Source organism: Thamnophis sirtalis, unplaced genomic scaffold, assembly GCF_051295495.1.
Source record: "Thamnophis sirtalis isolate CommonGarterSnake01/CBP01778 unplaced genomic scaffold, rThaSir2_p1.2 scaffold_13, whole genome shotgun sequence".
Lineage (NCBI taxonomy): Eukaryota > Metazoa > Chordata > Lepidosauria > Squamata > Natricidae > Thamnophis > Thamnophis sirtalis.
The window spans coordinates 58,609,487-58,894,526 of NW_028261393.1; the positions used below are offsets into that span (position 1 = coordinate 58,609,487).

A 285,040-nucleotide genomic window follows, 5' to 3' on the forward strand; every position below is an offset into this window, starting at 1 on the left:
AATATATGCATTCCCCAGTGAACAGCAGAATAACAGGGCTGGATGGGACCTTGGAGGTCTTCTAGTCCAACCCTCTGCTCAAGCAGGAGACTCTGCACCATTCTTTAAAACACTCCAATGATGGAGCAGCCACAACCTCTGGGGAGAAGCCCGTGATTGATGGATGTCATCCCATGGTCCTTTTATTCCCCAGACGAAACGTTTTATTGTAGAATAAATGTGTTGACAGAAAAGTTTTAGAACTTCTTGTTCACTGTACCAATGAAGTGGAATATAACATCACACAACACAACACAACAACACAACATAATATAACACAACAACAATATAACATAACATAACATCAGAGTTGGAAGGGACTTTGGAGGTCTTCTAGTCGAAGGTTGTTAAGAAAGTTTCTAGTCCCCATTGTGATCAGAAGTCGAGGACCATCGGCACAGGTAGTCCTCGAGTTACAACAGTTCATTTAATGACGGGTCAAACATACAACAGCATTGAAAGAAGTGATTTATGACCATTTTTCGCACCATTGTTCAAGCAGCCCCGTGGTCACACAATCCAAATTCAGAAGTTTGGCAACAGACTCATATTTATGACGGTTGCGGCGTCCCAGGGGTCACGTGACCGCCTTTTGCGACCTTCCAACAAGCAAAGTTCAATGGGGAAGCCAGATTCACCCAACAACCGTCCTACTGACCTAAAACTGCCGGGATTCATTTAACAACGGCAGCAAGAACTCACTTAACAAGTGTCTCACTCAGCCACAGAAGTTGTGATTGTCGGCCTGCATATTTTTCTGAATGCAAATTCAAGTAAACAAAACGCAGCTTTTATCCTCCTGGCCTCACCTGACCTTCGTCTGCCAGGCCTCCATTCTGAAAAGAAACTCTCTGATTTTACACCTTCAATGCAAACATCTGTTTCCAAGCGAGTTCTGAAATAAGGACGCCTTTTAGCTGACTCTTTCTCTGCCCGTTTAATAACTTTGCATCGTCTGCCTGGACTGTTTGTTTTTCAGGGTTCTGTGTTGATATTTTCATCTTTTTTAAAACGGAGCTTACCAAACAAGCTGATGGAGCCTCGGTCAGGATATTTCCCTTCAGTTCGTCTAGTAATATTTATATTATATTTAGAGGGACGCAGTGGCTCAGTGGCTTTGATGCTGAGCTTGTCAATCAGAAAGGCCGGCAGTTCGGCGGTTCGAATCCCTAGCGCCGCATAACAGAGTGAGCCCCTGTTACTTGTCCCAGCTTCTGCCAACCTAGCAGTTCGAAAGCACATAAGAAATGCAAGTAGAAAAAGAGGAAACACCTTTGGTGGGAAGGTCACAGCGTTCCATGCGCCTTCGGCATTGAGTCATGCATGACCATGAAGACGTCTTTGGACAGCTCTTTGGCTTTGAAACGGAGATGAGCACCGCCCCCTAGAGTCGGGAACGACTAGCACATATCTGCAAGGGGAACCTTTACCTTTAAAGAGAAACTCCAGTTGAAGAGGATATAAAGGGGGCATATTTATATGGATTAGAAAAATCAAATCAAAACCAAAAATGTGTTGGTTTTGAAGGGGATGGAAGCAAGTTGTGTTTGCTTGAAAGTTTTTCCTCCCACAACTGAACCTGGGAAACAGGCACCATCGAAAGCAGGCACTGGGCTACAAAAAAAGATGTTTTCATTACAAAAAAGACGTTGAGCCTTTGGAAAAAGTGCAAAGAAGAGCAACTAAGATGATTAACGGCCTGCAGACAAAAGCAGATGAAGAACGATGGCAGGAATTGGATATGGCCAGTCTAGAGAAAAGAAGGACTAGGAGGGGGGGACATGACAGCAGAGATCCACTATTTGAGGGGCTGCCACAAAAAAGAGGAGGTCCACTTATTCTCCAAAGCACCAGAAGGCAGGACAAGAAACAACGGATGGAAACTAATTAAGGAGAGAAGCAACTTGGAATTAAGGAAAAACTCCCTAACAGTGAGGACGATTAGCCAGTGGAACAGAAGTTGCCTCCAGAAATCATGGATGCTCCATCATTGGGGGATTTTAAGAAGAGACTGGACAGCTACCTGTCTGAGATGGTATAGGTTCTCCTCCTGCTTGAGCAGAGGGATGGACTAGAAGACCTCCAAGGTCCCTTCCAGCTCTTTTCTGATTGAACTTCCTTTTGTTGCAGGTTGTAGCTCTGATTTTAACCCCAGATCGGCGGGTGGCCTTATTTAAGCCAAATAAAGAGAAGTGAGGTGTGGGACTTCTTCCGTTCTGAGTCCTTCTTCTCTAAAGAAACCAGACCCAACAAGGCTTGGAAACCTCCAGCCACAGCAGCTGATGGGAAAACCTGGCAGGCACCCCCCCCTCCATCCCCTTCACCCCGACCTCGCTCTTTTGCACCCCTCGGTTTGGGGGCAAGGTGAGAGGAAAGGAGCCAGCCCAAGGCTCCGCGGCTTCCAGCCTTGCCTTAGGCACAAAGCCAGTCGGGGTGGCCTTTAGGCCAGCCACTCTACCTTCATCCCCCCAAAGGGATGCAATGGCAAACCACTTTTAAAAAGAAAGAAAGAGAAGAAGAAGAAGAAGAAGAAGAAGAAGAAGAAGAAGAAGAAGAAGAAGAAGAAGAAAGAAAGAAAGAAAGAAAGAAAGAAAGAAAGAAAGAAAGAAAGAAGAAAGAAAGAAAGAGAAAGAAAGAAAGAAAGAAAGAAAGAAAGAAAGAAAGAAAGAAAGAAAGAAAGAAAGAAAGAAAGATGATAGTAAGTAGTAGTGTTTTGAAAAGCTGGAGAGAGCCCAGAGTTGGAGAGCATCACTCCGCATTCATGAGCGGCTCGAGACCCCAGCAAGGCAAGCCCACCTGCCCTTTCCCTTTCCCTGCATCGCGGGGGTCCCCGATGGACGCCCCCCCCCCGTCTCCTCCGCCAAGACGCCCCCTCCCCTGCGCGCCTCCCTGCCTCCCTCTAGCTCGCCGAGGAGCTGACCTACTTTCCGTGCCAGGCTCCCCAGCGCAGACGGGAACGCGCTCGCGCGCCCCCGCAAGCCCGAAGGACGCGCCCCCCTCCCCGACTCCAGCAGCATCAGCGCCCCCCTTCTTCCCTCCCTCCCTCCCAGACTCTCCAGGCCCGGCCGGGGGGCGCACCAACCTCTCCACGCGCCCCGCAGCCCCCGCAGGATGCCGCGCAAGCGAGTCTGCCGGTGCGCGCTCCCCCGCCCGCCCGCGCGCCCGCGCTTCCCCTGCCCGGGCGGGGATACCTCGGATGGGAGGGAAGAAGGGAAGGAAGAGGGAGGGAGGGAGGGAGGGAGGGACGGCTGAATTCCAGCCGCGGTTCGCGGAGTTACACAACCCGTCGGGGCCGGATCGCGCGCGGCCGCTGCGAGTTTCCGAAGTCGATCCCGGCTCTGCGCTGACCAGGCTGCGCTTCTGCGGGCATCGGAGCTTCCCTTGCCAAGTTTCTCGGGAGACTTTTTGGAAGCGTCGCGGGGCTTTTGAGTGCGCTTTGGGTCCCTCGGCCTTTGCTCGCTTTGGGGTTCCCCTCGGGTCTCCCGGGAAAGCGGAGGAAGTCGCGATGGTCCGTTGGGGTTTCCCGCAGCCGGGCTCGGCGTCGGGAGCTCCCGCCTGGATGACCCGTCTCCCTAGGAGCTCCCGAGGCTGCCCGGTTGGCAGCTGAAAAGGGCCGCTTTTTCCTTTGGCCAAGCGAGATTTCAGCCTCCTCCTCCTCCTCCTCCTCCTCCTCCTCTTCTTCGCCTGGCTCCCAAAGTCAAGCCCGAAATCGTGGCCCCGAGCTTCGTGGCCGCCGGCGCTGGGAGCGGATCTGGAGATGCCAGGTAGGCAGGTGGGTCCTTCGTTGCGAGCAGGTGGCTTTGAGAAGGCAGAAAACAACCTCATCCCGATTCCCAAAAGGGCTTTTAAAAGACCCAAATAAAACCTGGACTTTCTTGTTTCTTTTTCCCCCCTTTAAAACCTTTCGATGCTCATCCAAGAAGCTTCTTCAGTTCTAACTTCAGAATCTTTAAGAAGAGATTGGATAAGCATTTGTCTGAAATGGTAGAGGGTTTCCTGTCTAAGCAGGGAGTTCGACTAGAAGACCTCCAAGGTCCCTCCCAACTCTTCCTTGGATGAGAAGCTAAATGTTTTCAAAGAAGAAAAAGCAAAACCCCAAGAAAGCCCAGATGCCTCTTGGGGGGTGGGGAAGAAACTCCGATACCTGGATAATTGAGAATCTCCATAGACCATAGACAATCCCCAAAGTCAAGGGGCTTGAGCAGGGGGGCTGGATTAGAGTTAGGGTTCGGGTTAGTGGAGGGGGCTGGACTAGAAGACCTCCAAGGTCCTTTTGACTCGATTCTGATTGATTCTGATTGTGATTCTTGGGACCCTCAATGCTTCGTGGTGGCTGTTTTCCTCTTTTGAGAACTCCTTCAGAGCGACCTATTGTCCAGGATGCAAACATGAGTAATTTAGTGATTCTACTCTTCAACTATTTCCCACTGAAAGAAACCTCAGGGGTTTCTATAAGGAATCCAGAAATAAATCAACTCTGAATCCATCCGACTGGCCGAATCAGAAATCAAGAACAGCATGGAGATTTAGGTTTAGGTCAATGGGGAGGGATAACGAGGGATGGAGGTGTTTTTCCAGGTAGGTTTTCATTCTGGATCTGATCTGAACCTAGGAAGAATAAAGGATGGAAGCCCCTTCGCTCTGCTTTTGGGGTGGAAAAGTGAGGAAAGTAATTCTGAATTTTAGAAGAAGTTGGAGACCACAAAAGATCTTAAAAGAAGCCTTTGGATTTTCTACTCTGCCTCCGTTGCTGCAGGAAGTGGTTGGTTTTTAGGAGACTTACGGAGAGAAATTTGTTTGGATGGCTGGTCTAGGGAAGAGAAGGACCAGGGGAGACAGGAGAGCAGCCTTCCGATATTTGAAGGGCTGCCACAGAGAGGAGGGGGTCAAGCTATTCTCCAAGGCATCCAAAGGCCGGAGAAGGAATAATGGATGGAAACTGAGCAAGGAGAGCTTCAACCAGGAAATAAGGAGAAAATTTCTGACAGTGAGAGCAATCAAAACAGAAGTTGCCTTCGGAAGTTATGGGAGCTTCATCCCTGGAAGCTTTTAAGAAGAGACTAGACTGCCATTGGTCAAAAATGGTGTAGGGTCTTCTGCTTGAGTTGTGGGGGGGAGGGTGGAACTAGATGACCTACAAGGTCCCTTCCAACTCTGTGAATCTGTTAATGTTCTAACATGACCGTTGGATCTGCCTGTCCCCCTAAAGACAGACGCTGGGATTAAAAAGAAAATTTGTTACTTCTCCCAGCCTCATTTTATCTACTGTGTAGATAAACTGCTGTGTTCCAGCGGTTACCAAACCGCTGGAAGCTTTAAATAGGTGTCATTTTTCCAGCTGGCTTAAGAACTGATTAGGAGCACACAGTGTGCATCGATTGAACCCGATACCCTGGCTGATTATTGGCTGACCAAAGTTGTCGATCAGTTTTCCTTTTCTTTTTTCCCCGGCTGTTGTTCAGAGGGTGTGAGGAGGTTGTGCCCAGGTGACTCACGGGGGTGTCATCCTAAGCAACCTCTTTCCCAGGGAACCCATCCTGATTTATAGGACATTCAGAATGTCAGGTCAAGAGCTGTCAAAGCTGCCTTTTCTTTAAAAAAAAAACCTGGTTTATTTCTATATTTTCACATTACATACGGAAGTACTTATTGTACTTATATATAACAGTATTTTTTCCCTGTCCTAATTTCTACCTCCACTATCCAACCATTTGTAAAACAAGCCCCATGTTCAAAAATACTCTTCTTTTTCTTTTAATTTTAGAGTCGGTTTGTCCATTTCTGCACAATCTATTTTTTTAAAAAATTTCATCTTCTTCTGTTGGTGTTTCTTCATTTTTCCGTTACTCTGCACGTACAATTCTTGCTGCTGTCAAAACATGTAATATTAAATATAGATTCCCTTTATCGTATTTTCCCAGTTTTATGCCTAACAAAAAATATCTCTGGCTTATAATCTATCTGCTGCAATTTTGAAGGCACCGTAAGTGGGGAAGAATTAAATTCTGGAGGGAATTGAAAAAGGAGAAGATGGTTTGGGTAGTCCCGCCAAAAGTACAGGCAATCCTCGGCATATGACCGCAAGAGAGCCCAACACTTCTGTTGCTAAATGAAACATTTGTTAAGTGAGTTTTGCTCTGTTTTACGATCATTCTCCCCATGGTCGTTAAGTGAATCTGGTTTCCCCGTGGACTCGGCTTGTCAGAAGGTCACAAAAGGGGATCACGTGACCCCAGGACATGGCAATGGTTGTAAATACGAGTCCATTGCCTCTCTTATCCTTGATCAGGTGATCAGAGAGATGCTACAACCGTCATAATTACGAGAAATGGTCATAAGTCACTTTTTTCCAGTGATGTTGTAACTTTGGTCACTAAATGAACCATTGTAAGTCCAGGACTCTCTGTAACGCCTTTTGCTTGAGCGAAGCTGCCTTGGGAGGGAGGCTGAGGACTGAGGTCACTTTCCCTGCTACAAGGAAAGTGTGTCTTGGATGTTTTGTTGGCAAACGTACTTCGTAGACCTTTAGTGTTGGCTCGAACCGTGAGATGTGCAGCATATTACTTTAATAAATAAATAGACCTTGTTTATTAACCTTTAATAAACAAAGAAATAATTGTTTATTCACCTTTAATAAATAAATAGATCTTATTTATTAACCTTTAATTAATAAATACATGTGTGAGAAGGTCTTTAAACTGTCCTGAATGGTGAATCTTCTAAGAAGGGAGTGTAATATTAATTCTGTTGTTGTTAGTTGCGAAGTCATGTCTGACCCATCGTGACCCCATGGACAACGTTCCTCCAGGCCTTCCTGTCCTCTCCCATCCCCTGGAGTCCATTGACTGCTTCTGTGTCTCCATCCAGCCACCTCCTTCTCTGCCATCCCCTTCTTCTTCTTTTGCCCTCCATCCTTCCCAGCATGAGGCTCTTCTCCAGGGAGTCCTTCCTTCTCATTAGGTGGCCAAAGTCTTTGAGTTTCCTCTTCAGGATCTGGCCTGAGAGCAGTCAGGATTTAATCTCCTCTAGGACTGACCGGTTGGATGGCCTTGCAGTCCAAGGGACTCAATGCAGGAATCTCCTCCAGCACCAGAGTCCAAAGGCCTCCATTCTTTGGTGCTCAGCCTTCCTTATGGTCCAACCTTCACAGCCACCCATTGCAACTGTAAGAGCCATTACAAGGCTAATATTACAAGGACTTTATTTTGGCCTGCAAAGGGGGAGCAGCTTTGATCTAATTAATGAGACATGATGTTCCATTTGTTTAGACTTTGAAATGTCAGAAATCTACCTTTGTGTGTGTGTGTGTTTTAAACCTACAAACAGATAGTTGGAGTAGCTGGTCTTAAGAGATGAGACTATTTTTTACCCACTCTTGGGGTTTATGATAGGGTTCACCCTAATAGTCAGAATGTTAATTGCTTTGATGAATTTAAAACTAGCTAAATCTGGATGAATTTGTGTATGGAAACGTCAGTTGTGGAAGTTGCCAACCACAACTTCCTTCCCGCAACACACACAGACACACAGACACAAAGCCTGTTTCTAGATGATGCATAAATGTTACGCAGCGCAGATATTCTTTTAGGAGTGATATCCTATCTCATGTGCAACACCGTGACCTCTTCGAACTGGGGGAAATACAAAATCATAATACATAAACTGTTCACTAGGATGTTTTTTACATATATTTTTTCCTAGTATTTTAGTTTAAAATTATGTTTCTCTTCTCTCTATTGCCTAGCTACTATTTTTTATTTAAAAACTGATTATTCTGCCAGTGAATCAATCATAATCTTACACACGTTTTCAGGTTCTGGCTGCACAGAAGGGAAATTGTTTTGATATGGGGGTCCCAAGGGGTCCTTGTTTGGTATACGGACTAAGGTCCCTGTCTCCCACCCCCTTATACAAGCAACAATCCAATAGGATGTGAGCCAGGCCTTCTACCTCTGCCGCTCGGCAAATGCAGAGACCCTCATTGTAGGGTATAGAATGGAATCTCCCACATCTGACCTAAGATATTTTGGCAGTTGTAACCTAAATAGCTATTTCAGCTTTAGAGTATTTGGAATCTAAGCTCTAATAATAAAATCAGCGTACAGCAGTTTTGGACAAAGCTACAGTGAAATGAGGGGGGGATGCATTATACAAGGAAAAAACTTCTTTCCTCCCCCAACAAAAAGGTTGTGAAACTGTCATCGCCACAGACGGATCAGGTGTTGAAAATCCGTAGCCTTATAACGAATACTTATTCTCCATCGTAATTTGCACGGTCAGCTTATGGTATTTGGGTCTGTGCCAGAAAGGCCAATAGATTACAGAGGCGATGATGGGCAGGGCTGAATTGTAACCAGGTTACAGGGTAACTTCAATAAAAGCCGATCTATGTTATTAAAGCAAATGTTGTAGACGTTTGGCACCTAAAAATTCCTCTTTTTTTATTTGGATAAAGAAGATATTTGAGTCAGAATTTCAGCAGAAGAGTTTCAAAAGGCAATTCCTTGAGACGGCAGCTTTCTTGGGAAGACTTTCAAAATGGTCCAAGTTTGAAATCATTTTTCAAACATTTTTAGTCCAGCCAGCAGTTTTATGATTTCTGATTGGGCTTCATAAACATATTAACTAGAGACAACTCTGCTAATTCTTGAGATCATCCAAGGTCAGCTAGATATTGCCACCTCAAAATTAGATCTGGATCCCTTAAAAACCACCACCACGAAACTGTAAGCAAGAAAACAACCAAGCTCAGCACCAAGGACTCCATAGTTGTCTTCTTCCTCCCCCTCCTCCTCCTCCTCCTCCTCCTCCTCCTCCTCCTCCTCCTCCTCCTTGCAAACCTCACTCCCTTCCATCACTGATGTTGTTACCTTGTTGGGGTAATGAAAGATCCGCAGGAAAGCCTCCAAGCTCAGAGAGCCCCCAGGGCCCCCCATTTCAACCCTGAACCACAAATATTCTCCTTTATTCTATCAATCTATTCTATCATATATTTGGCTAAGTGGCCCCTTTGGCATCCCAAATAAAATGAATTGACACATTTCTCTATTTAGGACGGCTGAGGGATTTTCAGCACCTTTTCCTAACCATTTTCAAGGCCTTTTTTTGCAGGTGCCTCCAATTCTATTCCAAAAGTGGTTTCGGTTAGGATTACATTTTTCCTCTTTCAAGCTCATAATTATTTAATGTGCCTTACCGGATGTGTGATGAAGCAACGAAGGGTAGCAGTTGTAAAACTCAGCTTCTCATTAGAAACAACATGATTGTCAACAAACTAAGGATTTATAGCACTGTCTTACAGGTAGAGAAGAGTGCTCTGTGTTTTGTGTGTGTGTGTGTGTGTGTGTGTGTAAAATCTATTGTCGGTCCAATAAAACAAGATTCTCCGGTCAACACAATATAAAAAAGTATTGAGTTAATACTTGAGTTAACCAGAGTTAATACTCTGGTTAAAGTGCACAGAAAATCAACAAGGATGATTAGGAGGCTGGAAGCTAAAACTTATGAATAATGGTTGCAGGAATTGGGTATGTCTAGTTTATTTATTTTTTAAAGGAAGGACTAGGGGTGATATGATAGCCGCCTTCCGATATCTCAGGGGCTGCCACAAAAAAAGAGGGAGTCAAGCTATTCTCCAGAGCACCTGAAGACAGGACAAGAAGCAATGGGTGGAAACTAATCAAGGAGGGAAGCAACCTAGAACCAAGGAGGAATTTCCTGACAGAATAATTAATCAGTGGAATAACTGGCCTCCAGAAGTTGTGGGTTCTCCATCACTGGAGGCTTTCAAAAGGAGAATAGAAGATAATTTGTCTGGAATGGCAGAGAGTCTCCTGCTTGAGCAGGAGGTTGGACTAGAAGACCTCCAAGGGCCCTTCCAACTATGTTCTAAGATTGGATTCAGTCCAAAATAGAAAATATCGTGTTTCTGGGAGAGAGCAACATTGCGTTCAGATCATGGAAGACCCTGAAAGCTAAAAGTTCTTTGTATGAAAGGAGAATTTTCTCCCTACGTTGTAGACTTGGAAGTGTGTCCCGTTTCCTCAAATTCTTCTGAAATGACAACATCTCAACCCAGATTGGTGTTTCCTCAACCGTAACTGTTTGAAGATGTGCGGACTTCAAGAATTTCCCAGCTGGTGTGGGAAATACGCAGCATTGCATCCCATTGGTTCTCTTTTGGGTAGCCTGCACCTAACCAACTGCATTTTTAAAAATTGCATTTGATGTGTGACGGGTGAATCTCTTTTGCATGGAGCTCTGTGCAGGGATGACTCCGCTCTGTTTAATCCTATTAGGCTTGAAGGAATGAAGTGTGCCTAGACTTGCTTTTTCCGTGTGGCAGAAAAGGTATGCACTGCTTCCTGCCTCAGTGAGAACTAGAACATTGTTCTTCTACCTCGTTAAATGCAGCAGGTTTGAGCCTGAGAATCCGTAGCTGTCTGTAAGTGGCTAGATAAACTCCTGGAGGTTTTCTCTAGCAATTGATCAATCGCTACAGGTAATCCTTGATTTAGGACCACAATTGCCATTGCTGGACAGAGCAGTTGCTAAGTGAGTCTGTCTGACTTTATGACCTTTTTGGCTAGGGTCAATGTGGGAGGTGACCAGGCTGAGATGAAGGGTCAAATGCGTCATCAGTCATGAGTCCCTGCATGCCCGCAAGAGATCTAAGTCAACCTTATCTCCCGCTCATTTCCCTTGACTGTTAGTTGGCCAGGTACTTGTGGAAAGCTTTAGGTTGCCTTAAATCTTTATATTCATTTGAACTGCCTGAATCTCCTGATTTCCCCAGGGCTTGACAGTTGTTAAGAGAATCACTGCAGTTGCTAAGTGGAACATGTTGTCATTAAGCAAATCCAGGTTCTCTCATTGACTTCCTTCTCTCCACTCACTCCCTGTCCTTCCTTCCTTTTCTCCCCTCCCTCCCTTTTCTTCCTTCCTTCCTTCCTTCCTTCCTTCCTTCCTTCCTTCCTCCCTCCCTCCCTCCCTCCCTCCCTTCCTTCCTTTCCAGTTTTACCATGCCTCTGTGTGCAACAGGTTACCAGTTTGGGAGATGAAAAAGCATTACTCATTCCACCTCTAGCCCAGATAATTTCCTGGAAGACAAGAACAAAGCGTCACCCTGCCAAAGATGTAAGGCACCGAAGTCTGAAGTAATGAGTTCTCAACGGAGGAATATTTAGGAACAGCGTATACAGAATATATCCAACGCTTCCTCTTTTTGCTAGAGAACGAAAACAACTTGAAAATGGGTAGCCTGCAGCCCAGATTTGTCGCTTGATAAAACAGGCCTGAGAATTTGGATTACTCAGGAAGAGCTTTGCCGAAAGAGAATGCTCCACAGGAAGTCTAATTTTCTGTCCTCCAGGAAGTTACTTGATCTAACAGAATAACAGAAGAGTTGGAAGGGACCTTGGAGGTCTTCTAGTCCAACCCCCTGCTCAGGCAGGAAACCCTATTCCATTTGAGACAAATGGCTCTTAAAAACCTCCAGTGATGAGGCACCCAGAACTTCTGGAGGAAAGCTGTTGGTTGATGGTTGTTACTATTACTGAAATTTCTCCTTAGTTCTAGGTTGCTTCTCTCCTTGATGAGTTTCCAACCGATTCTCCAAAGCACCTGAAGGCAGAAGAAGAAGTCACGGATGGGAACGAATCAAGGAGAGAACTTAATTAATCAGTTGAACAACTTTCCTCCAGAAGTTGTGGGAGCTTCATCACCGGAGGTTTTTAAGAAGAGACTGGACAGCCACTTGCCTCAGATTGTATAGGTCTCCTACTTGAGCAGGGGATGGACTAGGAGACCCTCCAGGGTCCCCCCCACCTCTCTTCTGATTCTACTGATACCGGGGCACAATGTTAGTTCTCCAGCTGTTGCGATGGGGGTTGAAGTAGCTCTGACCCATCAGGAAGAAAAGGTCCACTCCTGGATTAGAAGCCGCCTGGTCCTTGAACTTCATAAGACTCCCTTTGAATTGTTCCACGCATTCCCAAACGCCGAGTGATTCAAACTCAACCGGTAACGCAGGTGTTACCTGTTCTACCGCTGCCAACTTGGAAGGGAAGAAGGAACTGTTTATTGCAAAGACACATGGATTGGCATTCTTGTTTCCACCATTGGGTGGTTGTTGCTTTTTATTTGGTGTGCCCTTTGGAGCATGTTTGCGTGGGAAAGTGTTGCATTCACCAGAAATAATATTGAAAGTGAAGATAGGGCTGACTGCCAGGAGTGAACCGGGCTGCGCAGCCACTGCGGTGACCATAATCTGGCTGAACAATCATGCTCTGCTACGGGATATGGGCTACGGTTCCTCAAGTTGGACACGATCCATTTATTCAGACTTCAGAATTGCTGAGAAAGTAAGGAGAATGGCATCCATCCACCTTGAGGGCGCCCTGCCCCTCCCCAACTGAGGGAGGCTAACCGAGACAGTTGATAACTAGGCTGATGTGTTTGAGAAGGATTTCTGAAGAAGCACCGAAGAACGTTTCTTCTGGAAGCACAGATGTTTTGAGAAGCAGATGTCAATGAGAAGTTCAGGTTGATTCAGTGACTATAACTGAGCTCAGATGAAGAGAATGTTTTGTTGTTAGTGGTGAAGCTGTGTCCGACCCATCGCGACCCCAAGGACCATCTTCCCCCAGGTCTTCCTGTCCTCTACCATCCTCTGGAGTCCATCTGAGCTCATGCCTACTGGTGCCTCGGGTGGCTCAATCCAGCCAGAAGAGAATATAGTGGTTTTAAAAAAAATAATATTTGGGGGTTTAGATCGCAGTCAGGATGAGCAAGGACAAGGAACTGTGGGAGTTGTAGGTCCAAGGCGCCTGGTGTGCCTATGGTTGCCTTCCTCCGATGTAGGTAGATTCCACCTTTGGCACTGAATCTGTTGCGTGTATTTCCACAACCTGCATTTAGAACACACAGAGGACACTCAGATGACGCTCTCCTGTTACATTATTTAAATTTTAATGCCAGATGATGAAATTATCACACAGGGAAGAAGTTAATATGTAAATAGCTTGCCTGTTAAAACACCGGGAGTCATATTCCACCACAAAGGAGAATGGTTGAATTTGATTTATGACTCTGCAAGGAAGAAACAAGGCAAAGATAGATAATTGCTCTTCCCTTTGATGTCCAAGGTGACGTATCTTCATGCTTTGAAGTCAGCTACGTTGTCTGTCAGAGCCCCCAACGTGGTGTATGTAGGTTGCGTTCCCTGCTTTCCTCCTCTTAAAAGATTTTATTATAAGTTTATTAAAAAGTAACTTCCCATCTTTCCCTAATATGAACTGAGCAGTTTAAAGAAGCCACATCAATGTTGTTTAAACTAACCACATTAACCAGGCTTAATCCGACTGGGTAACATGACAACCTGTGATTAATTTTAAAAAACGGCAAAATGTTCTACACAACGCCCATCTGTGGGACAGGTGGGAGGAGAGCAGCTTGGTCACTGTTGTTAATGGTCCTCCTGCATCCAGGAAGTTGTTTACCTCCTTCCATCCAGACCATAATTGTGTTTACATATTGTGCTAAGGCAAGCCGGGCTGCTTTTCCTGACCTGAAAGCATTGTTAGATGTTGGACAACACAAGATTTCATCCCAACTGGAGGTGATTCGGTCTTGCTTTTGCACCTCCTGGGACCAGCTATCTCCAGTTGAACCCTTCCATTCGTCCAGATCCAACAAGGACGGGGTCTCTTAGAATAATACGGTTGGAAGGGACCTTCTAGGTCGTCTAGTCCAACCCCCCCCCCACACACTCAAGCAGGAGACCCTACACCATTTCTGACCGATGGCAGTCCAGTCTCTTCTTGAAAGCTTCCAGTGATGAAACTCCCATAACTTCTGTTCCATGGGTTGATTGCTCTCATTGTCAGAAAATTTCTCCCTATTTCTAGGTTGAATCTCTCCTTGTTCAGTTTCCATCCATTATTCCTTGTTCGGCCTTCAGATGCTTTGCAGAATAGCTGGGAAACCCCCCCCCCCCACTCTGGGGCAGCCTCTCAAGTGTTAGAACACTGCTATCGTGTCTCCCCTGGTCCTTCTCTTCACTAGACTAGCCATGCCTGGTTCCTGCAACCTTTCATCATATGTTTTAGCCTCCTATCCCCTCATCATCTCTGTGGCTCTTCTCTGCACTCTTTCTAAAGTCTCAACATCTTTTTTACAATGTCGAGTTTCTTCTAATTTTTATTTGAATTTTTCGATCTTTTTCGTCGCGCTGTGATGACGTCAAAGGCGCGATTTTGTCGATCGCGCTTTTGCCGTCCGCGCTTTTGACGGGTCACGGAAGCTCCCACAATCTCTGAAGGCAACTTCAGTTCCACTGGTTGATTGTTCTCACTGTCAGAAAATCCCTCCTCATTTCTAGGTTGAATTTCTCCTTGGTCAGAATCCAACCCTTGTTCCTTGTCTGGCCTTCGGGGCCTTTGGAGAATAGCTTGACCTCCGTCTTCATTGACATATTGAGCCAGTGCTAGGTTAGGTCTCCTTCTCAAACAGTGTGAGATATTACAGAATCTGGGATTCTTTATTGAAAAGGTCACATGCATTTTTAACTTCTGCTTCTAGCATGGTGCGGTGCCTTCGTTGCCCATTAACTCATTGGGTTTGACAGTGCGCTACGGCTGAATAAATTAACTCCTCCTGAGCGCACGCGAATGGAGGGATTTGCTGCATTTAAGGCAGAATAATTTGGGGGGTGGGATGTATTTTTGGACAATTGAATGCTCTGGATAAATTCCTGCACCTCCGGATTTGAAGAAGGGTCTAATTTAAAATACCTGGTGGGGATGAACACCTGGAGAGCTGCTTAAGTTTTGGTAGGACTGCAGAGTTTCTAGCTCCCTTTGGAACTCAGGTTCTTCTCACCTGTTGTAATTGTGGAGAATGGCAATTTGCACGTGGTGATGAAAAGTGGCAGGAGGGAATTGAAGAAACAAACAGAGAATGACGGATCCTGTGGAGTTCGCTCCGTGCTGAGTCATATTATTTTCTTACTCGACTTGTCTTATTGCCCAGCCAATTAAGGTGTAGATGCACTTTAAATTCAACATATGGAAGCCTGAGGTATTTGTTATGTAGCATGTACAACAAGCACAAGCCGCATAATGTGTGGTCAGGACTCATCCTTAAGTACTGAAAGGTTAATTCAGGTCAATTTAGCAGAGGCTTTGAGAGGCTGCTCCGTGTTCTGAAAGAAAGCTGCTCCTTTGATTTGACAGGTGGACTTTTATGATTTGCAGATTTTGTTCTTTTGGAAAAAAAAAAGTCATTGGCCAAACGGATTGTAGCAATTTAGACCTAAATGCATTGAATAGACCTAAATGGTATTGTACTCGGAGGTATTGTGCACAGGTGCACCTATCCTTGACTTATGACCAAAATTAGGACAAGAATAATGAGAGTTGAAAGGGACCTTGGAGGTCTTCTAGTCCAATCCGCTGCTCAAGCAGGAGACCCTATGATTTCAGGCAAATGCCCGGTCTCTTTTTAAAAGCCACAAGGGATGGAGCACCAGAGGTGGGTTGTTGCCAGCGGTACGGCCTCTTCGGTGCATGCGCTCACAGTTGCCAGGAAATGACGCCCAGAAAACATGCTGTGGCGACTGGGGAAACGGTTTGGGGGCGTGGCCAGCCTGGGTGGCTGCCGGTTCTGCCATCCAGGCCAACATTCCACTACCCTTCGCCTGAACCGGTGCGAACCGATAGCAACCCACCTCTGTGGAGCCCCCACAACCTCTGGAGGTGAATTGTCCTCCCTCTGAGGAAGTTTCTCCTTAATTCCAGGTTGCTTCTCTCTTTGATTAGTTTCCATCCATTGTTTCTTGTTCTGCCCTCTGGTGCTTTGGAGAATAATTTGATCACCTCTTCTTTGGGGAAGCCTCTCAAATATTGGAAGACTGCTATCATGTCACCCCTAGTCCTTCTATTTATTAACCTAGACATGCCCAGTTCCTGCAACCGTTCTTCATATGTTTTAGCCTCCAGGCCCCTAATCATCTTTGCTGCTCTTCTCTGCACTCTTTCCAGAGTCTCAATATTCTTTTTTTTTAATATTGTGGTGATCAAAACTGGAGGCAGGATTGGATGTGTGTCTTACCAAGGCCTTATAAAGTGCTTCTTCGTGTGATCTTGAGTCTATCCTTCTGTTGATGCAACTTCTTTTTATTTTGATTATTTCACTTTTAAAAGATGGCTAAAATTTTTGACCCCACTCTAAAAAAGGAAGAAAAGAACAAAACAGTGGTTTGTTGTTGTTACTTGCGAAGTTGGGTCTGACCCCATGGACAACGTTCCTCCAGGCCTTCCTGTCCTCTACCATCCCCCAGAGTCCATTGAAGCTCACGCCAACTGCTTGGGTGACTGCATCCAGCCACCTCCTTCTCTGCCGTCCCCTTCTTCTTCTTCTTCTGCCCTCCATCCTTCCCAGCATGAGGCTCTTCTCCAGGGAGTCCTTCCTCCTTCTCATCAGGTGGCCAAAGTCTTTGAGTTTCCTCGTCAGGATCTGGCCTTCTAAAGAGCAGTCAGGGTGGATCTCCTCTAGGACTGACCGGTTGGATGGCCTTGCAGTCCAAGGGACTCAATGCAGGAGTCTTCTCCAGCACCCGAGTTCTTTGGCGCTCAGCCTTCGTTTTATGGTCCAACTTTCAAAAACAGTGGTTAAAGAGCAAGAAAGACTGGTTGTTTCTTGTTTTAGATATAATACCCTATTGTGTCTCTCTCTACCCCTGTTTCAAACACCACTGAAGGGAGATGCAGAAGGAGGTTTAGCCCTGGGCCAGGAGTGTTTCTGCTAGCGTTTTTTTTTTTAAGACAATTGTGTTATGTAACCCACGCGGCAGAGACAAAAATTATTGTGTCCCCGTTGCTTTCCCTTGCTGTGTTTCCCACGTGCCTTGCTCCTGGCCAACCCCAAAAGAGCATCCCGCAGTCCACGTGTGAATCAGAAAAAGAGCAGATCATAGGGTCATCTTCTTGGGGGTGGGGGTGTTTGACACCGTTTCTTCTAATCTGGATTTATTTAGGAAACGCATCCAGGTAGGATAATCTGTTTTGGACGATATGATACGCCAGCATCTCACTTGAGTTCACCATTGGGGGAAAAAGTCAATCTGTCAGGATGGCATGGAAGGAATTTATATCATTTCAATAGCTATTTTCTCTCTCTTTCATTTGCACTGTATATAATTCAGCCCTATTTTAGGTGCTTCCACCCTTCCTTCTTCCCTTTCTTTTCCTCCCTCCCTCCCTCCCTCCCTCCCTTTTCATTCCTTCCCTCCCTCTCTCCTTCATTCCTCCCTCCTTCCTTCCCTCCCTTTCCCTTCCTTCTTTGCTTCCTTTTCCTTCCTTCCTTCCTTTCTCCTCTTTTAAAGTCCCCTTTTTCATCTGAAGCACTCCAGCATGGGGATTTTCTAACTTTCTTCTTCATAGTTTTTAGTTAGATTCTGCCTCTCCCCCTTATAAAATATACTTTCTTCTATGCATTGATGATATATTTATATAGGGATACACACCAGTTCCTTAGTTCTATAGTTATATCTAATACATCATATTGCAAACTTTTTCTCCAATAAATGTTGATTTCTGAGAAAGGATCAACTCAGTAAGCACTGGGAGAAAAGACCACAATAGGCCACTGATTTTAAGTCTGACCACTTTCTGTAGAGGAAATCACAATTTTGGAAGGAATTCAAAGACATTCATCCCTGCCAGATTGATGGAGGACTTTTCATTTCTCTGTCCCATCTAAGAAAATGAGTTGATGCTGGAGACATTTGGCTACAAAGCATGCACATATAAGGTATTTGCTTCACTCATCCTTGATGTGGTCATTTCTGTGTGCATATCTGCTGCATTTAACTCATCGGAAAATCATCTATCTTTTTTCCTTTCCTTGTTTTCGTTTTCCGGGTGGAATATTGACGGATCACTTGGGGAGTTATAGATTTTGAATGAAACGATTCCAGCTGATAAGCTCTGCCATAATAATACAGGCCCCTGGCGCTTGTCAATTACACCTCAGAACAAGTGGACGGAAATATCTGGGTTAGGGGTAAAAAAAAAATCTTATTGAGATTTGAATCATAAGCCACATACGGCCTTGATCAGATTAGTCAGACAGAATAAAAATAGCACTAAGCAGAATGAACGAAATGTGCTTGTTGTGTTCCCAATTGCAGAAAGGACAGATCCTGAGTTTGGCTGCTAGTATATAAAAAGAGAGCCAACCCCACTCTCGTTTAGCACTGATGATGTTACCTAGTTGGGTGATGAAACGTCTGCGAGAAAACAACCAAGCTCATAGAGCACCAAGGATTCTTCCTCCTTCCTTCCTTCCTTCCTTCCTTCCTTCCTTCCTTCCTTCCTTCCTTCCTTCCTTCCTTCCTTCCTTCCTTCCTTCCTGGACTGATGATGTTACCTAGGTGGGTGATGAGACATCTGCGAGAAAACAGCCAAGCTCAGAGAGCACCAAGGACCCCACATTCTAAAAGGTCCATCTCTTCAGAAAGCCCAGCTGTTGTTGGATGGAGCTTCAGTCTTGTCCTTTCTCAGAATTCAAGGCTGTCTCCTTGTTCTTACTTTGCACCTGCCCTCTAGGATGGAAGCAGGTGAGGCTGGGGAAGAGGGCAGCCATTAACCCTCTATAAATCTCCTTAGATGTATTTCCAGTTGGAATGAGAAAATATTTGTAGTTTGGAGCTGAACTATGGGGGTCCTTGATGCTTTTCTGAGCTTGGTGGTTTTCTTGCAGACGTTTCATGAACCCAACTAGGTAACAGCATCAGTGCTAGAAGAAAGTGGGGTTTGTGCGTGAGGAGGAGAAAGAAAAGGGGAAAAGAGGCTTTGGTATTCTCTGAGCTTGGTGGTTTTCTTGCAGACGTTTCATTACCTAATTAGGTAACAGCATCAGTGCTAGAAGGAAGTGGGGTTCGTGGAGAGAAGGAAAAGAAAGAGAGGAGGAGGGGGGGAAAGGGGGAATGGGGAAGGGAGGAGGATGAGAAGGAGAAGGAGTAGATGACCGTGGGATCCTTGGTGCTCTCTGAGTGGTTTTTTTCTGGCAGACATTTCATGACTCAACTAAGTAACATAATCAGTGCTGATAGGAGACAGGGGCTTGGTCTCATTTTAAACACTCCCGACTTTCTCTGTCAGAGGGATGGGAGGCTCCACGCCCATTTTAACCATCTCCTGTTCAACGTGCTCTTTGCAAGACATCTCGAAGACTGATTTCTCCCCCTCAGCAAATGGAACGAGGGGGACAAAGGGGCTAGAAAGACCCCCTCCAGGAGGGAGACCCCCGGAACGATGAGATTCCAAGACGCGACTCGGTTACCCCCCCCTCCTCCTCCTGCTCTCCCCCTCCCCCTCCCCCCTCCCCTGCCACCCTGTCAACTGCTTTGAGATTATATCCATGGCGTTAAGAAGGTTACTGGGCCACCAAGAGGAGTTCAGCCGCGCACCGGTTGACGTGAGGATTTGTCAGTGACACTTGTGAGCTGCACAGTTCCGGCTCTCGGCAACCTTTGAGGCTTCTGAGGGACCTTTAACTTGGATTGAAATAAGACCCGAAGAGCTTTAAAAAGGTGGTGGAATTAAGTGGTGCGTTTCCTGGCTGAGATTCCTTTTAAAAGAAGGTGGGAGACGTTGGCCAGAATTTAGAGAGAAGATTTTAAACCCTAAGGATCTGTATGGACTGTAGAATAGAATAGTTGGAAGGGACCTAAGAGGTCTTCTAGTCCAACCCTTTGCTTAGGCAGGAACCCTACACAGACATCTTCTTTAAAACTTCCAGTGTTGGAGCATTCACAACTTCTGGCGGCACTGATGAATTGTTCTGAAATTCCTCCTTAGTTCTAAGTTGCTTCTCTCTTTAATTAGTTTCCACCCATTGCTTCTTGTTCTGCCCTCAGGTGCTTTGGAGAATAGTTTGACCCCCAAATCTTCTTTGTGGCAACCCCTGAGATATTGGAAAATGCTATCATGTCACTGCTGGTCCTTCTTTTCATTCAACTAGACGTACCCAATTCCAGCAAATGGAGACAATTCAGTTTGGGAACTTGGTTTTAAGAGAGAGAGAAGTTCCCATTCGATTTTACTCCCAACTGCTTGAACCCTCCGAGGTGTAGTTGTGAGGGTGACAGTGAGTAAAGTTGACCTCAGCTCCTAACAGGTTCTGTCATCGCCAGGCAAGAACATCTCCCGTCCTTCCTGGACTTTCCCGTCCTGACTTACAGCCCCGAGCTTTGCTTCTGCCTTGCCAGCCAGTTCACGACCTCGTCCAACCTTGCTGAGCGTCAACAGGTCAATCCGGGCCATCTCAGGTCATGTGACTGTAATCTGGGAAACGGCTTCCTGGCTTGCAAAGGGAACCCAAACGCCAGAGCACTTTCCTATACAGGTGTGGTCGCAAATCGGGCTGATTTGTCCACATCCGGGACGTTACGATTCCTAAGGTCGGAAGCTGAAATCCTCATTTTATATAGGTGTCTTATCAAGGTTTCTCTAGCTCTAATATGGGCACCAAGGCACCCATCAGCTACCCAACTTCGGAAGGATCATTGGGTCACCCGGCTTGGTTTACCTGCGTCGACTTGCGACTTCCTTTCACGCAAGTGGGATATTGATCAGATGGGGGGACATTAGAGCTGAGGTGGCGCAGTGGTTAAATGCAGCACTGCAGGCTACTTCAGCTGACTGCAGTTCTGCAGTTCAGCGGTTCAAATCTCACCGGCTCAGGGTTGACTCAGCCTTCCATCCTTCCGAGGTGGGTGAAATGAGGACCCGGATTGTTGTTGGGGGCAATATGCTGACTCTGTAAACCGCTTAGAGAGGGCCGAAAGCCCTATGAAGCGGTATATAAGTCTAACTGCTATTGCTATTGCTATTGCTACTTTACCTGCTGGCCACGGAATTTGGTATTTCTGACGTGCAAAAATGCAAACATAATAGAAGAATTTGGTATTTGTGGCATAGGGAACAGATAATCGGGGGTTCGCTGGGGAAATAAATTATGTGTATGCTTTCATGGCTAGGGCAGAACTAGAACTCAAAGCTCCTGGTTTCTAGCAAGAATATACATACAAAAAGTATAAATAACATATTTTTATAAATAATCGTGCTTTTTGTTAGAATACCAGCAGCAAGTATGTTTAGTTAGCACAGAGGACGTGCTGGGACAATCTCCTCCCTGTATTTCAAACTTAAATCTGCAGGATTAAGTTGGTTCCGAGTTTTGCCCATTTCCCATCAGGCCCGTTCTGGAAGTTGCTATTAGTGTCACTGTTAGCCGTAGATCACTCGGGTGGCAAGGAAAAACTCCCTGATTTTCCCATTCTGAGCCCTGCCTTGTTTTGTGTCAGCAACAACTTGAGGCTGGATAAATAAATCTTTGGCCACACCCAGGCAGGGCAACCCATATTTTGATCCCTGCCTTGCTCAATTAGTCTGCCATTGTTTTTCCTTAATGGGCTGCCAGGGCATTATCAGAGTGGAGGGCGGTTTGTACAGAACGGATGGATGGATGGATGGATGGATGGATGGATGGATGGATGGATGGATGGATGATGTGCAATCAAATTGGCTTTGAGTGTGTGTGAGAGAGAGAGGGGGGGAGGGAGAGGGGGGAGAGTAGTTCTACCTTAGGCAGGTAAGCTGACTGGATGAGTTCGAGTTCTACTTTCATAAAAGCTGGCTGGGGACTTTGGGCCAATCACAAGGAGACCGTGAGTTCTAGTCCCACCGTGGGCATGAAAGCCAACTGGGTGACTTTAACAGGACAATTGTTAACATCTCCCTATTAATCTAACATATTCGTAAAATAAGGAAAAAAACATTCGCCGGCGCTTAGGCGTGGCTGCCCAGCAGGTTCTTCTTCACACAGAGGGCCTGTTTTCTCCTCCTTCCTGTGTCAAACCCACAAGTGGCCGGAGTGCCCTCATGCCTTCAGGGTGTGACAGTGGAGTTGCCCTTGTTCCTCCCATACCTGGCCAATGACTTGCACGGAGACGAATTACGCTCCCATTATATTTGTGCTTTAACACGAGTGTATAATTGCCTCTTGGTTTTTCAAACAACAAATTAAATCGTAACCGCTTAGAATAATGCAATTGGCCTTCGTTTGTGTAGAATAATAATTCTACGCAATAATTGTGTAGAATAATTGCTTTTAGTCTTGTCATTATGTTGATAAAGAGCCATTTCAAAGACAGACAGGAGAGGCAGAGTTTCAGTCTGAGACTTTACATGCTACCATCAAACAATTTTTGGCCTGTACAAATCTGAACAAACCCCAAGTCCTTCAAAGAAGGATAAATCCCACACACACAGCCATTTTTATATAGGTAGATAATGAATTAATCTGTCAGTCAATATGTAGCAATGTACTTGCAAGCACAAGGACCCTAAGTTCGGATAATACTTTAAGCCATTTAAAATACAGGTAGTTCTCGACTTACAACAGTTCATTTAGTGACTGTTTGAAGTTACATCACTAAAAAAAGTGACTTACGGCTGTTTTTCACACTTACAACTGTTGCCACATCCCTACAGTCATATGATCAAAATTTGGATGTTTGGCAAATGATTCGTATTTACGATGATTGTCCCGGGATCGTGTGATCCCCTTTGGTGAGCAGAGTCAGTGGAGAAACCGGAAGCAGATCCCAACGGTATTACTAATGTAACAGCTGCGGTGATTCACTTAACAACTGTGGCCAGAAAGGCCATAAAACGGAGCCCTGCTCCCTTAACAACTGTCTCGCTTAGCAACATAGATTTTGGGGTCCACTGTTGGTTGTAAGTCAAGGACTTTGGACCTGTGTGGACCAATCTGCTTTAATGTGTGTTTTGTGGATGCAAAATATTGGTTGCTTGGATGAAAAGAAGCACATTTAGGAGAAAAACATGGCATAACATATAAGAGCCAAGGCATTTCAGCTGACTGTTATCTGCAGTTTGGCTGTTCAAATCTCACCGGCTCAGGGTTGACTCAGCCTTCCATCCTTCCGAGGTGGGCAAAATGAGGACCCGGATTGTTGTTGGGGGTGATATGCTGACTCTGTAAACCGCTTAGAGAGGGCTGAAAGCCCTATGAAGCGGTATATTGCTATAACATGAAGCCCTGTTGAAACTGTTGTCTGGCTGGGAGTCTAACCAGGTTTGTCTGCAAGCAACGTTTGGCTGCAATTTTGGGGGTTTTTCTTACTCGAAAGGCCCCAGCTGGGAAGACATCTGGCTTGCTGGTGAAACATGAAGGTGATTAGAGAAGGCAATGTGGCATGAGGCTTCTCTTACGTATTGGAGGTAGCGATTGCAGTGCAGCCAAAAATATTTGGCTGCACCCATGTAGCCATGTAAAAATGCCCTTGGGGCACCGGGTGTGGCCCCAGATTCATCGGCATTGATTCATCGGTTTCTGATTGATGGAGGATGAGGTTCCAAGGCGTATTTGGTGCCTTGATCTGGGGAAGGTTTCTCCTTATTCCCCAAAGACGACCTTCTTTGTAGATGACATAGAAATCCTGGTCCACTTTCCTTCTAAAAGACCTAGAGTTAGATTTTGCTAAGATTGTCTATTGTGGCTTGTTGGTTAGATCTGTGGTATGTCGCCGTGTCTTTAATCTGGATTGATAAATCTCATGCCAACCAAACACTTGGGAAATAGTTTCTTCTTCAGATCTTCAGATTTCTTCTCTAGATCTCTAAATTAGTCCCACCCCTCTTGAAACTGAGATTAGATGCTTCCTGGCTATCGTCTCCAAGTTGGCCAGGCCAAGAAAGCAGCTCTAGAAGTATTTTTTATTGAGGCTGGCTATCATACAACATAGAAACGTAGGGTTGGAAGTTGAAGTCCAAGGACTTCTTGCCCTGCACCTGGAGTGGTGTGACATTGGAGAGGCATCTCCAGTTGGGACGGTGTCCGATTGGATCGAGTGATGGGCATGTGGGTGCTGGGCAGGGACTTGGACTTTCATTTGGGTGGGGAAAACCTGGAAGTGTGTCGTCTGGGTACAAATATTTTGTGCAATAACAATTCAAATTTATAATCATATTCATTATTTATCTATTCCAGTTTAATACCAATATTTTAAATATCTAATACTATAACAATCCTCTTCTTACTTTAGTTAACTCTGTTAATTGTGTTAACTCTATTAATGCATTTTTACACAGCTAATTTTACTTCTGGTTCTTACTTTTATTCTATGACCATCAATAAAATGATTCCCATATAAGTATAATAATCAGTTTGTTCTTTCTATTTAATTGCCAGTGTTAATCTGTTTATTTCTGCACATTCCAATATTTTCCTAATTGCATTCTCCTCTGTGGGAAACTTCACTTTTCCAGTTTTGCGTAAATACAATCCTAGCTGCTCTCATAACATGAATAGTTTCTGGTAAAATCCCCAACAAAAATATTTCAGATTTTAAGTCAATATATGTTGTTGTATCATCTTTTCCAGCCACATATGTATTTTAGTCCAGTATTTTTTGTCATCTACACATGTCTATCACATCCCCATCATCTCCAATGTTGAAGGATTATCACTTAACATATTTTGGACACACGAGGAGATGGACTGGATAACTGATGCCACTTTACAGATTTTTAAATATAATTGTTTGGCCGTAACTCTTGAGAATCACAAATGACATACCTAAATAAACCAGGGAAGAAACAGAAGCTCCATATCCAACCATTCATTTATGATGTTTATTTATTTATCTGCGCATCAGTTGTATACATACCGTAGTTGCATAACTCGCAAAAGCAACTAACGCTGCCATTTCGTAGCCCCAAGTAGTGTTTGTTATGCCAACAGAAAAGTGACAGTTGCCTATTTTCATTGCAGAGCTCTGAATTCCTTAAACGAACTGATGGACGAAGATGAGAAGGACAGGGCAAAGAGGTACAAAGGCTGGGGGGGGGAACTGTTTGTGTCCTTGGAAGCAGAGGAGGGAGGGGGTGTTTCACTTACCTTCCCTACCGGTTTGCAAATGTGAGCCCACGCGTGTGCTAGCTTCACCTTGTCGGCACGTGTGCTCAGCTTTTTGTGCACAGCTTTGGTGAAAAAAAGGTGCCCCAGTGGGATGCCATGGAGGCAGGGCGGGTGGGCAGGTCCGAGGCGGCAGAATACCACGTCTGCTTGGATGGCGGAGGCTGAGCTGTCTCCCCCTCTGGACACCTTGCAGTGATTGTGTTGCTTCTGAGATCAGCCGCAGAAGAAACCCCCCCCCAGGGAGGCACATAGACGTCTCCCGGGATAATGTTGACGTTAATCTGGGTCGGTTCAGAGCTTTCTTCTTCTTCCAAGCTTTCGCACTCGTGCGGGGGGGCTGAGGGAACTTCTCAATCTCCAGGATGTGAGATGCCGACATTTTTGACCATCCTTTGTGAAGGGCATCCTTGCCCTCGTAGATTTGCCCACGGAAGGGGAAATTGAATCAAGGCAACTTTGTGCTTCCTTTGACCAGGGCGTCCCGCAACAAATCAGAGAAGAAAAGGAGAGACCAGTTCAACGTCCTCATTAAGGAACTGTGCACCATGCTCCAAGGCCATGGGCACCCGCTCAAGATGGACAAGTCCACGATCTTACAGAGGACTATTGACTTTTTACAGAAGCAGAAAGGTACGGGGGCCACAAGGCTTGACCTCCACTCTTCTTGTTGCTGTGGAACATTCTGTTTCGTTTTTAAAAAGAATATTAAAAAAATATTTTTAAAAAGCTGATCATGAGGATGGAATAGAATAGAATAAAAGCTGGAAGGGACCTTGGTGGTCTTCTAGTTGAACCCCCTTGCCTAGGCAGGAAACCCTACACCACTTCAGACAAACGGTTATCCAACATCTTCTTAAAAACTTCCAGTGTTGGAGCATTCACAACTTCCGGAGGTAAGTTGTCCCATTGATTCATTGCTCTCATTGTCAGGAAATTTCTCCTGACTTCTAGTTGCTTCAAAGAATGACGGTATCTTTTCCTGTGAGTGGGGTGTGTGTGGGACTCTTAAGTTTATTTCTTCTTTTACACAACACGTAACCTTATAAATCTCTTGATGCCTTTCTGGACTAAACCAATAATAATAATAATAATATTCACTCCCCCACCCACTTTCTCAGTTACTGTAGTAAGATAAAATCAGGCTAAAAGAAGATCATTTCCTGAAAGGAAAAAAAAAACATCGCTTTTTTCCCATATCCCACCCTTAATGCTGCCACTTTTCCCCCCTTAATCCAATTGCTTTTCTCCTTTTTTACTTTTAGAAATCTCAGCCCAGACCGAAGCCTGTGAGATTAGACAAGACTGGAAACCCTCATTTCTTACCAACGAAGAATTCACTCAGTTGATGTTGGAGGTACGAGAAGGGCTTGGACACAGGAGAAAGCTGCTAGGTTTTGCTGGGAAATATCCGTGATGGGAAACCCATGGCACGCAGAGCCATCTCTCTGGGCATGCCAGCCGCTGCCCATTGCTCTTCCGGGCTCTAGTACCATGGTAGCAAACCTAGGGCACACGTGCCACAGGTGCCACGCAGAGCCCTCTCTGCAGGCACACAACCCTCACCCCATCTCAGCTCCACTGTGCATGCATGGGCACCTCCCGCTGGCTAGCTGGTTTTGGGGTCTGCCGTGCATGCACGGGGCGCATACGGGAGACACGCATGCACAGAGGGTCACACGTGAATGCATGGGTGGCACATACAGGGGTCACGTTTGCATGTGTGTGGGGGGGGGGGTCATGCAGGCATTGCATTATGGGTGCAATAAGCATGTGCATTTTCAGCACTCGGCACCGAAAAGGTTAGCCATCCTAGTAGAATCTGCCATTTAGCTGGTTTTCCTTAGATACCATTCCTTAATTAAAATAAATATTCCACACATATAGGCAGAAAACATCTTTTCTGTATCTTGTTTAGCTCATCCTTTTCCCTGCCAGGAAGGCGTTTCACTGCATTTTAAAGCAAGTTCTTTCATCTTTTGTGGAGTATTTTCTGCATCTTTTCCCAGCCCAGCATTGGAGGCTGTGGCCTGGCCTAGAATTACTGCCGTTTTGAGTATTTCCTTCTCATGGAGCTCCAGTGACTCACCTTCTTTAGAAAAATCTTCCCATTTGCCAAGGTCTTCTCACGGATTTGCAATTTAATCCAAACAAGCTGGAAAAAACATCTTTATAGGTCTCACTTGCAGATGGTTGTTTCAACAATCTTGTGGAGACTTTAGAAAGAGTGCAGAGAAGAGCGAGAAAGAGGATTAGGGAACTGGAGGATAAAACATAAGAAGAACGGTTGCAGGAACTGGGAAGGTCTAGTTTAATGAAAAGAAGCACCAGGGGTGACATGACAGCAGTGTTGCAATATTTGAGTGGCTACCACAAAGAAGAGGAGTCACACTATGCTCCATAGCACCTGAGGCAGGACAAGAAGATCTATCTATCTATCTATCTATCTATCTATCTATCTATCTATCTATCTATCTATCTATCATCTCTCTCTCTCTCTCTCTCTCTCTATCTATCTATCATCTATCATCTATCAATCTATCTCTTCTATATCTATCTATCATCTATCTATCTCACTTTTTCTATCTTTCATCTCACTCTCTCATCTATGTCTCTCATTCTTTCATTTATCTATCCTTCCTATCCCTCTCTCTCTCTCTCTCTTTCTATCTCCTCCCTTCCTCCCTCCCTCCCTCTCTCTCTCTCTCGTGTTCTGTTGCTAAAAATATAATACCAACAAATAATTTTTGCTACCTTTTCTGGATCTGCTTCTCCTCCTTCCTGCTCAATAATCAGAGATGGATTTTAATACTTCGTGCTGAGCTGTCCTGTCAGCCTTGAACAACATTTCATAGTCCATAAATTCCATTGAAAATTTAACTTTCAGGTGAATAGCCAAGAGCATCCTCTTTGTTCCTCTATCGTGTCTTTTTCCCTCCTCCCCCCCAGGCATTAGACGGGTTTCTCATTGCACTGACCACGGATGGGATCATTATTTATGTGTCCGATAGCGTCTCTTCGCTGCTTGGACATTTACCGGTGAGTTCTAACCGCACAACATCCGAACTTCTCTTGGTTTACTATACTTTTGCACCGCCACTGCAACTCTCTTGCTGAACACAACAAAATTCTTTTGTCTCAGTCAGATTTGGTGGACCAAAATATATTAAATTTCCTACCTGAGTGTGAACAGAACAACGTGTACAAGCTTCTTTCAGCCCACGTGCTCGTGACCTCTGATTTTCTAAATGGTAAGTGAGGCGTTTTGCTATTTTCAGCAAAGAAATGTTAATTTTCCGAAAGCGTGCTTTAGAAATGGTTCAATAGCACCAAAGGGCTTAAGAAATAAGATTTAAATATGGATTTAAAGCCAGAAGTATTCTTGTTGGGCATAATGCCAGAAAAAATATAATAAAGGGAATATATATTTAATATTACATGTTTTGACAACAGTGGGAATTGTACTTGCACAGTATTGGAGAAAATAAGGAAACTCCTGCAGATGAAAATATAATTTAAAAAAATACGAGAATGCGCAGAAATGGATAGGTTGACACTAAAGGTAAAAGATAAGGAGGATACAGAATATTTTTAACATGGGGTTTGTTTTATCAATTGTTAGACAATAGAGATAGAATTTAGAAGATGAAAGATCACAACTATGTTACGTATAGAATGATTATCACTATGTATAAATCAATAACATTACTACTATTATTATTATTTAAATTGACCCAGATGATACTCTGTTTATTAAGCACTTATGTATACCAAAGAAAAATGTATAAACAAAAGAAAGAAGAAAAACTTGATTTTCACCTAGTCCTATTTCTGAATCTTTTTTTTGAGCCATCTTGCCAGCAACTATTCTAACGTTCCGTCTAGTCCAATTCTTGATTGATATACAGAACGTTCCAAGCCTGGGGTTGGACTAGATGACCTCATGGGGTATCTTCCTCTGACTTGACAATTCATTGATTTTGTATTATTCTGCAAAAAAACTCTTTTTTCCGTCGGTCTCTTTAGCCGAAAAACAAATGGAGTTTTGCTGCCACTTAGCCCGAGGAAACTTGGACCCGAATGAGGCCGTGACATACGAATATGTCAAATTTGTGGTGGATTTCAAACCGTTTTCCCCTGGTAAGCGGATGCTTCATCCCTGGGGTTTTTAAAGAAGATATTGGAGAACCGCTTGGTCCAAATGCTCTAAGGACAGGGGTGTCAGGCTCAAGGCCCTCCAAGGTCCCTCCCAGCTCTGCTCTGATTGATTGAAGATCTTGTTGGTGTTTCTGTTTGCTTCTAGCGCCTGCGTCATCGTTCAACGGCTTCGAGCCTCCCGTGGCACGGGCGTTCCGGTCCGTCAGTGACACCCAGGTGTGTCTAGTTGCAACGGTCCGTCTCGTTACGCCACAGTTCTTGAAGGTGCGCTGTCTCTTTGCTAAGTCATAACGATAACCAGATAACCATCCAGGGTCCTTGGAGAAGAGCCTGCAGAAGGAGCCGCGCGGAAAGCTTTCCACGGGTTCTGCGTTCAGAACCATCAGTGGAGAACTTCATGAGGGATATCTATGGAGATTCTCCATCATCCAAGGCCATGACTGTCCCAAAGGTGCCTTTTTTCAAGAGGTAACTGGACTTTCTGGTTCTTCTTTGAAGACGTTTCGCTTCTCATCCAAGGAGCTTCTTCGGCTCTGACGGGATGCTGGGTAATGGAAGGATTTACACTCCTTGTAGACAGCTGGACATTTGCATCCCTTCAGAGGGTCATTGAGCCATCAATGTCCAAACTGAACAGCCCTCTCTCAACAAAAGGAGGAGGGGCAGGACATCATCTACCTCCAGTCTACAACACAGTCCTTTCAGCAGTTCCAAGAAGGCTCCACACACCCATTGGAACCACTCAGGTGACCCCGAGGACACAGGTAAACCTCCAAGTGGCCTCAACGACCCTCTGAAAGGATGCAAACGACCAGCTGCCTGCAAGGAGTGTAAATCCTTCCCTTCCCTCCAGTCCAGTCAGAGCTGAAGAAGCTCCTTGGATGAGAAGCGAAATGCCTTCAAAATAAAACCAGAAAGTCCAGTTTCCTCTTGGAAAAAAAAGCACCTTTGGGACGTTCATGTCATTTTTGGGAGTGAAGACATTTATAAAACGTCAAAATGTCAAAATGCTTTTATCATTTCCCCCTTAAAAGGGGAAATTTGAGTGTCTTCTAAGGAAGGCTCTGGGGAAATTTTTCCACCTCTGGGTTTTTCTAATCTAGCGCTACGTACCAAAACGTGGAGATGGGACTATATGCCATCCGAAGGAGATGCCCCCACGGGACGTTTCGATACAGATAGGATTGTCCTGCAGCTTTAGAGTTTTATGGAAGGAGGATGAAAGGGTGGAAGCGTTCCGACGGGGAGTGGATCATTCCGCCATCTTCACGGTGAAGCCTTCTTTGCCCAGAGGAAATAAAGCAAACTAAAAATGACAAATTAGGGAAGCTCCCGGATGGAGAATAAAGTTTATGGTACAGGAATATGGTTAGGAAAAATATAAATGGCACAGGCTTGGGTTTGTCAAATGGATCATTTGTTTCTGGGGAGTTTCATCGAAGAGCGAGAGAGACAGAGAGAAAGAGAGAGAGAAACACAGAGAGAGAGACAGAGACAGAGAAAGAAGGGAAGGAGGGAGAGAGAAAGACAGAGAGAGGAGGGAGGGAAGGGAGGGAAGGAAAGAGAGACAGAGAGAGGGGGGGAGGAGGGAGAGACAGACAGACAGAGACAGAAAGAGAGCAAGAAGGAGAGGAAGAGAGGAAGAAGACCAACCAGCTAACCGGGTCCTCTGTTATCTGTTTGAGCAGGAACTTTGTAACATGGAAGAATCCTGTGAAGAATTCACCTCACGGCACAGCCTGGAATGGAAGTTCTTGTTTTTAGACCACAGGTAAGTTGGTTTGGTTGGGGGTTCCTGAAAAGGGTAGGAAATGGCTTATGGGGGCAAAAGAAACATGGTGCGTCAAAGGGACGTCAAGAGTCCTTTCTCCCTCTCCATCCCTCTGTCCCTCCATCTGCCCATCATTCTGCCTGTTTATCTGTCTGTTCATCTCTCCATCTGCCCACCTGTCTGCCCTGCCCATCTCTCTCTCTCTCCCTTCCTGCTTTAATCGGAGACCTGCCCCTTCACAGGGCCCTCCTGGTCCTTCCAAGCCAACTGGAACATACCTGAATTCACCACAATTCACACAATTGGTTTCCACGGAAATGGGCTCCTGGCTTTGTGGCTTGTCTGCCAAGCCAGGATTCCTCCTGATTGCCTGATTCTAGCCCACGAATGCTGGTCTTTTGCCGCTGGAGCAGATAGCCTGACCCTCTGCGTGTAGTTTTATTTCCCTTTGGTCCTTCCTGTCTCTGGGTCTGTCCAGGAATACAAACCTCCATTCCATCCTGATGATTCCTTCACTTTAATAGTTCAGCCAGAGCTGAGTCACTGCTTTCCTATTTGGAAAACCTACCAAGATTATTATTTTTGAATTCCAAGGAGGACAGGAAGTTACAAATATCCTGAGCAATGAATAAGATGAAAGGGGTGGATAGATAAATACTTTTCAGGTTGCGCAGCCAGCCTGCCTTCTCCTTATTCAAACAGAATAATTCTTTGGGTTTCCCCCTCCTTCCTTTCTTGCTGCTTAAAGTTTCTTTTCCCCCCTTTTAAGCAGTCCAGCCGGTTCCGAAACTGTCCCTATCTCGTATTTTGCAAACATTTGCAAAAGTTTCTCCCCAGTTTATGTCCTTCCTTGCCTCAGTTGTTAAGGGAATCACTGCAGTTACTCAGTTAGCAACGCGGTTGTTAAGTGGATCTGGCTTTCCCCATTGAATTTCCTTGTCGCCAAAGGGATCACATGACTCTGGGGATACAGCAACGGTCGTAAGTGTGAACCGGGTGTCAAGCATCTGAATTTTGATTACAAGACCCTGGGGATGCTGCAGCGGTCGTAACAGCATGGCTCACTTAACAACTGCCTTGCTTAACAACAGAGCTGCAGACCTCCATTGTGGCCATAAGTCCAGAACTACCTGTAATTGCACTTTATGACAAGGGACGCGGTGGCTCAGTGGCTAAGATGCTGAGCTTGTTGATCAGAAAGGTTGGCAGTTCGGCGGTTCAAATCCCTAGCGCCACGTAACGGAGTGAACTCCCATGACTCGTCCCAGCTTCCGCCAACAGAGCAGTTCGAAAGCAGGTGAAAAATGCAAGTAGAAAAATAGGAACCACCTTTGGTGGGAAGGGAACAGCGTTCCGTGCGCCTTCAGTGTTTAGTCATGCCAGCCACATGATCACAGAGACGTCTTCGGACAGCGCTGGCTCTTCGGCTTTGAAAGGGAGATGAGCACCGCCCCCTAGAACAACTAGCACATCTGTGTGAGGGGAACCTGGGCCTCCAACATGCCTGTCGAGCTCTAAAACCCTCAAGCTGGGATACCAGATGACTCACTTCCCTCATTGCTATTAGCTCAATGCAAAGACAGGATAAACTGTCCAGTAACGCTTCCTTGGGTGAAGTCAGTGCTATGTTGCACCTGTGTTGCATATTCTGATTGGATCTTGTGCCTTCAGGCAGAGTTATTTTAATAATGATTATAATAATAATAATAATAATCATTTTCTTATGCAGTCATCCTCCTTAGCTTTCTACAGAGGCTCTCTGGGGGAATCACCCGAAAGCAAAGGGCGTCAGTTCAGCTATAATGATTGAAGAATCGACCTTCGAGGGCAAATCCTTTCGAGGGCAGCTCTGAACTTGAACTTGGATCAGGGATGGTTCTTTGGTTCCAGGCCTTTCTCACTAGGGCTGTTCTCAATCCATCAAGTCACGGTTGTCTGAAAGATGCTTTTCCACATGGCAACTGGACTTCCTTTTTTTTCTTTTTCCCCCCCTTGAAAACATTTCTTATTCACGAATGGAGGAGGAGGAGGAGGAGGAGGAGGAGGAGGAGGAGGAGGAGGAGGAGGAGGAGGAGGAGGAGATGACAGTGAGAACAATTAATCAGTGGACCAACCTGCTTCCAGAAGTTGTGAATGCTCCAACGCTGTTTTAAGAAGATGTTGGATAGCCATTTGTCTGAAACAGTATAAGGTTTCCTGCCTAGGGAGGGGGTTGGACTAGAAGACCTCCATGGCCCCTTTCAACGTTGTTATTCTATTTTAGAAGAAGGAGGAGGAGGATTAGAAGCTGCTGCTTCTTGGATGAGAAGCGAAAGGAGAAAAAAAACTCCTAGGGAGTCCTGTTGCCTTCTGGAAAAGCATCTTAGGGATCTCCAAGTCACCCTTTTTATATATCTGAAGACTTCTAGGTCCTCCCATTATTGACTTCTTCAGACCAGGCATCACAACTTCCTCCAACGTTCTTCATGAAAATGGATAATTCATCTGGGGATAGTTTTGCTGATCTGTTAAAGAATACATTCTCTAGACATCAAAGACCTAAACTTTAATAATCATATCTTCCCCCCCTTTCTATTCTCCTAGAGCTCCACCAATAATTGGTTATCTGCCCTTTGAGGTTCTTGGGACATCTGGTTATGATTACTACCACGCAGATGATTTAGAACTTCTTGCTAGGTGCCATGAACACCGTAAGTGTCTTCCTTCCTTCTTCCCAAGGGTCACCTGGGCCATCACAGCAAGGGTGGGTTTATCTAACCATGATTTTGTGGCACAAACTAGTCTTTTCACAGATGAGTGGGTGATAATAATTCATTTTTTCAAATGCCATTGTTCCCCCCCCAACAAGTGGGAAGGATAGAAACCTGGAGTAAGCCATGATTCCCTTTGACTTGGACTTTCTTGCTCATGGAGACAAAGTCTAGATGTAACCATCAACCTACATGCTAATGGAGAAGACTTCTCTTCTGAGGAAGATGAAACACAAGTCACGATTCTTTGCTGTGAACTAAACCTAACTCCGGGCAGTGTCTGCTTTGTATAATCTACATCAGTGTTTCTCAACCTGAAGTCCTGTGGACTTCAATTCTGGGAGTCCACAGGACTTCAAGTTGTCAAGGTTGAGAAACACTGATCTACATGATTTGACATGATAGCAATGTTCCAATATTCCAAGAGGGGCTACCCCTAAGAAGAGGGGCATCAGGCCAAGGCACCTGAAGGCAGGGCCAGAAGCGATGGGTGGAAACTAATCCAGGAGAGAAGCAACCTAGAACCGAGGAGAAATTCCCTAATAGAGAGGAGAATGAACCAGGGGAAGGGAAGTTGCCTCCAGAAGCTGTGGGGGCTTCACCACTGGAGGTTTTTAAGAAGAGACTGGACAACGTTTCTACGAAGTGCTAGAGGTTCTCCTGCTTGAGCAGAGGGTTGGACTAGAAGCCCTTCAGGGTCCCTTTCAGTTCTGTCACTCTGTTAATTTGTTACCACAAAGCGTGCTAGATGGTCCCACTAGCCAGATTAAGAGGTATCTAGCTCTCTGCCTCTCTCTATACATACATGTACATATACATATACATATACATATACATATACATATACATATACATATACATATACATATACATATACATATACATATACATATACATATACATATACATATACATATACATATACATATACACATACACATATACATATACATATACATATATTGTACATACACATATACATACATACAGATATACAGATATATAGATATACAGATATACACATATACATATATACATATATGTATTTAGAGTTACAACCCCTGGTATGCCCAAATGTGGGAGGAAGTTCACTGCTTCCATTCTCTGTCAATCGGCTCGTCACAAGAGTCCATCCAGACAGAAACCCAATATTTTTACTGTTGCCTTTGTTACATTTGTGTTGTATTTGTGCTGATAATAAATAAATAAATAAATAAATAAATAAATAAATAAATAAATAAATAAATAAATAAATAAATAAACAAACAAACAAACAAATAAATAAATATACCTATATTCATATACATATACATACATCATACACACACACACACACACAATGATCTGGCTGCCCCCCTTGATCATCTCTCCCCGTGGCATTTTTCCTGTCTCTCCAATGACCCTTGGATGGACATTCACAGGACAGGGCAGTGCCCGGAAGAAGACCTGCAAACCAGTGGGTGCCAAGCGGGGTTTAACAAAGTCTTTTTGTTGTTGTTGCTATTGTTGTTGTTGTTGCTGTTCATGCCCAGTGATGCAGTTTGGCAAAGGCACGTCTTGCTACTACAGATTCTTGTCCAAGGGCCAGCAGTGGATATGGCTACAGACCCATTATTACATCACCTACCACCAGTGGAACTCCAAACCCGAGTTCATTGTGTGCAGCCACACAGTGGTTAGGTAAGAACGCAAACTCTTTCTCTGCCCCTACAAAGCCCTCTGGGCTTCCAACCTGTCTCATCCTTTGCTGGAGTTACATAAAAGGATGGAGGTTAAAAATCAGGCGACGGAGGAGGGGAAAACAGCATTGTATATTTTTCTGTTGGAGGCATCAGAAAGCTGAAAGCAGCATTCAGAGGCTCCTCAATTTAACAACGACAGTAGAGACTGGAAAAATCCCCATTAAGGCATGTGGTTGTTGAGTGAAATAGCAATAGCAGTTAGACTTATATGCCGCTTCATAGGGCTTTCAGCCCTCTCTAAGCGGTTTACAGAGTCAGCATTTCGCCCCCAACAACAATCCGGGTCCTCATTTCACCCACCTCGGAAGGATGGAAGGCTGAGTCAACCTTGAGCCGGTGAGATTAGAACCGCTGAACTGCAAATAACAGTCAGCTGAAGTGGCCTGCAGTACTGCACCCTAACCACTGCGCCACCTCGGCTCAAATAGGCAGGCTGGGGAATTATGGGAGCTGAAGGCCTCACAGCCGAGGCTGAGAAACACAGATCTACAACATGGTCCATGGAGTCAAAGAGAGGGAGAGAGAGAGGGAGGGAGGGGAGAGAGAGAGAGAGAGAGAGAAAAAGAAAGAAGAGAAAGAGAAAGGAAGGAGGGAGGGAAACAGAGAGAAACAGAAAGGGAGAGAGAAAGAAAGAAAAGGACATAGAAAGAGCGAGAAAGAAAGAAAGAAAGAGAGAGAGAGAGAGGTGATGTTAATCTTATATCTCTGAGTTTTTCATAGTTTTCCTAGCGTTCCCTTTTTCCTCTGCTGTATCCTCTACATTTTTAATGCTTATGCTGGTCTATGACCATAATAAGTATTTGATTTATTGGTCTCTTGATGCATTGTTCTGCATGGCTAACTCTTTCATCCTTACCCTTTTTAAAAAAAGTTATGCTGAGGTTCGAGCGGAAAAGAGACGGGACGTCGGCCTGGAGGAATCTTCTATCGAATTGGCCTCTTCATCCTTAAAGGTAGGATAGTATCCCAAGAAAATCCAGGAAGAGGTTCTGGCTGTTCAAAGGATTTGCGGGAAACTGGCGGTTTTGGAAGAAGAAGTGGGAATATGAGATTTTCTTTTGGGGGTCTTTTTATTGGTTTCAGCCTTCAGAAAAGAAGTTGGCCTAAGAAAGTTTTATAGGACAAAATAACTCCTCTTTGGGGGATTTCAGAAGCTGCAATGCTGATATATTTGAAAACAGAATGAGAGAGTTGGAAGGGACCTTAAAGGTCTTCTAGTCCAACCCCCTGCTTAGGCAGGAAACCCTTCACCACTTCAGATAAATGGCTATCCAACCTCTTCTTAAAAACTTCCAGTGTTGGAACATTCACAACTTCAGGAGGGAAGTCTTTCCACTGATTTATTGTTCTGTCAGGAAACTAAGAAGAAATGTCCTCACAGTTAGAACAGGGGGCTAGACTAGAAGACCTTCAAGGTCCCTTCCAACTCTGTTATTCTGTTTTCAAATATATCAACATTGCAGCTTCTGAAATGCCCCAAAGAGGGTTTTTGGTTTTGTCCTATAAAGCTTTCTTCTGCCAACTTCTTTTCTGATGACGTCGAACAGGTGCTTGCCCTGGATTTATCCTGCCGTATCTAGTTGCCCCACCCCTTCGAATATGACGATGCCGCTCATCCCTGGCCAAAGGCCTGATCGAAGGGGATGGCAACCGACCAGCTTGGAAAAACTGGCTTTATATTGGACGAGCAAAGGTCTGCTTCACTTTTATAATAGGCCTCCGGATCGGCATTTCCCAACCTTGGCAACTTTAAGATGGGTAGACTTCCAGAATTCTTCGGCCAACACAGCTTGCAAATCTGGGAGTTGACGTCCAACTATCTTAAATTTGCCACGATTGAGAAATGCTGTTCCAGATGTGTGATGGCCATTAGGAAAGGATACAGGAAATGAAGTATTATTTTTTTAAGCATCCTTTGGATCTGAAATTCTAGCAGGGGATCCTTGGTGCTCCCTGAGCTACGTTGCTATGTTGAAGACATTTCATTATGCTAACTAGGTAACATCATCAGTGCTACATCCTCAGTTGCCTAGTTTAATGAAATGTCTGCAAGAAAACCACCAAGCTCAGAGAGTATCAAGGACTAACCTCATAGTTCTCTTCCCTCCTCCTCCTCCTCCTCCTCCTCCTCCTCCTCCTCCTCCTCCTCCTCCTCCTCCTCCTCCTCCTCCTCCTCCTCCTCCCTCCTCCTCCTCCTCCTCCTCCTCCTCCTCCTCCTCCTCCTCCTCTCCACAAATCCCACTCTCTTCCGGCACTGATGATGTAACCTAGTTTGGTAATGAAACCCCAGCAAGGAAACCACCAAGCTCAGAGAGTATCAAGGACTAACCTCATAGTTCTTCTCCTCCTCCTCCTCCTCCTCCTCCTCCTCCTCCTCCTCCTCCTCCTCTCCTCCTCCTCCTCCTCCTCTCCACAAATCCCACTCTCTTCCGGCACTGATCATGTAACCTAGTTTGGTAATGAAACCCCAGCAAGGAAACCACCAAGCTCAGAGAGTATCAAGGACTAACCTCATAGTTCTTCTCCTCCTCCTCCTCCTCCTCCTCCTCCTCCTCCTCCTCCTCCTCCTCCTCCTCCTCCTCCTCCTCCTCCTCCTCCTCCTCCTCCTCCTCCTCCTCTCCACAAATCCCACTCTCTTCCGGCACTGATCATGTAACCTAGTTTGGTAATGAAACCCCAGCAAGGAAACCACCAAGCTCAGAGAGTATCAAGGACTAACCCTCATAGTTCTCCTCCTCCTCCTCCTCCTCCTCCTCCTCCTCCTCCTCCTCCTCCTCCTCCTCCTCCTCCTCCTCCTCCTCCTCCTCCTCCTCCTCTCCTCTCCACAAATCCCACTCTCTTCCGGCACTGATCATGTAACCTAGTTTGGTAATGAAACCCCAGCAAGGAAACCACCAAGCTCAGAGAGTATCAAGGACTAACCTCATAGTTCTCCTCCTCCTCCTCCTCCTCCTCCTCCTCCTCCTCCTCCTCCTCCTCCTCCTCCTCCTCCTCCTCCTCCTCCTCCTCCTCCTCCTCCTCCTCCTCTCCACAAATCCCACTCTCTTCCGGCACTGATCATGTAACCTAGTTTGGTAATGAAACCCCAGCAAGGAAACCACCAAGCTCAGAGAGTATCAAGGACCCTTCATTTCAACCCTACAAACAATTCTCCTTGACTGAACTTCTAGGAGTTGAGCCAAGTCAGATTTCTACAGCTTCCACTTTCCCAAATGTGCTGAGCAGTTGAACCCGTATCAACTAAGCCATTTCCCTATTGCTGAGTTATGCCTAGCATCTAATATTGCCTCTCCTTCGCCTTCGTTCTGATTCACCAACTGCCACGATGCAAAGGTGGAAAAGAAAGGAATACATGACGGACAGGTGAACCTCTTCTTGTTGTTTCTTCCTGAAAGAGGCCTCTGAACTTGGCAGATTGTCTCCCTAATCGCATTTTCCATCGCCTTTTAAAATAATCAATTTGGCCTGGTTGTGCCTGCTGAATTTAATTGGGTCAACTTAGTCAATGCCAAGGTTTCAATAACAAGAGGCCAACGTCACCGGAAGGAGCTTTCTTTAATTGATCTCTAAACCTTGAGCATGAAATCCAAGTGGCCTACTTTCCCACCCTGGTGAAGAAAGTTAAAGGAAGCGATCACATGAGGGAAGATAGGATTTCTGGAGCAGAGGATTTCTCCCCTCCCTCCCTCCCTCTCTCCTATCATCCATCTATCTATCTGTCTGTCTGTCTGTCTATCTATCTATCATCTGTCTGTCTGTCTGTCTATCATCCATCCACCATCCATATATTATCTTTTCTACTATCTTGTCTATTTTCTATCTTCTATATGTCTATTTTCTATTTTCTATCTTGTCTATTTTCTATTTTCTATCTATCTGTCTGTCTGTTTATCTGTCTGTTAGCTATCTAGCCACGAAAGCTTTTTTTAAAAGTCAGGTGATACAAGGAGGCTCAAGGGCCCAAAGGGATGTTTCCTGCCTTCTAAGAGCCAAGGTGCTGAAGGGGTAAAATTGTTGGACTACCTTGCAGGGGTAGTTGCTGTTATGGGGAGAAAATGAAAGGCCCAGAGAAGGAAGGAAGGAAGGAAGGAAGGAAGGAAGGAAGGAAGGAAGGAAGGAAGGAAGGAAGGAAGGAAGTCTGTCTGTCTATCATCTATCTATCTATCTATCTATCTATCTATCTATCTATCTATCTATCTATCTATCTATCTATCATCTATCCATTGGCAATTCAATTTGCATGGTTGAATTATTCCTGCCTGCTGAGTCCCAAAACGTTTATTTGTTTGGGGTATTTATATATTTGTGAGGCTTGGACTCGGCCCAAGTCTGTGACAATTCTGGATACTGATGTCAGTTTTAGATCGCTGCCAACGGGGCTTTGGTGAGGGAAGTCAATTTGTATTTTCAGTGCCAGTATTGAACAAACATCGACTGGAAGTGTGAGGAGGTTTTCAATAATGGCCATGGGTTGTTGACTTGGTCAACAGTTCAACAAAGAGACACTGTGTCTGAATGCCACAGGAAGCTTCACTCCAGTTGGCCACCATCATCAAGAACCTCATAGGAGAGATTTAGAAGAAGGAATGGTCCTCTTCTGGTTCTCTATGGAGATTCCCAGTCCTCCAGTTCTGGTTGTCCCAAAGATGCTTTTTCAAAAGGCAACTGGGCTTTCTTGGTTTTTCCAAGAAGCTTCTTGGATCAGAAGCGAAACTTCTTCAAGCAAAAAAAAAAAAAAAAAAAAAACCAGTTGCCTTTTTTGGGGGAAAAAGTCACCTGATCCTTCTCCAGCTAAAGTCTTCATTTTATGTACTGTGCAGGATGTTCTCTTCTAAAAATAACTCATCACCCGCAGAAGAGTCAAATTTAGGTCCACAAGATGACTTAACATGGAAAAAAACCTTCCTATAGGATTCTCAGAATCTTGGAAGTCGCTTTCTGGTGTCAGGTGTCCAAGTAATAGATCTATATCAAGCAAAACTTCAAAGGAGGTAGATGCCTCAAAGAATAGATTTATCGGAAATGGCACATTGGCACATAAGTGGTGAAAACTGACTCTGAAATGCCCCGCGGTTTTTCATCTAAAGTTTCCCTCTTTACCCCAAACCCTCCATCAAATGGTCCAATCAGGGCTCTGTCTGGTTGCCTGGTGACCTCACTCCTCCTCCCTCTGACCAGGTGTGAGAATGTCCTTGGTTCCCAAGAGAAAATATTTTATTGTGACTACAACTATCTTTAATCCCCCCCCCCTCTCCCTATCCCTCAGCTCTAGTGTGGCAACAGTGAAACTGTCAAAATGGCTTTGGCCAGGGCAGCTTCAGGGTTGACATCTGGAAGAAAAATACTTTCCTCAGTTGATGTATTTATTTTTATTTTTTTAATCTTCGAGTTGGTTTTCTTTTCCTAAGCCTCTGACGGTCCACTCTCTTCCTTTCCAGAGTCAAGGGGATTATATCAACGCCCAACACTGCGTGTCCGCGAACCAAGAAGTCAGCCGTGAAGGAGTATCTGTGTCTTCTCACAGCTCCTGCCCATCTTCACACACAGCCCTCTCCGACTCTGCATGTATGGCTCACACATCCAGCACACAACCCCCGTGAAACCAACGTCATAGACTCTTGGCTTTCTGGCTTTCTAAGGGTCTCTCCCTTGAGAAGCCATTCCACCCTGTTCTTCTGCAAAAGTCCTATTCCAGCAGAACAGGGGACTCATGGGTGGAATCCAGACCTTCTAAATCAGCCGTGTCAAACTCGGTTTCATTGAGGGCTGTATCAGGGTGGCGTTTGACCTCGGGGGGGGGGGGGGCAGAGTGGGCGTGGCCAGCTCAACATCACTTGGGTCAGGGGGGGCCTGTGGTGGCCTGAGTGTTCTCCCAGGGAAAATGAACTCCCGAGCTCCGTTTCCGGCTGCGATGGCCTCCTGCAACCCTCTGCCAGACTGAAAGGGAGCTCGGGAGGGCACTCCACAATCCTCCCAAGCTGTTTTCACTGCGACGGCCTCCGGTGACCCTCTGCCAGCCTAAACGGAGCCCTTGCGAGTTCCATTTTTGCTGGCAGAGGAAGCTTCACTGTTTCCAGGGCGGCCCCACGGTCCAGACCTAAACACCTTGTCAGACTTCTCCTTCCTAGCATGGCAAAAAGCCACACTCATAAAACCTCGTGCGGTTTTCTCTTAACCCCTTCTGAGATGCAGGATAGGTGGGTCATCCATTCTCTGCTGACAGCATCCCCCTTGTTATAGAAGGGGTCAGAGAAGGGGGTTGGACTAGAAGACCTCCAGGAACCCTTCCGTTATCTTGTTAACTCACTGCATCCATCGATAATATTTACTTGGCCAATTGCCAGCAAAGTTTTCTCTTTCTCTTCCTTCCCCTCTTCCTAAACGTGTTGGTTCCCTACAGCCACGTCATCCATGCGGCACACCAGTACCAGCACTCCCACAAGACAAAGCTCATCCCTGGGACAGCCAGACAAGGTCTCCTTACGGCTCGCCTCCGGCAGCAACACCCCGGTAAGGCCCGGCATCAGGGGTGGGTTGCTGCTGGCATTGCTGTGGTGTCTCCTACTTGGACAGGAGGGCTGGACTAGAGACCTACCGGGCCCCTTCCAACTCTCTTCCTCTGTTGATATCTATGGAGATTCTTCGTCATCCAGATCATGGTTATCCCACAGGGGCTTTTCCAAAAGGCAGCTGGACTGTCTGGGCTTTTTTCTTTTCTTTGAAAACGTTTGGCTTCCCATCCAAGAAACTTTGGAGAGCTAAGAAATTCACACCTGCGGAGAAGGCAGAGGAGAGGAGAGCAGTGGAAATCTATGGGCCGGTCCTTGGGACGGAAGAGCCAGGCTGCTAGCTCTGGGGATCAAAGGCAGGGGGCAGAGATGGATAGGTGTGGCAGACAGCTATTCGTCTTCCGGATGGACGGACGGACTAGCCAGCCTGCAAGAGTAACTTTTTGCCGGGGCTGCCGGCACTCCTAATAATCTTTATTCGGGAATCTTTATTCAGAGGGTTTGAATGTTTGAGGAGCTGGGTCAGAACATAAACTGAATGCTGCAGAAGGATGGATTGTGGTGTCTTCCCCCCCCCTTCCTTGTTTTCTTCTTCATAGGGCATCATTCCTCCCTCCGACCATCTTGTGCCGCATCACATGACGCAGCCCACAGTCCCCGCGCCACAAACTCTGATGGTATGTTGTCCACGATGCAAAGCACACGCCAGGCTTTGCAGCCAAGGAATGCAGAGATCCTTCCTTGCTTCTCATCTGAATAACTTCAATATTGTGTGGGTCAGCTTGGAGCCAAGATCTCTTCCTCCTGCTTTGGTTCTTCAAGTGCCTGAAGCCTGGGAGATGTGACGCCACGTGGGGGGGTGGGAGACCAGATCTTGAACTGGAAGTGAGGGAAGGAAGTCATAGTGCCGTGGTTTTCAGTGGGAGAGTCTTAGAGTTGACCTTTGCAGCAAAGAAAACACACACCAAGATGCTGAGATCCTAGAAAGGGTGCAGAGAAGAGCATCAAAGATGATGCTCAGGGGTCTGGAGGCTAAACCGTAAGATGAACAGCCAAGGCAGGGGGTCGGCAACCTTAAACAAAGGTCCTAAACGGAAGCCCCCCGTTCAATTCTGGAGCCGACCGGAAGCCCGGTTCCCCCATCACAGAGTCCGATGATGAACAACAAAGCAGTAGGGACCTTAATAGTTGTGCACGGAGTAGTGAGCTTGTGTGCTGTATGTGGGGTGATAACCAGGGCAGTTATTCTTTTGCAAAACACGGCCTCCTCTTTGCAGCCAGGCTACCCCTTCCCAGCGCAAATGGAGATGATGCACCAGCTGAAGGAGCAGCTGGAAGAACGGACGCGAATCCTGCAAGCCGACATCAAGACCCAGCAAGAGGAACTGCACGTAATCAAGGAGCAGCTGCAACTCGTCCACGACTCCAATCTGCAGGTATCTTGGCCAGGTTGCTTTAGCAGGAGACGGTCCCCGGGGGATCTAGACTGACCTTCTCCTCCTCCTTCTCCACCCCCCCTCCTTCCCTTTCTTCTCCCTCTGAGCAGCTAATGGTACCCCAAAAAGGATAACAGGTTCTCTATGTGCCCGGAATTTTGCATTTTACTGTTGAAGAGAGATCACGTATTGGGTAGTTTTATTTCAACAGAGTGGTAATTATCTTCTCACCCAGAAGGTTCAAGATCCAGCGTTCGGCATCTTCAGAGAGCTCTCAGTAAACTCTCCATAGGAAATCCCAGAGATGCATCACCTGTGGCAGCTTCTGGCATAAATCTCCCCCAACTTCCCGTTTCTACGCTTCATAACTTCAGATTATTCATGCATCTTAGAAGAATTAATAAGGAGCCTAAAATTTCTGGCCATTTAAAAAAAACACAACATCAGTGCATAGGTTTTCCAGAAAATAACTTTTTCTGTAAAGGTTGAGTTTTAATTTTGGAGTGTTTAAAATTTCTAATTGGCAAAGGTTGGCTGACCTCTAGTGGGTATTCCTGCCATAGTTCCATGTCCTGATATAAATTCTGAATTGTCTCTCCCCCCCCGCCCCCAATTCTTCTGTCCTTGCCCCAAACTCACAGAAACCTTTTTTGGTTCATGCCCTTCTTTAAATTCCCAAGCAAGCTCCTTTTTCCTCAAGGCCTTTGCAAGACCAGAAGGTTGATGGACAAAATGGTCCCTTGTCTTGATGTTCCAACTGGAACCTGATCTCTTTTTTCACACAAACCCAGCCCAAAATTTCCCAAAACCCAAACTGATACTCATTCTGCCCGTCTCTCCCTGCCTGGGTCTCCTTCCGTGCCTTCCTTGCTAAGGACACTTTTGCTAAGGTTGGCTTTGTGTAGCGCCAGGTGTGTTTGCCTTCGCTTCCCTTCATCGCTCGGCTTTTGTAGAAGATTGGAAAGCACGAAGGTTGGCGGGTTGACTGAGCTGAAGGTCTCGTAAAAATGTCCCCTCTGCTTTTGTTCTGACCGAGGCTTCCCCAACAGCACGAAGCCTCGTCCTCGTCCTGATAAACCCCTTTTATTTAATTGATAGTGAATTCCTCACCCGCAAAGTCCCTTTCAAGATAGGTCACAATTACCGGCCTTTATCAGGCTTGAAGAGTGGCCAGGCCGATATCTTTCAGGTGCTGCAATAATGAACTAATGGTCTCCTGCAAACTCCACTCCCCTTTTGCTCTTCTTTTATTCCCTCTGGGAGGGGCCATTCATCCTCCACCTGTGGCTTTACTCCCAAGTCGACCCCTGTTCTTTAGCTGTTCCCTTCGTCTGGCAACTCTGCGCATGCGCACACTGGGAACAGGCTCCAGCTGTTCTTCTGCCTCACTGATGTCTGACTCTGAAGGCAGCTGTTGGCTGGCATAGGGCTCTGGCCCCCTCTCTGCCTCCGACACAGAGCCCTCATCAGAGCCTTCCCCAGACTCCAGGACTGGCCCATGCTCCTCCCCAACCTTCTCACTGTCCGAATCTGCTGCCAACTGCACTGGTCGCTGGTGGGCCACAAGACTTCCTGGTGACCACATCCCCCCTTTGACTGTCCTCTCTTGTCCAACAGATGTTCATGCAGCAGTCCATGTCTGTGGTCTTCAGCACTGTGCCCTCCCAACAGAGCCCAAGGCAGCAACCATCGGGAGCAACCAGGCCGGCTGCTTCCAAGAAGCCCCAACAGCAGCAAAGCATCATGGGAGCAAAGCAGTTTGGGGGTGCTCCCTCGGCCCCCCAGCCCCCCTTCCTCAGGGAGCCACGTGGCGCATCAACCCAGGTAACTCCCCGCTTGTTTGGTTTTTGACGTTATTACGATTGGTGTAGCAGGGTTATTGGTGCCCCCTGGCCTTGGCGGTTTTTGGGCAGAGATTCCATTGCTCAACTAGGTAACATGATCAATGCAAGGTGGGAGTGGGGTTTGTGGAGGGGAGGGGGAGGCCTGAGGGGTCCTCGGTGCTCTCTGAGCTTGGTGGTTTCTTTGCGGACATTTCACTACCCAACTCGATAACATCATCAGTGCTAGAAGGGAGTGGAGTGATTGCTCTGATTTTATATACTGGCTGGCTTGCTCTGTCGGCGCTGTGGGAATGTTGGTGGGAGTATAAGCAGAGAACAAACTCCACTCCCTTCTAGCCCGGATGATGTTACCTAGTTAGGTAATGAAACTTCTGCAAGAAAAGCAGCCCCAAGCTCAGAGAGCCCCCAGGGCCCCCAAATATTCTCTTCTGTCCATTAGTTTAATCCTCTGTGGTTTCCCTACCCAGCCCCACCTCAAGCCATCTCTCACCATGAGACGAATTTCTCCCAGGTAAAACCACCTGGACATAATCGTGATTCAAAAGATCCAGAATGATCCCAAACCCAGAGACGGTTCCTATCGCTTCCCATCCATGAGCCGTAACTGGCTCAGTCTCTCAAATGCCAAGTAGGAAAGGGGAAATCCGCAGGGCTCCTATTCCACCATTTATGCTTTGATTTCAGGGACAACAGCGGAAACACGTTGCGCGAGGAAGCCAGGTGAAGGCGGGGTGCCTGCCCATCCAGATGAGCATTTCTCTGCCCGCCTACAACAACCCCATGGTTTTTACTCAAACGCACCCACTCCCAGTGCCCTCTCCGATGCCACAAGAACTGGGCGAGAGGCCCCAACCGCCCGATTACCACCAAGGAGGAAACTTAAGGTACGGATGAGGAGAGACCTTGAGGACGGAGGAGGAACCAGTTTTGGGGGCAAAGTGTCCCTCAGTTCAACCTTCTAGAAATGAAGAACTTGGGGTGTTCAAGTCCTAAAGGTGCTTTTTGGCAAGAGGCAACTGGCCTTTCTGGGTTTTTCTCTGAAGACGTTTCACTTCCCATCCAAGAAGCTTCTTCGGCTCTGAAGAGATGGTGGGAATGGAATCAATCCATGGCACAACATAGGAGATCCACCTGGAGACAAACTGGGCAACATGCAGTACGATGCAGTGAGCCGTGTGCAGATCTATGCATTGGGGAAACAAAACCACCACTTCACAAACGCAACATAGGAGAACAAACCCATCAGGAGAAGATTCAGCAGTCCACCTGCACTGAAGAGACCACGGCTGCTCTTCTGAAGACGGCAAAGTCCACATTTTGGACACAGAGGACTGCTGGCTTGAAAGAAGATGGGTCAAAGAGGCCATCCGGCTCAAAATTGGACAGCCCTCCCTCCACAGAAGGGGAGGGATATGACACCACGTATCTCCAGTCTACAGCACAGACCTTTCAGCAGTTCCAAGAAAGCTCCACTCCCACCTGTCCTGTTCAGGTGACCCTGAGGACACAGGTAAACCTCCAGGTGGCCTCAACGTTCCTCTGGTCCAGTTGCCTCTTGCAAAAAAGCACCTTTGGGACTTGAACACCTCAAGTTCTTCATTTCTAGAAGGTTGAACTGAGGGACATGACCAGCTGTCTGCAATGAGCACCAATCCTTCCCTTCCCCACCATCCTGTCAGAACGGAAGAAGCTTCTTGGAGGAGAAGCGAAGGGTCTTAAAAGAAAAAACTAGAAAGTCCAGTTGCCTCTTGAAAAAAGCCCCTTTGGGGCAACCACAGCTTAGATGATGGAGAAGCTCCACAAACTAATGTTCCAAGTGGTGCCTTGTCTGATCTCTTTGTTAAGCATTGTGGTCCAAAATGAGTACAACGTGCATGAAAAGCATTCAAGGACCATTTATCTCACAGTTGTGTGTTGTGTGTGCTGTTTTCCTTCCCCAGGATGTTGTTGGATCAACCTGTGCAGTCACTGATGTCCAGCGCAAGCGGGAACAATCAGACCTCCCAAAGCAACATTAGTAGGCAGCAGAGCAAGTAAGCCACCATCCTATCGTGATGACTATTCCTTGATCAACTGAAGATGAGCAGACCTCCACTCCCAGAATGCTAAGCAATGGCTTGGAACTCTGGGAGTTGAAGTCCATCTACCTAGAAATGGCCAAGATTGGGGAATCTTCCTGTACTGAATAAATGCAAATTCTGTAGAATTTCCTAGAATGTAACAAATGACTTGTGCGTTGTGAAGCCAGATTTGGACATTGTAGAGTTCTCCAGACATAGATAGATGGTGGGCCATAAATTTTGACTTGCTGCTTTGTGGGAGCATATTTTGCCCTGCTAATGTTTTGATGAGACCGAACTTCATCCTAAGGGATGGCTCAGTGGCTAAGACGCTGAGCTTGTCGGTCAGAAAGGTCGGCAGTTTGGCGGTTTGAATCTTTAATGCTGCGTAACGGAGTGAGCTCCCGTGACTTGTCCCAGCTTCTGCCAACCTAGCAGTTCGAAAGCAGGTAAAAAATGCAAGTAGGAAAATAGGGACCCCCTTTGGTAGGAAAGTAACAGCGTTCCATGCGCCTTTGGCGTTGAGTCATGCCAGCCACATAGACATCTTTGGACAGCGCTGGCTGTTTGCTTAGAAACGGATAATGATGCAAAATTAACATCCTGTTTGCACGAACCGATGCAAACTGGCTGAATGCTGGTTTACTGGCCGGATGCCCTTCCTGTCGCCAATGTGGCGTTTTATTTCAGCAGATATATTCTCATGGTGCCCAGAGAGAGAAATATCTGCCTCCACCTAGGATCGAACTCTCAGCCTCCGGATTGTGAGGGGAGAGCCCCACCTCTAGGCCACTGCGCCACTCTTGGCTCTCCTTCTATTTACGGCGTCTCCAAACTTGGCAACTTTTAAGATTTGTGGATTCCAGTTCCCAGAAGTTGGTCGGGGAATTCTGGGAGTTGAAGTCCACCAGTCTTAAAACTTGCCAAGCTTGGAAACTCCCGGTCTATTTAAAGGCTGGTCTTGGACCTTCTCCATGAGGTCCAGCTGCCTCTTTTTGACGCGGGAGGAAACCTTCCATTTGTTTCTTCATCAAACTTTTCCTTTCCCCCCCCTGGAAGGTTTACACAAGAACCGCAGAGTCTGCCTTCCGCCATCCAGATGCAACCCGTGACGTGCGCGGCCATCCGGGCCCCTACGCCGTCCCCTGGCTTCACCCCTTCTCTGATGATGCCCCAACCCAGCGCGACTGTCCCGCAGAGCCATCCGGCCAGCTCCCTCCACCAGTGGACGCCGCAGCCGGTGCAACAGCCTCACCTTTACCTCCAGGTATGATTTTGCCAAAAAAAAGCCCCTTTGAGAGAACCAGGGCCGACCGGGAGGGCCGAGCACCTCCTTGACGGGTTCTCTGGAGCCGCTTCACGTAGACCCTTCCCTCCCGCACAGATGCCGAGCGCAGCTGAACCAGGGCCCAACCAGCACTCTTTCCAACAACCGCCCTTACCTCAACAGACGGCCACGGTGGGCTACTTCCACCACCCGCAGCCCCCCAGCCAGCACCTGCAAGGGCAGCCCTGCAGCTTACAAGACTTGCCCGAAACGCAGCTGCCTTGAGGTCCTCGGAGGAGAGACGGTCGTCACGTCCCCCTCGGGGAGGGCAGCGGATCCCGAGCACCGAGCAGGAGAGCTTGGCTCCTCCTGAGAAGGCTGCAAGGCGTGAGGAGAAACGCCCGGGAAGGAGGAGGAACGGAGAGCCTCAGCTGGCCTCCTCTCTGCTTAAGGGAACCAGCGGCACCAAGAGGCAGAGCGCCTCCACCTTTGCAGCTCCACAAGCACAGGGAGGAAAGTTAAAGGAGGTGCCATGTGCTTAAGGAACTGTCAGTCAATCTGAGTTTGACAAGCAGAGCAGAACTAAGAGCTGGCATGGACAAGAAAGCAGCTGGACTGGAATGGCGAGAGACTCCAGGATTTGCAGGAAATCACAACCCTAATAATTACAACTAAGTTTGCATGCAGCTGAGCCAAATGGCCACGCAAACCGAGTTGCATATCCATGGTAACGGACATGGTGGCTCAGTGGCTAAGATGCTGAACTTGTCGATCAGAAAGGTCGGCAGTTCGGTGGTTCGAATCCCTAGTGCTGCATAACAGAGTGAGCTCCCGTTACTTGTCCCAGCTTCTGCCAACCTAGCAGTTCGAAAGCAGGTAAAAAATGCAAGTAGAAAAATAGGAACCACCTTTGGTGGGAAGGGAACAGCGTTCTGTGCGCCTACGGCGTTGAGTCATGCCGGCCACATGACCACGGAGACGTCTTCGGACAGTGCTGGCTCTTCGGCTTTGAAACGGAGATGAGCATCACCACCCAGAATAACTTGCAAATCCTTTGAATTTGTTACCAGGATCAAATTTTACACACTGATAAATTTAGACCTCAAGAGGCGGTTTTTGAAAAAAGTTTGTCATGAAATATCATCGGACCGACTGCCATGTTTCACTCGTTCAGTGTGTGCGATCAATGTTGTTTTATATTCGCAATTTCTTTGCCCCTCAATTTTGTTTTCCTCCCGTGTGGACGGATCTCCTGGGATGATCGAATGATGCTGCTACCGTTTTATGAAAACCACTTTGGCCTCAATCGTTTCATTGTACACCAGATCCTTTGGATCTTTCAAGTTGTCTATAGAAAAAAGAGTCCATTTGGGTTTTATTTTAGGATGAAATGGAGATTTTTTTTAAAAAGAAAAATTCCTTAACTAGCTCGACTCCCCGATGAACCAAATAGGGTGCAGGATCCTTATTTTTTTCTCTCCTCTGCTTGAATTAAACTTTCTTTTGGAGAAACTTACCATCATCTGGAGAAAGACAAGCAAACTTTATGGTTTTGCTTTTAAGGGTTTGGCAAAGTGGAATCTTTGATCCAAGAAGTGTCATGAGTCAGTAGGGTTAGCAATAAAATGTATTTTTCTAAATGGTTAATTTTTTTTTAAAAAAAACCACGTTTATATATTTATGAACTTTTTTTAAAAAACTTTTTTTTAAAATTTCTCCATGGTGAGAAAACATCAAAGAATCCTTTTATTGTCTCTTTTTGCAAAAGGAATGACTTGTAATTTGCAAGGGGCATTTAAAAAAAAAAATCAAAAAAGACTTGTAACTTTGTTCGGCTTGCACATTTTTCCCCCCTTTAGCCTTTCCAGCTTATTCCTCCTTTTTTGGGGATGTGAAACTTTTTACCTGCTGCTGTTAGTGCAAAGTTGTTTTCACAAGTTCAGTGTTAGAAGGCATTTGTCTAATAATAGTTCAGGGGTCATACATTTGAAAGAAAAAAAAGCAAACTACTTTTATTCAGGTATAGCTGTGTGTGTATGTCTGTGTGTGTCTGTGTGTGTAAAATTCTCAGGCGGATGAATCACTGTTTTACAAGAATCTGCATTTTCTTAGGATTGTAGTTTCTTTACTGCTGAACACGGTTTGGATGGACAGGCATGTTGTACCGGTCAGTTTCCCTGGATATTTAAACAAAGGGGTAACAACGGATTCTTCCTAAATTCAGTTATCTATAGAGCGGCGTTCCTCAACTTTGGCCGTCTGAAGACGTGTGGACTTCAATTCCCAGAATTCCCCAATCAGCATAGGTGCAAATCTGGCATCTAATGCATTGCTTTGCAAAACTGGGTTAAACATTGTTTACCTTTGGGTAACGAGCCACGAACCCACCACTCATCTCAAAAGGGACATTTAAATGGAATGAAAAGTCTGCCCCGTCTTCTGAGCTATATTTGAAAATCTAAAGTATTTCTGGGTAAGCTGAAAATTGATCAAACGGCCGATGGTAATTTTGTTGAAAGGACATTTAAGGTCAATCCGTGATCTTGTTTTTTCTAATACTGGTAGACCTCAAATTCCGACTGTTCGTTCAGCGGCTGTTCGAAGTTACGACAGTGCTGAAGGAAGGGACTCATCGAGCAGATGGGAGAGTTTCTGAAAAGCCCTTTTGGAGAGTGAAAGAAGAAGTTTGGGAAGCCCTGATCCACGGCAAGAGCCACGAAGACACTCAACGGGTTGCCTTCAGGGGGGCCAATTCTGCTGGGGGTGTTGAGGAAGACGGCTCGAAATGATAAATCACCCCTTAAATCTCTAGGATTGGGAAGGGTAGAGAGCAGGCCAAGAGTGTTTGCTCAGCCCCGGGACTGTTCTCGACCTTCCCGCCTATACAGAGAATCCTTGACCTGCGACCACAATGCCCCCAGAATTTATGTTGCTAAGTGAGAAATTTGTTAAGTGAGTTTTGCCCCATTTTATAACTTTTCTTTCCACATTTGTTAAGCGAATCACTGCAATTGTTAAGTGAGTCACACGGTTGTTAAGTGAATCTGGTTTTCCCCGTTGACTTTTCTTGTCAAAAAGGACGCAAAAGCGGATCATGTGACCCCGGGACGCTGCAGCTGTCGTAAATGTGAGTCAGCTGTCAAGCATGCGAATGTAAATCAGGTGACTGTGGGGGATGCTGCAATGGTCATAAGCATGAGAAATGGTCATAACTGTGCAATTGTAACTTTGAACAGTCACTAAGTCAAGGAGCACCTGTAGGTGTGTTGTGGAAGTTGGAAGTCTTAGCAGGACTCAAAGTGAGATGAATCTTTAGTTGGTTGTAGAAGCACAAAAACCGTCCCTCCCCCCCTTCCCCCAGCTTGGCACTTTCTGTAAATATTTACAAATGAAAAGGCTGGTGGGTTGATAGAGGCAGAGTCTAACTTTATATACTGGCAAGAAAGAAAGAAAGAAAGAAAGAGAGAGAGAGAGAGAGAGAGAAAGAAAGAAGAAAGAGAAAGAAAGAAGGAAGAAAGGAAGGAAAGAAAGAAAAAGAGAAAGAAAAAGAGAAAGAAAAAGAGAGAAAGAGAGAGAGAGAGAAAGAAAGAGAAAGAAGCACAAAAGGGGAAAAGAAAAAAAGCAAAGGTTTAAAATCGAATATTGAATTTATTTTGTATGGTGTCAAATATAGATAACTTTAAAAAAACGTTCCTATTCATAAAGTATTTTGTAAAAGTAAAGTGGCAAGAGAGTCTCTCATTGAGGTTTGGGGGGGGGGCGAAACGGGGGAGGGAGAAACCAGGACTGATTGGAATCCTCTCAAATCCTTGTTAAATCGTGCCCTTAGATCCTTCAGCAGATTTGTACATATTATTTTGGAAGAAAAATAAAACTCTACTTTTCAGAAACGTCGTGTGGTGGCAGATGGTTCCTGGGCTATGTTCAGCATCCGGTCATGGAAAGGAAGGAGGTATTTTGTGGGTCCTATTTGACTCCAAAGCAGAAACTAAAGTGCTGATTCTTAAAAGTAGCTTAAAATTAGAATCACTGAGTTGGAAGGGACCTTGGAGGTCTTCTAGTCCAACCCCCTGCTTAGGCAGGAAACCCTGGAGAATTTCAGATAAATGGTTATCCAACATCTTCTGAAAAGCTTCAGTGTTGGAGCATTCACAACCTTTGAAGGCAACTTCTGTTTCACTCATTAATTCTTCTAACTACTCCATTTTCCCGAAAATAAGACCTCCCTGGATAATAAGCCCAATCGGGCTTTTGAGCTCCTGCGCTAAAATAAGCCCTCCCCTGAAAATAAACCCTCCCGTAAATATTGCAACACAGCAGCAGCCATGAGGTGACCACGCTCACCACCTCCTCCTGCACCTCAAAAATAATAAGACCTCCCCGAAAATAAGGCCAAGCGCTGATTGCGGGGGGTCAAAATAAAATAAGACCCTGTCTTATTTTGGGGAAAACACGCTACCAGGTTAAAATGATTCAACTGAATGCATTTTTTTGCCCCCTCATAAACATTCATTATATCGGAGACAACTAGTAAACTAGTTCCGTACCGTAATATTTTTTATGATTTCCCCCTTTAAGGATAATAATATATTTATGTGCAATCTGTTTATAAGACAATTCAATCCTAAACTTTAATTATATATATATATATATATATATATATATATATATATATATATATATATATATATATATATATATATATATATATGTACTTGTTTACCGCAAGTATTTGTAGTGGTCTCTTGGAAAACATACTATAAAAAATGCCATCCACAATTGCATTTTATACAGCACTTCTGTTGAAAAAGACACAATGTCTATCTAGGTATATTTTTCCCTTTATAAACATTTTATCTTTCAGTTTTATTGATCATTTAGCAGCCATGAGTAGCAAAGAAAGCAAAAAAAAAAAAAAAGGAAGTTGGCATAAATCAAACTTTTCTGAATTTCTGCCGGTGGTACCAACTCCAGGTGTTATAAAAATACTTTCAAACTGAAGAATTTGTGTACTGCACAGCCAGGTCTAGAAGCTTTCTTTAAAACTGGGGATTTTATATCCCTGGTACCCATTTCTCAATTATGTTAGAATTAGCAGAAGATTAAATTGGGAGAAAACTGGGCTCATGGTCCCCCCCCCCTTTTTTTTGGCATATTAGAAAACAACTGGATTTTGAAAAATAAAAATATACACCCGTCTGCGGTTGGCAAAAGGCCTCCTGCCACCATTCCCAACTGTGGTGGAATTTAAAAAATAGCAGCACTTTTCAATTTAAAGATTGCAAAGCTGAGTGTCATTTACTAAAGCGCTGCTTGGATTAAGGTAAATTGAAGAGAGTTTTAAAGGCAATCGAGGTTTTTGTTGTTGTTTTTTTTTTAAAAAAATTCTCATCCTTGAAGGACTTGAAAAAGTCTTTGAGGATTAGATTCTTGGAAAGTCTTTGTAGGATAAATTCTAATTGATTTTTACTCCGACTGAATACGGCTTCACCGTTCTATTTTTCCAATAGCGATGAGTTAGCTACAGGCTCGTAATCCGTGTGTTATTTTTTAACCTGAGGCTGGAAGGATTTCATTCTTTGATTCTGCAGCCTACAGCTTATGGGTCCCTTCGTCCTGACCCATAACTCGGTCTCTAGGATTTAAGTACTAGATCCTGGCTTAAGCATTAACCCCAAACCTTTGCAGAGAACTTCTCTGGGCAATACCAAGGCAAGGGTTTTGCTGGGGATAGCACCCAACTTTCTTACTAGTACCCCCCCCCTTTTTTTTTTAACTAAATGGTAAATGGTGATTTTGGACCCCATGGAAAAAATGGTTTTCCACCCAAAAAGAGGAAAAATAAATAAATAAAGGAATTTCTGCAGGGTCAAATAGCTATTCCCCCCCCCCCACTCCAAGTCATTTCAGTGTTGTGGATATAGAATTAAAGCAGCTGAAATTTTGGAATTTCTGCTCCTAGCTTTTTGTTGATGGCAAGATAGTTTTTCAAAGGGGAAAATCCTCAACTCACACTTTTGAGGAAGATTGCACAGTGACGCAACTTCTCCTGCTTGTAAAAATTGGGCCAAAAAAATCACCCTGGTTTTGGGATGTTGAGTAGAAGAACTGTCTAGAAGAAGAATGGGACAATTTGCCCCGGCCCACTTCCTGAGGCTAATTCGTCATGGCCAACTCTCCGCAGGACAATTTAAACAAATCAATTTAATTATTCAAAATAAATTTAAAAAAAAAATATATTTAAACTTTTTGGCCGTTCCGTCCCTCCTTTTGCATCCTTTCTTTAAGGATTGGGTTCCACTCTTTCTTGGACATTCATGTAACTCTTGGCTGTGGCGAGTTGTCCAGAGTTTTTGCACAGCTGCAAACATCTAACACTGTCAGCCGAGAAGGCGTCAGGGGGAGGCAAGCACGGCCTTTGGAGAACCAGGGTTTGAAGAAATCGATATTTAAAAAAAAACAGTGGGCCCTTCCCCGTTGACAGCAACAGCTTCCCTAAACCAGGATGCTAAACTGGTCAGAGATCCGCTGCCCTCCGTGCGTTAAGCAGACCTGCGTTCCAGTGGAGGATTCCTAGCCGGTTTACTACTGGTTTGCTTCGTTTGCGCCCGCCATGCATTGCTGTGGTGCGCAGTTGACTGAAAACTCTTCTGCTCATGTGCAGAAACCTGGCAGTCATGGCAGAAGAGACCGGGGAACCGGTTCAGGGGCGTGGCAGTCCTGGGTCGCTGCCGGTTCCAGCGACTCAGACCGCCATACCACTTACCGGTTTGGTTGAACTGGTCGGAACTGTTAGGAACCCACCACTGCCTTGTTCCAAGTTTACGAAACTCTTTGCAAAAAATTGGCGCCGTTAAGAGGATGCACCAAAACTGGGGCCCGTAAAGGGAGGACTTGGAAATCTTGTACCGTCAAGGAGGCAATTTAGGGGTCCCCCCTCCCCCCTTCCAAGTTGCCCTGTGTTGGTGGCTGCACCTTATCAAAAAAAATCTGGTGTGTTAAAATGCAAAGATTAGGTGCGGTTGTGCTTCAAACGACTTGACCCCCCCCCCCCAACAAAAATTTAGACATGAAGCCATGTACGCCGCCCGGCCATTATGGGACTCGGACTAAATCCTCAGCGTGAACTTCAGGCTGGACGCGGCCTCCTTGCCTGCTGGGGTTGTTTTAGACAGAGAGAAGGGACTCTGGGGGGGGGGGGGGATCACAGGGCAGGCCTTGCTTTCAACTGAGAGGCTTTCGCGCTTTCTAGCTTGGCTCTGGCATCGACCGGTTTCTCGAAAAACCTCACCAAGGCCGGTTCGTTCAGCAAGGAGGCCAGGATCTGCTCAAAGGCGAACGACCAGCCTTCACTGACGGGGACGGAGGCCGGGGCTCCTGGGTCGTCCCTCTGGGAGGAGGCCAGTGCAGGACCCCCCGTGGGGGATGTCCCTCTCCGGGTGGGGGAAGTGGGGCTCTGGAGCTTCCGGCCCACCTCTTCCATCCTCAGCAAGAGGCCCGTGACGGTAGCGATCGCCCGGAAGAGCAGCTCTTCTTCGGGATCCCCGTGGAAGAGGTTGTACAAGGTCTTGGAGAAGTGGATGAACTGGGACTGGGGAGGGAGAGAGGAGGAGGAGGAGGGTTTTCAGACCAAGAGGGGCAGGTGGGTAAACAGAGGCAGCTGTTTTATAAAAATGGTGCCTCGGCTACATTTCCTCCTCAAGGGTCCTGAAGATGCATCGAATAACCATCCCCATGATCTCCATGATTTCACGGATCGTCTGGCAGGGGTTGGAGGCCTCCGTGCCTGAAGATCTCCAGGTCAGGAGAGACGTCCTAGACTTTAGCAGCATTTATCGTATGGGGTTCTTGGTGCTCTTGGTGGTGTTCTTGCAGATGTTTCATTACATTTCATGTTTCCTTGCAGATGTTTCATTATCAAACTAGGTAGCATCAACATTACCACAGTAAACCTGAAGATGTTATCTAGCTGGGTCATGAAATGTCTGCAAGAAAACCACCACGCTCAAAGAGTACCAAGGATCCTACAATCATCCTTCTCCCCCTTCTGGCCCTGATGATGCTACCTAGTAGGGTAATGAAACGTTTGCAAAAAAAAAAACCCACCAAGCTTACAGAGCACCAATGACCCCACAGTCCTCCTCCCCTCTTCTAGCACTGATGACGTTACTTAGTAGAGTAAGTGAAACGTCTGCAGGAAAACCGCCACGCACTCCACAACCCATTCCTCCTCCCCCCCTCCTAGCACTGGTAGTGTTACCTAGTTGGGTCGTGAAATGTCTGCAAGAAAACCGCCAAGCCCAGAGAGCACCAAGGTTCTCCCCACAGTTCAAACCTGAGTTACAAATATTCTATCAATATTTGCTCCACCCTCCCTATATTGGGGGGGGGGGGGGACAAAATACTTGTCTCCAGAAAAGCTCCCACCTGGTTCATCCGGGGCAGATCCTTAATGCTTTCTTCCTTTTTAAGGATCTCGTCCTGCCACTGCTTCAGGTAAGCCTGGACGTCCACTTTCCCTTTCCCTGTTTGGGAAGAAGACCACGAGAGATTCAGAGGATGGGATGAGGCAGCCGTCCCGTCTCCTCCAGAGTCTCTACTAGGCCATTTTGGAACATGTTTCCAGCTGAAGCTTCTTCACCTCTCAATCCACAGGCTTTCAGCCAGGCTTAGAATAGAATAACAGAGATGGAAGGGGCCTGGGAGGTCTTCTAGTCCAACCCCCTGCCTAGGCAGGAAACCCTACAACGTTTCAGACCAAGGGTTATCCAACCTCTTCTTAAAATCTTCCTGTGTAGGAGATATGAATTTGCACATTTGCTTCTAGATGCGAATCTGCAAAATCACTAAATGTTTTAATATTTCTGCCATCCTGCCCCCTGCAACTCTCATGCTCTTAGTACCAGGCTGTGTGACCTTAAGCCACGATTCCTTGTTAAGCCCTATTTGGCTTCGCCCTCTTTCCTTCTTCCAGTAGGGTTTCCAAAAGACTGTCAACAGTAGCACATAAGGGGGGGGGGGAATGGACACAGGCAAAGTAAGCCAGGATCATCCTCAACTCTGATCCCCAAAAGTGAAGTTTCTTAAAAACTGTGGGGAAATCTCTCTCAGCCCCAGAGGCCAAAGGGTGGATTCAGAGTCCAAGGATGACTCACAGTTCACTGTCCTGATCCGGCTCCCAAACACGACAAGCCCTCTGTAGTTAAACCAATGATTCCTTCGTTAGGAGCCCCAGCAGTCCCAGCAAAAAAGGTTTCTCTCTCACCACAGGCTCACAAGTCTGTCTGGCAGGGGGACAAATGGTTGCCTGCCACATCTGTCCATCTCCTCCCCCTGCCTTTGATCCCCAGAGCTAGGGTGGGGCTTCGCTAGTGACAGTGGCTCTTCCGACCCAAGGACCGGCCCATAGATTTCCACTGCTCTCCTCTCCTCTCTGCCTTCTGTGCATCCGTGCATCAGGCATTGGACCCGGCTGTTCCTCCTCTTCCTCATCAGCCACCTACAGACCTGGGGGCTCTTGACTCTCCATCTGAGGGCTGACGGACGGCCCAGGCTCTGCCTCTGCCCCCCCTCTCTCTGTTTGTCTCTCTCTCTCTCTCTCTCTCTCTCTGCCAGCTCCACTCCCTCTTCCCCCTCGGAGCTCTCAGGTGGCCTTGATGCTGACCCTGGACTCCCACACTACCTCCTCCTCCTCCTCCTCCTCCTGATTTGTCTGCGGCTGACAGGCCACAACATTCACACCATCCGATACTTTCATGATGGACAGATTTCAATGGTACATCTCAAATCTCTGGCTCCGGCCAGGTCACCTACCTTTCTCAGGACTTGTCTTCAAGCCATCCGCGTTGTCTTTGTCTTCGGGAGAGGAGACTAAGATAAAGAAGAGGGGGAAACGGTACTACTGGCCAATCCTTGATTCTAAATACCTTATCCATCCATGTAAATTTACAAGCGGTCCTTGACTTATTACTCCAAGCCTGATGAAGGGCTGTAGTTGTGAAATCTCTTGAAAGACTGTTGGCCGGGACTTTTGCTGGAGGGGAATTCCCTTTGAGCTACATAAAAGGGGTTTTATCGGGACGAGGAGTGGGTTTTGTGCTTTTGGGAAGCCTCGGCCAGGACAGATTCGTGGACTCTTACCGCTTAGTTGACTGAAATGGATCAGTTCTTCTTTAGAGAGTTGAGTCCCTTTCAAAGGGCTGAGAGATTCCACTTCGGTAAAAGCTGCCAAAAGAGAAAAAGAAGCCAGAGACAAGTTAAAAATCGCAACACGTGATATAACAACACACCACACAGCAGGGAAGGTATAGGCACCGTATGAACCCTTTCTAAAGGGTTCCCGAAGATGCTTTTTCAGGAGGCAACTGGAGTTTCATGTTTTCCTTTGAAGGCCTTCTGCTTCTCATCCAAGGAGCTTCTTCAGCTCCTTCTCTTTCGAGAAGCGATCGGACAAACTCTTGCAGGAATGGTGCAGGGTCTCCCAAAGGGGCTTTGTTCAAGAGGCAACTGGGCTTCCTGGTTTTTCTTTGAAGACGTTCAGCTTCTCATCCAAGGAGCTTCTTCGGCTCCGACTGGACGGTGGGGAAGGGAAGGGTGAGGAAGATGAAAGGGGTATCAATCCTTCCCTTCCCCACCGTCCAGTCAGAGCGGAAGAAACTTTTTGGACAGGAAGCGAAACCTCTTCAAAGAAAAACCAGAAAGTCCAGTTGCTTCTCGAAAAAGCCCCTTTGGGACAACCGTGACCAGGAGGACGGAGAATCTCCACAGGGATTTGGCTTTCTAAAGGGTTCCAAAAACGTATACATTAACTTTTTGAAACTTTAGCTAAATCTGGCATTATAAATTAGCAGATGCCTAGAAAAGGGGAGGTTAAAAACACAACGATGTTTTCTTCTTTCTCTTTTTTTCTTTTCTGTCTACTATTTTAATGTTTGTAAAATTTGCTTTCCTTCTCTCCTTTTTTCCTTACTACGTGTACAAAAAAATTAAATACTATTACAGGAGAGATCTTAACCCTGAGCAATTGGCTCAAGAGTGAAACTTTTATTGGATAACAAATACTTTTGACACAATCTACAGCAGATCCCCCCCCCCCCTAATGTCAATTATGGAAGAAAACGATTAAATAACTTCATGATTAATAAGGCTGACATGAAAAAATATTGATATAGTATCTCTCTTTTTCTTTACCCCCAATAGACTATTGAGGTCTAAGTGATACATCTATTCAGTTTAAATAAACAGCAGGGTGTCAATCATCTTCAGTCATTACTGCATAAATACCACTGTATTAAAACAATATTATTTATTAGAACCTACAACGTAATTAAAAAAAGGAAGTCACAAGGATTAAAAGTTAGCTTTAGTCTTCACAAAAGCAGGTGACATTTGCATTGTGCATTGTGTCTTGTGGTTCCTGTCTCAGCCACTGCTTATTCTTCCTACTTTAAAAGGAAACAAATAGCATTTTAGACAGCAGGATGAATGTCTCAGGTCAACAACCTTAAACACTCAAAGAGCCACAAAGGTCCTAATCGGAAGCTCCCCGTTCAATTCTGGAGCCAACCGGAAGAGTCCGGTTCCCCCACCATAGAGTCTCCTCCTAGCGCTGCGTCCATTTTCCCCTACCTGTCCTAACCGAAAGCCCTATCAACTGTGGAGCTGGCCGGGGACAGGGAGCTGCAGCAGAGGGATGAAAAAGCCACATGTGGCTCCAGAGCCGCAGGTTGCCCACCCCTGTCCTAGGTTAATGGGTTTCCTGGCTGGGGAAGGACTTGAGCTTGGATCCCCCACCATGGTTCCAGTTGACTTGGGATGATTTTGAACATGGAAGCAAGGACTAAACATGGCGCCTCCACATCACTCACCTGGCGGAATGTGCAATTTGAAAAGCATTGTCAGCTTATGGGTGAAGCTTCCATGATACAGGACATCTAATAAAAAGAAAGGGAAATAATTGAAAACAAAGAGTTCATTCAGGAAGATTCATCTCACACACAATGGAGATGATCAAATGTACAGAACAGAAACATCACGACAGAGTCGGAAGGGACCTTGGAGGTCCAGTCCAGCCCCTGTTCAAGCAGGAGATCTTCTCCCGTTTCTCTTCTTTAAAAAGTCCAGTGTTGGAGCCCTGAAGGGAAGCCCTTCCACTGGTTGCTTGTTCTCATGGTGAGGAAGTTTCTCCTTCATTCTAGGTTGCTTCTGTCCTTGATTAGTTTCCATCCATTGTCCATTGTCCCAAAGGGGGTTTTATTTAAGAGGCACCTCCTGGTTTCTCTTTGAAGATGTTTCGCTTCAAGAGCCAAGGTGGCGCAGTGGTTAAATGCAGCACTGCAGGCTACTGCTAGATCAGCAGTTCAGCGGTTCAAATCTCACCGGCTCAGGGTTGACTCAGCCTTCCATCCTTCCGAGGTGGGTGAAATGAGGACCCAGATTGTTGGGGGCAATATGCTGACTCTCTGTAAACCACTTAGAGAGGCCTGAAAGGCCTATGAAGCGGTATATAAGTCTACTGCTATTGCTATCTACTGCTATTGCTTCTCTTCTTCAGCTCTGATTGGACGGTGGAAACCAAGTCAGAACTGAAGAAGCTCCTTGGATGAGAAGCGAAACATCTTCAAAGAAAAACCAGAAAGTCCAGTTGCCCCTTGGAAAAGTACTGTTGGGACAACCAGGATCTGGATGGTTAAGAATCTCCATAGACATTTCCCCTCCAATGCTTCTTGTCCCGCCTTCAGGTGCTTTGGAGAATAAGGTTGATCCCTTATTTGTGGAAGCCCCTTAGGTATTAGAAGACTGCTATCATCCCACCCGCTCGTCCTTCTCTTTGCTAGACTAGGAACAGGTAAAGGTTGCCCTTGCACATATGTGCTAGTTGTTCCTGACTCTAGGGGGCGGTGCTCATCTCCGTTTGAAAGCCGAAGAGCCAGCGCTGTCCAAAGACGTCTCTGTGGTCATGTGGCTGGCATGACTCAATGCCAAAGGCACACGGAACGCCGTTCCCTTCCCACCAAAGGTGGTTCCTATTTCTCTACTTGCATTTTTTACATGCTTTCAAACTGCTAGGTTGGCAGAAGCTGGGACACGGAACGGGAGCTCATTCCACTACATGGCGTTAAGGATTCGAACCGCCGAACTGCCGACCTTTCTGATCGACAAGCTCATTGTCTTAGCCACTGACGCACCATGTCCCTCTTCACTAGACTAGCCATGCCCAGTTCTTGCAACTGTTCAATGAATGTTTCAGCTTCCAGCCTCCTAATCATTTTTCTTGCTCTTCTCTGCACTTTTTTTTTAAGAGTCTAAACATCTTTCTTATATGCTGGGAATTCAATTATCGGGGAATAATTGAAAACTGGCTCCAGAGTCAGTGGGTTGATTTAAACCAGTCAGATCCCAGCTAGGGAGGGAACCTTATCCAAGGCCAAATCTTCGGATATCTTAGCTTGGGATGTTATTGAGGATCATACCCCAAACAGATGAGAATTCTTTGAAGTTGATCAGGCCGTCCACGTTCTCGTCCAGCAGCCGGAAGGTCCACAGGGCCAAGGAATCTCGGTTGGCACAGTGTGCCCAGGGACTCAAGAGGTGGTACAAGGTTCGGAATTGCTGGCAGTCGATCCGATATTGGTCCAGGTAGGGCAGGCTGGCATCGTGGTGCTTTAGAGCGGGACTATTCGGTTTCCAGTAACAGGAGAGAAAATGTTCTTTCTGGCCAGAAACAATAAATGATAGCAAAAGGTCATCAAATCACACAGTAACTACATCAAGTAGTTTTTCCATAGAATTATCCAGTGCTAAAGTTGGAAGTCGTTGGCTATTAAAGCTCATAACCTTAACCCCTGTCTAGAAATATTATGCAATCTGAAGATCTCTTTCATCTTCATCACAGCAGCTGCTGTGAGAGATTTGGGGGTGAAGCAGAAAGACTGGCCAAGTCATCCACTGAATGTCCGTGGCCGATGGTGGATGTGGAACGTGGGCTCCTCATCTTAGTGTGAAGGCCCTCGGCTTTCTTGCCATAGCAGCTCAACGATTCAATGGAAGAACTTCCTTCCAAGATCGACTGGCTTGACCATGGCTCTGTCAGAGGCCATAACTGTGAAATAGACAGGGGAAATCTTTTGCAGAGGCCAAGGGTACCTTGAATAATTCATACAGCTCTTCCAGGTTTCTAGGGTTGAGGCTCACATCTTGGGAGACGACCCGGAGCTGAGAAGAGACGAGAGCAAAGCAGTCAAATTAATACTGCGTGTTTGAGGGATTGACATAACTGTACATTTCAGCTGATTAATCAAAATAGTGAATCTTCTAGTTAACGGAAGCCTTCTAGTTAGGTATGAAATTATGCCAATAGATAGAGATAGATGGATGGATGGATGGATGGATGGATAGATAGATAGATAGATAGATAGATAGATAGATAGATAGATAGATAGATAATATAGATAGATGATAGATAGATGGTTGGATGGATGGATGGATGGATGGATGGATGGATATCCTCTCTATCTGAGGAAAGAGACAGGGGGTAGATAGATAGATAGATAGATAGATAGATAGATAGATAGATAGATAGATAGATAGATAGATAAGATAGATAAAATAGATAAGATAGATAGATAGATAGATAAGATAGATAAAATAGATAGATAGATAGATAATAGATAGGTAGGTAGGTAGACAGATAGAAATAGATAGATAGATAGATAGATAGATAGATAGATAGATAGATAGATAAGATAGATAAAATAGATAAGATAGATAGATAGATAGATAGATAGATAGATAGATAAGATAGATAAAATAGATAGATAGATAGATAGATAGATAGATAGATAGATAGATAGATAGATAGGTAGGTAGACAGATAGAAATAGATAGATAGATAGATAGATAGATAGATAGATAGATAGATAGATAAGATAAATAAAATAGATAAGATAGATAGATAATAGATAGGTAGGTAGGTAGGTAGACAGATAGAAATAGATCGATCGATCGATAGATAGATAGATAGATAGATAGATAGATAGATGATAGATAGATAGATAGATAGATAGATAGATAGATAGATAGTTAGATAGATAGATAGATAGATAGATAGATAGATAGATAGATAGATAGATAGATAGATAGATAGATGGATGTGATGGACAGACACAGACAATTAACAACAGGAAGCAATCGATGCTTAATGCTAAATTATGCTCAACATCAAGACAAAATCAAGGACCCTCAGAGCCCTGATAAAGACACAACATAGCGCCTACTCACCACATTCTGCTTAGTTGTGATTTCCAAGGTTTGGATGACATACAGTCTGTTGCGACGTCGCATGCTTTCTACTTCCTCAAATCGGATTTCACCATATTTCTGGAGAAGACCAAGAGGCTATTTTACTACTTATCAAGTCTGAATCCACAATGCCTGCACCACAAGGCAGCCAACTCCTTCGGTGTTGGAGGTTCCCCAAATTATTATTCCCATCCTCCCCCTCCCCCTCCTCCCCCTTCTTCATCATCACCACCACTCCAAATCTTATGAACCTCCGGACATTCACAAAAAGGAGGCCACCCCTTCTAAAATTGTATACCACAACGTATCTATAGAGATCCTCTCACATCCAGGTCCTGATTGTCCCAAAGGTGCTTTTGTTTCAAGAGGCAACTGGACTTTCTTGGTTTTTCTCTGAAGAGGTTTCGCTTCTCATCCAAGAAGCTTCTTCAGCTGAGAGAAACTGAAGAAGCTTCTTGGATGAGAAGCAAAACGTCTTCAAAGAGGAACCAAGAAAGTCCAGTTGAAAAAACAGACCACCACATCCAGATGCGAGGTCCACATCTGAAACACAAAGACATCTATGGACAGACGTACAATCGTTCAACCGATAAGATCGCACAGGGTGGGCCTTCTCCGGGTGCCGTCAGCCAGACAATGTAGGCTGGCAACTACCCAGGGGAGGGCCTTCTCTGTAGCCGCTCCGACCCTCTGGAATAAACTGCCCCCAGAGATCCGGACCCTCCCCACTTTCATGGCCTTCCGTAAGGCTCTTAAGACCTGGCTATTCCGGCAGGCCCAGGGCTGTTGAACTCACGATTGAGTTCCAGCCCCGATTAGACTGGGTGTATGTTGTGGTCCTTTTAATCTATGTTTTTGTGTTTTTAACTTTTCTATTTTTAAATGTATTGTTGTAAGCCGCCCGGAGTCCTTCGGGATTGGCCTATAAATTTATTAAACATCAACAAACAACAAGAAGTGGCTTCAGGCCTGCCGCTCTTGGCTTCAATAACCCTTTGAAGCAAAATGCAGATTGTCACAAGGACAAGTGTTTCTCCACCCCACCTGATTAACTCGGGGAATTATATTCCTTTATTATATTATATTCCTTTGTCTAATTCCTTTTTCTTTTTTGAAGGAAGGCCTCCAAGAGGCCCTCAAGGCTGCAATCTGGCCAAGTATCGGTTCTTCTCCTAAGGTAAAGGTGGAGGAGAAGAAAGGGTTGAACAAACCTCGTTGGACTCCCGAATGAGGTCCGTGATGTCCACTCTGGGGTGAGGAGTTTTGCCCTCGTTCATCCCAGAGGCCTGCTGGACGGCTGGAGGCAGCGGACTGTCCTTGTTGGTCACGCTCTCAAAAAATCTGGATTTGGGGAAAAGGAGCACATGAATGTCTTCCCTGGCATGCGTTAACTTCTCCGCGCACAGACATATTATGAGCCGGTTTGGACTAGGCTAAAAAAATGGGAGATGGTGAGTTCTAGTCCCGCCTTAAGCATGATAACTCACTGACTGACTTTGAGCCAATCACTAGGAGACAGAGAGTTCTAGTCCCTCCTTAAGCATGAAAGCCAGCTGGATGACTCCAGGCCAAACACTGGGAGACTGGGAGTTCTAGTCCCACCTTAAGCATGAAAACACACTGAGTGACTGGCCAATCACCAGGGTACAGAGAGTTCTAGTCCTGCCTCAGGCATGAAACCCAGCTGGGTGACTCCGGGCCAATCACTAGGAGACTGGGATTTCTAGTCCCACCTTAGGCATGAAACCCAGCTGGGTGACTTTGGGCCAATCACCAGGCGATGGTGACCTAGTCCTGCTTTCTGCGTGAAAGCTGACAGGGTGACTCTCCCACCTCACAGGGTCGTTGTTCTTGTAGGGGAAAGAGGGGGAGGGAGTTGTGTGGGATACGTTCCCTGCCTTACTTCCAAACATAATGAAAATGGAGAGCAAGCAGACAAACAGGCCCACAATCACAGCACGAGAGGGAGCCCAGCCCTTAGTCCGAGACACAGCACCCCGCAGGCCCACGATCAGCCCCCAAGCGCACCTGCTGAGCACAGTGACGGCTTCCGCGTCGTCCTTGCAGGCCACCAGCTTCTCCAGGTTGTAGTCCAGCACGGCCAGGCCCAGCTGCAAGGTGGCCTTGATCCCGTCGTAGAAAAAGCAATCGACTGCGTTGACGGCACTCTCGATGGGCAGCACGCTGACGAAGAGGGTGAGGAACCAGGAGAGCGAGACGGAGGAGAAGAAAGTCATGTCGGTCATGTGCTCCGTCAGCTGAGGTAAGTACTCGCGGATCAGGTCCTCAAACACGGCCTGGTCGACCAAGGCGCCTGAAAGAGACGGACGGTGTAGCCTGGCAGAAGGAGCAAAGGTGAACCCCTACACCCACGATTTGCAAAGGGAGACATCAGAGGTTGGCCAACAGCAGAAACTCCGCGACTTACGGCCGCAATCAAGCCCAAAATTGGCTCAGAAACCAAACACAACGGCCAAACAGACGTCAACGGATAATTGGAATTGTCGAAAAAACAATTGCTACCAACTTGCCTTCCTGTTCTGACCGAGGCTTCCCATGAGCACAAAGCCGACTCCTGGTCCCAACAAAACCCCCTTTGATTAATTGGCTGTAAATTCTGCTCCTTCACACCCAGCAAAGTCTTTCAAGGGAGGATTTACAGTCACAGACCTTCTCTGGCTTGGAGAACTGCCAGGCCAATCTCTGCAAAACTTGGCCAGGAGCCTCGGAGAGTCACGAACCAATGAAGCGAACTAATTGTCTCCTGCAAACTCCCCTTTCGCTCCTCTTTTATTTCCTCTGGGAGGGGTCATTCATCGTCCACCTGTGGCCTTACTCCCAAGTCGACCCCTGTTCTTTAGCCGTTCCCTTCGTCTGCACATGCACACACTGGGAACAGGCTCCAGCTGTTCGTCTGCCTCATTGATATCTGAGTCCAAAGGCAGCTTATAATTGTCAGACGGCCCTGTCCCCCTCTCTGCCTCCGATGCAGAGCCCTCCTCAGAGCCTCCCCCAGACTCCAGGACTGGCCCATCTTCCTCCCCAGCCTCCTCGCTGTCCGAATCCGCTGCCAGCTCCCCTGGCCACTGGCGGTCCACAACACTTCCGTTGAGGACCTGTATATTGCACGAGTCAAAACGTCGGCTGTGAAAATATCTACAGACCCCTCACATCCTGAACATAAATTCAACCAAATCCCACCCCTCAAAACAACGTTATAGAGCATTTGTGTCAAATTCAATTTCACTGAAAGGAAAACACTTTATAGGTGGTCCTCACTTAATGACCATTTTTGGGCCGATTGGGGTCCCTTCCAGCTCTCTTCTATTCTGCCTCTGCTCCCACCCCTCATGAAACCCACAGTGAAATCCCACGGAAACGGTACCAATAATTCGGCGGTTGAAATAATCGGGCAGCATCCGTTCGCAGATGGCCACCAGGAGCCAAAATGCTTCCTCTTCTTTGGCATAAAGGAGCAGCACCGACGTCAATATATTCATGGCCTTTAAACAAACATGGATTATTATTATTATACAATTTTATCACAGCGGCCAGTTGTTTCGCCGGATTTGGCATTGGTTACTAGTCGGGCCCCACCCACGGGCCTAGGACGTCGTAACGTATTTTCGTAATATGCGTGCATATTATTATTATTATTATATATTATAATATATATATATATAAATAATATATAATATATTATTATTATTATTATTGTTGTTGTTGTTGTTGTTGTTGTTGTTGCCACGTTGGAGACCAGGGGCTCGGCCTACCTGACAATAGCCGATCTTGGGGTTCCGGTGGGCGTAGGCCGTGAGGACCCTCCGGAGGGCTGAAATGCCCGTGTCGCTCTGGAAGGCGGGGTGCTCGGGCAGCGAGCGGCGCAGATCCCGCTCGATTTCGTCCGTCTCCAGGGTGAACGTCCCAAAGGATATTTCCACCAGCTCCGAGTAATAGCCAGGATGGCTTGCCATGTCATTGACAGCACCTGCCCAGGGGTGTAAGTTGCACAGGAAAAAGACCGTTGAAATTGCGTCTCGACTGAAGAAGCTTTGCATAGAGGAGGGGAGGGGTCTCCAAAGTCAGAAACTTTTAAAACTTGTGGACTTCAACTCCCGGAATATAAAGGGAGCCGTGACCTCCTTGTTCCAAATCATACCTGAGAACAGAAGCCAAAGTTCTCCCCTTAAGACTTCGGGAATTCCTCTGACCACCAGGTCCCGTGTTTTCTTTGTCCGAAACATACTGACGCCTCGTCCGCACTCTATGAAAAGGATGTTCCAGGATTGCTCTTTCATTTTCTCTTTTAACTAATGGAACAAGGGGACCGAGAAGCCTCTTCAGCACACAATCACAAAACACCAGGAAGACCATCAACGGGGTCACGTTAGGGTTAAAATTCAATGAGGAGGAGGGGGGGGAGGTTGAGAGAGGGAGAGGGAGGGAGGGAGTCAGAGGGAGAGGCAGAAGAATACAAAATTAAGGGGCTCTGGCCCAGAATTAAAACATTAGATAGCTACAGACTAAATGCTACCGGCAAGATTTAAACACGGAGTTATGGCCATAATTGAGCCTGAAATTTTTGATGCTGAGACATTTGTTAAGTGATAGAGGTATTGAGAAGCGTATGCAACAAAATGTCACTTTAAAAGTATGCTGATTAATGTACATTCAAATGACAATAAAGTTATTATTCTATTCCTTTCCATTCTATTCCTATTCCTGTCCCCGATTCCTTTTCATATTCCATTCCTTATTCCATTAAGTGGATTGTTGCAGGCGTTAAGTGAGTCACATGGCTGTTAAGTGAATCTGGCTTCCCCACCGACTTTGCTTAATCAGGAGGTCGCAAAAGGGGATCACGTGATCCCAGGACATTGTGACCGTCATAAATAGGGCTCAGCTGCTGAAAGTCTTTTGAACCCGTGACCCTAGGGATGGTACAAGGGTTGTAAGTGTCAAAAACGGCCGTGTCACTTTTTTCCAGTGCCACTATTAACTTTGGTCACTAACTGAACTGTTGTAAGTCAAGGAGTATCTGTATAGTATTTGTCCTCAGGGGTTGCGAGGGGCCTTCACGAAGCAGCGCAAACTGCAGCAAACGGAACCCGGATGGAGATGAGCATCCAGGCGCCCAGGAGAGATTTAAACAGAGGGACAGATTCATGCTGGGAGAAATCCAAAGTCACCTCAAGGACCCTGGTGGGAGACCCATCTGGACCTTTCTGGAAGTAGGGAAGCCTCTTCCAAGAAGACCCCTTCAGACCACCAAGAGGGCAGAAGCTCCGTTATCAAAAGTAAAAATTCAACAAAACGCAGAGAAAGTGAGATATGGCTCCAGCTCTGGATCTCGGTGGAGATTCTCAAGTGATCCCGGTTGCCCCAAAGGTGCTTTTTCTGCAACTGGACCTTCTGGTTTTCCTCTGAAGAGGCTTCGCTTCTCATCCAAGGAGCTTCCTCGGCTTCTTCAGAGACCTTGCGAGAGGAGCGGAAGAGGCGAAACCTCTTCAAAGAAAAGCCAGGAAGCCCAGTTGCCTCTCGGGGGAAGAAAAGCACCTTCTTCGGGACGAGAGATCTGGGTGTTGGTGGTAGGTAACTGGGATCTCTTCTTACCATCTTGGGATCCAGGTTCTCCGCATCCTGAGGGTGAAAGACGGTCATCAGGGCCTCCGTGCTCACCGTGGCGCTGCTGCCCTTGTGGCTGGCCATCGTCTGCCCCTCGTAGTCCTCCCAGGCGGTGGGGGTCTCTGGGCTGGCCCCGGCCTGAGAGAGAGGCGTCGGGAGAAGCCAAAGCGAAGAAACCCAAAGAAGGAAGGATTAAAACTCCGCAGAAGCCCAGGGACCCCCCCCCCCGTTTGTCTCCTGAAGGGCCTCCCCCTCCCCTCGCTTCTTCAGAAACTACGGTCAGCCTCTAGGAGAAGCCACGATAGGAGCCACGGGGGCGCAGTGGTTAGAGCGTAGCACTGCAGGCTACTTCAGCTGACTGCTAGCTGCAGTTCAGCAGTTCAATTCTCACTGGCTGAAGGTTGACTCAGCCTTCCGTCCTTCCGAGGTGGGTCAAATGAGGACCCCGATTGTTGGGGGCAAAAGGCTGACTCTGTAAACCGCTTAGAGAAGGCTGTAAAGCACTGGGAAGCGGTATAAAAAGTCTAAGTCCCTTGGCTACCTTCTCTTCCCTCCCTCCTTCCTTCCTTCCTTCCCAGTTGTTAGAATGCAGCATTTCACACTAACTCCACCCACAGCCTGGAGTTCGATTCTCACCAGCTCAAGATTGCCTCAGCCTTCCATCCTTCTAAGGCCAGTAAAATGACCCCAATTGTTGGAGGCCATAGGCTGACTCTGTAAACCGCTTGGAGAGGGCTGTAAAATCCCCGCGAAGCCCCGTATCTAAGTCTCCCTGCTCTTGCTATTTGGTCATCCAATTGACCCGATTTAATGGATTCACACAACATTCTGAACCCAACAAAGAAAGAGACCAGCTGAGCCAGGAAAAACAAAGGAAGAACCCATAACTGAAATGTCAGCTAACAAAGATGAACCCGTTGTGTGAATCCTGCCACAAAAGTTACTCTAACCCCCACATCTTTAACTGCGCTGGGCAAACACAGCCCGGTTTTTGGTAAGTGCAGTAACACTTTCCTTATTTAGAGCTTTTCCCTCCCAAATGGGCCCTTGAGAAGCCCTCTCTGTGGGTGGCTGCCCTCACAACTGGTGGCAGGGAGTTCCACAGGCCTCCAGGCCCAGGAAAGAGATCTCGGCCCTACAGAGCACCTTTTCCAGGCTCCGCAAGCACGGAAGAGGGGGGTTTGGCCCTTACCCCTGCACTGGTGCTGCGATGGGGGCTGAGTGCTGCAGTGCATCTGGTCCTCAGTTTCACCACCAGAGCTTCAAAATCTCTCACTTCCGAGAAGCGGAAAGCCCGGGATCCTTTGGTGGCAACGGTGATGGCCCTGCTGGCGTGGTCAGCCACCTCAACCGAAGTGACCTGCGGGCGTTGGGGGAGGAAGATGGCCCATCAGATGGAGAACCTACCAGCTCCTACGAGGCCAACTGGGTGCATCTCAAACGCCTCCATCCTTTGAAGGAGGATGAGACCCTGATGTGGTCAGGAAACCTTGAAAACTGACCTTTCCTTCCTTCCTTCCTTCCTTCCTTCCTTCCTTCCTTCCTTCCTTCCTTTCCTTCCTTCCTTCCTTCCCCTTCCATCTCCCCCCCCTCTGCTTTCCTTTCCTTTCTCCTTTCCTTCCTTCCTTCCCCTTCCATCTTCCCCCCTCTGCTTTCCTTTCCTTTCTCCTTTCCTTCCTCCTTCATCGTCTCTCCCTTCCTCCTTTCTTCCTTCCCCTTCCTTCTCCCTCTCCTCTGCTTTCCTTTCCTTCTCTCTTTTTCCTTTCCTTTCCTTCCCTTTTTCCCTCAGCCTCTCCCTTCCTTCCTCTTCCCTCCCCCTTCCCTTTCTCCTTCATCATCTCTCCCTTCCTCCTTCCTTCCTTTCCCTTCCCTCTCCCTCCACTTTCCTTTCCTTTCCTTTCCCTTCCCTCTTTTTCCTTTCCTTCCTCCTTCATGGTCTCTCCCTCCCCATCCATCCACCTCTTGCCAAGGAAAGGCCCCTGAGGCTTGAAGGTTGGCCAAGAGCTCCTGCTGACCTCTCTGACGGGGACGATGAGGCTGCAGAGGCATCCGTCTTGACTGGCGAAGCAGAGGAAGCTCTCCGAGAGGCACAGCTTCCCCAGGGTGTTGTAGTGGCTGAAGGGCACCCACAGGAAACACTCGTGGACCTCCCGCAGCGTCTCCTCGCTGGGCAGCCTGAAGAAGGCGTTGAACTGCTCGCTGTGCGCCCGGTTCTCCAGCCCCCTGTGGGCCAAAAGGGAAGAAGCGACGCCTTAATGTCCCCAGCTGGGAAGGAGGTTTGCGCCCGGGACTCTTCCCCTCTTCCCCTCTGGGAAACTGGAGTCCCAATTCGCAAAATCACGCACAGGTGGGCTCTGACCCATTTTACGACCTTTCTGTGTGAAAAACGGACATAAGCCACTTTTTTCAGTGCTGTGACAACTTTGAACGGTCACTAAATGAAGCGTTGTAAATCCAGGAGTCTCTGCAGTGAGTTCTAAATTGCTCTCTGGGGAAACCTTCGTCCAAGAGAGAAACGAAGCCTCCACTTTCTAGATTAATGGGAGGCAAACCCTCTCCAAAAGCTCCCGTCAGTCCTGGGCCAAAAGCTCCCGTCAGTCCTGGGCCGACAGGACCAGCCCAGAGTCCGGCCCACCCTTAAAAAGCCAAATGCAGGAAGCCTCGACTTACGACAGTCCCTTCAGTGGCCAAGTTACAACGGGATTGAAAAATGTAACTTATGACTGTTTTCCACATTTACGACTGTTGCAGCTTCCCCCATGGTCATCTGACCCCTATCCCCACCTCCTTCCCTTCCATCCCATTGTCCTTCCCTTCATTCCACCTCCTTCCTTTCCTTCCTCCCTTCCTTTCCCTCTCCTTCCTTTCCTTCCCATCTCTTCCCTTCCTCCCTTCCTCTCTTTCCTTCTCTTCCCTTACCTTCTCCTTCCTCCCTTTCCTTCTCTTCCCTTCCCTTCCCCTCCCTTCTTTTCCTTCCCCTCCCTTCTTTTCTTCCCTCCCCTTTTGGGCTCAATTGTGGCCATAAGTCAAGACCTCACTATAACTTTCTAAAACGTCCCCCACGGGCCTCCCTTCTCCTCGCTCCCTGCCTTCTGGGCTCCCCTTCTCAACCACTGACCTCTTGGTGATTTGCAGAGGGTTGCAGAGGAGGGGGTCACCCTGGAAGGCCTCCTTGTCGAAGAGCCTCCGGACGGCGTAGAGAGCCAGCTGTTCCATGAGGAGGAAAGTCTCGCCCAGGTGCAGAAACATGGAGAAGTAATGGTCCTCCCCGTGGGCACAAACGTGGATGCTTTCTGTCAGGATCACCGTGGAGGTTTTTTCAAGTTTGGAGATCTCATCCCAGGCTATTATGAGTTTGACTGCAGAGGGAAGAGTAAGAGAATAAGGGGGTTGTTGGAAGGGGCCCTAGAGGTCTTCCAATCCAACCCTTGCTCAAGCAGGAGACACTGTACCTTCTAAGGAGATTCTCAGTCTTCCAGGTAATGGTTGTCCCCCCCCAAAGGTGCTTATTTCCCCCCCAAGCGACAACTGTTTTTTCTCTGAAGAGATTTCATTTCTCATCCAAGAAGCTTCCTCGGCTTCTCTCGGAACTGAAGAAGCTTCTTGGGCAAGAAGCGAAACTTCTTCAGAGAAAAACAAGAGAGTCCACTTCCCTCATGCTCACTCCTTCACACGGCACTAAGGAATCGAACCGCCGAACTGCCGGCCTTTCTGATTGACAAGCTCCGAGTCTAAGCCACTGAGCCACCGAATCCATTCAGGTTCTCGCCTTTTCAAGGTCCATCCCTTTGTGACCTTCACACAGTTGTCTGTCTCAGTTGCCCAGGTTCTCTACCCAGAGACCATCTGGGCTTTACCTAAAGGGGTCAGGAGGAGACCCTGTGGGGTTCTGGGGGCATTCTGAACCTCGCAATTTTCTTGCAGACGTCTCATTACCAAACTAGGTAACACCATCGGGGTTTATGTTTATTGTTATATACTAGTGGCTTCAAATACCGATGATGTAGAGCTATAGGAAGGGTGATAAAATCCTTGACAACTTTAAGACTTGTGGACTTCAACTCCCAGAATTCCCCAACCAGCCGTTAAGACTAACAGGCTTTAAGGTAAGTCTTGTTAGAATAACTGAGTTGGAAGGGACCTTGGAGGTTTTCTAGTCCAACCCCCTGCCTAGGCAGGAAAGCATACACCACTTCAGACAAATGGTTATCCAACATCTTCTTAAAAACTCCCAGTGTTGGGGCATTCACAACTTCTGGAGGCAACTTCTGTTCCATTAATTAATTGTTCTGTGAAGAGACGGCAGCCATCTCGCTTGAATAAAATAAATAAATAAAAACATGCCTTGGTGAATGATCTTACTTACTCTCGGCTCCCAGCAGGAATGAGTAAAAGCTGAGGAAATTAGTGCTCAGATACAACCAGCCTTGGCAGGGCATCCGCCCTCTCCAGTAGCTACACGAGTAGTAAGTCACGAGTTTCTCCTGTTCGGCCAAGCCAAAGCACTTCTCAAACTTCAGATGGGCTTCCCGGAACTTCTCTGGATCCTCTTCTCTTACTAAAGACCCTTTGTTCTCCTCAGCAATTAAGCCCTGGGGGAAAAAAGGAGTCAAGAATTAAGAGCCGAGGTGGCACAGTGGTTAGAGTGCAGTACTGCAGGCCACTTCAGCTGACTGCTATCTCCAGTTCAGCGGTTCTAATCTCACCGGCTCAGGGTTGACTCAGCCTTCCATCCTTCTGAGGTGGGTAAAATGAGGACCCGGATTGTTGGGGGCAATATGCTGACTCTGTAAACCGCTTAGAGAGGGCTGAAAGCCCTATGAAGCGGTATATAAGTCTAACTGCTATTGCTATTGCTAAAGTTCCTTTGGCCAAATTCGATCACCATCATGGACTCCAAGATGAAGCTACATGGAAGTAGGAACGTCCACCAAATGTTGGAAAGGTAATCAAAAGCCTAGGTGGCAACTCGCAAAGGATCCCTGGCCTGCTCTTGAGTTGCCATAGGCAAGGGGGGATGGGAAGCTGATGAAGCAGCACGGGGGGGGGGGGGGCACAAATCAAAGCCCATTCCAGACGTATCTTTCTCAAGGCTGTCTCCCAGTTACCCACAGCGACCCGTGATCTATACCAGTGTTTCCCAACCTTGGCAACTTGAAGATGTCTGGACTTCAACTCCCAGAATTCCCCAGCCAGCATTCGCTGGCTGGGGAATTCTGGGAGTTGAAGTCCAGACATCTTCAAGTTGCCAAGGTTGGGAAACACTGATCTATACAACCCTGGAAATTGCTCCAAATGTGATTTATGACACACCCTGGGGGGAGGGGGGAAACAAGGTCCTAATTGGGCTGTAAATTACATAGGGTCAGAGGTGGCTTCACTTGGGTACGTGCTCTTAATGCTGCCTGCAGGAACTGAAGAGGGGTTGGAGAACTGGAGAGTAGAGAAACAATGATAATAAAATAGAAAATCCCATAGGAAATACAAGAATTATTTAGCATCAGGTCAGGAGTTGTCACTTGAATGAGAAAAAAGAAAACTTAAGGTAAAGGTTCCCCTCGCACAGATGTGCTAGTCGTTCCCGACTCTAGGGGGCGGTGCTCATCTCCGTTTCAAAGCCAAAGAGCCAGCGCTGTCCATAGACGTCTCCGTGGTCATGTGGCTGACATTCCCTTCCCACCAAAGGTGGTTCCTATCTTTCTACTTGCAGGTTTTACGTGTTTTCGAACTGCTAGGTTGGCAGAAGCTGGGACTAGTCACGGGAGCTCACTCCGTTACGCGGCGCTAGGGATTCAAACTTCTGAACTGCCGACCTTTCTGATCGACAAGCTCAGCCTCTAAGCCAAAAGCACCTTTGGGACAAATCTCAGGTTGCTATCCCAGGTGCATTTACCTGGGAGAAGCCAGAATGGACTCATTGCAAAAGAATGATCTTCTAGGCTGATATGTACCGGATTGCATTGGCCAGGAAATTAAGTAATAAACTAATAAAAACTCCGCTGTCCTTTAGCCATCAATGAGGAAATAAAACCCCACCAGGGGCAATGAACTTTACTCTGGAGGAGGCACTAAGGGTGAAATAAAATGCAGATTGTCTCTCAGTGCCAGAGAAATTGAATAAAACTATCCTGTTTTAGGAGATTTAGACTAATGCCTATGAGATTCTCCTTCGTACAAGTTCAGGATTGTCCCAAATATTTCTTTTTTTCAAAAGGCAATTGGACTTTCTTGGAGTTTTTTCCCCTTGAAAATGTTTCACTTCTCATCCTTCTTCGGTTCTGAAGAACTGAACATGAACGGTTTCAGGAACTGGGCCTGGCTAGTCTAGTGAAGAGAAGGACCAGGGGAGACAGGATAGCAGCCTTCCAATATTTGAGGGGCTGCCACAGAGAGGAGGGGGGGAATCAAGCTATTCTGAAAAATCACCCAAAGGCCAGAGAAGGAATAATAGATGGAAACTAAACAAGGAAGAGATTCAACCTGGAAATAAGGAGAAATTTTCTGACAGTGAGAACCATCAACCCGTGGAACGGAAGTTGCCTTCAAAAGTTCTGGGTGCTCCATCACTGGAGGCTTTCAAGAAGAGAATGGACTGCCATCGGTTAGAAATGGTGAAGGGTCTCCTGCTTGGGCAGTGGGGTTGGACTAGATGACCTACAAGGTCCCTTCCAAACCTGTTAATCTGTTAAAACCCCAGCCTGAAGTTACTCACGATGAGCTTTTACGTACTTGAATTTTCCCGTGCACAAAGCTTACGATGTCCTCGTTGGAATCGAAGACGGAGAGAGTGTCCATCATATTGCGCTCCAGCCATTCCCAGTGCTCCGTTATCTCTTCTCGGCTGGTTCCTGAGTGAGGAAAAAAAAATCAATTACTGTATTTTGGACTATAAGACGCACCCCCCCCCCCCCGGCAATGGGTGGAAATGTCTGTGTGTCTTATAGGCGAATACAGGCCTGTTTTTGGTCTCCTAAACCCTCCTCACATCCCGTTTTTGCCTTCCCTGGCGTCCAGAAGCTCCCTGCAGTGCCCGGGGAGGGCAAAAACAGGACCTGCGGAAGCCTCCGGAGGCCAAAAATGGGCCAGAGTTCTTCTGGATGCTGGGGGAAGGCAAAAATGGGACACACACAATGTTGACCTTTGTTAAGGCAGCTTCTGCCCCATTCCTTGCTACGGGGGCTAAGCGAGTCACAGCAGGGGCTTCCGGCCCTGAGTTCTGCTAGCCAGGAGGTCGTCAAAGGGGATCATGTGACCAGGAAACTGCCACCGTCATAAACGTGAGTCGGTTGGCAAGCGTCCGAATTTGGATCGTGTGACAACAGTCACAAGTGTGAGAAATAGTCACGGGCCACTTTTTTGGGGGGGGGGGTCACTAAACAAAACGTTGTAAGTCGAGGACTACATGTAAATAAGTCAGAATACAAAAAAAATTAATAAGAATTTATATTATACTTACCGCAGGCAATAGTCCAGTAAATCTGGGAATCCGGGGTCTGGTGCAGGATACGGAAAGGGGCTACTTTCGATGTGGAATCCATGACGGCATCCAACGTCCCGACCAGGAGACCTGCAAGATGAAGGTCAAAGTTCAGGGACCCCTTCTCCAGGACAGAGTTGTCGTGTGTCGTCCCCCCCCTTCCCCCCCCGGGACAAGCAGTTCGGGATCTGGCGGCGGATTCGGACAGTGAGGAGGCTGGGGAGGAAGATGGGCCAGTCCTGGAGTCTGGGGAAGGCTCAGATGAGGGCTCTGTGTCGGAGGCAGAGAGGGGACAAAGGCCATCTGGTACTTATGTGCTGCCTTCGGAGTCAGACATCAGCGAGGCAGAAGAACAGCTGGAGCCTGTTCCCAGTGGGCGCATGCACAGAGCGGCCAGACGAAGGGAACAGCTGAAAGTACAGGGGTCTGTTTGGGAGTAAGGCCACAGGTGGACGGTGAATGGCCCCTCCCAGAGGAAATAAAAGGGGAGCGAAAGGGGAGTGGAGTTTGCAGGAGACCATTCGTTCGCTTCATTGGTTTGTGACCTATCTAATCTATCCCTAAAATTGTAATTGGGATGGAGAAATTAAGGGCCTGATTTGAAGCCAGGGATTGCTAGGAAGCAGTTCAGGGTTTTTTTAAAAAAAAAGCCAGGAAAGAGAGACCAGGTGTGTTTCTAGTTATCCCCCCCCCCTTGCTCCAAGTCCCGCCCCTCCCCCCATTTACGCCTGGGGTGCAGGTGGGTTTGTTGATGGAAGCTGAAGGGTTGATCAGCCTTTGCAACGCGGTGGAGGAAGAGGGCAGAACCGGTCTTGTCGAGGCCTTTGCAAATAGACACCCGGGAGGAGGAGGGATTAGCGGCTAAGGAAAAGCACAGAGCAATTGTTTAAAGAGTCTCCGGAGGTTTTGGAGCCTGGCAGGTGCCGCCTAGTTCAAAGAACCGATGAGCGTCACACTAAAAACATGATAAAGAAATAAATATTATTTCTCGGCCTGACGGAAGAGGCAGCGGCCAAAAATCAGCCGGGAGAATAGAACTGGGGCAAAACCAAACTAAACTATACAGGTAGTCCTCAACAACTCGCTTAGTGACCAGTATGGGGGGAAAAAGTGACAGAACTGTTTTTCACACTTATGACTGTTGTAGCATTCCCATGATCACGTGACCAAAGCTCAGACATTTGGCAACTGACTCATTTTTGTGACGGTTGCAGCGTCCCACGGTCACGCGATCCCCTTTTGTGACCTTCTGACAAGCAAAGTCAACAGGGAAGCCAGATTCACTTAACAACTGGGTCCCTGCATTGATTCACTTAATGACTGTGGCCAGCAAGGTGGTAAAATGAGGCAACTAAACTGTTTTGCTTAGCAACAGAAATCCCAAATTCTTAAGTCAAGGACTATCTACACTTAATTCACTATAAGGTGGGTTTATTTGCTGTCTCCTTCTGTAAATATGTGAAGTTTAATTTAGAATAGAATAGCAGAGTTGGACGGGACCTTGGAGGTCTTCTAGTCCAACCCCCTGCTTAGGCAGGAAACTCTAAGCCACTTCAGACAAATGGCTATCCAACCTAGAGCCAAGGTGGCGCAGTGGTTAAATGCAGCACTGCAGGCTCCTGCTAGATCAGCAGGTCAGCGGTTCAAATCTCACCGGCTCAGGGTTGACTCAGCCTTCCATCCTTCCGAGGTGGGTAAAATGAGGACCCAGATTGTTGGGGGCAATATGCTGACTCTCTGTAAACCGCTTAGAGAGGCCTGAAAGGCCTATGAAGCGGTATATAAGTCTACTGCTATTGCTATTGCTAACCTCTTCTTTAAAAACTCCCAGTGTTGGAGCATTCACAACTTCTGGAGGCCAGTAGTTCCACTGGTTAATTGTTCTAATTAATATAGGGTCTAGGGTCTCCTGCTTGGGCGGAGACCCACAAGGTCCCTTCCAACTCTGCTAATCTATTAACGTGGCTGTTGGGTGGGGAAATAAATGGAAGCGTTAGATATATTTACATCGCCTGGAGATGTACAAATAAAAGCCAGCTATATGTCTAATGATAAATAAATTACGACTCAGGCAGGAGAGGATACGAAAGTCCTCAGAGACTAAAAAACCAGCGTCCTGTTTCGACTGTGTACATGGATTTCGTCAGAGCTTTTATCGCCTCCTGCAATATTAAAAACGACATTTCAGCAACTCTCTTTGGAGGGAGACTCAAGTTACGGAGAAGTAAAATGGCTAAAACCAAGTCTAAAGATTCCAATTTTGGGCCAGAATAGCAGGAGAAGCTATTTTTCCTCTTCTCCTCTCCAAGACGCTTCTCAAAGGGAAACGGAAGGTAGGAAGGACGGGATGAAATTTGTGTTGTTGTTTTGTTTTTAAAAGCCGAAATGGAAACCTTCGCCTCTTGCAGAACATGAATTATGGAAGGAGTAAATCTGCAGGGAAATATGATCACCACTGACTTTCCCTGGCTGGAGGGAGGCTTGTAAATCCGCAGTATTAGTCATAAAGAAAAACCTGTGACTCAAAACCGGCAACCTTAGCTAAATTATTCTGTGTGGTCGCCCCCCCCCCCTTTGGCGACGTCTCTTCCGGAAGAAGAAGGAGAAGAGCAAACACCTAGGAACCACCTGGCTCCAGAAGAGCCATTCATGTTTCAAAGACCGGGAAAGGCGTGTTAGCTTCAAAACCTCTCACCTCCAAAATAGGGGCAGGGGGGGAAAAAAAAACACAGAATATATATATATATATAAAGGCATTAGAAAGCTTCCATTCCATCAGGCCAATGCCTTAGCTCAGTGTTTTTCAACCTTGGCTACTTGAAGATGTCCGGACTTCAACTCCCAGAATTCCCCAGCCAGCGAATGCTGGCTGGGGAATTCTGGGAGTTGAAGTCCGGACATCTTCAAGTGGCCAAGGTTGAGAAACACTGTCCTAGACACTTCCCCATCTTCAAATTGACAAGGTTGAGAAACACTGCCTTAGCTGACCAATGCAGAGGTTAGAGGAGTGGATTTACGTGAAATATGGACTACGTGAGAATGAAAGAAACAATTAGCAAATATTTTGATGGTTATGTAATTGATATCACAATGGAAGATAGTATACTTTGCAATAACGATTGATATTATTGCATTACATGCTTAAAGGTTCCCCTGGCACATCTGTGCTGGTCGTTCCTGACTCTAGGGGGAATGGTGCTCATCTCCGTTTCAAAGCCCAAGAGCCAGCACTGTCCGAAGACGTCTCCGTGGTCATGTGGCCGGCAGGTCAAGAACATCCACCCGAGTCACGGAGTTTCTCCGTCATCGGAGGTCGTCCCAAAGGTGGCTTTTTTTCCGAGAGGCAACTGGAGTTTCTAGTTTTTCCTTTGAAGAAGTTTCGCTTCTCCTCCAAGAAGCTTCTTCGGCTCAGAGCTCGGATGAGGAGCGAAGCGTCTTCAAAGGAAAAACCAGAAAGTCCAGTTGCCTCTCGGAAAAACATCTTTGGGACAAGGACCCACCGGCTGTGACAATCCTTCGCCAAACTTTCCCAGAGAAAACGACTCTCGTTGAGACTCTGCTCTTAAACTCAACCGTGGTTTAACCAGCTTCCGTTGAACAGGGTTACAGGTAGCAACAACAATCAAACTTACGACGGCTCGGTTCACCCGGATGCGAAGGCCCCGCTAAGCAAACGTCAGGGGGCTTCGTGCAACTTCGTAGCCGTGGACCCGCTCAGAGTTAGGAAGGCAATCACTTCCTCAAACTGGGCTTCCCAAACTTCGCCCCTAGATCAGGCTAACCTTTTTGTAAAGGCAGGCCAAGATTGTGCCCCGACCCACAATGGACTGCGCCACACCCACCTGCGCATGTGAGGTGTGTGTGTGAGAGTTTTCGCCTTCCCCAGTCTTCCCTGGACCCTGGGGAGGGAGAAAACAGCCTCCCCCAGCCCCCCACCCGGAAGGCGGAAGCGATCCATTTCTGACCTTCCAGATGGCCCACTGGGCCCCTTTGCCTGGGGGGGGGGGCAAGAGACGAGCCCAAAGGGCCCACCGGAGGTTCCTGTTTTCCACCCTCTCCAGGAGCCCCGGGCCCTCTGGAAGGCTGGAGATCAGCCGAGGACTGGCATGCCAGCAAATGTGGCTCCGTGTGCCACCTGGAGCAGGCCTGTTTGCCATGGGATCGCCATCACGGCCCTGGGTGATCTTGAGAAATCTTGAAAAAGCTAAGCAGAGCCGGAGAGAATTGGCCCTCGGATGGGTGACCAGGGGCCAGGCCAAATTGTCCAGCTAAAATACTCAAATTTGTAATGTTAACCAAGGAACCAAAAACTGTTTTTGCCTTGTTGCCAAGGAAACAACCAGCTGGACAATCACTATCACAATGACGTCTTGGTCTGGTTGGTTGTTAGGATGTCTGGATTTCCTAAGCGTCACATTTAGCAAAAGCTGCATTTTCATCATCTTCTTTGCCATTTAATGACCCCGTCGTCCCTTGCAGGGTGGAATCGGGGCAGCTGAATGGAGCTAGCAGAGGGTTTACCTGGCCGGATGCCCTTCCTGTCGCCAATGCGGAGCTTCGTTCAGCAGATATATTCTCATGGTGCCCAGAGAGAGAGAAATATCTGCCTCCACCTAGGATCGAACTCACAGCCTCCTGATTGTGAGGCGAGAGCTCCACCTCTGGGCAACCACAATCCAAACATCTGTACCTCGGGCAGAGAGCCCAGGTGAGCCACGAAAGAAACAGGAGGAACTCACAAATTCCATAAGAGCCTAACGCAATTCATTGCCACAGGACGGTTCCCATCAGCTGATGGACTAAAAGAGCCCGATGGTTATTAATAATAATAACAGGTGTGTTTTAAATGAGGTTGTAATCTATCCAGGGGTGCATTGGAAAATCATAAAGGTATGGAAACAGCTGGATCCAGAAGAGTCTCTTCTACAAAAGCTGCTTGGAAAATATTGGAACTCAAGAGCATCTTTTAAAAACCAGACACTGAAAGATGACAGCTTCTCTCTCTTATAATACAGTGGATTTTAAAATAAAATCTTAGAGGCGCATCTGGAGAAACAGAGATCTGATCAGTTGTTAATTGAGGGCTAAGCGGGAAGGGAGGTGAAGATACAGGGGGCGAATGGCTAAATGTGAAAGAGGAAAAGGGAGCTATCTGGTCGGATGAAACCTAGGAATAAAAAGTCAACCGCAATGGATATTTTCCCCCACACAAGGATCTTGAAGGCAACTGCTCTACACAACCTCTTACAGACTCTAAATTATATTTATCTACCTACATGGACACAGGAAGGGCCTCAAGAAGACTCATCGTTTTGAATGGGCTGTTGAGAAATAGGAGTAGAAAAAATACCTCTCCAAGATTCCCCTCCTTCCTTCCTTCCTTCCTTCCTTCCTTTCCCTCGCTGCCTTCTTCCTTCTCATTTTCTCCTGTGCTTCCTTCCTCCCCTTTTCTTTTCCCTTTCCTCCTCCCTTCAGAGTCAGATTAACAGAGTTGGAAGGGACCTTGTAGGTCATCTAGTCCAACCCCACTCCCCTGCCCAAGCAGGAGACCCTACACCATTTCTGACACCCTCCCTCCTTTTATTCCTTCCTTTTATTCCTCCCTTCCTTCTTTCCTCTTCTTTCCTTTCTTCTTTCATTCCTTTCCTTCCTCTCCTTCCTCCATTCCTCCCTCCTTTTCATCCTTAATTTTCAGGCATCTCCAGAGCCTCCAGCTGGGACATTAGACGTTTTCTCCCCAAAAGCCAGTGTCCCCCCCCCTTAAAACCCTCTGAACCCTTTCCAGGTTGGCTGCCCCCTCCCCTCCCTCCAATTCAATTATTATCTTCCAAAGCTTTGGACCACCCGGCGGCTCAACCGAGCCTCCCTACCCAGAGAGAGTCTATCAGCTGCAAGGGAAGCTGGGAAGGGGGGGGGGCGTCCGAGGTTCCCTCTCCCATGGTCACTTCGGAGGCTGCTGTCAACAAGAGGGAGCTGTGCTTGGGGGGGGCGGTGGGGAGAAGGGGGGGGTCGTGGCTGCGAGCTTGGAAAGAAAAGCTTTGAAAACCAGGAAGGGGGAGAAGGGAGATTTTGGACTCAAATTTTGCAATAGTGACTTAAAATTCCAGCAGATTCAGCGCCAGTTCAACCCTCTTTTTTCCCCAGCATCTTGAATGGGTTTTTTTTTTTGGGGGGGGGGGAATTTCCCAACTTCTTGCCCTCCTGGGGACGGGTGGGGGGGGGTCTCTGCTCCTGCCTCCCTCGATCTGGCGGAGCTTCCAAGCCTTTTCCAGCTGGTTTCTTTAGAGGGTCCAGAAAAGGATCCCCTTGCAGGGACTGGGGGGGAGAGGGGGGGCTTTGGGAACAGATGCCAGCCCCCCCCCACCTTACTACCCCTTAGCCTCTCCCCGGCCTCCCTGGCAGGGCTGTTGGGAGGCAGAGGGGAGGGGGGGAAGCCCTCCAGCAGCCCCAGTGCAAAGCCAGCCCCCCCCCCGGCAAGGCCGGCAAGAGGATGTCATGGGGGGGGGAGAAAAGGAGGGGGGAGGGAAGGGAAAGCCACACCCCCTCCCTCCTGGCCCAACTGGCAGGGCCGGCCGGAGGAGACCCCCGGGGTCTGTGTGTGTGTCGGGAGGGGGGGGCGCCGGAGGAAGGGCAGGACGGGGGGGGGGAGTCTCGCGCTTACCGGCCAGCCCGCCTCCCCCGCCGCCCTCCTGGCCGTATCCGCGGCGCCGCTGCAGCACGAAGAAGCGGTTGCATCGCTCCTGCACCCACAGCCGCAGGGCGCTCTTCAGCAGCAGCTCCTCGGGCTTCAGCCACATCGCCGCCGCCGCCGCCACCCAGCCCGGGCTCAGCTGGGAGGGGCGGGGCCTGGCTCCTCGCCACGCCCCCCGCGCCGCCCGCCGGGAAATGGAGTGCCGGCGGCGCTTCCGCCGGGCTCGGCGCCTCCCGGGCGGAGGGACGCACTACAAGCCCCGGCATGCCCCGCGCGGCTGGGGGCGCGGCTAGGGAGGGAGGGAGGGAGGCGGGGCTGGGCCTCAGCTGGGGAGCAGCAGCTGTTGGTGGGGGCTTTGGGGAGGTTCCCCTTTGCCCCCCCCCCCCTTGGGGCACCTTCGGCTCCCAGAATCCCCCAGCCTGCATGGGGCTTTAAAGGTGGGAGGGGGCTTCAAGTCCCCAAAGTCAGCTAGGATGCCTCTTTCAAGGGGGGAGTGGGGGGGACTTCAATTCCTTAGCATGCAGGTGCCTTTAAAGGAGTGTGGAGTGTGTCAGTGTGTGTGTGTGTGTGTGTTACAATTTCCAGAATCCCCCAGATTGTGACATCTGTCATTGGCAGTGATCCAGCTCTCTTCCACCACCAATGGTATACATATATTTTTTTTCAACCATAGCAAGCCACACTCTGGTCGTGAGACGGGCAGTGAACGAATGCAATACCTAATAACAACAACAACACGTTAATGACCGCATCGCTTGGCAACAGCGATCCCAGGAGTCCTGATTGCCGTCATAACTCCAAGACTGTGCGGTCGGGAGTCACAGGTTCAGAGGAGAAACTTGCAACCTCTGGCCGCCTGGGAAATCACGTTCACCCGACTGTGGCTGCACACGAGATTCAAGATTCCCAATATTCCCACTCTGTGTCCCCCTTTCCTTTTTCTCTCCATTTCTGCACAGCCTAATATTGTTTAAATTCTATCTCTCCTGCGGGTGTTTCCTCATTCTTCCGGTGTTGTGCAAATACAATCCTTGCTGCTGTCAAAACATGTAATATCGAATAAACATTCCCTTTATCATATTTTTCTGGTATTATGCCTAACAGACATAATTCTGCCTTATCATCTATATGCCCTTTTAACATTTTTTCCTAACCACTTATGCATTTTTTTTCCAATGGGCCTTGCTCGGCTCCCTCGCCTTTTTTGCACAGAAGGCCAGGAGAAGCCAATTATTCCTCCGAGCAAACTCACTGATTTTTACTCTCAGTTTACTTGTGGATCTTCTGAGGCAGGACAAGTTGAGGAGATCAGCTCAGAGCTATTGCAGCTAAGGACTTAACAAACGATCTGCAACCACAATTACATTTTTTCCTATCCTCCCTTTGAACGCAGGCAAAATCGCCAGCCGAACTACGAATCTTTCTCCCTTTGCTGACTTTTAATATACAAGGCAGAACTTAATAGCACTACAGTACTTGAGATCCGATAAAAGAGCTTCTTTTCGAAGATATTGGTAATTATTTTTTTCCACTCCTCTTTGATGTTATACTGTGATGCTGAGGTTGAAGCAGGTCCCACAATCAGTCAGGATATTAAACATTTTTTTTAATCAACCGTTACAAATTCTGCCTTAAGCTAGGAGTGTCTTATGCACCCAAACTTGCAGCTATTTAGGCATTTCTCCCCACAACCAGAGTTATTTTTAAATAGCTGGAATTACTAACTGTACGGTAATCCGTCCCTAAATGGCTTCTCTTCATATCTCGGTGATTAATTCCTCTTACCTACTTAAGCGAGCTCTCTCCTTTTTAAAGAATGGAAATAATTTTAAAGTTGAGATCAGGTGTGAAATCTACTTACCTTCGCTACCGGTTTGCAAATTTGACGCCTGCGCAGAGCATCAAAACGGGGGTGATGACATCCGGGCGGAGGTACCGAGCGCCCCTGATAAGGGAAGTAGAACAGCGAGGTGCGGGGGGGGGGGGGGGAATCCGCTGTGCTATGTGATTTAGATTAGCTAGAAAATAGGAAATCCTGCTTTCTACCTAATCGCACGTCACGGCTGATTGTCGGAAATACCAATTTGCATTGGTATTGGTAGCATTTTTTTTTTACTACCGGTTCAGGCGAACCAGTCCAAACAGGTAGCATTTCACTCCTGGTTGAGATGCACACTACCAAGCAATCTGCTCCACCGAGGGGAGAGTGTGTCTCGGACAGAAAGCCCCTTGAAAAGACCAGAAGCCTTTGAAATGTGGGTTGACAGGCGGCTGTTGCATATAAGCTGCATTGGCAAAATCAGAAAGGAGGAGGGGATAAACCCCCCTGGGAAAGCCAAGGGAAATCATCAGAACCATTAAAAATCTAAAGAATATTTTGGACCTGTGATGCGACACCTGGAAAAAAACACGGCATCCGTCACTTAATCCTCCAGGGAAAGACTAAAAGGTAAATGAGGTCCAGGCAGAAGAAGAACCTCATCGGGGCTTCAAAATCTGAGGGGCCGGTTGGGACAAAACTCAGCAGGGCTTTTTCACGCGGCTGTTGATAAAGATAGGATGGCCAACATCCGATGACGGACTTGGCACAAGAAGATGAAGCAGCAGCAATCTGAAGTTTCCGAAGCAACATGAGGGTTAGACTGTCGAACAGACACGGATATTCAACTGTTTTTATTTTTTTAAAAAGGAGAATATTCTAAACAGGCAGTAGTAGAGCTTTATTTACATTTTGTATTCAAAGGAATTAAGTAGAAATCAAATATTTACAATTTCATTGAACACTATGCCAAAAGGGAGAAAGGCCTACTGATTTTTCCTATTGGAATCAAGTGTGGAAAAAGGCTCGGAAGGCATCATCGCTCCTCCTCCGTCCACTTAAGCTGGGCTTGCAATCAGAAACGGAAACACAGAGGCAAGATAAAGTGCATTATTAAATAATAGGAAATTCACTTTGGTGGGTGAGGCTTTGGGGCTCTAGGCAAAGGCACCCCGTCTTCCCCTTATTCCTGTCTTACACGTTAGAAAAATAATTTTAAAAGTTCACCCGTTCATTAATTCCCAGTTTAGCCCCGTCCAGGCATTGCCTATTCTGAATATTTACAGTACTCTTTGGGTCTCCTTAACTTAGCTGTTTTCTTTGGAGTAGCAGCAGCAGCAGCAAAATAGTCCCTCTGACAAAGTGGCCTCTTTAAGCCTCTGACAAAGTTAAGAGCAGCACTAACTAAAAACTCCACCGTTCATTGGGCCGCCTGGCAGCTTGTTAAGACCGCAACAACGATGACAAAAAACAGCACAGGGCAAATTTTATGCCCTGTACAAGAAAAGTTGCATTTTGTTCCCTTGAACATGTTTGTTTCAGAGTGTTAAATTTTGCTCTATCATTGGTGAAGGGTGATGGTGGTGGAAAGGAAATATTCCCAGTGTCTTTTACCATCAAGATTAAAACCTGAATTGCTTGGTGATTTAGCGCATCAAGAGGCGATTCTCAAAAATCAAGACAAGGAAAACCTGTCAATAAATTACATAAAAGCCAAAAGTTAATTCAAACCAGGGCTGAAAAGCAGCATACATACCCCTGGTGGCCTCAACACCCGAAAGCTTAATTTTTTTTAAAAAAAAGCTAACTCAATTAATTTAAACTTAATTTGAATATATATATACATGGGTTAATGCTTCTGTAGGACGAACACCCGAAGTTCTACTGCAAGGAAAAGAGCCACCAGGGTCTTCACAGGATGCTCAGAGGTTTTTTTCCTGGGTGGCGTCAGAAGGAAAGAACCAATAATATACTAAAAGGCTAATTCAGGAAGAGAAAGAAGTGAAAGGGCAAAGGCCACTCCAGAGAATTGCAATCTTAAAATTGTGTATTTTATCTTGGGGGGGTGGGGGTGGGGTGGGGGTCCTCAAGGGAACGTTGCTGCTACGTCAGTCTTCGCGGTCTCCTCGCGGTTGGGATGCTGGTTGTCTCAAGCGAACTGCAGTCTTGCGCCAACAGCACCTAGGATTTCACGGGCTGCTCTGGGGCTTCGTCCCCTTCGAAGCCGGGATTGTCAAGATGGGGCAGCGTCTCCACGTCCGGGGTCTGCGGAGCATTCACAAGACGGAGATGGTCACCTTCGGAGAAAGGAAGAGGGAGAGGCGGAGAGAGTTGGCTATTTTCTCAAAGCCCATCACATTTTTTGTACGAGCTAGAGCAGGGGTATCAAACTCAAGGCCTGGGGGGCCAGATCTGACCCCCGGGGTGCTTAGATCTGACCCAGGGGCTGCCCTGGAAATAGTGAAGGACCAGCCCGTGGTGTCTCTGCCAGCGAGTGGCCCAACGAACTCGAGTTTGACACCTCTGAGCTACAGGGAAACCTTGAGATGGGAACGTCATGGAGCATGCTGCAAGGGGTGATGGCCATTAAGCGAGACGGCCCAGCTTAATGACAGAAGCCTTTTAACAGATTTTAACAGATTAACAGAGTTGGGAGGCACCTTGTAGGTCATCTAGTCAACCCCCCCACCCAAACAGGGGATCCTACACCTTTTCCGACATATGGCAGTCCAGTCTCTTCTTGAAAGCCTCCAGTGAGGAAGCTCTCATAACCTCCGAAGGCAACTTCTGTTCCATGGGTTGATTCCTCTCAATGTCAGGAAATTTCTCCTTATCTCCATGTTGAATCTCTCCTTGTTCAGTTTCCATCCATTATTCCTTGCCTGGCCTTCATGGGCTTTGGAAAACAGCTTGAAACTGCTCCCACGCCCCCCTCAGGGGCAGCCCTCAAACATTGGGAGGTTGCTATCCTGTCTCCCCTGGTCCTTCTTTTCACTACACCAACTATGCCCAGTTCCAATTCATCACATTTCAGCCTCCAGTCCCCTCATCCTCTTGGTTGCTCTTCTCTGCACTCTTTCTAGAGTCTCAGCGTCTTTTTTATAGTGTGGTGACCAAAACTGGATGCAGTTATTCCAGGTGTGACCTTACTAGGGCTTTTAATAGTAGTATTAGTACCTCCCTTGATCTTGATTGTATCCCTCTGTTAATGCAGTTTAGGATTGTGTTGGCTTTTTTGCCTGCCACCACACACTGCTGGCTGATATTTAACTGGTTCTCCACTAGGAGATCCCTCTCACAGTTACTACTATTAAGCCTGGTTTCAACATTTCCATTTTCATTTCTGAGTTTTCAATTCAGAGCATCCTCTGCTAGGGGAAAAGAGAAGGAACTCTTCTACGGACGAGCAGACTGTGGCTGCAGGGACAACTGGGGGCTTCGGGCCTAAGCCACCGACCTTAAACACCGAGAGGTCTGAAGGCTTCCTGGGACGTTAATTGGAGTTTTAAAAGGAAGGACTTAATAGGCTTAAACACCGTTAAGTTCATAGATCGGTTTGAACAGTGCCATCGGTTCAAAAATAGAAAGTGAATTTTTCAAGTCGGAAAAAGATTATCTGTGGGGGGGATGTTTTTGCCAACTAGGCCCATAATCCTTATTAGCCTTCTACAGTTCCTAATTTTATTAAGGAGGATTTTCATTCAAAAGCCGCCTTCGAAAGATCATTCTAGGATTTGGTGGCTACGAACAAGATCATAACAGCCAAATCCTAGAATGGATTGTGCAAAGTTAGGCTTTTCCTTCAACTTCTATTATTTTTGCTCAACTACTATTGTACGGAATTCCTCTTTTTAAAAGGCTGCAATTTTTTTTTAAAAGAGCTCATTAATTAGATCAGGAGCTACAACAGGCTTCTCCATCTTGGCAGGATAAATCAGAAAGGCAATATTGCAATGGCCCTACTCACTGGGAATTGATGGGAGTCGGTGTCTTGATATATCTGAAAAAATGTGACACGTATTTAGTAGCTTAAAAAGTTCACAGGCTTGGATAAAAGTCGGTGCTGTATTTCCAACAGCAGCAATGTTCACGGATTTTCGGCAGCCAATCACCTGCGTTTATTGGATGGCTGGATTAATAAAGTTGCTGTTGATAAGTAATAGCAATAGCAATAGCAGCTAGACTTATATACCGCTTCATAGGGCTTTCAGCCCTCTCTAAGCGGTTTACAGAGTCAGCATATTGCCCCCACAGTCTGGGTCCTCATTTCACCCACCTCGGAAGGATGGAAGGCTGAGTCAACCTTGAGCCGGTGAGATTTGAACCGCTGAACTGCAGATAGCAGTCAGCTGAAGTGGCCTGCAGTACAGCACCCCTAACCACTGCGCCACCTCGGCTCTTAGGTAGTCTTTAAGGTTGCACATAAAAACAACATCCGGGAGCTTCAGAAAACTCTCCTGGGTTCCTGGATGCAGAAATAGTTTTCTGGAACTATGAAGCTGAAAGGAAATCTAGCCTTTTATTCAGCAAAGGAACTTTAAAAAAAGCATCCTAACATTTCTCTGTCATCTCAACTCCTCCAATCACAATCTCTGTTTAATAAGAGCAGAGACACAGTTTGGTCTCGTGATTAAGGCACCAGGCTAGAAAGTGGGAGATGGTGAGTTCCAGTCCTGCCTTAGGCATGAAAGCAGCTGCCTCACTTTGGCCCAACCACTAAGAGACAAGCGAGTTTTTCTCCCACTTTGGGCAGGAAGGCCGGCTGGGCCAGCCTCTCTCTCTTAGCCCAGCCTACCTCACAGGGTTGTTGCTTGGGCTGCCTACGTTCACTACCACCACCTCCCTCCCTCTCTCTCTCACACACACACTGGATACCAGCACAATCTGTTAGTGTCATCACTACTTTTGAGCAAAAATGAACGTAAACTCCCTCTCCTCCTGGTGGTGCCACTGAATCCCCAGCAGGGGGCAGCCGACACCAGGCAATTGTTTGTGCCAAAGGGAAAACCGAAGGGACGTTTGCTCCAGAGAAAGAATCGGGTGATTGTAATCTACAAGAGCTGTAGGAAACTTACTCTCTGGAGTAACACGCTCCTCCGGAGCCGGTTCGTCAGCTCCCTGCACGGAAGCGTACCCCGACGAGGCGGTCTCGCTATGATTATCTTCTTCGTTAACCGTAGGGACGTTCGAGGCTTCGCTGGGTGTCGTTGGGGCTGGAGTGGCTTCTCCTCGCTCTTCTACGTCCACCTGCGTCAAGTAGAATTTTGCGGGAAGAAACTTGTTAGCAAAAAAAAAAAAGTTACTTCCGCAAAGCTAAAAGTAGCCTTCTTGCCATCTACCGCGTTTCCCCAAAAATAGGCTACATAAACAGAGGTATAGAATCAAGATCAAGTGAAGTGTTAATGCCACTTTATAAGGCCCTGGTAAGGCCACACTTGGAATCCTGCATTCAGTTTTGGTCGCCACAATGTAGAAAAGATGTGGAGACTCTAGAAAGAGTGCAGAGAAGAGCAACAAAGAGGATTAAGGGACTGGAGACTAAAACATATGAAGAACGGTTGCAGGAACTGGGTATGCCTAGTTTAATGGAAAGAAGGACCAGGGGAGACATGATAGCAGTCTTCTGATATCTCAAAGAAGAGGGAGTCAAACTATTCTCCAAAGCACCTGAGGGCAGAACAAGAAGCAATGGGTGGAAACTAATCAAGCAGAGAAGCAACTTAGAACTGAGGAGGAATTTCCTGACAGAACAAATAATCAGTGGAACAGAAGTTGCCTCCAGAAGTTGTGAATGCTCCAACACTGGAAGTTTTTAAGAAGATGCTGGCTAACCATTTGTCTGAAGTGGTGGAGGGTTTCCTGCCTAGGCAGGGGGTTGGACTAGAAGACCTCCAAGGTCCCTTCCAACTCTGCTATTCTAGTCTAATACAACCCGAAAGTAAGTCCTAACTTGATTTTTACACATGCGGCCAATGAGATCCCCAAAATAAGACACCCCCCCAACTCCAGGGTGCACAGGTAAAAATGAAGCTAGGGTGGGGAATGGTGTGTGTGTGTGTGTGTGTGTGTGTGTGTGTGTGTGTTGCAGCCAGGCCTCGTACACCCCCGACCCTGGCCCTGCTGGCCCATTTCTTCTGCAGCCAGGAAGCCTTTCCTGAAGGCCCCCAGAGCTGAGAGCAGAGCCCCTGGCCGGCTGCAGAAGTCCCTGAAGGCCTCTGGACGTGGAAAGGAGGCTGGGGGCTACGCATGCAAGTAAGGAGAGTCAGTGGACGACACCCCCCCCCTCCCCCTCCAAATAAGACCTGGTGCCTTTTTTGGTGGCAAAAATATATATATATATATACAACAGGGCCTTATTTTCTGGAAAACATGGGTACGTTTAGTCTACTCTTCCCTGAAGGGATTTTATCTGCCTTTCAGGGAGGGTTAATGAACACAACATCTTAAGTGCTGTCAGGCCTGCAGCCATATTTGCTTGTGGATCTGTGGCCTGCCACACTTTCTATTACTGTACTGCGCCTTTCCTGTTGTGGGAAAGTGGGAGGGGGGATTGTAAGCAGTGAGATGCTATGTAGCCATAACAAAATCCTTTCCAGAAATCCAAGGTCATCCTTTGTCTCTGCACCTGACTGGATGGATGGAAGCTGCCAGCGTAGCAGTGGGAGATTGGACCATGTGATGGGCTTGTGGATGTGGGGGGGACAAGATCTTGAACTTTCAACTGGGTGTGGGAAAACTGGGAAGCTTTCAGATTCGGGTTTCCTCAGATGTGCCAAGATGGCTCTCTTCATCAATTGGAACTTTGAGGAATCCTTTGCCTCGGACTCTGATTTAATTTTGGATTCTATTTGGAACCCTGACACGTACAAGCTTATTTGGCATGGAAAGCAACCTTAGAAACACGTATGGAGGACTTACATGGAAACTGCTATTACATTTCCTACTTGTAAATGGGCGAAAATGTCTTTCCAAGAGGATAAGGGCACTGTGGCTGCTTTCTACAGCAAATCCAGTAATAGGAAACAAAAAAATAAAAAATAAAAAATAGAAAGCAGGTAATGAGTAACTTAACTACAGCTTGCAGGTTTACCTCAATTCCCAAAGCCTTGAGTATGTCACATTTACACATGGGGCAGGTCCTATGCTCCAGCAGCCAGGGATCAATACAACTCTTGTGAAACAGATGGCTGGAAAAGAGAAAGAATTGATATACAGCATGACTCCACAGATCTGAGCAACATTTTTTTGCTAATTTTATAATATATATAATTGACTTTTGGTTCACACAATATGTTTTTCTTAGTCATGGTCTGCTAATCAACCACCACTAGGTTTGCTCACATATCATACAGGAATATACCAAACCAAAATCCTGGTGTACTTTGATTTTGTCTTCTTGTCTTTTAAATCCAATGACAGTTTAAAAGGGCACAGAACCTTATCATCATTCAACAGCTAAAATAGGGAGTCTTGACAGGCATATAAAATATAGTCACATACGTCTGCTTGTAGGAATATTGTTATGCAGATGCTTTTCTTATTTTAGGACCCTAACAAAATGTGAAGATCTCAAATTTAAGTCTGCAGTTATTTAAAATAGTCCTATCTATAATCAATCTATCATCTATCTATCTATCTATCTATCATCTATCTATCTATCTATCTATCTATCTATCTATCTATCTATCTATCATCTCTCTCTCCCCGCCTATCTATACATCCATATCTATCCATCTTCCATCTGTCATCTATTTATATATGCTCTGTCTGTGTCTGTCTCTCTCTCTCTCCCTATATATATATATCTAATCTATATTTATAATCTATATCTCTATATGTCTATATATATGTATGTGTGTATTTATGTATGTACAGTAATCCAAAGCTAAATGCAATGATAGCATTCTAGACCAGAGATTTCCAACCTTGACAACTTTTAAGACTTGGTGAACTTCAAACCCCAGAATGCCCTTGCTGGCAGGGGGAATTCTGGGAGTGGAAGTCCACCAGTCTTAAACCTGCCAAGGTTGGACACCCCTGATCTAGAATGTTCAATTACACCTGAACTCAACTGAGAAGTGTTGTTTGAGCCAATTATTGATGGTGAGAGAAAGAACAGCTGAGCCAGGGAAAACAGCTTCCCAGGAGCAGAGAGGAAGAGAGAAGGAGAAGTTTAACGATTGGGAAGGGGGGAAAAAAGAATTAACTTACTTGCAGGTTAAAATTCGAACAACATCATTTGGTTTGTATGCTTCAATGCACACCGCGCAGCTGTCTGCATCAGGGCCGGTTTCCTTTAAAGAAGAAAAGAGCAAGAAAACATTTATTTCGTCTGCTGCCTGCATCCTGCGGATCGGGGGGGGGGGGGGAGCTGCTTGTTTGTGTGGCCTGGTTTCTGGCGCCCCGTGGCCCGGTCCACAGCGCAGGAGTTGTGGAGCCCTGATCCAGAGGCAAAGTGTTAGAGCAGGGGTGATTTCATGGAGGGCCACTTCAGGGTGGTTTTTGACCGTGGGGGGATGGGGTGGGCCGAGCACCCTGCCAACAAAAATGGGCTCCCAAGCTCCGTTTGCGGCTGCGATGGCCTCCTGCGACCCCCCGCCAGTGAAACAGAGCTGGGGAGAACTTCCGGTTTTGCTGGCAGAGGCACCGCGGGCCGGTCCTTCGCTGTTTCCAGGGCGATCCCGTGGATTTAAGCACCCTGTGCAACATTATAGGACGTTTAAAAAACAACAACAAATTAGGGATATAGTTATTTTCTGGAACAGTAAGAAGATCAGGCTGGGCCGGTGCCTTTATTTTGGGATGGTGCAACCTGCACGGAAAGAGGATGACTCCGTCTCCGTGTCCTTTGTGTGTGTTTGTGTGTGTGTGTGTGTGTGTGTGTGTCGTACCTCGTCTCCCTGTTTCAACGTGCGCAGCTGTAGCTGCCCAATCGCTTTCCTGGCATCCGCTTTCAGCCGTCTCTGTAATGAACAAGCAGTGTGTCAGTGCAGAACTGGTTCCCCCGTCCAGTGTTTAGATATGCTACACAATAAACAATGAGGGAGGGAGGGTGTTTCTCTAAAGAGAGATGGAATCTTTCCCAGGGCCTAATTCTAAGTCAAGAGTCTTGCAGGTATCTGGTTTGAAGTGTTTACTGAGTTTATTCGGAGGGTTTTTGCAGCCAAACGGGAAACAATACAGTGGAAATTCCCACATGCCGACTGAACTCTTTCCAGGTGCCTGGTTAAGGTTAAAACAAGGTTTTGCGGTGAAAAAAATGGCTCGCCTGATCTTGGTCCAGGCTCTCCTAAACTCCTTTATATAGAGTAACAGAGTTGGAAGGGACCTTGGAGGTCTTCCAGACCAACCCCCTGCTTAGGCAGGGAACACTAAACCACTTCAGACAAATGGCTATCCAGCCTCTTCTTAAAAGCCTCCAGTTTCTCTTCTAAACCTCTTTTTATTTTTCTTTATCCATATCTGGATCACGGCCTACTAGAAAGACGATGAGACTTCAGAGTAAAATTTATATCTCCCAGGCAGCAGGAAGCCAAGAAGCAAACTTTCCCTTTTCTAATTTCCCCTTCTTCCTGCTTCCTGGTAGACTTGGCCCCTAAATCACAGAGTGCAACTGTTGGCCCTGGAAAGAACAAGAAAAATAAATTGCCAGGAGGATTGCAAAGCCAAGACATTTTACAACAACAGAGTTGGAAGGGACCTTGGAGGTCTTCTAGTCCAACCCCCCTGCTTAGGCAGGGAACCCTAAGCCACTTCAGACAAATGGATATCCAACCTCTTCTTTAAAAGCTTCCAGTGTTGGAGCATTTTCAACTTCTGGAGGCAGGCTTCCCCCTGATTAATTGTTTTCACTGTCAGGGAATTTCTCCTTAGTTCTAGGTTGCTTCTCTCCTTGATTAGTTTCCACCCATTGCTTCTTGTCCTGCCCTCAGGTGCCTTGGAGAATAGTTTGACTCCCTCTTCTTTGAGACATTGGAAGACTGCTATCATGTCTCCCCTTCTTTTCATCAAACCAAATGAGAATATGAACTGCTCAGAATGGAGCTTGCTTCAGATGCCGTTCTGCAGATTTCTGCTACGTTTGAGCCAAATCATACACCAGTTTTGAACTGGTCTCCACCATTTCCACCACCCCCCCAATAGAATGAAAAGAATGCACATATATTGAACCTCATCTGGCTAGAAGTAGTTCCGTTTTTTCTTGCTGCCGTGACCAAGATGGTAGCAAAGCTGTATTCTCTGTTTTTAATCTTATTGATGAATGCTGACGGCTGTGGATACGGTTTGAAAAAAACCCTGCCAACAGCAGTGATCTCAGAGGCTCACAGCCACATCCAGTGGCAGGCATGAGATTAGGCCGGCATAGATATTTAATGATCTCGAAAGATTCCCATCCTTTTATGAGGCTGTAAATACAGATGAGCTAGCACACATTCATTTCGCACCGAGGCAACTCATTAAGCCTCGGCAAATTAATTTTAGTTTGGATAAGAAAAGCCAGCAAAAGGTTGTAATTATCCACTGGAAGAACTTGAAATGCCTTCCACAAAGGGAGCCTCCAAGATGCTAAGCCAGCTATGCACGGAAAGTCTGTAAAGGAGGACACACCGGTTTGGCTTCAAGGCGTTTGGAGGTGAGAAGTCTTGGCCAACTCTTAAAATTGCTGGAGCTATTTTAAATAAAACCCACAAAAAGTATTCCAAGAATTTATTTACCGACCTTGGAAAACAGCTGTTCACCAAAACCTGAAATGATCTAGATAAGAGTATATACTGGCTGGGACAAGACTATTTCCAAATAGAACCCAGGGTGGCCCATTAAAAAAGGAAAAAAAAAGAAAAGAATTCAGGCACAATAGAAATTCCACAATTTCCTCCGAAATCAAGAAATGTGTTCTATGGTTAAGTGATGTATCCGGATGTACGTTAATACCTTGGTGGCCTCCACTTCGCAGGGATGAATTTGCCCGAGGGGGTGGGCTTAAGCACCGATCATTTTTGACAGGACTTTATGAAGCATCACTATTCAAAACTCTGCCCGCAGCCTGAAGTTCGACCCTGACAGGGCTGAAAGTTGGCTCAGCCTGCCATCCTTCCGTGGTCAGTAAAATGAGGACCCAGACAGTTGGGGGAGGTCAATATGCTGACCTTATAAACCTCTCCGTGTGTGCTGGGGTGGCATGTGAGTCAAAATCAGGGGCTGGCAACCTTAAACACTCAAAGAGCCACAAAGGTCCTAACCGGAAGCCCCCCATTCAATTCTAGAGCCGACCGGAAGTCCGGTTCCCCCACCATAGAGTCTCCTCCTAGTGCGGCCTCCTTTTCCCTCTACCTGTCCTGACCAAAAGCCCTGTCAATTGTGGAACCGACTGGCAACAGGGAGCCGCAGCAGAGGGATGGAAGAGCCACATGCGGCTCCGGAGCTGTGGGTTGCCGCCCCCTGGTCTAAATGCTACTGCTAAATCCCAAGGAAGGAAGGATGGCTTATAAGAGAAAGGAACCAATCACTGGAGAAAACCGAACAGGTGGTACAGAAGAAAGGGGGGCAAAGAACCTCACCTGTCTCCTGTTCTGGGCCCTCGCGACCCGGAGCCTTCGAGCGGAATAAAATATGAAGTATCCGACGGTGGCGGCCGTGACAATGAAGAAGGACACCGAGACAAAGAAAATGGAGTAATTGTTCATCCAGGAGCCGTGCTTCTTCCCGACTTCGATGGCCATGGTGACTTGGAAGCCGCTATCAATCTTCTGGATGATTTCTCTGCCTTTGGCGTAGCTGATCATGATGGCCACGGTGTTTCCCGTACCTGCACGAGAGAAAGGCGGAGAGTTGCTCGATGGGTTGTCATGGCAAACAGGGCTGCTGAGGCCTGAGGAGTCGGCCTGCTGTTTGTGGGGTCCTTGGTGCTTTTCTTGCGGATGTTTCATGGCCCCACTAGGCGAGATCCTCTGTGCTAGAACCCCACTCTCCTCTAGCACTGGTGACGCTACCTAGTTGGGTAACAAAATGTCTGCAAGCGAACCACCAACCGCTCAAAGAGCAGCAAGGACCCCACAGCCCCCTCCCCCCCTCCTCCTCCATCGTTCCACAAACCCCCATTCCCTTCTAGCACTGATGTTACCTAGTTGGGCCACGAAATGTCTGCAAGAAAACCACCAAGCACCCCACAGCTCAATCCTGAGATACAAATGTTCTCTTCTACAGACCACATGCGATTGATTGATTGATTGATTGATTGATTGGGTTTATATAACTGCATATAGCCAAGCCTATGGTTTTCCCCATTGCAATGGATGGCTGTGAAGGTTGGACCATAAGGAAGGCTGAGCGCCAAAGAATGGAGGCCTTTGAGCTCTGGTGCTGGAGAAGAAGACTCCTGCATTGAGTCCCTTGGACTGCAAGGCCATCCAACCGGTCAGTCCTAGAGGAGATCAACCCTGGCTGCTCTTTAGAAGGCCGGATCCTGAAGAGAAAACTCAAGTACTTTGGCCACCTGATAAGAAGGAAGAAGGACTCCCTGGAGAAGACCCTCATGCTGGGAACGATGGAGGGCAAAAGAAGAAGAAGGGGACGGCAGAGAAGGAGGTGGCTGGATGGAGTCACTGAAGCAGTTAAATGGACTCCAGGGGATGGGAGAGGACAGAAAGTCCTGGAGGAACGTTGTCCATGGGGTCACGATGGGCCGGACACGACTTTGCAACTAACAACAACAAAACTGTTTATCTCCCAAACATTGACTTTTCCCACTCAACAGACCCAATTAACAGCCCTTTACAGAGTCTGCTTGCAGGAGGAAGTGCGGAAGGAAGTCCATCTTCGTAGGTGCGGCCCTCAATGTCCCTGGCACAACACTCCAATGTGGACATTCAGGCTGGCCAATGACAACCCTTCCAGGAGGGAGCGTCAAGAGGGAGCACAGTGGTGCTTTCATCATCGGAATGCCACTTACATTGGCACTTCAAAGTTTAGCAATTATTCTGGTTTTGTTATTCTGGTTTGGTGCTTTTCCGTTGCGGTTGTTATTGTTGTTTGTAATTCTGCTTCCCCAAAACTCTCCAGACTCAGAGTGGAAAATTTAAGTTAATTGGACGTAAAAGAAACACCGCCAACCCCAGCCTGAACTTCTCACTTCCTGTCCAACCCAAGGAAAGGTGTCCTTTGCACCTGGCTGGCCAACAGGGACAATCTAAGAGAAACATCAGGGTGTGGGGACGCGTGTGAGGTGCAACTCCTGTCTGTTGGCCCATCCTGCCTGTGCTGCATTTGGGCACAAGACGCAACTTGCACGATCTCTCTGCTTGGTTCCCAGTCTGTGGACGGGAAGGTGGAGTCCACAAAGACGATTTGCAAGTTTGCCAGAATTAGAATTTCTAATTACAACACCAAGGATCTGCGGGTTGGGATCTTCACCCACCAGGATAAACCATATTCAGCAGCTGAAATGAAGGGCTGCAACTCCTTCCATATTCCAGGGAGATTTGGATTTTCCAAGGCAATCTTGTCGGCTAAAGGAATCAGAAGAGCTGGAAAGGGACCTTGGAGGTCTTCCAGTCCAACCCCTTGCTCAGGCAGGAAACCTTATATCCATAATGGCCAACCCGTGGGATGAGTGTCACAGGTGGCAGCCGGAGGCCTCTCTGAGGCACGCGAGCCGTCGTCCAGCTCAGCGCAAGCGTCTGCCTCCTGCCAGCCAGCTGATTTTCAGGTCTCTGCCACGCATGCAGGAGATGCGCATGCATACAGGGATGAGGGGTCATGTGCGCATGTGTGTGGGGGGAGCACGGGGCTGCAGTGCCCCCCTGAGCCCTGTTTTTGGTCCCAGGAGGCTCCAGGGAGACCTGCTAGGCCCAAAACAGGGGCTCACTCCGTTACGCAGCGCTAGGGATTCGAACCGCCAAACTGCCAACCTTTCTGATTGACAAGCTCAGCGTCTTAGCCACTGAGCCACCACGTCCCGAGATATAATTTGTATACCCACCACCAATTTTGCAATCTCACTACCTTTAAATTAATGCAATATCTTCCTGGGAACATTGAATCACAAGTGTGCCAGTTGCGCTGTGGCACAGATTATCCCCACTGGTGCCAGGCTTAAAATAGTTTCCATCCGGCCTCATCTAGATAAGGGGCGGCCAATTAATTTTGCACTGAAAGGGTTTCGTCTCAAATGGGCAGGGATCCTTCCGCCGATTCTGGCTTCTCCTTTATATTCCGTATGGGGTGAAAAGCCAATGAGGCCACAGAGAGACGCTTTTAGAAATATGAGGGGATCCCTTCTCTGCTTCCTTTTCCCCCCCGTTAACATTTTTTATGGAGCTATAAAGTAATGTAAAATACAAAATGCAAAGTAAATGGGGAAGCCGTGGGGAGGAAAGGGGGAAGGAGAGGCAAGGAAAGGTAATTGGGGAGGGGGGGGGAGAGAAGCACTGACTTCCAACTCTCTCCGATGGAGTAAAATGAGGCATTAACATCCAATGACAATTTTTGCTTTTCAGAATAATATGAACAAGCTATTTCTATATGAGCTTGACCGTTTTCTTGCAGACGTTTCATTACCACGCTAGGTAACATCATCAGTGCTACAAGATAGTGGGGTTTGCTGAATGGAAGAGGAGGAGAATGGGAGGAGGAGGAAGAAGAAGAGGAGGAGGAGGAAGATGACTGTGGGGTCCTTGGTGCTGTCTGAGCTTGGCTCTTTTCTTGCAGACGTTTCATTACCAAGCTAGGTAACATCCTCAATGCTATCATTTGCCTCCCTTCAACCACTCCTCAAAATTGTAAAGAAGAAGCTCTGATCTACATATTTCAATGGGAATAAATTCTTTCGGCAGTATTCTAAAAAGATGCTCGCAACCAATATCAACGTATCCATCTGCGGCAGAGTCAGCAGCTATCTCTGTCCCATTAAAGGAACGGGATTGTTTTCCAAAACCAAACAACGGGAGCCGAAGCATCCTCACAACAGCCTCGTGACCCTGGAAACGATGCGGCTGCTCCACACTGAAACCAAAGCATTGTATTTCCGTGGCAACTGGATGGTTGCTTGGTTCAAAGGAAGGATTGTGTTCATTATTCCCATTATACCCACTAGGCTTCTTCAATTAACTAATTAAAATGACAGGATGCTGCCAATAGATCCCTCCTACGCGGAGAGAAAGAGCAGAGATTCGGTCTAATCACGGCTTTATATTTCACTTTTCCCCCCCAATGGCCAAACTTAGTAGATCCCAGGCATAGGATAGGATGGGATATTGGAATGAAGAATAGAATGGAATGGAAGATAGAGAGAACAGAATAGAATAGTAGAATATAGAATAGCACAGAATATAGAATATAGAATGGAGTCTAGAATAGAATATAGGATAGAATATAGAATGGAATATAGAATGGAGTCTAGAATAGCACGGAATATAGGATAGAATAATAACTTCATTGCCACTTTGAATGTAGACTAATCAGCGAACATTGAAGTGAAATCTCATTGCAAGCAGCTCTCAAAGGGTCACCGCCTCCAACGAACACTACATAATATAACAGAATAAATAAATAAATACAGATAAATACAGACTCTAGTTCAAATATAAGGATCATCAAAGAAAAAAGGAGGGACAGGTTCAACTTGCTGACCCCCAAAATGTGTCGGATTTAACACACAGGTTTTCCTGTGTGAGGTTCCAAGGCTCCTCCGTGGAGGAGTTTATTGGCTAATATTCGAAAGGAAAACTTCTTTGAAAATAGTGACAACTTCTTCCCGAATTTATGGCAGGAAGCTGGGAAAGGTTGAGGGAAAGAGGAACTTGGATCCGTCAAAAGCAGCCGAGGAGAGGATTCTCCAAGGGCCGCCATAGCTGGCTGGGGAATTCTGGGAAGCCCAAAAGTCTTTAAAGTTGCCACAGGTGGAGAAACCTGGCCTAGAAGGCACCTCCAGGCTGCTTCTTAGGAAACGGCCAATTCACCCACAAGGGCCCCATCCCACCTGGACGGTGGCAGCTTCCTTGTTGAGCAAATCTTTAACCCTCTTGGGGAAGAACCTTGGAGGCCTCCGGGGCCCTCGGGAGATAGGAGAAATCACGCGATTCAGAATGATCCCTCTCGCACCTTTGCTCTCTGCCTTATCACTTGTGCCACTGCAGTGCAACAGATCCAAAGTCCAGTGAAGTACCTGGAACCACACCCCAGGAAGTGTGCAAGGGCAAAAAGAAGAAAGAAGGGGATCGTGACGCTGAAGACCACACGCCAGCGAGGCTCAACCTTTTCGCTGCCGAGGGCCGAAACCGGAGTGCCAGAACTCAGAAGAGCATTTCCGGTGCACATGTGCACAATGGAACCCAATAAAGCAGCTGGCGATGGCACACGTGCCCACAGAGATGGCTCTGCGTGCCAACTCTGACACGCGTGTAATAGGTTCGCCCTCCCGGCCACAGGGGGTTTAAGCAGTTCATGTTTCTCTTATGAGCCGAAGCAAAGGAAGGATCAGTAGCCTTCGATCCCAGAAGAGGCTCCTGAGAGTCTTCACAGCCACTTTCCCTTCAGTAGATTACATGGTGTGTGTTATATGTGTATTTGTTTCATATTTCACTACCTTTAGCACAAGAGAGTTGGAAGGGGCCACGGAGGTCTTCTAGTCCAACCTCCTGCCCAATCAGGACCCTTGTATCATTTCAGACAAATGGCTGTCCAGCCTCTTCTTAAAAACCTCCAGTGTTGGGATCTCCCACAAGTTCTGGTGGCAAACTGTTCCACTGATTAATTGTTGTCACTGTCAGTCAATTCCTCCTTAGTTCTAGGTAGCTTCTCTCCTGGAAGAGTTTCCACCCATGGCTTCTTGTCCTGCCCTCTGGGGCTTTGCGGAGAACAGGTTGAGCCCCTCTTCATTGGGGCAGCCCCTCAAACACTGGAAGTCTACTGTCATGTCAGCCCTAGTCCTTCTCTTCTGAACCTTTACAGAATAACAGAGTTGGAAGGGACCCTGGAGGTCTTCTAGTCCAACCACCTGCTCAAGCTAGAGGCCCTGCACCACTTCAGACAAATGGCTGTCCAGCCTCTTCTTAAAAACCTCCAGTGTTGGGATCTCCCACAACTTCTGGGTGCAAGCTGTTCCCCCGATTAGTTGCTCTCACTGTTTCTGTTTCTAGGAAGGTCCTCTCCTTGATTAGTTTCCACCCATCGCTTCGTTTTCTGCCTTCAGAAGTTTTGGATTGAATCTCACTTTCATTATTTTTATAAATCACGTGCCTAACGCTCCCTCCTCTTCCCATTCCCCCCACAACCACCATTCCATGGGCTGGGAGAGAGTGGCCGACTCAAAGCCACCCATCTGGCTTTCGTGCCTAAGGCAGGATTAGGATTCCCAGGCTCCGGATTCTAAGCCTTTCTGCCTTAACCGAACCAGACCAAGCTTTAAAAGGAAATAACTTTGGAGGTTGCTCCCCAATTGCCAAGAAACGTTTTGTTTTACACCTTAAGACAGTGCTTCTCAACCTTGGCGACTTTAAGTCCTGTGGACTTCAACTCCCAGAATTCCCCCTTCCCAGCACAGCAGGGAATTCTGGGAGTTGAAGTCCACAGGACTTAAAGTCGCCAAGGTTGAGAAACACTGCCTTAAAGATATACAGAGGGTCTTTTATATAAAATGGGAGTTTCACAGCACTTCCTTGACACACTTAAAATTGATTTATGATGTAAAAAGCTATCTATTACGGCTGTTGACTAAGAGGAAGCTGGGAATAACAGCCTGGTACAACTCATGATGGCAAAAACTGCATTGTCAGAACGCTGTCCGGATTACTCAGTGATTACTGCAGTGATTCACTTAACAAGTGTGGCAAGAAAAATAGTAAAATGGAGCACGAGCCATTTAACAACTGTCTCGCTTAGCAACGTAAATTTTGGGCTCAATTGTGGACAATCACCTCCTTAATCAAAAGGTGACTCAGTGGCTAAGACACTCAGCTTGTCGATCAGAAAGGCCAGCAGTTTGAATCCCTAGCGCCGCGTAACGGAGGGAGCTCCCGTGACTTGTCCCAGCTTCTGCCAGCCTAGCAGTTCGAAAGCAGGTAAAAAATGCAAGTAGAAAAATAGGAACCACCTTCGGTGGGAAGGGAACAGCGTTCCGTGAGCCTTTAGTGTTTAGTCATGCCAGCCACATGACCACGGAGACGTCTTCGGACATCAGCGCTGGCTCTTTGGCTTTGAAAGGGAGATGAGCACACACACCCCCTAGAGTCAGGAACGACTAGCACATACATGCAAGGGGAACCTTTACCTTTACTTCCCTAACCAAGGAGAGTAGAAATTAAGATAGTAGAAACTTATATTCAAATACATTTCAAAGTAGAAAACAGTCAGTGGAAACCTCAAATTATATCACCAGAATGTGGTATTGCATTTCTCTTAGTTTAAGAACTGATTTTCTAACTCTGCAGGTTAATTCTGAGTTTGGAGTGTCTAAAAAAAAAAAGGAGCCAGTTATTCACAATGTATGAGAATATTAGCTGTGTTCCTATTTGGCCAGTTTGAAAACCCTGATTTCGCAGAGCAATTGAAAGAGAAGCAAAGACTGTGAAGCTGAATAATGGAAGCGTAATGGAAGTTCTCCCTTTATTTGGCCCTGTTGGGTTTCTGTTGACCCGAGCAGAATGACTTCATCTAGCAGAGGAACCAGTTTCAACCTTCATGAGAACATCCTGAGGCTAATTTTTATGAGCGCGCGTCCTTGCAACTCCAGCTCAACCAACAAGAAAGTCTCAGAAGGCGAAATCCAGCCAGGATCATCTCCGTCTCCTGACGCTTATGGGAGCACCGTGACTTCTCATAATTAATTAGGCATTTGATTTGCATCTGGCCCAGGTATTCACAGAGAACAAACGTTTATGATTTGAAAGCTTTATATACTAGGTTTATTCCAGGGTGGATAGAAATAGATGTTTTTTTTAAATAAAAAAATCAGATTCTTTGGATTTTTATCAAATCTATTCGATAAATTTTTCGGTGTGTCAACAGTGGGTCAGAGGAGGAGCCACTGCGGGACAGAGATGATAGTTGTGCTTTAAAAATTATGATTTAAGTCGAGGTGATTTAAATCAAGCCTTTTTACCAGTGATTTAAATCATGCTGAAACACCTACAACTTCTGAAGGCAAAGGCTTTTACAAGATCCTGCAATAACTACTCATTTTTTTATAAAGAATTTTTTTTAATTTTTGAATAAACACAAACAGACAAAACACACATACACACACACACACACAAACCCCCACAAAACCATCTTCCAGTACAGCACAGGTTCTAATCCCAGTAAGGGTATGGCTAGCTGATGAGAGCTAAATAGCTTGAAATAGATCTATACTAGTCTCCCTTTATTTATTTATCAGCACAAATACAACATATATAATTACTATCATCATGCCTCAACCTTCATTTGACTATAATTGTTTTTACATCCTTTTATATAAAATATTCCAGATTTAAAGCAAAACCACATAATGGCATTCCATTAGCTCTTCCCAATATCATCCAGTAACATTACATCTTTATAACATGTTCTATATAAAAATTGGCTATATTTAATAACAGAGTTTCTAAAGCTACTCTTAATATCTAAAGGTAGGGATTGTGTTTACTTGGTTTAATTAATTTCTATTGCTGCCTATCTTCAACCAGTGACTGGGTGGCGTACATCATAAAAACATAAAATAATAAAGCAATTAAAACAATACAGAAGAAATAGATATGGTTGCCAGGTAAAAACCTTCTATTTTATTCCCAAGGATGGCAACGATTAAATAACATTCAGGGGAAAAAAACAGCTGAGTCTACATTTATGGGTAAACAAACTCGGCTGGTTCTCCAGAGCTGATCCTTCCTCCATGTCCCATTCTGGGCCACACAGTCACAATCTGCTTTATTTTGGCAGAAATTTTGCAAAGGCATATTTTAAAGCGCTCTACAACCACTCTTTCTGCTTGACACAAGAAAGGAATATCAACACAAGCGCATCTCAACGATTTTAGGCTGTGTAAGCAATCCAAGCAATTCAGTTAGTTCATGAGTTCCCACTGAAATCAGTGAAGCTGATGAAGTTTTGATTAAATTGTACCACTAATTCTAACCAAGGCCAATTTTCTTAATGTGTAGTATGTTCAGTAGGAAACACATCAAAATTCACTTGCAAAGTTTGGAATTCAGCAGTAGAACAGAAACCTAGGAATTTATGTCTCTTTGGCTACCTGGGCCAGTATCTGGTAGCCAGTACACGTAATTTCGGTCTGGAGTCCACTAATTTTGGCTCTCCTATTGGCATCATTTGGCACTTTTATCCCCATTCCTCCAAACACATGGAAAAAGGGGCTGGGCACTGTTTATTTCATCTGAAGCTTTTAAATTAATTTTTTGATATTATAGACGAGATATGTTCTTCCTTTTTTAAAGTTGTTTCAAACTAGGTAAAGGTTCCCCTCGCACATATGTGCTGGTCGTTCTTGACTCTAGGGGGCAGTGCTCATCTCCGTTTCAAAGCCAAAGAGCCAGCGCTGTCCGAAGACGTCTCCGTGGTCATGTGGCCAGCATGACTGAATGCCGAAGGTGCAAGGAACGCTGTTCCCTTCCCACCAAAGGTGGCTCCTATTTCTCTGCTTGCATTTTTTAACATGCTTTCGAACTGCTAGGTTGGCAGAAGCTGGGACAAGTCACGGGGGCTCACTCTGTTATGTGGCGCTAGGGATTTGAACCACCGAAAGGCCGACCTTTCTGATCGACAAGCTCCGCAACTTAGCCACTGAGCCACCGCGTCCCTCTAACTTGACCTAGTAAGCAGCAAAACATTGAAAATACTTTACAAGAACTGAAAAATTATTCCCAAGCTGGCTAAAATTTAAATGGGGGGTATTTCTTATTTTCAACACAATAAATCTACGTCAAAAGCTTCACCTTTTATTGGCTGCCTTGAAAGCGCATCGACAGGAGATCTGTGGAAAGATGATCCCTCCTTTTGCTAATAAAATTTCAGCATGTTTCAACTGACAGTTGTGATGGCATATCTGAAATAGTTTGAATTCAGGTCCGTGTTCAAGAATTCCTTTCTCGCACAGGCAGCCCTTGACTTAGCAACCGAGCACAACGTCACAGTGGTGGAAAAAACCCAACAACGTTTGCCAGTCCTCGCACTTATGACATCCCTGTGGTCATATGACCAAAATTCGGGCACTTTGGCAACCGGCAGGCATTTACCATGCTTGCAGCTTCCCATGGGATTGCCATTGTGACTCTCCCTGGGGGCTTTTGACAGGGAAAGTCAAAAGGAAGGAAGTTGGATTCGCTGAAAACCTCACCAAAAAAGAAAAGGTCATAAAATCAGACGCACCTCACTTAGCGACTGGTCCCAATTGTGGTTGCAACTTGAGGACCACCTCTATGGATGCATTTCACATGTCACAGGCCAGGCTTCCCCCAAGGTGAAGGTTCTCCAGAGTTCTAGGCCAGAGGCAGGGGACGCTGGAGGACTTTTAATGACTTGTGGCCTTCAACTCCCAGAATTCCCCAGCAAGGGTCAAAGGGCCGGCGTTGGCCACCTCTGTTCTAGTCTCATAAGGAAAACTTTTGCAGACTCTCACTGATATGTATAAGGAGGTCATAAAAATACTGGCGGTTTTATTTCCAGTCCCTTTTCTAATGACCCCCTTTCATTTTGGGAAACGCAGCTACAGCAGTGATTCCCACAACTCCTAACCAGCTCCTCCATCCTCTCCTCTCCGCCAGTTCTCGCTCAAGGACGGCTGAACTATTAAGGCTCATTTCTTAAATGATGGACTGCTGAAAGTTCTAAGTAAGAGTCATAAAAATTGACAACACCCAGCAGAGCCACAGACAAAAGAAATGGAAGGGTGTGCCTGCCAGAGATCTCGGGACAAAGAGCAAGAAATGCAGGAAACTAAGCAAAAATTGTTAGAACTGTAACTTTCCAACAAGAGCAAACTGGTCAGAATGAAGGACAGGTAGAATTCGGACTGAAGGTGTCATATGAGTCAAATCCCCTCTGTCCACACCAGCGTTTTCCCCCTGTCCTCTCAAGCCTTCGAACTGGATCCCATGGAATTGAGCAGGCTGGGAACAGAACAAACAAGGTTACATCACTGACTCCCACAGGACCAGACTAACTGGGCCTCTTTGCTCTCATCAGTGCCCTGCGTCAATCTGGGATGCACACAGGATACACCCAGCACACGGCAGTTGGCAACCTGTGGAAAAAAGCTTCTCTTGGCCATAAAGGAGAATATTTGGAGCTCTGGGTTGAAACGAGGGGTGCTTGGTGCTCTATGGGCTCGGTTGTTTTCTTGCAGATGTTTCATTACCCAACTAGGTAACATCATCAGTGCTAGTAAGGGTTTTTTTTTTTTGCTCCCGGTTTATTTCCTAGAGGCTTGCCCTGTCAGCGTTACTGGGGGCGGTGAGAGCAAAGCCCACTCCTTACCAGCACTGATGATGTTACCTAGCTTGGTTCATGAAATGTCTGCAAGGAAACAGCCCAGCTCAGGCAGCGTCAAGGGCCCCACAGTGAAAAATGTGCCAGAAAACCACCGAGATCAGAGAACACCAAGGGCCCCTCAAGCATCTCTCTCAGTCATCATCGGCCGCGCTTCCAATTAAAATCTGATAATTAGGTAAAGAGTTCTTGATACATCTTGTACGTCTTTCTTCCTAACATCCCCAACTGCGTTCAGCCCTTCAGACCTGCGCACACACAACTGTGCCGGGCTAAGGTGACTTTTGAGGCATAATTTACTTCCTCTCTGTGACGTTTCCCTGTCACAGCAATGCTGCCGTGGCTAAAAGCCATGCTTACTAGAGCATAAAATTAGCTTTCCTGGTGCTGCAGGGGGTGCTTGCTGCATGGCCCAAAGCTACCTGCTCTCCTCGCCAGTGACTTTCTTCGTTATTATTGAAGGACTCACTGTGGCAACCATGGAGGGAAACGTTAATTATTAGCCTCCCATAAAACTGGGTTTCCTAATGCGCTGCCCTCGCTGCAAAACGTCCTGGCACCCTTTGTACGGGGGAGCAAAGGCACAACATCCTTTGAACCACATATTGTGTTATGGACTGTACATGGACTGTGCAATTGTTAAATCCTAACAATTTAGGATTTAAAAAGGTTTTATTGCAAGCAGTGTCCTGAATTATGTGGTCAACACGCCGCATCCATCAGGCCCTGTGCATTTAATCTTCACCTTAACTGTTGTTAGATCCACGTCGTTAACTTGCAAAGCAAACAAAATGTTGTGGGTTTGCGTTTTCCCAGAGGAGGAAAGCTTCTACGCAAAGAGAGTTCTTTTGTTCAGCGTCCACAGAGAGGTGGACGGAGGGAAGGAAGAGCAAGCCTTCTTTCTCCCAAGGGGAAACTCCTATTTCCCAAAGACAAGCATTACTTAATTACGCCTCGTGTTCTTAAGACTTCTGAGCTTGGAAATTATCCATGCATTGCTTCCATTCACACCCACAGCAACCAAGTGAGCAGCAGGGCCCACCTGCAGTTTAATCAGATGATTTAAAAAAACTGGAGATAATGCCACGGTGTCACTCACTATTTTATCACGCTATTAAAAAAAAGAGAGAGAGAGAGAGAGAGAGACCCACAAACTACGTTAAAGTGGCCAGAATATTCTGAGTTAGGCCACCAGCATCATAAAAAGCCCCTGGCATTTAATAACAAAGGGCATTCCAGACAATTATCTGCATTGAGGGTCTTGCAGATTTTTGACTATTCCCCAAACTCACCCTGCTTAATTTTCCTGTTCCGACAGGCCTGGGGCTAAAGAGTTTTTGCCCCCCTTCTCGAATGGTATGGTTGTTGTGTGTTTTTAAATTTTGTATTGTTATGTCTTGTCTTTTTTTATCCCCCTGTCTGTACTCCCTTCCCTGATTGAATTGTGAACCGCCCTGAGTCCCCTTCGGGGAAAAGGGCGGCATACAAATGTAATAAATCAATCAATTAAATCAATAAATCAATAGCACTATAGCCCTTTGTGTTATTGTTTCAATTCAAGTAGGCTTTTAAAACTCTCCGGATTCTGAGGTCTTAAAAAGTTTTGAAGTTTCGGGAGAAGAGAAAAAGAAACTTTCCTAAGTAGCTGCTTCACTGGCTTCCAAGGTCATTCATCTGTTCAGGACATAAAGCGGCACCTTAAAAAAAAAAGAAAACCTAGACTACCTGTCACGTTAACTAATCAAATGTCCAGAGAGGGCAAGAGGAAAGGAGTCCCTGAGCTTCTCTCATATACTGCCTCTGAAGGGACATTCTGTCCACCCCTGGGGACCTGTTGGAAGGTGACTTTACTATTAATGACCTGGGAACCTCTCAGCCTACATATTACGGCCGGGTCATTTGTCTAAACGGGTCGGGGCAGAGTCACGGGATAAGCAGGCGCATTTAGAGGAGACGGTGTTGCTCAGAAAGGGCACGTAAATAGTTTGAAGGGAGAGGGGGATCATTCTGAAAACTTGTAATCAGGATCCGTCACCAGCTGGGCCTCGGGGCTACCTGTAGTAGCTTCTGCTTTGCCAGGACTTGGCGGTGTCTTCGAAAGGTGCTGGATTCCTCCAAGTCCAAATGCCCATGGACCAGGAAGGGGCCCTGGGGGAGCTCAACCAATCTCATTGTACATATGTTGTGCGCTGACAATAAAGAAGTATTATTATTATTATTATGGCTGCCTGGGATCCAACCATCCCTTTGCCCAGTGGTGGGATTCAAATAATTTAACAACCAGTTCTCTGCCCTAAAGATTCCAACAACCAGTTCTCCAAACTGCTCACGAAGTTAACCACCGTTTCTCCCGAAGTGGCGCCAACTGGCTGAATCCCACCACTGCCTTCGGCCCTTCTCTCTTCCAGCAGATGTGGAATGTGAATTATGATGTCATCCAATGGGGAGATCCAGGGCAGAAAAGCCCCAAACCTCCCTCCCCTCTTTCCTCCCTCAACTATCATTTCTCCTTTGGCAAGCCTTGGAAATCTGGGGGGTGGGGTGGTGAAGGGGTTCAGGAGCTCACCCGGAAGGACTTGGGCAAAAATACAAGACCACAGTAACAGAGAAACTTATCTTGTGGACGATAGTGGCGAATTCATGGTTAAATCAGGGCTTGATTCTTTTTTATAGCACTTTTGTTTAAGGTTGTTTTGTTAGAGAAAAATAGATATTGGAGAAGGGGAAGACGGTAGAAGTTAGGGAAGGAGAAGAAGGGAAGAAGAAAGTGGACTCTTGATGAAAGAACAAAGGAAGAAGAAGAAGAAGATTTATGGACCTGAAGATTAAAACAGAGACGGATGAGGGGGGGGTTGTAGTACTTGTATAAAATCTAAGAGGAAGGAAAGAGAGTAAGATGGTTGGGAAGGAAGTCGGATGTCACATATAAACTGTAACTTTAGGGTTTTTTTCTTTTTGCTTCTTCCCATTTCTTTCATTTTGCCTTTTATCTCATGGGAGGAAGAATGGCCTTTTAATAAATGTACGTTTAAAAAAAGACCAGAAGGAACCCAAGTCCCATCATGCTGGCCTTCCTGACGTCTCAATCTTCTGCCCTGACTTTCTCTAAAGCCCCCTTTGGATGCCCCCGAAGCCCCATGGTCCTCCCGGAGTCCCAAAGCCCATCATCCCCAGCAAGAAGGAGTCGGAAGCAAGGATGAGCTGAGGGTCTTTGGGAAAAAGAAACCAGCTGAATGGCTGGAGGGGAGGATTGCTCCAAACCCTCCAAACCCCACTGCCTCCCCCTCCTTTCTACAGCCCTTGCGGTCCCTGGAGCCCCAAAGCCCATCATCCCCAGTGAAAAAAAGCCCCCGTCAGAGATGAGCGCGGCCAAGGGGGAGCGGAGAGGAAAGCCTCTCAGGGCCAGGGAGGAAGGCAACCCATCGGGCTGTGCTGCAAGCTCCATCATCCCCAGCAGGAAAGCCCAACAATCTCGGATGAGCAGGGCCAAGGTGGAGGAGAGGAGCTTCGGGGAGAGGATCAACCGCCCCAAAAAACCCTGAAGCCCATCGTCCCCAGCAGAAAAGCCCCACGGTCTGGGATGAGCAAGGCAAAGGAGAAGCAGAGGGGCTTCAGGATCAGGGAGGGAGACCCTCCCCCAAAGCCCCATCGTCCCCAGCAAGAAAGCACAGATGAGGAAGGCAAAGGGAGAGCTGAGGCTTTACCGGCTCCCCTCCCAACACCCCTCGGTACACCTGGAGCCCCAAGCCCCATCATCCCCAGAAGGACAGGGACAGGGAGCGAGACAGGGCCACGGGGGCTCTGAGACCTTCCCGGTTCCCCTCCCAACCCTCCCCTCCCCCCAGGCCCCTCCGGAGCCCCCAGGCCCATCCTCCCCAGGTGGGGCCAAGGCGATGCTGAGGGCTTCGGGAGAGGCTCCCCCAACCCATCATCCCCAGCAGGAAAGGAGAGATACGGACGAGCGAGGCAAAGGCGGACGGGGGACCCTCCCGGGGCCCATCCTCCCCAGCGGAGGCCCCTCCTGCCCTCCCCCCGACTCACCCGGGTGGGTCATGGTCTGCACCTCGGGGCCGGCGGCGCCGTCGTAGTTGAAGACGGCCACGGCGGCGGCGTGGAGCCGGGCGGCGGCGTTGATCTTGACGCTGAACATGCAGCCTCCGCCGCGCTGCACCAGGGCCACCCAGGGCCGGTCGGGGGGCGCCGCCGAGAAGTTGGTGCGCGGGCTGCAGGCGTTGAGCCCCTCGCGGGCGTCCGGGATCACCACCAGCCCGGAGGCCGGGCGCACCGGCGAGTCCTGCCCGAAGAGGCCGCTCTCGCCCGCGCTCCACGCCGACCGGTTGCTGCCCGACTCCCGCCACGACACGTTCAGCCACGCCGTCCACACCGACTGCGCCCCGGCCGGGCACGGGCCCCCGACCGGCCCCCTCGCCAGCACCAGCACCAGCGCGGCCAGCAGCGGCGGCGGCAACCACGCCGCCCAAGCCGACCCCGATCGCCGCATCGCCCGCTGCCCGCCGCCCGTCGCCTCCGGCAGCCTCTGCCGCCGCCGCGCCAGCGGAAGGCAGGAGGGGGCGGCGCCCGGGAGACACGCCCACTCCGCCCCGCCCCCCGCGGCCGTCGCCAATCCCCTCAGGCAGCCGGAGAGGGGGGCGGCGCTAAGAGGACACGCCCCCTCCCCCCTCGCTACAGGCAGCCGGGCAGAAGGGGGGGCGGTGTTTAGAGGCCACACCCCCACCCTCGGAGCGAAACCATCGCCAATCGCCTGAGGGAGCCGGCAAGAAGTGGGGCGGTGTCTGCGCGGGATGGGCACGCCCACTTCCCCCACCCCCGAGCGACACCGTGGCTCGTCGCCTCAGGCAGCCTCTGAGCTCGGGTAGACACGCCCACTTCCTCCGTGGCTGAGGTACCTCCTTCACCTGGGCGCCTGCGCTAAGGATTCTGGGAGTCGTGGTTCCTGTGGCCAAGAGAGAACGAACAGGCAGCCCCCGAGTTACTAACAGTTCGCTTAGTGACCATTTCAAAGTTAGAACGGCGCTGGAAGAAAGAGAGCCGTGGCCACCTGATCAGAATTCAGCCTCTTGACAACTGGCTCCTATTTGTGACCGTTGCAGCATTGTGGGGGGGGGGGATGTGTGTGTGGCATGAACTCCTTTGGAGACTTCTGGACAAGCCAGCGGGGAAGCCAGATTCATTTAACAACCGGGTTACTAAGTTATCAACCGCAGTGATTCGCTTGACTGAGGCAAGAAAGGTCATAAAATGCGGTGAAGCTCATTAACAGAACTTTTGGGCTTGATGGTGGTGGTTAGTCAAGGATGACCTGCATTTGGTGCTTTTTCAGCCTCTGGGTTCACTTGGAGACGTCTCATTACCTGCCCAGGTGATCTCATCAGGGCTTATGGGGGGGGGTTGCTCTTTGTTGAGCACACGCTGATCTCACCTAGTTTGGGAAATGGAGTGTCTACAAGGAAACAGGCAAGCTCAGAGAGCACCAAGGACCCCAGTCGTCTTCCTCCGCTCCACACTCTCCTCCACTAGCACTGATGATGTTACCTAGATGGGTCATGAAACGTCTGCAAGAAAACAAGCAAGCTCAGAGAACATCAAGGGCCCCTTGTTTCAACCCCGAGCTACACAAATATTCTTCTTTATTGGAAACCCATAATCTCTGGCAACCAACAGCCAGATAAGCAAGGATTGACACCAGACAAAGAAGCAGAAAGCCATGCTCTAATTAGGGAACTACAGTACCAAGAAAACCACACTGAGCGAACCATAACAAGCTACTATATATAGACAGGGAGAAAACCACTCACTTGCATTGATGATGTAATCTAATCAGGAAACAAAAAGTCTGCCAGCGAACAGCCAAGCTCAGAAAGTGCCGAGGACTCCACAGTCCAAACTGGAACTACGGAGGTCCCAGAGGTGGGTTTTTTTCAAGAGGCAACCGGACTGTCTGGTTTTTATTTGAAGACGTTTCGCTTCTCATCCAAGAAGATTCTTCAGAGATGAAGAAGCTGTTTGGATGAGAAGCAAAAGGTCTTCAAAGAAAAAAAAACCCAGAAAATCCAGTTGCTTCTTGGGAAAAAACAAACAAGCCACTTTTGGGAGAACCAAGACCTGGACTTTTATGGCTGCAGGACTGTAACTTTGCTGCTTGTATCCTTACGATTCGTATTGATATCGTTTCCTGATTTCTTATTTATACCCCGTGACTATCTTTAAGTGTTGTGCCTTACGATTCTTGATGAATGTATCTTCTCTTTTTATGTACATTTAGAGCATCTGCACCAAAGACAAATTCCTTGTGTGTCCAGTCACGCTCGGCCAATAAAGAATTCCATTCTATTCTGGATGACTTGAGAATCTCCATAGACACTGAACTACAGATATTCTCTATCGAAATTCATTTCTGTAAGATTTGGACACATGATGGCCAAGACTTCTGGAGAAGCCCCCCACATTGGGAAAGGTGGTAAAAAAAATAAAGAGCAAGAAATTATTGAAATGTGCAATTAAAAAATAAAAATCCATTTTATCGATCCTAAAATGACAAACACCAACTTACAACCGCAATTGGAATTGAAACTTCAGCCACTAAGTGATGCAGTTACTAAATTGCACTCAATTGTGTGACCATTTTTTGTTGTGAATCACATGACACACACACACCCCAACCCCCAGACTATTGCAACCATCATAAATGTGTGCAGGTTGCCAAATTTTGATTGTGTAACCATGGAAATGTTATGGTAGGTGTAAGTGCGAGAGAACCAGTCTTAAGTCACTTTTTCCAGTGCGGTTATAACCTCAAATGGTTGTTAAACAAATGTCGTAAGTGAAAGACTACCTGTACGGTGTTTTTATGGGAGTACAAGACCTAGGGATTCTGGAAACTCACTTAAAAACAAATAACAAGAAAATGCTCCAATGCGTGGAAGCTGGGAACTGTGAGTAATGCAATGCCATTATTAATACATCTGAAAGAGAGAGTTTAACTATCTTCAAGAGATAAGAGGACAAGGGTGGAATCTTCACTCTGGAAAAACAAAATCACAGAGGAGTTTCATTCATGGTATTGGAAAAATGGGGCAGGGAAATTCCACTTGATAACATTCAATTCAGCTTTGAATTGTATTTGCAGAGAACTAATCTAGGCCATTCTAAGCTCTGTCCATAAAGCTGCCTTTCCTAATTTAGCAGTGCCTCTGTCCTGGAGTCAGCTTTCCTCCATGGTTATTACAGGTCATTAAAGCTCCTATTAAAGAATAATTCATAGAAATATTACTACTACTACTCTTCTTTCTTCTCTTCTGCTCCTCCTCCTCCTCCTCTTCTTCCTCCTCCCCCCCCCTCCTCCTTGGCATGGCCTATCTCCTGGTGCTTCAAGCTTTCAATGAAAATACAATAGGCTCATTAAATAGGTCACAGAGATGGCGCTGTTTGATTAAGCAAGCAGATTGGGGCTTTGCTCGGCACTCCAAATTATGAATAATTGGGCCAGGATGCCTCATTCTGTCACCCAAGATTCTCACCCAGGGTTGGGGAACAGAAGAACTTAGGAAAACAAGCTCCACCCTGTTGAAATGAGCAAAGCTGGACAAGAACCGGGTGGATGGAAGGCAACTTGCTGGAATTCATCTGCTACTATTTTAGACTGCCTAGTTTAATAAAGTATACTATCTTTCTCACCTAATGTGTTGTATGAACACAGCTATAGATGTCCAGGCCAGTATGGATTCTGGGAGTTGAAGTTCACACAATTTAAAAGTTGCCAAGGTTGAGAAACACTGATTCTCTGGACCAACATCTCTCAAGTTGGCCTGATCCAGATTTGTTGAGGTTACTTACTCAGAAGATTATAACTGATGGAGATTCTAGGAGTTGTAGATTTAGGACATTGGGAAGATCCCAGGCTGTGGAAGGTTTGATTCATTCTTTTAACAAATCCATTCCTTTTCCAGGAAATGGTAACTGCTCCTGGCAGTTTATTTCTAGTTTCCATTCATTAACTTATGCGATAGAAGAAATCCTGTGCCACACAGGAAACTTGCATTGCCTTCTAAAATGCAAGTTAGTGCCCTGTGAATTTGGTGCAATCATAATCACTATAACAATGTAATAGTAATAATAATGTGATGGGAAAAAACATGAAGGCTTATTTTTCCAGGTTCTGAAATGCTGAAAAGCAAAATGCCACCTCTGAAAAATGTGTATATTCCCCACAAGAATGAATGAAAAGCACATCAAATACACTAAATACACAGTGAGGAGGGTTCCCCCCCCCCCCCCCCCGCACAATAAACACAAGGTCTCGGTGTCCTAAAAACAACTCCCTGGGATTTCGTACCTCAAGAAGCCTTGCCTGAGAGAGTTTGTTCTAGACTTTTCAAGAAGTTAAATAAAGATTTTGATTTGTGTAATTTTCCTTGGGCAATGTAGAGAGGAACAATGTCGGACCCTATTAGCTAGGTAATAAAAATGTGCTTTTCAAATAAATGAATTAGCTGGGAGGAAAAATTAGTATTAAGTGAATATTAATGGTTCCAATCTTTTTCCATCTGCGGACGAGACAGCATTTCTTGGCTACAGAGAAAGGTAACGAGAAGATAGGATAAAAGATAACAAAATCTTTCATCTTTTTCAGACAAAGAGTTTTGGGTTCGCGGAGGGGGGTTTCCAAGCTGGATTTCAGCCTTGTAAGTAAGAAATAACTTGTCATTTACTCACAAATGTCAGCTGAGAGCAATTGGTATGGAGCAATACATTAAACATTTCATGGTGAAAGTCCCAGATTTAAACATCTTTCTCCCCAGGCCCAAATAAAATGGATAATCTCAAAACATACTACCTCAATCTATTTAGGATATGGGGACTGGAGGCTGAAACATACGATGAACGGTTGCAAGAACTGGGCATGGCTGGTCTAGTGAAGAGAAGGACCAGGGGAGACGGGATAGCAGCCTTCCAATATTTGAGGGGCTGCCCCAGAGAGGAGGGGGGGAGGGGGTCCAGCTATTCTCCAAAACACCCAATGGCCAGACAAAGAATAATGGATGGAAACTGACCAAGGGGAGATTCAACCTGGAAATAAGCAGAAATTTCCTGACAAGTGAGAACCATCAACCCATGGAACAGAAGTTGCCTTCAGAAGGGAGCTTCATCACTGGAGGCTTTCGCGAAGAGACTGGACTGCCATCTGTCAGAAATGGCGTAGGGTCTCCTGCTTGGGCAGTGGGGTTGGACTAGATGACCTACAAGGTCCCTTCCAACTCTGTTAATCTGTTAGAAATCGCAGTTAGGGGTTCAAGGATCATGTCAAAAGGACAAATTGGATCTGTTTGGCTTGCTTTGATGTTATGTCAACTGTATATCTCTGACACGCCCCACAGACGTGATTCAACCAAACACAGCTTAGTGTAATATGGGAAGCTGTTTGTGAGATAGGAAAGTGTCCAGACACGTATAGGCAGAAATTCTGTTATATTATTCAGAAGAGTCTTTCCTGGAATTTGGCTGACTTTCTATTTGAATCAGAAAAAGGCATTTCCCTTCCTTCTTTAAGGGAGCTGATTACACAAGATTGGAGGTCTGGGGTTTTTCGTATGACCAGGGAGTGTGACCACAGGACACAGTCTCAGAAGCACCAAGTTACTGATGACCTGCAAACAGGGAAAATGTGTCTAAACAGGTCAAAGCCGGTTCTACAAACAACGAATATAGAAATGGCACAATTTGAGGCCTGCCCCAACAAGAGGCCTTTAAATGAAAATGGAAAACCACGAGGCTGTTCATTAGATTAAAGTATGCAGTTCTTAATATTTATGGCCATACCTCCAAGGGCCAATGGGTCGCTCACTTATAGCCAAGTGTTGTATCTTATGATTCTTGATGGATGCATTTTTTTTCCTTTTATGTACCCTGAGAGCATCTGCACCAAAGACAAATTCCGTGTGTGTCCAATCACATTTGGCCAATAAAGAATTCTATTCTATTCTTTACTTATAACGAAGGCTGGAAGGTGAAGAAAGAGCTGAGTTCCTACGGACTACGCACACCTGAAGATTATTCACACAGGTTTTTTAGCAATAGAAAAATTGTGCGTCATTGCCACCTTCTGATATGTATCTGTAACTTCCCAATTCAGGGTGCCATTCTGGAAGTTTCTGATGGCTTTTCAGCTAAATACTTAACCAGGTCTCAACCTGCTTAAGATTTGGTCACTTAGGTTACTGGATAACTATTTTTTTATACCGATACATTCGATGACGTTACACAATTGATAGGAGGCCAGGGTGATTCTGATTGACATGGCTGAAAATGTTTTGTTTACCTGAAATAAAGCTGCACTTTGGAATGCAGAACATGGGAAGTTAGCAGTGCGCAATGTCAGGTGATCCATGACGATTGTCCAGAAGCACCAGGCCAGAGAACATCATTCAGGAAAAATCAAACATTAATTTCTATTTGAAAACATGGAACATGATTAATAGAACAAATACAGGTAATTCTTAACTTAAAGCACAATTGAGGTTGCTGAGTGAGACAGTAGTGAAGTTAGTTTGGCTCCCTTTTACGACCTTTGTTGACGTAGTTGTTCTACAGATAGTCCTCGACTTACAAACAGCTCATTTAGTGACTGTTCAGTTACAGCGTCACTGAAAAAAAAAGGACCGTTTTAGCATCCCCATGGACACATGATTTACATTCGGACGCTTGGCGATTGATTCACATTTATGACGGTTGCAGTGTCCTCGGGTTATGGGATCCTTTTGCGACCTTCTGAGAAGCAAAGTCAATGGGGAAGCCGGATTCATTTAACAACCGTATTCCTAACAGCTGCAGTGATTCGTTTAACAAACATGGTGAGGAAAGTCGTAAAATTTGGCCAAACCCGCTTAACTAATTTCTCACTTAGCAACCTCCATTTTGGGCTCAATTGTCCCCGTAATTTGAGGACTATCCAGATTGTGAATTTGCTCTAACAGGGGCATAAAAAAAACCCCTAAATACCCAGAATTTGCTTGTCTTATTCCAGCGATGACATTCAAACTTTTCGAACTGACAACTTGGGATAAAAAGATGACTCCCATCCTTTTGTACCAGTTGTGAATATTTTGGTGTCACTCAGCTATTTTATTACTCCAGCATCCACTTCCTTGAATCATCTATAATAAATGTTCTTTGTTCGTTGTTGCTCTGATGTGGGATTTTTATGAGCGTTACACTTTCATAATGGCTTGCACCTAAGAAATATTCCTATTCAGGTATAATAGCAAGCAAGATACTGCAAGCAGATGGGTAGGAACGTTAATAGAATAACTACATGGGAACGGAAAAAAAAGAATCCGGGGGAAAAAACCACAGAGAGAATTGAAAGTGTAAAGAAGGGAAGAAAAACTGGGGAAGCGAATTGCTTCCTCAATTCTGTCTGTCATCCGCTGAACAACGGAGGAGATTGAAAAAGAAGAATGCAGCTTCTGTAGGGAGCTAATTTGTGTGATTATAGGCAGGAGATTTTTGGGAATGTGGGCATTTGGCTCGGTGTGCACAATTAAAAGTTGGCCAGCTCGGGGCACTATTGTTCCAGGATAGATAAAGAACTGTGCCTTGGATGTATTTCTAGAGTTCCATTAAGTTTGTTTCTACTATATAAACCCAGTGAGTTTAGAAGAGGCTTCTTCTTGTTCTCCTTTTCATGTCTCTATCGTTTCCGAAAACAGGGGAACAGATTCTCAGAATGAATTGGTTACAGAATCCCTCCTGATCAAAAACTAGTTTTCTTTATGCTTGAATTGTCTGGTTTTCCAAAGCGTTCCGTTCACCAGCAGTAGTAATGGCCAGGCAGTTTATACACTATTCACAAATGTACTCTTCTCTGATGATTGCCTGTACTAACCTGGGTATATATCAAACCACATCTTTATTGCAACCAGAGACCAGCATAAACCTGGACACATAAGCAGAGGAAAATCAGGAGGAGGCTTTAGTAGCACCTTTCCCATCCAACCCGTTTTAGTAGAAGGCATGGGGTTTTTTAGGAGCTGCAACTTGCTCCGTCACGTGCCTGAAATGGCTGAATTGATAGAGGATTCAAAATGGGATTTATAAACCGGATTATTTCATCGTTCCAAAACAGCTTTTAAAAAATCCGTAATGGGAGTGCCTTGGGAAGATTAGCGTGCTCCGATATTTTTCTGTCCTTTTGAGACCGAAACTCCATTTATTCTTCGCATGCTTCCTGAATAATGGGGGTGTTTATGTGTCCATTGTGCAATGTTATCATGACACTGAGGGAATTGACTTGTGCTATGGATAGGAAGGCTAAGGTTGAGGGTGGGTGGAAGGGATTGAGGTCTCGATGGGATCTGATGAGTCTTTTCCCATGGATCTCATTGATGGGAGTATCACCAACAAAGCCCGATTAAAGGAAGGATTTCCAGACTTAAGAGGCCAGCCGTGAAGATACCGGCACCCCTTGAAATCATGTGTCCAACCCTATTTACAGGTAAAGCCCACCTCCTTGGTGTCACGGTGAAACTATAACGTACACACAAACAACAACGTTTTACAGAGAACCTACAGATCACCATGGATACTCTACACCCGCGCTTCCAGATTCTACCCAGAATGCATCACACCAAATCAATTTCCCATTTTTTTTTAACTCTATGCGCTGACCCATTTGAGAAAGAGATGCTCAACTGATGGAATTAATCCAGGCAGTCAGGAGACTGAACCACCCGCCCAACTAGATCAATAGAAGCAAATTGATTCCTAGGGAGAACCTATTAAAAAAAAAAACCCAGAACAACAGAACACTCTTGGCTGTTATCTACATCTTACAGCTCGAGCCACTCAAAGCGGTTATTAATCAGCTACAAACCAGGCTGGATAGGGGGGAAGCTGCACTTTCCTAGGTACCTGGGTGGTAGGACTCAATTTGCATGCCAAACCCAACCTGGAACGAGATTCTCATAAGCAACCCCAGAAGAACGATGCTACTATAGGAACCAACCTTGGTTACCTAAACGGTGTGTGTGTGTGTTCCTATTTAACTCTCACCTTTACAGAAAGCACCATCAAAGGCCTCTCTGGAGACTAGAGATTTTTTCCACGATTCTCCCTCCAGTGAGGTTCACATCATAACCCAACAGCCGTGGCTCCCCGAATCCCACATGGGGCGCATATGTGCGAAGCAATCGAGGGAGAGAGGTTTGGCATTAGCACTCGAAACAAGGACAGAAGAACACCAGGGCTCGACCCGCTAGAGATTACAAAGTACAGACTGACAACAGCTCATTTAGTGACCATTCAAAGGTACAGCGGGACTGGAAAAATGGTCATTAGGACTGTTTTCCACACATACGACCGTTGCAGCATCCCCCCAGGGTCACGTGATTTGCACTCCGATGCTTTACAACTGGCTCATCATTATGACGATTATAGTGTCCTGGGATCACATGATCTCGTGACCTTTTGACAAGCAAAATCAATGGTGGAAGCCAGATTCATTTAACAACCGTGGTTACTCACTTAACAAACATGGCAAGGAAAGTCGTAAAACAGGGCAAAGCTCACTTAACAATTATCTCAGCAGCATTAATTCTGGGCTCCATTGTGGTTGTAAGTCAAGGACTACCTATATGAGCTGCTTGGGACGAAGAAATTTGACTCGCCCAACTGAGCAAGGGTTTTGCTGAAGGTAGAAGATGACAGGCCGTCTCAGAAGGATAGCAATAGCAATAGCAATAGCAATAGCAGTTAGACTTATATACCGCTTCATAGGGCTTTCAGCCCTCTCTAAGCGGTTTACAGAGTCAGAATATCGCCCCCCCACAATCTGGGTCCTCATTTCACCCACCTCGGAAGGATGGAAGGCTGAGTCAACCTTGAGCTGGTGAGATTTGAACCGCTGAACTGCAGATAACAGTCAGCTGAAGTGGCCTGCAGTACTGCACCCTAACCACTGCGCCACCTCGGCTTGTCAAACCTCGGATTTGACAAACACAAGGGAGAGTCTTCCCCACATTACGATTGTTAAATACTTGGATCGTCCCATGTCAACTGCACAGCTCCCCTTCTATCCCACTCGTCCCACTTTAGAGCAGCTTTCAGTTACTCCGTGCATCAGATGAAAGGAGATGCCGTTTGCAAAAGCTTCATCAAATTGCTAATATTAAAAGGGGCTGCTAGATCAGATCTTAAGACTCTCAGACTGCCAGGCATCTCTCCCTATAACAGGGGTGTCAAACTCAAGCCCCGGGGGCCGGATCTGGCCCACGGGGCCACCCTGGAAACAGCAAAGGACAGGCCCTCCCGGGCTCCATTTTTGCCCACGACGGCCTCCTGCAGCCCCCTGCCAGGAAAACGGAGCTCCGCTGTGACTGGCAGAGGGCTGCAGGAGGCCGTCGTGCTAAAAATGAGGCCTGGGAGGGCCACTTCCCGAGCTCCGTTTTCACTGGCAGAGCCACCCGCGCAGGCCAGTCCATGGGCCAGATGTAGCCACCCTGTGGGCTGTGTCCGTTTTCACTGGCAGAGGGCTGCAGGAGGCCTTCATGGCCAAACATGGAGATCAGGAGCCCGTTTTCGCCGGCAGAGCGCTCGGGCCACCACAGGCGCCCCCCCCCCAACACAAGCGACGTCACGCTGGCCACACCCACCCCATCCCCCGAGGTCAAACACACCCTGATGCGGCCCTCAATGAAATCGAGTTTGGCATCCCTGTCCTATAATATAAGATGGGGAAATATCACATAGGAGCCAAAAATATAGACCAAAGCACAGGCATTGGATGAAAGGGCCCAATCAAAATAGACACCGGAACCCCCCTGAATTCCTACTGAAAGTTCTGCACTCAGCAAAGCCACCAGGGGAACCGGAAGCTATTCAGGTGGCAACGATTAACCAAACCAGGCAGAAATTGAGACAAAGGCCAGGCAGGCTATCTGCTTGAACCACCAAAGGGGAAGAAATGGCCCCAAAGCTTTCCTTTCTGCCATTTTGGTCTTCTGCATTTGATCACAGGATTTGGCAGAAATATTTGTACAGCCCCCTCCAGAAAGACAATCAAGGAAATTCAGGGGCACCTTGCTCTCTTGGGAGGGAATTGGCGATTTTAATTTTTGGATAACCTCCCAGGGCAGAACGTCTGTTGGCCTGCAATGGTCCCTTCCTTGAGCCAGTTCTTTGTGTGCCCCGGATCGATGAACCAGACATTTAAAAACAAAACACTGCATCCTTCCGAGGGTACGCTTAAAACAGAAGGCTGCGCATCGTTAGAACAAGGGTCTCCAAGCCCATTCCTCATTTCATCCTCTTTCCAACTTTCACTCTGCTTCGGCAGTGGATATGATTAAGCTTCTGTTAAGCAGCCGCCAAGTCCAAACCCTCCGTTAACGCAATGCGCACCAGCCAGAGGTAGGTACATCAGTGGTGCAGATTTTCCTTTGGCTTGGCTTATGAAGAAATAGAGAGATGGGAGGGGAGGGGCAACTTACGATGTACCCAGGGGAGTTAAGTCACCGGAAAACAAAGATGGCTGCTGTTAGTACACATTGGATAAGGAAAGCGCATAGCTCTGCACTCTTGGTGTTTATAAAGAACATTCAAAAGCACAGAAGCCGGAGAAACCAGATGGCAAACTGCTTTTTCTTGTCTTTCGGGTTCTTTGACACCAGTGCACGTGTATATATATGCCTTCTCTGAGGTCTTTTATTCACCTTTGCATGCTCCTCCTTGGGCATCACCTTCAACCAGACTTTTGGAAGGTAGCAAGGGAAAACAGGCCCCTTTATTTATGGTCCCCCCCCCCACATTACTTCAGAATGCTGCAACTCTACTAATAAATAAGGACATTGAGGATTTGAAAAACCACTGATTTTTCAAGCCCTTTTTACCTTTTATTAAATTTCTAACCGCCATCTTACCTAGAAGACTCTCACGAGTAATCTTCTATGGGGTTTTTTTAATCACATTTTTTAATATTTTGGGGTGCAAGTCCAACCAAGTGTAAAAAACTTTCCCCAATGAACTTGGAACTAGCCTTCTGGCTGGCATAGTAAAATCAAATAATGAATAAACACAAGAAGCCTGTAATTCTATCCTAGTCTGATAATACTAGAAATTATCCTCGCAGCAGAAAAGGATACGGTTACACAGCCTATCCCTCTACACACACACACACACACACACACACACACACACACACAGCCAGAAGCTTCAGGCGGAATTCTGCCTCAAAGTCCAGCTTCAAAGGTCAAAATCCACTCACAAAAGACAGAAATCCTCATACGGTTTTCCTGTGAAAAAAGCGCCTGGGCCCAAGGGCTAACACTCACCGGGATGTGCCATGTGGATGGTATTGTTGCCGTGCCTTGCGTGGTTGTAGATGACCACGGCCGCCGCGCCCAGTCTAGCCGCCCGCTTAATCTTCTCCGTGAAGGTGCAGTTGCCTCTTGCGACGAGGGCAATCCAGGGTGACACCGCGGGGGCAAAATGCGTGTCCCACGTGCAAGCTTGGAGTTTGGATGAATTGGAAACCACCACCAGCCCTCGAGCCTCCGCCACGGGAGACTGCACGCCGAACATGCCGCACTCGCACCTGTTGTTGGTCGAGCTCTGGTTGAAAGCGTTAAAGTAGACCAAACTCACGTTGGCTTTGATGGGGAGAGCCCGGACGGCGCTGAAGAGGCCGGCGAGGATCAGAAATCGTGCAGGGCTGGGTTTCTGCCTGCCCTTCATTGCTCGGTGGCTTCAAAAATAAGACCCAGAAGGTGTTGAAAAGCATCCGTTTTTCCTCCGCGTTTAATCTGAAATTACAATCCTTCGGCCGGTAAGCAACACTGCTCCTCCCTGGTCGTTAGAGCTCGCGTTGCGTCAGCTCCCTTCTCACTTTGCTTATCTCAGGGGAATAAAAGGAGCTGATGCCGGAGCCACAGGGCAGGAACTCAGGCAGCTAATGCTCACTCGCAACCTTCTCGTTTCCACACAACTGCTTCCAAAGCAGACATGCCGGCTGAAGGGCTCCGGGCAGGTTTTGAGCGCCCCTCCCTACACACACAGACACAGGTGAGACGGGGCCGCCTTTAGGAAAGAAGAGTAAAGTGCTTACTCTGCAAGGTGATATGTTCCGCTCTAAATAAACATGGGGGAATTTGAGGGGAAAAGAGCCAATCCTAATTATTCCGGTAGACTTCATCTAAGTTTATTTATCTTCAAGTCTTTCTTGACTTCCAGCGGCTGCCTGGAGTGGTCCCTGCAGTCTTGTTGGCTGCAAGATTTTGGAAGCGGTTTGCCTCCTTCCTAGAGCTGAGAAGGTTCGACTTGGCCCAAGGTCACCCAGCTGGCTTTGTGCCTAAAGCAGGACTAGAATTCCCAGTCTCCCGTTTCTCTTAATATGTAACATCACTTTTATTTTAAAGCACTTTTTAAGCGAAACTTCGCTTCAAATGAATGTTATAAAAATACACAGAGTTTGGACGTATCTCACTGATTTTTGGTGGGTCTACTTTTTTTTTTTTTAACCCGGGTTTGAACACATAAGTAACATGCTGGCTCTATCAATCTTTTGCGACTTAATTTTCTAATACTGGTTGTAATCATCAACACTTTTGGCAAATCCTCTTCCCCCACTACCCATCCAGGTTGTGAAATAATAGTAGGAATAAGAGAAACCCTTTGAACCAAGAAGTGCATATAAATTTCTTCCAACTGCAAGCAATGCATTAGTACGTCTTCTGGCACTATGTACTATTACGCACCTGATAACATTTTTATTCTTTCTTTCGGTATAAAATTTTTCAGACAACACTTTAAAATCAATATATTCAAACAGAAGCCAACTGCAGAACATTATAATTGTTATATATAAAACAATCCAAACCCTAGAAAAAGGAAACGGACTTTGGCACCAAAAGGACCAGGGAGGGCATTTGTCAAACCTCACATTTCTTGATAGAAAGGGGTGGCTGGTTGTTGTTTCAGTCTGGGGAAGGAAAGACAGCAGCGAGAGGGGTGGTTTTCAGGACAAACCCAGCAGTTTCTCTGTGGCCCAGCCAATACGTAACTGCGGCATCAAAGCAACAGTGGAACGCAATATACAAAACAAGGACGGCTCGTTTCTTCCAAGTCACCCTAAAAGGCACGCACTCACAGACGCTCAACCCCCCCTTTTCTGGCTGACTGGGCTGCTTCTGTACTCTGCCCGCTCTCAAACCACATGATCAGATTTTACCTCTTTGCCCTAGACCGGCCCTTCTGCACCCAATGCAGCAGTTCTACTTCATTTCCATTCCGTAACAAAACCCCAAAATTACGACTTCTGATTGGAGTGTTCCTCCCCCCCCCCCCCCCCCACGGCTCATCATCTGCGGAAGAGGCCGCAACTGTATAATGATCAGCTGGCAATGTAATCATGATCCACAGTTGACACAGCAAATCTAAGAGGCTTGATTACGGCACTGCAGCATTTGTGCAGGCTCCACACACAAGCTCAAAATACAAACCCTGTCCTGGTGGCTTCCCTTCCTCCTTCATCCAAGCCTTCTGCAGACCGTTGATGAAAGACCATTTAACGGGGGGAACTTTTGAGGGAGACCACGCTGCTGCTGCTGCTGGATTGCCCTATCCTAACTCAAGACCTTCACTCCCGGCGACAAACTTTTCCTAATCAGACCAAATTCCGTCACCTAGAAAGCAGAGATAAGAAGCAAAAGAGCCACAGTCTTCTCATGTACGATGTTCATTTACCATAGAACAGGATCTGACTATCGGATGCATTGGTGGCTTATCTTTTGCTACTTGAAACTTAAACAAAGGTTAAGAAAGCAGTACTCGTTGCCAAAAAAACCTCTGATTTGAGAGGCAAGAATCTTATCAAAACACTTCTGCAAAATTCGAGTATGAAAGAAACAAAAACTTTCCTTAACCGCTGCTAAAATATCCAAATCGCGGATAGCATAGCAGGAGAAAAACACTCTCTTCTTGGTTTACAAAACATTTATTTCTTTTTGGTTTACAACATCAACTTCTGTTATCTTATATATTTTCCTAAGCAAGACTTCGGTTTGGTTGTTATCCAGAGAACAAACATCCAGAATGCAGACGACCCGTTGGTTCTCCAGGGCAGCAGCTTTGAAGTCATCTAGTATACAAGCAGATAATGGGCAGGTTACACATTCAGAAAAAGCAGCTACCTGTTCATCAGCTGACCTACGATTCATTCCAGAGCGGTTATGAGCAAGAACGGGGAAGGAAAATAATCCCACCCCCGGTAATGTGGCAAGCCAATTACCACAGAGAGAAAAACCTTGCCTAATATGCCAAGCAATCGCAGCTCCAGGTTACTTTTCAAACCCTGCGACAGCAAGAGTGTCAGCCAGTTTTGATTTTAAACAAAATCCATACATGACCAGAATTAAAAAGAGGGTAATGCTGTGCTTTGCAATTTCTGAAGTTAAATGGTGAGTCCTGAAACGACCTACTCCGCTCCGTTTTTATTTTAAAAGAGCATGTCAACTTCTTCCCTTTTGCAGAATTTGGCAGAGTTATTCTTGACAATTATAGCTCCCCGTTTTTCAATATAAAAATCTATAGAAACAAACTGGCCCCTTAAAGATCTCTTCCTTGATCTTCCATTATCTGGAAGATAGAAATTCTTAACATAGCAGAAAGTTGGCATTGATAATTTGAAGAGGATAATTTGCAAGCAACCCACACTCTCAAGTTATAAATTCAAAGCTGAACTGAAGGCAAACCACCTGCGATGGAAATATCTTCTTAAATTCTTTACAGCTGCCAGGATAAGTATTTTTAAAAACAGAAAAGAAAAAAAAAGAGGAAGGGGGGAGTTTCAAAAGTATCATTACTTGGATAATAGTGCTGCTCCCTCTTCAGAAGAAAACAGATTGGTCCATCTAGATTTAAATGATTTTTAAGGCTAGACGAGAACTAGTCAGCAAAACCCTCAATCTGGTTCTAAATAAAATTGCTTGGAAGACATATCTATGGTGGAGATTATTATGAATTGAGTTGTCAGATTCTTAATAATTAATTTGCAATTGCTTATTTTTAGAGAAGTGACAACAGCCATATACAAATCATTGTTATCTGGAAGATCCTACCTGGAAGTGACTCAAAAAGTCCTTCTTGGTTAATGGTCTCCTGACAAGGTGTAGAACTGTTTCTGTGAGAAGGTGCTGCATTTTGTGGTGTCTCTTTGACTTGAAATAAGTAAGAGTCTGTCAGGAGGGCAACGTCTACAGCTGTTTCATTATTTACACCTGTACAAGAGATACGTTACTTTGGTTAATTCCAAAAAGCTGGGTTAATGAGCTATAAAAAGCATCTTCAAGAATCTGGTCATCAAACAAAGCTTTTTAAGTCCAAGGATCAAGTCTTCATTTCCCAAAGCTGGAGACAATTGCCTGCCCAACCTTTTCTTGAAAGTATTTAGGAAAACACCTGCATTCCTAAATGGTTTGTTGTTGGGTTCATTTTTCCAATGTTTCCTTCAAAAGGAAACCAATAATAACCAGTCCTAAGTCATGTTTCAAAATATGAGCATAACTCCATTAAACACAGACCATTCACCCATGGGTTTTTTCATCATGTCTTCCTTTCAGACTACTACAGTACATTTTGAGCTGTTTCTATCATCGTATTTCTAAACTGAACCACATACAGTAAGTTGACCAATCCTAAACCGATAATATTCCCCGTTTAGGGCAGATCAAGTGTGGTGGTACAAATCCAGGAACGATTCGTTATGCTTTTAGCACCCTGAAAGTTTGGGTTTACTCTTGAAATTCCCTTGTTTCAAGGATAATGTATTTCACAGCATCTTTGGCCATATGGAAAGGGTTCTTTGGGATCTGGCTGACCTCCTTTCCAGTTGCTCTAAAAATAAGTCCCATTCCTTCAGAGCAGCAAACATGAATTGTGCACCTTGTAGCACTTTTTTGTTAAGACAAAGCTCCACAAAATGTTCAATTTTCGAAGCGTGTCGAAGTCAGTAGTTACTTACCAAGAATAGTCACTTGATAATATTGGAGATGGTTACTTTTCAAGTGACTAATTTCTCCACTCGCCAGGCATTTTTCTGCCTGGAATTGGGCTGCTTGAAGATTATATTTTTCCAGCAGGGCTTCTTTGTGAGCATAATTAAATTTCCAAGGGAAGCTTTCTGGGGAAACCTTGCTGAAGTTCAAGTGCTGTGCTAATGTCTCTTTGACGGCGGTCCAGCGAACACTTTCCCAGGAACTGTGGCACATCCTTTGTGGGTGACCTTTTCCAGATCCATCAGCTATTTCTTTGTCACCTGCTAATATAAAGATAGTAATCTGTAATCCAGAAGATTTTAAATATCTTTGAGCACCTTTCCTTGACCAGGCAAGGCATTCAAAACAGCAAAGCAGATGAGCTTCTTCAGCCTACCTAAGGGGAGCGCCTGAAGACTCCTGAAACGGAGGTATATTCTAGAACTGAGACAAGGATTCTGGCCGATAGAAAGGCAAACCAGCCATAATCTCTCCAGAGCCGTGAACTAAAACCCATCCGCTTTCACGAAGGAAGGCAAATATGCGTGTCCCAGGATAATGTTGCAAGATCCAATCTTGTTCGGTCGCCAGGACCAGAGGTTTAGTCTTCTGATTTTTTTTATTCGCCCTGGAGCCCATCCTCAGGGAACTCCTCTCTACGGGAATATGTATTTTGGGCTATTCTCTGTTTCCTATTTATATGGCACCCTCCCAGAGGTGGAATTCTGCCGCTTTGGACCGGTTCACCAGAACAAGTAGGGTAAGTGAATACCACCCCTGCATCTTTCTATTGGTTGACTGGTGTGCTGATGGCCAGCGATTGGCTGGTGTTTCTGTACTTGTTAAACTGGTGATAAATCAGCCCTCCTGTTGACTAAGAAGAGGATTCTTTCCCCTGGTGAACCGAGCCAGATTGGATCTTGCTTCATCAGCTTTGATCAAGTTTCACATCAACAAGCAGAAGGCCAAGAAAAATCCCCCAAAATAAAAAAAACCCAACTCTGCTTTCAAAGCCAATCCATGTTACGTGGGATTATCATCTGCAGCTGAGCCCTGAAGTGGCAACCGAGTGTGAGCAGAGACCTCTAGTTGTGCCTCTAGAAAAAGAATTTGTCTACCGATTTTTTTCATAACTTACTAGGAATTGTGAGCTTTTTTCCCTTCCTTTTGGAAGCCCTTGAATTCTTCTGTGGCATGCAGGATTATTTATTTGATTGATACGACCGGCCATTTTTTCTATAACGGGCATAATATGTAAGCTATTGGGTCATTTTAAATCATAGCTATACAACCTCCAAGATCTGGCACCCAATTATTGTTTGGTTTTTGCTTCTTCCCACAGGGAAGTCATAATTAACCATATTTAATTTTTCGCTAATTAATTCAAATTTGGTTTTCGTTCTCACTCTACTCACTACTTTTTAAAAATGAGGTCACAGGTGTTCTAAAATTTAACTGGAGCTGGGAAAAAGTTGCTCACCCCAATCTAAGAATATTTGCCAATCCAATTCCGATACTGCTTGAGTGAGTAACCTTTCTAGCTTTGTAATAAATTCAATATTTTTATATTCTAGGGCCACTAATATATAGGATAGTGTTAGTCCAAAAACTAAAAAGAGATAAGCACAAATGATAATTATAATAAATATAACCGCAAGAAGTACTAATGTAATAGATAAATGCAATAGAAATTAACTTTTTATGTTATGATATAGTCCTTCCATAAACAAGTTGCTTAATAGCTCCCGACAGAAATCTAAACACTAATAGGGCAGGTCATTATTAAAGACTAAAGTACATACTACAATTGTATTAATAGATATTTTTTATGACTAGGAAAATAAATTATTTGATGGTTAATTGGATGTTTAATATGTTGTCTATTCTGCTTTAGATTATTTTTAGACGGCCTCTCATTCGCCTTTAATTTGTATAATAGAATTAACTCCAAACGGCAAAGGCCATGAGACTATGCCATCCAAAATGCTGCAAAAAATGAATAATGCAAAAAGCTGCACTAATGATTTCAATGAAAGCCTCAAACAACCGGCTTACACGACTCTTTCAATGCAATTTGAAAGCAGGCATCCATTCAAGATGAACATCAGCAGCACTGCAGAAGACTTCAATTGTTGGGTAATACCAACTGCCAGGGCATTGGAGTTCTCCTCCGGATCCCCAGGAGCCATTGACTTTAAAACAAAACCCTCTACAGCGCCATTTAGCTGTTTTGTACACGAGATCTGCATACCAGAATCAAACATGGCAAAATAACCAGTAAGGATCTGCAGCAGGGGTGTCAAACTCACCTTGTCACGGTAGCATCACATGACGTATCGGGACTTCCCCCCCTCTCGCTAAAGTGGGTGTGGGCAGCGGGTGGCGCATCCGTCTCCCGGGGCCAGGAGTTTGACAGCCCTGATCTACCAGATGCCTCCTAAAGAGCCCCACCCCACCCCACCCTTTCGAGCACCAGGGAGTGGTTCTGTGGAGACTGGAAGGGGGGTGGTTGCGTGTGCTGCCTTGCGTCCCGTGGATGGGCCTTCGCTTGTTCATGCGGACCGGTTACTGGCATGCTGTGGTCCGGTGCTGTTCCAGGGACCGGGGGGGGGGGGGTTGGGGACCCCTGTCCTAAATCACATTGCTACATTCATAAGGTAGTAAAACCGTTGCACCTCATAAGAAGGAAATCAAACCGAAATTATTAAGCAAGGCTGACCTATTCTGGGCAATGTCTTTACTACTTCTCTTCCAATAAGCATCAAGGAGCTAAGCAACACAGAAAAATAAAATTTTACCTAGGCAACCATGTAAAAACCGTATATATTAACATATTAACAATAACATCAGAGATGGAGGAAGCGTATTATTACTATTTGTTTTCCACCCTAGCTTACTGGAAGGTAAAAAGCTGTTACTAATATAACCTTCAGAAACATACATACTTTGGTGCGTCTGTGCTGTTTCCACCACTTCTGCATTGTCTTTGTTGGCGTCAGAATTACCTTGCTGAAAATTGGACAACCTTCAAAAATCCAAGCAGATGATCACTGAGAGCACCAAAATATCTTATCGTATTTTCCATAATTACGAATTTCAATTGGTAGAACCTCAAGGTGATTAATCTTACATTATGGGTGAAAAAGAAAATATGACAAAGCTGCTCTGTGTGTTTATAAATGATAAGCACCCGGGGAAGGGGATTCCCCATCCTTCCCATTTAATTTCCCTGCCCTTCTTCCCCTGCTCCCAAACGATTGTTAGAAGTCTGGCTGGGGAAAACCAGATCTCAGGTGAGTCACTAATAGCTATTGAGGAAAGCAGAGGGAAGCACCAGCATTTACTGCCAATTAGAACAGGCAAAAATGATAAGAAAAATGGGATGACATTGTCACAGAAATACAACCCTTACTATTCTGACCCAGCTCACCACACACGACGAACCCTCTGATGTGAACTCAGAAGATTCCTTTATTAAGAGCGCCAGCACTCCCAGGTAAAAGTTTCTCTCTCACCGCAGGCTAACGTCCCTACAGCCGGAAGATGAATAGTTCTCTGCCACATCTGTCCATCTCCTCCCTCTGCCTTTGATCCCCAGAGCTCGGGTGGGGCTTCTCTAGTGGCAGTGGCTCTTCCGTCCCAAGGACCAGCCCAGATTTCCTCTGCTCTCCTCTCCTCTCTGCCTTCTGTGCATCCGCGAGTCAGGCACTGGGCCCGGCTCTTCCTCCTCTTCCTCATCAGGCACCTCCAGACCTGGGGGCTCTTGACTCTCCCTCTGAGGGCTGACGGACGGCCCAGGCTCCGCCTCTGCCCCCCCCTCTCTCTGCCAGCTCCACTGCCTCTTCCCCCTCGGAGCTCTCAGGTTGCCTTGATGCTGACCCTGGACTCCCACACTGCCTCCTCCTCCGATTTGGCTGCTGGGGAGGCCGGCAGCCGACAAGCCACAACACTTATATACAGTATCTGCATCTTGATATCTGACCCAGATTAGTGTTAATTTTACAGCACTTATGCTCCCCTTGAAGACAGATGTCCAGTGACTGAGCAAAATAGGTAGAATGAAAGCACTCTTACTCCTCACAATTTAAAAACATCCTCATTTTAAGTCGACATAATAAAATAGCGTGGATAGAAGACTCTCCTATTCCAGCCTCTACGGAAAGACTATATTCCCTTCCCTACAACAATCCAGCAGATATGTAGATGAGGTTACAATGGGACATTATGAGCTGTACAAAAATACACGGCAGTTTTGCAAAAAAAAAAAATGAATTAAAAAAAATTAAAATCGCTAGACAGCAAAATAAGTCACCACTTTAAAAAAATGCAATGAAATTACGAAGAATTGGCCACTTACCTTCTTCTTTTGCTTGACCTTGTCAAATATGAATGCTGAGAAGACACAGGAGGGTGATTTGTGGTCCTTAAAAATATAGTTAACAAGCGTCAAGTTTATTTGGAGGCATCAATTATTTTACAATAAAACAGCTTCTTTTTACCATGAGCTCAGATCACATAATTATGTTTCCAAAGAGAATTAAAACGCTTCCATCTATTACCAATTAGTTCTGTTTTGTATTTTTTTGGTAGTCTGCGAGGCTGGGTGATATTAAGAAACAAATGTTTAAATGCATTGTACGCTGAGGCGAGTGTGACAGAGAGTGTGAGGGTTAGGGTTAGGGTCCTGGCTTTCCATAAGAGGACACCTGATGTTGCTTGGAATTTGTCCCACCCTCCATCCTAGGATCCCTCAACAGGAACCATTAAAATAGCACTGAATGAGGGGGAATCTACTGTAGCTGCTTGCTGAGTGAAGGAACCATAAAATCAACTCTGACAAGATGACAATTTGGCTTCCATCCAAGATCTGCAGTAAAGGAGAACTGACCACTTCATGCTGTAACCTGCGAGGACTGACAGGTCATCGGGTCAAGCAGTTACGCCTGATACTTAGCCCTGTAATTTGAATCTATTGTTCTGGTCCTGCCCTCTGGGGGAACAGAAACTCGGTTCTCTTCTGTAGGCTAAACATACCCATTTTTTAAAAAAAACAACTGCTTGGTTTCCAGAGCTCTTGTCATCTTGAGAGTTCAGCTCTGAGCTGGCTCCATCATTATCATTTTTAAACAATGATTAAAGTGAGAACCACACACAAGAATTCTGTTATGCCCCAGCTCCCAAACACGACGAACCCTCTGTAGTTAAATAAATCTTTCCTTGATTTCTACTGGTCTCCTCTCCACTGCCTTCTGCACATCAGGCACTGGACCCGGCTGTTTGTTCTGACCGAGGCTCCCCATGAGCACAAAGCAAACTCCTTGTCCCGACAAGAACCCCTTTTATTAATTTCCTGTGAATTCTGCTCATTCCCATCCAGCAAAGTATTTCAGGGGAAGATTTACAGTCACAGACCTTATCCGGCTTGGAGAGTTGCCAGACCAATATCTGCAGAACTTGGCAAGGAGCCTCGGAGAGTCAAGAGCCAATTAAGCGAACTAATGGTCTCCTGCAAACTCCACTCCCCTTTCGCTCCTCTTTTATTTCCTCTCGGAGGGGCCATTCATTGTCCACCTGTGGCCTTCCTCCCAACTCAACCCGTTCTCCAAGTCTTTCAAGATAGTTCACAATTACCAACCTTTATCAGGCTTGGAGAGTGGCCAGGCTGATAGCTTTTAGATGACTGTTGACTCTCCATACGACAGCTGACAGGACAGCCCAGGCTCTGCCTGTGTTTCTATCTCTGACAGCTTCATTCCCACTTGCCCCTCGGAGTTCTCAGGTTGCCTTGATGCTGGCCCTGACTCCCCTGCCACCTTCTCACCTGATTTGGCTGCCGACTGACAGGCCACAAAAAACATCATGTGGGGTCTGACCAAGGCAGAGTAAAAAAAAAAAATTCTTTTTTAGCAGTTGCACCACACTGCTACCTCACGGTCTAATTTGTGGTGAACATCCAGATGCTTTTCATTTCTGCCTACTGATACAATAAGTCTTCTTTATTTTTTATCTGTGCCTTCCTTTTTTTCCTACCTGGATGCAAATCTCCACGTACACCCCTTTTAAGTGCCATTCTATTATTTTTGGCGTGTTGAATATTTTTCAGGCCTAGCCTTGATGCTGCTCTTGAGTGCCACTGTTCAGGGTGGCCTACTAGACGAGAGGGGAGTAGAAAATTGGTTCTCTTTTGTTCAGGGGATCAGGTTTGTGTGTGTGTGTGTGACCTCAACGGAGTAAAAAAAGGTGTTTTCCAAATTCTTGACACACCAAGGCCAAAAGATTTGCCACCACTGGACTATAACGTAAAATACACAATTGCCAGAGAAACCAGAGGTTCTATTCCACTTCAAAAGCAAACATTTCCTTACTCTGCAGCTGAAATCTGTCTCTTTGCAAAACTCCTGGTCACTATAGTTTGTTGCGCCAGAGATGGTGACCTCGATTTAGAAGTTGATTCTCTTGCTTGCTGGTGTTGTGACAAAGAGGTTGGTGGCATTTTCTCTATCTGCAGAAATAATTTTAAATCAAATTTACACACTGTCCACCAGTTAGTACTTTCCATATTTTTTTAAAAGCTAGATTCAGTTTCATTACCACAAACAGCAGGATCAATTCAGCAGGAAAAAAACCCACACAGGATATAAAGTTCTGTCTGAAATACCCTTCCAATTTATTTCCACTGCTTTAGTGAAACCATATATCACGACATATATCAAGATCTTTTTTTAAAAGTTCATGGTATCACGAAAGCTTAAACCAAAAATTTCTAATTTTACACATATTCAAAATAAGAGGACAAAATAAGTTAAGAAGTCATCACTACAGGTTCTTTAAATTAAAACGCAAAGTGTCTCAGTTTTAATCATGCTCATACCATCTTGAGTGCTAGGCTATTAATGCTGAAGTACCATACCTGCATTGCCAATTCTCCCACTGCATCCTGGGAGGTACTGCTGCAGCTGACACATCTTACAGCACTAATTATCCCTTGAAAAGCAATGTGCTTCTGTTCCCTGTAGTGCAAACTGTCAATCTCCTTCTCAATTTTACTGATGGATATCAAAACCAATTCTTCTGAAATGCAATTTTTAAGAAAGATAGCACCAAATAAATACAGGTAGATAAAATTCGGACGACAAAGAATCTAACATGGTTATTGTTTTGAAACTGGCACGGCACCGATCTGAGTAAGTCCGTTTTGCAAAGGACTGAGAAAAACTGGCTTATAGTCTGTCTCGAGTGCAACCCATAAGCCTCCTTTAAGAGCACGAAAGTGGTGGACATCCTTATAAAATTAAGTTGTTACGGGATGTGCCCACTATTATAGTATGTTTCTGGTGCTCCTCTCGTTCTCATCCCATTAAGGACACTTTGTGTATCATGGGGTTAATCCCCCAACCGTCTCAAACTGACCTGCCATGTGGATGAGGAAAGAAACAATCCTGTTGACAACCATCATTCCGGCATGAACCATAAAGTGGAGGCATTCCCTGTTCCTCCATTTGCACACTGATCTTCAATAGATGACACCATATAGTGTCACTTAAAATTCAAACACCGTCCAGCTATATTTTTGAGGTGGAGCTAAAATAAGACTCCAGTTAAACTACTGATCTTACAAAAGTTTAAAAGGGGAAAACGAATGAAGAATCGTTACGCTTTGCTGCAACCTTAACTAATGACAAACTCTCAGCACCTATAAACATTTCTACCAGGCACAGAAATATTTTGTCTCCAAATACGGCTACTCCAAACTGTCCTGCAGAAGGAAAATGGCATACCATTCATATTTTTGCAATATTCTGCAAATGTACTTGGGAGTGGCGGGAAACGATAGTATCCCCCAATGAAGACTTTGTCCACGTGAAAAGCTTCCTCTTGCCTTCTCACCCACTGGATAAAGTTTTGCACTTTCGGATCTTTTATATATGGCTGGTCCTTATGCCATCCTATGTTGGAGAAAACAAAGCAAAAAAAAAAAGGCATGGCAGATTCGATTAATTAGATTAGAAAATAGAATAGAGAATAGAGAACAGAACAGTATGGGAATAGAGAATAGACTAGAGAATGTAAAATGTAGAAACTTTGTCACTTTAAACATACATTAATTGGCATACATTAAAATGAAATAAGAACGCAGGAGGCTGTCACTCTTGAGAAAACATCAGTGGAAATCTGCCAAATTAGAGGAAGCAATCAAGCCATTTGGGGCTGTGTCATCTGGCAAGATCCTCATGTAAGGAATAAAAGGGGGCAGGACTGCAAAAGCACAATACTGCAAACATGGGTAACAGAAACTGATAAAATAATACAGAGATAAAAAGAGAACTGACGTGATTTGATAGATTAAGACTGGAAATGAAGTTAGGTGTTTTTACAAAAGAGACGGTTGTTATTTTTTACCTGTAATAAACATTTGAGTTTTCATAGATGTTGTTAAATAGGATGTACTGGAGCCATTCTCGGAAACATTTTTTTCCACTCTCATCTGGGTACATACCAAGTAGGTCACTAGTAAGGGAGAAGCATCATATCACCTCTTTATTTATTTATTTGGCTTAGAAGTTACTCCAATCAAAGCAGATTCAAAGCAGCATACAATTCCCCATTTTTATTTATTTTATTTATTTATTTATAAAATTTATTGGCTATCCATCTTCTCATCAGGTAACTCTGGGCAGCTTACAGTTACATCCAAGGTTAAAAATCAAACCTTAAAACCATTTTTGTAAATCCCAATTAAAGCAAATCATAACATTACATACTGTATAATAATAACCAGACCCAAATCAATTTTTACAGAAAGATGATTGGTGCCTATCCGTGACTGAAATTGATTGATTGTGATACATAGAAAAACATACAAAGTTTTTAAATGGTAAGTTTTGAAAGAGAAACAATCAAAAGCCAACTAATTATTATAATCTGTAAACTTAACTCACTCTCTTAAGGTTTTTTTTGCAGCAAATTATTTTTTTCAGAACACTTTCTGCCCTGGGCCTGGTGCTTATACAGTGCCGATTGATAAGAGCAGTATCTCTGTTACTGTAAACTACAGAAGACAATCTTGTGTGCAGAGATGCCATGTGACATTGAAAAACATCCTGTGTGCACAGAAAAATAAAATGTTGCCGGGTGAAATGTAGAGACAAGTGATCGCTTAGATACTAGACAAAGCATCCTTTGGAGAATGCTTCATCTAGTATCACCTGCAATCTGAAACTTTTAATATTGCACCAGCTCCTTATGAGAAGCAGCTTGTTTATCACCAAATGGAGAACACTTCCTGGAGAAACAATGTGGAAGGGATGGGGGACTCATGTGATCATTACATTCATGCTCAAACTGTAAAGTTACCAAAAGCATGCAGATGCCTATCAGAAGCTGGACTTTATGAGGCCTTTGGTGTGATCCAATGTGGTGGTTATTACTTTTTAGGTTCATATTTACACACCCTCTTAATTTATAATCAACAACAGTGTTCTGAAGTCCCGATGATTGTTCCTAACTGCAACGCAATCTTACCTTCTCTTGTGAGATAAAGCTACGTACAAGGAAAGCTTATAAGCATCAATAGTTACTTCACATTATCTTATTCTCAGATGGAATATGGAAGGGAAAAGGAAACAAGAGGTATATGCTGTCACTTCATTTTGCTGTTGCTAAACCAGTTCTTGCAGTCTTCTACTGATGTTACTTAGTTTGGTTATGAAACGTCTGCAAGAAAACCACCAAGCTTGGGGAGCACCAAGGGCCCTCAGTTCAACCCCAGGCTGCAAATATTCTCTTCCATCAGATAAATATGTGGAGTTTAGAATCAATGAAATCCAAGAATTCTTTAGAGTTCATCCTTTCTACTATGATGAAGAATAGCAATAGCAATAGCAACAGCAGTAGACTTATATACCGCTTCATAGGGCTTTCAGCCCTCTCTAAGCGGTTTACAGAGAGTCAGCATATTGCCCCCAACAATCTGGGTCCTCATTTTACCCACCTCGGAAGGATGGAAGGCTGAGTCAACCCTGAGCCGGTGAGATTTGAACCGCTGAACTGCTGATCTAGCAGTAGCCTGCAGTGCTGCATTTAACCACTGCGCCACCTTGGCTCTGTGAGTGTAACTCAATACTCTGATTCCTCAAATTCCGAACAAATTTGACAGAACGATTATATTAAACAGAGATTTATAGAATACGTACTTGGGTAAATTTTCTCAAACACATCTGGCTGAGATGTGGAAAACAATTCCATTATAAAAGGCTGCTCTGAGGTCCCATCAATAATATGTACCCAGCGATATGTCCAAAAGTCATCCATATAACCTATATAGACAAAATAAATGTTAATCAATGTTCTAAATGTTTTTTTATAGCTAAATATATAATCTTTGAAAATACCTTTTTTCTTCTTGCGCTCAACCCGTCCAACATACTGTACAAGTCCAATGACATCACAAAACTGATTTTGTGCTAAGTTATCCAATTCGGACCTGGGATTCAAAGCACAACAGATCTTAGGATATCACAGATAAAAGCCATCCACTAGATTCCAGAAATTTATTTGTCCAAGAAAGTCATTAAATGGAGGTGTTCAAACAATGCAACAAGCTGGTCTACGACTTCACCTGAGAATTTGGCTCTCCCCAGGGACGTGCAGACAGGGGTGGCAGAGCCTCACCACTGTCATCATGAAAAGAAAATGTAAAAGGAAAAGGGCAAGAGCTGAGGTCAGGCTGAGCTAGTTGCTGCCAGAGTCACTGTGGATGACTCTGCTTAACTGTTTAAAAAAGCCTCTAAAAAAGCACCCTCTAAAGGGAGGAGGCAGGAGAACGACGTGCCTCATCTAGTCCGACTTTAGGCGTTTTATGATCACTCGAGCAGAGTTAAGCAAGGGTTAAAAGCTGAAAAATTCCTGACGTAGGTGAGGCAAGTCGTTTTCCTGCCGCCTCCTTTTACATTTTTTTTCCTTTTCATGATGGTAGGCATGAGCAGAGTTGAAATCCTCTCTGAAACAGCTGGAAAACGTATGTGTGGGTCGGAGGGAGGGGGAGGAATTCAAACTTCATCCTCAAGTGTAGATCCCTCCCCAAGTATAGTTTGATTGCAGACAGAGCCACGTTGCCTTTTCAAACACACACACACACAGCTGGATAAAACTATATAAGCCCAGCTTCACTGATTACAAGTTTGAAAAGGCAACGTGGCTCCGCCTGCAATCAAAGGCTTGGATCAGCTCCCCTCCGGCTTCTCTGCCTCTTCTCTCACCCCAGCCTGCAAGCAGGAGGCGAGTGGGTGGGTCGGCTTTATTGCGTTTCAGGCATTTCCCTCCCAGACAGCAGGCTGCATTTGCAATGGTGGAGGTGTTTGGGGAAGGCAACAGGGAAATGGGGGGAGGGGTATGGCAGAGGAGCTGCTTTCAAGCCATTGGAAAATATATCCAATCCAACTTCTGTGTTTGTGTTTGTTTGAGAGAGAGTGAGTGAGAGAGGGAAGGGGGTGGTAGGAGAGATAGTCCAATCCAACTTCTCGGTGTGCGTGTGTCTGTTTGAGAGAGGGGGGAGGGAGAGAGGGAGGCAGGAGGGGGAGGGAGAAAAAAAAGAATGAAGGAAACTTTTTCGCAAAGGAGAAAAACAAATGCTGTTGCTTTAAATCGGAACTGAGCATGCCTGGCTGTGGAATTCTGGGAGTTGAAGTCCACAAGTCTAAAAAAATTTGAAACCCATCACTGTGTCAGTGCCTCACCAGCCATAAACCTCACCGCACGTCACTGATTCTCCCATACTACCTAACCCCAAATATTTGTGAGACATTTGAAAACTTTATGGTAAAGAAATGGCGGCTGTAGCCAGGCGAGTTTTTGTAGTTACATCTCGCACATCAATTGTCTCCTTTTTGGGATTGGGAAGGCTTTTCCTTAGTCACTTGTGACTGAGCCACTCCTATTTGGATTACTGTAATGACTCTGTCTTAGAAAGCCTTCAGAGGCTACGACTGATGCAAAATGAAGTGGCTCAGACAACAAGGGATTTAATTTTGATACTCTTTTGGATTTATTTTATGAGTGGGTTTACTATTTTTGAGAAGCATTTTGGTAATTTTTATGATATTTAACTGCCCAGTGCTTTTGGGAAATAGATGGCATACAAATAAAATAAAAATAAAAAGTTCTTTGCCGTGCAATAGCTCTATTCCTTGGGAATAAATGTGCAGAGAATCTATTGCTTCTTTACAGAATTTTACCCCCGTTTCTTCTAAACCGAGAAAGCCATCATGTCACATATGGGCAGCAGGCTTGTGGCAGTAACATTCACAAATGCAGCTAATAATAATCTGGCTTTGTTGTACTCTCTTAACACTGTTGATAGTACATACAGAATTAATATCTATTATCATATAGCATTTATAAATGTCAGAATTTCATTTTCTTTTTGTCTCCCTCTCAAATTTTTTAACACTAATATTCTAGTCTGGAAAAATAATTCATGAAAAAAGACATAATAATAGTAGTAGTAATAACCTTGTTACAAAATGATATTCAACTTCGGGTAACTTCCATTCTGGTTTAATTTTATGTTCTGGAATGATGTTAATTTTAGCTGGAGGGTCTCGAACGTTCAAAGCTATTTCTAAAAAAGAATTAACCAGATGATGACAATTATGTTTGACTGAATTACTAGCTACATTAGTTTTGTTCTAGTCATTTAAACATACATTTTTATAAAAGTTGGTTTGATCCAATTTTAAATACTTTGGGGACAGCATGTGGCAAGTTGCATAAACATGTTAAAGAAAACTGAAGGGCTTCAAAGGACAAGAAATTCCCCCCAAAGCAGCAGCTGTTTTAAACTACTGCAGACAGATATTGCATTTGTATTTCTTGGGAATTAAATCTAAAAAAACCAGTTCATCTCGCCTTTTACAAAACTGGCCTCTCCAAGGCCACTTAAATCACAGATAAATTACAAGAAATGTGCTACAGAAAAGAACATTGATATTGGAGCACTAAAAATCAGCCTGAGCACTTAGATATATAGAAGAAACACATAAACCGCTAGATAGGAATTCTTTTCAAGAAAACTATAGCTCTTCACAATTTTTCTTTCTTTATTTTCTACCAGCTGGGGAAAGAAAGCACGACTTAGCAAACTATTTTACACTGAACAATGGTTATCAATATTCATAAGCAACAGGAGAATTTGGTTATAATAATCTCAAAGGAACGATGATGGTTGCCTTGGAAAGCCAGCATTTATATTTGTATAAACTCCCCCTTCCATATTCTTAAATTAATGCATCAAGACATTAAAAATAATAAATCGTTCATAGCGTAATGAGCTAATTAGTGCAATTTAAGCAATCTATTAGAATTGGCCATGCTATTCTTTTACCATGTACTTCAAATTCTTTGTTTAATATTCTAACACAAGCAACCAAAAAAGAGCCTGCTAAATATGACAGATAATTAGCTATTTAGGCATCCTATTTATGCCGCAGGAGGCCTTGCTTTTCATGTTAATATTCTGCTTAATGTTCACCTATCCTTCACTTGGATCTTCCTCCTGCCAACATTACTTTTAACTCGCCATTACTAACTGAACCCTATCAGCGTTTCCAGAACACAAAACAAATAAAATCTGCTTCCATGGACCTATTGAGAAATAGAGTTGAAAAGTCTCAGGCTGATGAACTTGAATCTAATATTTCACCAAGACCATTAGAATCAATGTCACTGTTAAAATTCATTAACAGGTTTTTACTTTATTGCTCCTTCTGACCAACGAAAGTTTTCACTTTCTTGACTACAGAAGATTTTCTTATATATGTGTATCTAATTATCATCTGCCTAAACCAATCTACTGCAGGATGAAGGCTTCTTTAGAGAAGATTATGGGCTGAAATCCACCATTTGGTGCATTTTGGTAGATTGACACTTTTAAAGGCTTCCTGGTTTAGACAGGCTTGAGAATAACTGACCAGATCAAAGTCACTCAGCCAATTTCTGTGTCCAAAAGAGAACCAGAACTTTAGAAAATTAAAAGATGCAAGCAAAGTCAAAATAATTGGAAACTAATTGTGGCAGGCAGAGCCCTCCTGAGAAGAGATGGATTAGATACAGATCCCACGTCGCGTAGCCAAGTAGGGAAATGGCTTCCTGCTATTTGAGAATGATTACTGCAGGAGAGTGATTGGTTATGACAGTCGGTTTCTTCACTGCCTGAAGTAACAAACAAACATATATTCTTTGTCTCAGATCATCATTGTATGCAGGCAAAACGAATGGTCAGACAGACCTTTGTTGATCAGACAGATAAAAGTGGTCAGATAGACCAACTGCAAAATAATGGATTTTCTTTAAAAGCTATACCCCCTCCCCCCAAAAATGTATTTGAGATACTTCACCTATTGAACTAAATCTCCTCATGTGCAAATCTTCAGATCTTGACTGCATGTTAGAAGATAAACTTTTTTTAACAGCATATTTTTCAAGCAGCAGCACTGTGCCGATTTTCATACTGTGATACCATTCAGGGCATAAAGAGCCCCACAGCACCATTAACACCATGCCAGATTGATCAGCCACATCAAAATAAGCCTGCAAATAGGAGAACATTTGCTCTTAAAAGTTAAAGCCCACATTACTGAAATGCTATTTTAAAGGCTTGAGGTTGAAGCATGCTTTTCATTCTGTGCACTTTGCTCCTAAATTTATCATCGAAAATTATATGCAACTTGCTTTACAAAAAACAGGAGCGTCACTGCTCTTATTCAGAAAGTTTTTACATTAAAGGCAACTTTCTTATCTATATTTCCCCATGTAAATTCAGCAGGATTTACTTTAATCAAGGGCATACAATATTAAGCTGTGAAATTCCAATCATTAAAAGCAAAACATTCCACAGGAGCTGAAACTGGGAAGGAACAAGAGGGACTGAAAAAGGGAGGAACAAAGGGCTCCAATAAAGGAGAATATGTGTAGCTCGGGGTTGAAATGAGGGATCCTTGGTGCTCTCTTGCTTGACTAGCACCAAGTATGTTACCTAGTTTGGGTAATGAAAACAAGGAAGCTCAGAGAGCCCCAAGGACCCCTCAAAGGGCTTAGTTTAAGGATGAGATTTTTCTTCTCAAGACATAGGAATCGTGAGGGTGGATACCATGGGAATGAGCCTATACAAGATGAAGCTGGTTTAGCAGACAAAGTGTCAAAATGGAACACAATATCTGAAAATAAGCAGTACCAAAAGTAACAACATACTTAAGGGAAATTTTCAGAAGACATGTTATTTCATATAATTGTTATAGTGTATGAAGAATCATACCTGCTTCCCTTCTCTCAACATTGGCTAAGCAAAATAAACACTTCTAAACAAACCCAATAGGTTATTTAATTGCATGTTATTGTACTAGAGGCATGTGGTGATCACATCATTGCACAAACGCCACAATTTAAGTACTTGCGTCGGACAACTTTTATATAAAGGCGGCATTTGGACAATGACATCGCTGAGAAGTGTGTCATCATTCTGGCATCATTTTATTTTCCAACAGCCACTGCTGACATGGTGAGAGTGTTTGGGTTGTGCATCTAAACACATACACAATCATACTGTATTTGGTTGTATTTTACAAGCCCTTGACTATGTTTATTGAAACATTAAGTCAGCATAAAAATGATTTTATGGATAACTGAGGTTTATCCATCTGGGATTCACATATCATGAACACAAGGATACATTTTAGGTATTAGTTAAAAAAAAGAAACCTCTATATCAGAACCATTCCTACCTGATATGGCACATCTAGCTTTGTTTGTGGTTTTCCAAAATACCGTAACCGAGACTTATGGATGATTCTGACACGCAACGGTGGGAAGCTGAGTTTGCCTTCCCAGGACATGGCCAGAATAGAGATCGATGTTGGTTTGAATTCTAGGGGGGGGGGGGAGAGACGGGAGAGACAGCAGAGTAAATATAAGCTCAGAACTGGCAACGCTGCAATGAAGTCATTGCTTTTATGTGATACTACTAAAAATAGTAACTTCAAAACCCCACATAAATAAGTTAGCCATTGCTACAACTAACTGCTGTTCGATTTAGATTCAAAGTCCCAAATAGAAAAGTATTGCATGAAAAAGCAGGAAGCTACTTCAGATTTATGTACTTAGGACAGTGTTTTTCAACCACTGTGCCGCGGCACACTAGTGTGCCGTGACATAGTGTAAGGTGTGCCGTGGGAGAATTACTTTATATATAGTCAATATAGGCACAGAGTTAAATTTTTTTAACATTTTCTAATGGTGGTGTGCCTCGTGATTTTTTTCATGAAAAAAGTGTGCCTTTGCACAAAAAAGGTTGAAAAACACTGACTTAGGACACGGGAGAGCAAGGAGCCTAAGCCATTTCGGCATAAGCCATAAAAACAGAATTCTCTCTCAAGCCAACAGGGTCTCTATTGTGGGAGGGAACTGGAGGGAAAGCTAAAGCAAGGCAGAATGTAATTCTAATAAATAGAGACTATGGTTCTTTAAGTGAGAGCCAGGTTGATGTAATGGTTAAATGTACTAGGTTGGAAGACCCTGAATCGCAATTCCAACTAAACCCAAAGCCAGCTTGGTGTCTTTGGATTGGGGGGGGGGGGCGCTCTCTCAGCTCCAGGAAGGCACCAAGGACAAAACGTTTTTGAGAATCTTTGCTCATCTTGACTTCAAGGCCTCCTTGCAGCTCTTAGCGAGATGTCCAAGCAGTTGCCCTGACTCAAGGCCAACTTAAGACATATACGCCCATATGCGATTCCTTCCTGATTTTGGCCAGTAGCTGTTGTGCTGCTCCGTATCTCAAACCAGTCTGACCGAGCCTTCTTCCTGGAGGGCAAACAATGGCTTGCCATTCTGCCCAAACCTGCAAACTAGATAATAAACCCAACATTTCCCGAGTCTAAGAACAGTTAAGGAGCATCCAAGGACAGCCCCCACTTCCAATGTCATCTGTCTTCAAGGACACCCCATGTTTCCAATGGCTCCCCAGGCTTCCAGTGCCATCATCCCTGCCCTTTCCCCCACAGCCTTTTCTCTGGGCCCGGCCCTCCTCCACTTACCCTCCAGGCCGACCTCCCTCAAGGGCACATTGGACACCCACGTCTCCCCAAAGGGATCGTCATTGTTCCACAGAGGAAGGTAATGCTTCCTGCTCCCTTTCAGGGGCAGGAGGGTCTTCACGTGGCAGATCCTGAGCTGGGAGGCAGGCCTGGCCAAGGCCGAGGCCTCTTCTAGGATCTCTAGCTCTTCAATGCACACAAAGCCCGGGCCGAGGCTCCTTTCATTGTACACGAGGGAACACTGGGTGATCTTAATCTGCCCGCCGGCAGCCAGCCGGTTTCGCTGGACCAGGCCGTTCAGCTGGGGGGCCAGGAAGCACTTCTCCTGGCAGGTGCCATCCGTCACAGTCACATCGTAGTAGTAGTTCTGGCAGGGGGCGTTGGGCAGGGGTGGCGGCCCCTCGGCCAGGTACCTCTGCAGGAGCAGCACCGTCACCGGGGTAGCTTCTGGCAGGGAGACCCTGGGGTTGGAGGCTTCGAGGACTAGGGCCACCATCCTCTGCAGCCAGGGCTCTGCATGGGGGTTGGGGGCACCACTTGCGGGGCCTGGAGCCGCCCCTGGGCCCATGGCGCCTGACACGGTGCCCTCTTCGGCCACGTGGCTCCCGGGTCTTTCCCGAGGGCCCTCTGGGCCTCTGGAGGGGCCCGCGTTGGAGTCTCTCCCCCTCGGGCCTTCCTTCTGGCGAGCAGCGCCCTTCTCCATTTCCTTCCTGGCCAGGCCTTTCTCCTCCCAGTCACCACGCGGTGAGCCTAAAGCCTGCCTCCCCGGGCTTTCCCCCTCTCCCAAGTCTTCGCCCGCCCCGGGAGCCTTTCCCCGCGCTGAGTGGGGCAAAAGGACACCTCGGACGCCTCGAGAAACCGAAAGCAACGTTATCAGAGGAGGCCGCGCTCAACTCCTCCGCGCGCTGCCGCCATTGCTAAAGGGCGGGGCAAAGGCCCGCCGCAACGGCCGCTCGCTTTGAACCGGCCAATAGGAGCGCGAGAAGATGGGCAGGAGGGCAGGGCTTCTCGGAGAAAGAGCGGGACGAGGCGGCCAATCAACGCACGGGAGGCGGGATTGTTGGGTCGAACGTTGCGGGGAGGACTTGGGGGAGAAAGGGGCGGGGGCGCCCGGAGAAAGGGACCAATGTGCGCGAAGGAGGGCGGGGCCAAAGAAGGGGGAAAAAATCCTTCTTTGCAGAAGTTTGTCCTCTGATTTGGTCGATGGTGGATGGGGGGATTTTCCCCCGGAGCTTTGCAACGCGGGTTATTTTTAGACAAATCCCCAAGATTGTCGGTTTAAAAGGGCCATTAAGTTCTGGATTGGGCTGAGTGATAAAGGACTTGGAAGGGGACCTAAATGTAGTGGGGGGGGGGAGTGCTTTGAAGAATTGGCAAGATATGAACCCTTACTTTTATTTGCTTAAAAACGGAGAGAAAGTTCTGTTCAAGCGCCAGCTTTTGAAACGGACTTTAAAAGATGCGGTTATTAAGATGCATTATCTGGGTTTTAGGAGTCGGCCTGCAGCGGCCAAGAATCAGCAGGAATCGAGTGGAATCGTCTCCAACTCGCTCGTTTTCTGCAATTCATGCACAAAAAAGTCCCTTTTCATGAAAGGAAAGAGTTGGAAAAGATTCCGGATTCTGATTTTCTGCTGTTTATGAAATCCCTGCAGTTCCTTTAAAACCCAGTATAAAATGAAATATGTATATAAAAAATGCAAGTACCCTATACAAGGTACTAGTACTTTTCCAGTGGTTTTTCCCCCCCAATCCAGAAACACCAAATCCTTCCAAATTCATGGATTTACTTCCCTTGTTTACTTCACAAACTTGATTATTATCCTGGATGGGAAACTGGGAAACTTTTAGAGAAAAAATGTCACCTGCTCATGATTAAAGTGTTTTTTATTTTATTTCTAACCAAATGATTGATTAATTAACTACCTAACTATTCTGAAATATTCAGTTCAGTTCAGAAGAGCTGAAAGGGACCCTGGAGGCCTCGAGCAGGAGACCCCAGACCATTTCAGACAACTGCCTCTCCAGCCTCAGAACCCAAACCAACATTTAAATCTCTTGGAAGAGATTTCTGAACCCCCTTTCAGCTCACAATTCAAGTCTCTCATTTTGAGGGAATAATTTCAGGCATTTCTTGAAGCATCCATTCCAAAATTGTTCCGGAAAGAAACCATCATTACAGGCATTGACTCAGATCAAGTTTAATCTTTTCAGATGTCATTTTTTTAATTATACCCCTATTATATAAACAGGGATGGCTGGACAATGGAAATGGCCCCACTCGCCCAAAGCCACTTCCCCGCCTTTCGTGTCTAAAGCTAGAACTAGAATTCACCTTCTCCCTGTTTCTAGCCTGGTGCCTTGACCATGAGACCCAAATGCCTCTGTAATGGAAAAAATGATTGTATTCATTAAAAATGCACTAAGAAGAATCCCTCTATATATATTTTTTTGGGGGGGGGGTGTTATTCTTTCCTTTTTCTATCGTTTTCTTCCTGTCCTATTTAATAATATAAAGCCGCCACCAGAGGTTCTCTCCAGTTCAGGCGAACCAGTAGCGGTGGGAGGCTCCGCCCACTCACCCCGCTGTAATGTGCAGGCACTGTGCGAGTGGAGAAGGCATGCGCAGATGCGGCACGTGTGAGCGAAGCGAGGGAGCAGGCTCACATTTGCGAAACGGTGGGGAAGGTGAGTGAGTCCAACCCCTGGCCCCCACCTCAGTTCCACGCCCAGTGAAACAAGCGAAAGGAATCTATTCTCTTCCTACACTCAAATCCTGTTCACTTTCACCATATTGAGTGTCCAAATGGAGAGTAAAGATATTCTCACCTTATAAATATGCTGTTTATATTCGAACATCCAATGTAGGCACGCCCACTATATAAGAATAACTTTTAGCTAATGAAGAAAAACAGCTTCTGTTTTCAATCATAATACGGTTTGCTAGTACCAGTGGTGGGGTTTTTTTTTTTTCCTGTTGTGGCTTTTTTAAAAACACGGTTTCCAAAATAACAAGAAACTCTAAATAATTGCTGAAGAATCATTTTGTGATATTCACTTAGAAAGCACACCATAGTGGTTTTGATAAGCGGTGCTATATACAGTTAGCATTTTAACCAGATAAGACATCCAAGGATATATACGTATATCACCTGGGTCAGGATGAACTTTGATTTATGGCTGAGTTCAGCGAATCCACAGAGAAAACAGCCTTTTCATAGAGATGGTGGGCTTTTGCTCATGTTTCATTTAACTTAAATACAGTTCTGAAAGAAAGCATCTGAACTTGTAAACGGAATTGCGCTATATTTCTCGGAGAAGCAATTTCAGTGCAGAGCAATTTTTCTCATTGAAAAAGCAGATCCAAGTGTCATCCCAACAAACAAGGATATCAAATTAAAATGCCAAGTTTCATCTTAGAGCCGCAGAAGATAAAGGAATACTTCTAAACAGCCTGCTTGGCCTCTTTGTTAAAACCATGCAGCTTACAGGATGAACACATAAGCTGTTCTTATCTCACATGGCAGGCAGAGGGACCGAGTGCGGTATTATAATGTGGTGCTTTTTAAAAAAGAAATGTTAAGTTGTAATCGTGCCCACTTTTAATACGTGCCTCGCTTCCAAACTGTGTACAGGTAGTTCCTGACTTACAACCACACATTTCTGTTGTTAAGTGAAACATTTGCTGAGTTTTGCCTCGTCTTATGATCTGTCTTGCCATTTTCGTTAAGTGAATCACTGCAGTTGATATGTCAGTGAATCGGGCTTCCCCCTTGACTTCGCTCATCAAAAGGTCGCAAAAGTGGATGACGTGACCTTGGGACACTGCAACCGTCACAAGTACGAAGCAGTGGCCCAAGCGCCTGAATTTTGATCACATGATTATGGGGATCCAAAAGTCATAAGTATGAAAAACTGTCAGTCAGTTTTTTTCAGTGCTGTTGTAACTTTGAACAGACACTAAATGAACTGCTGTAAGTCGAGGACCTACCTTTGTTTGAATGTGTGTGTGTGTGTGTGTGTGTGTGTGTTTGTGTGTATGGGAGGGCAGGTAATTTTGGTAATTTCCCTGAAAGCAAGGCGCTTTCTTTCACAACATCGCAAGACTTTTGTAGATACACAGGGAGTTAACTTTCAAGGACAAACTCAATATATTATTTATTCTATTTGGTCCACACAATTTATGGCTTCCAAAAATGCTGAGACTTGATACGAAAGAGAAAAAGGAAGCGAAGGAAGGGTGCAGCTCAGTTTTTCCTGCCGTTTTATAAAAGAAAAAGGAAAAACCAGCATAACCATGTTTGAAAAGAGACGCTTCCATTTCCCCCCCCAGAATATTGCTTTATTTTTATTGTTTTCTATTTTAAAATGTACAATTTTGACATTTCGAAGTTATAGCACACACAGACACAAAAAATATCTCATTTTATATATAGTGCATAGAGCATAAAAACGTTCCAACCTCCCACAAGTTTGGGCTAAAGCCACTCGCAGACTAAATGCAACCCTACTTTTAATGCCTTATCACTGGTAGTCCCCGACTTACAACCACAAGTGAGCCCAGAATTTCTGTGACCGTCATAAATACGAGTCAGTGGCCAAGCAGCAGAATTTTGATCACGTGACCAGGGGGGTTGCTACAGTGGTCATAAGTGTGAAAAACGATCATGGGTCACTTTTTTCCCCAATGCTGTTGTAATTTGGAACAGTCGCTAAACGAACTGTTGTAAGTTGAGGACTACCTGTACTTTTGACACACTGAAGAAATTTCAGGGATCCTTGGGAATTGGGGCCATCAATGTTGCAGTACATTTACTGACATTTTTGCGCTCTCCACAGCCTCATACAAAATAACATCATTGCTTAATGCAATTTATCCCCTTAAAATAATAAACAAAACGTTAGGAATGAATACGTTGAAGTCTCGAAAGTCTAGATGTTTGTTTAAGTGTTACCAATCGCTTTGAAATCTTTTCACTCTCCAGGAAGTCCCCGCACAAATCTAAAACATTGCTACGAGTCCTTCAATACCAGCCTTCTCAATAAACATCCCACGGACTTTCCACGCCTATCTAGAATTGCAATAGTCCTTTTTTCCTTCATTTGGCTTTCTGCTAACATTCGCTTTCTTTTATCTACTAACTTTCCTTTATACTCTCAGTGGCGTTTCATCTGCTTGATTATTTCTTGGAACACTTGGTGTTTTTTTGTTGGGGGGGGGCTATCTATTATTGATCTTGATTGTTTTTCACAGTGCTGCATTTTGTAATTAAACTGAAGCAAAACAGAACTTCTTGTTAATTTCAGACTTGGATTCAACAAGCAAAAGACACTATTTTCATCAGAGAGAGAGAAAAGAGAAAGAGGGAAAGAGAGGGGGAGAGGGAGAGAAAGCGAGAGTGGAGAGAAAGAGAGGGAAAGAGAGAGGGAAAGAGAAAGAGAGGGAAAAGAAAGAAAGAGGGAGGAGAGAAAAGAGAGGGGGGGGAGAAAAGTGGGTAGGGAGAGAAGGATGACTCTGCATTTAAAATTATTTCCTCTTTTCCCATGAAAACCTAAAATTCATTTTTTTTTTAAAAATAAATCCTCATTTCTTTTCATTCCTGTACTATCGGAAAATCTAGGAGGATGGCTTTATTGTTTTTAAAGATGAAATTATGTGACTGCACTCTTTTTGCAGGAAAACATGCTGGATTTAATCCCACCTGCTAGATTTATTTTCAACTAGTGGGAAAATAACAAGTTGCATCTTGCACCCCTATGTTCATTTGCTCAGAAACCGGTCCTCCTGCTCGTTCCAAGCCGAGGAGGTTGAGAGGCACCCGGCCAGAATACCGACAGCATCTGTTGGAGGGAACCCTCTGTGTGTCCCTGGCAGATGCGCACACACCAAATTCCTTCTCGCTCTGTTTTAAATGGATCCAGTAAAATTGACCCCTCTTCCCTTCCCGCCTACTTGGCGGGAATCAAAACTCCCACCTTACCTGCCATACTGATTATTTACTAGGAGTAAGAAAGGGCTTCGCTTCATTAGCACAAATGGTGCCCCAGAATGAGCCTCAAGGAATGATTTACCAAAGTTGGAGGAAGGGAAAAAATCATTTGGGGTGTGATAAGTTTCGCAGTTGCAATTCACAGTTAAATCTCATGTCCCCCTAAACGCACAAAATGGGATTATGCTCGATTTGCATGCAGGACGCGTCACGAGGCTTCCAGGCCTAGAGGTTTCCTGGGGCTTATTCTGCTTTTTGCAAGCAGACTAGTTTTCCCCAGCCTGTCCGGGTAGCTAGCAGGGAACCACTGCCCTACGACATCTGGAAGGCATCGGATTGGATGAAGAGTGCAACCGAGCATGAACAGAGAGGGAAATACGTAAGTTGTGCTAAATGGAGCTGCAATTCTGCTGGCTTCCTAAATAAGCAGGTTTGAAAATAAGAAATTGCATCCCTGAGGGTTATTTATTTATTTATTTATTATAAACTGGCTAGTCGGGTTCAGCATTGAAATGTGCCTCTTTGTTCTATGGCAGGGTTGGTCAACCTTGAGCACTTTGAGATGGGTGGACCTCAACTCCCAGAAATCCCCAGCCAGAGCATACTGATTTCTTTGCTCTCCACCAAGGGGTAACAGCCCAGCTACTATTGCAATTGCTCCGTCAGTCTGTCTGTCTGTCTGTCTGTCAGTTAGTGACTTTCTTCATTTGATCCTCCTGTGAAGGTTTACTCTAGGTTTTTGTCCAGACACCTAAGGCAAATATATATATATAGGGCTGAAAGATATATATATCAGGGAACTGGAAAGCATCAAATTGGAGAAGAGGCCTATATACATTGCGTTCTGATATTACCTCCAAAGTTATAAAAAACAGTGACTGAAACATTTTTCTCCACCCAATTACTCTGACAAAGCCTCCAGAGGCAATATATATAGTGCAGCATTTCAGTTTTCAGGCCCTCCCAATATCTGAGCATTGGGAAAACAAGCAACTCTAAAAGTTTTTTTTTTTTTATCAAGTAAAGAAACGCGAGGAGAATGTTAAGCATGGAGACACAGACGCCAAATAATTTTGAAGCGATAGATTGCAGCTGTTTCCACCTATTCTGTTTCAATCTTATTATCTCTGACTCAGGAATGTGTTTTCACGCTTGGGAAAAAGCATGGAATACAGTACAAGAATTCCTACTTTTCTCCCCTCTTTTTCCCCAGGGTTTTCGCTTTTTAATAAAAGTATTATTTTTCAGGTCTGCTTTCAATTTTTAAACTGAAATGCAACACGAGTTATGAGAACAATTAGCTCCAGAAACCAATGCTATATCCCTTCCAAAGGAACTCTACTGATGGCCAGAATCAGAAGAAACTATTTTACCCCTGCTAACAACACATCCATTTCGTAAGTACCTATCACAACTGTGTTACACAAAAGCCATTTGTAAACAATGCCAACCCAATGTTCTTTCCACGCAGCACACCAGTTGCTTCATTAGGACGCAATGCCTAATCGTGCACCAATTTCAAATCCCGACAGTTAAGGGGAAAGGAGGATGGGTTGGTCGTTATAGAAATGGCCAATATATATGATTATGAAAACTGAAAAGTTGAGATTGCGTGTTATTTACCTTGTTCTACTGCGCCAAAAGAACCCAATGCTTTCCTTTCTCTTCTCCCCTTTACCCTACGCTTTTTTCCTCTTCCCCCTTTCCTCCTCTTTCCCCCCGTTATTTTCATTGTTCCTTTGCATTTCTGTATTTTATGTTCTGATCAACTCAGAAAAATACTCGAATCAGGACATGAGTGAGCAGGGCGAGGGGGTGACACCGAAGAAAGAAAGACAATAAATTGCACAACACCAGCCTGCAGAATATGACCGTGGGTCTTGGAATGAATCAAAGGTTATCACTTTAAGATGTACACGCCATTAAAAAAACAAAAACACAAGTTATTTTCACCCTTAAAAGATTGTCGGGAGCTACTGGCTGCCTTCATGAAAGCTAAGCAAAGTTAAGAGAAGTCTTTCAACAATTCTTTTCCAAAATATTATGTCTCTCTCTCTCTCTCTCCTCTCTCTCTCTCTCTCTCTCTCTCTCTCTCTCTTCCTCTTCTCTCTCTCCCCCCCTCTCCCTCTCTCCTCCCTCTCTCCCTCTCTCTCTCTCTCTAGACTTACTCTCTGGAGAAAAATATCATGGGAGTAAGGTACCCCTAACACCCCTTGGGGGTGGTGGTGTTCTGTTACAATACAGCCTGCTGTGCCTTGAAATGGCTTCTACTGTACTGCCGCAAAAGGGCTTCTACTGTACAGCGCAGTGGAGTTGCCATGGTAATGGCTTCACAGTACTCCACAAGGGGGCTCCCTCTGGTAAGGGGGAAAATCCAGCATTAGAAATTACATTTGGTCCTCCCTATAAATAAATATCCAGACAATGCCGGGTTATCGGCTAGTAGGAATATAACCATTGCTTCTTCCTCTAGCAGTGGAATTCCATTGAACAATGATTGTTTCTCCAGAGACTTGAAGAGAGACAAGATTCCCAGCCCAGTTCTCGGATATGTGTTTAGTTGGAAATCTAGGGAACTGAACCCCACAACTCTTGGAAGCACAAACAGAGGCTTTTCCCAATTAATAATAATACTGGTGGCAATTTCGTGCTGGAATTTAATCCAGGGCCTGTTTAAATCCTTCACATACCCCACATTGTCCTCAGGTAGAAGACACTTCTTCTCCCTTGGATAAAAATAATTTGGCAGAAAGTGTTCCTCCCCTTAAAAAAATGTGCCTGGCATTTTCCCAACGGGTTGTAGAAACTTTAGCGAAGTCTTGGAAACCTGAGAAATAGTTCAACCCGAATTGCAAACCCTGAGAATATAATACGATGGTGGGAAAACACAGTGTGTCATTTGGAGATGGCTCCTATCCACAGGATGTTACTGATATAAGATACCTGCTTTTTTTTAAAAAGGTAACTTAACTTCAAGAAAGGCTCTCGCTGCAGGTAAGTCCTAGTGAGGTTAACAGACATGGTGGTCATTCCACTTAGAGGTCCGCAGTGGCCTTCGGACCTCATTTTGAGAAGGATGGTTGTGTCTTATCACTGCATTAGAAACACCATGCTTAAATGGAGGTTCTCCGTTGAGATCTAGGAATCAAAAATTGGAAAGGCCTGAATCCTAGATGGATGGGAAACAGTCTCTTTCAAATATTAAGGACCACTCGAGTGAGTAAAGATGAGCGGGAACTTAGTTAGATTAATAAGAGTTGGAAGGGACCTTGTAGATCATCTAGTCCAACCCCCCGCCCAGGCAGGAGACCCTACACCATTTCTGACAGATGGCAGTTCAGTCTCTTCTTGACAGCCTCCAGTCATGAAGCTCCCATAACTTCTGAAGACAACTTCTGTTCCATGGGTTTGATTGTTCTGACTGTCAGGAAATTCCTCCTCATTTCCAGGTTGAATCTCTCCTTGCTCATTTCCCTCCATTATTTCTTGCCCGGCCTTCGGATGCTTTGGAGAATAGCTGGACCCCTTCCTCCCCTCTGTGGAAGAAGCCCTTCAAATATTGGAAGACGGCTGTCATGTCTCCCCTGGTCCTTCTCTTCCCTAGACCAGCCATGCCCAGTTCCTGCAACCGTTCATCATATGTTTTAGCCTCCAATTCCCTCATCCTCTCTGCACTCTTTCTAGAGTCTCAACATCTTTTATGGTGTGGTGACCCAAACTGGATGCAGGATTCTAGGTCTGGTCTTATTTTCTTGAGGACTTTTTCCCCCTCATGGTTTAGAACATCCTTAGAAATCTGATGGAGTCACAGGCACAAGAGGAGACTGTTCTTAGGAACAAACAATTGCTAAACCCGCTAGAAACCAGGGTGTTGGTGTCCCCAAGGATGCTTCTAGCCTCAAATTGCTGAGAACACTGACTTCCTCTGGGAATGTCTCCCTGTAGAGAAATTCATTCTGCAATGAACGAAGGCTTCACGGGGGCTCTGAAATCTCTCGGCAAACAAAGACGTTACTCAGGCGTTTTGGGGGGAAAGGCAGATCTACCTGAGAAAGGAAGATTTTGAAAAAACAGGGAAGCCCTACCAAACTAATTTAGCCCATCCAACAGTTTTTGCCTCCACCTTGCACGGAATATGCCATAGCTGGGTGCCCGGTTTCAACCAAAACACCCTTCCCCCTGAACGTTGAACAAAAGAACATTATAATCTTTGTGCAAAAAAAATTATAACCCCCTATAACAGCTCTGTGCATACTTTGTAAGACGCCTGGCTTCCATGGGGCAATTCTGCTTTGCAAAAAAGCTGTGTTTTGGGGTGTGTTTTTTTTTAAAGCGGGTGCTCCAGGATGGCAAATTTTAAACAATACAGTTGCAAGAGTTGTAGTGTCTGCAATTGAAGGATATTCTGTGAGGCTCATGGGGGTTTTCTTTTCCTTTTTGTTGCAGTAACGAGGGGGGCAACTTCTGAAATGAACTCAAGGCTTTAGATGGCTCATAGAAACTGGGAAAGTCAAATATTCACTTCACTCCAAAGTAATTTACCAGTTGAACAGGATGTTTTGGCCCAGTGTCATAAAGTAAATTTGGCTGCTGCCGCCAGACTGAACTGATGCAAAAAATACCTTGAAGGGAGAGAGATAAGAAAAGTGTCACTCTACCTTTAAAAAAAAACAACATTGAGCATAACTCGATAACAGTGCATATACTTCAAAATGCATAAACATGAAGTCAGCTTTCATCCAAAGCATTAGATCAAAAATAGAGGCAGTTCTCTACTTACCATTGAGCCCAGAATTTTCTCTGCTAAAGTCAGACATTTGTTAAGTGAGTCTCGCCCCATTTTATGCCCCAGTTGTTAAGCGAATCACTGCAGTTGTTATGTGCTGTGGCCCGCCGGCAGCCAGCAGAGCTGGCAGCAAAGTCGGACAGGGAGGAGGTTGGGGATAAGAGATCCTAAACGTGGAAGCTTCTACAAGAAGCCCTGGTTGATGCTTATGTGCAGTTAGCATGTCTGCAGTTTTGTTTTCGGTTAACCTAAATATTTGCACATAACTCCCCATTTGAAACATTTGGCAGCATGGAGGCTTCTTCATTTCAGCTTGTTCGATATGTTAATCATCATCTGACGGTGTCTTCGCCATTCTGCTTATGGTTTCCCCCCACTTTATGGAAGGACATTGCCTAAGTTAAAAACAGTTACGAATATTTGAAAACCTGAGATATGATTTTCAGTTAATTGGTACTGATTTTTCAGTGTTTGTCTTCCTTTTAGGAAGCTCAGAGCATTGAACACAAGACGAAAATAGCAATAGCAATAGCACTCATATACCGCTTCCCAGTGCTTTTACAGCCCTTTCTAAGGGTTTACAGAGTCAGCCTCTTGTCCCCAACCATCTGGGTCCTCACTTGACCCACCTCGCAAGGACCGAAGACTGAGTCAATCTTGAGGGGAAATTCAGTCTTTGAACAAGATTTTCACTATCCTGTTTCCCTGAAAATAAGACCTCCCCGTTTAATAAGCCCAATGAGGCTTTTGAGTGCATGCGCTAAAATTAGCCCTCCCCGAAAATGTTGCAACACAGCAGCAGCCATGAGGTGACCACCCTCACTGCCTCCCACATCTCAAAAATAATAAGACCTCCCAGAAAATAAGGCCAAGCACTTATTTCAGGAGTCAAAAGAAAATAAGACCCTGTCTTATTTTGGGGGAAACACAGTAGGTTCTTCAACAAGAAGATATCTTGTCTCTCTTCCAGGAGCACAGCTAAAAACACCAGAGCCCTCTTTTGGAGCAAGGTGTGGATGACTTCCCTCCCACCCATCCAACATCTGCATAAACTACAATGTGGGGGAAATCTAGTCTTCTACCAAGGTTCTCAGAAGGTTCTTCTTCAACAAGGTGGCGCAGTGGTTAAATGCAGCACTGCAGGCTACTGCTAGATCAGCAGGTCAGCGGTTCAAATCTCACCAGCTCAGGGTTGACTCAGCCTTCCATCCTTCCGAGGTGGGTAAAATGAGGACCCAGATTGTTGGGGGCAATATGCTGACTCTCTGTAAACCGCTTAGAGAGGCCTGAAAGGCCTATGAAGCGGTATATAAGTCTACTGCTATTGTCTCTCTTCCAGGAGCACAGCTAAAAACACCAGAGCCCTCTTCTGGAGCAAGGTGTGGATGAATTCCCTCCCACCTCCGCCTCCCAACCTCTGCACCACGTACCTTATCGTTCCTTTCGCAGAGAAATTTCAACTTCTGAGCTTTCTTGTGCATAAAGACCCCTTCCAGGCACCCTGTTTCCACCGCACGCAGTTCAATTGCTTTCTCGCCCCAGCCCATCACCTGATTGGATTGAAGATAGGCTTTTAGGAGGAAAAAGGGAAGGAAGGAAGGAAGAAACCGTTAATGGAGCTTTTTCTTAAAAGGAAAAAAGAAAAACCACAGAGAGAAGTGGCAGAGGAAGGACAAATGGCTCTCTTCACGGGAAGCTCTTGGCAATAGCAATTCTACCCCCCCAACCGCTCTTTCCGGTATTCAGGCGCCGTCTGATAACAAAAAGAATTACAATCTTGTGCAACTTTGGCTTTAGCGAGGAGGACAGGACTGTCTTATATACACTGTACATATGGGGCCACATTGGGGGTCCTTTTCAAATTCTGCTTCCAAGCCTTTCATGGGTCGGGTGGGGGAATGTAACCTAGATAGATACTTAACTAGGTAGAGAGCTAATGTTCTTAACATGGAATAAAGAAGGGAGGGGTGTGTGTGTGTGTGTTTGTTTGTTTGTTTGTTTGTTTGTTTCCTGGCTATAATATTAACCAGCCAAATACCTTGGCTCTCCTGTGTACCTCGAATTCGACGTTTTAATGCTTTCTATGTTTTTTAACGCTTGCACCTACTTTTCTTATTGTTTCTTGTTTTAAAATGTTTTTAATTTTTTTTAAAAAAGGTAGATCTTTTTTTTTTTAATTGTAGAGGTTTAAATTGTAGAGTTTTTAATTGTAGATGTTCCAGATTGGAAGCCGCCCAGAGTCATTTACTGAGATGGGTAGTTACCGAAATCAAATAAACAACCGACCAACTAACCAAACCCACCCACCCACCCACTCATCAACTCAACTCATCAACTCAACTCACCAACCAACCAACCAAACCGCACAGGGAAAACTTTCCCGCCGACCCAAGAAGAGAAAGGCTTTCATAAATAACTTGTTAGATAACACTTCCAGATGTTGACGGGCATCTGGGACTGTTTGTTCCCGCCCAGGCAAGCCTGCGCTTGCCCCTTCTATTGTTCGATCACCAGGCTGCAATCCCAGAGCTGCATCTTCCTATAAATAGATGACGGCATCTGTGGCTCGGGCCTTCCGATCTCCGTGATGTAGCTGGCAGAGGGGGGGGGAGGGGGGGATGAAGCCTATGGTGCCTTTCCCTACCTAGCTGGTTTTTTTCCTTGCTAGTTCCTAAATCAGGATGTTGTTTTCTGATGGATCGTCTGTCTGGTGTCAATCCCTGATTATCTGGGTTTTGACTGCTGGAGTGGATGTGCTCTGATTTAAACAAGAAACAAACCCCACTTCCTTCTAGCACTGCTGACGTTACCAAGACAGGTAATGAAATGTCTTCCTTGGTAGTTCCTAGGTCAGGGTATGGATTTCTGTTGGATTGTTTGTCTGGTGTTAATCCCTGCTTATCTGGGGGTTGGCTGCTGGATAGCATGCATTCTGGTCTTAAAACACCACCCTCACTAGCCCTGATTACGTTACCTAGTCAGACAATGCAATGTCTCCAAAAAAACCACCAAGCTCAGAGACCACCAAGGCTTCCACAATTCAATCCTGAGCTACAGAAATTAACTTCAATTAGAAAAATTGGTGCAGCCATGCCCCTAATTCCACGGGTAATCTAAATCCAGATCAAGGTATTGTTTTCTGCTTGATTGTTTGTCTGGTGTCAATCCCTGCTTAACTGGGGGTTGGCTGTTGGAGTGGATACGTTCTGGTTTTAAACAGAGAGCAAACCCCACCCTCACTAGCCCTGAAGAGGTTACCTAGTCAGGTAATGAAATGTCTGCAAGGCAACTACCAAGCTCAGAGACCCCCAAGGCCTCTACAGTTCAACCCTGAGCTACAGAGATTATCTTCCATTGGAAGAATTGGTGTAGCCTTCCTCCTAATTCCATGGGTTATCGAGGTTTCTTGGGGAAACCATAAAAATATACCCCCACATCCCTAAATTTCATAGAAGGCTCACATTATAAAACTCATGGTGCAAGGTAAAAGGTAAAGGTTCCCTTTGTACATGCATGCCGGTCGTTCCCAACTCTAGGGGGCAGTGCTCATCTCTGTTTCAAAGCCAAAGAGCCAGCGCTGTCTGAAGACGTCTCCGTGGTCATGTGGCCGGCATGACTAAACACCGAAGGCTCACGGAACGCTGTTACCTTCCCACCAAAGGTGGTTCCTATTTCTCTACTTGCATTTTTGACCTGCTTTCAAACTGCTAGGTTGGCAGAAGCTGGGACAAGTCACGGGAGCTCACTCCGTTACACGGCGCTAGGGATTCAAACGGCCGAACTGACTGAAGCAAAAAAAAAAATCCATTTCTAATGATATTCCTGCCGTCTGGTTTTGAAAATATCAGCTCCTTGTCCGGAGAAACGCCACATTTCAGCTCTGTATCTTTTGAAGAGTCAACAACTTAAGTAGGTAGCTTCACCACTTTAATTTCCCTTGGGAGTTAACTTTCCTTGTTCCAATTACTGGAACGACTCTACCATTCTAGCCTGCCTTAAATTCTTAAAGAGCTCCCTATGTTTCATTTCTCAAACTATATTGATCATTTTATTCCTCCCTTCTCTCCACCAGTTAAAATTTTGCAAATTGCTTTATTGGTAGCATTCATGATGCAGCAGCTGGTCAAAATAAGTCAGATTTTTGGGGGTGGGTGGGGGGGGTGTCAAATTATTCTCCAAAGCACCAGAGGCAAGACAAGAAACAATGGATGGAACCTAATCAAGGAGAGAAGCAACTTGGAATTAAGGAGAAACTTCCTAACAGTGAGAACAATTAACCAGTGGAACCCCTTGCCACCAGAAAGCGTGGGTCATTCATCACTGGAGGCTTTTAAAGAAGATGTTGGATAACCCTTTGTCTGAAGTGGTGTAGGGCTTCCTGCCTAGGCAGGGGGTTGGACTAGAAGACCTCCAAGGTCCCTTCCAACTCTTGTTATTCTATACCTTTGACTGGATATCTAGTCGTACTTGAGAAAACAACAACGGAGGCCCCCTTGAACCGTAAGCAATGTTTAGAGAAAAACACAGGCGACACTTTTTTCATCCCTGCCTTTGTTCTTTCTCTAAAAATGTCTTTTTTTCTTTCCGCTCAACATTTATTACAGTTCATCGATCCTGGGTTTCTCCCCCTGCACAAACCCATCTCTGTGGCTTCCATCCTGGCTCTTCCTTCCCAACCTCAGAACCTGCTTTCTGAAGCAGCTTGGAGCCGATGCTCTACGTTAATAGGGAAAATAAGAAATGTTCTGCCTTATCAGCTGCACGTAGCACCAAAATATACAAATCTGCAGCATTCCAGGTTCCTTCTGGTGTTAGCCTGCTTCCTCCAGGATATATTTTTAAAATTTCCAGACATGTTCAATACCGAAAGCTAGAAGGACTTTTCCCTTCTGCAACCCACTTGCTAATAATATTTTTATCTCGGAGGGCTTCGCACCTTCCAGCTAATGCTAGGTGGGTCAGATGTGAGAACTTGACATTGTACAGACAGTGTTAAACAGGGATGAACCAGGGAGGACAATTGCCTTGACATGTGTCAATTATTTCATGCCGTTCTGATTCTTAATTTTTTAAAAAAATAATTGGGAAGGTAAAGTATTGTGACAATGGCAACACGAAAGAGGAAGCAACTCAGGGCTGGGCTTCAAAAATTTCAGCAATGGGTTCTCTGACCAGTTGCTGGGTGGGCGTGGCCATGGTGGGTGTGGCCTAGTCGGCCTCCTGCACCATGTGTGTGTGGGGGGGGCATTTTGCCCCGGGCTCCGGAGGTTTTCCTTGACCCTCTGGGAGGGCAAAAACGGCCTTCCCGGGCTCCAGAGGCCCATTTCTGCCCTTCTTGAACTTCTGGTGGGCCCGTTTTCCGACCTCCCCGAGCTTCAGCGCATGCCCTGCATTTACCTGCATCTCAAATGGGCTGCATGGGGGCTCCTGGGAGGGGCGGGGTGGGCAGGGCCAGCCAGGAGTGGGATTTTGGGGTTCTCCGAACTGCACAGAATCTTAGCCAGAGGTTCTCCCGAACCAGGGGTGAAATCCAGCAAGCTCCGGAAAACCGACAGCGGAACTTTTGAGTAGTTTGGAGAACCGGCCAATGCCGCCTCTGGCTGGCCCCAGAGTGGGGGGGGGGGGGAGGGAATGGGGATTTTGCAGTATCCTCCCCCTGCCACGCCCACCAAGCCACGCCCACAGAACCGGTAGTAAAAAAATGTGGATTTCACCACTGTCCTGAATCCCTGTGAACCCCCAGCAGCCCCCCCCCTGAATTACCTTGCCTTGCTCTACGAAGTAACAAGAGAAGAAAATGCTTATAGCTCCAGGGCTGAACTACGGGGTCCTTCCTCTCCGAGCTTGGTTGTTTTCTTGCAGACGTTTCAATTACCTACTAGCTAACATCATCAGTGCTAGTGAGTGGGATGTGTGCTCCCTATTTATATACAGTGCCGTGTCCTGCCAGTGTTTGTGGGAGTGTGTTTTCTTCTTCTTTAGTTCTGTGATTAGGGTATTGTTTTCTGCTTGACTGTTTGTCTGGCCTTAATCCCTGCTTATCTGGATGTTGGCTGCTGGAGAGGGCCTTTTCTGGTCTTAAACAAAGAGCCAAACCCACTCCTTCTACTAATGAAATTTTCATTGTCCTTCAATTCTTTTTCTTCCTCCTCCCCTTCTCTTCCTCTTCACAGTCCTTTACAATTTATATTGTTTTATTTGTTTCCTAGTATAATCTGATTGCTTATTAGTAACCCATGACTATCACTAAGTGTTGTATCTTATGGTTCTTGATGAATGTATTCTATTTTATTTATCTTTATGTACACTGAGAGCATCTGCAGCAAAGTCCAATTCCTTGTGTGTCCAATCACACTTGGCCAATAAGGAATTCCGTTCCATTCCATTCCATTCCATTCTATTTCTGTTCTATTCTACATACAGGCAGTTCTGGTTCTTGTGGATCTTGGACTCCCAGTCCATTCATACGTACCTACTGATGTGGGCATTTCCCCCCACTGCAAAATGTTTTCTTTGGAGAAGTGCCCATAGATGTCAAGATAGACTCCTTCATCTTCATAAGCCAGTAGAAGTTCCATCCCGCTGGTGTTCCGGAGAATGATAATAGCATGCGGATGAATATTTCCCTGGATCTGGAATAACATTTGATGAAGATTTACATCACGGAACAAGTTACAGCTTAAGTAACTGCAGTCCATCAATTTAGGTATCCTGACACTGCATTAAAAATCAACCAGCTTGGAGATCTGAGAAGCGAGAGAGATTTATGTCTTTGAAAAAGTCGGTGTACTTTCTTCCGTCTTCAGCGCCGATACAAAGGAAAAGACATTTCTTTCTTTCTTTTTTAATATCAAGTTTGAGCTGCTACCTGAAAAAAGGGTGTTTCTTTTATCCCTCTTTAAATATCAAAGATCGTCTCAAAGCTTCTATTCAGTATTTGCCTTTGAATTCGGCGAGTATCATGTTGTGAAAATAAATAAAAACCCAGGGTAATTTGGATGCAGTAGGACGTGCAATATAGCATTGTAAAAATGATTGTAAAGGGCACTTTAGCATAGAAATTATCCTGTTAAAAATTCTTACGAACATTACAGAATTATAGAAAACGGTCTAAAAATAAACGACGATAAAGCAATAGATTGCATAAAAAAGAAGAAGCCGACCGAGATTATTCTAATGATAAAGTTTTTGTTTTTCAGTTCGGTTCTCAATCATTTCCTAACACGGCATACATAACTTATAAGTTATGAGGTAGAGAGGGCATCGTGTTCTATAACTTTGCATTAATTCACCAGAAACTACTAAAACTTCAGTTCTTTCTGAAAATGCGGTGGGGGAAAAAAATAGAATCACAAAATTGGTGTACGAGATAGTTCGAAAGGTGATTCGGCTAAATTGCAATAGTGAAGAGTTTTGTGGGCATTTTATTTCCCAATATACGAGGGAAGCGATATAAGCAAGAAATTAATCCATTGTGTGTTTTTAAAAAAAATACACTACATGACTTCTATTTCAACAGATCTGTAAGCAGAGCAACAATACCAGGAAAGCAATTTTCATTACTAGAATTTATTCCAGCAATGTTGTAGGCCTAAACCCAATCTTGACAGAAGGAGAGAGGCCACTTCATTTTATTATACGTATATTTTTACTTCGTCCTTACTTTTTACCTCTTCAATGTGTGTCTCTGGAATTGCCTGTTTTTTCTACATTTTGCCTCAACAAACCTGATGGCCACACTCAAGACTGCATGGCAGAAAGTTTTGTGACACACAGAAAAAAATTGTGCCTCAGTCTGGAGGTTTTTTTTAGACGTCTGATAGACTTAGGAAAATCAAGGGAGAATGGTGTGTGAGAGAAACATTATTATCCAAAGAGAGAACATTGACACTTGCTCCTCCCTAGAAGGACAGAAGGACATCGCCCATGGGATGTCCACCAGAGTGATCTGAGAATTGGGAGTGACATTGTCCCAACATGATTGCCAACGTCCAATAATTGAAACGGAAGGAGGGGGAGGAGGAGGAGGAGGAGGAACTGGGTATGTCTAGTTTAATGGAAAGAAGGACTAGGGAAGACATGATAGCAGTCTTCCAATATCCCAGGGAAAGAAGAGGGAGTCAAGCTGTTCAAAGCATCTGAAGGCAGGGAGAAGAAGCAATGGATGGAAGCTAATGAAGGAGAGAAGCAACCGAGAACTAAGGGAAAATTTCCTGACAGTGAGAACAATTAATCAGTGGAACGACTTGCCTCCAGAAGTTGTGAATGCTGCAACAGTGGAAGTTTTAGCAGTTATAGCAATAGCAGTTAGACTTATATACCGCTTCATAGGGCTTTCAGCCCTCTCTAAGCGGTTTACAGAGTCAGCATATCTCCCCCAACAACAAGCCGGGTCCTCATTTTACCCACCTCGGAAGGATGGAAGGCTGAGTCAACCCTGAGCCGGTGAGATTTGAACAGCCGAACTTCAGAACTGCAGTCAGCTGAAGTAGCCTGCAGTGCTGCATTTAACAACTGCGCCACCTCGGCTCTTTTGAAGATGATGTTTGAACAAATAACCATTTGTCTGAAGTGGTATAGGGTTTCCTGGCTAAGCATGGGGTTGGACTAGAAGACCTCCAAGGTCCCTTCAAACTCTGTTATTCTATTCTATTCTATAGAAGAGGAGGAGGAGGAGGAGGAGGAGGAAGAAGAAGAAGAAGAAGAAGAAGAAGAAGAAGAAGAAGAAGAAGAAGAAGAAGAAGAAGAAGAAGAAGAAGAAGAAGAAGAAGAAGAAGAAGAAGAAGAAGAAGACAACATTAGGGGAGGTGATCAAATCAGATGCTAAGGAGGGTCCGCGGCCTCTTTTCATCTTTCAAATCAACATCTGGGAAGAAGGCCATTAGATTGGGGTTAAACCTCCTCTCCCCATAGGTTCCTTTAAATAAAACCTCACCAGGTGGGAGATTCCTTGTGGGGACCTGATCTTCTCCTTTCACCTACAGCAAGTAGCTCCTTTGAGAAGAGCTGGAATTTAAATCAGGATAATGGCCATTCTTTTCCCCCAACATCACACTGTCCTCGGATCTGGTTTGATGCAGAGAGAAAAATCCCTATTTAATTTGGCCTAAGCCCCAGTGGTTCCCCGGTTGAGTTCCAGCTACGTTCCAGCTTTACACCCCCCCCACCCCCTCTAAATAAATACACACATTGCTTGAAGGTCATCTGGAGGCTTATATATAAGACGCGTTAAAACCCACAGATAAAAACACACGCAGGAGAAACAAGAAGTGCTTAAAAACACCAAAACAAAACCCTCCTTGGCACACCTTCCATCCAGATGCAGAGGAACCTTTCGGAGTTCATGCTATAAAATTTTCAGAGCGCTTTAAGCCATTTAGAATATATAACGTCTCAAATCCTAGCAGCCTTCTCAAGAGAGAGAGAAAGAGAAAGAGAGAGAAAGGATTTTCAGCAGCATCCATAAAGTGAATGCTTCACTGTTATAAAAAAAAACCCAGAAGGTAAAATTAATTCTGCAGACAATCCCACCTCTACAATACCAGAGACGCAAGCTGCTCAAAATCTAATTAAGTTGGAATGGATGGCTACTATTTGTGTGTATATATATACACACACAATGAACAAGCCCAGGACTGCAAGGCACCCAGGCTATTAAAGGCCTTCATGCAATTCTTAAGCTTAGAATAACTTTATTGTCACTTTAAATGTACACGAATCGGCATACATTAGAATGAAATTTCATTGCATGCAGCTCTCAAAGGGTCACCACCTCCAATGTACACTACATAAAGTTAAGAAAAAAAATTATGCCATAGCCACATATATTATAGGACACAGAGAAACAACACAGTCTAGTTCGGATGTGTACACGTACATGGCGAGAGAAACGAATCTTGTGAGTGTGCCAGACGGATGGCACAGGGAACAAAACTCTTAACAGAATCTGGCAGTCCTGCTAGAAATACTTTGAAACCTCCTCCCAGAGGGAACCAACAAAAACAGACCACGAAGGGGTGGTGTGGGGTCTCTAACAATGCTTCGAGTCTAAGCACAGAATGCTTATAAGCAGCATCCTGAATGACGGGAAGCGAGCTTCCTATAATCTTCTCTACTGTCCTCACCACTCTTTGTAGGAGCTTTCTATCTGAGGCCCTGCCAAACCAAACAGGGATGCGGTTTCTTAAAATGCCTCTAAGTGAATCTTGCAAAATAAGGAAAAGCTCAAGACACTCCAGTTGCTGGACGTACTTGCCCACTCATGTAGTCTGGGATCACTGCCGCAACTATCCGCAACACCAAAATAGGGATCCAGAGCCGGAAAGCTATTTTAATACGCTGCCTCGGGTTGAGCTGCATGAGCAATCGAAGCAGAGGAGCCGAAAGTGAGAAGACAGAGAGAGAGGGATGGAGGGAGAGAGGGAGAGACAGAGACACACAGAGAGAGAGACAGACGGGTTCAGAGTCACCGTATTCAGTCCGTTGGTTTTCAAAGTTGCCGGCTCCAAATGGAGAATTTCAGAAGACAATTATTCACTTCTCCCATCCTGACAGCTACAGCTACAGCTCAGGAGGAGGAGGAGGAAGAGGACAGTGATCTTCTTCAATTTCTACCCTCTTGAGGGAAGGTGTATTTTTAGCGCGTTCCATCCTAACAGTGACAAGCGAGCAGCAATCGGAGCCAGGCGTCTCCTAGGGGAGACCCCCTATTGAGGGCAACCGATGAGGAAAGATTGCTCCTCGTACAGATAATTGAATGGGGAGTTTGCTGCCGAAGCCCATCGTTCCTTTAGAAACATCATCCCCTTTTCATTGGCTGGTGGACTTTTTATTCAGGACATCCGTTGGCCTCTTTTATCTTCGCCTCCTGTCCTAAAACTGACTTATTTCGTGTGGGCTTAAGGGAAGGGTTTGAAAGGAACCTAGAACTATGCGGTGTAAGCAGTCCTCGGACTCACAAACAATAGCAGTAATAGCAATAGCAGTAGATTTATATACCGCTTCATAGGCCTTTCAGGCCTCTCTAAGCGGTTTACAGAGAGTCAGCATATTGCCCCCAACAATCTGGGTCCTCAAACACAATTGAGGCCAACGGTTCTGTTTCCAAAGAGGTCAGGAGAAACATTCCAGATCAACCAATCTCAACCTGACACCCTCCAGATGTGTTGATGTCCCCGCAAACACCAAGGTCCCTGGAGAATTCTGGGAATTGAAGTCCACACATCAGGAGGATACATGAGTGGGGGAAATCGTCCTAGGTAATAGCAGTAGCCATAGCAACAGCCCTTAGACTTGTGTACCGCTTCCCAGTGCTTTACCGCCCTCTCTAAGGGGATTACAGAGCCAGCCTTTTGCCCCCAACAATCTGGGTCCTTATTTGACCCACCTCGGAAGGACGGAAGGCTGAGTCAACCTTGAGTCGGTCAGGATCGAACTGCTGGTAATGGGCAGAGTTAGTGTGCAATACTGCATTCTAAAGGAAGGAAGGAAGGAAGGAAGGAAGGAAGGAAGGAAGGAAGGAAGGAAGGAAGGAAGGAAGGGAGGGTAGCCAAAGAGACTTATATCCCGCTTCCCAGTCCTTTCTAATGGGTTTGCAGAACCAGCCTTCTGCCCCCAACAATCTGGGTCCTCATTTTAGCCACCTGGGAAGGATGGAAGGCTGAGTCAACCTTGAACCTGGTGAGATTCGAACTGCCAAATTGTAGGCAGTCAGCAGAAATAGTCTGCAGTACTGCACTCTAACTACTGTGGCACCACTGAACATCATCATCACCGTCTTCGACCAATCCAGCTGGATAGTTAAGAGGCAAAGTGCTCTTAACCACCATCTCGTAGAGTCTATATCCGTGATGGCGAACCTACGGCATGCTTGCCACAGGCGGCACATGGAGCAATCTCTGTGGGCATGTGAGCTGTCACCCCAGCTCAGCTTCATGTGCATGTGCGAGTGCCTCCCGCTGGCCAGCTGATTTTTGGGTCTCTGCTGCAAATGCATGCGAGAGACGTGCGTGCATGCGTGAGGGCTGCGCCCCCCGCGCCACGTTTTGGGTTTTAGGAGGCTTCAGGGCAGCCTGCTAGGCCCAAAACAAGGTGCGGGGAGGGGTCACGTGCACATGCGTGTGGGAGCGTATGGGGGGATCACATGCGCATGTGTGTGGGGGCACCCATTATGGGTGTGGGCCTGCATGTGTGCGCTGTGGGCACGCAAGGACAACAAGGTTAGCCATCCCTGATCCATATCTCAATTTCACGGCCTGGAAAGTTGACGCAGACCTCGTGGTCTCTGAAAGGGTCTCCAAGGGAGATACTTACATGTGTTGGCAAGTAGAGGTCATACACGGAGCCAGAGTCCACGTCGATGGCATGGAACCCCACAAGGGACCCGTAGATAACTTTCAGCCGCTGCCCGTTCTCCACCGTCAAATCGACCAAGAGTGGCTTTTGAGGAAGCGAGGCGAAGGACTGCAGAAAGACAGATGATCAACACGTCTGCCTTCACCACTGGGAGACCCACGACATGCAATTATCAACCCGGGTCTGAGCAGATTCCCACGACCATCTATGTCCAACCGAGGGACTCAAACGTGCAAGAGGATGGGCGTGGCATTGCCCATGTGGTGTTGATCCCCATACAAAAGGGCTGGGCACGGATGGTGACCCTGCAGCTGCCCTCTTGCTGATCTTGACACCACCCCAAGGGACTCAAACTCCCTGCCTATGCACCTTCCAACTCCCTTGTGAAGTAGGCACAATGAGAAAAGAGTGGATATAAGTAGAAAGGCCGGCACAGGCAGAAACGCCAGGCACGAAGGGTCAGCCCCGTTCCAACACGAAAGATCTATTCAGGCCTACACACACAGTAAGAATCCACCCAATTAAAGGCCAGCCTTAGATTGGTGCCAGTTAAGGGTCAACTAGACTTGGAACATTTGTGGCAAAGTCAGGATTCTAGGCTGATGACACATTTAACTCCGTCTCCCCCGGCTCTTCTCCCACCTGAAACGCAAACGAGTGAAGAGTCTCGATAAAGCTGTAGCTGTGATGGAGAACCTGTGGGCACACGAGCCGTCTCCCAGCTCAGCTCCTCTGCGCATGCGTGCATGCCTCCCAGTGGCCAGCTGGTTTTTGGGTCTCTGCCGCACATGTGGGAGACAGGGGCATGCACATGGAGGGGGGGTACATCTGTGTGGGTGGGTGGGTCATGCATGCATGGGGGGGTTTTGCACACACACACCCCAATAGCCCATTTTTGGTCCCAGGAGGCTGCAAGATGGCCTGCTAGGCCCAAAACGGGGCAGTGGTGAAATTCATTTTTTTTCAACTACCGGTTCCATGGCGTGGTGGGCATGGCAGGGGAGGGAGACTGCAAAATCCCCCTTCCCACCGCACTTTGGGGCCAGCCAGAGGCGGCATTTGCCGGTTCTCTGAACTGCTCAAAATTTCTGCCATTGGTTCCCCAGAGCCTGTCCGAACCTGCTGGGTTTCAGCCCTGGTGCGGGGGTGGTTACACGTATGCGCGGGGTGAGGGGAGCACATGCCAATTTCGGCACACAAGGAGAGAAAGGTTAGCCATCCCTGAGCCATAAAATGGATTTACAACAGATCCGTGCCACTTCCCTCTCTCGACTGCCCTCCACCCCCACCTCCTACAAAGCGGATGAAATGCCGTCGGTTGAAAATCTTTTCCCTTCGATTCTTCAGCCTCCATCGCAAGCCAAGTATCCCCAGGACCCTCAACAGAAAAGGCGCTAATTGGATCGATTTGAGTTCCGCCGTTTACCTTAAAAGCCATAAATTTGTGGTAGGGCTTGGGAGCCCAAGCGTAGACTTCCACCGAATTCTTCACGGCAATCACCAGGAATTTGATCCTCTCGTATTTCACTGGAAGGCAATCATTCCTTTTTTAATTGGCTGAGCATGAAGATGGAGAGAGCATTCTAAATCACTGTTTAAACAGCCAGAGCCTGGAGCCAAATGTAACAGGATTTTGATCTACTGTGAACGCAACGGGATTTGATCTACGATGCCGGAGAGAGTTGAGGGTCAGGCAAAGACCTTGCCCGGTTTATCCCAGGATTCCCGCTTCTGGATCTACTACAGGGCCTCCTCATTTGCATATTCATTCGGGAATAATTCAGAGCTAAAATGAACTGAAAGTAATCAAGCCCCAGCAGAATCATTATGCAATGACTTATGTTAAAAACAGAGCATCAATGATAATATAAATCTTGGTAGGATATTATCTCAACAGCCCGCTTCTCATTCTACAGATTGTGTGTAAATAACTTGTCTCCGCACACTGTATATAGTTGTAAGATATATTCTGGGATCCTGCGTTGCGCAAACAAGGGTTGCATTAACCTCCAAATCTAGATTGTGCCAATAAATAAACAGATTGCTTTCTGTCATGTCTTTCTGTCGTGAAATTGCTTCTGTGTATTTTTTATTTTATTTTTTGCCGCATCTCATGTGCCCGTAATACTCAAAACCAGGGGTGTCAAATTCAAGGCCCAGGGGATGGATTCGGCCCGTGGGATGCTTATGTCTGGCTGCCCCCCCCCCCCGAAAATAGCAAACGACCGACCCCCGGTGCCTCTGAGCTCCGTTTTCACTGGCAGAAGGTTGAAGGAGACCGTTGCAGCTGAAAACGGAGCTCGGGAGCCCATTTTCTCTGGCACAGTGCTTGGGCCACCCCCTACACCCCGGACAAGAGTGACATCGAGCTGGCCACGCCCACCCTGGCCACCCCCACCCCCGCCCTCCCAGGTCAAACAAGCCTGATGTGGCCCTAGATGAAATTGAGTTTGACACCCCTGGTCTAATCCATCGAAGGGACAGCAGACTAGTCAGCCGTGTTCAACCTGAACTTCATGAATTTGACCCTCAAGGGTCTTCCAACTGGATGCCCACCAGATGCGCTGGATTTCAGTCCCCATAATCTCCAGGGCTGCTGTCTGAAGATGACAAGAGTTGGTTCAACCCATCTTGGAACCCCATGAAAAGTGGGTAGATCGAGTTATGGGATGTGGAGCAGCTTTGGAGAGATGGAAGCCGATTTGATGATCAGCTCTCAGATCTTCCAAGAGCCCTGTGGGGCACTGTGTTATCTGGATAACGATGGGAAGGGGACCAGAAAGTTCTTCCCTTCTTGACGTCACCATCCCTTGTTGGAGAAATGAAGAGATGGGGAAATGCATTTAAGCTCTGAGAGATGAAAGGACCTGGGTTGGGTTGGGGGCCTCTGACGCTGGGTTCTCTCCAGGACTACAACCTTGATTTTTTTAGAACAGAGGTCCAACCCTGGGGAGTTGTATCTCACCTGATATTTGGGTGTCTTCAACTGTGCACCCAAAGAACGACCCCCTTGAAAGAATGACCCTCTGTTTTGCAAGGGGTGGGAACTAATGTTGGAATAAGGCACTGATCAGTATTGACTAGAGGGCATATTATGTGTACTTGTGGTGGGTTTTATTTCGATGCACCGTTTTAATGTTTTGATTGCTTTGTGTCCTCCCCCCCCTTTTTTTTCTTATGGATTCTTTTTTTTTTTTTTGAGTGAGGGTTGTATTTTGTATTTTGTATTTAACCTTGTCTTGAATAATAGATATCTATCTATTATTTAGAATATATAACATCTCAAATCCTAGCAGCCTTCTCAAGACAGAAAGAGAAAGAGAAAGAGAGAGAAAGGATTTTCAGCAGCATCCATAAAGTGATATATCTATCTGGATTCGATAGATCGATAGATAAGAGAGAGAGATGGATGATAGATAGACAGACAGAGAGACAACACAGATATAAGGAGATAGATAGATGATAGATAGATAGATGATAGATAGATAGATAGATAGATAGATAGATAGATAGATGATAGATAGATAGATAGATAGATAGATAGATAGATAGATAGATAGATAGATGATGATAGATAGATAGATAGATAGATAGATGATAGATAGATAGATGATAGATGATAGATAGATAGATAGATGATAGATAGATAGAAGAGATAGATGATAGATAGATAGATAGATAGATAGATAGATGATAGATAGATAGATAGATAGATAGATAGATAGATAGATAGATGATAGATAGATAGATAGATGATAGATAGATAGATAGATGATAGATAGATAGATAGATGATAGATAGATAGATAGATAGATAGATAGATAGATAGATGATAGATAGATAGATAGATAGATAGATAGATGATAGATAGATGATAGATAGATAGATAGATGATAGATAGATAGATAGATAGATAGATGATAGATAGATAGATGATAGATAGATGATAGATAGATGATAGATAGATAGATAGATAGATAGATAGATAGATAGATGATAGATAGATAGATGATAGATAGATAGATGATAGATAGATAGATGATAGATAGATAGATAGATAGATAGATAGATAGATAGATAGATAGATAGATAGATAGATAGATGATAGATAGATAGATGATAGATAGATAGAAGAGATAGATGATAGATAGATAGATAGATAGATAGATAGATGATAGATAGATAGATAGATGATAGATAGATAGATAGATGATAGATAGATAGATGATAGATAGATAGATGATAGATAGATAGATAGATGATAGATAGATAGATAGATGATAGATAGATAGATAGATAGATGATAGATAGATAGATAGATGATAGATATAGATAGATAGATAGATATAGATATACAGATACTGATGGGTATCTACCTACCTACCTTCCTATCTAGAATGACCTCATTTTGCCTGACCCTTATTTTAAGGGTGTCCAGTGCCCTTCCAGGAAAAAGAAGACCCTCACCAACTTTGTAGTGTACGCAGCCTTCTAGGTCGCCCACTGAGACCCAGCCTTGTCGTTTCTCCACATCGGGGTCATTCCGTAATATCTTGTTTCGTAGCCAAGAGAGATAATATACCCGTAGCTTATTCTTTTTGCCTGCGTGGGTTGGAACGGAAGGGAAAAAGAGAGGGGGACATTAAAGTTTATTTCTGCAGACAATTACATCGCTGTCATAGTTGTGCTAAGCTGGATCCTAGAATGAAAGGGCTGGAAGGGATCTTGGAGGTTTTCTAGCCTCTCCTCAAGGCAGGAGTCCTTATACGGTCCCGGACAAATGGCTATTCAATCTGTTCTTGAAAACCTCCAAGGATGGTGTTGTGGGCCACCAGCAGCAGAGCTGGCAGCAGAGTCGGACAGTGAGGAGGGTTGGGGAGGAGCATGGGCCAGTCCTGGAGGCTGGGGAAGGCTCTGAGGAGGGATCTGCGTGGGAGGCAGAGAGCGGACCGGGGCCATCTGGCCTTCGGAGCTAGACAGCAGTGGGGCAGAGGAAGAGCTGGAGCCTCTTCCCAGTGTTTAAAATCTTTAAAATCCAGCGTACAGTGAAATCCTCCTCCCGCTCCCTCCCTGCTTGGGATTGAACGTTGGCCCAGAGGTTTTCAGACAGCAAACAAACCTGAGATGGTGATCAGCACATTCAGCCCCTCCAAGACATCCATCTGTTGAAAGCGTCTCCTGCTAATCAAGGAGTAAACTCGACCTTGTCCACTCCGGTCCAGAAGCCACAACCCGTTTTCGGATCCAACCAGTAAATTCACCCCTGTTGACATGAGAAGAACATAGCAGGGACTGACAAACGGGTCTCTGGAAGAGCTGCGTCAGCTCACGCTAGGAAACCCCCTTTTCTTTCAAGCGTGGTTTGGGCCAAAGCAAATCGCCTGGAAAATCCAAGGACAGATTTCTACCCGCCAGCCAATGCGGATGGGTTGCAGATGAACACAATTGGAAGGGACCTTGGAGGCCTTCTAGTCCAACCCCCCCTGCTCTGGCAGGAAACCCCAATGCCATTTCAGACAAAGGGTTGTCCAATCTCTTCTTAAAAACCTCCGGTGTTGGAGCATTCGCAACTTCTGGAGGCCGGCTGTTCCACTTATTCAAAGAGACACCGGAGGGAAGTGAGGTTTTCGTTAGGCTGGGCCCTCTTGATAGGGAAAGTTGTGATGGAGAGAATGAGGGAAACGGAAGAATTGTGTCTCGTGGGGTGAGATGGGGAGGAGGCCAAGGGAGCTCTGAGCGAGAGGCTGATAAGAAGATAGTCTTCTCCACCTCAGCACACGTATCATTAGCAGCTTTGCTATGCTCTTCTCTTCTTAATTTAAAAACTTGGCCTCTTCCAAACATACATCAAACGAAACCCAGAGAGCTGTAAACTGCAAATTTACATTTCCCTGGGATAATTTTTTTCCTGGCACTTTCATTCGTTTATTTTGTTCCCCATTTAAGACTTAAGTTGAAGCGGAAAGCCATGAGCAAAATATTGTGCTGGCTTTGTGAAGCCTGTCGCTTGATGTGAGAAGGATGAAAAATGGAACCACAAGGACACCGGCTGAAACGACCGAGAGGGGAGTCCTGCTTTGGGTATTATGAACTTTGAGGCAGGAACCCACGGGGACCATCAGTGGACGCCCTCAGGACATTCCAAAACTGAGGGAAGTAGTTGTATCTCAATGGAGACCTTGGGAGAAGATGCCAAACCTCCTTCACCACTCCCAATGACTCCACCAGCTGGATAGGGGACCAGGTTTGTTGTGGCTTGTCAGGCGCCGGGCCCTCCAGCAGCAGAATCAGAGGAGGAGGAGGAGGCGGCAGTGTGGGAGTCCAGGGTCAGCATCAAGGCCACCTGAGAGCTCCGAGGGGGAAGAGGGAGTGGAGCTGGCAGAGAGAGAGAGAGAGAGGCGGAGTCTGGGCCGTCTGTCAGCCCTCAGATGGAGACTCAACAGCCCCCTGGAGGTGCCTGATGAGGAAGAGGAGGAACAGCCGGGCCCAGTGCCTGACAGGCAGATGCACAGAAGGCAGAGAGGAGAGGAGAGCAGGGGAAATCCATGGGCCGGTCCTTGGGAAGGAAGAGCCACTGCCGCTAGCGAAGCCCCACCCGAGCTCTGGGGATCAAAGGCAGCGGGAGGAGATGGATAGGTGTGGCAGAGAACCATTCATCTCTGTGCCGGAGTTGATAGCCTGCTGTGTGTGTGTGTGTGACAGAGAGTCTCTATAGAGCAACATCTTGCTGAGGTTCAAGGAAGATTTAATAAAGATATAAATAAACAAATCAGTTTCCTAGTGCAATATCTTCCCACCTGCTCTTCATGCTCAAGAATGGTTCCTTGACTGAATATCCATCTCTTCGGTCACCCTAGCATTCAATGACTGTATCCAGATACGACACTAAGCCATGGCTCAGCCACAGTTTGTTAAGCAGAGCCCAGTGCCTGGATCCATCCACAATCAAACCGCGGATAACTCAGCAAAGCCAAACCAGGATGAGCAGAGATGAGCCCACACGGAGCACATTTGAGCTCCACCTTCAAAAGCGCCTGTCCTACTACATCAACCGGAAGGGCAGAGGAAGGACCCCCTTGGCCGTCACCTCCCCTCTGCTTACTCACCCCACAGCGCGGAGCACAAGATCTCGGAGTTGAACTTCTTTTTATATTTGCGGATTTCGGGGCTGTCGCTCTGCGGCCGGATATTTGTAGGGTTGACGTTGACCACAGAACCTTTTCTCGTACTTTGCCGGCTGGGAGGATCCATTTTCACATTGGACGCTGGGAGGGAAAGCAGAGGAGAGTCAGGAACAAAGCTGTTGGGCAGCGGTGGGACTCAAAAACGTTAGCCACAGGTTCTCTGCCCGGTTGCTGGGTGGCCGTGGGCATGGTGGGCGTGGCCTCCTCGGCCTCCTGTGCCATGGCCGGGGTGGGGGTGTGTTTTTTTTCCCTTCCCCGGGCTCCGCAGGGCTCCAGGGGGAAAAGGCTCCTGCAGAATCCCCATGTCCTCCTGATCAGCTGGGACTCGGGAGGCAGAGAACAGATGGGGGTGGAGCCAGTCAGGGGGGGTATTTGCCGGTTCTCCAAACTACTCAAAACCGGTTCTCCAGAACTGGCCAGGGCCTGCTGAATGCCACTGCTGGTTCCACCCACTTGGTAAAAGAGGCAAGGGTGATCTTGTCTATACTCACGGGAACCAGAGTTTGGTCCAGTCGGACTGGTAGGAGGCGAGATTTGGAGAAGCCTGGGGTCAATGAAGGATGTAAAAGAAGATGTGGAAGAAGAACTGTTTTTGGAAGGGCTGCTGGCAGCGTTCAGTGCCTGCTGTAGAAATAAGAATCACAAGTAAATTAAGGATATATGTATATATCTCCAATTGTTCGTTGCGAGGTTCCAAGCTGACGGCAGGAGATGATGAAGCGAGAGGTCAACCCGGTGAGATCTCACGTACTTTGGGTTCGATTCCTTGGGGTTGCAGCCCTGAAGTGGAACTGCGGTTTTTGCTGGTGGGGGGAGAACTCAGCAACTCAAGCAGTCAATCCAGCCAAGGTCCCTCAAAACCCAACGGGATGATGTGGGAAAGAGACAGGACCACAAGCAAAGACTCTATTTAGGAGCAGGACAGAAGAGATATCTACCCCATCGCTTTCTTCTCCATCTTTAAATACAAGAAGTGGGTGTGGATAATAGACTACCAGGGGAAGGAGCGGGAAGAAGATCTGATCAACCTCCGGGAAATATCCGAAGCCAAAGAGCCCCTTCAGCTCCCCACGGACGGACTCTCTCATCAATGGTAGCCCAGATGCATCACTTCTCGGGGCCCGTCTTGACTTGCATTTCTGCAGAGCTATGCAACTATTAAGCAGTTGGACACTCATGTCCCTTCTACTTCTCCCCATACACACAAGATGTGGTGGTCACCAGGATAAGAAGTTCCTCATTTCCCTTTTTTTTTTTTTTAAACCCAGACTTTTAAGCAGCGGTGGGATTCAGAAATGTTAGCAACCTCTTCTCTGCATGGCTGCTGGTTGGGCGTGGCCATGGTGGGCGTGGCCTACTCAGCCTCCTGCGCCACAGCTGGGGGGGGGGCTTTTTCACCCTCCCCAGACTCCAGAGGGTTTTTCCCTGAGCCTCCGGGAGGGTGAGAACGCCCCCCCGGGGCTCCTGTTTTTTGCCCTCCCAGAGCCTCCACGTAGGCCCTGCCCTTACCTGGCATGATGAATGCAAAATTAACATCCGCTTCACCTGAACCGGTGCGAAGCGGCTGAATCCAACCCCTGCTTTTAAGTTTAACATTTGTTACTGGTTTCAGAGCTTTGACCTGGTTAGCAGGAAGATTGTTCTGAAGTTCTTGAGCTGAGGTTTTCATCGGGTTTGCTGAAATCTGACTCTGTTGGAGGAGGTCGGGCAACAGGTAGTTTTGGTTATTCATGCTCCAGAATTCTTCACGAGCGCCACAGCCGTGTTTCCCTGCAGCATCATCCTGCACCAAACAACAAAATTGAACCCCTAAGTTGCAACCAGGGTTAGAGAAGGTTCCACCCCCCTCCGTTCTCCACCTTTCTTTCTTCCTATTTGTAGCAGCCCTTAGAGAAAACTTCTCCAAATCTCTGTCCTACCTCAAGGCCAACGGAGATCACATTACGGAAGGAAAGTCAACACTCGGTGTGGGTCAGGGGAATGGAATACAATCATATGGTGGTGAAAAGGAGATACTGTTGGACCACATGGGCTTTAAAGGACCCTGGGCATGGTCTGTGGGGCTCCTCAGATGTCCATCTTCCACATTGTCCACCAGCCTATCTATCGTCTCAGTTGCCTGAGACCAAGAGACCAAGAAACCCTAGTAGGTCAGGACAAACAGCATTACAACGGGAAGACTTCTGTGTCTCATTGATAGCATGACTCTCTTGTTCACATCTGCAACTGAAAATCAATCCTTCCTTCCTTCCTTCCTTCTTTCCTTCCAGATGTTAGCATGGGGGCTGAGTGGAGCAAGATTTTTCCAGAATGTCCTTAAGGAAGGACTTCCCAAACTTTTTCCTTCACCACCCAAAATCACTTACAAATAAGTTCTTTTTACCACTTATCAGGAAGTCCATATTTAAATGTCCCTGTTGCAGTTGAGTGATGGATTCGTGTGTCATTACGCACACAGACAAAAACCATTTTTTCCTGATTTAGTGTAATTGATGAAGCTTGGGAAGCCCTGCCTTAAACTCTGAAGTGAGCTGCAAATAATCTTCTCCTTCTTCTCCTTCTTCCTCCTTCTCACTACTACTACTACTACTACTACTACTACTACTACTACTACTACTACTTTTTACTTTCTCCTGACAGTGAGTACAATTAATCAATGGAACAGCTTGGTTCCTGGAGTTATCAGTGCTCCATCACTGGAGGTCTTCAAGAAAATATTGGACAACCATTTGGCCGGGATGATATGCAGTATCCTGCCTTCGGTGGTGGACGAGGGGAGGGTGGGGTGGGGCAGTGGGATTATAAGACCTCCAAGGTCTCTTCCAGCTCTAGGATTCTATGATTCTAAAGAGAAAGTCTTCCTTGCCAAATTTTGAGAAAGCAGCAAAGCTACCACCCCCTTGTTCTTCACAAAGTCTTTGTCAATGAAATAAAAAAAAAGGACCATTGTGGGTTTCTCTTGCAGTAGAAATAAACCTTCTTCAGATTGTATTGATGGGCCGCCTTGAATGACAGGAGAAGCGAATTTAGGAATTCAGCTTTTATTTCTACCGGGATGTGTAAAGAATATATTTGCCTGCAAACATTGCCTTTTATTAGAACGGCGCTGTTTCAAGTCGGAGGAGGCTTGCAGGCTTAACCCAGAATCAAGCTGGCTCCAGGCCCGACTATGGTTTGAATCCTTTCAGCTTCATAATCCTGCAAAACCTCTGGATTTGAAAGTCTGGCAGTTGCAGGAAGGCTGCAGAGCCGAGAGGGAGGCAACTGCAGATAATGTGATGCTGCCTCTTCCTCTCCAAGCAAATCTGAAGCCAGGACTCAAAAAAAGGATGGTTTATTGCTGGCTTAGAAGAGGGGAACTGTCTGCCATGGACTTTGCTGGCTGGGATGGAGCTCGGCAGATGCAAGCAGGTCAACCGTGAATCCAGAGGTGACCCAAAGATTTTAAAAGCCGAATCACTGGGGAAATATGGAAACGTGGCGAACAGCAGGAAGCCCAGGTAGGCCTCAACTCAGGGCCACAATTGAGCCCAAAAGGTCTGTCACTACGCGAGACAGTCCTCAAGTGAGTTTTGCCTCATTTCTGACCAGTTATTAAGTGAATTGGTGGCCGAGAGGTGGAGCTCTTGCCTGACAATCAGGAGGCTGCGAGTTCGATTCTAGGCAGAGGCAGATAGTTCCCTCTCAGGGCATGAAGAGAATATATCTGCTCAATATAACTCCGCATTGGCAACAGGAAGGGCATCCGGCCAGTAAACACTCAGCTCCATTCAGTTGCCCAGATTCCAAGGGATTATGGGGTCGTTAAAAGAAGATGGTAATTAAGTGAATTTCCACAGTCTTTAAATCGCTAAGATTCACGTCTCAATTATGTGATCTGTTTAAAAAGTGCAAAAAAACTTTGTAAAATTGGACGCAACTCGCTGGACAATTACCTGGCCTACCAGTGTCCTATTTTTGGTTGTAAGTCAAATACAGCAGCAAAGTTCACAGGAGTTTGTTCTTTTAAAATTTGGGGAGGTTTTCAACGGGCTAAAAGAAAAGGTTTAAATGAAGCTCTGATCTCCCAAGCATTTAAGCTGACTTCCTAACCTTTGATAATTCCCTTGCTTTTAATCTGATTATTCTAATTCCCGTAAACCAAAGGATCAGATCTGGCTAACGTGGAGATTTAGGGCGCTTGTTCCAAGCGTGAATCCCGAGGGAACTGAATTTAACAAGAATATGGATAGATCTGCGTGTCCTTTTTTTAAAGGCCTCTTTTCCTTTCTGTATCTTCCCGTAACTTTCAAAAAGGAACTACAGGTAGTTCTCGATTTACAACATGCATTTAGTGACCATTTGAAGTTACGACGGCACTGGAAAAAGTTATGACTGTATTACTTTTATCCTTCTCATCTGTTCTATTCTCTTATTGGCATCATTATTATGATTATTATTACTTTGATATATGATTATTTGCTGTTTTGCATGTATACCGAGAGCTTCTGCGCTGGAGACAAATTGTGTGTCTAATGACACTTGGCCAATAAACCTATTCTATCCTATTCCTATTTCTTCTATTTCTATTCTCAATAAAGATTCTATTCTATTCCATTCCATCCTATCCTTATTCTGTCCTGTCCGGTTTTCTTTCTCAAAGACCAAGAAAGGGAATTTCACAACACAGGGTAATTTTTACAACCAAAGTGTCAGCAGACGATTAAAAAGAAAAGAAAAGTGTGTGTGTGTGTTTGTATGTGTGTGTGTGTGTGTGAAGGTAAGTTACAAACTGGGGAGAAGGGAGCGGGGCTTTTCCATTCCCTCTTCTTCTTATTATTATTCTTATTTTGGACCCATCCGCCGGATTCCTCTGGCCACCCTGGCAAAGCCTCACCTGGCGATCCTCCGCAGGGGGAAGGCGGGGAGCGTTCCCTTCGATCCCATCAGCAGCTCCTGCCCTAGAGAAGCCGGTCACTCCGTTGCCCAGCGGTTGCCTAGTAACAAATTCCAATTAGCGCAGGAGAAGGAGAGGAAAACAAGCACGTTTCTAAGACCCTCCAAGAAGGACCCCAAAGGAAAGAAACACACACACACACTAAAAATAAAAACACAAAAAAACAGCAGCGTCCAAGAACCAAACCCATTTATGTCCCAAAGGTGCTTTTTTTTTCAGGAGGCATCCTGGTTTTGTCTTTGAAGACGTTTCCCTTCTCATCCCAGAATCTTCTTCAGCTCTGACTGGATGGTGGGGAAGGGAAGGATTGATGCTCCTTGCAGACAGAACTGGTCCGTGACCCGTCAAAAGCGCGGACGGCAAAAGCGCGATCGACAAAATCGCGCCTTTGACGTCATCACAGCGCGACGAAAAAGATCGAAAAATTCAAATAAAAATTAATAAAAATTAAATTAAAGCAAGCCGATTCACATAAAGGTAAGGGTTAGGGTTAGGGTTAGGGTAAGGGTAAGGGTAAGGGTTAGGGTTAGCTTTAGAGCGTTAGCGTTAGCGTTAGGGTTAGGATAAGGGTTAGCGTTACGTTTTTCGTTACTTTAACGGTTAGGTTTAGGGTTAGGTTTAGGGTTAGGTTAAGAGTTAGGGTTAGGGTTAGGTTTAGGGTTAGGTTTGGGGGGGTTAGGGGAAGGTTTTAGGTTTATTTTTACATTTTTTCGATCTTTTTCGTCGCGCTGTGATGACGTCACAGCGCGCTTTTGTCGAGCGCGATTTTGTCCTACGCGCTTTTGTGGTGGAACCAACTGGTCATTTGTATCCTTTTTAGAGGGTCCTTGAAGCCACTTGGAGGTTCACCTGTGTCCTCAGGGTCACCTGAGTGGTGCAAATGGTTCCTGTAGTCTGCAATTTTTCTTCTGGAAATCCATTCCTCCTCCCACCCCATTCCAAGGGCGTCCGTCCCAAACTGAAAGGTTAGTTCTTGGATGAGAAGCGAAATGTCTTCAAAAGAAAAAAACAAAAAAAGTCCAGTTGCCTCCTGAAAAAAGCCCCTTTGGGACAACCGTGACCAGGATGACTGAGAATCTCTACAGACCTTTAGCCAAACAATTTGGGATGGACAGCCTTGGAATGGGGTGGGAGGAGGAACGGATTTCCAGAGGGAAAAAATTGCAGACTACCGGAACCATTTGCACCACTCAGGTGACCCTGAGGACACAGGTGAACCTCCAAGTGGCCTCAACGACCCTCTAAAAAGGATACAAATGACCATCTGTCTGCAAGGAGCATAAATCCTTCCCTTCCCCACCATCCAGCCAGAGCTGAAGAAGCTTCTGGGATGAGAAGTGAAACGTCTTCAAAGAAAAAACAAGAAAGTCCAGAAAAAGCCCCTTTGGGACAACTGTGACCTGCATGACTGAGAACCTCTACAGATATTTCCATGTTTGTTCCACGTTTGTACAACGGTCGTAAGTGCGAAAACCAATCCTAAGTCACTTTGTTTCAGTGCCGTTGTAACTCCGAATGGTCACTCAATGAACTATATTGTAAGTCAAGAATTATTTGCGTTGGACAGGCATAATATTTCGCATTTAACTTCACCCTTTTAAGTAGAAACCCTCAAGATTTAAGTTTGGAAGTTTTCTAAGCTAAGGGTGTGTCTTCCCTCCTTTCATCTCCCCGGGCCTTCTGCCGGCACCAAGCTTTTCTCCCAAAATCCTGGCACGCTTTGCTACCTCTCTCTCTCTGATCACGCGGGGCAGCCCCTCCTCCGAGTCACGGGCGAATTGGCACCTTTAAAAGAGCGCATTCGTCGGCATTCAGCGCGGAGGCAGCGCTTATAAAAAGGAAGGGTCAGCACTGACAGCTGGGCTCATTGTAGGGAAACCCAACCGTTGAAAGATGCATCAAAAACCCATGCAGCTCAAAATTCATGGACCTCCACTCGGAATTAAAAGGTGCAATATTCATTGTGTCTAATCTTTGATCGATGCCATCTGGCATATGTGTGAAATCTGCTCTCCAGGTCTGCGATATGATTGGGGGGGGGGGGCAAGGGACATATGACCATCTCTTGGATGGAGAAGATCATCACCTTCTCCTTAAACCGAAGTTATTTGAATGTTTTGGTGTTTAATTATGCAGGCATTCAGAAAGAATAAAACGCACACAGAAAAACATCGTTCTCACGTTTGCTGATATTTCCACGTTGGGATTTTAAGGGATAAGTGACCCTTTTTTTTTAATGGATGAAAACTGTCAGGGAGGCCACCAAAAAAATAGAATGGAATGGACTGAAGGGACCTTGGAGGTCTTCTAGTCCAGCCCCTTGCTCAAGCAGGAGATCATATTCCATTTCAGACAGGAGACTGGCTAGACCAGGGGCCCCAATCTTTTTTGGGCCATGTCCCACCTAGGCACCTTTAAAATCTTGACACCCCACCCCCCCGGTGACATATAATTCTTACTTTACTCAAAAGGTTAACTCTACTCATGCGGAGGAAGCCTAAAAGGCCCTTAACTTGGTTTAAACAAGGTTCAAATGGCCCACGTTAAAAATCAAATGCCCCCCCCCCCCCCCCCCCCCGTGGGGCATGGGCCCCACATTGGGAACCACCGGTCTAGACCAGGCGTGAAATGCTACCGGTTCAAACAAACTGGTAGGGACAATTGTCGTTGGTTCTGTGAACCGGTACTAAAAAAAAACTTCCGAGGATCCCGAGGCTCAGCTGTGAGTCGCACGGACCTCGGAAGTTTTTTTCCTGCTTTTTAAGGCATTTTTCCCCCTGCATATTCACTCGAAATGGCAGGAAAAAAATACTTTAAAAAGCAGGGGGAAAGCTTCCAACGATTGTGCAGCTCATAGCCGATCTGCGCAATTAGCAGAAGCTTCCCCCCCCCCAACTTTTTTAAAGCATTTTTCCCCCTGTTGTTTCAGGCAAATAGGTAGTAGAAATGCTTTAAAAAAAAATTAAAGTTGGCCACGCCCACCCAGTCACATGAAACTCCTCACCACCAGCAAGCCACGCCCAAAAAACTGGTGGCAAAACTTTTTACATTTCACCACTGGTCTAGACTCTTCTTAAAAACCTCCTTAATTTAATACAAATTAAGCTATTCGTATTCTATTAACTTTGAAGTTAGTCATTTGTGGTTGGAGGCTGAAGATGGGCAGAGCCAACCTTATGTGTCCATCACCCTCATCATCCTCGTCGCTGCTGCACATTTCGTCGCTGGAGGAGGAATATTCTAGAGACTTCCGGAGCAGATGGCTGCCAACTTTCTCCTTGTTCCACAAAGCTGGACTCTAAGAATGAGAAGAATGTGGTTTGTAGCTTCAGCACGTACAAGGCCTTGACACAACGGAGCTCTTGACCTAAGCCACCTTTAAATACGTACTCTTATTATGAATATTTATATACTAGCTGATAACCTGGTGTTGCCCAGGTATTTATTTATAGGGGGAAAATGTCCAGACCAAATATAATTTCTAATGTTGGATTTTCCCCCTTACCAGAGGGAGCCCCCTTGTGGAGTACTGTGAAGCCGTTACCATGGCAACTCCACTGCGCTGTGCAGTAGAAGCCATTTTGCGGCAGTATGGTGGAAGCCATTTTAAGGCACAACAGGCTGTATCTTAACAGAACACACACCCCGAGAGGGGGTGTTAGGGGTGTCTTACCCCCACAGTATTTGTCTCCAGAGAGTAAGTGATCTGTGTACCGAGTTTGGTTGAAATTGCTTGAGGCGTTCCAGAGTTATGCACACAAGAGTTTTATATATTTAGACTGTAGAAAAATAAAATATTGCAACGTTGGCCAGAACAAGTTGTTTGGCCTGACCAGGAAAGGATTAGGAGTTGAGCTAACCTCAAAGGAGTCTTTACTTTTGCCCTCCATCTGTCCCTCCTTTGATCATGATTTATTGCAAGTATTTCCATCCTGGCCTTCAAGGATAAAAGATCCTCTCCAAATAGATTGGAATGCAGGCAGCCACCATCAATAAAAATACAATAACTGTTTGAACAACCACAGCCCTTCCTGGGGAAGGCCCAGTTTTAAGCAAGCAGGAAGTCCTTGACTTATGACTCTAATTGAGGGGCCACAATTTGAGTTGTAAGCCTTGGCAATCGTAAAGTGTGTCACCATGTAACTGGGCCTGATTTCATCCATTTTTGCAGCGGCCGTAAGGCAAACCCCACAGTCATTAAATGAAGCCATTGATCCTCCGTTTTTATGGTCCGTTGTCACTTGAAACGGTCAGGAGTGTAGCAAGCAGTGGCGCCAAGTGCCCGGATCGATCCCAGTGAGACTTGGGACTGTATACAGGAACCCCTCCCACACGGCCTTCCTCCGTGGAATTCTGAGGATCCGGTGGCAGGACAAGGTGCCAGGGGTTTGGTAGCACCTCTTGATGCATTTAGAAGCATGTTAAAGATACATATTTTTAAAGACATCCATTAGGGGTTAGAGTAAAAACCCTTAAAAGGGGGAGTGGGAGAAGAATTTTAATGAAAGGAAAAGAAGAGGACCAAAATGGACCTTGAGACCAGAAGGGAACAATAATCTCGCAGGAGCCATAGAAGAATGAGAAGGTATAAGGGGAGTGGGGGAGGAAACTTACTGAAATTTGGCCTGAACGAGATGCATTTTCAGGTTTCTTACAGGAATGGAGAGGTCTGTCGCCTACTCTGGAGGACTCTGGATGTTGCAAAGAGAAATATTTACTGCTGCGTGCATATTGTTTAATCATTTAAATAAGAGCACTGCATCTTCAGACGCCTATAGATTGCCCCAGGGAACTGCTTGCCAGCAAATTGTCCAAAGCAATACAATTCAACTGTTCTTCCCTTCCAAACAGATGCATTTTGTGCCTCACATATTTGTTGTACTTGAACTAGTAAAGAACACAAAGAAACTTCAGTGGGTTCTTTCATCCCCAGTGACTATGTTTTATAAAATGGATTTGAGAATTTTTTTGTTTTTTGCTATTGTACAACACCTCTATGCTGCTTCAAGGACATTTTAGAGTGGCAAAACCCTGGAAAGTTTTAAAAGAGAGCACTCTGAATAAATTTAACTTAGCTAAGACAAGATAAAAACAGTGGTTCGTAACCTGAGCTCCATCAACAATTTACGAAGTTCCCTGAACTTGGATAGAGGAAAAAATATATAAATTTTCACTAACCTCTAACCAAAATTTAATTTTTCATTAAGCAAAAGAGTAATTTTATGGCTTCTACACTCCAAAAAACATTTATCAACTAAAATAAATCTCACATTCTAAAATTAAAAAGGCAAAGCTTCCCATTGCACATACATGCTAGTCATTCCCAATACTAGGGGGGCGTTTCAAAGCCGAAGAGCCAGCGCTGTCCGAAGACGTCTCCGTGGTCATGTGGCCGGCATGACTCAATGCCGAAGCCACACGGAGCGCTCTTCCCTCCCCACCAAAGGCTGAAGGCTGAAGTGAGGGATGTCCTTGGTGCTCTCTGAGATTGCTTGTTTTCTTGCAGACATTTCGTGACCCTAACTAGGCAACCTCATCAGTGCTAGAGGGGAGTGGGGTTTACTGCAAACTGCATTCCTTACTAGCACGGATTACGTTACCTACTTAGGCTCATGAAACGTCTGCAAGAAAACAAGCAAGCTCAGAGAGCACCAAGGACCCCTCGGCTAATCTTCTGTCTCCTCCACCCACCGACTCATTTCCATCCAAGCTCTGGAAAACATATGGAAATATTCTCCTTCCTCCTTTCAAGGCAGCCCTCCGGCTCTTCTGACTGACACATTTGCATATCTTGCTGGGTAAAATAAAAGGCCAAGGCAGAAGGAGGAGGAGAAGGAGAAGGAGGAGGAGAAGGAGAAGGAGGAGGAGGAGGAGGAGAAGAAGAAGAAGAAGAAGAAGAAGAAGAAGAAGAAGAAGAAGAAGAAGAAGAAGAAGAAGAAGAAGAAGAAGAAGAAGAAGAAGAAGAAGAAGAAGAAATATCACAACCAGTTAATTCTTTGCAAAGACCGACAGCTCCTATATGGATTCCAGCCGGCCCTGGAAGTTAATGAAAACATGGAGAGTGCAGATGTCCACCCACGCACAGATAAAGATGGGGCTCGCATGAGGAAAGCAGTTAGCAGACAATCAGAGGCAACAGAGAAGCTTTTCTCTTCCACAACTTTGCTTCCCCACATTCTCTCTCCTTGGGAAATTGAAACGCTGGCTGGATCACGCAGAGAGTCTAAAGCAGGACTCAAGAGATTACCTGGGACTGATTGGCTGTTCTGATGGGACGTGAGGTCCTTTGGCTTGTTGCCACTGAAATCTTTGTGACTGGATTTTGCTTTTGGATCCCCCGGGAGTGGCTGATGTGGACTGTAAAGAGTAATGACGAGAGGAAGAGGAGGAGGGAGAGAATGGGAAACAAGGGAAGAAGGTGAAGAAGAGGAGGGGAGAACAGGGACAAAAAGAGAAGGAGGAAGAAGGAGGAGGAGGAGAAGGGGGAGAAGAAGGAGGAAGAGGAGAGGGGGAGAGGGAAGAGAAGGAAGGGGAGGGGGAGGAGAGGAGGAAGGAGGGGGAGGAGAGGAGGGGGAGAGAAGAGGAAGGGGAGAGAGAGGAGTGGGAGGAGGAGGGAACAGGAGAGGAAGAGGGGAGGAAGGGGAGGAGCAGGGGAGGGGGAGGAGGAGGAGAGGGAGAGAGGAAGGAGATTGTGATGGTGCAGGTGTAGGAGAAAGAGAACAAGGAGAAGGAGAAGGAAGAGATTACATTCAGCCACTAAACACTGTGTCCATATTCTTACGACCCCATTGTAAAAACTCAATATTTCAATACACTTCAAAGAGATAATCAATCCCAGACTAGCATGTCTAAAACCACAGTGACAACATTTCCATTCAAACTGTCAAAAAGTCCTGAAGAGGCCATGGAGGTTTGGAAATAATACTCTTGAAGGCTTATAATGCTCATCTCCAATGCCAGGTGAACATTAAAACCCCAAATTCTTCTCCAACTTGGAAACAATTTTTTTAAACCAGATGTTGTGGCCTGCCAGCAGCCGGCAGATTCGGACAGTGAGGAGGTTGGGGAGGAACCTGGGCTCAGCTCTTAGGAATGACAACAAAGCCATTTCCTCGGGGCCCCGAAGTGCTCTGCTTTCACCTTTCCCTTTTCTCCTTCCTTTCCCCACTCCTTCCTCTTTGCTTCCTCCATCCCTCCCTTCTCGCCTTTACGCGAAAGGCTTCCACCAAGGACAATTCGGTCCTTCCGGAATGCTGAGTTGGGGGCTCGCGAAGGACTTTTGAACTAGGGCCCAAGGTGCCCCTTTCTGACGGCTGCTCAGCTGCATGCAGACCGAAAGGGAAAGGAGCTGCACCCACCTGGGAGGGAAACTCTGTTGCCCACATGGATCCCTGGTGTAGAAGGTGGAGGTCGTCCTTTGAGGAACCTACAAAGGTGGAAAGTCCAGGAGAGTCAGAACCCATCCCACCTGCAATCCTTTTGTACTACCGTCTACACTGGCGTTTGTCAATGGCTGCCCAGAGAGAAGGGGGTCAAGCTATTCTCCAAGGCACCTGAAGGCCAGAGAAGGAAGAATAATAGAGCCAAGGTGGCGCAGTGGTTAAATGCAGCACTGCAGGCTACTGCTAGATCAGCAGGTCAGCGGTTCAAATCTCACCGGCTCAGGGTTGAGTCAGCCTTCCATCCTTCCGAGGTGGGTAAAATGAGGACCCGGATTGTTGTTGGGGGGCAATATGCTGACTCTCTGTAAACCGCTTAGAGAGGGCTGAAAGGCCTATGAAGCGGTATATAAGTCTACTGCTATTGCTATTGCTATAATGGATGGGAACTGAACAAGGAGAGATTCAACCTGGAAATAAGGAGGAATTTCCTGACAAAAACAATCAACCCATGGAACAGAAGTTGCCTTCAGAAGTTGTGGGAGCTTCATCACCAGAAGTGTTCATGAAGAGACTGGACGGCCATCGGTCAGAAACAGTGTAGGGTCTCCTGCTTGGGTGGAGGGGTTGGACTAGATGACCTACAAGGTCCCTTCCAACTGTATTAATCTGTTAAACGGGCACCATGCTAAGTTTGCCCAGGAGAGGAAAAAATGAAAATAAAAAACAAACTAGGGAATCTGCAAGACCCAAGGTGGAATTGTTTTAACAACTCATCGGTTGTTTCTAGCTGTCAGGGGTATCCAGAGTTATTATGGGCTAGAAAATCTTGCCGCAGGATCACAGTTTGAAAAAAAAAAGTGATGGCCCCAGAAAAGTGGTGATAGTTATTAGTAGTCACGGACATCCCATAATATACTCTCACTTCAGGGGTGGGTTCCTGCCAGCATCACTGCTGGTTTGGTGCCTCAAATTCTTTTGCACTCTGCGCGCATGTGCATTTGCAAATAAAAAGGTCTGCACAATGGCAAAACCTTAAAAAAAATTAATAAAAAATAAATTTTTGCACTGAAAATTGTCCAGTGCAATCCTTTTTCTCATCTCTTCCTTCCAAAGGTCCTTCCAGAAGGCCGTTTACCTTTGGGGGTTGTTCCTCAGCCTGAGACAGACTCCAAAACCCCTCATCCTGGCTGGGGCTCAGGGGGGAGGCAGCGACCTCAGGCAGCAAACTGCGATGAGAGGCATCCCGACTCGCTCGGAGGTTTTCACTCTGGGTGAGGAAAGGAAGCAGAGAGAAATTTCCCTGTGATGATGATCCTGTTATTCAATAGTTTTTCTAAAACTCAGAGCTTAAGAAACCGCTGGTGGCACATTGTGGATTATAAATGAAGCGCCGCGAGATACAAACGACGCCATCGCGGAGGCCATTTTGGTAAATCAAACTGGCAGCAGCCGCAAGGACAGATGTTGGCCTGGCCAAGGGACCCGCGCGGCAGCGAATCTGCTGGAAAGGCGACTTGTGGCCCAGTTCTTAAGTTTGCCAGATGATACGACCTGGAGGAACTGGAGCCGATCCCCTCCCGGGCGTCTCCATCAATTTGCATCCTTAATTTTGCTCCGTTTATGCGAGGCTGGGAATCCTAAGCTTTAAGCTGCGTGCGCGATCGACGGCAGAAGGCAGGACTTTTGCCCTGTGGATCAGGCCGAGGAGCCTCGGGGGAAGGAGAGGGACCCCCTGGGGACGGCGTCAAGAGAGGAATCAGCCTGGACAACCTTTCTTCAATTCTGTTAACTCCAAGGACAATTTGCTCCTGACCGATTCCTGCGTATTTCATGGGCAATAAATCATCGTAACTAGAACTTAAATGCGTGATCCCGGTTTTTCACGCCTGACAAGGACCATCTTAGTTGGCTCTTAATCGCCGCCCAGCTGATCAAATCAAGATCAGAAACGATACAGATATTATTAAGGCTAATCTAAATACAGAGTCTTGGAAGCAGGGTGGTACGGTGGCCTAGAGCAGTGTTTTTCAACCTTGGCAACTTGAAGATGTCTGGACTTCAACTCCCAGAATTCCCCAGCCAGCATTCGCTGGCTGGGGAATTCTGGAAGTTGAAGTCCAGACATCTTCAAGTTGCCAAGGTTGAAAAACACTGGCCTAGAGGTAGAGCTCTCGCCTCACAATCAGGAGGCTGTGAGTTTGATCCTAGGTAGAGGCGGGTATTTCTCTCTCTGGGCACAATGAATAAAACTCCACATTGGCGACAGGAAGGGCATCCGGCCAGTAAACACTCAGCCCAGACTTCACCCCGCAAGGGATTATGGGGTCATTAAAAGAAGATAACGATGATGACTGAGCCTTGGAAACCACAAGGAATTTCCCAGTCATTTCAATTTCTGTGAATTATTCAAATTTGCTTCTCCTCAGCGTTCTTGTCACCAGGGTTAAGCTCTGCTACTCAGATAAGCTCCCCAGCGATTCCACCTCTTGATTTAATTGGATGTCTACTTTCTTCTCCATCCCTTTCCCAAGCTCACATTTACGACGGTCGCAGAGTCCCGGGGTCACATGATCCCCTTTTGCGACCTCCTGACAAGCCAAGTCAATGGGGAAGCCAGATTTGCTTAAAAACCGAGTCACTAAGTTAACAACTGCAGTGATTCGCTCAACAACTGCATCGGGAAAGGTCATCTAATGGAGCAAAACTGACTTAACAACTGTCTCGCTTAGTGACAGAAGTGTTGGTCTCCGTTGTGGACGTACGTTGAGGAACGCCAAGCAGACTCTTAGGCCAGGAATAAGAATAAGAAATCCTGACTTCGCACTTGAAACTCTTCCCAGAGTCTTTCCAAAATGCCACCACAATTCACATCATGACTTCCCAACAACCCGCCGTCTTTGTTCATCTCGGGGTGGGGGGGGGAGGCGCCTACTAGGCCTAATAAACTTATTTGGAGGGGAAAACAGCCATCCATCCAATTCCACCCCGAAAACGTTAAGCCGCAAACGTGTCGGTGACAGTCACACATCACGGCTGGGGTCTCCGTGACCTTCCGAGGCGGCTGTTAATCACCCTCCGCCCGAGAAGAAGGCAGGTCTGGGCTCAGGAGCCCCGCCGTAGATTGATGCCTCCTCCCGACCCTGCTTGCCACAACTGCAGTGAGTTTGATTCACTGGGATTCTGCACATCATCGATTCCGGGAGAATTACGAGCGGAGAGCCTGTGGCGAGAGCCTCCCCCTTGGCTTCTCCATCAGGAGGATCTGGCCCCCTCAAGGGGCTGCTCTCTATCCACCGGCCGACATTTCTCTCCTCTGCGCCTCCACTGATTAAGGGCCGTAACATCCTTCCCTCTCCCTGTGCTGCAAGCTTGCTTATTTCGGATGAAAAACGAAGTAAGAGAAATAAGATTGCTTTATTTCACACAGCGTTTCGGAGCAGGCTGGCTACCTCCTGGTCTATTTGCGCCTCAGAAATAAAACTTGAGTTTGTTTTTTCCCTTTCTGCAAACATTTCACTCAAGTGCAAATCCAAAGGATGCTGAATTTTTCTTTCTTTCAAGGTTCCCCTCGCACCCATGTACTACTCGTTCCCAACTCTAGGTGGCGTTGCTCATCTACGTTTCAAAGCCGAAGAGCCAGCGCTATCTGAAGACGTCTCCGTGGTCATGTGGCCGGCATGACTCAACGCCGATGGCGCACGGAACGCTGTTCCCTTCCCACCAAAGGTGGTCCCTATTTTTCTACTTGCACTTTTTGCGTGCATTCGAACTGCCAGGTTGGCAGATGCTGGGACAAGTCACCGTTACGCGGCGCTAGGGATTCAAACCGCCGACCTTTCTGATCGACAAGTGAGTGTCTCAGCCCCTGAGCCACCGCATCCCTTTCTTTCTAGAGCAGCTTTAATGTTGTCGTCCTGGGATAATAAAGGGAAGAAGGACAGGGAGGGATGGGGAGCGGCAGAGCAGCCAGAAAACGTCAGGGACAAACTCGATCAGTCTCCATTTTAAAACCAGGTGGAATAAAGGACAGTTGTGGCATATGGAAGGCCACCAGCAAAAGGGGAGAGGGGGAAAAATCAAGGCGGAAGGCAAAACCTTTTGGGAATCCCATGGATGGAGCCCCAAATTCCTTCCTTCTATCTTTGCGAGGAGAGAAGAAAAAATTAAAAGTGGGGAAGTCGCATGATATCGCATCCTCCGTTTGTCTATCTCCATGCCACTGGCGGTTCCTGCAAAATGGGGGAGGTTGAAGGGGAGCACGAGAGAGTCCAGAAAGCCGAAAACAGTTGCCTGCAACGCATAAACTAGCGCTAAACTGCTAACGTTTCCTTCAAGCTACAACCAACCATCTTCCTGGGAGACTCCAAAATGGCAATCGGACATTGTCAGCGGCATCTCCAAGGCTGGTGAGCTTGGATGGCTGCTTGCAGATCTCAGAAGCAACTGAGAATTCTTTGCACCTGAGCCAAGGGTGCACCGTGTGACCTCTTTAACAAGGGCCAAAGATACCACCAAGCACGCTCCTCCATGCTCCATGGAGCACAGCTCGCAATGCCTGAAGTTGCACAAATTATGCACTGCCAAATATTTCCAGTGGAAAAAACAACCGTCTGAGGACTTTTGTGGTACCTGAAAGCCCATCATCCCCGAATCAATCCTTAAAAACAAGCCTTGAATGTCACGGCAAATAGCAATCTGAACAGACCCAAAGGTGCTTTTTTCCCCAAGGGGCAACTGGAGTTTCTGGGTTTTCCTTTGAAGACGTTTCACTTCTCACCCCAGAAGCTTCTTCCGCTCTGACTGGACGGTGGGGAATGGAAGGATCGATACTCCTTGCAGACAGCTGGTCATTTGCGTCCTTTTGGAGAGTCCTTGAGGCCAACAGTTCCAAGAAGGCTCCACACCCATTTGCACCACTCAGGTGATCCTGAGGACACAGACTGACCTCCAAGTAGCCTCAACCATTTTCTAAAAGAATGCAAATGACCAGCTGTCTTCTTAGATGAGAAGCGAATAAAACAGAAAGTCCAGTTGCCTCTTGAAAAAAACCACCTTTGGGACAACCTGGATGATGGAGAATCTCCATGGATAAATCTGAACAGACCTGATCTTGTTCAGAAGCAGGTGCATCAATTTGGGAGGAACAATGCGGCATTGACAAATCCTGGAGCGTCTCAATTAAAGCCAGCCCTGTGGATGCTGGGCTCGAACAGCATTGTCCGTTGGGAGAGGGTGGGGAAAAGAGACGTGAAGCTGGCAGTGGGGTGAAGAAGACAAGTGATTAATTGGTCTGACAACTGCCAAAGCAGGTGGAAAGGACAGGATGACATAATCTTGATGCTGGAAAGGGAGTAAAGCGCCGATTGGGGCTTTTTAGGAGTTCCAAAAGACTGGATTAAGAAAACGGAAAATGGATTGTCCTACTAGAATAGAACTGCCTTGAGCTGTTGAGGAACAGCAGCAAATGAAATTATCTAGGCTTCCCTTCTCCAATTGAGCTTCCACAAGGAAAGAACAGCTCAGAAATCAGGGTCGACTTGGGAGTAAAGTCACAGGTGGAAGGTGAATGCCCCCTCCCATAGGAAATAAGAGAGACGTGAAAGAGGAGGGGGCCTTTGCAGGAAACGATTCGTTCGTTTCAGGAGTGTGAAGATCTGTCCGTGAAGCTCAGAGACTCTGTGCCAAGTTTTTTCTTGCACAGCACCGGATTTGGAAAATATTGACATGGCAGCTTTCCAAGCTAGATAAGCTCTGTGGTCATAAATTCACCTTTGGAAGACTGTTTGCCAGGCCTTTGCTGAATGTGAATGAGAGGAATTCACATTCGTTTAACAAAAGGGGTTTTGTCGGGATAAGGAGTCTGCTTCATGCTTTTTGGGGAAGCCTCAGTCAGAACAGATCAAAGGGATGGGGAGAAGGACCACGTTATCCCCCCCTGGTCAGATCAAAATGGGGAGAACTTCCCACCTGGGCCACCACCGCTCGCTGCAGAGCTGGGGTACAAGGGCTGGAACTACTGCCAGAACCCAGCCGTCCGTGAGGGGTGGTCTCCTGGCTGAGGACCGCTGTCCAGTTGAAGTCTGGCTGGACACTGTAGCTGCTTTTCTGAAGTTGCTTTTCCGCCTGCGGAGAAACCAATCACAAGACCCGGTATTGTTATTCCGCGGAGGATGTAACTTCATCCCGATTTATCTTGTTCTCTCTTCGCTCCAAGATGAGATACAGGCACGTTCCACGCATTTCTTGCCAGCCCTTTGCTCTTCCTTTTTTCTTTTTCCAAAGAAAAACTTAAATCAACAAAATTGAACCTCCTCCATTCAACAGCAAGAGATACATAATAAAAAGGTTTAGGCGGTATAGATGACGGATTGTTTTAATACCCAGTCCTCCTTGGGGTATTGATATTCAATATCCCACTGATCAGATGTTAAACTTTAGAATGAGAATAGCAGAGTTGGAAGGGACCTTGGAGGTCTTCTAGTCCAACCCCCTGCTCAAGTGAGAAACTCTATATCATTTGAGACAAATGCTTGTCCAATCTCTTCTTAAAAAGAAGCCTCCACAACTACTGGAGTTGCTCCACTGATGAATTGTTCTCACTGTCAGGAAATTTCTCCTTAGTTCTAAGTTGCTTCCAGTGGTCGGATTCAAATAATTTAACAACTGGCTCTCTGCCGTAAAGATTTCTTCCAACAACCATTTCACCAAACTGCTCAGAAAGTTAACAACCAGTTCTCCTGAAGTGGTTCGAACTGGCTGAATCCCACCACTGGTTGAATGTCTCCTTGATCAGTTTCCACCCATCGCTTCTTGCCTTCAGGTGCTTTGGAGAACAGGTTGAGCCCCTCTTCTTTGGGGCAGCCCCTCAAATACTGGAACTCTGCTATCGTGTCACCCATGACTTATCACTTACAGCTTTTATTTACCCTGAGAGCTTATGCACAAATTCCTTGTGTGTCACCTGGCCAATAAAGAATTCTATTGTATTCTGTTCTATTGTATTCTCTTCCATTCCATTCTATTCTATTCTATTTAGTCCAATCTCTATTCTATTCCATTCCCTATTCTTTTCTATTCTATTCTACTCTACGCTTTCTTTTCATCAAACTGGACATACCTAGTTCCAGCAACTATTCTTTATATGTTTTAGCCTTCAGTCCCCTAATCCTCCTGGTTGCTCTTCTCCGCACTCTTTCTAAGAGTCTCCACATCTTTTCTACATCGTGGCAGCCAAAATTGGATGCAGGCAGTGTGATCCAAATCTTGATATTCAGGAAAGTCCTCTCTTCTTCGGAGGCTTTTACTGAAATAGCTAGCTCAGCACTGCTTTTTCGGGGTTTATGGCGAAATAAATGTATTCTCAGTTTTTATTGATAGCAGAGTCAAACTCTTTGCAGCTTGATTTAAGCTGAAAGAAAAATGATCTTTGGATAGATTCTTCAAATTAATCCACTACGGGGGAAAAAATAAAAATAAAGTAAGCCTTCTCAAAAAAATGCAGAGTCCCACTTATTTTGATACGCAGGGAATCCTTGACTTAACAAGAGTTCATTTAATGACTGTTATGGGGGCACTGAAAAAGTGACCGTTTTTTCACACTTATGACCTTGGTAGCTTCTCCATGATCACGTGATCAGAATTGGTGGCTGGATCATCCTGATGGCCGTGGCTGCCTCCAAAGGTCGCGTGACCCCCCCCTTTGGCGACCGTCTAAAAAACGAAGTCAATGGGGGAGCCAGATGCGCCCAACGCCCGGATCACTAGATTAACAACTGCGGTGATTCACTTAACAACTTTGGCAAGAAAGGTAGTAAAACTCAGTTAACAAGTTAGCACCTAACAACAGAATTCCCACAAGCCATCACTATTCCCACAACACTGTCAAACTATTTTACTAAGACTGTATTATTACTATTCTTCTTCTCCTCATTCTTCCTATTACTTATCTCCTTCTGCTTATGACTGTTGCTTGTATCTTTACGATTTATATTGTTTTATTCAGCTCCCTAATATGATTCATATTCTACATTCTATTCCATTCCATTCCAATTCTCCCAATTCCCAATTCAATTCTCTGCCTACAATGTGGTGCAGAATTCCATTCCACACCCACCTTTGAGGTCCACTTTGACTCCACGTTCAACTGGTTTCTCTACCTGCAACTGGGAGATTGGTCTCTCACCTTGGTCTCTGCCTCCATTATCCTCCCTTGACTATGATCAGGATTTATCACTGAGATCTTTTATGTACACCGAGAGCTTACGTGCCAAAGACAAATTCCTTGTGGGTCCAATCCCACCAATTCTGTTCTCCTTTAGAAATTTGGGGCTCAATTGTGGCCCCCAGTCAAAGACTACCTGTTCTGTGTGTGTGTGTGTCAGATTAAAAACACAAGGGACAGAAATGTCGGTGTCCAAAGGAACTGTCAGACCCGGTTTGTGTCCAGTGACTGCGCCGCATTTCCTACGGAGACTCGCTGCCTACAGCTGCTAATGTCAGAACTCCGCAATAAACACATCTGGATTAAAATTTAACCAGAGTGGCCTGGGCTATATTTTACAATGCGTTCTATTCCTTCTCCAAAGAGGCCGCTTTGAATACAAGGCGGAGATGCATGTGGATATCGAAACTGACTTTTCGCCATCCGCTTCCACCCTTTTCAGCATCCGAGTTCTCACTCTTCCCTTTGCCTGGGAGGGGGGGGGGACACACGTGGAAGTGCTAAAAGAGAGGTTTTTATGGTCTCCCTTCTCAAAGCTGGGAAGAGCAGTAACCCTTTGCCTCCCTGCTTCTTCTTAAATCTTAAACGCAGGTAACCCTCAACCGACAACTGAACCCAAAATTTCTGTTGCTCAATGAGAAACGGGTTAAGTGAGTTTTGGCCCATTTGATGACTTTTCTTGCCCTTCCTTTGTGAAGGGAATCCCTGTAGTTGTTAAAATTAGTCTTTATTAATTAAATTAAATTTAAATTAGTTAACTTTGCAGGGGATGCTAAGCTGGCAGGAATAGCTAACGCCCTAGAAGACAGGCTCGAGTTCCAGATGGATCTTCACAGACGTGAACCCTGGGCCCTCTCTAACAAAATGAAATTCAACGTAGAGAAAAGGGAAGTCTCACACTTAGGCAAGAAAAGCCCAAAGGACACATATAAACTGGGTGAAACCAGGCTTGAGAGCAGGGACTGGGAGAGGCATCGTGGACTCTTAGTGGACGACCAGCTAAATAGGAGCCAGTTGTGTGCAGCGGCAGCCAAAAAAGCCAACGCAATACTAAGCTGCATTAAGAGAGGGATACAATCAGGATCAAGGGAGGTACTAACACCACTCCATAAAGCCTTAGTAAGGCCACACCTAGAATCCTGCATCCAGTTTTGGTCACCACACCATAAAAAAAGATGTTGAGACTCTAGAAAGAGTGCAGAGAACAGCAACCAGGATGATGATGGGACTGGATGCTAAAATTGACTGATTGCAGGAACTGGGCCTGGCTGGTCTAGTGAAGAGAAGGACCAGGGGAGACTTGGTAGCAGACTTCTAGTATTTGAGGGGCTGTCAGGGACTGTTCCGACAGGCCTGGGGCTAAAGACTTGCAGCCCCACTTCGAATGGTATGATTGTTGTGCTTTTTAATTGTGTATGGTTTTTATGCTTTGTAACTTGTCTGTTTGTCCCCTCCCTTGAGTTGTGAGCCACCCTGAGTCCCTTTCAGGGAAAAGGGCGGCATACAAATAAAGCAAAATGAAAAATGAAAAATGAAATGAAATGAGAAGGGTGGGGGAGATCAAGCTATTCTCCAAAGCACTCAAAGGCCAGACAAGAAATGATGGATGGAAACTGAGCAAGGAGAGATTCAACCTGGAAATGAGGAGAAATTTTCTGACAGTGAGAGCAATCAACCCATGGGACAGAAGTTGCCTTCGGAAGTTGTGGGAGCTTCATGACTGGAAGCTTTCAAGAAGAGACTGGACTGCCACCTGTCACAAATGGTGTAGGGTCTCCTGCTTGGGTGAGGGGTTGGACTAAATGACCATTCTTTTTAGGTGGTCACTGAGGACACTTGGAGATTTATCTGTGTCCTCGGGGTCACCTACGTAGAAGCACAAATGGTTCCTGTAGTCTGCAATTTTTCCTCTGGAAATCTATTCCGACTCCCCCACCATTCAAAGGCTGTCCGTTCTGTAAAAGGATGCCAAGGACCAGCTGTCTGCACGGAGTATAAATCCTTCCACTCCCCGTATCCTGTCAGAGCTGAAGAAGCTTCTGGGATGAGAAGTAAAACATCTTCAAAATACAAAAGAAGAAACTCCACTTGCCTCTTGAAGTCTTAAAGTAGTCAAATTGGAGACCTTCTGCTCTTAGGGACGAGAACTCACGAAGGAGAAAACTCCATAACTGCATATGAGTTTTCCTTTTTTTTTTGAGACTCAAGCTCCATCTAAGACGTATAATTCCCCCCCCCTCCTTTCCCTTCGCAATCTCCTGGATGTCCTCCGAAGGCTGTTATTCTTCGGTTTGCCCTGCTACATCTGGAGATGGTCTTGTGATTTGTCTCCCAGGGCTGTTTTTAACTCATCGATGAATGAGTCTTTTCTTATCGTTCTCTTTCCTTTCGAAAGCATTCTTACCAAATAAATAAATAAGTCCCTCAATTAGGCTTCTATTCAGCCCAAAACAACAATCTATTTATTTTGCAGGCTGGAGAGGGAAAGAAATGGTGGTTCCCACCCCCGGTGAGATTTTTACAAGAAGCAACCAAGCTCAGAGAGCCCCCCCCCCCACATCACCCCCCCCAAACCCCAAATGCCAATTGTTCGCTTCTTTTTCCCCCTCTAAAGCCTGCTTGGCTGCTCTTGTTTTTTAAATCAAAAACCGTTTTTAGATGGCAACTGGCCAAATCCAACAGAGACAAAGGTTGGTGTTTAGTAAGTGGGGCTTTACCAAGGAGTCAAATGCTTCTGGTTTGGGCTGCTTCACCCGAAGTGGTAGGGGGAAAAAAAAGCTTAGCAAAGTTAAAAGAAAGTTCCTAGGATCAGCTGTGCTGCGCGACAGTAGGAAATTTTTTCAACTTTTTTTTAGCATTTGGGGTCTGATTTTGTTCCCAGGAGGCTTCCCTGAGGCCTGCAAGGCCAAAAACAGGGGGTGCTGTGAAAGAAAGAAAGAAAGAAAGAAAGAAAGAAAGAAAGAAAGAAAGAAAGGAAGGAAGGAAGGAAGGAAGGAAGGAAGGAAGGAAGGAAGGAAGGAAGGAAGGAAGAAAAGGAGGGAGGGAGGGAGGGAGGGAGGGAGGGAGGGAGGGAGGGAGGGAAAAAGGAGAAGGAGGAAGGACCACAAACCTGGCACTAGACGCAGCTTCAGAGGATACTAGAAATAACACAACAATCCAGGCCTGGAAGGGACCTGGAGGTCATCTAGTCCAACCCCCTGCTCCAGCAGGATATTGTTAAAGTGAGTTTCTGCCTTTTGAACCCCCAGTCACATGACTACATGGCCACGCCCACCCAGTCACATGACCCCCACCAACCCCCACCCACAGAACCGGTAGGGAAAATGATTTGATTTCACCACTGGTTTTACCCAGAGACGGTATTCGGGCAACGCGGTAGCGACTGCAGTAGGCTGCCCCCCCCCCCCCGGACGTAATGCGCGAACCTTCTGCGCATGGGAAGCGGTAGAGAAGGTAAGTGAATCTCACCGCTGCCTTCCCCTCTTTGCTCAAGCAGTTTGATGAAGGTCCCTGTGGAAGATGGAGGACCTTGGGGGCCTCCTTGTTCTTCTGCTGGTGGTCGTGTTGGAGGGAGAGGAGTTGCGACTGATCTTTGGGAAGAGTCCGGTGAAACTTCTTCCCCTGAGCTCCTCCTCCGTCGCCTCGTCTCTAGAAGGGGAAAGAAACAAGAAGCCCCTTGTAAGCCAGAGAAGGTCCCTTGCCAGGTCGCTGGAGTTGGCTTAGGACAGTCATGGAGAAGCCTTGGGGAAAGGGAGCGCACTCGGGAACGCGTCTGGGCCGCCACCTGGAAGAGGAGCTGCCCAGGGGCCATGCGCGCCCTGGAAAACGAACCTCCAGTTTCCAGCCAGGTGGTCTCCCGGTTATTGGCGTGCAGGACAATCAGCTGGCCGGCACCCATGCTCACACCGGAAAACGTCAGACCAGCTCTTCCAGTTCCCGGCACTGCCGCACGCATGGAGGCCAGCTGATCAGCCCCCGCACTTGCGCGCCAGAAACCTGGGAGAGGAACGGGTGACGCCACGTGTGCCTGACGACATGGCTCGGCGTGCCACTTCAGGCAAGCATGCCATGGGTTTGCCTTTCATTTGAGAATCAGCAACGGCAGAGGCCATCTCCCACATCTGAAACCACAGGGGACACTGGGGAATGGGGGGGGGGGCACTGGGAGAGGCACCTCGGAGACTCAGTGGACGACCAGCTAAATAGGAGTCAGCCGTGTGCAACGACAGCTAGAAAAGCCAATGCAATCCTGAACTGCATTAACAGAGGGATACAATCAGGATCAAGGGAGGGACTAATACCATTCTATAAAGTCTTAGTAAGGCCACTCCTAAGATCCTGCATCCAGTTTTGGTCACCACACCATAAAAACAGATGTTGAGGCTCTAGAAAGAGTGCAGAGAAGAGCAACCAAGAGGATGGGGGGACTGCAGGCTAAAATATACCATGAACGGTTGCAAGAGCTGCATATGGCTGGTCTAGGGAAGAGAAGGACCAGGGGAGGCAGGAGAGCAGCCTTCCAATATTTGAGGGGCTGCCCCAGAGAGGAGGGGGTCAGGCTATTCTCCAAGGCATCCAAAGGCCGGAGAAGGAATAACAGATGGAAACTGAACATAAAGAGAGTGGAATTAAGGAGAAACTTCCTGACAGTGAGAACAATTAATCAGTGGAACTGCTTGCCACCAGAGGTTGTGGGTGCTTCATCGCCAAAGGCTTTCAAGAAGAGACTAGACAGTCACTTATCTGAAATGGTCTAGGGTCTCCTGCTGGAGCAGAGGGCTGGACTAGAAGACCTCCAAGGTCCCTTCCCGCTCTATTCTGATTGGATGCAAAAATACTCCAAAGATGTCTCCTCTGTCCAATGACAGCCGCACCTGTTGTATTCCTGCGAGTTGGACCGCATCCCCTTTGCACCAGGCCTCCTCCGGCTTCTCTCGGCTGCTTTTATCCTTCTGCCCATTGCCTGGGGCCACCTGGCCCTCCAGGTGTCTCTTTTCGAGGTCCAGATGTTTCCGAAGCTCTTCCTTTTTCTGATGCTGAAGAGAGGCCAAGAAATCAGTGCTTTCATTTCATCTCTTTATTCAGGGGCTTCTCACACCCGGAGTCAAGGATTCCTTCGTAGGTCGCATTGCGCAACATCGTTCTGACACCCTCGGATTGTAAGCACAGCGGAAACCGTCCACCTCCCCGAGAAATCCCACCCCCTTCCTGCGTTTGGCTATCATTCAACCCACAAATAAATGGATACGAAATTGTCCTGAACAAGCTTCCAAATGAAGAATATATATATATATATATATATATATATATATATATATATATATATATATATATATATATATATATATATATATATATATATATATATATATATATATATATATATATATATATAGCCCCTTCCTTGTCCTCCCCCTCTCTCCCTCTCCCTCCTCATCCCCTTTCTCCATACCAAGCATAAATTTTAAATTAAGCTCTTTGTACATCTCCTTTTCCTCGAGATAAATAGATCCCAAATTATACCTCTCTGTGTACCAACATAGAATCGGGCACGACTTAGCAACGGAAGAACGACAATATATTAAGAGAACTCCACCATCACTTGAACTGTTCTAGCTACCAGCATCCTTTTTCTAACACAACGAGGAGAACAGAAGACCATATGCCAAATGTTTGAAGACATTCAACCCTTGCTGGAGAAGGGAGGTTGAAGACCTCCAAGGTCCCTTCCAACTCTGTTATTCTTCGTCCAGTTGCACCTTTGCACTCTGACTGTGAACATTAGTTCCCACGGGGTTGAAAGTAACAACTAGATCTGGCCGGTACTGAAGTAAAGAACAGATGGATGCTAAATCTCTTCCTCAAGAGGAATCCCTTTCAACATTGGTCTGTCCATGTGAGAGAGCAAATAAAAAAAAGATGGAAAAATCCATCCCTCCATCATCTATCTCATCTATTTCTATCATCTCTCTGTCCCTGTCTGCCCATCCATCCATCCATCCATCTACCTACCTATCTATCTCTCTCTTTCTCTCTCTCTCACACACACAGACACACATCTCTCTCTATCAAATCTCTCTCTCTCTCTCTCTCTCTCTCTCTCTCTCTCTCTCTCTCTCCCTACCTACCTACCCACCCACCCACCTGCTCAGCTCTCTCTCTCTCCCATATCTCTCTCTATCTATCAAATCTCTCTGTCTTTGTCTATCTACCATCTCCCCCCTTTCTCTCTTTTTAGTTGCTTCTCTATTTATGGCCGTCTAACGGTTGGCCAGCAGGGCTCCGTCTCCCGTGGCAAAGCAGCCTGAAGATGTCCAAAGGGCTCTTTTGGCCTACAAGAGGAGACGTTCTGGCCTCAGAGAAGGAGGGCAAGATGTGGCCTTCCAGACCCTCCCAAACAGACCCTGGAAGGCCAGGGGGGCTTTTGTGGTTTTGGTGCCTTCAAGGCCACGTTGACTCCTGGACAAGTCCCGGCAGGTTTCTTGGCAAGGTTTCTCCAGGCATGGTTGGCCCTCGGCTCCTTGCTAGAGCTGAGAGGGGGGGTCTGGCCCAAGGTCACCCGGTTCCCCCTGTGCTCAAGGTGCAACTGGGAATTCGTGAAATCCCACTTTCTAGCTTGAGGCCAAAACCAGTGGTGGGATTCAGCCAGTCCGCACCTATTTGGGAGAGCCGGTTGTTGGAAGAAATCTCATTTTGTTTTTCCCCACTTCACAGGGCTAATCCTGTAAGGAAGGCAGGAAGGAAACATTCTTGTGTTGTTTCTAGCCTCCTCTTTTTCGCTCTGCTTACAGAAACTGCCTCTCCGGTTAACCTTTATGACATTGTCACAGCCAAGGTGAAGCGCCCATCAACGTGAGTGATGTTGAGTTGGCCACGCCCACTCAGTCACATGACCACCGAGCCACGCCTACCCAGCTGGTCATTAGGGCAGAGAACCGGTTGTTAAATTATTTGAATCTCACCACTGACACACCATAACGCTTTCCTCTCTTAAAGGCCAACTTGTCAACTGCAAATTAAAGCATGGGCCTCCAGCATCTCCTCCCCACACCCCAAGATTGCTTCTGGGCCTCACCGAAACACCCCGAGGCTTTCTTAGAAAATACAGCCCATGGGTGTTTGTAGGTCAGTCCTTGGCGTGAAATAGCACGCTACTCTACCCCTGCCCTATCCTATCCCTATCCTATAAAAAGAAAACAAGAAAAGGATGAGGTCAGCCGAATATAGTGGAACCCAATCACAGCGCCCTCCCCCCCCCCTCAAAAGAAAACCCCAGGCCCAGCTCCTACATCTTCCAGCTTCTTCCTCTGCAGCTTCTGCTCCACGATGCGCTTCTGCCTCTCTTCCAGGAGCCTCTTGTAGTTTTCCTGGTGTTTCTGCTGCTGGCATTGCAGGGGCTGCAAGCGGGGGGCTTCCGAACGGGATTTGTTCTCCTGCTGAAGTCGGAGGAACTCTCGGCGCAGGGTAGATTCCCCCGGGAGATTCACAATGGAGCTTCATTTAAAAACACACATGGGTGTACAATGAGAGAGAGAGAGATACAGAAAAAGAGAAGAGGAGAGAGAGGGAAAGAGAGACAGGAAAAGAAAAAACGAGAGAGAAAATGAGAGAGAGAGAGAGAAAAAGAGAGAGAAAAATTGAGGGAGAGCATGAAAGAGAAAAAGAAAGCGAGAATAAAAGGGAAACAAGAGAGAGAACAAGAAAGAGAGAGAGAGATGAGAAAAATAGGGGGGAGAAAGAGAGAAAAAGAGAGAGAAAGGGGAGAAAAGGGAGAAAAAGAGGGAGAGAGAAAGAAAGAAAAAGAGGGAAAGAGAAGGAGAAAGAGAGAGAAACAAGAGAAAAATAGGGGGGAGAGAAAAATGAAGAGAAAAAGAAAGTGAAGGAGAGAAAGGAGAGAAAAGGGGAAGAGAGGGAGAGAAAAAGAAAGAGAAAAGGAAAGAGAGATAGAAGAGAAAAGGAGGGGTGAGAAAGAAAGGATAATCAGTTTGACTAATTCTAGAATTAAGAGAGCCCAGCAAATACCAAAAAAACTCTCAGCATTAGAACATGCCAAAAGGAAAAAAAAAAACCCTTCCTGGTTCAGCTGCCAGACTGGCCTCTGTTTGAGCAACTTTCCCGAATCCACAGAATCCGAAAGCTGATTATCTGTTCGCCAGAGACCTCACTTCGCCACTGCCTCCCCCAAACCAATTTTAGCATCTGTTCACACTTTGCATTCAACAGCAAAACACTGGAAGAAGAACAAAAGGCGGATTCAGCTATTATGATTTATTTTTTGGGGGGGGAATTTGTATGGAATCCCATCTGCCGAGGTTCTGGGTGGGGGGGGGGTGCAGCAGAGGCCACGGAAGCCCTGGGAAAATGCAGCCCTAGTTAAGCTGAACGTCCTCCAAACAACCCTCAGCGGTGGGAGGAAGGGGCCCAGCACCATTTCCACTTGGCTTTGTTCAAAGAGAAGAAGATGATTTGGTGGCTCCTTAGCTGCCTCCTCCCTTCCCTTCCACACCCAACCCACACGGACCGTGGCTGCAATCTTTCTCTTCCCACCTTTTCTTGCAGAACCCAATTCGTGGCTACGGCCGCCTGTGTCGGGCATCCTTTGCGTTGGGCCTTCAGCCTGCCACGTTTTCTACTGTGAGAAAATGGGAGGGGGGCAGAGGTGGGTCGGTCCCGGTTCGGGCCGGTAGTGGCAGTGGTGGGAGGCTCCGCATATGCGCTGAAGCATCACGTGCGCAGGAGGGAGAGCGTGTGCGCACAAGCGAACCAGTAGTAAAAACGGTACAAACCCACCACTGGAGGGGGGATTGTAGAGTGTGGGTGATATATAGTCAAAATAGCATTCCTTTCTCAGAGAGTCAAGGACATCTTGCCCTGCACCTCAAGGGGTGTGACTGGGCGGCATCTCCGGTTGGAACGGTGCCCGATCGGGCCATGTGATGGGCATGTGGGTGCTGGGCTTTCTTTTGGGTGGGGAAAACCTGGAGCCTTTCGGATTCGGGCTTTCCCAGATGTGCCAATATGACGTCTCTAATAAAATGGAACTCTGAGGAAACTTGAGCCTCGGAGTCTTCGTTCGTTGGGGGTGTCACTTGGGGCCCTGAGCACAATAGGTGGTCCAACCTCGGCCACTTTAAGACCCGTGGACCTCAAGGGGCTGGGAGAGGCTGGGCCCTTTTAGGAGACGATTCCGGAAGTGTTCCGGTTTGACCTGCAAATCCCAAAATCAGACCTTGGCTCTCCCTCGTCTTCGTTCAACTCGTCCCCTTCTTCCTCACTTCCGCTGTACTCATATTCCGTTTCATCTAGAAAGAAAGAGAGAAGGAGGCAAAGTTATACAAAAGAAGCGGGATTGTTCCAGGCATGGAACAGAAAATCTCTTCCGTGTGTTGGTGTGTGCGTGTGCGTGTGTATGTGTAAGAGAAGAGGGGTGAGGAGTACACATGGAGTAAAGGAATTGAGCTAACACATTGCTCTGTCTTTCTATCTGTCTGTCTCTCTCTCTCTCTCTCATCTATCTATCATCTATCTATCTATCTATCTATCATATCTATCTATCTATCTATCTATCTATCTATCTATCTATCTATCTATCTATCATCTGTCTGTCTGTCGGTCTGTCTGTCTGTCTGTCTGTCTGTCTGTCTCTATCTATCTATCTATCTATCTATCTATCTATCTATCTATCTATCTATCTATCTATCTATCTATCTATCTATCTATCTATCTATCTATCTATCTATCTATCTATTGCATCTTAAAGGTTGCCATCTGGGGAATTCTGGGAATTGAAGCCAGCTCATCTTGAAGAATGCCAGCTGGGCATCTTGGAAGTTGATTGACACAAAGATTAACCATTTATGTCAAAGGGATCCGCAGGAGAGATCCAAAAGTCGTTTCCACTGAGGCCCTGTGTTCAAAATTTCACCCCCTTTTTATGTCCATCACAAGGAGGTGGAGTTTGGGTCATGCTCAACGTCTTGGAGCCTCCCTCTACTCCCAATTACGATCTGCCTTCCTCTGTCATTACTTGAGGTGAAGGTCAAGGTTCCCCTGACACGTATGTGCTAGTTGTTCCCGACTCTAGGGGGCGCTGCTCATCTCCGTTTCAAAGCCAAAGAGCCAGCGCTGTCCGAAGACCTCTCCATGGTCATGTGGCCGGCATGACTAAATGCGAAGGCGCACGGAACGCTGTTACTTTCCCACCAAAGGTGGTCCCTATTTTTCTACTTGCATTTTTTACCTGCTTTCGAACTGCTAGCTTGGCAGAAGCTGGGATGAGTCACGGGAGCTCACTCCGTTAGGTGGCGCTGGGGATTCAAACCACCGAAGCTCAGCGTCTTAGCCACTGAGCCCCCGCATCCCATATCACTTGAGGCACAAACTGGTTGTGAGGCTTTAGCCTTCCCTGCAAACCAGCCTTTGAATTCAAGAGTGAGGAGAAGGTGGGAGGGAATCACCTTTTTCCCCCTTTTTCTTCCTGGTCCTGTCTAGATGATCTCTGAGCAAGATGCGTACTTGGCGCTCGTTTTGCATGTCCCTGATGAAGGAGTGTTTGAGCAGGGTCTCCGTCACAGGGCGATGCGTGTAATTCTTCACCAAGCAACTGTCGACAAAGTTGAGAAACTTTTTTGACCTAAAAAAAAAGAAATCGGGAAAAATGACACAAACAGTTTAACTTTATGGAGAAGGTTCTGTCGTCCTTTCTTTCCCCTAAAAGGCCAGCAAAATCTTTGGTCTCCCAGGTCCTCCTAGCCAGGATTCTGCTTTTATGCTGCCTTGTTAAACTAACCTTATGGATGAGCAAACCAACCATGGCTTGTTTACTTTGACTTTCTTCCTCTTTTTTTGGGGGGGGGGGTTTCCTAGTCTTTTACTTGTGGGGTCCTTGGTGCTCTCTGAGCTTGGTAGTTTTCTTGCAGCTACAGTTACAGATTAACAGAGTAGGAAGGGACCCTGCAGGTCATCTAGTCCAACCCTCTGCCCAAAAAGACCCTACACCATTTCTGACCGATGGCCATCCAGTCTCTTTTTGAAAGGCTCCCGTGATGAAGCTCCCACAACTTCCAAAGGCAACTTCTGTTCCATGGGTTGATGGTTCTCACTGTCAGAAAATTTCTCCCTATTTCCAGGTTGAATCTCTCCTGGATCAGTTTCCCTCCATTATTCCGTGTCCGGCCTTCGGATGCTTTGGAGAATAGCTGGACCCTCTTATCATTCCAGACAATTGGCTGACATCTTCTTGAAAACCTCAAGTGATGGAGCACCCACAATTCATTACCCAGCTAGATAACATCATCAGTGCTACCAAGAGTAAAGCATCGCTTCCACCAACACTGACAGAGCAAGCCAGTCAGGTAGATAGATAGATATGAACAGAGAGCAAACCCCACTCCCTTCTAATACTTGATGATGTTCCCTAGTTGGGTGATGAAACGTCTGCCCCCCCCCCAAAAAAACCTCCAACCCCACTCAGGAGAGCCCCTGGACTTCAGTCTGAAGGACATGATGAGAAGGCAACTGTTGGGGAACCCATAAAGACGAGAACACATTCATTATCATTGAAACGGATGCTTTACCATTTCCTGGACTTCAGTTTCGGGGAAGGGTTCCGTGGAATCAGAAAGAGGGCCCTCATGGGATGCATGTCACACAGCGCTACAATAAAAAACACATCCATACAAACACAAAAGATTTAAAAAAAAATACTTTGAGTTGGTTTTACATCCCCACTGCCCATCACTGTTCCTTAAGTCCTCTAATCCTGCATAAAGCTAAAGGTTCCCCTCGCGCATACATGCTAGTCGTTCCCCACTCTAGGGGGCGGTGCTCATCTCCATTTCAAAGAGCCAGCACTGTCCCAAGACTTCTCCGTGGTCATGTGGCTGGCATAACTCAGCACCGAAGGCGCATGGAGCGCTGTTTCCTTCCCACCAAAGGTGGTTCCTATTTTTCTACTTGCATTTTTTACCTGCTTTCGAACTGCTAGGTTGGCAGAAGTTGGGGCAAGTAATGGGAGCTCACTCCATTATGCAGCATTAGGGATTTGAACTGCCAAACTGCCGACCTTTCGGATCAACAAGCTCAGCGCCTTAGCCACTGAGCCACCCCGTCCCTGCACAGTGAGATCCTAAGAAGCAGCCTGGAAGCTTCATCTGAACCAGGAGGCTCCAACCTGGGCCACTTTGTGGACTTCAACTCCCAGAATTCCCAATGCTGGCTGGAGATTTCTAGGAGCTGAAGACCACAAGTCTTAAAGGCCACAAGGTCGGACACCCCCCTGATTCAAACAGTTTTTGTGACGATCCAGAAATCACCCACACGAGGTGAGCACCGTTGAAGGTTACATCAACACCAGGCAGCTCAGTCAAGCCCCATGATGTCCCTTCTCTCCACAATGCAGATCTTCTTGTCCTCCCACGTTCTAAACCCCCTTAGGACCATCCATTAGCTTCCAGAAAACACCTCGTACTCCATCCCGGGGCTCAAGGCCATCGACCTGCTTCTTCCTCTTCTCCCAGGCTCATCCACCCAAACCACCTCCGATCCATCACTGCTGGAGCCCCATGGAAGATGCGGGCAGTTAAGAGGCAGAGACAGGACGGAGGTGTTATTGGTGGTTCCTCCACCAATGAACATCTTCAGAAGGTTCTTCTCCCCATGGACACAGGGTCCTTTGATTAGCCAGACAACATGTCACTCATCCGGTTGCGTGTCTCGACTGGTCTTGAGTGATAAGCAGTGTGTGGAAGTCAGACTCAGCTTTGCAAAATGCCACACTTGCAATTCCAACTCAGCCAGTCTACATGGGAAGGCTCTTCGCTTGCTCTGACAACCACAAGGAAGACGACTACGAATGTGCGAAACATCTTTCTCTCCTCCTCTTGCGCTGATTTCTTCTAGCAAGGCAAAGGGGCCTTGCTCATTTTCACGATTCCCTTCAGCTGCTAAGGCCCCACTATTTCCATACTAGCTTGTATTGTCTGACACGGAAAACCACAATTCCTGCAGTTGCGACCCAGTGGGGGGGGGCGGGGGGAGGAGGAGATTTTTGTGGCTTAGAAGCCACGCAATGACTTCAAAAGGGGGTAGGAAGGTTGTATATAAGACACATACTTGAGTAGAAGTTCCATTTGTTTTTTCTTTTAACAAGAGCAGAGTTAGTCATTGGACACACCCTTTGATGCAAAGAAATTACAGAATAATAGGAGTTGGAAGGGACCTTGGAGGTCTTCTAGTCCAACCGCTCAAGCAGGAGACCCTATGCCATTCTGGACAAAGTTTTCTCCAATCTCTTCTTAAAAGCCTCCAGTGTTGGGGCATTCACAACTTCTGGAGGCAAGACATTCCACAGATTAATTCTTCTGACTGTCAGGAAATTTCTTCTCTCCTTGATGAGTCTCTCATCAATGCTTCTTGTCCTACCCTCAGGTGCTCTGGAGAATAGCTTGACTCCCTCTTCTTTGTGGCAGCCCCTCAGATATTGGAAAACTGCTATCCTGTCTCCCCTGGTCCTTCTTTTCATTAAACTGGACATACCCAGTTCCTGCAAATGTTCTTCATATGTTTTAGCCTCCAGTCCCCTGTTCATCTTTGTGGCACTCCTTCCACATCTTTTTTATAATGACCAAAACCAAACATGAAATTGTGATCATCCTAATCTTTCAATGACCCCATAATCCCTTGTGGGGTGGAGTCTGGGCAACTGAATGGACCTAGCAGAGTGTTTAATGGCCGGATGCCCTTCCTGTTGCCAATGCGGAGTTTCATTCGGCAGATTTATTCTCATCAGGCACAGAGAGAGAAATATCTGCTTCTACTGTACCTAGGATCGAACTCACAGCCCCCTGATTGTGAGGCGAGAGCCCCACCTCTAGGCCACCCACTCACTCCCAAACAGGACATTCCGTGATACGGTTGAAAACTCAGATGGTCCCTGGGTTGAAAGCAGCCTGCTGGAAGATGCCTCCCCCCCCCCACAAGCCCCCAAGAGGAAGAGGCAGTCAACTTACGGGGAGCCCCCTCGGCCATTTCGATGGCGGTGATGCCCAAGGACCACAAGTCACTCTGGAAAACAAAGGTGGTTGATGAATGGGAAACAGGAGCCAAAGAGGTTTCTTTAGGGCTTTGCGTATCGGGTGGAGCTGGAGAACCAGATGAAGGAAGCCAACATTCACTTCAGTGATTCTCATCCTAATTCATTCTTCCTCAACCTTGGCAACTTGGAGTGGAGCGCCTCCTGCTGGCCAGCTGATTTTCGGGTCTCTGCCGTGCATGCGCAGGGGGCGGGGCACATGCAGGAGACGCACCCACACGAGGGGGTGGGGCAGCAAGGGGGGTGCAGCACCTCCCCCGTGCCCCATTTTTGGTCCCAGGAGGCTGCAGGGAGGCCTGCTAGGCCCAAAATGGGGCACGGGGGGGGGGGGTCACACAACATGCACAGGGGGGGGGAGCATGGGGGAGGGGTCATGCGTGCATACGCAGGGGTGAGATGACAAAAAGGTTAGCCATGACTGGCCTAGCTGATAATCAATGTGGCCGATATGGGGGAACATCTTCCCCAGCCGTCTGAAGCAGCCGCGAGCATCAAATGAAGGCGCACTGATAAAGAAAACCTTTGAGTATCTTCTTCCCTCTTTTTCCTGCAAAATAGTTTTTTATTTCCACTGGGCCTGACTTTAAAGATGATGCTCGCTTTGCAGAAGAATTCAAAAGAGTTCCTGTCGCCCTTTTGCTACTCATTAAAGCAGCTCCATCTTCCTCCTTCAAAGCAGACAGGGCTCTTTTAACGAGTGGTCAAGAAAGGCCGGATTCGTGCAGAGTTGGAAGTCCCTTCTGAAGCATCCTTGGCCCCATTCCCTCATTTAGGGATTCATAGCTTCAAACGGGAGCGAAGTGCAGCTGTGCATCGATCACGGAGGAAGGAAGGAAGGAAAGAAAGAAAGGGCAGAAATCAAGATGAAGCATAGAAGGTGAGACGGAAACAATGCTAGCTCGAAAGTCCAGGAGGGCTGCATTTCAAATAGAATAAAAGGCAATATTTATGACCGACCGAAGGCTCTGCTAAGCCAAGCAGCTCATTCGGAGAACAAAAAAGAGGAAATAAAAATATATTCAGCCATGTGTCTCTCTGTCTGGGTCCGAAAGAGAATTTCGGAAATGAGAAAATCACTTAACCTTCTTTCTACTTTTCTGCTGATGACAGAGATAGATAGATGGATGGATGGATGGATGGATGGATGGATGGATGGATGGATGGATGGATGGATGGATGGATGGATGGTCGGACAGATGGACAGACAGACAGATAGATAGGTAGGAGGGCAGATGGGCAGACAGACAGATGGATAAATAGATGATGGATGGATATGTGATAAACTCATAGAAGGATGGATAGATGGAGGGATAGGTAGGTGACAGATGGATAAATGCTTGGATAGATGGATAGACAGAAGGATGGATGGATAGATGGATTGATTGATAGACGATAGGTGGGTGGATAGATGGATAGGTAATAAATTCATAGAAGGATGATCTCGGTGTCTCCCTTGCCAGGTAAGGATGGATAGATGGAGGGATAGATAGATAGATAGATAGATAGATAGATAGATAGATAGATAGATAGATAGATAGATAGATAGATAGATAGATAATCTTGAGGGTGTCAAGGTCGGACACCCCAATTAATACTATTGCAAAGTTCAATGGGAGGAATTATTTTTTTCACCCCCTATAAGGAGCCAATGTGTGATTCCTCTCCATTGATTTGGAGTAGAGAGACCTCAATGGGGAAACTCACTCTGTAGTCATAGGTGGAGTCTGGGTTTTCATCACAAGCGATGACTTCAGGTGCCATCCAATACGGGGTCCCAATAAAAGTGTTTCTCCTGCCAATCGTCCGATCCAGCTGAGCGCTGACCCCAAAATCAACTGCAAAGAGTGGGGGGAAAAACAGAAGCAATAACTTTGGCAACTGTGGCTCCAGAGGAGAAGGAGAAGTTGTTCAGAGAATGTTGGCCAATGGGCCAAGCCAAAATTGGTAGCTTTTGATTTAGAGGCTTTGGGGCTGCTAACCAGTGGAGCATTTGGGCATTTTCAGCGAAATCCTCTCCCAAACCTTCTCTGCCATGAGGGGCCTTTCGCTCGTTCGCTCTAAGGGTGGATCCCCTGGATTCAGCTTCTCCAAAGTGTGTCCGTAAGGCTACCTGTACTCCAGCCTTTTTTTTCACAAGAAGCTTGTGGCCCTGAAGACAATCCGGGCTGCTCGTCACGCAGGAGCCTGGGAGACTCGACACGGAGAGCAGAAGCCTCAGCTACGTACCCAATTTCACCTCCGCGTTCTCCGTTAGCAGCACGTTCTGCCCCTTAATATCTCGGTGGATGACATGGTGGGCGTGTAAGTGAGACAGGCCCTAGAAGAGAGATGACCCAGCTTTAACTTTCTGGCCCATTTCTGCATCTTTTCAAACCGCAGAAGCGATCGAATCCTACTGCAGGTGCCAGGGGCGGGATGGAAAAACGGTGGCCACCGCTTCTCTGCCCTGTGGCTGGGCGGGCGTGGCCCTGGGGGGCGTGGCACACTCAGCCTCCTGCACCACAGCAAGGGGGGCATTTTCCCCAGGAGACTCTGGAGGCTTTTTCCGAGCCTCTGGGAGGACAAAAACGGCCTCCACCGGGTTCCGGAGGCCCTCTGGAGGCTGGAAAGGGGCCCATTTCTGGGCTTCCGATAAGCCCATCTTTTGCCCTCCCAGCGGCTCCACCCGGGCTCTGCACTTACGTGGCATGATGAAGTGGCTGCGTGGAGACTCCTGGGAGGGGAGGGGCCAGCCAGTCCGCGCAACTACCGGTTCGGCAAACCAGATGCAAAATTAACATTCGGTTTGCCTGAACTGGTGCGAACCGGCTGGATGCCACCCCTGGAGGGGTGCCCAGAATAATCAACCTTCCCCAACCAGGTGCCTTCAAGAGACACCAAGGTGCTCCTCCACTCACCAGATTGGGGGGGGATTGTGGTACAACTTGCACCCAGCTAGTTAATGGAGGAGGAGGAGGAGGCTCTGGTTCATCACCCCAAGCTTTGGAAAGACCCCAGGTGGGCTTCTCTTCAAAACATTAAAAAATGTAGACAACAGACGTTGTTCCTAATCTACATCTGTGGGAATCCACTTAACAACCGTAAGTGGTCGTAAAATGGGGCAAAAGTCCTCTCACGCCTGTCTCGCTCAGCAACGGAAATTTGGGGCTCGATTTGCGGTTGTACGTTGAGGATTCCTTATCTGTTGGTCATTTCCGAGCCAGCCTTGAAGAGCCCAAAATTCCCTCCCCAAGAGACTTACTCTGAGGACCTCCCTGCAGATGTAAGCAATCCAGTCTTCCTTGAAGCAATTCCCTTTGGTTTTCTTCACCAAGTCTGTGACGGATCCGGCCCCACAGTACTCCATGACCAGCTGGGGAATCGGGAGACGAAGATTAGAAACAAAACGGTGGCTGCTGCGACAGAAAGTTTCCACGCAGGTCTTCTCTCTTTCTCCTTTCTTCTTTCTAATCGTTTTTTTATTTTATTTTTTTAACCTGAACATCTTCCATTAAACAGTGTGTTGTCTGGGTACAAATGCCTCGAATAATAAGGCTGGTTATTAATATTGTAAGATTAGAGAATTGTCATCAGTGCAATGAATATGGTAAACTCTGATTTCAATTGAACAGGCACGTTTTCTTCCCGAGGACTCCTCGGTGGTCTCTGAGCTTGGTGGCTCGGAAAAGCAAAAGCAGAAAACCCACCGCCAACCTCAGAGAGCACTAAGGACCCCACACAGCCTCCCTCCTCCTCCTCCTCCACTCCACAAACCCCCACTCCCACCTAACACTGATGTCATTACCTAGTTGAGCAATGAAACGTCTGCGAGACAACTCCCAAGCTCAGAGAGCACCAAGAAGCCTTCATTTTTCAACCCTGAGCTACAAACAGTCTCCCTTATTGGCCCTTTCCTTCTTTCCAGGGGCCCCTTTTCCCATGTGTACAAATCAACTATATCAGAGAGAGAGAGAGAGGAGGTGGGGGGAGATGAGAAAGAGACAGAGGGAGAGGGAGAGAAAGAAAGGAAAAAGAAAGCGAGGGAGAGAGGAAAAAGAGAGACAGAGATAAAGAGAGAGAGAAAAAAGAGAAAGAGAAAGCGGGAGAGATGAGAGAGAGGAGAAAGAGGAGAGGAGGGTGAGGAGATATTGAGAGAGGGGGAGAGAGGGAGAAAGAAAGAGAGGGAAAGAGGGAGGGAGAGAAAGAGAGAAGGAGAAAGAGAGGGACAGAGGAAGGGAAAGGGAGGGAGGGAGGAAGAGAGAGAGAGAAGGAGAGGGAGGGAGAGAAGGAGAAAGAAAAAGTGAGAGAGAAGGAGAGAGAGAAAAAAAAAGAGAAAGAAAGAAAGAGAAAAGAACTGGAACTGGATCATGAATTTCAGTGCCCTCAACATACAGTTGAAATATTAGCCTTAAAAGCCCAGCGTGCCCCCATAGAGCATTACTTGCTGAAGCTCCTCACCCCAATGGAAGCCCTTCTACAATAACGACGATGGCAGAGACGCAATTGACACAACTGCTTCCATTAGATTCCTCTGCTCTAATCACAATCCCTAATTACACGGACAACTGTGCAAAGCGGCCATTACGGTGGCTATCCGTCAGCTTCCAGATGGCCACTCACGCTGGCCCGTCTCCCAGCGCAACCACAAAATTGTTGAGATTAGCGAGGACCCGAAGGCTACCGGGAATGCGGCGTTCTGCCTTTGGGCCTAAGGTCTAAATCCACGGATGAGAGAAGATCCAGAGAAAACCCTCTGTGGAGGCTCCTTTGCTCGCCCAGAGTTTTCTCAACCCCCTCCGGTATCTCCCTGACCAGCCCTAAACCTTCTCCTCCTCCGATTTTAGCAGGTTTCTGGCCTCTTTAAGAGATCATGCAGAGCAAAGATTCACATATCTTTCTAAAAAGGAAAGGAGAAAGCAGAGAGGCAAAGTCTCTTGTCATTTTTATTTATTTCTTTAAAAAAGACAGACGGGCCATGAAGTTAGGAACCAGCGACAAGGCCTTCCACCTGAGCCCAGAGGGCTACTTCTGGTGGCTGAAAGATTAAATCCTACCTCCCAGAAACTACACAGAATTCAACTGGATTTTGTTAAAAGGCTACAACTAAAAGGAACACTGCCAGGGTTCCAAATCCAAAATTAAATCAGAGTCCAAGGCAAAGGATTCCTCAAAGTTCCAATTTATGAAGAGAGCCGTGTTGGCACATCTGGGAAAACCCGAATCTGAAAGCTTTCCAGTTTTTCCCACCCAGCTGAAAGTTCAAGATCTTCCCACCCCCACCCACCCACAAGTCCATCACATGGTCCCACCTTCCACTGCCACGCTGGCAGCTTCCACCCATCCAGTTCCGGTCAGGTGCAGAGGTGCAGAGACAAAGGATGACCTTGGCTTTCTAGAAAGGATTTTGTTATGGCTACATAGCATCTGACTCCGGACAATCCCCTCCTCCCATTTCCCCACAATAGAAAATGCGTAGTAGAATGATAGAAAGTGTGGCAGGCCAAAGATCCAAAAGGAAAGAGGGCTGCAGGCCTGAGAAAGACATCAGTACGAAACCTCCGTCTGACTCCCACAAACAGCTCTTTATACTTCTGGTCAAGGAAGAGGTGGGAAGCCAGACCCAGATGGTACCCTAAAGATATCTGTATCAAGGATCCTTGGGGTTCCCCATATGTGGCCACTGGGGTCACTGTGGGTGTGGAGGAAATATGCAAATGGAACTAAATTGTGGAGAGAAACACAAAACGTACCAAGACAATAGAAAACCGGGCAACGCTTTGAAGTTTGCTAATCCATAGAAGAGAATATTTGTAGGGGTTGGACTGTGGGGTCCTTGGGGCTCTCTGAACTTGCTTGCTTTCTTGCAGATGTTGCATTACCAGACTAGATAATGTCATCAGCACTGAAGATGTTACCAGGTATGGTCATGAAATGTCTGCAAGAAAACAACCAGCTCAGAGAGCACCAAAGATCCCACCGTTTGCTCATCCTTCTCCTGACCACACCCGAGAACTTCTCTTACTTCACTGAAACCCGGGAAGAATACAATTTTGTCAGCTGAGGAACCCATCCAAGAACCAATTAGTTCCTCCCTGGGGACCAAGAGTTATCTACATTTCCAAACACAGAAGAAAAGAGAGAGGAAGAGACTTACCCATAACTGGTCATCCTGACCTGCTGGACTTTTCTTGACAAAAGCACCGTAGTAGGTCGCAATGTTCCGATGGTGAGAATACTTCTTCAGCATATTAATTTCCAGTTTGATTTCTTCCTCCTCATCCTAAATTGAACAAAAAGGGGGGATATGAAAATTGAGGTGACAGTAACCATGTTTCCCCAAAAACAAGACCCTGTCTTATTTTTTTTTTGCCGCCAAAAAAGGCGCCAGGTCTTATTTTGGGTGGGGTATGTCATCCACTGACTCCCCTCACTTGTGCCCATCACCCCCATTCACATTCAGCCAAGGCCTGGCAAACAGTCTTTCAAAGGAATATTTATGACCACAGACCTTATCTAGCTTGGAAAGCTGCCATGTAACTATTGTCCAAATGAGGAGCTGTGGAAGGAAAGGCTGGGCACAGAGTCTCTGGGATTCACGGACAGATCTTCTGGCCCCATCTCTGCCTCTGTCCGAGCCTCCCCCAGGCTCCAGGACCGGCCCATGTTCCTCCCCAACCTCCTCACTGTCTGACTCTGCTGCCAGTTCCGCTGGCCACTGGCGGGCCACAACACTACATTTGCAAACTATTCTGAAATTCACACATGAACATGCAAAGGATATGCTGCCCTACCAAATGTTGGGTTAGCCTTTTTTTTTTCTTTCCAACCAGCATTCTCTGCTCCCGTCACCCTCCATTTCCCCTTGGATCCAGGGAAAGCCACCAAGTTTCCACCTCGCCAAGAAGCGCCCTGCCCACTTTGCTCCGTCGGACCTCCGAAAGCCAAGTGGGCAGGACCCAAATCTCCTGGCCCGTGCAGCCACTGCAATGGGGAAGTTCTCACCACCCCTCCCCAAAACGCACTACCGACAGATTCCTGCCTGGCAGATGGGCCGATTATCCCGTGGTGACCAGCCTCCCTCATCTTGCTGCCTGAGCGGCTCTGGATGGAGCAGCTCAGCAGCTCAGAGATGAAGACGGAAAGCGACCCAGAGCAACAGCTGAGGAGGAAACGGTGCCAGCCGCCTTGGAAGAGCACAGCAGAGGCAATTTTAGGGCCCACTGCTGGCAAAGGCAAAAGTGTGAAGCTGCTGAATTTAGATCCTCCAGTTCAGATTCATTGAACCTCCGCGATATTCACTTAACCCCTGCAGCAGTTCAATTAACAACTGGGCCACAAAGCGTCGTAAAACAGGCAACATTCAATGAACCCATGTTTTGCTTAGCAACCCAAATTTTGGGCTCCCTTGCAGTCGTAAGTCGAGGACTGCCTGTACAACTCTCCCCTTGACTCTCTGGATTCCAGTCCTTGTGTGAGTCTCAAACGCAGCCATTCCTGGCCTCCGAAGGAGACTTTTGAGAAACACGTCCGTGGCTGTTTTTCCCCTGGTGGAAGCAATTCGTGTCTCTGCTCACCTCGGTCACATTCATAACCTTGATTGCCGCCAGCTGCCCTGTTTTCACGTGGCGACCCTGGAAAAAAGAGAAAGAAGGAACCGTAAAGCCAATGAAAGCTGCCTCATGATAGTCCCGTCAATGCCCCGTACAACGCCTGGAATCCATCATCATAAAAGGGCCGTTTGAAAGCCGCTTCCAGGCCAACTCAAACAATTTGCACGGCACCTAATGGGAAATCGATATTCTGCCATTAGGGGGATCTAACGTCGTGATTTAACATTGGAAGCCGCCCAGAGTTCCCCACGTTGGTCAGCAAAGAAATGTAATACATAAAGCAAAAAAAAATAACATCCGCGGAAACGGGGACAGCAGGGAAATCTGTAGGAAAGTAGGAGTTCCTTCTATGCAAACCCCTGGATTTCCAGTCAGGGAACCGTGTTACGAATCTAATCGATCTTCTGACTTAGGCTTCCCCCAAAAGCACAAGGCAGGCGCCTGGTCCTAACAAAACCCCTTTTAGTAAACAAATGTTTCCTGGCTAAGCGGGGGGTTGGACTAGAAGACCTCCAAAGTCCCAACTATTCTATTCTAGTCTTCAACTCTACTCTATACTCTATTCTAAAATGATTTGGGGTCTGCATAGATCTGTCTCAAAATCTCTCACTCACATGCACATTGTTGTAAAACAATGTTGTAAAAGAAGAGATTGCACAACCGTTTGTCTGAAATGGTATAGGTATAGGGTTTCCTGGATAAGCAGGGGGCTGGACTAGAAGACCTCCAAAGTCCCAACTATTCTATTCTAGTCTAGTCTAGATTTCTACTCTACTCTACTCTACATTCTAAAACAATTTGGGATCTACACAGATCTGCCTCAAAGTCTCTCACTCCCATGCAAAGATCAATGTTGTAAAATACTCGCTGTAGCTCAACCTGAGATTTGCCCTCAGTTTATACCCAGCTGATGTCACGGTTGGAGTTCCTGCATCGGAAACCATTGTTTCCAACAGTTTCCAGGCATTGAAAGTTTCGCAGGGCAGCGTGAAGCCCTCCCAGACAAGCTGGCACCCTCATTTAAACCCCAAACATTGCCAGCAACGAAATATTCTTCCAACTTCCCTGCTCGATTAAATCAAGAATGTTTAGATCGCTGGGAAATCTTTGCCCAAGTTAATTTATTGAAAGTCCTGGTCAGCTGCTAGTCGCCATAAAGCTAGAATGAGAAAGCATGGGAATTAAGCTTTATTCATTGGCTACTAATGAAGTTACATTAACACTGATAGGAATAATTCTTGGGAAATTCCTTTAATGCAGTGCAGAGGTCTATGGCTAATTCTGGTTAATTAATAATACCCAGAGGAGGGTGGGAGGGAAATGCAATAGTTTAATATATAGACAGACGTTTAAAAAAAAGCAGATTACATTTCAATAAGTGGTTGAAGTTTGTAAGGTTTACAAAATTTTACATCGCGGGTTGCCAACAGCTAATCAAGGAAGATTCATCGTTTTCTCAATTTTAATGAGTTTTTCTGCCATAAGGAATGGAAAAGTGGGCCCGAGGGGGCTTAATTTCTAACAAAGACTTGTCCCTTTGGGTTTCATCATTCTGGAGAAAACTTTTCCAGGAATAAAACTTCAAAAATGAGCTTTCTGCTGAGAAAGGGGGAGAGGTTTTGTCTCCTACGGCAAAGATCCCAACTGGATTTTCTACGTGTGCCCCCAATGTCAGCCATTACATCAAAGGTGCATTAAGTCCCCTGCACTGTCCTGCTTCTACTTTGTCTTCTAAGGTAAATTTATAGAGAGAAATCAACCCAGGGGAGACTTTAAGCCTCTTATTCCCATAAGCGCCCACCAATAGCTAAATGACTGATATACTAGCAGCTGGAGAGAAAGGGACATAACTCCTGAAGGGCCTCTGAGGAACCTCTGGTTGAAGTCACCTAGAAGCAAGATATTAAACAAGAGGAAGGTTCAGAGCTGGCTTTTCTTCCCTGGAGCCACATTTAGAAGCTGGAAATGTCCTGCATATCAATAGAAGGAAGTTGAACCGAGGGTTGAATTGTGTGTGTGTGGGGGGTCCTTTGTGCTCTCTGAGCTTGGTGGTTTTCTTGTAGACGTTTCATGACCCAAATAGGTAACATCATCAGTGCTAGCAGGACGTGGCATAGGGTCCCCTGCTTGAGCGAGGAGTTGAATCCTTTGCTGTAATCCGCCAGGGTTTGGACTACCTGAATTCTTTCACACCAAATAGAACCTCTTACAGATATTCAGAGATTTAGGCAGCTGTGGTGGCCCAGTGGTTAGAATGCAGCATTGCAGGCTGACTCTGCTCACTGCCAAGAGTTCAATCCTCACCAACTGAAGGTTGACTCAGAGGTGGGTCAAATGAGGAGCCAGATTGTTGGGGGCAGGAGGCTGACTCCGTGAACCCTTAGAGAGGGCTGGGAAGCTCTGGGAAGTGGTGCATAAGTCCAAGTGCCATTGCTACCTGTTTATTTTACAGGCTCCCTGGACACCATCCAGCCGCTGCCACGGAACTCTTAGCGCTGAGTTACGGATCTGAGGTGGCGCAGTGGTTAAATGCAGCACTGCAGGCTACTTCAGCTGACTGCAGTTCTGCAATTCGGCTGTTCAAATCTCACCGGCTCAAAGGTTGACTCAGCCTTCCATCCTTCCGAGGTGGGTAAAATGAGGACCCAGATTGTTGTTGGGGGCAATGTGCTGACTCTGTAAACCGCTTAGAGAGAGCTGAAAGCCCTATGAAGCGGTATATAAGTCTAACTGCTATTGCTACTGCTATTGCTAAAGAGGGAGAGGAACAGATCAAAAGCCATGGTGGCGCAGTGGTTGGAGTGCAGTACTGCAGGCTACTTCTGCTGCCTGCAATTTGGCAGATCGGATCACAGCAGGCTCAAGATTAACTCCTCCTTCCGAGGTGGGTAAAATGAGGACGCAGATTGTTGGGGGCAGGAGGCTGACTCTGTAAACCGCTCAGAGAGGACTGGAAAGCAATCTGAAGCGGTATATAACTCTAAGTGCTCTTGCTAAAAGAAGCCGAAAAGATCGGGATCAAAATAATTCAGCAGCTAAAGTTCGACACAATTTCTTCGCTTAATCCCCAAGCTTAAATTTAGCAAGTGCCTGCACGGCCACACGGAAGTTGCTAAAGACTGTCTTCAAGCCACAACTGGCCTACTTCTCGACAGCAGAAATGGGTCAGCCCTTTCCCACATATATGCAGCCGGGATGTAAATCTCCCAAACGCTTCGGTGTCAAGAGCCTGCAACAATTTGTCATTTTATAGGTCTGTTCAAATCCATTTAGGTGAGATAGGCATTAGCACCGACATGGAACATCTGATGAAGCTCAGACAGACACGGGAGAAGTGAGTAACGCTGCAAATAAATCAAAGCAGAGGAAGAGTCTAACTTTTAAGGATGCCACATTTGTTGTAGGAGAATACAGGAAGGAGTGATTTCCCCTCTGCCTTCTCTGCAGCTCTGCATCTGAAGCTCAGTCAGTAAAGGAAGTCTCCTTTTTTAAAACACACACACACACACACACACACAAATCAAAGAATCTCTAAGCAGTTGGCAAGGCTTATCTAGAGGAAACACTCAACAGATTGGAAGCTCAACACCATAGTAGAATTATTATTATTATTACATGGTTAATCTTTGGTGAGATTCACAGCCTTTGGGGCTGGTTGGTAGCTCAGCAGCTCGAGTCCTAACCAAGGACCTAGGAACTGTTAAGGTAACGTCGGAGGATATCAGCTGTTCCAAGTAGGGAGGCTTTCTTTTGTAGAATTAGAATGTTCAAGTCTGATAAATTTCCAAATAGCGAGGTAGCCCTTTAGGTATTGCTCCAAGGGCTCCAATTACAACACACGATTTCTTTTTCCACAGTCGCTCAACCTCAATGTGCAAGTCCCGGTATTTTGTGATTTTTTCTTGCTGTTTATCTTCAATTCGTGCATCTCCAGGTATTGCAATGAACCAAACTTTTTTCTTTTCAACTATTGTTGTGTCAGGTGTGTTGTGGGCCAAGTGCCTGTCAGTCTGGATTCTGAAGTCCCACAAGATCTTGACTTTCTCTGTATTTTAATAGAATCATCAATCTGCTTGAATTATTAATTATTAATCTGTTTGTGTTATTAACTATTAATCTGTTTGAATAATAATAATAATAATAACAATAATAATAATTTAGAACAGTTAAAAATTGACAAAATCACCATCAGTCAAATGCAAAAAGCCGCACTGCTTGGATCTGCACGCATATTACGAAAATACGTTACGACGTCCTAGGCCCCTGGGTGAGGCCCGACTAGTAACCAATGCCAAATCCGGCGAAACAACTGGCCGCTGTGATACAATTGTATAATAATAATAATTGTTATTATTATTATTATTCCAGCCTGTGTTGGTTAACCGCCTTTTTCTCTTTCAGAACTTCCTGATAAGCGGTTCTTTAATTTAGCACACTGCTACTTCTCCATTTCAAGCTTTGAGGTTTTGGGTAGACTGTTTCCACCAGTCCTAATTTAACAAAGCCAGAAATGATTAGGGGGCTGGAGGCTAAAACATACGAAGCCCGGTTACAGGCATTGGGCGTGTCTAGTCCAATGAGAAGGAGGACTAGGGGAGACGCGATAGCACTCTTCTAATATTTGAAGGGCTCATACAAAAAACAGACAATAGTCAGACTGTTTTCCAAAGCACCAAACGTCGAGACAAGAAACAATGGACGGAAACTCTCCAAGGGGAGAAGCAGCCTGGGACTCAGGAGAAACGTCCTGGCGGTGAGAGCAATCAACCGATGGGGCAACTTGACTTTAAAAGCTGTGGATGCTCCATCACTGGAGGCTTTCAAAAAGAGACTGGATTTGCCTGAAATGGTGTAGGGTCTCCGGCTTGAGCAGGGGGTTGGACTAGAAGACCTCCCAGGTCCCTTCCAACTCTATTATTACTATTATTCTATTCTACGTGTCTGTGGAGATCCTCCGTCATCCAAGTCCTGGTTGTCCCAAAGGGGCTTTTTCCAAGAGGCAACTGGACTTTCTTGCTTTTTCTCTGAAGACGTTTCACTTCTCATCCAAGAAGCTTCTTCAGTAGTAATAGTAGTAGTAGTAGTAGTAGTAGTAGCAGCAGCAGCAGTAGTTCATCTCCTCCTCCTCCTCCTCTTTTTCCTCTTCTTCTCTGAAGAAGCTTCTTGGATGAGAAGCGAAACGTCTTCCAAGAAAAACCAGAAAGTCCACTTGCCTCTTGGAAAAGCCCCTTTGGGATTCAATTCTAAGCCCTCTGCTCTGGCTTCTAACTTCTCTTTTATGTTGCTGGTTCCTCTTCTGGCTGCCTCCTGGCGGTTGAGTTGGATGCTTTGAGGCAAAACCCAGAAACAGGAAGGTGTTACTTTCAACCCAAACCACGAAATTGCTCCCAGGCTCAAAGGAGTCCCACCGTGCCAGATCGTTGGCCTGCTCTGGAGCCTTCTGTTCCCCAAAAAATGGGGCAGAGCATGAAATGGTTGCAGGGGACTCCAGCAGGCCTTGTGCAAACCACATGCCTGCACAATGCAGCCCTTCTTAAAATCTGGCACAAAGGAGCCCCATCGCTCAGCAGTTTCCTTTCCTTTTTTTAAATGAAAAAAAAAAAAGTTCTGGAAACGACTCGGTTTTGCATGATTCATCCATTTTCTCTGCCTCCAAACAGATCTTCAGCCCAGCTTTTCTCACCAGCTTTCAGATTGTGCCCTATTCTAACCAACGTTCCCCTGTGCTGGTTTTAAGCTCCACACATCTCCTATAAGAGAGCCGGTTCAGCCCAGCGGTTAAGGCGCCACGTTAGAAAGCAGGAGGTGGGGAATTCAAGTCCGCCTTGCTGGTGGACTTTGGGCCAATCACCAGGCAACGGTGAGTTCTAGTCCCACCTAGTCATGAAAGCCAGGTTGGCGACTTTGGCCAGTCCCTTTCTCTCAGCCCAACCCTCCTCACAGGGTTGTTGGGCAGAAAACAGGAGGAGGAAGTTGCGCTGGAGATCTCTGGAGCCTTGAGTTGCTTGTAAAACTATTACAGATGGGATATAGCTGTGAGGGCGAATCTGTGGTACCTATGCCAGAAGTCGCACGCAGAACCACCTCTCTGGGCACATCAGCCATCGCCCGTTGCTCTTCCGGGTTCCGGTGCGTCACATGCGTGCCGGCCAGCTGGTCTTTGCGCACGTGGAAGTGCTGGAAACCAGAAGAGCAGCTCCCTTGCAGGCATGTGCATGCCAGGAGACTGAGCTTCCGGTTTCTGGCACACACATGCGCGCTGGCCAGCTGGTCTTCATGCACGAATCTGCACCAGAAACCGGAAGACCAGGTGACTGGCGCGCATGTACATGCCGGAAGCCGGAAGCTGGACTTCCTGGCATGCGCATGAGTTCCAGGGAACGGCTCTTCCAGTTTCCGGCGCTCACCCCCGCACATGCGCTCCCGTTTCGGCACCCAGTGTTGAAAAGGTTTGCCAACACTGGGATAAAGTGTCAACCAATCCATATGGTTTACGAACAGGAAGTGGGTTTCTCTTGCTGCATTAAGGCCGACCACGTGGCTTTGGGACAACCGGTGGGCCCAACTGGTTCACACCTGATGGATGAGTGACAGATCAAAGCTCCGAGCTGTATCTCTTGTAAAAAAAAAAAAATAGCTTTCAAATATCTGTCCCGGATAAAAGCCGATCCCTGCTGCGATATGCACAACGGCTCATTTCATATCCAAACAGCCCCAAAGTTGCACAATAACCACAAGAACGTGTCAGCAAGGAAGTGAACGTCAGCAGAAAAAGCAAAAGAAAAAAGCACCAGTTGGAATGGATGTTCAACCATCAATCAAAGTGGCTCTGAGCTTTATAATCGGATGGAATTAGTTACATGACAGCATCACATCCCCTCAAGGCTCGGTTGCATTAATCACTGGCCACATTTGATGCCTTGAGGTTTGGCTTAACAAACTAATATAAGGAACATGGCCAAATCGTGGCTGTCTCCCTTCCCCCTTTCCACCAGCAGAGAAATCAGCCACCAGGCCCCTCGCTGCTGTTCTGACTGACATTAAACTCATGGCTAATGGTGCCTATTCTGTCTAACTTTCATTCACTGTGGAGTGGAAAAGAATATTGAATATTTTAATTTTTTAATTCATCCATTCTTCAGAAATATCCCGTACCTTATAGACTTGTCCATAGGTCCCATTCCCAACGACTTGCACTAGTTCAAATATTCCAGCTGGGTCCTAGAAAAGAATTAAATTGCAGGGAGTTAAGTTTCCTTCTTGGAAAGATCGGCTTCTTGGCTGAGTTTTGCAAACTGCCTCCAACTCTTTATGTGGTTCCTTTGGCTCAGCATCTTGGGGTAGAGGAACCACAGTTGATGGTTACGCGCACTCCACACACCCAACTCCATTCCCTCTCTCTGTGCCTTGTGGGCCACGCAGTTTAATTTTAAGAAGTATTTCGATCTTTAGTAGTGACTGTTGGATAGATTTGTGGTTTTACTTGATGGTTGTATACCACCCAGAGTGAAATGGGTGGCCGTATCAATTTGACACGTAAACTCTTCAACCATCTCCAGGCCAGGCAACATGGGTAAAATGCAGTCTTTGTACCATCTGAACATACTTCAACTCTTCAACACACTCCGTGAAACGATGAGGATAAAATCCCCCCTGGCCCATTAAAAAGCAATAGGTAGATAGTTTTACACACACACACACACACACACACACACACACACACAAATCCATCTGCAGGAAAGGAATACTCAGGGTTTTAATGTTTTAATGTTGGAAACTGCCCAGAATCTTTCGCTACAAAATGAGCGGCAAATAAATTCAATAAGAGCCTCAGTCGTGCTCTGGTTGGAAGGCAGTATTGCAGGATAACTCTGCCCACTGCCAGCAGTTTGATTGTGACTGGCTCAAGGTTGACTCAGCCTTCCATCCTTCCAAGGTTGATAAAATAAGGAGCCAGACTGTTGGAGGGGCGAGAGGCTGACTCTGTAAACTGGTTAGAGAAGACTGTAAAGCACTATGAAGTGGTATATAGGTCTAAGTTTGATTGCTATAAAGAAACTAACAAATACTTCCTCTCTGGACCAAACTGAGACAAAAATATGTTTCCATGTTTTTTGTGGTTAAGAACTTCTGAAAGATTGTTGGAATGATCACGCCACATCTATTCTCGGAGAACAGAGCAACAGAACCCAAAATTAAAGTAGAATCAACCTCCCCGGGGTCAGGCAATTTCTATTTTCTAAAAACAGCTTGGAAAAGAGGGGAAGGACGGACATCCAAAATCACAGGGCAGCTAAGGTCAGGCCCCCACAGCAAAATTCAACCCTCTTCCGTAGACTGGGGCACACGCATTTAACTTCTGCTTCAGCTAAGGATGCAAATGAAGTTTAAAATGTGTTTATTTCCAACGGTAGCTATCGCAATGCGAGGCTGTCTTTTTTAAAAAGAAAAAAACCCTAAAATGATTTGAATATGTAAATCAGGGGTGAAATCGAATTACCTTCGCTACCGGTTTGCAAATGTAAGAGCAGATTCTTTCAGCCACACAACCAGTAGTAACGGTGGCCAGAACCCACCCCTGGAACTGCTCCAATTAAGACTGCAACTGAAACCCCCAAGATGGGCATTGAGAGACGCTGGAAGCAGGTGGGAGAAGTGGAGAATCAACACACACACACACACACACACACACACACAGCCTCCAATGGTGAATTAAGGAGGGATAATGGTCCCTCAGACTGTTGGGGGACGGACTATCATTTGGAAAAAAAAATGAACAATTTTCTGTCAACACTGCACGTATCTTCATTTGTAGTGCAAAAAAACATGAAATAATACAATATTTAAAATGAAGAACGGTTTTAACCAACATACATATGGCTACTAATTCAAAGGGAAGGGTGGGCCTGCTTGTTTGGGATTTCAGGGCTAAAGGTCTTTTGGAGGAAAATTCACAAACTGATTTGCTTTTTGCCACACATGTGTATATGCTCACATGAATATCTACCAAAATTGTCCAGCAACCAATTTGGTGGATGTACTTTATCTATGGGAAGAATCAAAGCAGTGGGCGAATTCTCCTTCGGACATTGTACTGTGGTTGCAATTGAATTAGTCTTAGCCAACTTCAGCTGATTTTGAAAAAAGCTAGGAGAGGTGGAGATATGTCCCCCACCCACCCACTCACTTTTAAAGCACTACTTTAAAAGTGAGTGCCCTTCCTACTCACCCATCCACCCGCCCTGGACCACATGGCAGTGAAAAACACCTGAAAGGCTGTTTTTAAAGCATTTTTTAAAAAATGTAAACCCTTTTAATGCACTAGCTACTTACAAGCTGACAGCTACTTTGCAAGCCGGCACCATCCCCTCTCCTACTCACCCACCGGCCCTGGATGACATGGCTACGAAACACACCTGAAAGTCTGTTTTTAAAGACTTTTAAAGACATTTAAAGACTTTTAAAGACATTTAAAGACTTTTAATGACTTTTAAAGACTTTTAATGGATCCCATGGCTGTGAAAAACATCTGAAAGTCTGTTTTTAAAGACTTTAAAGACATTTAAAGACTTTTAATGACTTTTAAAGACTTTTAATGGATCCCATGGCTGTGAAAAACATCTGAAAGTCTGTTTTTAAAGACTTTTAAAGCACTTCTTTACAAGCTGGCAGCTGCTTTTCATCCCACCACTCCACAGGTCGGATACTTTGCATTGGGGGGGGGCGTAGTTTGGGGATGCCTATTTTAAGTCACAGAGCCAGTGGTGTGGGGCAAAAAAAGCCAAATCCAATCCTTGGCTGTATAAACAGAGGCATAGAATCAAAATCACGTGAAGTATTAGCACTGCTTTATAAATCCTTAGTAAGGCCACACCTGGAATACGGCATCCTGTTTTGGTCACTACATGACAAAAAAGACATTGAAACTCTGGGAAGAGTGAATAACAAGCAAGATGCTGGGTCTGGACTCCTGGGGACAAAACCATATGAAGAACGGTTGCAGGAATTGGAAATGGGTCATCTAGGGAAAGGAAGGACTGGGGGAGACACGACAGGAGTCTTCCGGTATTTGAGGGGCTGCCGCAGGGAAGAGGGAGTCAAGCTATTCTCCAAAGCACCTGAAGACTGGACAAGTAGCAACAGATGGAAAGTCATCAAGGACAGAAGCAACCTAGAACTAAGGAGAAACTTCCCAACAGTGGGGACAATTAACCAATGGAACAGCCTGCCACCAGAGGTTGTAGGTGCCTCATCTCTGGAGGTTTTAGAGAAAAGACTAGACAGCCACCTGTCTGAAATGGTACAGGGTCTTCTGCTTGAGCAGGGGGCTGGACTAGAAGACCTCCAAGGTCCCTTCCAGCTCTATTCTGATTGATAGATAGTCAACAGCCATGAGATCTAGTGGCTTGGCTTAGCCAATTTGAACTGCATAGCAAACTGGTTGAACCTCTACAGCAAATAAACATCCACGTTGCTAAGTCTTAAATCTCCATCTGGTTTTAGCATCAAGGAAGTCCCTTACGCTCCTATTTCCTCTGCCGCCAACCCCAGACGTTTACCAAGGAGGAGGCACACTTGGTGGCCTTCAAGTCCCTTTTCCCCCTCCCTCCCTCCCTCCCTCCCTCCCTCCCGGCCTGCCTGGGTTTCTTTCGCCCTACTGGGCTCCTCCTCCTCCTCCTATGATGAAGACCAGACGAGAGGAGAGACCATATGGTGGAGGAATCCAGGAGAGTCATTAACATCCGAGTGACAAATGGTTGGGTCAAACGGTTGGCACCTGTCAAAGGAAACCGCAGCTATTTTGGCAGAAGCAGCCCGTCAAATGGTCCAGGGACACAAAAACTGATGGTCAAGGAAACGGCCCTAATTCTGGGACAATGAAGGACCTGACTGGTCTGGAAGACTGTAATAGATGACGGCTTGCCAAGTGGAACAAGAGTCAATCCAAGTTGAATATCTGAGCCTGACGGTAGATTGCTGCTATTTTCAACACAACAGCCAGTTTAATTTCACTTGTTAAGTTAAAACACACACACACACACACACACACAGACTCTTTGGAGATGCTTGTACCTCACTGCCAATCAGATAAGCAAGATACATTCTGCATATAGAGAAATATAGAGGATTTTCCCCCTCGGGACCCCCAAGGATCAGAAGCAACATAGGAAGGTCACACCTTAATTTTGCCCGTAGAGATTCTCCGTCTTCCAGGTTGTCCCAAAGGTGCTTTTTCAGGAGGCAGCTGGACTTTCCCCCCTTTGAAGAACTTTCTTTGCTTCTCCTCCAAGAAGCTTCTTCGGCTCTGAGAGGATAGTGGGGGAATGGAAGGATGCATTCTGCAAGGAATACAAATCCTTCCATCCCCCCCCCCCCCCCCCACTATCCTGTCAGCCGAAGAAGCTTCTTGGGTGAGAAGTGAAATGCCTTCAAAAGAAAAGAAGAAGACCCAGAAAGTCCAGCTGCCTCCTGAAAAAGCCTCTTTGGGACACCCTAATTTTGATTTTAAAATATTGAAACTTGCCCTTTTCTCCAGCCTACTCAAGTCCACACCTACCAAATGCAATTTTGCAAAGGTGAAACTCCACGGAAAGGAAAGGAAAGGAATAGAATCAGAGAGCTATCGATGCCTCTGGTGTCTCTGGTGGGGCAGCTAAGCAAAATATATGCTCTTGAGTAAAACTGGTCAGCCAGAAAAGGGGGTGTTAGATTCTTGCTGATAGGGGGGGGGGGCTGTTCCCCTGCAGCTCCTACCCTGTTTCACTCATTCTGCATTTGGCCAGAAAGCAGATACTTCCTGGAATGCGCCAATAAAGGAGAATATTTGCAGCCCAGGGTTGAAAGGAGGGGTCCCGGGTGTGCTCTGAGCTTGTTTTCTTGCAGACGTTTCATTACCAAAGTAGGCAACATCATCAGGGATCACCCTGTTCCTCCACTGTTGTTAAGCTGAATTGCAAAGAAAGGACAGCAAGAGTCATTTTCTCCTTTTGCCACCCGCACTTCCGAGTCCAGGATTGCACATTTGCCTGGCAGTGAAACACACTTCAAAGGCAAAGGCGGGTTGGTAACAACCAGGCGTCTTCCTGACTTCACAGGGAAAACAAACCCAGCGATTCTCTGCTTGGAAACTTACTTTCTGCCACCGAAGCAGGAAGAAGCCCGTGGGGCACGGTGGAGCTGAACTGCATTACAGGACCAGTAAGAGAGCAACAGCAGGAGTCTCAGTGGAAGCACCCAGTGCTCACAAGAAGGGGGTATAGCTCAGTGGTAGAGCATTTGACTGCAGATCAAGAGGTCCCTGGTTCAAATCCGGGTGCCCCCTTGTGCCTTCAATTTTTTAAAAAAAAATCAAGGAGAGAAAAAAAAACCTCACACTAAGGAGAAATTTCCCAACGGTGGGAAGAAGAATCAACCCGTAGAACAGCTTCTCTCCAGAGGTTCTGGTGCTCCATCCCTGAATTGGCTTAGAGCAGGGATGGTGAACGGTTTCGGCACCGAGTGTGTACATGCGTGTGCACTGGAAACCCAAAGATGGGCTGGCCGGCGAATGCATGCTTGTTTTTGGGGGCGTTTTCTGGTGCTCCAGCGCCCATGAAGACCAGCTGGCCGGTGCACATGTGTGTGCCGGAAGAGCACCTGGCTGAGAAACAGGACGCTTTTCAACCCGTTTTCTGGCCTTTTTCAGGCACTCCAAAAACTGCCCTGAAAACCATCCTGAAAAACACCCTGAAAAGGCTCTGAAAGCGCCCGGAAACAGCCGGCTTTTGGGGCCATTTTCAGGCCGTTTTCTGGTGCCCGCAAAGACCAGCTGGCCGGCACATATGTGTGTCCCGGAAACCAGAAGAGCAGCTGGCGACGGCGCACGTGCCCACAGAGAGGGCTCTGCGTGCCACCTCTGACATGCATGCCATAGGTTTGCCATCATGGGCATATAGGATCTCCTGCTTGAGGCAAGGGGGGGGGGTTGGACTAGAAGACCTCCAAGGCCCCTTCCAATTCTGTCATTCTCTTATTCTGACTCCAATAAGCAGTTTCCCCGCTCTCTCCTGCTGCTGCCGCCTCCAAAATGACTTTCCATTTTTTCCATTCCGTGACTTCTGTACCACAGCCTAAAAAGCTTGCGAGATTCCTCCCCTCAAATTGTAAGGAAGCTACAGAAAGGAGGAGGAGGAGGAGAAAAAAAAGATAATTGAGTCCGTCTTTGCAGCCCCTTCCAATTGTCTGTTCCCACAACCAAAAAATAAAATAGAAATTGCCCGGCCAAAGACGTCAGATGTGGTTCCCGACGGTTTCTTTCCCTCCCACCCCCCCCTGGATATATGAAAGAACTCCCCCGAAGTTTAACCAAAATTGTGGGAGGAATTTTTGTGTTCCCTGGGCACCATTCCTCTTTATTCCAAATGCAGAATTTGCACAATGTGTTTTTTGTTGTTGTTGTGTAGGAAGTTAAAAAAAACCCTCTCCTAGAAAAGTGAAATATCCTGGGAAATATTGAAAAGGCAGAATATTATATTTCCCTACATCAGAAATGGAGAAACGTGTTTTTAGGCAGGAAACAGACTCACTCTTAATAGTCCCCACCTTTGTCAATGGGCCATTTAAAAAGCTTGGGCCACTATTCTACATAACAAAGACATCCCCCTTCAGCTCCAGGATGATGGGATTAAGGCCTTTTCCCATCTCACCACAGGGCACCTGGGAAGAAGCGATGCTCAACCAAACCTCGTCTCACGGCCTAGAGAGTTGCCCCTGCATGGCCCCATGGGAGTCTGCCAACCAATCAGAAGACAAGATCAAGATCAAAGGCCAGAGAGGGCATAAAACCAGGAACTTTCAGCATCTCTGCGTCCTTTTCTTCTTCACTCAACATCTGGAAGCGTCTGATGATCCCCCTTTTCTGTCCAGGAGCTCAAACCACGTGATCCTGTCCACCTTTAAACCATCTTTCCAAGCAGCCTCCAGGTTTCCCCACTTGGAACTGAACCCATTTTTATATACCGGGTTTCCCCAAAAATAAGACAGGGTCTTATTTTCTTTTTACACACAAAATATGGCTTGGGCCTTATTATGGGGGGAGGGTTTATTGTTTTGGGGTAGCTGGGCGGCTGGTCTCTTGCAAGAGGGCCCCCAAAGAGCCGGGCACAGCCTCATGGGTGAATGGCTGTGTTGCACTGTCACAGCAGTGCAGCAGCCATGAAGCGACCACACTCATGAGCAGCCACCCGGCAAACCCCCTTTCCAGCCAGGCACAGCGCCATTCACTGACCTAGGGGTATCGCCAAGCCGCGTGAGCGCCTGTTCGCCACCGCCCAGCTCTCATACTTGGCACCTTCGAAATGGCAGTGAATGGCACTCTGCACGGCTGCATGAGCAGCTGTTCTGCTCTCGCTCACGCACCTGCCAGACTCACGATGCCCAGGCCCAGCTCTCTCCGCAGAGCCAGGGCACCTCCGGCACCACCGCTGCGGCCACTGCGTGGCTTTTCCCGTGGCTTCCAAACCGAGTCTTCAGGCAGTGGCCGCTCTGGGCGTATGCTCTATGGTTATGGGCCAGCTGCCTCTCTTTCTCTCTTCTCTCTCTCTTCTCTTTCTCTCTTTTCTCTCTCTCTCTTTTTCTCTCTCTCTTTCTTTTCTCTCTCTCTCCCTCCCTCCCTCCCTGCCTAAATCTCGTGTTTGCTTTAAAAAAATGAATTTATTTTCTGCATGTCTTCCCAGCAATTCCTGGACGAGGGCCATCCAAAGTTTTGCTCTTCCCTTTATGAGGTCAGCTGATCCCTGCCCCCAAACAAGCTGGGAAGGGTGGGGCTCAGGAAATCCTTGGGTCTGCGAGAGAACTTTTGTGCCGTCTTTGTCTCACCAGCAAATATGAGTTCTGCCAAGTTTTTAAAACCCGCTGAAAAGAGGTTAAGGCACCCTCTGCGCATGGGTTGAGTCATTGATATGACTGGCACCGTCCCTGTCCTAAGGCACTGAGAGAGGGGGGGAGGGAGGGAGGGAGGGAGGGAGGGAGGGAAGGAGAGAGAATGAGAATGAACACAGGCTCTTCCCCTATCCAAAACATTGGTCAGTGGGGTGGAATGCCATAAGTGACATCAAGGAGGCATTCAGAATTCTGAATCTTCAAAGAAGCTGAAGCTGCAAAAGTCGCATCTTTAAAACATGAAGTTCAGACGTGCAAATGGAAAAGTTCTGGATGGGGAGACTTCATCCCCCTAAAGCTTTTCGGAGTTCCAAGCATCGGAGAAGGGTGGTAAATTCCCGGCCGCCTGCAGCCCCTGGTCCACTCTGGGAGTTTACTCTCTCCGAGGGCCAAGGAAAACCTTTGGCTTCCTGTTGCAAAGGCCGGCAGCCCAGAGGAGGCCAAATCCATCAGGATGGAGGACCGAAGTCCCCCTGACTGGCCTGATGACCCAACTCTTCTCAACCGTTGGTTTGAGCTGGGATGGGAGCTCCCGTCAAAGAACGGGGCGGCTGGTGGCCAGAGCATAGAAAAAGTCAACGGTTGTGCCCGTAGAATCATCAAGAGTTGGACACAACTGAATGCAATGTAGCATGGACACAATGTGTAGTAGTTGAATGTCTCCTTCCCCTCTTCCTTCCCCTCCTCCTTCTCCTTCCCTCCTCCTCCTCTTTCCCTCCTTCTCCTCCTCCTTCCCTTTCCCCTCCTCCTTCTTCCCTCCTCCTTCTCCTCCTTCCCCTTCTCCTCCCTCCCCTTTCCCCATTTGAATAATGAAGGAGCTTACAAGCTCCTCAAAATGGAATACAATGGGGTCTTAAGAGCATGGACACGATGTGCAGTGGTTGGATGCTTTGGTGGGATTCAAATAATTTAACAACCAGTTCTCTGCCCTAAATATTTCTTCCAGCAACCAGTTCACCAAACTGCTCAGAAAGTTAATTACCGGTTCTCCCAAGGTGGTGCAAACTGGCTGAATCCCACCACTGTTGAATGTCGTCTCCTCCTCCTCCTCCTCTCCCCATTTGAACAATGAAGGGAGCTTACAAGCTTATTGTAAACACCAACAAGGAAAATATCAACTGCTGTAGAAACTCAGGAAGCCCATCACGCAAATAATCAAGTTTGCAGCTGTAACCCATTCGAACTTCACGTCCCATGATTCAAACACCGTTGAGAGGGTGCCGCCACCGCCACCGAACCAACCGTTGCAGACCAGGTGCCGTCCAGTTCTAGAATTCAGCTTTGCTTATCCCCTAAGTACAGAGAGTGGGGCCCACAGCATCGCAAAGAAGGGCATTTTTAGGGTTCAAATCGATCGTCTTGCCACATGCAACACAGAAGTTCTCCATGGGCCCAATTCATGAGCGAATTGTGGCCGCTCTTTCCCCAGATCCTCCTCCAGATCTGGACGGATTCACATTTTGACGATTCCCAGGAGGGGCAGATGAAACATTGGGCCGATCAAAGGAAACGCAGGCTTTCTGCCTCACTTCCTCCCTTTCCTCTCTTAGATAGTTTAATCTGCCCCACCCAGCACATCTGAGGAGGAACGTGGCCCATCCGCACTCTCGGTCTCCTTATGAGTCACCAGCGTGGATGTGGCTACAGAAAAGGCAAAGGCAGTTTCAGTTTCTTTGAATAATAGTAATAAAAACACATTTTTTTTTCGGGAAGTAGCATTTCCTCTTTATTCGGCCTTAGCTCTGATTCCACCTCAAGGCTGCTGCAGTTCCAGTTATGGCCCTTGCCGAGATTTAAAAGATCTGGGATGGATCGGAAGAATCCTATCAAGGATTCCAAAAGAGATCGAGGAACCTGGCTGGAAGATTTGCAAAAACCAAGAACAAAAAAACCTCATTCTATTTCAGGTACTCCTCGACTTACAACTGTTTGCTTAGAGGCTGTTCAAAGTTTCGACGGCGCTGGAAAATGTGACTTTTGATTGTTTTTCACAGTTACGACCTTTGCAGCCCCCCCCCTCATGATGATGAGGTCAAAATTCAGATGCTTGGCCACTGACTCACATTTATGACGGTCGCAGTGTCACGGGGGGGGGGGGCGGATCCCCTTTTGCGACCTTCTGGCCAGCGAAGTCAATAGGGAAAAGCTAGATTCACTTAACAACCGGGTTACTAACTAGATGGTGATTCACTTAACGACTGTGGCAAGAAAGGTCATAAAATGGGACAAAACTCACTTAGTAACCATCTCCCTTCACAACAGAAATTCCGGGCTCCATTGTGGCCATTCAGTTGAGGATGGACGTGTATTTTAGATTAACAGAGCCGGAAGGGACCTTGTAGGTCATCTAGTCCACCCACCCCCCCCCAGCCCAAGCGGGAGACCCTACACCATTCCCAACAAACGGCAGCCCAATCCTGGTGGGCTTGAAAGGGTGACCCAACCCAGGAGCTGGGAACCGTCCTCTTTACTTCCTGACCGTCAGGGATTTATTTAGTGGCGACAAAATTTACATCCCACCCTCTCACGAGAGGCTGGGTGGCTGATAGCAGGAATACCCACAGGGCAATATCAGGAACAAGCATATCGCTTCATTGTGCGTATCCTGCTGTAAACTCTCAAGCAGAAAAACACACAACAGCCAGTTCAAATGCAGCCAGTTCCAATTGAAGGGGGGGTGGGGGGGGGGTTGGCAGGGGGAAAATAGCCACCTTTCTCCACATAAACATGTATACATCCGAACTAGACTCTTGTTGTTTCTCCATGTCATAAAATATTTGTGGGTATATATACATAATTTTGCGTTTGTTTACTTATCTTGTCGTGTTTCGGTTGTGTAAAATTGGGGGTGTTGACCCTTTGAGAGCTGGATGCAGTGAGATTTTGTTTTTAATGGATGCCAATTAGTGTACAATCCAAGTGACAATAAAGTTGTTTGATTGCCCTCAACTTACAACAATTCATTGAGTGACCGTTGGAAATACAAGAACACTGAAAAAACTGTGACTTATGACCATTTTTCACTCTTGCAGCATCCTCACAGTCACGTGATCCAAATTCATAAATAGTGGCTTGGCCACTGACTCATATTTATGACGGTCGTAGTGTCCCGCGGGGTCATGTTATCCCTTTTTTGCAACCCAAGCCAATTTGGGAGCCAGATTCACTTAACAACCGGTTACTAACTTAACGACCGCCGTGATTTGCTTCACACCTGTGGCAAGAGGGGTCATAAAGGGGGGGCGCAACTCACTTAAGAACCGCCTCATTCAGCAACGGAAAACTGGGGCTTGACAGCGGTCGTAAATCAAGGACTCTCTGTACAGCAATTTCCTCCGGAGGAGAAAAGCCCTGTGGCTGGATTTAAGCTGCGCTGACCCCGGGGGGGATGTGGGTGATGTTACCTAGTTGGGTAACGAAACGTCTGCAAGAAAACCAGGAAGCTCCGGGAGCACGGAAGGAGGAACCCTCAGAGCCCAGTTCGTTCACCGGCAGTAAGAGGACATGGTCACCAGTGATCAATGAGCCCCAGGTTCAAATCCCATTTCTGTCCAGCCGACCTCGCAGGGTTGTGGGGAGGACAAGCGGGAGAAGGTGGGCTCACCTTTTTTGAGGTGCAAACAGGAGCAGCGAATGGAAACGGACACTGAAGAAGGCAAAGTGACACTGACTTCTCCCTCTCTCTCCCTTTTTTTTAACTTTTTCTCTTTCCCTTCCTCTCTCTTTCCCCTCCTCTCTCTCTCTCCATCTCAGCTTCCCTCTCCCCCTCTTTCTCTTCCTCCCCTCCCCCCTTTCTCTCCCTTTCTCTCTCCACTTTCTCTCTCTCCCTGTGTGTGTGTATGTGTGGCTGCCCAACCTCCTCAAAAGTTAACCGGCTCCCTGGCCACTGTGGCGGGGCGTTCCCACGACCTGCAACCAAGGCTGCTCCTCTTCCAGCCCTTGCAGGCCCGGGGCTCTCGCCTCAGACGCACCTTTGCGCTCTAGCGCAAAGTCCCCAGCCGGGCGCCCAGCGGAGACGGCCCAAGGCCGGGGGGGCTCCGGGGGTCGTGGGGGCGAAGAGGCCCGCTTCTCCCCCCCTCCCTCCCCCCCCTCCTCGGCCCCCGCAGCAGCCGCTTACCCGGAGCGCCCCGAGGTCGGTGTTATCCAAGCTCCGGGCGGCGCAGTCGCTGGCCATGGCTCTTCGGGGGACGCCGGCAGCCTCCGGGCGGCGCGCCGGTGCAGAGGAGCGGGCCGAGCTAGGTGGCTCTTCGGCGGCTTCTGCTGCCCGCGGCTACCCGGCGGTTCTAGCGGGCTCAGCCGTCGCCCATGGCCGCGGAACGGCCGGCGGGACCCCGCGCAGGGAGCCGGACATGCAGAGCCGGGGAAAAGCGGGGGGAGCGAAAGAGACAGAAAGGAAGGAAGGAAGGAAGGAAGGAGAGAGAAGGAGGAGAAGAAACTTGGCGTCTTCCTCAGAGGCCGAGGCGGACGCAGCGGCTCCCCCGGCCAGATGCTCGCAAGGACACCAACTTTCGCCCAGAGCTTCCCCGGGAAAAGTTTGCGAGGAAGTGACGTGGAGGGGGGAGGGGGATGCAACAGCTGGGCCGGCTGGGGGGCAGCTGCAGAAGGGGGGGAGGGGGGTCCCCGTCAGTTGGCTTCTTCACACAACCGCTTTTCCCTGCTGGCTGCCTCGGATCCACGTGCATTGCACGCTCCCCGGTTACTGGGCAAAGCCCCATCCGAAGCCGTTAACCCGTCCCAGCTTTCTTTCTTTCTTTCTTTCTTTCTTTCTTTCTTTCTTTCTTTCTTTCTTTCTTTCTTTCTTTCTTCCTTCCTTTTCTCTCTCCCTCCCTCTCTCCTCACTCCCCTCCCTCCTTTCTTTTCCCTTTCTTTTTTTTCTTTCTTCCCTCTCTCCCTCCATCCCATCCTCTTCTTTTCTTTCTTTCTTTCTTTTCTTTCTTTCTTTCTTTTTCTTTCTTCCTTCGTTTCTCTCTCTCTCTTCCTTTCCTTTCCCTCCCAGCAAATATCCATAATACTCTTCCATCCTCCTACTTTCCCCACAACAACCCTGTGAGGTGGACTGTGCGGGGGGGGGGGGAAGTGAGAGAGATTCCCAATTGGTTTTCCTGCCTAAGGCAGAACTACTACTGGGACCCTAATCCCCAGCCAAAGAAAAGCTGGGGATTCTGCAACCCGTAGTCTCAGGGCAGCTGGATGGTTCCCGGTTAAGCAAAGCTGCTTGTGGCCACGGTTGGTGTCAGGGAAAATCTTGCAAAAACCAAATGTTTCTGCTCCTCTTCACCCAAGACGAGTCAGGCTTTGAACGCAGACCTCCAGTATCTCCTTTCTACTTATGACTATAACCTTGTGGCTTCTATCTTTATGGTTTATATTGTTTTATTTAGTTTCCTAGTATGATTCTGATTACTTATTTATTATCCTATGACTATCACTAAGCGTTGGATCTTGTGATACTCGATGAATGTATCTGTGATGACTATGATCAGGAGTTATCACTTATAGCTTTTATGTACACCGAGAGCTTATGCACCAAAGACAAATTCCTTGTGTGTCCAATCACACTTGGCCGTTAAAGAATTCTATATTCCATAAACAAACAAACATAATTCTAAAACAGTTGAAACAATTAAAAGGGTTTTCTGCCATGGGATGGGGGGGGGGGTTGTGTGTCTTACCCAGCTTCCATTGCTGACGGAAAGAGGGAACCACAAAAACAGCCACCCCCTGACCACAGTGAGGGTGTGTGCATGTATAAGGAAAACCTAGACAAGATCTTCTACAGGTGGCACATCCAACCAGGGATGGTGGGTCCCTGCCAGTTCTAACCTCTTCTAGAGAAGAGGTTCCACAAATCTACGGTGCCGTTTAGAACCGGTTCCAGCTCCCTCCCCCCGCCCGTCCAGACATCATCAAGATGAAGAGCGAGAGGAGGAATCCTGGGAGTTGAAGTCCACAAGTCTTAAAGCTGTCAAGTTTAAACACCCCTGGGGGGGGGTTTCTAAAGGGTTAGGGGTGCGACCGTCTTGTAACTTGACAGCTTGATATTTTGGCTGCTAAGCAAGAGCGTTGTTAAGTGAGTTTCACCACATATTTTACAAGTTGGCCACGTCCCCCCAGTCACATGGCTGGCAAGCCACTCCCACCTGGTCACATGGCCAGCAAGCCACTCCCACAAAGCAGGCCACATCTACAGAAGAGGTTCTAAAAAAATTTGAAACCCTCCACTGCATCCCACAGACAAGATTAGCTAAAATTAACAAAACATTATTGCCCCGATGTTGGGAATGTAATGCTTCACTAGGGACCTTCTACCATATGTGGTGGGAGGGCACGAAAGTGAGGGCTTTTTGGAAGCAGATAAGAAAGTATTTGGAAGAGATGCTAAATCAAAGGACGGAGTTGAGGCCAGAATTATTTCTACTATGGATCACAAAAGAAAAACATGGCAAAAGTGGACTCTATTTTATACAGTCCACATATTTTAACGGCGGCAAGACTGGTTTTTGCACAAGAATGGAAAAATGAGGAGACTCCCTCGGAACAAGAAATAATGAATAAGGTGCTGATGTGCACAGAGATGGACAGGCTGACTCCGGAGCTCAAAGACGAGGGGGAGGCGGAACACCAGGAAATCTGGGACAAATGGTCCCGATGGTTAGGAAGGAGGGGAAAGGCCGGGAGAGGAAAACACAGACAAGAATTGGGACATGCGGTCTTAAGAAGGTGGGATAGGGAGGAACAGGATATGTGTTTGCATGATCAGTAATTCTATATAAGAAAGGATCAGCTGACTGACTACATACATCTACGTAAAGGAGATAAAACGTAATTCTTGTAAGATCGCATCACTCTATGGAAACGCTTATGCCAGAAATGTCGCACTGTGGCCAATGTTTTTAATGTTTATCTAATGAAAAACTTTATTTAAAAAAAGGGTGTTTTTACGTGGCTAACCTACTTTCTAGAAGTGACGCAGAGTTGCGAGTAAGGCTCAGGTTCATTGTACAAATTATAACTCTGGGGCAGAGAGTGAGATATATATATATAGAGAGAGAGAGAGGGAGAGGAGGATGTAACTGTAGATATTGAGGTAGACACACACCTTAAAAAATAACAAGGCTAAACAGAGGAGCAAATTGCAGGCTGAAGGCTTCCGGACAGAGAGGTTAAAATTAGAGGAGAAAGGGGTGTTTTTTGCATACAGCAACTCTCTGAGTATTTCACTTCGGCCTGGGCCCTGCTAAAGAAGAGCCAGTTTGAAAGGAGGAGGCAGGAGTTGGCCTAAAGAAAGTCTTCCCGCCTGAATTCATTATATTTGTATTTATTTTTTTATCCACTGTGTTACTTTATAAATAACTCAAGGTGGGGAATGTGCTTAATGCTTCTTCGCTCCTCATGTTTTCCTCACAACAGTCCTGTGAGGTGGGTGGAAAGAGGGAGTGGGCCAAAAGTCACCCAGCTGGCCTTCCTGACTAAGACAGGACTAGAAATCACAAGGCTCAATTCCTGGTCATTGGCCCAGGGCCACCCAGCCAGTTTTCATGTGTAAGACAGGACTAGAATTCACCGTCTCCTGGTGATTGGGCACAAATCATCCAGATGGCTTTCATGAGTAAGGCAGGACTAGAACTCCCTGTCTCCCAGTTTCTGAGCCAGCACCTTAACTACACCAAACTGGCTTTAAGTAAGTAAGTAAGTAGGTAAGTAAGTAAAGAAAGAAAATAGAAAGGAAGGGAGGAAGGCAGAAAGGAAGGGGGAAAGAAAAGAAAGAAAGAGAAAGAAGGAAAGAAAAGATGTCTGTGTTAGACACTTCAGGATGTTGGCTGCAGGAAAGGGAAGTGAGAAGAGGAACTTCAATGACTTCAGCCGAGGGCCGGTTGGTTCCTTCAAAGCCTGGCCGTTCCCTCTCTTTCTCCCCATATTTTCTTGCTGTTATATCTCCCCCTCCCAGAGCAGGAAGCCCATTTATTTCGATAAATCTCAACATCCAAGAAGCAGAACTGAGAAGCCACGAAAGCAGCACCTTCTGCAAATGGGAGTCTCTCTCTCTCACATTCGCAACGGTGGCCTTAAGCAGCTCCTGAGCATTCTCCCTGCAGAAGGGGGAGGAGCCCAACTCCCACCCCTCCTAGGACCCCACCAGCCCTACCCATAATGGCACAGGGCTGGGATTCAGCCGATTCGGAACAGTTCGGGCCAACTGGATGCTAATTTCACATCTGGTTCACTGAACCGGGAGTTGGAAGGACTGGCTGGCCCCACCCACCCCTCCCCTCCCAGGAGTCTCCATGCGGCCCAGTCATCAAGCCAGCAACGTGCAGGGCCCCCATAGAGGCTCTGGGAGGGCAGAAAACGGTCCTCCCAGAAGTTCCAGAATCTGGAAATGGGCCAGTTTCCAGCCTCCAGAGGCCCCCGAAGCCCAGGGGAGCCGTTTTTGCTCTCCCAGAGGAAACCCTCTGGAGACTGGGGATGGTGAAAATGCCCCCCCAACTGTTGTGCAGGAGGCCGAGTAGACCACGCCCCCCCATGGCCACCCCCCCAAGCAACTGGGCAGAGAACCCCTTGCTAAAGTTTCTGAACCCCACCCCTAGGTTGATGGGGATGCGGAGAACTGAGGTTTCTGCCCCAGGTTCCTCTTGGGCCGATCCACTCTGGCCCCACGTCCTCCCCCCCACCCCCCCACCCCGTGCTCTTCTGCATTCTGCAGGCTGTAAACCTGCTTGCCCCCTAACCCAGTTCTTTGGGGAAATCTATAAGAACCAGCCAGCCAGCCTTCCCTCTCGTTTAAGGGGAAGTGAACATGGCCAGATCTCATGTGCCTGTGCATTTTTCCACCTCGCCAGACGTCTCTCGTGACCCACAAGTGTTGGAAACGAGGGCTGTGGTGGTTTTGAGTCAGCACACACCACCACCACCAACACCACCACCGGACGGGAAGCCTCATGAGATGTTTTCTAGAAAGGCAAAAGGGTCAAACTTTTGATGACTCCACCCCGGCTTCGTTCGTGGTCCTCGGCCACAGGAAGGTTGGTTTTGACTCTCAGCTCTTCTTCCCAGCCTTTAAGCTGAACCCATCCGATCTGATTTCACTTCTGGGGACCATCTGAACTCACCCATGGGCCCCGATTGCAGAGAAAAAGAAGCTGAGCTTGGGGGGGGGGTGGGGGGGGGACATCACGAACATCCAAAGTGTTTTTCCTGAGAAATCTCCAGTTTGCCCTAAAAAACCCTAACTAAGAAAATCAGAAACACCTTGATTTCAAACGAAGCTGCTCATTTCCTGGTCAGGAAAACGGGGACCCAGAGGAAGCGTGCAAGGAAATGGATGGAAGTGGTGGGACCCTCCCGGGGGGTCCTGGGCCTCTCAGACCCAGACTGGCTCTTCACAGGTCATGCAGGAAGTATCGTTTTCTTTCTTGGCTTCTGGAAAATGATGGGGGTGGGTCGGCTGCTGTTTACAAGGGAGCAGCTGCCCGTTGTTGAGAAAGCCGAGGGGAAGTGGGGGCGCCTCTTCCTCTTCTTCAAGCAACCCCTCTTTCCCCACAGAGTTCTGCTAAAGGTGTTGCCACACAAAAGAACTGGCTCATCGGAATTTAATGCAGCGGTGGTCTTTATTCAGGAGGGAGGGAGGGAGGGAGGAAGACGGGAAAGGGAGGGAGGGAGGAACACTGTAGAGGGAGGGAGATGGGGAGGGAGGGAGTTAGATGGAGGGAGGGAGGAAGAGATGAGAGGGAAGGTGGGAGGGTGGGAGGGAGGAAGACGGAGGGAGGGAGGGAGGCAAGAAGATAGATGGAGGGAGGGATGAGTGGGAAGGCAGGAGTGTGGGAGGGAGGAAGACAGATGAGATGGAGAGAGGAAGGGATGGATGGAGGAATATGGAGGGAGGGAGGGAAGAAGATAGATGGAGGGAGAGGCGGAGGGAGGGAGGGATGAGAGGGAGGAAGAAAGACAGATGGAAGGAAGGAGAGGGAGGAAGGAGGGGAAGAAGAAGGATAGAAAAGGAAGAAGGGGAGAAGGAAAAGAATAGACAGGAGAGAGGGGAGGAAGGTGGTACAGACAGGTGAGGTCCAAAGCATCTCTCCAGAACTATTTATGAGGTATGTACACCTTTAGCATAAATATTGTTTTGGGGGGCATCCAAAAGAGAGCCGTGTGTCTGTGTGCTTCCCCTCTTCCTTCACTCTTCACGAGAAAACTGGGGCCCAAAGTTCCCTGCGTGGGATGGGTTGGGTGGGATGGTTTAAGGAACTGTTCCTTATTTTGGAATAAAATGTGGTATTCCTTTTCAAGGTAATAAAGAACAGAGTTGTTTCTTTCTTATTTCCCCCCTCCCCTTTGTGGGAGATGTAGCATTAAGTGCGGAAAGCAATTTTAATTTAACTTGCCATCTGTTTAAATTGCTTGAGACTTTATTGTTCTCCGGCTCGGCGTTTTTAAAATGCTATATTGTAAAATTACTTTAAAAAAAAAGAGAGCCAGCCTTTAAGACTATATTACTCATGAGAAATGCTGGAGAAACCAACGAGACAAATAACCTGGCAAGCCAATTTAAGACTCATTAATTATTGGTTGCAACTAAGTTAATGCGCCTCTTCCTTAGACATTCTCCAAGCGTAGAAAGGCTGCCTATAAATATATTAATTAAATAAATGTAACATACCATAGTGCTTCCCAGTCAAAAAGAAATGCTGTGCCCACACCATTTTATTTTCCCAAGTCGTACAATGGGGGGATTTTTCTGGGGAGAAAAATGCTTGTGTGTGAAAAAACCCCTAAAGTTCCTCTAGCACCTATGTGCTAGTCGTTCCTGACTCTAGGGGGCGGTGCTCATCTCCGTTTCAAAGCCAAAGAGCCAGCGCTATCCGAAGACGTCTCTGTGGCCAGCGTGACTAAACGCTGAAGGCGCACAGGATGCTGTTCCCTTCCCACCAAAGGTGGTTCCTGTTTTTCTATTTGCATTTTTACCTGCTTTCAAACTGCTAGCTTGGCAGAAGCTGGGACAAGTCACGGGAGCTCACTCAGTTACACAGTGCTAGGGATTCGAACCGCCAAACTGCTGACCTTTTTGATCTACCAGCTCAGCATCTTAGCCACTGAACCACCTATACAAAATTGTGCATATTAATTTGCCTCTGTGGCCCCCAATCTACCTCAATCTACCGCAGAGGTGGCTGCCAGCAGGTAAAACTCCTGCCCACTGATGCTCTCAAGTTAAAATTCATCATAGATGCTCCGATTAGGAACCCTGGTGATAGGCCTGGGGGAGCAAATACCCCAATGCCAACCATTTTAATGGTAATATTTAGAAGGTTGCCGGAATGATGAGTTTGATGAAGGCAATTCATACAAAATCCCAAGGGAGGCCTATAGACAACCTTCCAAAAATCAACAAGAATCCAAAGATCAAAAGGGGCAAAACGATGATGGTTAGAAATGGAATTCCTACCAATGTAAGATTTGCGTTATTAAAATTCAGAATAGAGGTAGAAATTAGAAAGGGGGAAAATATTACTATGCATATTTCTATATAATATTCTAAAATCAGCATGTAAGGGAAAGGACCAAAAGTTGGAAGGTGAGTATATTATGTATAATATTATTATAACGATGTGAGTAGGATTAATGGAACTAAGGAAGTCTGGTTTGGGGGAAAAGAATCTTCAGATGCTGGGGGTGTCGATACCTATAAAGGTGTCAGGCGTGAAGAATCAGGGTGCTAATTAAGTTCCACGTAAGATGATTTATTGTTCAAGTCTATAGACTTGAAAAATCTAGTTCAACTGACAGTCCGCATTAAATCGGCCTTAGAGAAGAGCCAGGGGTGGGATTGAAAAAATGCAGCAACCCGTTCTGTGCCCGGTTGCTGGGTGGGCGTGGCCATGGTGGGTGTGGCCTACCCAGCCTCCTGCACCATGGCGGGGGAAGGCTCCGGAGGCTTCTTTCCAGCCTCCGGGAGGGCAAAAACGGCTCCGCTGGGCTCCGGACGTTCTCCAGAACTTCCAGGAGGCCTGTTTTTCACCCTCCCAGAGGTTCCACGCGGGCCCTGCGCTTACCTGGCCTCCCAAACGGGCCGCACGGAGACTCCTGGGAGGGGCAGGGTGGGCGGGGCCAGTTCAGCAAACCAGATGTAAACTTAGCACCCGGTTCGCCTGGACCGGTTCGAACCAGCTGAATCCCACCCCTGGATAAGAGTGAACGGAATTCAGGAGGGGCTGAACTCCGGACTGATTGTAGGAAAATAACGACTCCGTATTGAGTCAAGAATTCCAGCAGAATGAAGAGCTAAAGATCAAGAATAGACAGCCAAGGAGAGCCCCATGGTGGATCATCTCAACTGAACAACAGAATCATAGAGCTGGAAGGGACCTTGGAGGTCTTATGCTCAGGTAGGAAAAATTAGATCATTTAAGACAAATGGTGGTCGAATCTCTTCTTAAGCTCTTCCAGTGTTGGAGCATTCACAACCTCTGTAGGCCAGTTGTTCCACTGATTAAGTGTCCTGACTGTCAGGAAGTTTCTCCTTAGTTCTAAGTTGCTTCTCTCCTTGATTAGTTTCCACCCATTGCTTCTTGTCCTGCCCTCAGGTGCCTTGGAGAATAGCTTGACTCCCTCTTCTTCATGGCAACCCCTGAGATATTGGAAGGCTGCTATCTTGTCACCCCTAGTCCTTCTTTTCATTAAACTAGACATACGCAATTCCTGCAACTAGTTCTTCATATCTTTTAGCCTCCTAATCGCCTTTGTTGCTCTTCTCTGCACTCTCAAAATGTTAATTTGCCATGAGCTTAGCTCTGTTTAGTAAGAACCCTCCAAGCTAACTTCTTTTAGTCTCTTTCTCTCTGTCTCTGTCTCTCTCTCTCTTTCTGTGTGTGTGTGTGATTGTGCATTTCCTCTGACAGATCCTGGCTGTAAGAATACACAGGATATCCAAAATGAGATGTTGAAAAAGTAACTTCCTAACCAACCAGACAAGCAAAGGCAACTGAATACGGTTTTCATGTATTAAAAAAAAAAAATCAAGCAATTTGCTGCATTCAATCCTACTGCATTTCTTCCTCTCTTTAAAAGAAGACATTCAAATAAGTGTACACAGGTTGTCTGGGACGTACGGCCGCGATTGGGAGCAGAATTTCTGTGCCTAAGAAAGGTGGTTGCTAAGTGAGTTATGCCCAATGTCATCACCCTCTTTTTTGCCACAACTGTTACGTAAGCGAACCATGCCAGTCGGGTGAACCGTGTGGTCGTTAAGTAAATCCGGCTTTCCGTTGGCTTTGCTTGTCAGAAGGTCCCAAAAAGGGATCACGTGACCCTGGGACAGAGCAACCGTCCTAAGTATGAAACGTCTGAATTTTGACCTTGAATCCGTGGGGATGCTGCGACGGCCGTAAGTGTGGAAAACGGTCATCCGTCCCTCTTCCCAATTCCATTGGGACTCCAAACGGTCGCTTAATGAATTGCTGTAAGTCGAGGACTACCTAGACTAACTTAACAAATGCAACAATTCACTTAACGACTGTCCAAAGACATCTCCGTGGTCACGTGGCCGGCATGACTCAATGCCGAAGGCGCACGGAACGCTGTTCCCTTCCCACCAAAGCTGGTCCCTATTTTTCTACTTGCATTTTTTACCTGCTTTTGAACTGCTAGGGAAGCTGGGACAAGTAACGGGACCTCCTTCCGTTACGCGGCCCTAGGGATTCAAACTGCCAAACTTTCTGATCGACAAGGTTGGCGTCTTAGCCACTGAGCCACCACGTCAGAAGAAAAAAACACACGACAGAAGTAACACAGATGTCGAGCAAACAGGCGGTTTTTCCACGTCCTGAGACAATAAAAGTTTGCATGACGGCTTGGAATGATAAATTGAAGAGCAATTTTGATTTTGCCAGGAAAGTAAGAACTGACGGAAACCGGGACACACTCTTGAGTAACCTTTTATTAGAGTAAATGCTTACTGCCGTTTTTCGATGATTATCGATGCAAATGTTATTATGACTGGCAACCAAAGCAATTCAACACTTTTGTTGGTGAGTATTGCTGTGCTTTTTGTGTGTTTGTGTGTGTATGTGTGTGTGTTTTGTTTTGTTCCTTGCTCTCTTTTCTGGGCTGGCATTTTTTCTATCAAACGCCATTAAACCGTTATACTTTTTTACCTGGAAAGAAAAAAGAAACCCAACATAATAACAACCCTGTGCAGATACTTATATGACCGTTTAGTATGCGAGCTGAGAAGGTTAGAAAACGTTCAAATCTGCAAACTGTTTTAGCAACAGGTTGCAATCCTCAGCACGTCAAATGCAATAGGAAGTTCCTAAGACACCCGGAAAACCAGAATGAATGCATGTTTTCCCAAGAATTTACAGAAAATTAAAGGGCAGTCAACTTCCTAAAGAATTGGAGAAACACAATGGCGACCGTCACAAACGATGAAGAATTAGTCGGAGAACAAAACGACAAAGAATTGTTGAGCGGACGGTAATCTTTTCCAGGCGTGGGGATTGCAGAGCCAGAACCAGAGGTCAGCATCTTGCTTTGCGTGGTCCATCGGCCATAACAACACGGTGCTTCTTAATCCTGTTGGACAGATCTGCAGGGCAACCTGGATGGGAAGGGTCCTTTAGCACAATTCGAAATGCGAGACTTACATTTTTTTTTTGTTACTACTTGTGTTTCACACGTATGACGGGTATGCTTCCTAAGTTCTTTCTATTTAAAAAAAAAACCATTTAAACTTCTGAAGTACTAATATATATATAGAGATAGATAGATATGTATATATATATAAATATGGAGTCTTACTCTATTGTATGTAGCCTCTGAAGTCAACTCATTGTCAACTTACTTCAAAATACTATTCGATCCCATATCCCCTCTTTCTCATTCTCTCCCTCTCTCTCTCTCTCTCTCTCTCTCTCTCTCTCTCTCTCTCTCTCTCTCTCTCTCTCTCTCTCTCTCTCTCTCTCTCTCTCTCATAAAGCACAAATCTTTCTGTACATTTAAAAGGCAGGAAACTCAGAACTTGGCTAAAAAAGTAGCTTCCCCCCCCCCGTCCCCCTTGTTAACAATTCTGTAAATGTAAACAAAGAGAGGTTCAAGTATAAAAGCGAGTTACTTTGTGACTTGGCAAAAAGAGTTTGGCACCTGATGACGTCGGTTTTTGAAGGTAATTTTTCTCTCCGTTTTCCATTTTAAGGAATTCTGGCTCATTGCGAAGCCGGTCTAAAAGAAGTCTGGATCTTTGCTACCATATGTCGCTGGTGAAGCTCAGTTCTCTGCTGGACAAGGGGAGCAAAGGGGGGTTTCTGTGGAAGTCCTGCACATCCTTCACGCTGCTGCTCAGCTGCCCGTTGAGGAGCGTCAGGGGTATATTGCAGTACGTGTGGTGGTTACTGCTCAGGGCAGAGAGCGGGAGGGTGGCGCACTGCACGTTGTACTCGTAACCTCTGCAGTAGTGTCTCATCTGGGCCGCGCTGGCGGGCTGGTAATTGCCCAAGTCCGCCTGAGAGGACACCAAAGTGGCCGAAGTATCCGTCACCGCGATGGAAGGGACTGTTTGCAGGTCCCCGAAGAGGCCCTGCTCGGCGGAATCCAGGACTTGGCGCCGCGAGATCACCTCTTTCTTCTTGGCTGGCATCTCGTAGAGCAAACGTTTCCAAAATTTAGAACGCAGCTTGTTGCTTGGGGGTCCTTTCCACGGGACGACCGAGAAGAGTTTGATGCTGTGCTTCAAGGCTTCCACTTCTTGGTAGTTGACTTTCCCTTTCAGGTGGGGGCACTCGATGAAAATGACTTTGATCTCGCCGCTGAGGAGCAGGTTGTGGAGCCGGTTCTCCATCTCGAAAATGCTCCACCCGCGTCGGAGTACGTAATCCGGGGTGAGGACGATCAGGAGACGGCGGCTTTGCTCTACACATCGGGCAAGGTCTTCTAGATAGGCTGCAAATCATAAGACGGAGAGTAAAATAGAGAAATACTCGCGGGAGAGAGAGAAAAAGAAAGACAAAGTTTTGCAATCAAAATGGGGGGCAGAGAAGGGAACAGATTGATCCTTCTTGACCAGGGCCACCAACGGTTTAAATGGCCAAGGTAACTCCAGGTCTCCTGTTTTCACTGGGCTTGAACCAGGGGTGGGATTCTACCGGTTTGGATCGGTTCGGGTGAACTGGTTCGCTCCCACTAGCAAGTGGAGCTGCCCCTTACTTGCTCCTTACCTCCCTTTATCTTCTCTGCCGAGTGGCATGGCAGAGTGGGCTGCCTCCCTTCACAAGCAGCAACCCGGAAGTCTAGAGTCTTCTCTAAACTGTGCATGTGTGTGCAGCGTGTGTCTGGCACGCGAACCGGTTGTTAAACCAGTAGGATCCCACCCCTGGCTTGGACACTGAGCTCAGAGGGTCAAGTCTAATTCCAAGAGCCAACAAGCCTAGAAGTGGAGAACTTTGGAGAAAGCTTTTTCCTGACATGAGCTCCTAAGAGTTGGAGAAATGCTCGGTATCCCTCATGGCCTTTCCATAATCACAAAGTCTTCTGCATGGACAGCAGATTGGACTTTCTTGACCTGGTAGGACTCTAAGATGTTTCTGCATCAGGTCTGAGCATCTGTACCAACCCTTGATGACATTCCACCCTTCCAAACAGCCCTCCTACTGAAACTAACGTCTTCTCCCCCTCTCTAGAAGACCTTGACACCACCTCACGTGCCGTTCACAGTCGTCACGGTGAATTTTGGCTCAGCGCATTGTGTGAACATGGTCAGATGGAAGCTGCTGGATATTTGCAGTCCAATGTATTCTGGAGGTCCACCAACTTGGGGAAAGCCTAGTTGAGGGATTTACATATTGCCAAATGACCATTTCTCCCCCACACACGTCATGGAGATGGCAGACGCATCTTGATTTCTGGTATGGATAGCTGAGTTTGGGTTGGATTGTCTTTTGATCCCAGGAACGCACATCCCTTCCAGTCATTTATAGACAAGATTCGGAGGCACAGATTTTGCTGGACAGCTGAGCGCTTTGAGATCTCCCGGTGGGACAACCTAGCCAAGGTCCTACTCTACTTACTTCTTTCAACTCTCCTTCCATTGGGAGATAGGGGCACCAGTTGGAAGAAGAGCCTGCAGAAGAAAGAGCACATTGTAGGGGTTGTTCCAGATGGAACTCATCCCGTGAACATCTGGGTTGGGTTGGGTGGGGTTGGCCAAAAAAAGAAACGAAACAAAAAAGGAAATCATGGACCAGAACTTTCAACGTTGATAAATACACAAAGACACAAAGACACACACAGAGACACACAGAGAAGACACACAATGCTGTTTTGGAGGTTACAGATGGAGAAGACTCCTAACTGGGGTGCAGGCGTCTTTCTTTCTCCCTAGAGTCAAATGTAGATCAAATGTGAGTGACGGGAAGGGGAGAGGAGAGGAGAGGAAGGTCTCATCAAGGTCAGGCCCTTTCTACTGAATCTGGAGCCGATCGGGGCTCGTCATGCAAGCCACGTTCCCATTTGGCACAGTACGTGCGAACGCCTCCTTCTGTCTCCTTCGCCTTCCAGTTTGAATGAAATGGGCAGAAACAGCAAAATGATCTGAACTGATCTGCTCTTCCTGATGACAAGGATTGCCAGGCAGCTCCTCCCCAGAGATCCAACGCGGACGTTTGCCTCCCTTACGAAGCCTGCTCCGTCCCGCGAGAGAGCAACGGAGCTGGTGCAGGCTGGACTCTGCCGACTGACAGCAGTTCAATCCTGACCAGCTCAGGGTTGACTCAGTCTTCCGTCCTTGCAAGATTGGTAAAATGAGGACCCAGATTGTTGGAGGGGCAAGAGGCTGTGAACCGCTTAGAGAGGGTTGTAAAGCTCTCTTGGGAGACAGGTACGGGGGAATCAGCACTTAGGGTTTTATACCGATATAAGTGCTGATTCCTCCATACCTGTCTCCCAAGAGAGCAGGGGAGAGCAAAAGCTGAGTAAGGAGGTGGAAAACTGGAATACATCACAAAGACGGGACGTTGTGAACCCGGACAAATGTGTGTGCTGTGGCTTTGTGGATGTATAAATCCCTAGCAGTGGGGTCAGAAAGTGTCCAAGGAAGCTTGTCTCCCCGTGGATTGAGCCAAATTCCTACACGAGTGCATATTGGATTGCAGACTTCCATCCCCATTCACAACAGGCCGTTGCGTGACTCTTCAAAGTTACAACAGCATCTCATGGCTATTGTTGACACTTAACGACTGTTGCTGCCTCCCCAGGGTCACCTGACCAGCATGCAGAACGCTGGGCCACTGCCGCTTCTATTTACGACGGTGGCAGCGTCCTGGGGGGGGGGGTTGTCTGGTTTTTGCGGCCTTCTGGTCAGAGAACCCATTGCTGCAGTTTCTGAAACCCTCCCCCCCCCCCCAGACAACTCTCTAAAATGGTCTCCTCTGGACGTTGTTGACCGCAACTCCCATCAGCCCCAACCAGCGTCTTCCTCAGCAGGGGATCATGGGAATTGGCGTGCAAAATATGGGAATCGTACAGGTAGCACCGTCTTGTCCTTGAGGCCCACAGAAGGTTGACAGGGGCCCCGCAGACTTGTGAGGTGGGAAAGGGCCATTGAGGTCACTGGGGTGGATCTCCAGGTCCGCACAGGAGCCCAAAGATCCCCGCGGAGGGAATGTCCAACTTCTGCTGAGAGAATTGAGTCGTCTGCCATTCTGGGGTCGCCTATAAATCAAAACAGTTTGCATTTCCTTCCCTCGCAACCACAATCTACCCTAACCAGTTTGACACTATGCATAAGTCTGGTTGCTGTCATGCACTGAGTTGATCATGGTTTCTGTTCCCATGTGCTCCGGGCAACGAACTATCCCGCCAGATAACGTGAGTGGCTGGTCCTGTCTCGCTGGCCATTGCATCTCCTCGAGACCAGGCCTGGTCCAGGCCTCTCACTTGAGACAAGATTTTGCTCAGGAAAGGTTTGGCTGTGTTTGTAACGTCATAAAGGGGTTTAGCAGACGGGGTGAATCAGACACCAACATTTGTAAACATGTTTTGGGGATGGGTGCAATGCACTAACTCCAAGCAGTGCAGTTGATTCAACAAGCAGTTCTGGATAAACCATCATTTAGCCTCAATGTGAACCACGGCCTTCCCTGATTCTTCACTTGTTCTCCTAACAGTGTCGGCTGGTTCCGAGAAACCTAATTTCCAGGCTATTTTAAGCATTAACAGATTCTACGGTCTCTCCTTTGACCTTGCAAAAATTTTTGCCTTCAGTCTGAGAGCCCAAAACAGCACCCTGCCAATAAACGGGCTGTGGTGGCCCAGTGGTTAGAGTGCAGTACGGCAGGCGACTTCTGCTGACTGACGGCTGCCTGCAATTTGGCAGTTCGAATCTCACCAGGTTCAAGGTTGACTCTCTCTCTCTCTCTCTCTCTCTCTCTCTCTCTCTCTCTCTCTCTCCCTCCCTCCCTCCCTCCCTCCCTCCCTCCCTCCCTCCCTCCCTCCCCTCCCCACAGTAGCTCTATTCTATTCTATGAATTGTTCTCGTTCTCTGGCTTTAAGAGACGTGCTTCCTCTGAGAATACGCTCTCGTCTTAATTGCTCCGGGTTAAAGCCAATCAAAGATGCGTTTAATGTGAACAACCAGAACGAGCATTTCAGAAGCATCCCAAGTTGGCTTTCCCTGCCAGATCCAGAAGCTTCTGCGAGTTGCAGAGCCCAAGCCGGCTTGGAATGGAACCAGTCCTTCGTTCCCATTTATATTCTGCACCATCATCATCAGCGGGTGATTAAGCATTCCTTAATCTTCTGCACGAAAGCATCAAATCTGCTCAAAACTATATGAATCATCTGGGTTTTGCAAGGCAGGAAAGGAAGGAAGAAAGAAAGGAGGAGCATTATGCTGAGCTGCGAGATAGAGAGATATAGATACAGTTTTTTTTTTTAAAGCCAGCGTGTCAGGTAGCATTGCACATTATTTTTGATGATGCTTAATGACTCTCCGAAATTACAATGGTGGAGATTTTTGTTGGCGCGTCTGCGTGACGGATGGACGGAGAAAGAAAATGCAGCCTTTGGAAGCACCTGTGAGGAAGCTGATTCATCGAAAGCGTTTGTTCCCTTCCTGCATTGACTTTCAAAGTCTTTGATTCTGCTCCCTCCTTTCAAAAGCAAGTTCGGAGCAACACCAGCTGTGCACGGAATTAAATCTGTGAACCCCCCTCACACAGAGACGGCTCCTAACATCTGTAGGTGGCGTGCAGTGATGTACCTGATCCTTCGCTTTCATCTGGGTTCCTTCAGGACGATTCGGTGGAACTATGTCGAGGGAAAGGATTAACGGACACCGCTGGCCCTGCGTCTCTGCCATCGAACGGGGCGTTTCGCACATTGGGCCAATCCAGAATGTGACTCGTTGGGTTGGGCTTCATCTTCTGCCCTACTAGGGGTTGTAAATGCGCTCTAGGGGCTGGATTCCACTACTGGCGGTGACTGGCCCAGCAGCCAAAGGAGACGCAAATTATGACTGGCCTCCTATGGTGGCCGAGTTCCACCTAAACCCCTGGACAAACTAAAGTTCGGGATGCTGTGTGTGAACCCAGAGGTGGGATTCAAATAATTTAACAACCAGTCTCTGCCCTAATGACTGGCTGGGTGGGCGTGGCCATGGTGGGCGTGGCCAGGGGTGTGCGACAGGCAGCACTCGGCCTCCTGCACCCCACTGGGAGCAAAAATGGGCCGCAGGGGGGGGGGGAGGAACTCCCCTCCCCGCATTTTGGGCCTAGTTGGCCTCCCTGCAGCCTCCTGGGAGCAAAAACGGGGCGCGGGGGGGGGGGGGGACTCTTTGAAGGGACGGGGGCAGGAAGGGGCGGAGCCAGCCAGAAATGTAATAGCCAGTTTGCCCAAACCAGCCCGAACCAGCTGAATCCCACCACTGTGAGGACCCAGTCGCTACCTTTTCCAGGATGATGGAAGCGTCTTGCCATAAACTGCAGGGGTGGGGGTGGGGGAGAGAGACATTTAAGAAGTGGCCTCAAACCTTCAGTGGATCAGTACTTACTCCCGGTTGGGATCAGGTCCCGGTCTGGTATGAAGAGCTTATATCCATATTGCTTTTCCAGCACATCTGGCAAGATTTCAAGGACAAACTGCTCTTCCTCCCGGTTGTCCCTGTCCAATGCGTCGGGATCGACTTTTGTGTACGACAGGTAGGCGTCGTATTCTTTGTTGTCTGCAAATAAAACCACAGGTCTTGGGAGGAGAAGGAAGAGAAGTTCTCCCCACGGTTAAAGCGATTTGCGCATGTCCGAATGCCTTCCCCGCCCAACAACTGTCATAGGTAGTTCTGGGTCAAAGTTTCTTAAACACTGAGTTATACAGAAGCATCTTGGAGGCAGAAGTAGGGATACGGAGTAGTCTAGGTTTATAATTCAGCCACGGTTCAAGATGCCAGGATCCTCAAGGCCAAAGAACAGCTCAGGGACACCCACTTGACTCCAGCTCCTTATTTAGTGATACCGAATGGACATAATCTTGCCAGTCTAAAGTTGCAACCTTCTAACTTAATGGATAAACCCTGAGTCTAGCTACTCTGAACCTCCTCTTACCTCCCACACCCAGTCCCTTGTTTTGGGACCCCTCTGGAATGTTCTGCCTCCTCTGTGGGGAACCATGATGGTCAGGCTAGGATTCTCCCCCACTCTTCCTCCGGGTGCCCATTCCGTCACCCAAGGAGGCAACGCAGGAGGGAAGCGATAGCACCAGGATGCCGATAGCACAGGTTCCACTAATGAGCATCAGCTTCCAGGAGCTGCAGGAGCATTTCTGAAGACACACCTGAGGAAATGAGCTACACCTGTCGGAAAACCTGCTACCGGATCCCTCCCGACGTTTTGCCACTATAGGCTAACACAACTCTCTCCCTCCAAAGTCAACCAAGGCTCGAGTGGCCCTGACACTTCTGGGTTTTCATCTCAAATGAAGGAAGCAGCCAACGGAAGGCAGCAAAACAATATCCCTGAAACCATCGTTCACGTTAATGGCAGAGATAAGCTGATCTATTCAATCTGAGTGCTTGGCGTGAACCTTTCAGGTACATTTATCACAGCCCATTTTGACAATGCAGAGACATCAAATTTTATATCCCCTCCTAGAACTGCACGTCTGTTGCGGAAGGGAGAGGTTGTGACTGAAGATCCTTAGAATGATTTAATCTCCTGCGACTTCGAGAGAACGAAGATCAAACCGCTAATGCAGGGAAGTCAAAAGAACCGCCCGCTTATAAAGCCTCAATTCTCTGCAAATAACTGGAGTTGTGGGTGCTTAAGAAACTGCTGAAAATCAATTCAAACAATCACTGGTTTCTGACTCAGGAACTGTTAAATAGCAGAGAAGGGTTGGAGCTCAGAGTTGAATTGTGAGGTCTTTGGTGCTCTCTGTCCTTGGTCCCTCCCCCCCCCCCTCTGTAGACTTTTCATTATCCAACTAGGTAACATTATCAGTGTAGAAGGGGGGTATGAAGGGGGTATCCCTGTACGGTAGCTGGCCAAAGCAACAATTGTGTGTGTGTGTGGGGGGTGATTTTCTTCTTGCTAATTCTCCGATTAGGGTATTGTTCTCTGCTTGATAGTTGGTCTGGTGTTAATCCCTGCTTCTCTGGATGTTGGTTGCTAGAGATGATATGTTTTGATCTTAAAGAGGGAGCAAACCCCTCGGTCACCAGCACTGATGTTACCTGGATGGGCAACGAAATATCTGCCACAAAACAGCCAAGCTCAGAGGGCACCAAGGACTTCAGAAAGACTAAGTAGCCAATTGGAATCTGGCTTGTTCTTCCCTGTTCTTCAAATTATGGCAATCCCCTTAATTTGCATGGAGGGCATCTGGCTGTGAATGATCAGATTTGGGGAAAGTGCAACATTTCTTTTCTCCTGGGTAGAACTAAAAGAGAAGGACTGTTAGTCACCCAGTTGGCTTTCACGCCTAAGGTGGGAGTAGAACTCGCCACCTCCTGGTGATTGGCCCAGAGTCACCCAGCTCGCTATCATGCTTAAGGCGAGACTAGAACTCACCATCTCCTGGTGATCCAAAGTCGTGGCTAAGGTGGGACTTGAACACAGTTTCTTGCTTTCTAGCCTGGTGCCTTAACCGCTAAAGCCAACTGGGAAGGGCTGGCATTGCATCTCAGCAAGATCTGAAGAGCGAAGAGAGTCCTTCTCTCCAGCTCCCTCCGTTGACGGAGCTTCTCTTATTTCAGATGACACTTTCAGTGGCTGATCCACATCAGGGGCGTTGGATAAGCTCTTCAGAGGTCTACTCACCATCCGTGGCTTCATCGCCTCCAAACATCTGCCTGTAGCACAGCATCAGCTCTATGTTGTAGCACTTATAGATGGTGACGAGGATCACCAGTAAGAGAAATATTGCTCCCAAACCTCCAGCAAGTTCAATTCTGGAGATCAGATCTAGAATAAGACACGAATAAGTTAGGAAACGGAACGGCTTAGCCCAGGGGTGTCAAACTCAGTTTCGTTGAGGGCTGCATCAGGGCTGTATTTGACCAGGGTGGGGGTGGCCAGCTCGACGTCACTCGTGTTGGGGGCACCTGTGGTTTCTCGAGCGCTCTGCCAGCGAAAATGGGCTCCAGAGCTCCGTTTTATGCTGCGATGGCCTCCTGCAACCCTCCGCCAGTGAAAACGGAGCTCAGGAGAGCCGCCCGCAGCCCTCCTGGGCAGAAGCCCCGTGGGCTGGTCCTTGGCTGTTTCCAGGACAGCCCCGCAGGCCAGATCGAAGCAGCCTGTGGGCCGGATCCCCCCCCTCCCCCCGGGCCTTGAGTTGGACACTCCAGACTTAGCCGATCTTTTCTGGGCTTAGAACTTAAGATCAGGCATAGCTGAGATGTGGATGGGGCTACCAAGGAATTCCAAGCTCAGGAAATGAAAAGAAAATATTAGAAGAAGACAATAGTCGACTGTTCCAACGTGAACTCCATGCATATATCCACAATTTTGCCAAACTTGACTCAAAAGTAGGTCTACAGAGATTCTCAATCATCCATGTTGTGGTTGGTCCAATGGTGCTTTTTTCTTTCCTTTTTCCAAATGGCGACTGGACTTTCTTGGTTTATTCCCTTTGCATCTCATCCAAAAATCTTCTTCAGGTCTTTTGGAGACTCACTCGCCACCCACCCAAATTATTTTCACATTCTTTGGAGTCAAAAGCCCTTTCCAAAACGATTAGTAGCAGAGTAGCACCGAAGGGAATGGTGTTCATGGAAATGCTTTCCAAAACAGTGGGCCAGAAAGGGGGGATTGTGAAAATGTTCTCAACCCTGTCCCCCCAGTTTAACTCACTTCTTGCTTCCAGCACCCAACTGTGGAAAGTCAATATGATTCATGACAACCATCGCTCAATGCCATGGGAGACACCCATTGAGAGACCGGCATATCGCTTGAGACCCTGCCTCATAAAGGTAAAGGTTCCCCTCACACATATGTGCCAGTCATTTTGATTTTAGTGGGCGGGGCTTATCTCCGTTTCAAAGCCGAAGAGCCAGCGCTGTCCAAAGACGTCTCCGTGGTCATGTGGCCGGCATGACTCAATGCCAAAGGCGCATGGAACGCTGTTCCCTTCCCACCAAAGGTGGCTCCTGTTTTTCTACTTGCTTTTTTTTTTTTACGTGCTTTCGAACTGCTAGGTTGGCAGAAGCTGGGACAAGGAACAGGCGCTCACTCCATTATGCAGCACTAGGGATTCGAACTGCTGAACTGCCGACCTTTCTGATCGACAAACTCAGTGTCTTAGCCACTCAGCCACCAGGTCCAGAAAAAAAATATGGAATACTTCATGAATCTGCCTGTCATCCTTTCACGGGGGCCATTCCTCACAACCGGGGGCATTCTTAGTCTTGCTTCCTAGTTCACCCACCCGTTAAAGAAACCAGAGGAATGCTATGAGACATTGAAAAGATAAACTAATTTACGCTCTGTCTCGGCACCGGTATTTATTGCCATGATAAATAAGCAATGCGAAAGGCATAAAACTCAGACACTATCAGGAATCAAAAGGGGAAACATAATGCTTCTCCAACTTGGATGGGCCCGTGAGTGAGTTTATATGTCATTCAACATCGCTCTAAACTTTACACACTGCTTTTACTCACTCTTAACGTTCACGGTTAACTTTTCCCCCTGAAAGCTTTTTGGGCCCTGCAATTTATGGTTGGAATTCACTGACATGTCAGTGAAATGTCACGGAATAAGGTGCACCTTCAGACCAATCAAGCGGGAGTTTGGAAGAACATGGAGATTCAGCCTGGTGCCTATTTTCTGATCTAAAGCTTCTTGGGATCCCCGGATGACGAGGTCAGACAAGCCACGGTTGAGCTAGGGAGCTCCCGGCAGATGTGACTTTAACCTCCCGCTCTTTGGAGGCACATCAGCCGTCCTCTGTGACAAGCTGACCACTGATTCAGAATGTGCGTCTTTTTGCCCAGCCCATTGGTTTTCTCCAATCGCAGCCTAGGAACTGGGGGATGTTCCCACTTCTACAGCCTGAGTCGGCCACCAAGATTTTTTTATCCACCAGTACTTCAATATTCTAGAGTACAAAACAGACGCTGTGTTGAAGCTCCAATGTTTAGGATTGGTGAGGTAGTGCCCCCCTCCCCCCACCCATCCAGCTTCAGGAAACAAACCCCAATTCTCCACCGTAAATATTAAAGGATCCCTCATGTCACTGCACCCAGGGGTGAGTTGCTCCAGGCGTTGCTGATGCACGGGATTTACGGTCACAGACCTTATCCGGCTTGGAGAGCTGCCAGGCCGATATATGCAGAACTTGGCAAGGGGTCTCGGAGAATCATGAACCAATTAATTGCCTCCTGCAAACTCCCCTTTCGCTCCTCTTTTAGTTCCTCTGGGAGGGGCCATTCCCCGTCCACCTGTGGCCTTACTCCCAAGTCGACCCCTGTTCTTTAGCTGTTGCCTTTTCCTGGAAGCTCTGCCCATGCGCCCACTGGGAACAGGCTCCAGCTGTTCTTCTGCCTCACTGATGTCTGACTCTGAAGGCAGCTGATAACTGTCAGACAGCCCTGGCCCCCTCTCTGCCTCCGACACAGAGCCCTCATCATCAGAGCCTTCCCCAGACTCCAGGACTGGCCCAGGTTCTTCCCCAACCTCCTCACTGTCCGAATCTGCTGCCAACTGCACTGATCGCTGGTGGGCCACAACAGCATGCTTAAGAGGCCTGGCATACATCACAGCTGAGTTGGAACCAGCTCGGAGAAGATTTGATGAGGGAAGGAGTTAAAGATCCCTTTGGATCCTGCCATACCATCTCCGTTGTAAATTTTCCCTCCATAAATTGCTTTCCATGCAACTCCTGGGCTCGATCCCAGGCATGTGTTTGCATGCGAACAGGTTGTTAATTCCAAGCGCTCCCCCTGGGCTTCTTGCCTACCGACAGTCAAAGCAATTTCCTCCTATGGATTGAGCAAAATCTCAAACACCTAACAAGGCTCTGATTTTGCACTCAGCGTGTTCTCCGACAAAGAAAGCATGTTCAGGCAGCATGGGAAGTGGCAGGGAAATCATTTTTTATAAATTGACCAGGCAGGTTTAAAGGAAAGAAGGGGGGGGGGAACCCCAGTCACAAGAGCCCGTGGAAGAGGCTAAGAAGACAATATCTGTGGCCTGGAGGAAGAGGCCTAACCCTCGAGTTGAACAGAAAGGAAGAATTGGGACGCAGTGGGATCCCTTCCGGGTCTTTTTAGGGATTTTAGTTTTGCATATGGCACTCAGCCATTGTTTAATAGTAGCTTGAAGAAGGCTCTTCTCTTATTTTAGTGATTGATTGATTGATTGATTGATTGATTGATTGATTTGGCGACAGGAAGGGCATCCGGCCAGTAAACACGGAGCTCCATTCAGTTGCCCAGACTCCACCCCACGAGGGATTATGTAGTCATTAAATGAGGATGATGATGATTGATTGATGCATTTATAAAGCTGCCCATTTCACCGCATTTCATTTCTTAGCCCATTCAATTCCGGAAGGAGTATAATATATATATTATATATATTGAAAAAAAACTGGGTACTTGAGAGACCGCCTGCTGCCAATTACCTCCCACAGACCCATTAGATCTCACAGGGTCGGCCTCCTCCGGGTTCCGTCCACCAGCCAATGCCATCTGGCTACCACCCGGGGGAGGGCCTTCTCTGTGGCAGCTCCGGCCCTCTGGAATGAACTCCCTGCGGAGATTCGGACCCTCACCTCTCTCCAGGCCTTCCGAAAAGCCCTCAAAACCTGGCTGTGTCGGCAGGCCTGGGGTTGATGAGTTCCCTTCCCCTCTCGATCTGTGTGTCTGTTGGTTATTTTAAATGCTTGTCTTGTATTTTTGTGCTCCCTTTCCCCCCTTGAGTTGTTCGCCGCCCTGAGTCCCTCCGGGAATAGGGCGGCATATAAATAAATCTAATCTAATCTAAATCTAATCTAATCATATATATTTATTTATTTATTTATTTTCAGGAGGGAAAAACAGACGCCTTCCTGTCTTCAGAATTCACAGCTATGCTGGCGGAGAGAGGAATGGAAAAAAAAAGGAAAAGGGAGAAAAATACCTCGTTTTCTCAGAATGATGCTCGCCTGCTTCTTCCCATTCCTGTTCTCCACGTGGCAGGTGTAATTGGCCAGGTCTGCTTCCTTCACAATGTCAAAGATTAATGTTAACTCCACGATTTTTTCTCCAAGGTGTTCTTTGAGGAGCCTGAAGGAAAACAGAGAAACATTGGAGGGTTCGTCAGCAGCCGGCCAAAGGGAGATGAGGTTCTGTTGTGGCCGAATCAGAGGAGGAGGAGGAGGAGGAGGAGGAGGAGGGGGGCAGTGTGGGAGTCAGGGTCAGCATCAAGGCAGCCTGAGGGCTCCGAGGGAGGAGAGGGAATGGAGCGGGGGGGGGGGGGGGTTGCTGCCGGCATTATTGCCGGTTTGCTGCTCAAAAGTTTTTGCACAGAACCAAAAATCAAGATGGCGCCACCACCAATAGAACTGGTTCCAGGGCATGGCAGGCTGAGTTACTACCTACTTGGCTGAACCGGACTGAATCAGTAGGAACCCACCTCTGGAATGGAGCTGGCAGAGAGAGAGAGAGAGAGACAGAGGCAGAGCCTGGGCCGTCCATCAGCCCTCAACCGCCCCCAGGTCTGGAGGTGGCTGATGAGGAAGAGGAGGAAGAGCCGGGCCCAGTGCCTGACTCGTGGATGCGCAGAAGGCAGAGAGGAGAGGAGAGCAGTGGAAATCTATGGGCCGGTCCTTGGGACGGAAGAGCCATTGCTGCTGGAGAAGCCCCACCCGAGCTCTGGGGATCAAAGGCAGAGGGAGGAGATGGACAGATGTGGCAGACAACTATTCATTTTCTGGATGGACAGACTTGTGAGCCTGCTGAGAGAGAGTGAAACTTTTGCCGGGGCTGCTGGCGATCCTTTCTTTGGGTTCACCTCAGAGGGTCTGTGGTGTTTGGGGAGCTGGGTCAGAACTTCAGGAAGACTCAGTTCTCTGGGGATTTGATTCTAACAACCTTCCACAAGGTGAGGCTCCAGGCTCTGCTGCTTGGGCAGGAGGCAGGGCTAGATGACCTCCAAGGTCCCTTCCAACTCTGTTGATTAATCTGTTAATCTGGTCAATCGTAGAAGGCTAGATTTCTCCCAAAATAGTTAAACTCTAAAGTAAAAAGATTGCATCGAGCTCACCAAAAATATAGAGACCAACAAAGATTGTTTTAAAAACTGAACTTTCTTCTTTGGAGAGCAAATACCAGGAAATATTTTCCTCCGTTAGTTAAATGAATATAATTGGGGAATACAAATAGGTTCTGCCTCTGTACGGCTTTGTTTTTTGTTTTGCAAAAGTCACCAGGATTAACGGTTCAAAGCAGACTCCCAGCAAATCAGCTTCCAAACACGGAAATAATTTGCAATTCAGATTAAACGGGCTGTTAACTTTAACTTTTGGAAATGAAACAGATTTTTCTCTCCCCACCCTCAGTTTTCTAAATTACGATGTGGGGAGGGGGGGGGGATGCCAGCAACATCACTCTGTACCTGATTTCGCCTTCCTTCACGTGGTTTTCCAGTTCCTCGATGAATTTCTCCCCTCTCGTCCAGTAGATCATGGGGCCAGACTCACCACTGAAGCCGAAGAAGGCTTTGCAAACAACGTTGAGGGGCTGACCTGCAGAGCAACACAGGAGGAGGGGGGGGGATGACAGTGATGCTTAGTGGCAAGAGAGCACAACAGCCGCCAGTTCGCTTCTCCAGATTGATAGTTTGGAACGCATTTTTCACGAGGAGAAAGAGCCCAAAGGATTGTCCTCAACAGGAGTAAACAAGAGTGAGTTGTAGCAAGTGAATTCGTTATATGGAAGTAGTGGGAGACGCTTCCCAGTTGAAAAGGTTTCTTCATGTCAACTGGGCCAGTTTTGACCAATCAAGGAGAGAGAAGCAACCAAGAACTAAGGAGAAAATTCCTGACAGAGCAATGAATCTGTGGAACTGCTTGCCACCAGAAGTTGTGGCTGCTCCAACACTGCAAGTTTTTAAGAAGATGTTGGCCAACCATTTGTCTGAAATGGAGTAGGGTTTCCTGCCTAGGCAGGGGGTTGGACTAGAAGACCTCCAAGGTCCCTTCCAACTCTGTTATCCTATCCTATCCTATCCTACCCTATCCTACTCTACTCTAATCCTATCTTATCCTATCCAGAAATTTTCAAGGTTTTGGCTAGCAGCTTCTGACTGGGCTACCCTATTTCTCCATGTCATATAATATATGTGGATATATGCATAATTTTGCATTGATTGATTGATTTTGTCATGATCATGTAGTGTATATTGGAGGTGGTGACCCCTTGAGCACTGTAGGCAGCACGATTTCATTTTGATGGAAGCCAATTAGTGTATATGACAGTAAAGTTATTCTAAGTTTAAAAAACCTGTCAAATGCAAAAGACCCAGTTAAAGTAATTTGTTGCTAAAAGGCCTATGCACAGGATTCTCCTCAACTAAGGGTTAGCACCTACTACTAGGGGTTAGCTAAGGGTTAACAGAATTCAAGGGAGGTTGGATTTGGCTCCCTTGCGGCTACGTAAGGATTCTAGGCTGGTGCCTCTTTTAACGCCGCCCCCAAGTTCTATCACTCCTTCCTCTACAGGCCCAGAATTAATCTGCTCATGGGACGGCATGGATACAGGGTGGATTTATTACACTTTACAGATAGTCCTCGACTTACAACTTTAATGGAGTCCGCCAATTACAATCGTAGGTTGTACGAATGGTTGTGAAGCAGTTTCTTACGTAACCAACCTGATTTTTTTTCAACCTTTCTTTGAGCAAATACTGTAGTCATTGAGCAAACCCATCGTTATGGGCATTTTTGCTGGGAACCAGAAGCCGATGCCTGCTTTCTGGCAAAAACCGCAGTAAAACTATACGGTCGCCATGTTGCAAATCGCTGTAAATGTGGGTTGGTTGCTAAGCGCCCCAAAATTCAGTCAGGTGACCACGAGGAGCTCTGGGAACTTTAGAACCGAGTCGTAAGTACCTTTGGGGAGGGGAAGGGGAGCCTGTCGCACCTTTGAATGGTTGCTAAGTGACCGCCGTAATTCAAGGACTACCTGTCACGCTTCTTTTTAATTCGTAGACATATCAGATTATCGTGTTCACAGAACTTTGGTTTCCAGAAGGATATAAGAAGATGCGGCTGGCAGGAAGCTGTGAAAGGGAAGTGGAGTAGTTTCCCATCACAGGAATTAACCTTCATTTGAGGCCTTTCGTTTCCCATCTACTTTTTCTGAAGGATCAAACTCTCCCACACAACCCCATGGATGCTGACGGCACTTGGATTTCCTTCAGGATCCTTCTAGGCAAAGCTGAAACTTTGCGAAAGCTGCCAAGGTTTTTTTCAGATCCTTTCAGTAGAGATCCAAACCCTTATGAAAAGTCACGGCGGAATGGCAGTTTCTCCTGGGTCAGGAAGGACTCTTGATGGAGTCAAGGTGGCGGCTGTGACGTAGGAACGAAGGCCTCTCGACCCTTCAAAAGCATGCCTGCAGTGCGTCACAAGGCCACTGTCGTCTCGGGCACACCACTAAAAGCCAGAAAGTGTTGGGAAACTCTAATTAATGCAAAACATATTGAGCCGAGATTGATTGGAGCCAAGATCGCTTCTCTCCAGGGTTATCTTCCCTCCCTCCCTCTCTCCTTTCTTTCTTTCCTTCTTTCTTCCTTTTCCTCCCTTCCTTCCCTCCCTCTCCCTTCCATCTTCCTTGCCTTCCTTCCTCTTTCCTTCCCTCTCTTCTTTCTTTCCCTTCTTTCTTCATTCTTCTTTCCTTTTCCTCCCTTCCTCCCACTCTCCTTCCTCCCTCCTTCCCTCCTTTCCTCATTCTCCCTTCTTCTTTCCCTCCCTCCCTCCCTCCCTCCCTCCCTCTTCTTCACAATGCTGATTTGAACCGGGCGTCCTTCTGAGTCAGCCTGGCCATTAGTTGTTCTGAGAACATGGCACCTCCTGTGTGATGCCTTGTGATTGTTGTGTAAAGCATAATTTTTGAAGCCAAGGTGGCTTCTCTTCTTGGCCCAGGGTGGGGACTTTGGGAATTCATGAATACCAAACATTCGTGTAGGATAAGACTCTGGGAGGCAGACTTTCCCTTCCAGTTCCTCAACCTCCCTTTAAAGGAGAAAGAATAGGATTTCTTCTTTACAAATGGAGGATTTCTATCGCCTGTTTCCATGGGAAGAAACGCATTCCGTCTTTCCATAAGAATCTGCCTAGGCACATAAGCATCTGACACCTTTCCTTCGACTTTGATAGGAAACGCCACTTGCCGAGACGTGAGGAAGGGTTTTTAAAACTTATTTAAGGAGTTTCTGGTCAATCAGAAGGAACAGCTTCTGCCCTTGATGGGGCTGGGCCCCGCTGGGCTGTAAGTGCTGGTTGAACAGCTGGCCCTGCCTGTTTCCTATTCAATGACCCAGCAAGAGTTCTGTTGGAAACTACATAAATAAATAGCCGAGAGGAAATGAAAAATACTCCAGAGAGGCGTCTAATTTCTATAAATGCTAAGCAAATTTCCTGAAGAGATTCTCATGGTTAGAAGAAATAACAAACACACACAGAGAGATACAGAGCACATGTGTGTCTGTATATATATATATAAAAATAAAGTGAAAAACCCATGCACAGTAGGCTGACTTCTGCCTGCATATGAAGAAGAGAAAGTTGCACACAGCAGGTCAAATTCCCTTCCTTAAACCACTATTCAAAGCTTAATTTAATAGCTCCATCTTATCCATATTTCCTTCCTTCCTCCCTCCCTCCTTTCATCATTATTCTTTCTTCTTTTTCCTCTCTCCCTTCTTCCCTCCCTCTTCCTTCCTTCTTTTCCTCCCTCCCTCCCTTCTTTACTTCCCTCCTTCTCCTTTCTTCCTTCCCTCCCTCTCCCTCCCTCCTTCCCTCCGTTCCAGTGGTGGGTTTCAAAAAATTTTGGAGCCTCTTCTGTAGGTGTGGCCTGCTTTCCGGGTCCACTGGTGGAACCTCTTCTAAACCGGTTCAGTAGATTTGACGAACCGGTTCTAATAGGTGCAAACTGGTAGGAACCCACCTCTGCTCCATTCCTTCCCTCCTTCTCTTTTTTCCTTTTCCTCCCTCCCTCCCTTCTTTCTTTCCCTTTCCTCATTCTCATTTCTTCCTTTCCTCCCTCCCTCCTTCTTCCTCCCTCTCTGCTTTCTTCCCTCCCTCCCTTCTTCCCTCCTCCTTTCCTCCTTCTCCCCTTCCTTCCTTCCTCCCCCCTCCCTCCCTTTCTTCTCACTGCTGATTTGAACTGGACATCCTCCTCAGTCAACCAGGCTACAGGAGACCTTCTGAGAACAAGCCGTCTCCTGACTGATGCTTCTGATGGTTGTGTGAAGCATAATTTTGGAGCTGAGACTTGATGGGAGCCAAGGTGGCTTCTCTCCTTGGGGACTTTGAGGCCCCAATCCGATGCCAAAGGCAAGGGGACTATTTGTCCATTCCCAGAAGGACAGCCATGGTGGGCATGACTGTTTCAGGCGGAGCCTCCTGCCCATTGTCCTCACGTGTCTGCTATGGTCGTAAGTGCACAGACTGGTCATAAATCCCTTTTTCCCTCCAGTGCCGTTTTGCCTTTGAACAGTTGCTAAGAGAAAAATGAAGGACTTCCTAACAGATTCAATCCGCCTGAATCCAGGCAAGGCTGCCCCCTGCAGGAGCTTCTACCGGTGGGGTTGATCCAAAAGAGAATTCTGTGAAAAGGGAGAACCAGGAAACACCCCCCCCCCCCCAAATGTTAATTTCTGCCTCTAACGGCCCCTGTCGTTAGAGGGGCTGCCCCCGTCACCCCTGTCACTCGATGGCCTCAGATGAGTGGCATGGAGGGGCCTTCCCCTCCTCCGCCGTAGAACGCCTGGGGCTTCAGGTGAGAAGGACCAGATACGGTGCTGGCCATTCACGCATGGAAAGAAGAAGACCTCCTAAACCAGGGGTGTCAAAGTCGGTGTCATTGAGGGCTGCATCATCAATGTCACTCATGTCAGGGGCACCTGTGGGGGCCAAGGGCTAAGGCAGGACTTCCCCGAGACCCTCCCTCCCTCTCATTATAATCTCCTCCCTTCCTTCTCTTTGTTCTTCCTTCTTCCTTCCCATCTTCCCTTCCTCTTCATTGCCGTTCCCTTTCTCCTTTCCTGTCCCTTCTTGCATGCTCCAAACCAAAAGGGGAAACATTTCTGCTTTTCTTTTGTTTCCAGTTTGTTTGCTACCCTCTGCCAGTCAACCCAGGGCACCGGGGGTGGTGGTGGGGGTACTCAGAGGCACCACAAGCCAGTCCTTTCCTTTCTCCAGGCTGTCCCCATGCGCCAGATCTAAGCACCCCTTAGATTTGCACCCCTGTCCTGAAGAGTCATTTCACTTAGAATCCCATCAAGATGATGGTGAAGAAGAAGTCAAACACACACACACACACACCCCAGACCGATGGATCCCTTGGGACAATTTGAAAACTGAAGACGCCACCTCTCCTAAAGTTCTCCACCTAGGCTTCGGGACTGTCAAACTGTCCAACTGTTTTTGAGCCAGTTTAATTGCATTGTGTCTTAGAGAAAAGTCCTCCCGCACTCTCGTTTTTAATTACTTTCCTTTCAATCTCTTCGCCCGCTCCTGGTTGATCTAATTAAGCACCAAGGGCCTCTGGGATGTGGATGGCATCTCCATTGCAGACCAGCCTCGCCTTTGGCCCTGACAAAGTTAGCCAGGCGGCCTTTGAGGGGGACTAAGAAAGGTGCTTCACTCATCCAAGAGTTAACATTTTTAAGGTCTATAGAATAGAATAGAATAGAATAGAGGAAAGAGTAGAGTAGAGTAGAATAGAGTAGAGTAGAGTAGAGTAGAGTAGAGTAGAGTAAAGTAGAACATAGGGTTGGGTAGGGAGTAGAGTAGAGAAAATAGAATAGAATAACCGAGTTGGAAGGGGCCTTGGAGGTCTTCTAGTCCAGCCCCCTTCTCAAGCAGGACACCCTATACCACCTCAGACAAGTGACTGTGCAGTGATGGAGCACCCACAACCTCTGGAGAGAAGCTGTTCCACTGGTTAATTGTCCTCGATGTTAGGAAGCGTCTCCTTCATCGCAGGTTGCTTCCCTCCTGGATTAGTTTCCAGGAACCTGAAGGGAAGCAGAGCCGAAGGGAACTTTGGGCTTTCCTGCGTTGGCCACTTTGAAAAGGGGGTCACCTGGGGACACGGACGTTCATCTTTTCTGCTGGTTGCAAGCGCCAAATGACTCCTTCAGCACAGGCCTGCAACCCCCTTGCCTTCATTCTGTTGATCGGAGCTATTTATTGCACAACTGGTAAAAACCACAATTCGCCCGTGAACCAGCTGGAATGACTACCTGGCCTCCAGAGGGGACTTGAAGCCAGTTTTGCAATGGTGCGGGCCAACGCGTCTTGCAAGACAAGTGGTGGTGGTGGGGGGGGGAAGGAGGCAATATTCAAACAGCCCCCATTCCTCCCCTCCCAATTGAAGTGCAAAATCCTAATCTCTCCCTGGTTTCCTTCGGTATCTTTGTAAAGGCCTGGAGGCTCCATTTGAAGTGATCCGTAGCTCAGTTATTGCTCAGTTCAATAACAACAGAACGGAGGCAGCAACGAAGGGATGAGAAGCGAAACATTTGCAGAGGAGACGGGGGTGGGGGGGTGGGGGGGCACCCAAAATACTCCAGTTGGAGGTCTAAGGAGATTCTCAGTCATTCAGGCCACTTTTTTTCCCCAAGAGGCAACTGGACTTACTTGGTTTCTCCTTGAAGGCGTTTTGCTTCTCATGAGGGGCGAAATCCTCCTGGTTCGGCCTGGTTCAGCCAAACCGATTCTGCAAACTGGTAGTAAAAAAAAAGCTTCCGAGGATCACATGGATCAGCTGTGAGCTGCGTGATTGTCAGAAGCTTCCCACCCTCCCCGGCCCACCTGCTTTTTAAAGGAATTTCTTCCTGTCAGTTGGGGTGAAGAGGCAGGGGAAAAAGGCTTTAAATAGTGGCGAAATTTTGACGAAAGTGCGAATCAGCTGTGAGCTGCGTGATTGTCGGAAGCTTCCCCCCCTCCACTTTTTAAACCATTGTTTTCCTGACTATTTGCCCAAACCAGCAGGAAAAAAAGGCATTGAAAAGTGAAAAATAGTTGGCCACACTCCCCCAGTCACGTGACCCCCCCCTTACCAAGCCATACCCATAGAACCGGTGGGCAAAAAAAAAAACAGATTTCACCACTGCTTCTCATTCAGAAAACGCCTCCAGTTCTTCTTGGATGAGAAGCAAAACATCTTCAAGGAAAAACAAAGGAAGTCCAGGTGCCTCTTGAAAAACTTCCTTTGGCTCAATGTTCTGACCGAGGCTTCCCCAGAGTCCGAGTCCCGATAAACCCCTTTCATTTAATTGACAGTGAATCCCTCTCCAGCAAAGCCTTTCCTCCCCCAAGGCCTTTCAAGGTAGTTCACAAGTACCGACCTTTATCAGGCTTGGAGAGTGGCCAGGTCGATATCTTTCAGACTCCGCAATACTTGGCAAGAATGCAGGGATGAACCAATTGTCTCCTGCAAACTCCACTCCCCTTTTGCTCCCCCTTTGTTTCCTCTGGGAGGGGCCATTCATCGTCCACCTGTGGCCTTACTCCCAAGTCAACCTCTGTTCTTTAGCTGTTCCCTTCATCTGGCAGCTCTGCGCATGCGCACACTGGGAACAGGCTCCAGCTGTTCTTCTGCCCCACTGATGTCTGACTCTGAAGGCAGCTGATAACTGTCGGACGGCCCTGGCCCCCTCTCTGCCTCCGACACAGAGCCCCCCTCAGAGCCTTCCCCAGACTCCAGGGCTGGCCCAGGTTCCTCCCCAACCTCCTCGCTGTCTATATTATTACTCTATATGTTGACTGCAGCAAGACTATTGAATGGACAAAAACGGAAGGGCACTTCGATTCCCAGCATGGACCGATGGTTGCAGAAGCCGATGGAGTCGGCTGAAATGGCAAAATTGACTGTTTTGATTAAAGAAAAGAATGAAAGTGCTTTTGTTTCCACGCGGAGACCGTTTCTGAACTTTGTGCTCAAAGTGGAAAAGAATAAAACTTTGATTTTGGGTTTTACCGATAGATCTTTACAGAAATGACTTGTTCATACTATTATGGGAAAAGCAAAAAGCTGTGATTTAATTTTAAAGCCTGATTTTACTGCAACGGAGAGAGTCGGAAGTCCATGCTACTTTTTCTCCCCCCCCCCTTCCTCACTTCTCTTCCCCCTTTCCCCTCCGCCTCTCACTGCTCTTCTATTTACTTTTGTAGTTTGCATTTTACAATACTCTCTAACTCAATTTTAAAAAAATGCTTACGAGGAAAAAAATGGCGCAGGGCATCAAAGCTGCTTCTAAAATACTTTTGGGGACTTTGGGCACTGAAGTTTTAGCTGGAGCTTCGTGGCATTCTAAGCAGCTTGAATTGAATTCCCATTTCTTTTCTTCCCTCCCGCCGGTGAAGCCACTGGTGCCTTTGAGCACACCAGGAGCAGGCAAGTGTTCCTCCTGGAAGCCTGAAGGTGTGAGACGCGGCCGAAGGATGGCTCGGCCCCCTGAATCTGAGAAAGGACTGTGAGCAGCTAAGAAGAGGGTGGAGTAGCAAAAGGACTCAGCGCATCCCTCAGGCAAGGTTAAGGTACTCACTGGCCAGATGACGCCACAAGCGCTTGCTTTAACTCGTCCTCCTGCTCTCTGGCTAGGAGAAGGGCTCTGGGTTGAATGGGCGAGACGTTTCATTTTCTCCTTCAGCAACATGTGCTTCGCAGTGGATGCCCCCAGGGCAGTTCTAGCCTCTTCTATAGAAGAGCTTCCACAAATCTACCGTGCCGTTTAGAACCGGTTCCAGCTCCCTCCCCTTGCCCGTCTGCACATCATCAAGATGAAGAGCGAGAGGAGGGATTCTGGGAGTTGAGGTCCACAAGTTTGAACACCCCTGGGGTGTTTTTTTCTAAAGGGTTAGGGGTGCGAGGGTCTTGTAACTTGACAGCTTTAAGACTTGCGTGCTTCAAATGCCAGAGTTTCTGTGCCAACATTTGGGTTGCTAAGCAAGAATGTTGTTAAGTGAGTTTCACCACATTTTACAAGTTGGCCACCCCCACCCGATCACATGGCTGGCAAGCCACTCCCACAAAGCAGGCCACACCTACAGAAGAGGTTCTAAAAAAAATTGAAACCCACCACTGGTTGTCCCTTCTGTGGGGTCAGGAACTCTAGAGGTTCTCCAGCAAGATCTGGAGAACCGGACGTGATTGAATTCTTGGCTGAAGTACTGAGATCGTTCACCCTCCTGTTCGTTTTTGGATTCTGTGCTCGGAAACCTTTTTCTAGGTACCCGTGAAAAGAGGTTAAACATGACGCTGGACAAGTGGACAATATAGGATTGGCCTTAAAATCAAGCCCTTCAACCACTGCAGTGCCGTTTTTGGTCTTCTAATTTCCTCCTCCTCCTCCTCCTCCTCCTCCTCCTCTTCTTCTTCCTTCTCCTCCTCCTCCTCCTCCTCCTCCTCCTCCTCCTCCTCCTCTTCTTCTTCCTTCTCCTCCTCCTCCTCCTCCTCCCATCCTTTTCCTGTCCAACTTCAAGAACTAGAACCGGTCTTCTTCTCGTTGTTGGTTTTGCTCTCATTGCATGTTGCTGTGGTTTCCAGACCTTCTGCTAAGCAAGATCCTCTCCGTATACACGAAGCAGGGGCAGATACGTAACACCAGAGGGGGCCCTTGCAATCTCAGAATGAGCCTTCTGAGTCCAACACATTGAAGCAAAACACCATTTCTATGGATTGCATCTCTACTCACCGACTGCAGAGCTGAGTGCAGGAGGTAACCGTTAATTAAGGACTGGGATGGAGCCACGGGGGGTAATTTTGTGACTCTTGTGGGGGAAGCAGGTTGTGCAAACTCTCAAATGTACACAGATAGTCCACTTATTTAGCCTGGATTCACTTGGAATTAAGGGGTGTGATGGCTCGGCGGTTAAAGACACTGAGCTTGTCAGATGGAGCATCAACAATTACAGGTTCAAGACCCAACTCCATTCAACAGGGTGAGCTCCAGTAACATAACAAAAAGTAGCAAAAAAAAGTTCAGGTTTTCTCATAAGTCTACACTTAGGCAAGAAAAACGAAATGCACAGGTACATTGTATGTGGTTCTTCACTCAATAGTAGTAACTGTGAGGGGGATCTTGGAGTCCTAGTGGACAACCATTTGAATAGGAGCCAGCTGTGGGCAGCAGCTTCCAAAAAAGCCAACACAGTTCTAGGCTGCATCAGCAGAGGGAGAGAATCAAGTGTTAATACCACTTTATCAGGCCTTGGTAAGGCCACACTTGGAGTACGGCATCCAGTTTTGGTCACCAAGATGTAAAAAGGATGTGGAGACTGGAAAGTGTGCAGAGAAGAGCAACAAAGAGGATTAGGGGACTGGAGGCTGAAACATATAAAGAACCATTGCTGGAACTGGGTATGTCTAGTTTGATGAAAAGAAGGACAAGGGGAGACAGGATAGCAGTCTTCCAATATCTCAGGGGCTGCTCCAAAGAAGAGGGAGTCAAGCTATTCTCCAAAGCACCTGAAGGGCAGGACAAGAAGCAATGGGTGAAAACTAATCAAGGAGAGAAGCAACTTAGAACTGAGAAGAAATTTCCTGACAGGGAGAACAATTAATCAGTGGAACTACTTGCCTCCAGAAGTTTTGAATGCTGCAACACTGGAAGTTTTTAAGAAGATGTTGGATAGCCATTTGTCTGTGTAGGGTTTCCTGCCTAAGAGGCGGTTATACTAGAAGACCTCCAAGGTCCCTTCCAACTCTGTTATTCTATTCTATTCTATTCTATTCTATTCTATTCTATTCTATTCTATTCTATTCCCATCCCCATTCCTGCCCTGGCTCCCTTGGGAACAATCAGATGAGGCTCCAAGGAACGTAGGGTCAGCCTTGGTCCTTTTTCCGGTGGCCTCCCGGAGTCCCATGGGATTGGGTGGCATATAAATTTATTAAAAGTCGAAGTCAAAGGCCTAGTGGCTCCAGGCTAATTCCAGGCTGCTTCAGTCTTCCTCCCAGCCAGATTGGACCCTTCCCAACGTGCCCGTTGCCTCATGAAAAATATCGTTCCGATCGTGCCAGCAGCTTCCCCTGTTTTTTTAATAGCTGCATTAAAAATCTGTTAAGTCGAGAGCACCTGTTAATCAAGCAAACATTTATTCCCCATTGATTAATCTACCCGATCCATCAGCCCAATTTTCGTAGCTCTGATTACTTGCAGTCTGCCGGAGGAGAAACATGTCTGGGGTAGGAAATGCCTCCCGCTCCCTTGCAGGGCTGGGGAAAGTCTCCCGTGCGGGAGAGGTGCCAGCGCTGCTCTGGGTGCAAATGATCCAGAGGAGACGGAACTAAAGAAGATGCTCGGCCTTCCAAGATCCCTCTGAACTTTCCGCAAGGTTTCCCTGGGGGGGGGGGGGGGGATTCAAAGCGGGGTCTCTGCCCGGTTGCTGGGTAGGCCACGGTGAGCATGGCCTGGTCGGCCTCCTGCATTGGGGGGGGGGGCATTTTTCACCCTCCCCTGGCTCAAGCGGCTTTTCTCGAGCCCCCGTGAGGGCGGAAACTGCCTCCCAGGCTCTGGAGGCCCCGTGGAAGCCAGAAACAGCCCCGTTTCCAGCCTTCCAGAACTCCCAGGAAGCCCGTTCCCCCCTTTCCCCCTGCACTTCCCTCGCACCCAAAACAGGCTGCGTGGAGACCCCTGGGAGGGGAGGGTATTGTTAGCTATGGGTTTCCCCGAACCTGGGCGAACCCCTGACCCAAAGAAACCCCTGGTGCCGCCACCTAGCAGATCCAGAATTGGGGTGGCCAAAAGAGGCCTCCTTAAAATCAGAAGTTCTTCATGGGTATCTTTTATGCACAAAGAAAGACAAGCATGGGGATATTGCTATCACAATTACTTAACAACACTAAAATTGGACACAAGAGCAAGCAGGCCTTCAACGATGCAAGTCTCAAAGAAATCAGAATTGGGTTTTTTAAAAATTTTTTGCAAGGAAAACGTTAAGAAAGAATTCTGCTACATCTTAAAAGTGACCCCTATTTTTAACAAAATCAAAGCACTCCTTCCGAGGTGGGTAAAATGAGGACCCAGATTACTGGGGGCAAGAGGCTGAAAACCTGAAAACCACTTTGAGAGGGCTGTGAAAACATTGTGAAGTTGTATATAAGTCTTAAGTGCTAGTGCTTTGCCCTTCCTTCCTTCCTTCCTTCCTTCCTTCCTTCCTTCCTTCCTTCCTTCCTTCCTTCCTCCCTCCCTCCCTCCCTCCCTCCCTCCTCCCTCACTCACTCACAGTGGTGAGAAAACAGTAGTGCTGACTAACTCTACTCCCTGCCAGCAGTTCAATCCTGACTGGCTCAAGGTTGACTCAGCCTTCCGTCCTTCCCAGATGGATCAAATGAGGACCCAGGTTGTTGGGGGCAAGAGGCTGACTCTGTAACCACTTAGAGAGGGCTGTAAAGCACTGTAAAGTGATATATAAGTCTCAGTGCTGTTGCTACTTTGTCACCACTGGCATTGACAGAATCACCATCGGTCAATTGCAAAGGCAGCGTTGCTCAAAACAGCTTACAACTGGCAACACTATCTTTCATACCATTAAAGGTCCACATGGGTCCTATCCCAGGACCTTGGAAGAACCCGATAGGTGGAGAAAAATGCCAAATCCAGTCTGAACATCTGGCTGACTGTGCCACAATAATAAAAATATAATATATAATATAAAAAACCTGCAAATAGAACTAGAACAAGTGTGGCAAAAGAAGGCAGCAAAGGTAGAACCAAAAGTCATAGGTGCCTTGGGCGCAATCCCCAAACACCCGGAGGACCACCTGAACACCAGTGGAATTGACAAAACCACCGTCAGTCAATTGCAAAAGGCAGCTTTGCTAGGTTACATCCTGTGAGGAGACCTCGAACACCGTAAAACATCCACATCTGCCTCTTCCAGGGAGGGGGGAAATCAACTTGGCTACCGCTTCACAAATGTGAGTGCGCATGTGCAGAGCATCAAAATGGGACAAAGGGGGGGGGGAATCCACTGTGCCAGACAATTTAGATTATCTAGAAAGCAGGAAATCTGATGATTCTAGCAAATGTAAATCACGTGTCACGGCTGATTGTCGGAAATCCCCGTTTGCCCGAACTGACCTGAACCGCTGGCATTGGAAGAACCCGAGGGGTGGACCAAAATGCAACACCCAGTCTGAACATCTGGCTGACGGTGCAACAAACCCATCGCCCTGGTGTAGCTTTTCTCTCCCCCCCCCCACAAAAAATATTCTCTGGCCTGGAACATTGAAAACCGTGTACTTCCCAATGCAGAGGAATGAGAGGAAGGGGCTGGACGGAGACGGGGCTGCCGACTGTGCTAATGAAGCCGGCTTAATGGGGAAGGGACTCATCCCGCTGCCTTCCGGCCTTATTAAAGCAGTTTAACTCCACTTCAGAATATTCCGGCTCAACGGCTCTGATTCCTTCTCCCTGAAGCTCAAGTGCACCATTGTGGCAGAGCAGGGCCGCCGTGAGGATGAGTTTGCATTTCAAACGTCCCGTGAGCCGGCACAAGCGGCAAAGCCCGGCTTTTCGGCTGCTCACATGACAAAAGGCGAAACTGTCGGGGTATAAAAGGGGATTAATTTACAAAGCTGCACATTTCGCTCGCGTACGATTAGCCTCCCCTCCAAAGCCATTCTTTTATTTCGTTTCCTAATGGGAAGAAAAGGATGAGGCAGAGGAAAGGGAAAATGCGGAATAACCAGGGATAGAGACTGTCCTCTTTTAACCTCCATCACTTGGGACTTTCTGCATCTTGGCTCCATTTGTTTAAAGCGGGGGGGGAGGGAACAATGGCCCTCCCTGCTTCCCTCCCTCCCTCCCTCTTTTTCCCCCCTTCCTTCCTTGCTCCCTCCCCTCCCGTGGACCCCTCAGAATTCATATTAATGGCACAGCTAACCAGCCGCAGCAATGACCCTCAACCAACCCACACAACCCCCCCAGCACTTCAACCCCAACAACCCTCCCCTGACATGACCCACCGCTGACCCTTCTTCCCTCCCTCATTTCCTCCCTCCCTCCCTCTCCTTCCTTCCCTCCCTCCCTTTTTTCCCTCCTTCCTTCCCTCCCTCCCTTTTTTCCTTCCTTCCTTCCCTCCCTCCCTTCCTGTTGTAAACACACAGTGGGAGAATGCTAGTTTCAAAAATTCTGGGTGCGCCCTCACTTTCAAGTGGATGAACGGTGTGTGTGTGGAAACACCCAGTAATTTTCTTAGAAAAAACCCCCCTCTGATAAATCTGTTTGGCTTGACAAAGGCCGACACCCAGATCAAGCGGAAGACATTTATGAGAGCTTCTTGAAGGGTGGAAGAATCGGTTAACTTCATAAGCAACAACTAACTTCTCCCTGCAGAGGTGAGGAATGGAGGCATTTTCCCCTCTGAGCAGGAGCCAAAGAAGCCGGCGGAGCCTCAGCCGAGGCCACACTTGGCCGCTTGACAACTGACGAGCCTTTGTAGAGATTGGCACGTCTGAGGCGGGATTGACTCAACCGTTTATGCCTCTGAGATGGCGCCAACCCTGGAAGTTCGAGCTGGAAATGGCTTGCTGGGAGCTTCTGGCTTCCCTTCCTGCCTTCGGCTCTGTCCTGGGACTCCCAAGACCGGGCTCTGGTTTGAGAAGGAATCGTCCCAAGCCCGGCCTCCTCCCAGGCCTTCCAAAAACACGAATAAGAATTGCACTCCAAGCAACCTTTCGTGGTGATTAAGCTACCAGGATAAGCCGGGATGAGGGCAGAACTCGGGAGGTCGCAGCAGAGAGGGAGACAGGCTTGAGCTGGCTGAAGGTGAGAAGAACCGAGGAAGGCGTCTCCAGCCATAGAGGGGATCCTTGTTCTCCTTTGACAAATTCTAACAAATAAAATACGATAAATCCCCATGACTTGGTTGACCAGGTGGGACAGATGGGAGGGAAACCCATTTCCCTACCTTGGGTTTCTGATCTGCTCCGCAGAAGATACACTTGAGATGGGACAAAGAGCGGGAGGCGTTTTCTTAACCGGATTAAAACCAGATGGCTCAATTATTCGTAAGTATAGTAATCTTAAAATCAACCAGCAAACCATCCTGATCTATGCAAAGAACTCATGAAATTCACCGTATTTGGATGGTGGTTGTATTTCTCTGCAAGAAGAAGACGCAATTTCAGGGGCTCCTAAATGGACGAGGGGGTCAACCTATTCTCCAAGGCTCCTGCCCTGAAGGCAGGATGAGAAGCAACGGGTGGAAACTAATCAAGGAGAGAAGCTACCTAGAACTAAGGTTCCAAATAGCATCCAAAAGTAAATCAGAGTCCGAGCCAAAGGATTCCTCAAAGGTCCAATTGATCAAGAGAGCCTCTTTGGCACATCTGGGAAAATCCAAATCTGAAAGCTTCCCAGTTTTCCCCACCCAGTTGAAAGTTCAAGATCTTGCCCAAACACCCACCAGTCCATCCCATGGTCCAATCTCCCACTGCCATGCTGGCAGTTCCACCCATCCAGTTTCAGTCAGGTGCAAAGGATGACCTTGGTTTTCTAGAAAGAATTTTGTTATGGCTACATCATATCTAACTCCATACAATCTCCTCTCCCATTTCCCCACAATAGAAAATGCATAGTAGAATAATAGAAAATGTGGCAGGCCAGAGACCCAAAAGAAAAGATGGCTGGTAAAATTTCTTTACCATGAGAACAATTAACCAGTGGAACGACTTGCCACCAGAAGCTGCGGTCGCTCCAACCCTGAAGATTAAGAGATTGGTCAGCCATTTGTCCAGTGTGGTATGGAGTCTCCTGCTCAAAAAGGGGGTTGGACTAGAAGACCTCCAAGATCCCTTCCAACTCTGTTGTTCTGTTATTAATACTTTGTTTCCTTTTTCATAGGTAGAAAATTTGAAAGATGTTTCATTTCTACAGTCCAGAGAACTTACGCTGGATACTGCTAAACATGAGCGATGGGCATAACATACATGTGAATGGCATGGCAGAAACAAGCTCATTCATTTTCCTCCTCTACATTTAGACTAGGGTTATCAAAACAGGAGGGACGCAATGGCTCAGTGGCTAAGACGCTGAGCTTGTCGATCAGAAAGGTCAGCAGATCGGTGGTTCGAATCCCTAGCGTCGCATAACGGGGTGAGCTCCCTTGTCCCAGCTTCTGCCAACCTAGCAGTTGGGAACCATGTAAAAATGCAAGTAGAAAACCAGGGACCACCTTTGGTGGGAAGGGAACAGCGTTCCATGCACCTTCGGCATTGAGTCATGCCAGCCACATGACCACGGAGACGTCTTCAGACAGCGCAGGCTCTTTGAAATGGAGATGAGCACCATCGCCCCCTAGAGTCAGGAACGAGTAGCCCACATGAGCGAGGGGAATCTTTTTACCTTTCAAAACAGTCTATACTGCAGAGAAAGATTGCGTGCGTCTCAGAGTCAATCTGAAAGCCAATTTTGAACGGGAGATCTTAGAAATGCATAAAGCTGCAGGTAATGACACCACAGGTAGAAACCCACCCGCCAAAAAAATTGGTCAATATGATTCAAATGAAAAATTGTGTCATTTTCAACTGCTGTTAAGCCCATTTTCTTCTCCTGCTTTGAAGGCGGGAAAACGGCCTTGGATAAAGGGAGGGAGAAGGTAACCTCACTGTTGAATTGTTTTGCCACTAGCCGCATTTCCTCTTAACGCCCAGGGACAAGGCTTGTTCTGGGGAGGCCTCCAAAAAGATGGACCAGCCAGAAACCTCCCTCTCCCACCTTTTGACTGTCGCCATTTGTCTGAAGTGGCTTAGGGTTTCCTGCCTAAGCAGGGGGTTGGACTAGAAGACCTCCAAGGTCCCTTCCAACTCTGCTATTGTATTATTGTATTATTGTAAGTAGCAGCCAGGAGAAGAGAGTTTTCTTATTACAATTAGAGTCCTAAATAAAAAAAATTCTTTCTAGCCCGGCTAATAATAGTTCCAGGAAATTCCAGGAATGGGATTGGAAGGATTATCTGTATTTACAGGTAAATTAATGTTATAACTAAGCGCGTGTATGCTAACTTTGGAGTCCTTATTGCTACATGACACTCCTGATTAATTTAATTCTTCGAGCAAAAATTAATTATTGCCCTACAGTGGTGAAGTTCATTGATTCCCTCAATGGATGAATGGCTTGGGAAAATATGAGAAATAGCAAAAATAATTAAATTAACATATTACATGAAACACACACACACGAAACCTCAATTGGCTTCATCGAAACAATTGTTTGGAACCTTATTAGACTCCTGTGGCTCGGAGTGATGAATGGTATCGTAGACCTTCTGCGTGGATGTTTCTTTTCTAGTTCAATATTATCAATATTCTCTCCCTGATTGTCTTCATCGTTATTGTTGGGAATTTGGGACGCAGCAGCTGACCCTGCTCTATTCCAGAAGCTTCTTTAAAAAAACCAAATACATTTTCTTTTTCACTGAAGAAGAAAAGACTGTGCGCCAATCACCAGGAGACTGGGAGTTCTAGTTCCACCTTAGCCATGAAAGCCAGTTGGGTGACTTTGAGCCAATCACCAAGAGGTTGTGAGTTCCAGTTCTACAGAATAGGATAGGATAAAGGAGTTGGAAGGGACCTTGAAGGTCTTCTAATCCAACCCCCTGCTTAGGCAGGAAACCCTACACTGGATATCCAACATCTTCTTAAAGACTTCCAGTGTTGGAGCATTCACAACTTCTGGAGGCAACTTCTGTTCCACTGATTAAGGAAATTTCTCCTCGGTTCTAAGTTGCTTCTCTCTTTAATTAGTTTCCACCCATTGCTTCTTGTTCTGCCCTCAGGGGCTTTGGAGAATAGTTTGACCCCCAAATCTTCTTTGTGGCAACCCCTGAGATATTGGAAGACTGCTATCATGCCTCCCCTGGTCCTTCTTTTCATTAAACTAGACATACCCAGTTGCTGCATCCGTGTTTCAGCCTCCAGTCCCCTCATCCTCTTGGTTGCTCTTCTCTGCACTCTTTCTAGAGTCTCCACATTGTTTTTTTACATCGTGGTGACCAAAACTGAATGCAGGATTCCAAATGTGGCCTTTCCAAGGCCTTGTAAAGTGGTATTAAAACCCTTCACGTGATCTTGATTCTCTCCCTCTGTTGATGCAGCCTAGAACTGTGTTGGCTTTTTTGGCAGCTGCTGCCCACGGCTGGCTCCTATTTAAGTGGTTGTCTACTACAAGGTTTCCTGCCTTAGCCAATAAAACCAGTTGGGTTACTTTGAGCCAATCACCTGCCTTCAGGGGCTTTGGAGAATAGGTTGGCATCTTTTTTGTGACAGCCCCTTAGATGTTGGAACTCTGTGATCATGTCCTTCTCTTAATTAAACTAGGAGGCTGACACTGTAAACCGCTTAGAGAGGGCTGGAAGGCACTGTGAAGCGGCATATAAGTGCTGTGTTGCTATTACAATGTCAGCCCCCCAACAATCTGGCTCCTCATTTTACCAGCCTCAGAAGGATGGAAGGCTGAGTCAATCAATCTTGATGCCGGTCAGGATCGAACTGCTGACAGTGGGCAGAGTTTGCCTGCCATCCTGCCTTCCAACCACTGCACCGCAGAACTAAACCCCTGGTTGTGTGTCAAGAGTTAACCTGCCTGCATTGCTTATGCCGGAAAGTTCTTTGCCTGATGCCCACCCCAGTCATCCTGTTTAGTGAACGCTGCGCCAACAGTGTCGTTCCGCTTCGGATCGGCTTGGGGAGAGGGGGGGCACCGTCCCACGGCATCTGAAGGATTCCCGGGAGAGTTCTCGGCTTCCTCCCTCCCTCTGGGCCCCTTTGCAGTAGGGCAGAGGGTGCAATGAGGCCCCTGGGGGGCGGCTGGGAAGGATCCTGCCGAGAGGCCAAAGGGAACTTTCCCAGAGATTAGGCACTCAGTGAGGTGACACAGTGATTACATTTCAGGAAAGCCGCGTGCAGGTTGTGTTCGGTGCCAAGCCACAGGCAGCAGGTGTGGGGAATGAGTGGCTCTTGGCACCTCCATCCTTTCAAAGCTGCTCTTCTTCAGGCAGACATTTCTGTCCAGACGGGAGGAGGGGGTCCAAAGTCTGGGGGGGGGGGTTTACACGGCTCAAGGGGAGCACGGAAGCTGCTCCAAAGCGCATCGCTCCTCGGCTCCTCGGCCTCCTTCCCATCACACGGGGGAGAGCGTGTTGTGGGAACCTGTGGGTGGTGCAATGGTTAGAGCGCAGTACTGCAGGCGACTTCTGCCGACTGACGCCTGCCTGCAATTTGGCAGTTTGAATCACACCAGGTTCAAGGTTGACTCCAGCCTTCCGTCCTTCCGAGGTGGGTCAAATTGTTGGGAGCAAAAGGCTGACTCTGTAAACCCCTCAGAGGGGGCTGTAAGCAGTGGGAAGCGGTGTGTAAGTCTAAGTGCTATTACTATTTTCCTTCCTTCCTTCCTTCCTTCCTTCCTTCCTTCCTTCCTTCCTTCCTTCCTTCCTTCCTTCCTTCCTTCCTTCCTTCCCTCGCTTCCTCCCTCCCTGTAGTTAGAATGCAGTATTGCATACTAACTCTGCCCATTGTCAGGAGTTCAATCCTGACCAGTTCAAGGTTGACTCAGCCTTCCCCCCTTCCGAGGTGGGTCAAATGAGGACCCATATTGTTGGGGGCACAAGAGGCTGACTCTGTAAACCCCTCAGAGGGGGCTGGAAAGCCCTGCAAAGCACTATATGTCTAAGTGCTATTGCTATGGCTACTGAGGGATTTCTTGGCCGACTGGCTAATTCCTGGGGTCCTGTATTCCATCCACCCACCTAGCCATGCTACGAGGATCTCCTGTTCAGCCAAGGAGTTATCCTTCAGGGCGATTCCTCCATAAAAACGTAGCCAAAAGGGAATCTCCCCGACTCCTGTCTTAATAGAGAGTTTACTGTGAAGGCCAGCCATATCAAAGAGATTTCCCAAATGCTGATTAGGGCAATATCCAAACTGCCTGCAAACGAGCAAGTTACCCCAAATAGGGGGAAAAAAACATAGAATAACAGAGTTGGAAGGGACCTTGGAGGTCTTCTAGTCCAACCCCCTGCTCAGGCAGGAAACCCTACACCACTTCAGACAAATGGCTATCCAGCATCTTCTTAGAAACCTCCAGTGTTGGAGCATTCACAACTTCTGAAGGCCAGTTGTTCCACTGCTTAATTGTCCTCACTGTCAGGAAATTTCTCCTTAGTTCTACGTTCCTTCTCCCCTTGATTAGTTTCCACCCATGGCTTCTTGTTCCAATCTCTTGCATCTAAAACTGTCTTTTGGTTCCTTAGGAGGGAGAAAGTGTCATGAAGATGTTCCAACAAAACAGCTCTTGGGATACAGTTCTCAAAATATGTGAGGCAGGACTTCGTATTTCTCAATGGATCATTTTTGATCCAGTTTGTTTTAATTTGTAATGGCCTGAACTCCTGGGAAGGAGATTCGGCTGAGTTAATAGCTGACTGCGGTTAAGCATGTTTTAGCTACCCAAAGTCATTTTTCCTCAGTGCGATGGGCAGCCTATAAATTTAATAAATAAGATAAAAGCCTCCAGAAACAACAATGACCTTTGTGTAGCATTTACTCAATGACAATCAAATGAGATGCACTGCAGTTTAGCTGAATAAATCCCAGCTGGCCAGATTCACACAGAATACATTGTCAAAACCGAGAGAGAGAGAGAGAGAGAGAGAGAGAGAGAGAGGGAGGGAGGGAGGGAGGGAGGGAGGGAGGAGGAGGAGGAGGAGGAAGGGAGGGAGGGAGGGAGGGAGGAGAGAGAGAGATAGAGAGAGGGAGAGAGAGAGAGTCTTGTATATTGGCCTAGAGCAATGTGTGAACCGAGGTTATAAATAATGCCATGAATATTTTATAACTAGTGACAGTGGTTTCCCATCACAAGAGAGCAACCAGTGATCATAATAAGAGCATCAAACTTTCCATCTTCACAAAGGCAGGTGCCAATAAAATGGCACCATCTCAGCTTTCCTTGTTTTAGTTGAAACGGAGGGATCCCGTACAATCCCCCAGTTTGGAAGGGTAGGATGGGAACCCTCAACGCATAAGCCATTTGGCGGTTATTCCTGGCAAAGGGAACGACTTCAGTAGCGTCATTTACAAAGCAGGTATGTGGGGCTCGTCGATTGATTGACACGGCTGTGGCTGCCACCTTGATTTTATTTTTGAACCTTCCTTGCAGATTTCCCGGGCCAAACCCAACGTACATCGCCATATTCCAATGCTTTTTAAAACTCTCGCTCCCACAGCAAAAGTTTTGCAAAATAAATTTTCCTGTATGTATATCACCAAGGAGCATCGTAACAGCTCAACCTTTGAGAAAATGCTCTAAAAAGCTAACTTAAAATTGCAAAGGAAGGAAGAAAGGAAGAGAGGGAGGGAGAAGGATGAATGGAGGGATGGATAGAAGGAAGGGAGGGAAGGAGGGAGGGAGAAGGATGGATGGATGGAAGGAAGGGAGGGAGGGAGGGGTAGGGAAGAAGGGAGGAAGGAAAGAAGGGAGGAGGGAGGGAGAAGGATGGATGGATGGATGGATGGATGGATGGAAGGAAGAAAGGGAAGGGAGGGAGGGGGAGGGAAGAAGGGAGGGAGGATATAAATCAGCAATTGTATTTGACACATCCATCATATTGCCCCAAATTGGAGGCTGGGGTGATTAATTATGCCATCAACTAACCAAACCAACCTTGGTTACACCACATGCTTGACTACCAGGAAGCTTAACCAAGGTTAACGAAGCTGCTCGCTCTTTTATTGGCTCCCGTCCGGAGGGTAGGAGCGAGAGGAAGGGAGAGAAGACACCTCCAGCCTGTCATCACCTGAAAATTCTCTCGGTTCTGACTTTCTCAGCTCCTCCGTTGCCCCGTATTTCAAGCTGGGAAGGTGTTTGCAGGAAGATTAATGGCGTATTTATCCAAGGAGTGCACTTTGGATTCTAACGGCCATCTGGTGTGGACCTTCCATTCATCAAACTGTCCCCGCATGGCGAGAGAAGTCCATTTATCCCCACTGCCGAGGATGAAAATGGTCTTTACCTACCGGATGCTATTAGAGGATTTGACACGCTTGCCCTCGCTTCTCTTCTCCAGCCCCGGAAGGCCAGCTCCTTAGCATGCAAAGAAACCGGCATGTCGTTTCAAAGAAGCGATATCTTAAAGGGCAAAGACAAACGGCTTTCAGGAGAAGCTGCCAGGGTTCCAAATAGCACCCGAAATTAAATCAGAGTCCAAGGCAAAGGATTCCTCAAAGTTCCAATTGATGAAGAGAACCATCTTGGCACATCTGAGGAAACCCGAATCTGAAGGCTTCCCGGTTTCCCCCCCCCCAGTTGAAAGTTCAAGATCTTCCCCCCCACACCCACAAGTCCATCCCATGGCCCAGTCTTCCAGTGCCACGCTGGCAGTTCCCCACATCCAGTTCCGGTCAGGTGCAGAGGAGCAGAGACAAAGGATGACCTTGGATTTCTACAAAGGATTTTGTTATGGCTACATAGCATCTCACTCCTTACAATCCCCCCTCCCACTTTCCCACAACAGGAAAGGCGCAGTACAGTAATAGAAAGTGTGGCAGGCCAAAGACCCAAAAGAAAAGAGGGCTGAAGGCCTGACCTCCTTCTGGCCTTCTCTGGCTCTGACAGAAGCTATGGGGGGGGGGGGGAAGACATCTCCAGGGGGAGACTCTCCTGGCCTGCCTGATCCTTCTTGGGCTCCGCAAGGAACGCGGGGGAGGGGAGCCGTGTGGGTCCACCGGGGGAAACCAAATTAAGAGTCTGGTGGCCCCTTTTCCCACGAATGGGTTTCATTGAAAGGCAGAAGC

The 285,040-nt window shown here is 46.7% G+C and overlaps 6 protein-coding genes and 1 non-coding gene across 10 annotated transcripts in view; 2 read left to right on the top strand and 5 right to left on the bottom strand.

Moving 5' to 3' along the window:
* Positions 1-3,415: 3,415 nt before the first annotated feature.
* Positions 3,416-49,059, top strand: PASD1 (PAS domain containing repressor 1). 2 transcript variants are annotated; one of them, XM_087728448.1, is made up of 21 exons: positions 3,416-3,803; positions 24,904-24,960; positions 25,526-25,680; positions 26,313-26,404; positions 27,997-28,086; positions 28,190-28,298; positions 29,074-29,187; positions 29,351-29,469; positions 30,894-30,976; positions 33,560-33,666; positions 35,259-35,406; positions 36,340-36,421; positions 40,907-41,033; positions 41,869-41,978; positions 42,577-42,654; positions 43,255-43,413; positions 45,031-45,237; positions 45,942-46,141; positions 47,198-47,290; positions 48,377-48,584; positions 48,702-49,059. In XM_087728448.1, the coding sequence occupies exons 2-21, from the start codon at positions 24,929-24,931 to the stop codon at positions 48,867-48,869; spliced, it is 2,481 nt and encodes an 826-aa protein (XP_087584574.1). In that variant the 5' UTR covers positions 3,416-3,803; positions 24,904-24,928; the 3' UTR covers positions 48,870-49,059. The 2 variants fall into 2 exon arrangements, with proteins under 2 accessions (XP_087584574.1, XP_087584575.1); XM_087728449.1 differs by having other exon boundaries at positions 29,351-29,421.
* A 5,980-nt stretch (positions 49,060-55,039) lies between these two features.
* On the bottom strand, positions 55,040-83,815 carry TBC1D8B (TBC1 domain family member 8B). Its single transcript, XM_087728194.1, has 21 exons — positions 83,648-83,815; positions 76,966-77,076; positions 76,239-76,357; positions 73,876-74,101; positions 72,628-72,868; positions 71,525-71,732; positions 70,702-70,869; positions 69,498-69,647; positions 68,044-68,194; positions 67,658-67,872; positions 67,270-67,387; positions 65,913-66,198; positions 65,096-65,225; positions 63,864-63,962; positions 62,730-62,798; positions 62,057-62,297; positions 60,452-60,517; positions 58,725-58,808; positions 58,398-58,454; positions 57,012-57,109; positions 55,040-56,175 (listed from the first exon to the last, which is right to left on the bottom strand). The coding sequence occupies exons 1-21, from the start codon at positions 83,781-83,783 to the stop codon at positions 55,789-55,791; spliced, it is 3,360 nt and encodes a 1,119-aa protein (XP_087584320.1). The 5' UTR covers positions 83,784-83,815; the 3' UTR covers positions 55,040-55,788.
* Positions 83,816-86,335: 2,520 nt separating this feature from the next.
* RNF128 (ring finger protein 128) lies at positions 86,336-124,736 on the bottom strand. 2 transcript variants are annotated; one of them, XM_014060683.2, is made up of 7 exons: positions 124,319-124,736; positions 97,055-97,302; positions 94,388-94,459; positions 93,708-93,790; positions 92,587-92,683; positions 90,572-90,743; positions 86,336-87,793 (listed from the first exon to the last, which is right to left on the bottom strand). In XM_014060683.2, exons 1-7 carry the CDS (start codon positions 124,719-124,721, stop codon positions 87,678-87,680), a joined length of 1,191 nt encoding a protein of 396 aa, XP_013916158.1. In that variant the 5' UTR covers positions 124,722-124,736; the 3' UTR covers positions 86,336-87,677. The 2 variants fall into 2 exon arrangements, with proteins under 2 accessions (XP_013916158.1, XP_087583973.1); XM_087727847.1 differs by lacking the exon at positions 124,319-124,736 and adding an exon at positions 112,017-112,519.
* Positions 124,737-126,959: 2,223 nt separating this feature from the next.
* Positions 126,960-147,005, bottom strand: RADX (RPA1 related single stranded DNA binding protein, X-linked). The gene is made up of 15 exons (XM_014060705.2): positions 146,101-147,005; positions 144,793-144,935; positions 143,410-143,602; positions 141,527-141,635; positions 139,408-139,499; positions 139,210-139,332; positions 137,417-137,524; positions 136,795-136,962; positions 135,927-136,087; positions 135,382-135,518; positions 133,374-133,439; positions 131,962-132,041; positions 129,004-129,300; positions 128,102-128,260; positions 126,960-127,122 (listed from the first exon to the last, which is right to left on the bottom strand). The coding sequence occupies exons 1-15, from the start codon at positions 146,801-146,803 to the stop codon at positions 126,968-126,970; spliced, it is 2,694 nt and encodes an 897-aa protein (XP_013916180.2). The 5' UTR covers positions 146,804-147,005; the 3' UTR covers positions 126,960-126,967.
* Positions 147,006-155,586: 8,581 nt separating this feature from the next.
* NRK (Nik related kinase) lies at positions 155,587-225,850 on the bottom strand. Its single transcript, XM_087728339.1, has 30 exons — positions 225,790-225,850; positions 218,599-218,655; positions 217,179-217,304; positions 214,287-214,397; positions 213,272-213,362; positions 212,750-212,880; positions 210,963-211,017; positions 208,530-208,608; positions 207,411-207,586; positions 206,183-206,255; positions 204,243-204,447; positions 201,828-201,989; positions 200,422-200,601; positions 194,700-194,855; positions 189,868-189,999; positions 188,709-188,776; positions 187,598-187,707; positions 185,965-186,041; positions 184,524-184,648; positions 181,291-181,390; positions 178,036-178,197; positions 176,906-177,038; positions 176,337-176,495; positions 174,350-174,493; positions 173,698-173,832; positions 170,657-170,757; positions 169,189-169,338; positions 163,349-163,508; positions 158,307-158,446; positions 155,587-156,712 (listed from the first exon to the last, which is right to left on the bottom strand). The coding sequence occupies exons 2-30, from the start codon at positions 218,611-218,613 to the stop codon at positions 156,629-156,631; spliced, it is 3,540 nt and encodes a 1,179-aa protein (XP_087584465.1). The 5' UTR covers positions 218,614-218,655; positions 225,790-225,850; the 3' UTR covers positions 155,587-156,628.
* A 5,034-nt stretch (positions 225,851-230,884) lies between these two features.
* Positions 230,885-230,956, top strand: TRNAC-GCA (transfer RNA cysteine (anticodon GCA)). The gene has a single exon. It is a non-coding gene; the product is annotated as a tRNA-Cys (tRNA).
* A 17,825-nt stretch (positions 230,957-248,781) lies between these two features.
* Positions 248,782-285,040, bottom strand: part of IL1RAPL2 (interleukin 1 receptor accessory protein like 2) — a 349,653-nt gene continuing 313,394 nt past the window's right edge. For both annotated transcript variants that reach the window (XM_087727740.1, XM_087727739.1), the window contains exons 7-11: positions 262,629-262,758; positions 261,153-261,298; positions 256,851-256,994; positions 254,591-254,761; positions 248,782-249,486 (exon numbers count right to left, since the gene is read on the bottom strand). In XM_087727740.1, the coding sequence (XP_087583866.1) occupies positions 248,792-249,486; positions 254,591-254,761; positions 256,851-256,994; positions 261,153-261,298; positions 262,629-262,758 (1,286 nt within the window). In that variant the 3' untranslated portion in view covers positions 248,782-248,791. The remainder of the gene's footprint in view (positions 249,487-254,590; positions 254,762-256,850; positions 256,995-261,152; positions 261,299-262,628; positions 262,759-285,040) is intronic.

Bases quoted from the DNA above. Each gene is read 5' to 3' on its own strand.
- PASD1 (XM_087728448.1), top strand. From the start codon at position 24,929: ATGGACGAAGATGAGAAGGACAGGGCAAAGAG. The intron at 28,087-28,189 runs GTGAGTTCTAAC...CTTTTGTCTCAG, and splicing joins CGCTGCTTGGACATTTACCG to TCAGATTTGGTGGACCAAAA. The intron at 46,142-47,197 runs GTACGGATGAGG...TTCCTTCCCCAG, and splicing joins CACCAAGGAGGAAACTTAAG to GATGTTGTTGGATCAACCTG.
- TBC1D8B (XM_087728194.1), bottom strand. From the start codon at position 83,783: ATGTGGCTGAAGCCCGAGGAGCTGCTGCTGAAGAGCGCCCTGCGGCTG. The intron at 57,110-58,397 runs GTAGGTGACCTG...CTTCCCAAACAG, and splicing joins GAAGACAAGTCCTGAGAAAG to GGAAAGGGAAAGTGGACGTC. The intron at 56,176-57,011 runs GTGGGAGCTTTT...CTCCCTCCCCAG, and splicing joins ATCTGCCCCGGATGAACCAG to TCCCAGTTCATCCACTTCTC.
- RNF128 (XM_087727847.1), bottom strand. From the start codon at position 112,476: ATGCGGCGATCGGGGTCGGCTTGGGCGGCGTGGTTGCCGCCGCCGCTG. The intron at 97,303-112,016 runs GTGAGTCGGGGG...TCTCTCGTGCAG, and splicing joins GCAGACCATGACCCACCCGG to GTACGGGAAACACCGTGGCC. The intron at 93,791-94,387 runs GTACGACACACA...TCTTCTTTAAAG, and splicing joins CGTTGAAACAGGGAGACGAG to GAAACCGGCCCTGATGCAGA.
- RADX (XM_014060705.2), bottom strand. From the start codon at position 146,803: ATGGAGAAGGGCGCTGCTCGCCAGAAGGAAGGCCCGAGGGGGAGAGAC. The intron at 143,603-144,792 runs GTAGGAATGGTT...TCCTATTTGCAG, and splicing joins AGCTAGATGTGCCATATCAG to GCTTATTTTGATGTGGCTGA. The intron at 139,333-139,407 runs GTATTTTCAAAG...TTGTCTATATAG, and splicing joins TGAGCGCAAGAAGAAAAAAG to GTTATATGGATGACTTTTGG.
- NRK (XM_087728339.1), bottom strand. The intron at 211,018-212,749 runs GTGAGTTTCCCC...TTTGTTTTCCAG, and splicing joins ACTCCACCTATGACTACAGA to AGTGACTTGTGGTCCTTGGG. The intron at 194,856-200,421 runs GTGAGATTCACT...GTTTCTCCGCAG, and splicing joins GCAAAGAGGGGAAGGCAGCG to GCGGAAAAGCAACTTCAGAA.